This window comes from Ovis aries, chromosome 20, assembly GCF_016772045.2.
Source record: "Ovis aries strain OAR_USU_Benz2616 breed Rambouillet chromosome 20, ARS-UI_Ramb_v3.0, whole genome shotgun sequence".
In the NCBI taxonomy this organism is placed as follows: domain Eukaryota; kingdom Metazoa; phylum Chordata; class Mammalia; order Artiodactyla; family Bovidae; genus Ovis; species Ovis aries.
The window spans coordinates 9,309,826-9,543,074 of NC_056073.1; the positions used below are offsets into that span (position 1 = coordinate 9,309,826).

At 49.8% G+C, this 233,249-nt stretch overlaps 4 protein-coding genes, 3 long non-coding RNA genes and 1 pseudogene across 32 annotated transcripts; 5 read left to right on the forward strand and 3 right to left on the reverse strand.

Annotated features, from left to right (window-relative positions):
* Nucleotides 1-16,163: 16,163 nt before the first annotated feature.
* SCUBE3 (signal peptide, CUB domain and EGF like domain containing 3) lies at nucleotides 16,164-53,076 on the forward strand. Of its 8 annotated transcripts, none has more exons than XM_027959202.3 (23): nucleotides 16,164-16,638; nucleotides 29,685-29,807; nucleotides 30,787-30,912; nucleotides 32,525-32,659; nucleotides 33,652-33,777; nucleotides 33,952-34,068; nucleotides 36,188-36,235; nucleotides 38,805-38,921; nucleotides 40,654-40,776; nucleotides 41,281-41,397; nucleotides 41,884-42,009; nucleotides 42,298-42,414; nucleotides 42,551-42,655; nucleotides 42,944-43,060; nucleotides 43,376-43,534; nucleotides 43,808-44,023; nucleotides 44,362-44,523; nucleotides 44,728-44,895; nucleotides 45,396-45,557; nucleotides 45,981-46,178; nucleotides 46,631-46,783; nucleotides 46,898-46,977; nucleotides 48,968-53,076. In XM_027959202.3, the coding sequence occupies exons 1-23, from the start codon at nucleotides 16,554-16,556 to the stop codon at nucleotides 49,115-49,117; spliced, it is 3,030 nt and encodes a 1,009-aa protein (XP_027815003.1). In that variant the 5' UTR covers nucleotides 16,164-16,553; the 3' UTR covers nucleotides 49,118-53,076. The 8 variants fall into 8 exon arrangements, with proteins under 8 accessions (XP_027815003.1, XP_027815004.1, XP_042092932.1 ...); XM_027959203.3 differs by having other exon boundaries at nucleotides 46,697-46,783; XM_042236998.2 differs by having other exon boundaries at nucleotides 33,655-33,777.
* A 4,075-nt stretch (nucleotides 53,077-57,151) lies between these two features.
* LOC105603664 (developmental pluripotency-associated protein 3-like) lies at nucleotides 57,152-57,642 on the forward strand (annotated as a pseudogene).
* Nucleotides 57,643-63,164: 5,522 nt separating this feature from the next.
* On the forward strand, nucleotides 63,165-92,734 carry ZNF76 (zinc finger protein 76). Of its 9 annotated transcripts, none has more exons than XM_042237001.2 (14): nucleotides 63,165-63,575; nucleotides 79,465-79,632; nucleotides 82,907-82,987; nucleotides 83,103-83,180; nucleotides 84,404-84,603; nucleotides 86,572-86,688; nucleotides 87,027-87,102; nucleotides 87,655-87,780; nucleotides 87,893-88,072; nucleotides 88,856-89,089; nucleotides 89,183-89,346; nucleotides 90,038-90,202; nucleotides 91,219-91,332; nucleotides 91,868-92,734. In XM_042237001.2, the coding sequence occupies exons 2-14, from the start codon at nucleotides 79,560-79,562 to the stop codon at nucleotides 91,970-91,972; spliced, it is 1,713 nt and encodes a 570-aa protein (XP_042092935.1). In that variant the 5' UTR covers nucleotides 63,165-63,575; nucleotides 79,465-79,559; the 3' UTR covers nucleotides 91,973-92,734. The 9 variants fall into 9 exon arrangements, with proteins under 9 accessions (XP_042092935.1, XP_027814961.1, XP_027814960.1 ...); XM_027959160.3 differs by lacking the exon at nucleotides 63,165-63,575 and adding an exon at nucleotides 63,753-64,063; XM_027959159.3 differs by lacking the exon at nucleotides 63,165-63,575 and adding an exon at nucleotides 63,753-63,949.
* On the reverse strand, nucleotides 64,789-76,822 carry LOC121817378 (uncharacterized). Of its 2 annotated transcripts, XR_006057251.2 has the most exons (3): nucleotides 76,442-76,822; nucleotides 75,926-76,174; nucleotides 64,789-69,930 (listed from the first exon to the last, which is right to left on the reverse strand). It is a non-coding gene; the product is annotated as an uncharacterized LOC121817378 (long non-coding RNA). The 2 variants fall into 2 exon arrangements; XR_009597555.1 differs by lacking the exon at nucleotides 64,789-69,930 and having other exon boundaries at nucleotides 72,356-76,174.
* LOC132658237 (uncharacterized) lies at nucleotides 92,624-98,900 on the reverse strand. The gene is made up of 2 exons (XR_009597554.1): nucleotides 98,761-98,900; nucleotides 92,624-97,419 (listed from the first exon to the last, which is right to left on the reverse strand). It is a non-coding gene; the product is annotated as an uncharacterized LOC132658237 (long non-coding RNA).
* Nucleotides 94,399-116,003, forward strand: DEF6 (DEF6 guanine nucleotide exchange factor). 2 transcript variants are annotated; one of them, XM_060403104.1, is made up of 11 exons: nucleotides 94,399-94,534; nucleotides 105,126-105,266; nucleotides 105,893-106,090; nucleotides 107,755-107,991; nucleotides 108,080-108,226; nucleotides 112,078-112,186; nucleotides 112,375-112,673; nucleotides 113,716-113,882; nucleotides 113,981-114,179; nucleotides 115,123-115,213; nucleotides 115,416-116,003. In XM_060403104.1, the coding sequence occupies exons 1-11, from the start codon at nucleotides 94,439-94,441 to the stop codon at nucleotides 115,637-115,639; spliced, it is 1,908 nt and encodes a 635-aa protein (XP_060259087.1). In that variant the 5' UTR covers nucleotides 94,399-94,438; the 3' UTR covers nucleotides 115,640-116,003. The 2 variants fall into 2 exon arrangements, with proteins under 2 accessions (XP_060259087.1, XP_004018816.2); XM_004018767.6 differs by having other exon boundaries at nucleotides 105,905-106,090.
* Nucleotides 116,004-121,003: 5,000 nt separating this feature from the next.
* Nucleotides 121,004-209,744, forward strand: PPARD (peroxisome proliferator activated receptor delta). 9 transcript variants are annotated; one of them, XM_060403105.1, is made up of 10 exons: nucleotides 121,004-121,100; nucleotides 124,648-124,732; nucleotides 146,862-147,132; nucleotides 147,323-152,508; nucleotides 194,839-195,069; nucleotides 203,752-203,933; nucleotides 204,701-204,839; nucleotides 206,044-206,246; nucleotides 206,423-206,873; nucleotides 207,816-209,744. In XM_060403105.1, exons 5-10 carry the CDS (start codon nucleotides 194,940-194,942, stop codon nucleotides 208,061-208,063), a joined length of 1,353 nt encoding a protein of 450 aa, XP_060259088.1. In that variant the 5' UTR covers nucleotides 121,004-121,100; nucleotides 124,648-124,732; nucleotides 146,862-147,132; nucleotides 147,323-152,508; nucleotides 194,839-194,939; the 3' UTR covers nucleotides 208,064-209,744. The 9 variants fall into 9 exon arrangements, with proteins under 9 accessions (XP_060259088.1, XP_060259090.1, XP_042093181.1 ...); XM_060403107.1 differs by lacking the exons at nucleotides 146,862-147,132; nucleotides 147,323-152,508 and adding an exon at nucleotides 127,959-128,091; XM_042237247.2 differs by lacking the exon at nucleotides 147,323-152,508.
* Nucleotides 178,773-180,716, reverse strand: LOC132658238 (uncharacterized). The gene is made up of 2 exons (XR_009597556.1): nucleotides 180,622-180,716; nucleotides 178,773-179,524 (listed from the first exon to the last, which is right to left on the reverse strand). It is a non-coding gene; the product is annotated as an uncharacterized LOC132658238 (long non-coding RNA).
* Nucleotides 209,745-233,249: the final 23,505 nt, after the last annotated feature.

Sequence of the window (233,249 nt, forward strand, 5' to 3'; positions counted from 1 at the left end):
TTCAACAACTGGAAAATTTTCTTTGATTAGTTCTTCAATTATTTTCTCTCTTCTATTCTCTTGTTATATCCTTTTATAATGCCTGTTAGACAAATGGCTCTTAACTTTTCTCTCAGACTTTCCATCTCTATACAGTTTTCATTGTGTTTAAGGAGACTTCTTCAGCTCAGTCTTTCTAATAATCAGATCATTAAATTTATCTCAGACCATCTGCTGCTGCTGCTAAGTCGCTTCAGTCGTGTCCGACTCTGTGGGACCCCATAGATGGCAGCCCACCAGGCTCCCCCATCCCTGGGATTCTCCAGGCAAGAGCACTGGAGTGGGTTGCCATTTCCTTCTCCAATGCATGAAAATGAAAAGCGAAAGTGAAGTCACTCAGTCGTGTCCGACTCCTAGCGACCCCATGGACTGCAGCCTACCAGCCTCCTCCGTCCATGGGATTTTCCAGGCAAGAGTGCTGGAGTGGGGTGCCATTGCCTTCTCCATCCGGACCATCTACTGAGATTCAAATTCTGACAGTCAGTTTTAAAATTTCTAAAAAATACCTGATTGGTTTTTTAAATGGACTTTATTATTATTTTTCATCTCTTGAAAATAACTGTTCATCAATTCAAGTGATCTTAACAAAGACAATCAAAGAAACAAAACCAACAAGTTTTTGTTCTGTTATCTCTATTTCTTTGCGTGTTAATTCTTCTACGTGTTAAGTTCAGGGCTTTGCTATCTAATACAGTATCTGCTTTCTATTTACATTTAAATTAGGATAAAATTTAATGAAGAATTCAGTTCCTCAGTTGAAGCAGCCACATTTCAAGTGGTCACTAGCCATGTGTGGTGTGCAGCCACATTTGGACAACTCACACAGAGAACACTTCCATCATCACAGAAGGTTCTGTTGGACAGTACTGACTGTGCAATACAGTTTCTCTGCACCACGGTTTTACTTCTCCTTTCCCCTTAGAGATTCTTGGTGTTTTGCTCATGGTTGTGTTTGAGAATATCTGTTTGCCGGTTCCGTGTTCACTATAACCTTGTCACTGGTCACTGAGGGTGGGAGGAGAGAGGTGTGGTCTGCCGGCAGCTTTTCTTCTGAATGAGGACTCCCTCCTTCCCATTCAGAGTGTCAGTAGCTGCTTGGAACCTTGCTCTGCCTCTCTCACCCCAGAAACCTGGGGCAAATCGTCTACTGCAAACTACTAAACCCAGGTCAGCAAGCAGCAAGGAACACTTCTGGGACCTCCTCTGGTTGTTTTGAGTCTGTGGTCTCAGGCTTAGAGCTCCCCTCTGACCCCTGTCTCCCAAACCACTTTTCCTTTCTCCCTGGCCTTCTCCTTCACACGTATTAACTTGGTTTCCTCCAGTTTTATTCCATATCTTTGATGCTATTTGTTCTTTATCTTTCTGGTACTCACTACGTCTGATAGGCTGAGGGTTCTCTTTCCGTTTTCTCACACTATAATATAGTTTGTTTTCTTGTAGCTCCCTGTTGTTCTGTGGATTGGGGCAGGAGAAAGGGTCTTCTGCCAGGTTGACCCAAACTTTAACAATGCCTTTGTATCAGCATGATTTTGCTCTTTGTAGACCCATTTCATAACTAATACTTCCCTAAACCTGGGGTTCCCAAATTCAGACAGGTGCTGGTTGCATTAGAATCGCCCGAGAATCAATGGGCCCCACTCTTTGGGGATTTGAATGCATAGCTCACTGTGGGAAGCTTCAGCCTACTTAGTGGGATGAGTGGAAATGAGGCTTAAATCCTGGAGACAGGCCACCTACTTTGCAGGCTAGTTTGTGTCCAATGCCCGAATGGCCAGGCTGTCTCATAGTCAAATGACTCTTTCTGGAAGTGAATGGGGCACTGAGTGTGTGCAGAGATGGGGAACATAAGGAATCTCTTCCTCCTTGAACTGAAGGAGGGTGAGAAGTTACAAAACCCTCTGAGGATAACTCAAGGACAAGAGAGATACAATATATGCAACTGAATGGAATTAAAATAAAGGACTGCTGCAGGCCCCTCTCCCTCCCACAACGATATCAACTCTGCAAACCCCCAAAATCAAAATGGGCCAGAAAATTCCCCCATCTGGAGATTTTTTTTAAAGCTTTAATTGCTATCCTACTGAGAGGCCCAGCTCCAGCTTTGAGGAGATATATTTACTGGTTAGATTTACAGTAATGATTATTATTGTTACTGTTAAGAAGAATCCACTCATTGTCTCCACTGAGCTCATAACGCTGCACAAACATGACCTCATTTCTCCTCTGAATGGGGCAGGTATTGTTAACTCTGTTTTCCTAAAGGAGGACGCAGAGGTCCATTGCAGTCCAATGCCTTGAGCAAGGCCACACATCAAGAGAGGGAGGGAAAAAGGAAGCAGGCCCCAGGCCGCTTGCATTGGGGTCCCAGGGTTCTCTGCACTGGTCTAGGCTCCCTTGTCTGGTCAGTTCCCGTGACTTCCTTTGTGACCACAGATCTGGTTTCAGGGTCAAAGGGGATCAGAGCCGTTGGAGTCATGGACATCAGATACCACAAGAGGAATACGATTCACAGGCTCAGCAATCAAAATCCTCCCTGGTTCGCCTCCAGTTTCACTAGGCTCCAGCTCTGCTGACTTTTCTCCCGACTTCTCCATCAAGGGACACAAACACTTCACCCCTGGATCCATTTAGACCAGACATTGTATTCACACTGCGTTTGTTCTTCTGCCCCTCGTGGGTTGTCTGCGGCCTGCGTGTTCTTTGGCTCAGTTGTACTACCTGTTGCCCACTGTGCTTTCTTTGGGCTTTTGCTTCCGCCATCCTTTAAGCCCTGTCCTAGAAGACATTTACCCCTTCCTGCCCTCTAGTCTTCCTACCCAAGAAGACTTCCCTTGATTTTCCAGAGGGGTCTGTCTCCCTCTTTGAGCCCCTGCCATCCTCATTTATTCACTCTACAGATAATATTCAGAGCCTGCTATATGGTGGGCACCAGGGGAGGTAATGCAGATACAACGGTGAACAAGCCACACACTGCCCCTGCTCTCACGAGCGAGACAGGACAAACAAGAGCAAGGAACTCTGTATGTCAGATATTTATGAATTGTCGTAAGGGTGTATGAAAAGGCTTCCAATTCATAGCCAATACTTGCCAGTGTCTCTCCATCTTCTGTTTTGTCCAAGAAAAAGCTCAGTTTATCTAGGTGCATCAGAAAATTCCATGTGTCAAAGACAATGTAAAAGCAAAGCCTCAGTTTTGCACAATAATAACATTTTAGTGGAAACCAAAAAAGTACAAAATGAAAATATATGATAAATATGGTATGATTCTTAAGATTGGTTCATGCAGTTTGAATTGAAGTTTCTTTTTACAACTTGACTTATAAATTAAGACTAATTGGTTTTTCTTTCATTCTACTATACACACACATATGTGTGTATATATATTTAAATAAAAGTTCTAAATAAAAGTAAGTCTTTTAAAAAAGCTTCCCTTGACTGGAGGGTGACTGATGGTGGACAAGAGCAGAGAGGCACGCCTGAGGCAAGACAAGCTCACGGAGGCCTTGAGGGCCACACTGAGTAGCTGGATTTCATCCTCAGAGCAGGGGGAAGGCAGTGCAGGGTTATGCAGGGAGTGACATGATCTGATTTATGCTTAATGACAGAAATCCTCAGTGGGATGGGGTGGGGAGGGGCAATCTCGCCCCCCTTTCCTGAGGGACACTTGACAGTATCTGGAGACGTTTTTGGTTGTCACAGCTTGGGCAGGGGTGCTCCTGGCATTCGGCGGGTAGAGGCCAGGATACTGCTGAATGTCCAGCAATGCACAGGACAGCCCCCCTGACACATGTCAAGAATGTTGACGTTGTGAAACTCTGTTTTTAAGATGACTCTGGCTGCCATGTGAAGAACAGGCTCTCAGACCCCAAGAGTGGAATTAGAGAGACTACTTGAAAGGCCACTTAACTTCATACAGCCGTTGCACTGATCTGCTGGAAGCTTCTCTCCGTGTATGCCAAACCTTATCCTCTGGGGTCCGAGGACTCTGCTTTCTGTTGGGTGATGGCCAGCCAACCAGCCCTACTCATCTTTCCAAGAAGCCCCTTTGCATTTTAACAGGGGCTTTCTGATGACAATGCCATAACCTGTGAGAACAGTCAGCCTTAGCTGAGCAGGAGAGGAGCCGCTCTGAGGCATCACTGTGCAGGGGCCATCTGCTCTGTCCGGGAGGACGCGGGGTCTCAGAGACTAGCTTCCATGCCCTTTTCCCCGGTAGTCACAGCTGTGACCTTGTCTTGACAGCTGCAGCCAGCTCAGCATTCCCCTCCTCCCTGACCTTCTGAATGCCAGGCAGGCCTATATGGGGTTTGCAGAGGATCTGGGCGCCCAAGACATGTGATGCCCGTCACTTACAGTGAAGTTTATGAGTATTTACACCAGGCATGAGAACCTATCATTTACAGTCTTGCCATGTAAATCAGTAGAGTTAAAGGGCTCTGCTCTTGCCCCTGCCCCCAGCTTGAGGTTGGTTTTAAGATTTCGGAGAGGCATGACTGAGCGGTGGTGACCGTGGGAGGTCTGTGGAAGAAGTCTCTCCAGAGAGCGGGGCGGTGGGTTGGGGGGAGTGGGGAGGGGTGGGGCAGCTCCTCCCCAGGGCCGGGACTGGCCAAGCAGTAGAAGAGTCTGTCTTCTGGGGCCCAGTTACCAACCACTCTTCTCCCACTTCCAGAGAGGTTTTCTGTCTTGTGCGAGGGGGCGGGAGTGTCATGAAAACTTTGAAGAAAGCTATAGAAAACCTCTCTCTGGAAAAATGACCACTGGGGATAAAAACCCGTGTACAGTACAGAAGATTCCCAGATCCCTTTGCAGCCAATCCATGACCTTACGAACTGATTCACACCAAAGTGCAAATGACTAACAAGGTTCAGTGTATTTCCATTTTAATGGGGAGCAAAGCCCTTAAGCCACACTGGATTTCTTATGAGGGGAGCTGCTCCATCAGTGGGTTGAGACACGCTCTAAAGCAGATGAGGGACATCTCCTAGCTTCTGAATTCTGCCCAAATCCCTGCTGTACCGACATAGGAAACTGGGTTTGGAGGAGGAGAAGGAGCAGAGGGAAGAAGGGAAACAGGGGCCATTCTTAGGCTAATTTGGGATCAAAAGGCCACTTGATACTGGACCCAGTGGGGCTTGTTGGGAACCCACACCAGATATTCCTGGTCAGCCCAGGGCATCTGATCTTGTTAATGGGCCAATAAAAATTAGGGGGACAAAGGCTAAGCCCTGGCAGCTCAAATGAATCTCCTCTGCAAGAGGGAGCAATCTCGTTAAGAGTCATAACCGAGCAAAGGGAGGACTCCTTGTGTTTCATTAACTTTAATAGTGCTCGTTAGGTTGGCTTCCAAGGGCTGTGGGACAGGAGGGAGAAGGCCAGACTCATCATCAGGGCTTGAGAGCAGGCAGGCTCGTGTGGACTCCCCCTTTGGCCCCCAGTGCTGAGCTGAAAGTGGCTGCTGTTTGTACCCCTACAGGCTCCCCAGCCCAGCACGACATCCTGGCCACACAGGCAAGGAGCCCAAGCCTCAAGGACTTTTAATTCTTTCCTGTTGGGGTAGAGAAAGACAAGGACAAAGAGCTGGATGCAAACCATCTCTGTGCCTGGGCCAGCCACCACCTGGCTCTGGGTGCCCACATAGAGGCCTCTCCCAGGAACATCCAAAGTCCAACTCCAATGCCCACAAGCCCCCACTTGAAGAGTCCCAGGGGCCCAGAGCCTGACTTGGGGACCACTGTCACTGTGAGCCACGGCGCTGATCTCCTCCTCTACCCCAGATGTGTCCACTGCCAGGAAAAAAATAATAATAATAATGGAAAACAAACAAACAGGGCCAGCAGCAAACACATCACCAAACAAGCCCGCCTCACATTGTCCTCTGTGGTTGCCAGGGCTGGGAGCCAGAGGCCGCTGGCCTGGAAACGCCCAGACAGCTCCCTGAGCACAGCACTGGCTGAGCCTCCTCCCAGCGCAGGCGCTGCCCTCCTGCTCCTCTGGGGCCTCTCGTCTTTCTCCATCTTTTCTTCCCTTCTATCCATCATTTCCCTCCCTGTCACTTCTTTCTGTGCCTCCTTTCTGCCTTTCTGCTCTCTGTTCTCTTCCCGCATCCTTGATGAAATAAAGTTGCTAAACGCTGAAGAAGTCCTGCAGAGCACATCACGTCCAGGGTATGGAAAGGCAGTTCATGACCGCAGCCAGCCCTGCTGCTGCCTTGCTTCAAGTCCTTCGGGTTCCCGGAGGCACGACAACAGCATCGACCCCTTAGCACCGGCTGGGAACAGGCTCTTCCCCACCCCACCTTTCAGATCTTCCTCTCCAGCCCCTTAAACCCTTGTCAAACCACATTATTAATTCCTGGTAGACATTCCCCCTCAAATCCTTGCTCACCTTATTTCCGCCACCTGGAAAGCCCTCACCGTTTTCGCCCAACTCCATGTATAGGAAGCCTACCTATTCTTGGAGGTCGTCTTTAAACCCTCTCCTCCTCTGAGTCGTTCCCCAAGCTTCCAGCTGGAATTAATCTATCTCTTTTAATGCTTTCATTAGAATTTTATGTTGGTACCTCCGTATTTGGGTATTTACCATGTTCTGCCTTTTTCAGAAAAAAAAAAAAAAATTATTTCGTGTTGGCTGCCCTGGTCTTCGCTGCTGTGCGAGGACGTTCTCTAGTTGTGGGGAGTTGCAGAGCACGGGCTCCAGGGTGCGGCTTCCGTGTTTGGGGCGCGTGAGCCCGGCAGTTGCAGCTCGCGGGTTCAGCTGCCAGCATCTTCCCAGAGCAGAATCTTCCCAGAGCAGGGATCAAACCCACGTCCCCTCCGTTGGCGGAGATTCTTAACCAATGGACCACCAGGGAAGTCCCATGTTCTACCTTATATTCTAATTATTTAGATGCAGATTTTCCTCTCCTACCTAATTATGAACTTTAAAAGAGAAACCATGCCATCTTTGAACGCCCATATCCTTTAAGTTCCTGGCACCTAGCAAGTGCACAATGAGTGTCAAACTGATTAAAAATTGAAATCTGTGGTTATTCAGAAACACACTTTAATTCCACATTTTAACTTCATCGATGTAGGAGTATCTCATTTATAATAATTTCATTTGCAGATTGTTTGAAGCGCTGGGTGCCTTGGGTAGGCTCCCCAAGGTTTGCCTTCGGGACTTCACGGAAGACTGGAGGATGGTATGTTAGACGGCGGCACCTACTGGTGAAGGGTAACATTACAGCTTGGGTCTGGCGAAGAGAAGCAAGGGAGTTCCGGTGAATCCCAGCAGGACGGGACCCAGGCCGGGATGGGCGGGTAAGGGCAGAAGAGGACTAGAATGAGTTCCCCTCTCTCCTCAAGAGCCCTGAGCCCCAAGTCAAGGTCAAGACTTCTTCAGGCTCCTGCAGAGTGATTGTTGCAGGACCAGGGTGAGACACCAAGGAGTCCCAGCCTGGCTGTGATGCCCGTTAGCTTTGCCGAGCAAGCCCTCCAAATGCCCCAGGCCAGAGAAGAAGTGGCAGCATGAAGAAGGGAGAGCCTGTCACCAGACAAGGGAGGCGCCCTTTGTGAGGGCCTCAGCATTCAGCATGAGCACACAGGCGGCAGAGATGCCAACCTCTTCCTCGCTACACATTTTCAGCTTCTTCAAAATGGATCCTCAGTCCTGTAAGGGCCCTTCTTGGAAAATAGAACAATAGAAGTTACTGGGGGAACCGAGTTTTGTTTTACAGCAATTCATTTTATACGTTGGTTGGCAAGTACCTTGAACTTTGCCCCAATACCTCCACCTGCACTCATCCCTGCTTTAACCCAGGATGCCTGTGGAAAGTCCTCCCCCATCTCTCCAGCTTCTCCTCTAGAGAGACCTGAGGGAGCAGAGCCGTGAGGAAACAGGGCAGGCAGAGCAAAAGCCGAGCCAGTGCTCAGCCAAGTCCAGAGGTCCAGCCAGTGTCCCTGTAGCCTATCCTTTGCCACGGCATTGTTAGAGCGTCAGCTGATAACTAACATGTTAACTGACAAAGGAGTAATCTCTCACAGGGATATTTGTGTTTGTGACCCAAGAAATACAATTTTAGCTCAAAGGAGTTATCTTCTAATGATGACATTTGAAGCATCAGTATGAAAGATCTCTGATGAAGGGGTAGAGACAATGAGGGCTCTCCCTCCTGAGTCTGCTTCCCCGGGGTTCAGCTGGGGGACCTGCCTGTAGACCCCACCCACCTCATCCATCTTGGTCCCAGGCCTCAGATCACTGCTTCTCTCCCCAGTTTCTTGCCTCCAGCTGCTTTACCCAGGTTGCCATCATCCAGTTCTCCAAACCTCTGGGGAGACCTTGAGTTCTGGCTTGGAAGGTTCCAGCTCAGATTCTGTGCCTCCAGAAGCTCGGAGTCTCTGGCCAGAAGAGCCCCCTCCCAGGGTCCCCTGCACCTCTGTGATCTGTCCTCAGCCTGACCTCCCCCGCCACCCCTGGCTTCCATGCTGCGCCTCCCTTTAACACCCTCTGCTGCCACCAGCCCTTTAGGTAACACAACTTGGAGCTCCTGGGAGGCAGGGAGACAGGTCAGGGGTGTGCTGCCCCCCTCCTTGGGATTCCCAAGAGCTCGACATTCCTTCATTTACTCAGCAAACACTCGCTGAGCACGACTTGTGCCAGGCGTATGCTCTGGGCTGGGGATACGAAGGTCCTGCCCTCAAACGCCTGACAGACCGCTGAAGAGAGACCATTATAGCCAGCACACCCAGGGCCCTCAGGGTAGGTTTCAGGGCCACTGAGCACCGCGCCTGCGGGGCGGTGAGGAGCTCTCATAGGGTACATCTAAACCGGATCTTGGAGGGCAATAGCGGTTTCCCAGCTGCCAAGACCATGGTATGTAGCAGGCATGGTGTGGCTTGGGTGTCCCGCAGCGAGATCAGAAGAGAGACACAAAGTGTCTTTGGGGAAGAGGGCTCAGGACTGGCACAGAGGCCCGTGTGTGTCCACGGGAGACATGCTGAGTGCCTGGAGGCTGAGGCAGCAGCAACGGAGGTGGAGAGGAGGCGTGGAATTGAGGGAGGTTTCAGACGTTTCGCCCTCAGGATGCAGTGACCTCTCAGATGGGAGAGGAAGAGAGAGTCTTTTCAGACTCTGAGAAAGCCAGCTGGGGCCGCTGAGTGGTCATGGGGCCATTATATGGGGGTCAAAAAGAGGACAGGTCAGGGGTGAGTGCAGAGAGGGACAACGTTCAGCTGGGGTTGGTTCAGCTTGAGATCTTGAAAAATACCAATGGAAATATCTCTCAGTAGGCAAAAATATAGGGCAAGTTAGAAAAGAGAGAAGAGAGCTAGACATACAGGCCTGGAAACTGGACACACAGAATTAGTTACAAGAAAAGCGGGGGCTCGAGGTATAGATTTGGGAGGCACCACATTGGTGATGGTTGGAGCCGTAATGTCCCACAGTGGGGCAAAGTGCCCCTCTTTGTGCTGGACCTTCCACGCGATCTATCTGTACCCTCCAACAACCAGCAAGGCCAGAATTTCATCCTCCCATTTTCTAGATGAGAACGTTTACACTCCGAGAGGTAAAGAAACTTGCTCAAACTCACCCTTTGTTGGGACTGGGATTGAAACCTAGAACCAACTGACTTCAAAGCCAGTATTCTTCCCTCCACCCTTGCTGCCCCTGGGTTAGAGTCCCTGAGGAGGTCACTTAGGGTGAGAAGCGAAAAGAGCCAAGCTAGAAGCACTTGAGAGGCCAGTGAAGGGGGAGTGACTGGCGGGATACTGGGGAAAAGAAGGGGCCCAGGAAGGGAAAGGAAAGCATTCAGGGGCTTCCGATGATGCAGAGAGGCCAGGATAGGTAAGGACCGGCCGGCGTCCTCAGATCTGGAGGTGGGGAAGTCGGTGGAGGCCTGGCAGAGGGGTTAGAGAGGGCAAGGGGTGAAGGAAGCAGGGCAGATGGAGGGCAGGAGTCCTCCTCCCGGAAGTTCAGGAGACTGGAAGGACGGGGGGCATCAGGGTCGAGGGGAGCTTGCGGCTGCTCCTGTGGGATGCTGCAGGCTACACTGTGTTTACAGGAGAAGGAGCTCAGGTGAGGGGTTCGGGAAAGGGAAGGGGTAACTGACAGCACCAGCTCCCTGTCGAGGCAAGAGCGGGTGGGATCCTTGTACATGTATGTGGGGGTCGGCCTTGGTCAAAAGGAGGGACCTCTCTCCTAGCAGTGGCGGGAGAGGGAGGTAGGAGATAGGAACTGCATGCCAGATGGCTTCTGGCTTCTCAAGGAAACAGGAGTTGAGAGCACTGACTGGGGATGTAAGGGGGCTGAGCCTGGTGGAGGGGCATCCGCAGTGTGGAAGAGCAGCTGTGTCAGAGGTGACAGGGCGAAGGCTTGGGGCAGTTTGGAGACTCGCCTTGCGATGTGGAGAAGTCTGGAACCACACATCAGTGCTCGTGCCAGTTGGCAGGTTGGAGATTTTTGCTTCCTTCATGAAAGCAGCCAGGGAGCAGGTGGGGAGGGAGCAGGTGGCAAAGTGACTCAGGTGTGGGGGTGGGCGGGGAGGAAGGGCAGGTGGGGGGGGGGACCCTGGGATGAGAGGTCAAGGAGGCTGCCCAAGCAGGGAGGTGTGGGCAGCGCAGACCAGGCTCTCCCCGCCCCAGCAGGTCCTGGCAGGACTGCCGGCAGACCTCTGCACAGAGACAAGCCCAGCGGCCTTGGGGAACAAGTTACTCTTGGAATCCCAGGGCCAGAGCACATTCTGAGAGAGCATACCTCCAGTCTTCTACTCACCTGTCCAACGGCTGCTCAGCCATCCTGGACAGCTGGGAGACAAGGGCTGGCCAGGGCCGGCCTGTCCACTGGCCTCGCGCGCGCCCTGCCCCTTTCGTCTATTTCTTTCACTGTCGTTGCTGTTCTGACTGTTCTGTAATCTCTGTCCCTGAATTTTGCTTGTATTCCTCTCTCGTCCCCCTCTTTCTTAGTGTCACTAAGATTTACCTCAGTTCAGTTCCGTTCAGTTCAGTCGCTCAGTCGTGTCTAACTCTTTGCGACCCCATGAGTCGCAGCATGCCAGGCCTCCCTGTTCATCACTCAAGTCCCTCCTAATGTCCATGGAACCTACTTGGATGATCGACTCCTGTTTCCTCTGACTTTCTCTGGCAGTCTCTGTCTGGATTGCTTGATGTTGCATTCAGATATTAGTTTGCATATACAAACCTTGCCTTCCTGGGGAGACTCAGGGCATTTGGGGGATTTGCTTTATGGTGCAAAGGGGTCTGAAAGCATACGCCGGTGCTGACACACCTCTTTTTAAAATGAATTGGTTTTCGGCTGTGCTGGGTCTTCTTTGCTGCAGTGTGGGCTTTCTCTAGTTGCAGCAAGTGGGAGTCTACTCTCCCCTGAGGCATGCAGGCTCTAGGGCACGCGGGCTTCAGGAGTTGGGGCTTGGGCTCAGTTGCTCCGTGGCACATGGGATCTTCCCAGACCAGGGATCGAATCTGTGTCCCCCGCATTGGCAGGTGAACTCTCATCCACTGGCTCACCAGGGACGTCCCTGATACACCTCTTTGACTGGGGATCACATTTTCTACTTCTTTTGTACATTCTAAGGGGCCTCGGACAGTGTGTACTGGGGAGGCCCTCAGTACTTATTGCAATGAGTACCATATGCCACTTGACAGAAGGATCTGTGACCGATGAGATCACGAGGAAAAAGAAAACTGAGAACTGTAGGAGGGGAGATTGGCAGCTCTCACGGTATAGACTAAGGAGCACTGATCCAGGAGTCAGAAGCCAGAGGCGGGACTTCCCGGTGGCTCAGTGACCGAGACTCCATGCTCCCAAAGCAGGGGGCCCTGGTCCAGTCCCTGGTCAGGGAACCAGATCCCACATGCCACTAAGAGTTCACGTGCCCCAACTAAAGATCCCCCATGCCACAGCTAAGACCTGGCACAGCCAAGTAGACAATTAAAAAAAAAAAAAAAAGACGTCAGGGGAGACACGGATCATGCTTCTAGCTTTGCCTCTGTAATATGTTGTGTGACCTAGGGCAGTCATGTGACCTCTCAGTCTTCTGAAATCCTACCCCTGTGTGATCCTCCGGGACAAGGGTACTGCCCTGCTACCTCTTCTATGTAAAGGGGCTGATCTACCCCGAGTAATTAAATTGTAACAGTGGCAAGAAGATGTTGAGTCGCTGTGTTTTCAGAGGAGGCAGAAAAGAGAATGGGGAGGCCATACCCATTTCAGAGTCAAGCCTGCATCCCAGATCCTGGCTTCATCCGTTCTTAGTCAGTCATCTGGGCAGGCTGACGTTTCTTCACTTCAGTTTGCGCACCAGCAGAACGAGGCTAGCAGTTCTTGCCTGATGAGTTTGTGGTGGAGCGCCTGGCACACAGGAAAACTCTGAGTTGATGGTAACCATGAGCTCTCATTAAAGTGTCTGTGCCTTCTGAAGGCCGGGTAGGAGGTACAAGGCGGTGGGGAAAGAGCTACTCTACCTGGTAGGTAAGTTTCCTTCCAGCCTTCCAGTTTGGAAGTGCTGCTGACAAGGGCAGTGTGCTGGAATGCATGGCATTTTTGGAACCTTCTCAGAAGAAATGTGTGACTGACAGGAATCTATGGAGGGTGGTGAGGCTTGAGCCCAGTTGGCTGCACTCGTACTCAGCTGCATCAGAGTCTGGCCTGAACGAGACTGCTCCTTCCCAGGCACTACTATACCTTTACTATCAAACAGTTGTGGTCCTTGTTCCTTCTGTGAAGTAGTCGAAATAACAGCAATAGCTACCACCTGTTGAATGCCTACTGTGTGCCAGGGTTTTTCCATTCATTAGCTCATTCAATTAACACCATAACCCAATGAGGTTTCTATTTCCTTTGTCATAAAACTGAAGCTTGCCGAAATTAACTTATCTGAATCACACAGCTGAGATTTGAACTGCAGTTTAATTTCACTCTAGGGCCGGTGTGATATATGCCTCAGCTATGCAGTTGTAGGCACATACCCGTTTTATAGATGAGGAAGCTGAGGCTCAGCGAAATGAAATAAGTTACCCAAAATAGATGGCTGGGAAATGGTAGGGCCTGACATTGACCTTGGGGTACTGTTGTTTCAGTACATGTATGTTCTCCATTAAGACTATATCTTCTGTTAAGATAGAGGCACCGGATTCATTTAACAGATGGGGTGGCTCGGGAGCAGAGAGAGAAAAAGCAAAAGCTCATGGAAAGAGACTTGGCAGTGGAGGTGAAGCCCCTAGAGGCGGCAGAGAGCTGGCAGAGGTGTCCCTGGAGGCAGGATGAGAGCTGAGAGGTACTAGCTGTGGGTCCCCCAACCCCACCCTTCTCCCTTGGCATCTGCAAGAGCAATTAGAACGAAGTGAATGTCAGCGGTGTCCCTGAAGGATAGAGGCACCCAAAAGCAAACTGCCACCTGAGGCGAGTGTGGGAGGCCCCGGAGAATGCAGGGACATTTCACCCACCCCACGCCACCTGCACCCTTGAGGGCGTGGCATGTGCTGCTGCTGTGTAGAAGCACTTGCAAGAGCCATCTCCTTATTCCTTCCTTGTCACCGTCCTGAGTAAGTCTCCCGTCGTGAGTCCCTGCGGAAGTGGACAGGACAGAGGGCAATGTGACCCACGCCCCGCTCCTACAGACTCCTCTGAAGGGCTGAGGGTAGGCACGGACTAGAATGGAAGGTGCGGAGCAGGGCGGGGAACTGCCTCTTCTGCCCAAAGGTGGAGAAAGCTCACCTTCCTGGAGGAACAGAGGAACAAACAGAGGAAAGTAAGGGGGGGGGGGGAAGGAAATGAGTAAAAGACACTGAGCCTCCCAGAGATATAGCAGCTAAGGTGGGGCCACCCACCCTTCCCTCCCTGCGAAGCCAGGGCAATGTCCACACTCAGAGGATCAGGAAATCACGCTGCCCTGGAGAGAAGGTCTGAGTTAACCTATCAATCTGCTCATATAGAACCCTCCATGCCCATGTCACCTGTGCTTTAGAGGGTGGGCCGGAGCCCTCCTCCCTAGGGACCCAGAGGAGCTCACACCAGTGTCCCAATCAAGGCAGAGACAAAGTGCAATCTCCCTTCCCTGCCTGGGGGGCGCTAATCAACCCTCTGTGCCCCAGTGTGGATAGGCACCCTCTGGTTCTTCTTTTTTTGAAACCACTCTCCTGTTTGGGGCAGAGTGGATGGCAGGTTTGCACTTGTCCTCTATCCCTACACATAATTGGTGGCAGCAGGCAAAGCTGTTTCACGGGGAGGGGTTTGCCAGGGGAGTGAAGGAGGGAGAGAGCCCTAGAGTGACGGGGCTGAAACGGACCTCAGAGATCATCTGACCCAAACGTTCGTGGCCTTCACTCCATTCCCATGTTCTGTGTGCTCCCATCCCAACCGCCATCTCTCATGCCATGCAGGGAATTCTCAAGGCCTCCTGCCCTAGGCTTCCTGCGGGCACTGTCTCCTTCCAACCACTGAGCTAACCCAGCCTCTTCTTTACAGTGACGACGCTGAGGTGCGATTTGCCCAAAGGTAATCTTCATCCCAGGGTAGAGCCAGGACAGGAAACCCAGATGCCTGAGTCTGCATCCTCCCACTTTTCCGCTCAGTCCCTAGAGGAGGCGCCTTCATTCTTCTCCCTGGGGGTTAGGGAAACCTCTGACAAAGCATAACTGTCACTCAAGCTGATACGGGCTGCCAGTGTGAAGGGTCTAAGAACTGAGTTATTTTCAGGGGGATGCTGAACATTATCCCTTCCTCCAGGGTACCCTGAAGACAGACTCTTTGAGGTTGGTCTGGGTCCCAAAGGTCTCTTTCCTCCAGAAGTTTGGCTCTGAAGCATAAGTGACTGCCTAGGGCCTGGCAGTCTTGTTCTGACCGAACAAAGCTCCACACTCCAGAAAAGCTCTCACCACTATCAAGAAGCCCTTCATCTTTCCCCTAGGATGGAAGGAGAGAAGAGGCAGCGCTGGCACATGCACCAGGTGCTGTCCATGCTTCAGGGACACTGCGATGTTGACACACTTTGCCCCTATTTCTTAAGATATCGTTTATCTTCCCCTTTCTGCCCCTGCAAGTTGGAAGGATGAAGGCTTAAGAATGTTCTTGTGAGGACCACATCTTGAAGGTGGGAGGGCAAGTTTGGAGGAGAGAGTTGCGCCTATTTTGGGGGGTCTCTGTGTTTATACACATAGTCAGGTTTCTGCGGGTTTGCTTTTGCCCTGTGCTGAGCGCGAGAGTGTTTTTTACACATGAGTCCAGGTCTCTACGGAGAGAAGGCTGAGCGGGCTACCTCCGAGACAGTAACTGCAAGGCAGTCTGCCCTAGAGCTAGCACTTTCAGCTGGGGAAAGGCTAACTTCTTTTTGGTCCTCGATTAAAGTGGACTAGGCACTAGGAATGGGAACTGAGTCCCGAGGGCGTGGGGGGTGTGGCGGAGGTGAGTTAGGAGGGCATTAACCCGGCCGCTGTCAGCCGCTCTCAGCTTTCCGAGGTCCTGTGTGGCTGTGCCCCGCGTGTCGGGCTGTGTCTGCGGGCGTCCCGGAGTGCTGGTGCGATTCGGTCTGCCCCGGCCTCCCCGACACCCTTCTCTCTCTTTGTCTGCTCTGTAGGTGTGCGTGCAAACCCGCGTCGCATAGCCCTCGTCGCGTGCGAACGCGGGGGCGCACCCTGGCTCCCCCGCGCTTTCCGCCGGTAGACAGGACTAGCCGGAGCCCGGTGCTGTTTGGTCTGGAGCCGAGCGGGGCTTGCATTGATCCATTGATTGTGCGCGGTCTGCGCCTGACCTCCCTGCTCCCGGGGAAGCCGTCTCCATGGAGACCGGGCCCGCTCCCCCAGCGCCGGATTGTAAATTCCTGCAGGCAGCGGCCCGGCAGCCTGGGGAGGGGGCCGCCGCGCCCGGGCGCGCAGGGGGAGCGGCCGCCGCGCCGAGGCCCCATTTGAAAGAAAAAAGGGCACGGAAAAGGAGGTGGAGGAGGAGGAGGGGGGGGAGGAGGAAGAAAACGAAAAGGAGCGAGGAGAGGAGGAGAAAGAGGAGGAGGAGGAGGAGAGAGGCGAAGAAAAAGAGACGGAGCCCGAGACACGGAGAAAGAGCGAGAGAGGAAGAAAGAGAGGCAGAAAGGGCGTGTTTCTGGCGCTGCGTTTCTCCTCCCCTTTCCCAGGTCCCTCGCCGGGGCTCTGCGCGCTCTCCGCGGCAGCTCTCTCCCGGCGGAGCTGGGAATTGGGTGGGATTGTACGGAGCAGCCCCGCCGCCGCCGCTAGCGGAGCCGGCCTTGGAGAGGGCGGGGGCTCCCCTCCGTCAGCGGCGCCGGGCGCCCCCAGCCCCGTCGCGCCCTCCTCCGTCTCGCTCTCCCGGGCGTCGCGCCGGGAGAAGCCGGTAGCACTGGGAGCCTCCCGCCGAGGGCGCCGCTGTCCGCGCCCCGCGCCCACAGACCCCGGCCCGGCCCCGGCCGGGCGCCCTCGCCCCTCTCCCCTTCGGCTCGCGGGGGCCCGGCCCGCTTCCGCCCTCCCTGGGCTGCGAGACCGGCCCCGGCCGCCCGGCCGCCCGTAGCTCCAGCCATGGGCTCGGGGCGCGTGCCCGGGCTCTGCCTGCTTGTCCTGCTGGTCCACGCCCGCGCCGCCCAGCACAGCAAAGCCGTGCAAGGTAAGGAAGGAGGGGCGCGCGGCCGCGGGGCCGCCGGGGTTTCAGGGTCCGAGGGCGGGGGCGCGATTTCCGAGGGGCAAGGCAGGTGCTGGGAAGAGTGCTCCCGTCAGGACCGGGCACCGTGCACCCAGCCTCCTCGGCGGGGGCCCTGACCTCTGGGCACTACGCCCCGGGCGAAAGGCTGCAGGAGACGGCGCAGCATGGATGAGTGAGAAGCTTGGGGAGCCCTGGGCAGAAGTGACCACGCGCCTCCGAATGCTGCCCGACTTCACTGCCACCCCAGCATCTTCCAAAGACTTCCTGCCCTCCAAAAGTATGAGAGAGAATCTTCTCTTCTCCCAAACATTGCCAGAAACTTAAGTTTTGGCCTGGAGAGACGGAAGGAATGAAAACTTTTTCAGCCATGTCATACATTTCTTCCCCTTGCCCCCAATTCTCCTCAAAGTTAGAAATTTCATAGTTGTCTTATCAGAAAAAAAAATGTGAAGGAAAAATAGGATCTTTTATGGAAAACAAAACAAAACAAAAAAATCAACTTGTTTCCCTCTGGATGCAAGAGGGCTGAAGAAGTGAAGAAAATTTCTGTGATTCTGGCTCCGGGCAAGAATGTCGCATTTCTGCCTCTTTGGGGGAAATCTTTTTCGTCTTGCATGGCTTTCATTTCTTATCATAATATTTATTTATTAAGGCCTTGGGTTTCCAATTCCATTTAAATCCAGGTCAGAATTGCATTAAAATAACAAAGTAAAATTCCAGGCTGGGGAGCTCTGACAGATCCCTCTAGGAATTAGGGAGAGAGAGAGAGAGGCCCTCCCGCCCCCATCTCTGACCCCAGGCTCCTTGCCTGGTCAGTCCCAAGGCTGTGCTGGGAGAAACCAGGCTGGTGGGCTCCAGTTCTCTTGGGGACAGCCTCCCCTCCCCCTTGACCTCCTGCTGCACCCTTCCCCCATCGAGTCCTCACCCAAGAAGAGATTTACATGGACAAAAAGAAAATTCCTCCTAGCAAAGCTTCACGCAGGAGGATATGATTCTGCCTATTGTCCTAGGGGCTCCTTGAAGCTGGGCTGGGGTGTGGAGGTGGCTGGGCCAGAAGGGAAAGTTGAACTTGGGAGTCAGGCAAGCCTGAGTCTCTGGCAGTCAGGTTGCTGTGTCCTGGAACCTGAGCACTTGGCTCTTAGGCTGCTCCGGGTCCTGGATGGACTCCTGCTCCGTTGAAAGGAAGGTGCTGTTATCGGTGCACCCTCTTCTCTAGCACTGCCTCTTCAGCTGCCCTCTCCCTCCTCCAACCTGTTCTTCAACAGAAACAAAACACACACGAGAGACCCTCTGCTGTCAAATACCAGACCCCATCCCTACCCCCTCCAAGCCCAAACTACCTCTCTTCCCTAGTCCTGGTTCCAGACAGCCCACTACCACTGCCACCCCCAGCCTGGGAACAGCCCTCCTTCCACTGTGGATTTGCTTGTGTTTTCATAAACAAAGCTGGCTTTTGTAGTGCATGCTGACTTACTCATAACATGGAATTAGCTAGGGAGTTTAGTCTGAAGGAAGGAACAGATTTCATGCAGTAATCTAGAGACAAGATAAGGGCCTCTTTCAAGTTGGAGCCAGTGTCTGTAGTGGCCTCATGAGACTGGAGCCAAAACGGGGAGCAATCAGTATCCTCAAGGGGGTTCTTGGGGCAGATGGAGAGTCTGAGAAGGGACAGGTGCCCTGAAGCCAAGGCTTTCAAGCCTGGGAGATCAACTATCCTTCAGGGACAGAGGGACTCAGAATCTCCAAGGTTCTTTAGGGCTCCCGCTTTCATTTTATCCTGCTGCTGCTGCTACTGTGGGAAACGCAGCCAGAGTGGAGACCCCTGCCCTCAAGGGACTTACAGACTCTAGTGTTGCCCAGTGCTGAGCTCACGTCAGCCACACTTGCTCTGTCTGCACTGCAGTTAGCTTGGCATCGTCCTTCCTTCTGACCCCAGAGTCTAGCCAGGCATAGATTCTAAGCCAGTCACCTTTAACCCTACTATTCAGGACATTCAGGTTTGCTGGGTTAGTGGCACATCTTTGGTCCCAGATCTGCACGCCAGTGTTGCAGGAAGGACAGTTACTGAGCAGGCAGGGCAGCCTTACCCATAGGCAGAGCTGTGGCCATCCCTGGCTCTCAAACCTACCTCCAAGATCTCACCAGTGCCAGAAGGTGTGCCTTGAATGCCACATGCTTTCAAACGAAGCTCTAGTGGGTCTTTAAAATACAAATAACCTTGGCAAGTATCTTGTCAAGAGTTACTATAGCACTGGGGATAGCTGGGCCTCTGTCCCTATTCTTGAGAGATTCACCAGGGGGAGAGCCAAAGTAGTGTGGACTGGAGAGGAGGGGAGAGACACAGAAGGGAGCCCTGAGTATACAGGTGAACGTGCGAGCGTGTGTGCGTGTGTGTGAGGTCTACCACCATTACCCACAGGTGACACAGTTGGGTGTATGTGTCTGCTGTGACTGTTGTTAGGCATGTATACAGATGTTTTGGTGTCTTTGAGAGCTGGTATGGATGAGTGGGTGGGTAAGCTTCTGTGACTAGGAATTGAGTGAGCATGAGGGTACATGGTTTTGAGTGTTTTTCAAGTGCCTGTCTGTGTATTTTAAAGTAGACAGACTGGATAACCAGGATAATTGTTAACTTAAAAGCATTAATTTGCTTTGCTTTTTTTTTTTTAAGGGGGGTGGTGTGCAGCAGTGGTTAAAAAAGACCTAATCCTTGCATGGGGCTCAGGTTACAGCTGAATGAAAAGGTCTCCTGGGGAAGACTTGTCCCCAGGGCGGCAGGGCGCGCCAGCCTGGACATTTAGTTTACCTGGTTGTTTTCTTTCCTCATTAGAGACAGAATTTTGATAAAGTCGTATATTTAGAGTTTGCAAGTAGCACCGTCCCTGGGACTGGGAGCGTTCATCTGGCAGCAAACAGTGTCTCTCTGTCTCGGTGCGTCTCTCCAGGTCTCTGTCTGGGTGTAAGTGTGTCTCTCTCTTTCTTCCCCCCACCCCTCTCTTCCTCTTTAATGTGGCTGTTTCCTCTCCTCCCTGCTTCCCTGGGCTCCTGTGGCTGGCTCTCACAGTGAGGGGACTGTTCCTCCTAGCCCCTCCCTCCAAAATACAAAATGAAAACTATAACCGTGTCAGCGGGTGAGGGTGGTCCCGTGGGCCGCTGGCTGCTGCCCGGGCCCCAGCCAGGCCACTTGGGGGAGAAACAGGGAGTCAGCCCCAACCTTTGGAGCCTGATCGTCCCTTTAAGCCTGACCCCCACCCCTCATTTTTCCAGAGGGTGGAGAAGGGGGGTGGACTGCTTAGAAATTCCTCAGGAATCCCTTTGACCTCTCTTCTCTCAGTGACATGTCCCCTAGGGGGATGGGGAAAGCCCACAGCCAAGGGAGAACTTTTCCCCTTCCTACCTCTCATCTCCCAAGTCTCTGCTGGGTGGAGAGAGAGAGAGGGGACAAGAAGGCACAGAAGCCAGAATCACTACAGGCGGAGGAAGAAAGTTATCAGCAACCCCTCAGTGAGATTGTTTCCTGAAACCTTCAGGAATCTGAGCGCATGAGAACCGGTTTGAGATGTGAATGGCTGGGGCCTGTTGTAAAAGGAGCCAGCCCTGGGTGTGAGTTTGAGAATGCGTGGTGTGCACTCACTAGGGTGTGTGAGCGTGCGTGTGCATGACTCAGGGTGTGTGTGTGTGTGTGAGAGCGTGTGTGTGCATGACTCAGGGTGTGTGTGTGTGTGTGTGTGTGTGTGTGTGCGCGCGGGCCACTGCTCCGGTGAGAGGAAAAAGGAAGCAGAAAGTGTGCGTTTTGTTTTCATTGGAGAAGTGAAGAAGTGGAATGGCTTGGTCCTGTGCCTTGAACTGGGTGTGGGGGAAGGGAGCAGATGGCTTCAGACCCTCCTGTGAAGATGGAGGTGAAGAGCTGCTGCCTGAACTCACCCCAGGCCCTGCCCCCGGCTCGGGTCCCCTCGTGTCGGGGTGTGGGCCTCCGTTGACGGCCCATACCCCTAGCACATGACCGCTAATAAGAAAGAGTCCCTGTCAGGGCTGGAAACTGCGGAGCTGCTCTGAGGTTGGCAGTGCCCGCAAGAGGCCCAGACCTGGGGACAGCTTCTTCGGGCTCAGCTATTAGACAGGAGTCTGGAAACAGAGGGACTGCCGATCCTTGTGGGGGGAAGTGATACAGCTGCCAACCCAGAGCTGTTTGAGGGGTGGGGGAGCTGGGTACCTGTGCTGGGAGGGAACATGGACCCTCTCCTTGCCCCCTTTGCCCCCTCTGTCACCAGACTGCCCATTCTGTTCATTTCATACCCACGTACTGCCAACCCCACAAGGCATGGGGTAGGGACTATAACAGGTACCAGTGGGTTTAGGTCAATGCAGAGCCCGGGAATTGGACCGTTTGAGGAGATAACTGAAATTCTCCTCCTCACATATAAAATGGATGAGAGTATCAGTAGGGTCCTTTTCATCTCTGAGATTATGCATCTCTTCAAAATACTTCCTGCTGGGGGGGGAAAAAATCCTTCCTGCTGACGGTAGAAGACACTGTAGCAAGCCCCTGTCCCGCAGCTGGGCCTCCCCAGGTGGCATGAATCTCATGCCATTTTCTCCCGATTCCCGCTTCACGGTTCCCTGCCAAGTCCAAGTCCTCCACCCGTTTCCTGGGGCCCCATGGGCCTGCTAGTTCTTACTGTGTCCTTAAGTGGGGTATTTCCCCTTGGAAACAGTCCCTGCCGCACAAGTGTGTGCTTCTATGTGTGTAAATGTGTGTGTCTCCAATAGCGTTGGGAAGTAGAGCTGAAATGTTTCTCTTCTGGGAACTGAAGACCAGCTAGGCAAGGCCCCACGGCCCCAGTCCTTGGTCCCCTACCCTGTACTCTGTTCCAAGACTAGCCCTTGCTGTGCTTCTCCAGCCTAGATATCTCCCCTCGTCAGGCCACGGCACTGCTTTGTAGCTGCCACTGGGTTTGCGCTTTGGCTCTGCAGGTGGACAGACACCCCTGAAATAGCGTACTGTGGCCCTCACGCTTCCCTGTGCTTTCCCTGTGGCTGGAACCAGGGCCCTGGAGAGCTGTGGGGTTGGGGTTTCAGAGCCCCGGGCCAGGGGCTGTCTGCATCTGGGAACAGACCTGGGCGGGACCCGCTGGGCTGGAGGGGAGATCCAAAACAAGGAAACAGACCTGAGGGGTCCCTGGAAGAAGGTGGGGTGTCAGGATATGTGGGCTTGGGAGGGGAGTGGGAAGAAGTGGGGTGCTTAAAGCATAGACCCTGGGGAGCAGGTTTACAGAGAGGACGTTTTTACAAGTCTCCAATTATATTTGTTTGGAGTTTTCCTCCGGCGGTCTGAAGCTGTTAACAGCAGGAACCTGTATCCCTGGTGTTTGTTTTTGTTTCTGACCAGCTGCTTGGCCCAGTCTAGTGACTCCAAGGGCAGGAGACACCTGCCCACGGCCGTGTCTCCCACCCCTCCTCATGGCAATGCCGTCTGCGCCCACCACGGTGCAGCCCGTGCCCTCCCTGCCCACACTCAGCCCTGCTCTCTTCCCGGCTGCTCCTGCGCCCCAAGCCGGGGAGGACCCGCACACCTACTGTCGACTCCCCCCAGGAGCATCCTAGTAACAGCTCCAGGCCATTCCGTGGTTCTGGAGTGGACGCTTGCTTCATGCTGAACCAAGTGCTGAGTTGGAGTGGGTGGCGGGGGAGGCCACAGTGACAGCTAAGGCGTGCATCTCTCCCTCATGTGTTTATAAAAGGCAGTGTGCAGTGTGAGAACACCAGACTAGGGGCCAGAAAACCTGGGTTTTCTGGCACTGGCTGTTTTCTCTTCCCCAAGATATCATCTCTGGGCTTGTTTCTCATCTGGTCAGTGACAGGCAGGACTGTTTGCGGATCACACGAAATGGCCTAAGTGAAAGGCCTTTACTGGAATTAAACATCATCTGCATCATCGCTTATCTTGTTATTTTCCACATCACTGTGAAGAGATAAGACTGGTCCTCGTGAAGCAGGGACTCTGCCTGCTGCCTGACTCCCTGTCCCGTGTCCTGTCCTTTCCTCTCCACTCCCACTCCCTCTCCTCTACCCGTTCTCTAAAGACCTCTGACTCACGGTGGCGGGTTCAGTCCACACTGAAAGGGAGAACATTCTTGTCCATCTGGGGGCATATTCAAGTAAGCAAGGAGCTGGGTTGGGGATCAGATAGGACACTGTGAGGCTCAGCCCTGGGCCTCTCCAGCTGCCAAGCACCAACTGCTTTTCCTGGCTCTTCAGTTGAGCAGGCTAAGCTTGGATAAGAGGGAAGTGTACTTTTTAAAAAGAAGAAAGTGCTCTGTCCTCTCTGCCCATGGGGTCATCTGTGTGGTTTCTGGGCTCTTTCCAGGCCTCGTCACCCCTGCCTGGGCTTTGTCCAGGCCGAGGATGGGCCCAGGCTCCGGCTGCGGTCATATCCCAGTTCCAAATTGGGAAGACGGCCTGATAAGCCAGAGCTGGGGAGCCAGGCTCGCCCAGTTCCTGTAGCTGACCTAGAGGTGGAGCAGATGTGCACACGTCGCAGGTCAGGGTATCGTGGGTGACAGCTGGGCTCGCTCTACTTTGAGTGTTACTTGGATGTGGGAGGCAACATGGAAGAGCGGGTAAGAGAACTGACGAGGAGCAGCAGTGGAACCGTGGGCCCTGGTACCGTCATCGGGTGTTAGCACGGAGGCTAGGGGACATCTGTCTAACAAGGATGCACTCAAGAGATATTTGAGAAGCCCCAGGTAACATCTGAAAACCCTGAGGTTCTGTGAAACCTGTAGGATTCCCTAGAAATCCTGTCTTAAATTTGTCGGTCCCCATCTCTTCTTACCTCAGCACAACCAAATAGATGCCTTTAAGTGGGTATCTTCCCTTCTCTGAGTTTCCTGTCTCCCTACCCTTAACTTAGGACTAAATTCCTTGGGATTGTCTTCTACCCAGAACAGTTGTAGGGTTACAGAGGAGAAAAGAAATGAATTTTTTCTCTATAGAAACATAGAAAAGATGCCAAAATATAGACCTCACCCACTCACCCACAACCGATCCATCTATCCATCCATCTACACATCTGTTTAGCAAATATTTACTAAGTGCTTTCAATACATTAGTTTGTCTTGTTCACTGCTGAATCCTAGCACTAGTGCTTGGCGTGTTACGAATGCTGTTTGTTGAACTGTTGCAGGAATATGCTCAGCTCTGTTCTAGCTGCAGTACAGGTTTCAGAGATTCAGAAACCATGGCCTCAGGGAGCTCACAGCTTCCTTTGGAAGATAATACACAGAAACTAAAAGTTAAATAATGGTATATGGTAGCATATAAGATGGAGAAGGCAATGGCAACCCACTCTAGTATCCCTGCCTGGAGAATCCCAGGGACGGGGGAGCCTGGTGGGCTGCCATCTATGGGGTTGCAGAGTCGGACACAACTGAAGTGACTTAGCAGGAGCAGCAGCTGCATATAGGAGGTATCTGTACAAGACAGCAGTTGGTCAGAGGATGCAAGAACCTGATAGTAAAATCTCCAGAGTTAAGAGAAAGGATACATTAGAGAAGGCTACCACAGTCAAAAGGCGGCTTCCCAGCAGGGGTACCTGCACTGGGTCCTCAGTGATGGGTGAGGTTCAAAGGCATCTCCAGAGAGGAAAATAGAAAGTCGATGCAGACCTGGCACACATCTGCGGGTATCCTGGCTGGGCAGGAAGAATGCCACAGCCATGTGAGCACGTGAGGGCATCAAGCAAACTGCTCTGGACCTTCTCACTGGGCCCAGTAAATTTGTCCACAACTACCCCCAGCCCCTCTGAGTGTAGTAAGGTAACCACGGTAGTAACCCAAAGGTGGAGTAGACTCTACCTACAGGCATCTGCTTATCTGCAGCCTGCATTCCTGCTCATTTCAGTGGTGGTTATTCCAGAGCTGGATCTGGGCAAAATTTTGAAGCAGATAAAGCATTTCCTTGAGGGTCCTCCTGCCTGCCTTTTAGGGTACACTTCCCCATCCTCAGAAGGGAATCTTAGGGCTGCCCGTGTCATAATACTTCACCTTTTCTAGTCTGCTCTACCCCTCATATTCCCTGCCTCATCCCATCCCTCCTCCCTACATGTATCAGAATTTATGGAGTGCTCTGCTAGGTGCCGAAGCAAATCCAGAAGAGACGTCAGATGGTGCTAGGAAAAGCTGCTGCCGTTACAGACCTGTGTGTTCATGCCGGAAGGGTGAGACAGGGAAGTCCTGGCTTGTCTATGGTGACTTTGCAGCCGCCACTCTCCCCTAATTCAGCTTGTGAGCCAGCCCAGTGCTTGAAGTTGGGGTAAGGGCACAAAAGAACTGCCTTCACAAAGGACTGTGGAGGGCAGCTTTGTGCTTCCCAACTGGCCGCCCACCCGCTTCGCCCCACTCCTGAACCAGCACAGGCAGAGCAGGCAGTGATGCAGATGCCCCCGGGGATATGTCTCTCCAGATCCCCTGCTCCATCACATGTTCCCCTGGGGCTGCATCTCCCCACACCAGGCCTCCAATGGGGCTTTGATAAGGGGACTGGGGGAGAGGACAGGGTTCAGAAAGGATACTATGGGGACGGTTGGAGAGAAGGAATAAAAATAACAAGCCTTTACTGAGCACTTACTGTATGCCTGCACTGCAGTACTAAGTACTTGCCAGGACTAACTCTTTCGATGTTCCTGGTGGCCCCATAACCAGATGCTATATCATTATTCCCATCTACAGAGGAAGGAGCAGTTAAGTTCAGAGGCTGGCCCAGGACCACACAGACATGCATGCAGCTGGCATCTGAGCAGACACAGTCTCACTCCAGAAGCCCCTTTCTCAAATACTCTGTCGTGCTGTTGCCCCTGGTCTCTTGCCGGCTTGGGCAAATAGTCTATCACATTGTCTGAGTTGGGAAAGGAAGACAGACAGCGGTCCAGCCTCATCCTGGAGATCCCGATGCAGCTGGTCTAAGAGAGACATTTTCAAAAGGGGAACCCCAGGGTGCAGCCACTGGTCTAAACCAATCCCCACCCGACAGCATCCCCTGGTTTGTCAGGCCAGCTCATAAACACCTGCACCCTGAGAGAATGAACTAAGATGAGACTGTGCCCATGGGTGCTGAAGGGATCCCCACAGACTGGTTGTGAGTGGGCAGATGTCAGGGGAGGGAGCCTTGAAAGAATGGGCTGGCAAATGGAGACACTGGATATGATTTGGGGCCCTACTTCAGAACTCTGTTTTAGGACTGTTCTGCTGCAAAAGATTCCATCCAAATAGTTGAAGGGTCCCTTCCTCAGTCAGTAACCAGTCAAGTGAGGAGAGCTGAACATGCCGCACAAGATGAGTGAGCTGAGGCAAACCCAGTCTCCTCAGACCTGGGACTCATCTGGAATAGGGCTTACTAGGAAGAGCTTTTGGGAAGACAATTTTTGAGCTAGGTTTGGAAAGTTGGGAACAGTGCGTCTACAAGAAAAAAGAAAGGACTGCATCTCAAATGCAAAAAATGAGAAGTGCAAATGTGTGGAAAGGAATTGAAGCGTTTGGTGTTGGAGAGGGCAAGTTTCATGAGCCGAGAATGGGTGGCAGTGGTTGAAACGGCATGAAAAGCCCAACTGCCCGAAGGGTCTAAAGGCTCTTCCAGGAGGCCCGGGGTTTGCTGCAGTCAGCATCAGGACCCACTCTAGTACCTGCAAGCACTGGATCGGCAGCAGAGGAGAGAACCAGGAGCTGATGTGGACTGTTGAAAAGCCCCAGATGATTCAGAGACAGGCGGGTACCTCTAAGATGGCCCCAGAGGAGGAGCTTCCCGATGAGTATCCAAGGTGCCCTGCTGGCTGCTGGGGAAGAGGGCTCAAAGCAGGATAATAGGATGGTTATTAGTCACTGGGATTGCCCTGTGCTCTGCACCTGCCTCTGAGACTCACAAGTTACCAGAGTAGAGAGGGGACCTGACGAGAACATCTCAAACTTTGGATTCCATTTCAAGATTGGAATTAGTTGTTAAAAGATATTTTCCCCACCATGGGGGCACGTGCAACTAAATGTGGGGACAGAGAATAAGGATTTAGATCTCAGAGTGCCTTGTCTTTCTTCATGCATCTAACTATGCTTGAAATTTCCTTTCCGCTTCTAACACTTGCCCAGCTTCCAAAACTCAAACTTGAGTCCCACTCCAAAGAGTTTTTTGGCCTACTTCAGTTCAGTTCAATTCAGTCGCTCAGTCGTGTCTGACTCTTTGCGACCCCATGAATTGCAACACACCAGGCCTCCCCGTCCATCACCAACTCCCAGAGTTCACTTGAACTCACTAGGCCCAGGGTATTTCTCATTCAGAACTCCTAGAGCTGAATAAGGTTCCAATAGAACCTCCCACGCTGTTGGAAACATTCCGTACCTGTGCTGTCCACTAGGGTAGCCTTTAGCCACATATAGCTATTGAACATTTGGCCTGGGGCCAAACTTTACATTAAATTAAAAATACCCCCATGTACCTAGTCGGAGAAGGCAATGGCACCCCACTCCAGTACTCTTGCCTGGAAAATCCCATGGACGGAGGAGCCTGGTAGGCTGCAGTCCATGGGGTTGCTAAGAGTCAGGCACGACTGAGCGACTTCACTTTCACCTTTCACTTTCATGCACTGGAGAAGGAAATGGCAACCCACTCCAGTGTTCTTGCCTGGAGAATCCCAGGGACAGAGGAGCCTAGTAGGCTGCTGTCTGTGGGGTCGCACAGAGTCGGACACGACTGAAGCGACTCAGCATCAGCAGCAGGACGTACCTAGTGGCTACTATCTAAGACAGTATAGTCTTAGAGCACCTATTGTCTGAACCAATGATTTTATACTTATCATCTCAAGCTTCCATGTATTAGGAACCTAATATTTACTAAATACTTTATTAGGTACTTTATACAAATTATCTCATCAACTGTTCACAGCCTCTCATGAGAAGGCAGCCCTACATTAAAGATGAAGAAATAAGAGAATCGGAAAACCCTATTGAGTGACAGAGCTGAATTTGAATTTGGGACTGAACTAACTCCAGAGTTTAGGCTCTTTCTATGCTAGAGTGTTTCTTAGTACCACTTTGTCTTCATCAGTTGGACAGACTGATTCTCCATGCAGCCTCTTACTGTCTAAGGTCCCTCTTGTCCTCTCCCATGAACTAGAATCCTGTGCCCCCCTCCTCTCCATCCATTCACTTTGGGGTAACTTCCTAGGGTGGACCAGCAGGCAGACACCATCACTGCAGAGCCTGAGGGAGGTGAAGAAAAAATAAATGTGAATTACAGCAATTAAATCACTGGGCATGGTGGGCTTTGCAGAGGGGGTCCAAGAGAGTTGGAGGATAGAATGCAGAGCTGAACAGAAGCCCAGAAGACTTGAGGCAGGTGTTTGAGAGCACTCTTCCAAATTTCAGTTCTCTTCTTAGCCCTAGGAAGCCTCAGTCCCTGCCCCTGAAGTACTTGAAATAAAAGATAGATAACAGATAAACTGTTTCAAGCTAGGACTCATGGGTGTCTATACATTGGAGCAATTACTGGTCCATTCATTCATTCAGTGAAAAATATATCAAGCACCTTAAGGATTTAGATTCAGTAGGTCAGCAATCGAGCCTGAGAATCTGCATTTGAACAGAAGCTAAGCAATTCTGTGGCCCACAGATCAAACTTGGAAGTTATGATCATTTTCTGCAAGTAAACGAAAAAACGTTTTCTTTTTCTTGCAGGTTGCTATGCTATCCTGGGTTTTCCCAGTTCACAGCTGGAAGTGGTCTCTTCCTCTTCTGATCTTCTCTGTAGTGGAGATTCTCAAGCCTGGCTGCATGTTAGACTCCCCTGGGTAGCTTTAGAAGCCTACTGATGCCCACGTTTCAGCCCAGACCAGCTGACCAGCATTCTGGGGGTGGCACCTGGGCATCTCCTAGGGGAGCTGACTCTGATATGCAGCCACGGTTGAGGACCCCCTTTTTTATTCTAATGCCCTCACGGCACCCAAGCATATCCTGCTTCATGTCACTCGCGTGTTTCTCCTCTTGGCTGGGCTGAGTCATCTCTGAACCGCCACAGCCCCAGTTATAAAGCATTTCAGCTGAAACAAACACTTCCCCCTATTTCAGTTCAGCTTTATGGGCATCATAACATTGCCCCAGAAGCTGCAGTCTTTTGCCCAAAGGTGATAAATTCTTCTCTTTCCTGTGTCCTTTCTGAACATCATCTTTTTCTGCCAGGTCTTGAGTGGCCCCTTCTTCAGCGTAGCTCTTGTGAGTAGATCGAGGCGCACCTGGGGTTAGATGAAAGCACTCAGAGTGGCGGGATGGATGGGCCTGGATGAGTCAGCTGGGGAACTGCAAAGACTGCACTTATCAGGCTTTGGGTTGCTGGTGCCAGCCCCTGCCAGCTCCTAGTCCCTCCGCTGTTGACAGCACAGGGGCCTCGGCAAATCTTCTGGGATGGAGCTTCTTTCCTTTAAAGATTCTTGGCGCCATGGTGGGCAAGTGGGAGCAGGCCTGGTCTCAAATAGAACTGTGAGGCAGAGGAAGATTCCTCAGATGCCCCGTCTCCCTTTCTTCCTCCTTTAATTACCAGCAGTCACTGGACACTGCCACTTGCCCAGAGGCCACTGTCCTCGTGCCTTTCTCTTCCCCTCCCTCTAAGCCTGCTCCTCAGAAAGGTAAACTAATTCACCCTAGGTTGAAAGTTTCTAATCAAGTTAAGTGTGCTACCTACCCAGTCCAAGGGTTTTTTGTTTTTAAATCAAAGAGTAGTGTTTCAAATGATGGAATTTCAGCTGTCATTGTGGATTAAGTATTTTTGAGGGGAGTGGGGGTTCTTTCTGAATTCCTGAAATTACAGGGTCAGCCCACTCTGAAATCAGAGAGGTGTGGGAGGCCACCTGCTTCTGGAGGGGTTGCTGTCTGTTGTAGAGGAGACGGGATTTTGCCCCGAGGAACCACCTTCAAGATACCCCTTGGGAGGCACCAAGAGAGGGTCTCACACGTCCCTTCTGCCCCTGCCAGATGTGGACGAGTGTGTGGAAGGGACTGACAACTGCCACATCGATGCCATCTGCCAGAACACCCCACGATCGTACAAGTGCATCTGCAAGTCTGGCTACACGGGGGACGGTAAACACTGCAAAGGTGAGGCTGGGAGCGCACCTGGAGAAGGGAGAGCTGCCAGAGGGGGAAACCGTGCCCCCGTCTTCAGCTGGCCACGCTGTGCACGAAGCCCTGCACTCCCTGCTGGCGTGGGGACGGGGCTAGAGGAAAGCAGCTCCTTCCCAGAGAGGGTATTGTTTTCTAATTTGCACAAAGACACCATATATACACACTCAGGCCCGGGTGGGAACAGTTCACAGCCATACAACCTGACTGGGTGAGGGGATCAGGATCACGGGACTAAGGCCTCAGGTTCCCTGCTATTGGAACCTCTGTCTTTAGACTCTTACACCATGCCCCAAAAGTTTGAGAACAGACAATTTACCCTAGGGCAAATTCATACTATAAACAAACACATCTCCTCATAATTAAAGCAATGCAAATTAAAGCAGTCTTGAGATGTTATTTTAAATTTATGACCTTCTGTGTTGGTTAAGACTTCAACAGACAAGGTATACTCATTAATTCCCGGTGACATTATAAATTGAAAAGTGATTTTGTCATACCTAGCAGGAATCTTGAAGTCATTTATACCCTCCAACTCAGGAATTTCATGTTTAGGAACTTATTTAAAGGAAATTCAAAGAAACAATATATGAGAGAAGATGTTTTTGATGCATTTATGAGAGAAAAATAAATGGAAGGAATCTAACAATAGAAAAAAGGGATTAATAAATTATGATGTAGCAACATAATGGAATATTTTGCAACCATATACAGTGATAATTGGAAAGATCTGATGGAAGTGTAAAAATGTTTATGACTGAAGTTTAGATGCAAATAGCTAAATGCAAAATGGTTTGCAGGCTATGAGAGTAACTATGGAAACAGAGAGACACACAAGCACACACACACACACAGAGGTTTTATATTTTTTAAAAAACCACCATAAAGCTGAGCCCAGGGACAGACGGTCAGGGGCATGCAGGTGGGTCCAGCTGCCGCAACTATTTGCCCACAGATGTGGATGAGTGCGAACGGGAGGATAATGCAGGTTGCGTGCACGACTGTGTCAACATCCCTGGCAATTACCGATGCACCTGCTATGATGGATTCCACCTGGCACATGACGGACACAACTGTCTGGGTGAGCGAGGGTTGAAGGGATGTGGGCAGGGGATGTCTTGTGGAGAAGGAGATGTTTTCAGCATTTCCCACTCTCAGGCATGGAGAGGAAAAGTAAACGAAAAGCTGCATTCCCACAAAATAGAAAACAAGGTCAGCCTCCCCTTTGAGACAAGATGCTGAGGATGAAAAAATCCTTCTGAATGAAAAACATTAAGGAGATGCTGCTATAAAGTGTTCTCAGGGGAAGGGCCAGGCGATGACAATAGTGGGCTTGGTCACAGCGGGTGGGGCATGGCGGGAAGGTGGTTTGGCTCCAGACAGATCCTGGCCCTGCTGCTTACTCGCCATGCAGACTTAGGCAACAGGGAAGGTAATAACCACCCAAAGGGCTGCAGTGTGATGACACAATGTGTGTAAAGAGCCCTGTACCATCCTTAAGACATTGGTAAGTGCTCAGAAAACAGGAGGAATGTCATTGACGATGGTGCTTCCCTAAACTTAGGGTTAGGGTTCCAAGTCTTATTAACCTTTAGCTTTTAGGGGAACCCTATATAAGTCATCCATGCCCTGGGCCTCAGTTTCTCCACTGCAAATTGTAGGAAAGAACTTGGCTAGAGTCACAAAATCACCAGGTTGGACTAGAAGGGAGCAAACAGAAGGACGGAATGTAGGACAGGCTAAGAGGAGGAGGACAGGGATGGGGAGAAGTCAGGGGCGTAGGAGACGGGACGGGAACAAGGCAAAGCCAAGGACTCCTTGGCTTTTCCTCCAGGTGCACTCCTCAGTCAGGAGCCTGCGAGGCCTGGGCCCCTCTGCCCTTGGCCAGAGTGAAGCACAGGGTCTCAGGGCTCAGCAGAGAGGAGCGGAAGAGAAGGCCCTAAGGAGTCAGATGCCTTTGGAGCTAGACTGGCCCATTTGGGTCCCTCTCCGATGCCTCCTGCACCAAGGAAAATGGAGAAGGACTGTGAACTTGGGAGGGTAGTAAGGCGCATGAGATGGAGTCAGGGCACTGAAGCGGGAGCCCCGGGATGAGCCTGGGGATGGTGATTTGGGGTTGGTAATTAGGGTGTGGCCTGGCAGCTCTTTCCCCATCCCTCTCCGCCAAGCTACCAGACTTTGTTTTGTTAAACCAAAATAGGAGAAAGGCTAGGGAATGTGGCAGCAAGCCCAGGCATGGGAGAAAGGGAGGAAGGACAGGGCCATGGTCCTTCCACAGAAATGGTCCCTGCCCCACAGTGAGTTGAGGCTCACTACCTCTCCCCACCCGGCCCCTCCAACCTCAGCACCATTGCCAGAGCTCTCCCCGCACACAGAGCCCTGAGTCCCTGGCTGCTCGTCACAACCAGCTGCTCACAGGTCTTGCCCCTGACCAACCTCCATCCTTGTCTTCATCTCTGCTTCTCTCGCTCTGCCTCCTTTCCTGATCTCCTCTGCCTTCAGACCCAGTTTCAACAGGTGAGGGAAAGAGAGGCACATCCTCCCTGAGTGAGCCATTCTCGCATGTCCCCTCCCCACTCGCTTCCCTGAGCCTGGCGGTGGGATGTGAGAACCGCCTGGCTTCCGGCTGGGTGCTGGGTTTCAGGGAAGGCCCGGCTGTGCCCGCAGCCTCACCACCCGCCTGTCCTGCGCAGATGTGGACGAGTGTGCCGAGGGCAACGGCGGCTGTCAGCAAAGCTGTGTCAACATGATGGGCAGCTACGAGTGCCACTGCCGGGAGGGCTTCTTCCTCAGCGACAACCAGCACACCTGCATCCAGCGGCCGGAAGGTCAGCCTCTGGCCGGGGGGGCCGGCCCCGAACGCCCGCGCTTCTCTCTCCGTCTGCTCAGGAGCCCTCCCTCAGTCCCCTCAGGTCTACCCTCTGCTGCTCCTTTTGTCCCTGAACCCAGTCATATCCTGAGGGTTCCATGGACAGATACTCCGGTAGAGTGAAGTCTAGGAGAATTCATCTGGGGCTGGGGGTCACGGTGGGATAGAGGCTACCCTGGGACATCCTCTGTGTCCAGATCTAAGGTGGGTTTGCTCCTCACTGTAGAGCATTGACCAGAAAGTTCACTTGGGCTTTTCCATAAGATGCTACAGAAAGACCCGAATGAACTTTTTTGCCAAGCCCAATAGATGGCCGAACCCTAAACCGAGGTCACCTGGCCTCGCCTGTGCCTCATTCCTCGGGTTGGACTGCGCACGTGTTGTCTGTTTCTGTGACTCCACCCTCACCTCCCTGCCCACCCCCAAGGGCAAAGACTAAGCCTAATTCATCTCTGTATCCCCCAAACCTAATATACTGCCCTGATTGTAGTAGAAGCTTAATAAATATTTGTTGAATAAAATGTATAATAATGACCCATGCCAATTACTCTTCACTCACATGATAGATGTTACTTATCTTTTCCCAGTTTGACTGTAAACTCTTTGAGAAAAGAGATCATGTCAGATTTTTCTGGGTCCCTCCTACATCTACCCAGTATAAGCACAGTGCTGGGCAACTATTAGACACTGTTTTTAGTTGCTTGAAGGAGAGGGTGATCATGTAGAGTTTAGGGGGCCTGGATGTATCATTCAGAATAGCTATGAGCTCTGCTCATTAGCACCGGCTCGGTGGCCAGGACAGGGGGCCTGTGATGGGGAGAGTCAGTCTCTGTACTGCAGCCTCCGTGAAACTGTCCCAGTTCCCGAGGCTCATGGCTTCCCTTCTAGTCTCTCTTCCTCTAGGTGCCCAGGAGCACAGCACATTCACCCCGCCCTCCTCTTCCCTTTTAGAAGGAATGAACTGCATGAACAAGAACCATGGCTGTGCTCACATCTGCCGGGAGACACCCAAAGGGGGTATTGCCTGTGAATGCCGCCCTGGCTTCGAGCTCACCAAGAACCAACGGGACTGTAAATGTGAGATGACTGGGATGGCAGTGGGGGAGGAGGGGCGTGGGGCCTCAGCAGCAGGAGTGGGGAGAGAGGGGTGCGCGGGAGAGGCAGCTAGCTTCGAGGGCCAGATTCTGCGTTACAGAGAGCCGGAGTGCCCGGGGGAGGCAAGCTGACAGGCCTCCTGCCCTCTCTGCACAGTGACGTGCAACTATGGCAACGGTGGCTGCCAGCACACGTGCGATGACACGGAGCAGGGTCCCCGGTGCGGCTGCCACGTCAAGTTTGTGCTCCACACCGACGGGAAGACATGCATCGGTGGGTGAGGCCAGTGGAGAACTCAGTCCACTTGCGATGGGGGCAGGGGTGAGGGCACCGGGGAACCAGGGGAGGGGGAGCACCGAGGTGGGGCTCAGGTGCTGAGCACAGGAGCACTGGGGAGTGGGCTGAAGCCCCCAGCCGGTGGCAGGTCTAGTGAGAGTGAAGGGCTCACCCAACCTTCCTCCTCTCCCCACCCCTTGGTTCTGCACCGCTCCGCCCCCTACCCCCACCCCAGGAGCCTCACCATCCTCTTAATGCAGGATGAAGTGTTGACAGGTTGGGAACTATCAGCTGAGGTGCTTGCTTGACCCCAGGCTGTGGTCAAGAAGGAGGAAAAAAGATGGGGCAGTTGGTGAATTAAGCCTGACCAGAGGCCCTAGTTGAGTAGTGTGGTGAGATGCGAGCTGTCACAGCCCACTGTCCACACTCAAGGGTGGGACAGAGTGCCCTTTCCTGGGATAAGTGGGGTTGCCTGGCTCCAGTATCTTCCTCTTTCTTCTGTCCCTCCTTGCTCTCCTCCTTCAAATCTCCTTTCCAGTCCTTCCCCCTAGGCCCCCATGTTCTCCTCTCTCCTCCATATTCCAGTGGAGCTCTGCCTGGGGTCCTCCCATTTCTTCCCCAACTCTAGAATCCCACCCTCTCACCCTTACTTGGTCTTCTTAATACCTGGGCCCCTTTTCCTGAATCCCTAGGCCTTACCTCACATATCTTTAGGTCCATAGATGAGTTCAGTTCTTTGATTCCTAATTCCCTAAATCTTTAGGGGTTTTGTGTGTGTGTGTGTGTGTGTGTGTGTGTGTGTGAAGGTCAGTTACAGAATGCTGAGAAAGATGATGGGACAAGGTGTTCCCTTGGCAAAGTGGAAATGAAAGTAGAGTCTGGGCAGGGGAAAGGCTGTGTCTTGGGCCGGGCAGAGGCAAGCTTGTCCTGTGGGCATGCGTGTTTACGAATGGCCATTCATCTCATGGGCTGCAACATGCTAGGGATGGGAAGGTGTGAACACAGTCATTTGGTGTGTTTATCAGAGACAAGACATTCTGTTTCAGAACCAGACTGTCTTCCAACTCACTCCAGAAACCCCTCTGTCTCTGCAGAGAGCACTGCCTTTCCCCCAGACACAAGGGCTGAGCAGGTGGGGCTCTTCAAGGCCCCCCTCAGGTGCCTGCTCCAGAAACTTGCACACACAGTTCTAAAGTTCCTTGAATTCTCTCTTGCTACGTTTCCCTCTGAACTAACTCTCTTAAACCTTGCAACATATTCGGGTCCTCATGTTGCCTTCTCGAGGCTGGTTTGTTCCAGCTCCATTCATTTTTTCCCTCCTAAGTCTAATTCTTCTGCTTTCCAAACCTCCTGCGATGCCCTGGACGCACTTACACACCCTTAGAGACTCCCAGAAGAAACTGCATGCAGCCCCCAAAGGAAAGCTGCATGTGTCACGACGGGGCTGTGGATGGGAGGCCGGTCCCTCTCTGATGTTCTGTTTAGATAGTCCCGGGCATGGCTGCTTTGAACATACTCCCGTTAAGCTTGAGCTCTGCTATAATGCAAGACCCATCCACCCTCTGGGCCATGGCCAAGTGAGGCAGAAGAGAGCAAATGCGGCTGTTCTAAGGTTCTATGTCTTTTTCAAGTCCCTCTCCCTTTTCTCCAGAAGAACTCATTTTACCTTGACCTGCATCTCATTTTTCTCCCCAGCCCTGGTAGGAGGAAATGCCATCATCTGAGGCCATCGGGATGTTCAGATTTAGTGGGGGAGACTGAGAGGGCAGTAGTTTAGCAGTCAGGGTGGGCGCCCTCTGGGATTTGGGATTCGGCAGTTTGTAAGACTTGAGGTTGCACCCCAGCTCTGCCTCTGGCATGCTGTGTAGTACTGGGACCATGACTGCCCCTCCCCGAGACTCCATTTCCCACCAATTGCTTGGTGGGAGCCTGGCTTCTTTGAGGGTACCAGGCAGGGCGAGGCTGGGGAATGAAGTGTAGGAGTTTCAGAGCTCATCATTTGGGGCCAGTGGTTTGGGCCTGCAGGGCGGAGGAGGAGGGTGGGAGGGGGTTGGGGCACAGAGGGCCACAGTAGCTCTGCCCAGCATCTAAACAGCTTTTTTACAATGTCAAACAGGGGAAAGGCGGCTAGAGCAGCACGTACCCCCTCAGGCCGTTTCTAATGGTAAATATGTCTGCTCTCTCCGCTTGCTCTCACTGGCTTGCTAGGGGAAGGGCTAACCCGCTGGGGCTCCCACTAACCGCATGCCCACTGGGCCCAGCCTGACTGGGCTCCCCGGCAGCCTGAGCGCTGGGCCCATCGAGTGACAGGAAACCTGGGTCCCCAGGAGCTGGCCCAGAAGCCTTCGTGTTGGTTTTCTCTCTGTGATGCGGTCACTCTCCTCTCCTTCCTCTCACATTCCTTTGTCCCAGCTCCTTCCTCACCCAGCTTCTAACACCTCCCCCACTTCCCAACTATCTGCCCCCACCCTCCTACACAGCTGAAGACTGCGCCAGCTCCACGTAGCCAGCATGCCCACAGTGCCACCCGAGATCAGGGTGGGATAGGGTTAGGCGCCATCCCCTCCTTAGGGTCTCTTTCTTGGGTTCTTACCCGTGTTAGCTCACAGTCCCAGCACCTCTTGTCCTTCTCTCCCACCATAACGGTTCAGTGCACGACATTTGAGTTCAGACAGACCTGAGCTTGAGTCCTGGCTCTGCCACCTTCTAAGTGTGCCTCCCTAAGCAAGCTCCTTTCCTCTCTGGTCCTCAGCTTACTGCTAAGTCACTTCAGTCTTGTCCAACTCTGTGCGACCCCATAGATGGCAGCCCACCAGGCTCCGCTGTCCCTGGGATTCTCCGGGCAAGAACACTGGAGTGGGTTGCCATTTCCTTCTCCAGTGCATGAAAATGAAAAGTGAAAGTGAAGTCGCTGTCATGTCTGACTCTTAGCGACCCCATGGACTGCAGCCCACCAGGCTCCTCCGTCCATGGGATTTTCCAGGCAAGAGTACTGGAGTGGGCTGCCACTGCTTCTCCAATAAAAGAGAGAGAACGAGAGTCCTCTCTTAGTGTTCCTGCGATAATGGAGATAGCGCACTAGAGCGTCTACTAAGTGCCTGACACAGAACAAGCACAGATTAAACCATGATTTTAATGCACGACCTGAGGAGCAAAGGTTTGAGGCAGCCAGAGAGGCCATTCGGAAGAGCTCTGCCCTGGGGTGGCGGGCAGGTTCGCCCACCTCCTGGTCCAGCCTGGGATGACCCCATGCTGGCCCTGCTGCTCCCCGCTGGGGAGCCCCCGGAATTGACTAGACTTGGTGCAGGCCCTCTGTTCCCCTCTCCCTGCTCCGGGGCTTAGAGGGCTTCTCATGCTAAGAACACTCGTGGGGCTGGCTGGGCTTGGAACCTGAAGCCAGGGTTCCCGCCTAGCTTCCTCCCACGGTCTTGGAGACCTAAGGAGACTGAGGTGGGGGTGGCACACAGGAGATCCCACTGGGACCAGGGCATGGCTGGGGACCCATAGATAGAGGTGGGCTTTTTCTGAGCCCTTGCTTTGCTCTTCTCCTCAGTGACGTGGGTTGGGCCTGAGTTTCAGGAGTCAGAGATTCAAAATGATAGCGCTCTCCAGTACGTTTCTCTCAGTTCTCTTGATTCTGAGATCCTCTCTTCTCTCTTCCACAGCAGAAGCCTTTTATCTCTCTAATGGGAGAATTCTAAGCCCCCCCCCCCACCCCCCCACCCACCAAGGATGGCCCACACCTCCCTCACAGTCCCTGTCAGGGCCTTGCACTTTTTGAGCTGATGTTTCCCCTCCCCCACCCCACCCCGGGCTCATCTCACTCTCCTGAGCTGCAGTTTAAACCTATTTTTCTCCTGCTCTAAATTCAGAAAATAGGGAGTATGGCCCAACTATATTCCCCCCAACTCCAACCTCTCAGCAAAGGTAAAGCTTCAGTCAGGAGGGGAGCAACAGAAGAAAGGCTCTGAGGTCCTTTAACTCTCTCACTTACTTTCTTATGTCCTTCCTTCCCCCCTGGATTCTTCTCCTTTTGCCCCTTCCCCTTGCTTAGACAGTATCTCCCCATTAGGAAAGTAAAATAACAACAGAACAGCCAGCTTATCTCTGTCTGGAACTAAGAGGACTGGGGAGGAGCTGGAGGTAGCCAGGAAGGCGCTGGGGAATGATGGAGCAGGAGCTGTCTCCTCTGGGATCTGTCTTAAGATAGCTGAGCAGAGAGGAAGGGGAAGATGAACTGACGGTCGTCTCCCAGCTGTCTTAGGAATCACCAGGCTCACTCTCCTCAGGACTGGCCCACCGTGACCCCACCCGCCAACGAGACAGTCAGGGGGAAAGAGGAGGAAACGCCTGTTGCCCCTTCTTGTTTGCTCCCTGGCAGTGAGAGCCACCCTTACTTAGCTTTCCCTCCCTGCACCCTCCCCTCTCCGCCTCCTCCACCCTCAGCACATTCCTGCCTGACAGCTCTGGCTTGTACCTGCCTCACCGCTGTCCACCTTGTTTCAATCAAGTAGGGGGCAGGGAAGTGGACTGCTTGGCTGCACTTGTGAGGGGTTGGGGGCTGGGAGTGATGGGAGGAAGGGGGCTGGGAGCCTCCACTTGATGCTCCTTCCGCAGCACAGGGAGGCAGCCAGGGCCTCCTCTTGGGCCTCTGTGCCCTTTCTCTGCCCTCTCCTCTGGGACTCCTCCACGCCAATAGCCAGGTGACCATCCCCCACCTCCCTCCTAAACAGAGACCTGTGCTGTCAACAATGGGGGCTGCGACAGCAAGTGCCACGATGCAGCGACAGGCGTCCACTGCAGCTGCCCCGTGGGCTTCATGCTGCAGCCAGACAGGAAGACCTGCAAAGGTAAGGGTTTTCAGAGGACAGGAGCGTAAAGATAAGAGACTGTGACCAGAGACAGGGTACCTCATTGTGGGACCTCCTCAACCCCCGCAAGTTATCCTGACTCTAAAGAACTGAGGCTGTGACGCAGGCTTGTCTCCTGTCCACCTTCCCCATCTCAGGCCAAGGGGCACAAAAGTCCAGCCAGTTCCTTAGTGTCCCTGCCCCGCTTTGTTTTGCTTCCTCTCGTTCCTCGTCTCCCTGCGGGTCTCTAACCCTCTTGGTTAATGAACATGCCCTTCACGTTTGTTCCTGAGTCTGGAAGGGTGTTTGCGCCCTGATTATGTATGCACAAGGTCACAGGTGTGTTCCTTCTTAGCCCACAGTCCCCAGACCTTCCCCGTGGAAAGGCTGTCCCCATCAGAGGGAGATTAGGGGAGCAGGTGGGAGCACTGACGTTAGAGTCTGGCTCCCTGGGTCCAGATTCCAGCTCGGTCTCTTATTAGCTCTGTGGTCCTGGGCTAGTTCTTTAGTGTCTCTGTGCCTCAGTTTCACCACAGTAAAGGTTCAGTGCCTCACAGAGATGCTACAAGGATTAAACGAGTTACATATAAACTACATGTAAAGTCTCAGAACAGTGCCTGGCAAATGGTAACAATGTGTTAGCTACTATTATGATAGAATTTCCCACACTGTCCATTCTATTTCCCTCTCCTTTTGATGAGCCCAGTTTAGGGGAAAGGCGCAATAAGGGAGGAAAACGGGAGGGTGGCCCTACTGAAAATACGATTCATCGGGTCTGTGTCCCTCGGTCGCAAGGTGGAGGGACTGGAGCAAGGCTGGGCACGCTCTTTGTGCCTCTTGGCCCAGCAGCTGGCAAACAGACCAGGGAGGAGGCTGGGGCCGGGCTAGGGTGGGGGTGTATGTGGTTGGGGCAGCAGGTCAGACAGCCAGAGTTGAGAAGTTTGCTGCTAGGAAGGACTGCTGACAGGTATGCTGAGAGTAAAGTGCAGGACTGCCCTCTCTGCCCCCTCCCCCAAGTCAGGGTGAGTAGCCTGGGTCCTGTCTGCCACCAGCTTGGGGAACTTGACCTCAGGAAGGAAGCCACTCACATACCCCCTCCTTCCCTTCCCTTCCCAGTGCTGAAAGCTGCCTCGGGCCTGAGTCTCTCCAGACCTCCCCAGTCCAGCCCCCTGCCTGGCCCCCGCCCTCCCCCAGCAGCTCCCCAGCCTTACTGGCTTTCCTGGAGGTCCTTTCGCCTGGCCTCTCTTCCAGCTCCTCCTCTCTGACATGCTGCCCCTTTGGGTCTCCACCTCTTTGCCGCCCCCACCCCCGAAGGCTCTTACGACAGGCCGGGGTGGGGGAGAGTGAAGGGATAAATCCTGTCCACCAGCTTTTTTGGAGAGGGGCCATCAGTGGCAGAGTGAGGGGCAGAGACTAGCCCTGTAGGCCAGATGCCCACCTACTTCTAGGCCACTCCCTGAGGGTCTGACACTGGTTCCCATCTCTCTCGTTCTAAGAGGACTCAGACCCAAGAAACAAGGTGTTACTAATGGCCACAGATATCCTGAAGAGGGAAGAAACAGAATCCTGAAGAGCGAAGAAACAGAGATGGGAGAGGAAAAAAAAGTCAGCAGAGGCAGACCCAGGGCTCTCCTTGATGTTCCCTGTCTCTGTGAAGGAGGGAGGGTCTTGTCTCCTCATTTGTCCCTAGCCTTCAGTATTACCTTTGGTTCTATTTTGTCCCGATCCCCAGACATAGATGAGTGCCGCTTGAACAACGGGGGCTGTGACCACATTTGCCGCAACACAGTGGGCAGCTTCGAATGCAGCTGCAAGAAGGGCTATAAGCTTCTCATCAACGAGAGGAACTGCCAGGGTGAGCAGACCTGGGCCAAGGGAAAAGCCTCTGGAGAGTTTCTAGAGTAGGAGAGCTTCAAAGAGGCCAGAGGGCCAGAGTATGAGAAGCTCAAAGGACACTGTGGGGAGTCTCCATAGGCAGTGTCATGCTGTGACCTAGCAAACATGCTCCTTCCTCTTGGCAAATCAGCCCTTCTGGGGCACGCGGCTCGACAAGGAGGGAGGAGGGGATTTCACCCCAGTTCACATCCTTGGCAGGATCTGACCAGCCTAACCACACATGGCGGCCCTAATCCACAGCACAGATCTCCAAGTTCCTGACTTCAAAGACTCCAAATGGAGGGGCTTAGGGGGGTGGGTAGGCATTGCTGAGTCACAGATCTTAGGGCTGGGCCAGAGGTAGGAACTCTTCAGTTTGAGGGAGAGAGCCAAGGCCCCTCCCTGGGGCCCTTCACCTGAGTAGGAGTCACAGGGTCAAGTGGCCCCAAGACAGATGCAGTGGCTTGAAACCTTGCCCTTCCAGATATAGACGAGTGTTCCTTTGACCGGACCTGTGACCACATCTGTGTGAACACGCCAGGGAGCTTCCAGTGCCTCTGCCGTCATGGCTACCTCCTGTATGGCGTCACCCACTGTGGGGGTAAGCCGGCACCTCTGGCCCTCAGCCCCTCACCTCCTCGCCTTTCAGCTGAACACACCCCTGAGGGGGCTTGTGTCTGTGGGCAGTCCCCAGGTGCATGTGCCATGCCTACATCCATCATGAGGAAATGGGAGAAATGAAGACAGTGGAGACACTGGGGTATCAGGAAACAGCATCCTGTTTCCAAAACTTCTGTCTCCCATCCTCATCACTGTCCCTTGACTTTCATCCTTAGCCCCCAGATTACAACTCCTCTGCTAGGTAGGCATGGAAAACTTTTAAAACTTTGTTAGCTTGGCCCCTTCTCAATCCTTCTTTGGACTGAGAACAGAGACCAGGGAAGAAGGTCCTAGGTTTGAACTCTTCTCAGACCGGGAATCATCTTAGGGTACCTGGAACTCTAACCAAAGGCCCCCCACTCACCGCCCATGTCCTGGCTCCTGCTCCCCCCATTGTTTGTCTGTGTCTCCCGCCTCCTTCCCCTAGATGTGGATGAGTGCAGCATCAACCGGGGAGGCTGCCGCTTTGGCTGTGTCAACACTCCTGGCAGCTACCAGTGTACCTGCCCAGCAGGCCAGGGCCGGCTGCACTGGAACGGGAAAGACTGCACAGGTGGGTGGCGCCCTCTGCTGGCGGAAGCTTGCACTGCAGTTTCAGGGTAGGGGGTCCCTGGGGTCCTGGAAATTGTGGAGTTAGGGTATGAAGGAGTAGGGGATGGAGAATGTAGTCGTTTGAGACATGGGGTTCCCAGTAAATAACTCCTTCGTCCATTTCCATGTACAACTGCAATTCTGCATGTAGCTCATTCTCTTCCTCCAATTACACACCTGACTGACTGACAGGCTAGAGCGGGTAGGGGAGGAAGAGCCTCTCTTCCTCAGGCTTCTCTCCTCTTCCTAGAGCCAGTGAAGTGTCAGAGTAGTCCTGGTGCCTCAAAAGCCATGCTCAGCTGCAACCGGTCTGGGAAGAAGGACACCTGTGCCCTGACCTGCCCATCCCGGGCCCGGTTTTTGCCAGGTATGTAGAGGAGGTTGCTGGAGGGCTGGCAGGGAGGAAGCCTGGCTGTTTAGGCAGCTCCTCTGCTCCCCTTGGGTTCCTTCAGCCAGTGAGGGGCAGGGGGCATGTCAGAGCTGTGACAGCCCCCTTCTCTCAGAGTCTGAGAATGGCTTCACCGTGAGCTGTGGCATCCCCAGCCCCAGGGCTGCTCCAGCCCGAGCTAGCCATGCCGGGAACAGCACGAACTCCAACCACTGCCATGGTGAGCACCAGCCCAGACGCCTTGTCTCATGCTACTCCTGGCTTATTAACCCCAATTTCCCTTCCTTATTAATCCTCCTGGCCTTATTTTTTCCTGGATCCCCTTCTTTACTCTGTATTTGTCCAGCCCTGCTGCCTTGCTCCCTCTGCCCTTGATGTCTGATGCTCTTGGCTTTCGTAACCCCTCTCCTCCAGCCAAGACCCTGGGCCCAGCTTCCCAATACCCTCTATAGCCACCCCCACCCTCACGGGGCCCCCAGGCTGTGCTGAGCTTCTGCCATCCCTCTAGAGGCTGCAGTGCTGACGGTTAAACAGCGTGCTTCCTTCAAGATCAAAGACGCCAAGTGCCATTTGCACCTGCGAAACAAAGGCAAAGTGGAAGAGACCAGCAGGATCGCGGGGCCAGGTCTGGACTGGGGACCCCGATCCAGTGGGCTATCTGGCCGCCAAACCCTTCCCACCCCTCACCTCCTCAGCTTAGTGAGAGCTCCAAAACCCACTGACACCCTGAATTCTGGACAGAGCAGGGGAAGAAGTGGTTGCAGGTGCAGGGTCCAAGGAAGTCCTAGGATGTTCCCCACAAACTAATTTCTATACTAAACTAGAAGGACAGTCAAAGATCTGGTGAGATCTGTCTGGGTCGGGATGGGAAAATGAAAGCCAGGAGTGAGAACACTGTCTCCAGGGGGTACCCCTGAGGTTGACAAGGCCTCTTCCCTAGGTGGCACCCCCTGCTCTGACTGCCAGGTCACCTTCATCCACCTCAAATGTGACTCCTCTCGGAAGGGCAAGGGCCGACGGGCCCGGACCCCTCCAGGCAAGGAAGTCACTCGGCTCACTCTGGAACTGGAGGCAGAAGTCAGGGCCGAGGAGACCACAGGTGGGACTGGGGACACCGTTGGGAGGATGGAAAGGGGAGGGCAAAGGTGGGCAAACAGCAGTCTTGGCAGCAAAGGGAAAGGCCAGAGCCTGTCAAAGGGCGGAGCCTGTCGAAGGGCGGAGCCTGTCAAAGGGCGGAGCCTGCCTAAAGCTAAGTTGAGGACCCAGTCCCTCTACCCAAGCCCCTCCTAGCTCCTCGCTTTGCTGCCTCACCCTCCTGCTCACAACCACTCTTTCTCTTTCTTCTCCAACTCATAACACCATCCATCACCAGCTGGCTGTGGGCTGCCCTGCCTCCGACAGCGAATGGAACGGCGGCTAAAAGGATCCCTGAAGATGCTTAGAAAGTCCATCAACCAGGACCGCTTCCTACTGCGCCTGGCAGGCCTCGATTATGAGTTGGCCCACAAGCCAGGCCCAGTAGCTGGGGAGCGAGTTGAACCAGTGGAGGCCTGTAGGCCTGGGCAGCACCGCTCTGGGGCCAAGTGTGGTAAGGGAGCTTGCTGGGGAGCAGGGGAGTAGGGAAGGCTCAGCTCGGGTCTGGTTCAGAGCAGGACACTTTACATCTCTCAAGGTGTGAGGCAGCCAAGACCCTCCTGCCCATCATCTTCCCCTCCTTGGTCCCAGACTGAGATCTAGAGGGCCATCATGTGGAGCTACCAACACTCCTGCACATGGCTTTGGCCCCTGAGCCTCCCCAGCAGGATTCTGTCTGATCCCAGACCAAGAGGTTCTCCTTGAATCTGGGGGAGAGGGAAGGGGAGCCCCAGACCTGGGTGGTGGGAAATAGGTGGGGGTGGGTGGCTAGCGCGGCCGACTCTCCCTCAGTCAGCTGCCCGCAGGGAACGTATTACCACGGCCAGACGGAGCAGTGTGTGCCATGCCCAGCGGGCACCTTCCAGGAGAGAGAAGGGCAGCTCTCCTGCGACCTTTGCCCTGGGAGTGATGCCCACGGGCCTCTCGGAGCCACCAACGTCACCACATGTGCAGGTGCCAGGGGAACAAACAATACAGAGTGGGGTAGGGTGGGCACTGGGACGCCCACAGCATGGGACTTCCCAAGGGCAGGCCCAGGTGCCAGGCCACTCTCCTTGTCAACATCCTATTTGCGTGTGCCTCTGTCCCGAGACTGGGGGACCCTGTGGGGATAACCAGGACCACCCCCATCAGAGTCGGGCCCTTGGCTCATTGCAGGTCAGTGCTCACCTGGCCAACACTCTGCAGATGGGTTCAAGCCCTGCCAGCCGTGCCCACGTGGCACCTATCAACCTGAAGCAGGAAGGACCCTGTGCTTCCCATGCGGTGGAGGCCTCACCACTAAGCATGAGGGAGCCATCTCCTTCCAAGACTGTGACACCAAAGGTGAGTGGGCTCCTTACCCTGGTAGGATCCCTGGCCCCAACTGCCTCCCAAACTCTCTCCAGATCCCCAGAGTAGACCCAGGTATGCTGCCCAACCATCTTCCCCAAACCACTAAAGGCCCAGCTGCATGACCAGCCCCACCATCCTACTCACAGGACGCATCCTGGCCCTCCAGCAGTCCTAAGCCTGGGAACTGGGGAAAGAGTAACAGCTCCACTTAGCCCTCTGCTTTGCAAGTGGCGCCACCTCCCCTCAAAGCTGCAAACGAGTTTCTCTGCAGATGGCTGTGCTCAGTGCCCGAGAGAACAGGCTGACACTGTGACCAACCGCGCTGGCTAGTTTGTTTCCTCCTGGGCCTAAATTCTGGCGTGACTAGGGAAGGTTGGGACTCCAGAAGGAACTCTAGTGTCTTTAGTTTATTCTCTATGGTGAATGTGTCCCTGCCCCAGAATTCCTGCTGGCCTGCCATCTTAACCCCTGCTCCTCCCCCCTGCCTGCAGTCCAGTGCTCCCCTGGGCACTACTACAACACCAGCATCCACCGCTGCATCCGCTGTGCCATGGGCTCCTATCAGCCTGACTTCCGTCAGAATTTCTGCACCCGCTGTCCAGGAAACACAAGCACTGACTTTGATGGCTCCACCAGTGTGACCCAGTGCAAGAGTATGTGGCAGGCCAGGCTGTGGAAAATGGGGTGGGGAGGCCTGGGAGCAGTAGGCTTGGGAAGAAGTTGGAGGTGGGCAGGGTAGTGAACCGGCAAGGAGCAGAGCTGGGGGGCGTGGCTAGGCAGGCAGGTCCCACCCTCCCTCTCTCCCCAGCCCACCTACACTCAAGGCCTGTTGTTGGGCTGGGCCCTGAAGTGCCCTATCCCTGCAGGGGAAGGAGACAGGTAGGAGGGAGGTACGGACAGGTAAAGTGAGGCAAGATGGTACTAAAAGGGCAGGAAGGAAAGGGGAACCCAGAACTTGGAGGAGATGATGAACTCCATGTGTCTGACTTCCACTTCAGAACTCTTCAATTTCCCCAGCCTGTTCACCCACTGACTTCTCTTCTCTTTCTTGCTTTGCCCACCGGGCTTGGCTACAGATCGCCAATGTGGTGGGGAGCTGGGTGAGTTCACTGGCTATATCGAGTCCCCCAACTACCCAGGCAACTACCCAGCTGGTGTGGAGTGCGTCTGGAACATCAACCCCCCACCCAAGCGCAAGATTCTTATCGTGGTACCCGAGATCTTCCTGCCATCTGAGGATGAGTGTGGGGACGTCCTCGTCATGAGAAAGAACTGTGGGTGGCTGCAGAGCTGGGCCAGGGAAGGGCAATCCATATCTGGTTGAGGGGGGAGAGAGAGAGAAAACTGGTGGTGGAAGAACTGGGGCAATGATGAGTAAGGCCTTGGAAGCAAAGGAAAATAGCAATGAATGCTACATGTCCAGTGGAGGGCAGAGTTAAGAAAGCCAGCTTTGGGAGTGGAATTCCAATAGTATTACATGTGTTACTTTCCTATTCTAGTATTTTTACAGCTCCATTCATTTAAATATTAAACTTTTCACACTGTGTGAGTGCCTGGGTGTCAAAGAACAGGCCCAGGGCCATGAGAAAGGATATGTGTATGGGTGTATGGAGGGGCTAGGGGAGCTGCGCGTATGAGGGAGGGCCTCTGTCAGCCTGAGTCCTCACTCTAGGAGGACTTGGGGAGCTTGCCCGGCTTTCTCCTGACCTGCTGCTTACCTTCCCAGCCTCCCCATCCTCCATTACCACCTATGAGACCTGCCAGACCTACGAGCGCCCCATTGCCTTCACAGCCCGCTCCAGGAAGCTCTGGATCAACTTCAAGACAAGTGAAGCCAACAGTGCCCGTGGCTTCCAGATCCCCTATGTTACCTACGATGGTGAGCAAAGGCAGGAGAGCCCGGGAGGTGGGTGAGAAAGGGCAGGTTCCAGGGTCTCAAAGGGAGGAGGAAGAGTTCTCGCTCATCAGCCCCTCCCCTTCATGGACTTTGCAGAGGACTACGAGCAGCTGGTAGAAGACATTGTTCGAGATGGCCGGCTCTATGCATCTGAAAACCACCAGGAAATTTTAAAGGCGAGTGAATATTAACAATAATGACAGCCAGTGTTTAATGAGCATGTAACAATGGGCAGGCAATATGCTAAGTGCTTACTTGAATATTCCCTTTGATACACACAACAGGTCTATGGAGTAGGTACTTTTATCATTCCTAATAAAAAGCCTCTCATCTTTATGGAAGAGAAAGCTGAGGCACAGAGAATTAGAGAACGTGCCCCAGTGGTAAAGCTGGAATTGGAGCCCAAACCCATACTCTGGGTAAGAGAAAGGGAAGATGAAGAGATGAAATGTCCTCTGCCTCTTCCACCAATGAATATATAGAAAATGAGGTTTAGAAAGATGCTTTTGGGATTTCCCTGGCAGGGAGCTCTCTCTTCAGTTCCCAGAGAAAAACAGTGCTCCTGTACAGCGTTTCTCAGGGTTAATTCAGTATGCTGCTAAGTCACTGCAGTCGTGTCTGACTCTGTGCGACCCCATAGACGGCAGCCCAGTAGGCTCCCCCATCCCTGGGATTCTCTAGGCAAGAACACTGGAGTGAGTTGCCATTTCCTTCTCCAATGCCTGAAAGTGAAAAGTGAAAGTGAAGTCACTCAGTTGTGCCCCACTCTTAGCGACTCCATGGACTGCAGCCTACCAGGCTCCGCCGTCCATGGGATTTTCCAGGCAAGAGTACTGGAGTGGGCTACCATTGCCTTCTCCAGTATAGACCTCTTTTAAAGGAAAAGAAACGTTTCCAACATTGAAGGGTGGTCTGGATACTCAGGTCCATGGATCCCAGTTTGAGAATGTCTTACTGAAGAAACTATAGTCCTAGTCACAGTATTATCCTTCATCAACTATCAATGCAAAAAACTGTTATTTTATGATAGATAAAATAATTTTTTATTATTATCAGTGCTCGCTTCGGCAGCACATATACTAAAAAAATAAAAATAAAAAAATTTTTTATTATTATCAAAATGAGACACAATGACAAAAATCTCCTAGAACTGGCTGACTGCAAAGAATATCTCAGCAATGCTTCTCAAAAAATTTTAGGGCATCTGAATCCTTATTTCAAATGTGCTGTGAATTCCAATGCATAAAGTAGAGGTACCATTTTGATTAAAGTGGAGATGAGAGGCTGGAAGCTCCACCTCCTGTTTTAAAAAATCTCCTGATGCAATGTGAAGAACACTAGCCCAAAAGCCAGAAGAGCTGAGTCCTAATGCACAGTGCTTGGCACCCAGTAGGCTCTCCACACAGCATATTGCTGTTTCAGACAGGTGGTCAGGAAAGGCCTCTGAGAAGAGACCAGAATGAGGTAAAAGGCTACCTATTAGAAGATCAAGAGAGGCTCATTCCAAGCTCAGGAGCATAGGAGCCATACAGCATGTTCAAGAACCTTGAGGCCAGTGTGGCTCAGCAAAGCAAGGAAGAATCAAGGGGGGATACGGGAAAGGCAACAGTGCACAGATCACATCCCATCGATGGGGCATACAAGGGATTTAGCTCTGCTGAGTCACAAAGAACCCAGAGAAGTGTTTAGAATAGAAAAAGGACAAGATCTAATTAAAAAACAAAAGCCATTCTGCTGCTGCTGGGGATAGGGAGGGAGAACAGTCTGTAGAAGGACAAAAGTAGGGGGAAGTATGGCGACCAGTTAGGAGGCCATTGCCAAATGAAATGATGGTCTTGGACAGGGTGGTAGCTATGGAGACAGTGAGAAGTGGTCGGACCTCGGATATATTTTAAAGGTAGAATCAATAGGTTTCGCTGTGGTTGTGAGTAAGAGAGAGGAGTCAAGGATGGCTCCAAAGACTGAGACTAAGCAATGGAAGGATGGAGCTGCCACTGACTTGAGTTGTAGAATTCTAAGGAGCAACAGATGGTGGGATGGGATCCATAGTTCACTTTTGGATATGCCTATTAGGCATCAAGAGGGGCTGCTGCTGGGTGGAGGCTGGTGGTCCTCTTTCCCACCACTGACATTGATGCTAATATTGCCACTTGCCATCCTCTGCAGGACAAGAAGCTCATTAAGGCCTTCTTTGAGGTGTTGGCCCACCCCCAGAACTACTTCAAGTACACAGAGAAGCACAAGGAAATGCTGCCAAAATCCTTCATCAAGCTGCTCCGCTCCAAAGTGTCCAGCTTCCTGAGGCCCTACAAATAGTGCCCCTAGGCCCAAGACCCAGGTTTTGAAGCCCCCAGACTCATTAGCCTTCAGAGCCAGCAGCCCCCACCCTCAGATGAGGGACTCCTTCTGATCTCTCTTTTTGGAGAGGAAAAAAAGTCTCCATATAGACTAAGCGCTCTCCCCTTCTGTTCCTCTAGCTTCTTTTCCTTGTCTCCTTTGGCCTCGCTCTTTCTCTTTACTTTCTCACTTCCTACATGCTCCTGGAAAAGCCATTCAGTGCTGGCTCTGTTCTCCCGAGGGGTGGAGGGATGGTATCCCGCTCCCCTCCCTAGCCACACTGCCCATTTCACCAGCCCATATCCTCAGCCCTGTCATCTTGGAAGGGTGCTCAAGGCCCACAGAGGAAGTGGGTCTACTGGGGGAAGGGGAGGAGGGGCTTCTGCTGTTAGAGGTTGTGCCTTGCTAGTCAGGAGCCAAAATGTCCCCTGACTGTGCCCCCCCGCCCCACACCCCCGCCAGGGATATTCTAACAGCCCAGGGTTCTGCCAAAGAAGCCTCTGACTTACAGGCTTAATGTCAGCACTCATCCTCTGGGACACCTGGTTTGAGCCCTGGACCGCCCACACAGCCAACTTTCCTGTCTATGTGCAGCTCCTCTCCTTCTTGGCCCATGTCTGCCTGGGGTCCAATCCATGAGGGCTTACAAAAGGCCCACACTACTGGCTAGTGGACACCAACTGAATGAAGAAGAGCAGCAGGAATTACCATGTTGAATATGCAGCTGTTGCTCCCCAAGACAAAGATTCTCTCTGCAGGACAGAAACCAAGTTTTCTAGCATCGTCCAAAAAAGAAAACAAAAAGAAAATGTGTCCTTTAAAGGACTAGACTACAGAACAATTGGAAGCCAGCCTCAAACACTAATCCCTTTTCTTACTTGTCTTCCCTGGCCCAGCCATTCCCTTACTCCCACCTGAGTGCTCCCTGGGGGAGCCCCACTCCCCATGCTAAGTGTTGCCCTTAAAGAAACATGACTGCTGACCAAAAGCCAGTCTGGGCCTTGCCCCCAGAGTTGTCTTTCCCCTGCAGTCCTGGATGGCTTGTGGGCTCCACCAAAGAGGACCCTGCTCTGCAGCCAGCCCAGAGCCACCTACCTCTGGCCCCAGGCCATGGGCAGCAGGAGGAATGTGTGCACCTGGCGAGCCTTCTGCCCACCTTGTCCACATCTAATAAGTGCAATCATCTTGAGTCTGTCTATGTTGACTAGAGGGAGGGGTTTTTGTTTTCTGGTCTTGTTTTTTGTTTTTGTTTCTTTCTCCTCTATTAGAACAACCCTATTTATAGCTGCCCAAGAGAGAAGAGTGTATGTTTGGAGTGGAAGAAAAAAGGTTTTGAATCTCATGAGCCTTGAGTGCTGGAGCATCTGATCTGTCCCTGCTCCACCAGCAGAGACACCTGATGTGTAGGACAGTAACTATGGGGACTTGGTGGAGCAGTAAGGAGAGGGACCTGTGTTTGCTAAACCAATCCCACCATCCCTATGCCTCCATGGATTCAGCATGGACCTCAAGACTGTAGAGGCCGATGGAATTGGTTAGTGATCCTCCACCCCGAGTAGGGAAAGCCTCCATCTTTTCCCTGCTCTCATCCATTTTTCCCCTGATGTGCACGAGGAAGAGGACCAGGACAAACCCCCTGGGGACAGGCTGACTCAGGGCCCTGAGGCCAGAGACGAGGCTGTGGGAGCCAAGAATAGGACAGCTATCCAGGCATGGAGTTGTTTGCCTGACCTTGGCCATTCTGCCTACCCCTGTTTGCCATTTCCTCTTGGAGCTGACTTCAAGCCTAGCTTCCTCAACTACTGCTTTTCAAAAGGAAGAAGAATCAAGTCCATGCCCAAGTCCAGATCCTTCACACACTCCACCTTCAGTCAGTGCTGCCTGTAAAATTATTTTCCATTTGCTCCTTCTAGTTCCCCCAAAGCTATACCCCTATTCAATCAAAAGCCAGTTGACTCCTATGGCTCACTTCTAATGACTATCTCAAGCTATTGTTCCTCAAAGAGGCTCAACAGCGAATAAAGGAACCAGCACGAGCTCCCCTTTGCCCCACCCCCACTCCCGCCCCAAGTCAGTAGCATTCACCAGCCTTAGGCAGTAGGTAACCGATGTCACAGCTAGATCCACTGACATCCATTAGCCATCCAACACCATGGCCTGGGGGTGGAGTATCTGGCTGCCTTTGTCTCTCTGGGCCAAAGAAGGCTCTGCTATAGAGATACAAAATGGTTGCTTCCAAGCAGGCAAATGGTCATTTAGTAGAAGGATCCACACTTTGCAGGAAGTGCCATGAAAATTGCTTTAACCAACTTTGACCATCCTCATTCTCCACCGGAAACTAGGATAACTTTCTGATTCCTCTCTCCCTACCATTTTGCATCTCTCTCAAAGCCAGAGTGCTTCCCAATACATGCCTTCAGGGCCTGGCTCCTTGCTCTTCTTTCCTTTCCTGTCACCCCATACACAGAAACACACTTCCTCTAACCATTTATTCCATGGTTTCTGGGGCTTACAAATGATTTCCACAGTACGGAAAGTACAGACCACCAAGCTTCTTAACTGATGTCAAGACAGATCCTGGAGACCAGATGAAGACCTACTAATATCCACCAAATTTGATTTTTAATTTAGGTTGTCCAAGTTGGGAGTTAAGAATCCAGGCAAAGTTGCTTCTGTAGGCCCAGGGGCATTAAACTAAGAGTTAGTAGACTGAGGGGTTCACATTCAGAGACTCTCTAGGCCTTTACAGGTCAGAAAAAGAGGTTTTTATCAGTGTAGGGAAGTAGGAAGATGGTATAAATGGGAACCCTTCATGAACAAGCCAAGAGGTATTTGTAGGGTCACAGTATTGACCCTACATAACTGAGATCTTATTTATCTTAGTACAAAACCTGTCCTGATTTGAGTCTCGGAATGGGAAGCCATTCCTGCAAGGGCTCCAAGCACCAAGTGGTGCATATCAGAAAGGCACTTATGACTTCAGCAATACAACAATCTCTTTTTACTTCTCTTCCTACATCTTTTTGTATTATTGGGCCAGGCCCATTCCCAAAACCTAGAGGAACAAAGTCAGGAGAAAACTCACCAGAGCCTGGACTTGAACTGCCCTGCCCCAGGCCTACAAATTCCCAGAGGCTGACATCAAGCTGTGACTGCTCTGACTCCCTCAGGACTGGATTAGTTTGAGGTGTTGGAGGTTCAAATTCATTGCTGAAAGTTCAGTAGTATAGCCCTGGTCTTTAGCACTAATCAAAGTTTTCTTATCTAAGAAGTTCTCTCCATACGCATGTTTGAGGTGACTGGAAATTAGGGGGCTGTATCTCAAAATGTCAGAAAACATGGAGTGGTGAAACTTCTGTATTTGCTGCTTAACCTCAATATAGCAGGCTCAAACTAGAGAAAGGGAGACAAAGTATAACTGACCATAAGCAGAAAATAATGTTAACCTGCTTGGCTTCTTGCTTAAGCATCATGAGAGAAAAGTAGAAGCAGACAACACAAGGATATCCTTAAATTTTACTTGTCTCAGAGGTAGCATACTCTGTCCTTGGGCCATTATTTGGACTAGGAACCCTCTACAAAAATATGTGATAACAGGGACTATAACCCCCAGTTCTGTTATCAGCTTATCTAGACAACACAGATTATAACCCTTTAGACAAACTGAAAACATTCTTCTGTGTGAGCTGAACTTAAGTTTCAGAAAATAATCATTACCATGTGGGAGGCTTTTTTCTTTAATGCAGAAGAAATCTCAAAATATTTGTATATCTACCTTCCACTGCTGCCGATATAGTGAGCATCTCCTACACAACAATAAATGATGCAGTTCATAGAGTATTTTGCACTTGGGGAAAAAAAAATGTATCTGAACTTGTAAAAAATGTTTGGATTTTGTATTGTCCTTTTTATAATTATTATTAAAATACTAAATGAAACGCCTCAGCCTGGCATCTTTTTCTGTCTCAATAGTTTACCCTAGAGCTAAAAAAAGCTTTGAAGAAAAAAATGTGTCTTCTGGCTTTCAGACAGGACTTACCCCAATTTGTCATTTATCCTTCTTATTCATAATGATTTTAGAATCTGAAAAGGCTTGTCTATTTTAAAAAGCAGTATCGAGAATTATCCTGAGTGCAAGAAATTTGGAGCATCATTGCTCATCATAGTACAGGACCCAAAATCCAACCATAAGACTTCCCTAGCTATCCAATGGTTACCGCTTCACTTTCAATGCAGGCGGTGCAGGTTCCATCCCTGGTTAGGGAGCTAAGGGCCAAAAACCCAAAATGAAAAACAAAAGCAATATTGTAACAAATTCAAAAAAGACTTTAAAAATGGTCCACATTAAAAACAACAACAAAAATCTAACCATGGTTCACCTTCCTACTTTAGATGTCCCATTTCTAGCAAAGCACCAACACAGAGTCACCAGGGTTTTCTTTCTATGCAGTACACTCTTGGTCACAAACAATATTCTGAAGTACAGATCATTCAGCCACTACCAACATTAGTACATAGGTCATAGGAAAGTAATCTCTAATCTCTTAAAAATGAACAGTCTCAATTTCTAGGCTCAGAGATGATTGTTGCCATTATAGAATTCCATGACATGAAAGTTTATTGGATTTAATAGTTCTGTGATATAGCCATTTAAGAGGAACAAGGAAAAATCAACCTGATCAAAAACTATGCATCTAAAAAAAAACACATCTGTAAAGCACATGGGTGCATTCTATTGCACAGTTACTGAGCTCATCATTGAATATTAGGCTATCATAGCTTGATAATAACAGCCATGCTCAAGATCTGGATTCCTCATGTAAGACTGATTACAACTGACCTTTCCACATGGATCTGCCACCAGGAGAGAGAGTCCAGTCTACTTGGTGATTATGAGCATAAATTAATTCAATGGCATTCTATTTCATACATTAACTTCCTGTAAGTTTGACTCACACCTTTGCGTCAACTGACAAAAATCACATTTTTAGAATTGCAAAGCTGAGGACCATATCCAGGTTCATAGTGAATGGCTACACCAACTTCGGGTCATCTTCTCTGACTTCTTTCCTGCTGCTGCTGCTGCTAAGTCACTTCAGTCGTGTCCGACTCTGTGTGACCCCATAGATGGCAGCCCACCAGGTTCCCTCATCCCTAGGATTCTCCAGGCAAGAACACTGGAGTGGGTTGCCATTTCCTTCTCCAATGCATGAAAGTGAAAAATGAAAGTGAAGTCACTCAGTCATGTCCGACTCCTAGTGACCAGCCTCCTCCATCCATGGGATTTTCCAGGCAAGAGTACTGGAGTGGGGTGCCATTGCCTTCTTCGGACTTCCTTCCTAACCCTCTTCCATTCCAAACACACCAAGCCTACACCTCCTCACTAGGACACTTGCAATTATGTCCTAGAATAATGTATAGTCAGGACCAGTGAAGTATGGGTCTGTCTATATCAAGCAATCTTTAAAGTGAGGCACATGAAGACTTTCCAAGGAAATCTTCCTAAAGTATGTGAAGACTTTCCAAGGGATACCTTGGCAAGGAAATCAATCTGAGGAGAGTTTTAAGCAAAAACACTCCAGTTTCTCAACTTCTGTAAGAGATCTTCCCTAAAACTAATCCGTTTGAGATCCAGCCAGCATATATACATATTCACATTATCTCCATTCCAACTCCTCTTTCACCATAGTCCTTGTCTTACTTTACAAAAGAAAGGTTTTCCTCACCTACACTGAATCTTGACGCAGGGCCCAGAGTGTAAAAACCTGGGGAGTAGAAGGAAGGAGTTGTTTTTTCCCTTCATAACAAAATATTCCCATTACAATTAGTACTCTTATTTCATCTTAGAACATGTTTCCTATTTTCTACCACCAGCTAACAAAAAAATGAAATTGTTAGCTGCTCACACCATTATTTCCTACCAAAACCCTTTTTTTATTAAATACTTAAGTTTGATCATGAAGTATAACAAAATTATTGGAGTTCTTTCTTTCTTCTGTTACATGATTCTTTAACTGTTCCCAAAAGCCAAACATGAGAGTTCAACACAAGTAGATACCTGTATTTGCCAAGGAACTAACTAACACACCTTCTATGCTACTTTTAATTTAATAAATTAACTAATAGATTTAGCTATACATTTTATGGCATTATTACAAATTATACAATAAGAAAAAGTACCATCTTGGTTTTACAGTTTTTATATTAATATTAGATCTATATAATCTTAATCATGACTGACTTTTAATAACCTATTTTATAAGCTACAGTTAATAATTTATTTCCTGGTGATTTTATAATATCCTTTAAAATGAGTATTAATTAATTATTTAAATTGAAGAATAAAGTCAGATCTTTTCCTAATAGAAAGTAAATCTGATTTGAAATGAAGACTGGCTTTTCTGACTCTACAAATGGTAGGTATTTTCCATATGGATATGAATCTGCACTTCAATATTTTAATAAAATGATACTGAAAGCATGTAATAATAAAAGAATTTTACCGGTGAATTCTTCTCTCATCACAGTGTGTCAGCTTGGATTTTTATTCCTCTTTCTCAGCTCTATAGTTCTTCTGGAAAAGATCAGTTTTCATTCCAATCCCTAAGAAAGGCAATGCCAAAGAATGCTCAAGCTAAGAGACAATTGCACTCATCTCCCACACTAGCAAAGTAATGCTCAAAATTCTCCAAGCCAGGCTTCAACAATATGTGAACTGTGAACTTCCAGATGTTCAAGCTACTTTTAGAAAGAGGAACCAGAGATCAAATTGCCAACATCCGCTGGATCATCAAAAAAGCACAAGAGTTCCAGAAAAACATATATTTCTGCTTTATTGACTATGCCAAAGCCTTTGACTGTGTGGATCACAATAAACCGTGGAAAATTTTTCAAGAGATGGGAATACCAGACCACCTGACCTGCCTCTCCAGAAACTTGTATGCAGGTCAGGAAGCAACAGTTAGAACTGGACAACAGACTGGTTCCAAATAGGAAAAATGAGTATGTCAAGGCTGTATATTGTCACCCTGCTTATTTAACTTATATGCAGAGTACATCATGAGAAATGCTGGGCTGGAGGAAGCACAAGCTGGAATCAAGATTGCTGGGAGAAATATCAATAACCTCAGATATGCAGATGACACCACCCTTATGGCAGAAAGTGAAGAAGAAATAAAGAGCCTCTTGATGAAAGTGAAAGAGGACAGTGAAAAAGTTGGCTTAAAGTTCAACATTCAGAAAACTAAGATCATGGCATCCAGTCCCATCACTTCATGGGAAATAGATGGGGAAACAGTACAAACAGTGGCTGACTTTATTTTTCTGGGCTCCAAAATCACTGCAGATGGTGACTGCAGCCATGAAATTAAAAGACGCTTACTCCTTGAAAGAAAAGTTATGACCAACCTAGATAGCATATTAAAAAGCAGAGACATTACTTTGCCAACAAAGGTCCATCTAGTCAAGGCTATGGTTTTTCTAGTAGTCATGTATGGATGTGAGAGTTGGACTGTGAAGAAAGCTGAGCGCCGAAGAATTGATGCTTTTGAACTGTGGTGTTGGAGAAGACTCTTGAGAGTCCCTTGAACTGCAAGGAGATCCAACCAGTCCATCGTAAAGGAGATCAGTCCTGGGTGTTCATTGGAAGGACTGAAGCTGAAGCTGAAATTCCAATAATTTGGCTGCCTGATGCGAAGAGCTGACTCTTTTGAAAAGACTCTGATGCTGGAAAAGATTAAAGGCAAGAAGAGAAGGGTATGACAGAGGATGAGATGGTTGGATGGCATCACCGACTCAACGGACATAAGTTTGAGTAAACTCTGGGAGTTGGTGATGGACAGGGAGGCCAGGCATGCTGCAGTCCATGGGGTTGCAAAGAGTCGGACACGACTGAGCGACTGAACTGAACTGATAGTTCTTCTAGGTTACTTGGTGGCAGTTTGAGCCTAAAGCATCGCCTTCCTCTGCAACTCAAAGACCTAGGAGGAGCTTCAAACTGTGACTAGACTACCAATGGATTCACCTGAGGATAACCCAACCTAGACGCTGGAGTATCTTAAAATGTTGATGGATGAAGCTTCCTAAGCAATGCCAGTTGCCTCTTAAGTCTCTGAAATGTTAACAAAGAACCTCAGTAACTTAACTCTCAATCCTAGTATCAAACTATCATATCTACCAGAAGATCCACCTCAGTTTATTGGGAAGTTTCCTGGTGAGAAAAAAACCCAATAAGAGGAGAGGCATGAGGACACTGTTGAGTGAGCAGAGATACAGGATCCAAAGGTTGACTGAATCTCTTAGACTTTCCTACGGCAAAGGAGTTCCTCAGTCTTACTACCAAAGAGAGCTACAGCAGGAGGAGGACACAGACTGGATCAAGAGTGCGAAGATTTCAATGTACCTGTAGTTACTGCAGGTTTAACAGAGATTCTTCCGAGGATAATTATGAGAATTATCACAACACAACATACAATAATTATGCCATGGAGTTGAATGGGTCATAAACCTTATTCCTGTATTATTTTTTCTTGCTGGTAATTTTAGGATTATTATGAAGCAGCTTGGGAAAGACTGTGTGCCAGTATTTTGATAACCTATAAGCTGGTCTTTTGTTCTTGCATTTTTTTTTCTACCTTAATCTGGTTAACTTATGAAGAATCTATGTAGCTTGTATTTGAAATGATTTGAATATACTTTAGTTTCACTTTGATTTGACAAAAAGAAATACTAATTAGTCTCGATAACTCCAGAAAGAATGAAGGGATGGAGCCAAAGCAAAAACAACACCCAGTTGTGGATGGGACTAGTGATAGAAGCAAGGTTCGATGCTATAAAGAGCAATATTGCACAGGAACCTGGAATGCTAAGTCCATGAATCAAGGCAAATTGGAAGTGGTCAAACAGGAGGTGACAACAGTGAACAACGACATCTCGGAATCAGCGAACTAAAATGGACTGGAATGGGTGAATTTAACTCAGATGACCTTGGAAAAAATGGAGTAGCCATCATGGTCAACAAAAGAGACCGAAATACAGTACTTGGATGCACTCTCAAAAACGACAGAATGATCTCTGTTCGTTTCCAAGGCAAACCATTCAATATCACGGTAATCCAAGTTTATGCCCCAACCAGTAATGCTGAAGAAGCTGAAGTTGAACAGTTCTATGAAGACCTACAAGACCTTCTAGAACTAACACCCCAAAAAAGATGTCCTTTTCATTATAGGGGACTGGAATGCAAAAGCAGAAGTCAAGAAACACCTGGAGTAACAGGCAAATTTGGCCTTGGAGTACAGAAGGAAGCAGGGCAAAGGCTAATAGAGTTCTGCCAAGAGAACGCACTGGTCATAGCAAACCCTCTTCCAACAACAAAAGAGAAGATCCTACACGTGGACACTGAAATCAGATTGATTATATTCTTTGCAGCCAAAGATGTAGAAGCTCTATACAGTCAGCAGAAACTGTATAGCTAATGTGGCTCAGATCATGAACTCTTTATTGTCAAATTCAGACTGAAATTGAAGAAAGTGGAGAAAACCACTAGACCATTCAGGTATGACCTAAATCAAATCCCTTATGACTATACAGTAGAAGTGAGAAATAGATTCAAGGGACTAGATCTGACAGACAGATTGCCTGATGAACTATGGACAGAGGTTCATGACATTATACAGGAGACAGGAATCAAGACCATCCCTAAGAAAAAGAAACGCAAAAATGCAAAATGGCTGTCTGAGAAGGCCTTACAAATAGTTGTGAAAAGAAGGGAAGTGAAAAGCAGAGGAGGAAAGGAAAGATATACCCATTTGAATGCAGAGTTCCAAAGAATAGCAAGGAGAGATAAGAAAGCCTGCCTCAGTGATCAATGCAAAGAAATAGAGGAAAACAATAGAATGAGAAAGACTGGAGATCTCTTCAAGAAAATTAGAGATACCAAGGGAACTTTTCATGCAAAGATGGGCTCAATAAAGGACAGAAATGGTATGGACCTAACAGAAGCAGAAGACATTAAGAAGAGGTGGCAAGAAAAAACAGAAGAACTGTACAAAAAGATCTTCACAACCCAGATAATCACGATGGTGTGATCACTCATCTAGAGCCAGACATCCTGGAATATGAAGTCAAGTGGGCCTTAGGAAGCATCACTATGAACAAAGCTAGTGGAGGTGATGGAATTCCAGTTGAGCTGTTTCAAATCCTGAAAGATGACACTGTGCAAGTGCTGCACTCAATATGCCAGCAAATTTGGAAAACTCAGCAGTGGCCACAGGACTGGAAAAGGTCAGTTTTCATTCCAATCCCAAAGAAAGGCAATGCCAAAGAATGAATGCTCAAACTACCACACAATTGCACTCATCTCACATGCTAGTAAAGTAATGCTCAAAATTCTCCAAGCCAGGCTTCAGCAATACGTGAACTGTGAACTTCTACTTGTTCAAGCTGGTTTTAGAAAAGGCAGAGGAACCAGAGATCAAATTACCAACATCTGCTGGATCATCGAAAAAGCACAAGAGTTCCAGAAAAACATCTATTTCTGCTCTATTGACTATGCCAAAGCTTTTGACTGTGTGGATCACAATAAACTGTGGAAAATTCTGAAAGAAATGGGAATACCAGACCACCTGACCTGCCTCTCGAGAAACCTGTATGCAGGTCAGGAAGCAACAGTTAAACTGGATGTGGAACAACAGACTGGTTCCAAATAGGAAAAGGGAGTACGTCAAGCCTGATGCGAAGAGCTGACTCTTTTGAAAAGACCCTGATGCTGGGAAAGATTGAGGGCAGGAGGAGAAGGTGACGACAGAGGATAAGATGGCTGGATGGCATCACCGACTCAACGGACATGAGTTTGAGTGAACTCTGGGAGTTGGTGATGGACAGGGAGGCCTGACGTGCTGTGGTTCATGAGGTCACAAAGAGTTGGACACAACTCAGCGACTGAACTGAACTGATTAAGTCTCAGGTAATGTCTGTTTCATAAGCCTGTAGTTCTGTAAGATGAAACTCAGTATCAAGAATTTGAAACAAATTAACTTGTGGAAGGAATGTAAAAAAAATATTGGTTGGCTTGGCCAGAGCATTGTTAGTATGTTGAAATGTAATAAAAATTTTAGATGTGCTGTTTCAATTTTCAGTAGTGAATAAATGTGTTTATAGAGGATCTTAATAAAACTTGAGACTTATTTGAACACCCTTTAAAAAAAGGAATTTTATCCAAAAAATTGTATTGGCAAAGAAATATGAAAATCAGTCTGATTAACTAGCTGCCCCTGAGTGAAAAGATGACATAATTATTTTGATAAGACTGAAATCGATACTCAAACGACTAACAAATCCTTTTGCAAGATCTGTGGTTTCCAATTCTTTTAATTAAATAAAATTTTTAATAAAATTAAAGGAGGAGTCTATTTGGTAATGTGACACTTATGAGGAATTGTTGTGATTGTTGGCATGTAATTCAGAAATAGTTCAAAGGCTTTAGGGATATCATTTTAACAGTCTCTTCCTTTCCTAATGTGAACATTTCTCAACATTTATGTCTATAAAAATAAAAAACAGGTAGAGAATTGTTGGGCTTCCCTAGTGGCACAGCACTAAGGAATCCACTTGCCAATGCAGGGGACACAGGAGATATGAGTTCAATCCCTGGGTCAGGATAATTCCCTGGAGTAGAAAATGCCAACCTACTACAGTATTCTCACCTGGAAAATTCCATGGGCAGAGGAGCCTAGCGAGCTATAGTCCATTGGTTCTCAAAGAGTCATTGGACATGACTGAGCACACACAGAGAACTGTTATTGCACTTTATATCCTTCCACCATTAGGTAATATTAGTCCAGGAACTCCTAAACTAGTTGAGGAAAAACACCATATTTTTCATTAAGAGATACATTTTTAATAAAAATTGTACTTTTTTCAGTTTCACAAGTTAAAAAATATGTAATATATTTATATTGCTTAATAAATTGTGTACTAACAATCTGATTCACAAGAAACTTTACAACAAAGCCTATGGTCATAAGAAACAAACTTAAATATATACTCAATTTTGTTGCAAAGAAGGTAACAGTGATCAATAAAAGACTTTAAAGCATACAAATATACTAATTAGGATAAATTTCTAGGGGAAGTGAATTAGAAGTTCAATAAGAAGAGGAACCATATAAAATTTAAATAAATTGTAAATAAAGGGAACCATCTAAAATTTGTTAAAGAACTTGTTCATGTATCATTAAACGGATGCTGGTGGGCATCAAATATTTAGGGTATTTGCAGTCCACTAGATACATTTAAGTGGAGAAGGCAATGGCACCCCACTCCAGTACTCTTGCCTGGAAAATCCCATGGACAGAGAAGCCTGGTAGGCTGCAGTCCATAGGGTCTCGAAGAGTTGGACACGACTAAGCGACTTCACTTTCACTTTCCACTTTCATGCATTGGAGAAGGAAATGGCAACTCACTCCAGTGTTCTTGCCTGGAGAATCCCAGGAATGGGGGAGCCTGGTGGGCTGCCGTCTATGGGGTCGCACAGAGTCAGACACGACTGAAGCGACTTAGCAGCAGCAAATACATTTAAGAATGATATAATGGTTTTAGTTTAAAACATCAAAATTTGCAGTAAGTCAGAAATTACATCCTCTACAAGTATTTATATGATGGAAAATTTAGGTGTCAATTTAGGAATGAACAAGGAGATACATAGTTCTTTAAAATTCTTTTACAGAGTTCATTTTTAAAAATGTCTGAAGATCACCAGCCTATACTGTATATTGTGGAGATGGGTTTCAAAGGTAGAACAGAACCTGCTAGAAATGATCTTCGATCCTGCATTCCAAATTATATTTCTCCCCAGTTCTCCTGAGTACCTGAAATTACCCATCATCAGAATCCTAATACTTCAAATTCAGACACTGGTTTGCCACAGTTTTTGTTGTGTAAGAGAGGTGATTACCAAACAGATTAGGATCTGCAAGGAATATGAGAAAGGATAGATGTATTTTATTATAGAAAAAGGTGGTGGGGGTACAAATTAGGACACCTGAGTATTAGTCTCTGCTCTATGCCTATCTAGAAGTTTATGCTACAGGACAAGCTACTATATTCTCTATCTAGGTAAAGTTAATATAAGTTAATAAAATAACTTGTTAAACTTCCACCAAAAAGGAACAGGGAGAGGGCACCTTAAAGGTCAGGCTGCTTATTTCTGTACCAGGAGGTACAGAAAGGATCGGGACTTCCCAGGTGGTGCTAGATTAAAGAATCTGCATGCCAGTGCAGGAGATAAGAGACAGGTGTTCGATCCCTGGAAGGGAAGTTCCCCTGGAGGAGGGCACAGCCACCAAATCCAGTACTCTTGCCTGGAGAATCCCGTGGTCAGAGGGGCTGGCTCCTCTGACCCCCATAGGGTCGCAGAGAGTCCAATACGAGTGAAGCAACTTAACACACAGCACATAGAAAGGATTAATTATTAACCACAAGAATAGGCCATCAATTGTCACTCACGCCCCCCTAAGCCGAGAACTTGATAAGAACTATAGCCCCAGTTCCACCTCTGGAACTGTGGTGCCCAAACTAGGAAGATGCGGAACAGAGAATGTCTAAAACCGAAAGGGAGGCTTTGTGGAAAGCAATCACCCATGCCTCCTGCGGCATCTTTAGCTACCACAGACCCCAAACACAGTACTTTGTAAACGTTTCTAGTTTATTGGAATACTGCCTTCAAAAAAATTTTTTTAAGTTAAATTTTTTTTGGGGGGGGAGGGGAGAGAGGAGACAAAAGAAAGGAGTTAAAGTCTAAAAGGACAGAGAGGGTAAAGCTTCTCACCTCATTCGTCCAGTCACCCAATTCCTCTTCTAAGAGGCAACCTTTACCAGTTCCTCATCTAACTTCTCTCTTTTAGTTATTTTTACCAAACACTCTCTTTTACTTTGTTTGAAAATCCTCCAATCATAGTCCCTCCTGGTGACAGGAGGAATCCATAAAAGGCCCTGGCTTTGTTCACCCCGAAACGAACCTACGAGGATCAGTAGTAGCTGGTTTTGAGGCTGGGGTGGGACTGACGGGGGAATGAGAGTGAGAGAACCCGAGAGGACCGTCAGGGCGCACTCCCTAAACAGGCGAGTCGCTCACGGCTCCTCGACGTCGTCCTTCTCAGTAAGGTGCTAGTAATACCTGCAGTTGCTTCCTTCAGGGGGTGGGTCGAAGATCGCAGGCAGTGCGTGCTGACTGCGCACAGCAAAGCGCCTCAGGACCCTAAAGGCGCAGGAGGCCGCCTGGCGGCTCTGAGCCCTGAGAAGAGGCAGGGCTTCCCTCACAATCTGCCCCTCCGGCCCTCCCCGGCACCAGGAGCGCACCTTCTCGCCCGCAGGCGGCCGACGTGACGGCGCAGAGCCCGCGGGGCCTCGGACTCCTCCCCGCGCCCGCCTGAGGCCTCAGGTGACCGAGTCCCCTCTTCAAAGGAACAGGTGGCGGCTCCTTATTGCTATAGAGACGACCCGGCTCGCGAGCCGCGCCCAGGCCCTGACCGGGGCGTCGTGACGTCATCACGCCCTCCCCGGGCGCCCAGCCTGGCGGGCGGCGCGTCACCCGGGTCGGGGGGCGGGGCGGGGCTCTGAGGGGCACCGTTCGAGACCCCGGCCGCCCGGGCTCCGGCGGCCCGGGAACCGGGATAAGCGAGACGGCGGCCGCCGCGACTCGGGGTGCGGGGTGGAGCCTGCCCTGTATTTTCTATACGGGTTCCCGGGCTCAGTGGAGGCCCGCCGAGAGGAGAGGAAAAGTGCGGCGGCCCTGGAACCTGGATATCGCGCGAGGCAAGCGGCTCGCGGGCGGGCGGGCTATGGCGCAGGCGGGTTGCGGGGCCGGCGCTGGTGGCGGGGCCCGGTGCATGGCGGTCTGTCGGCGGAGTCGCCCTCGGGGGCTGTCAGGTTGGTGGCTGCGGGAAGAGTGGGTCCACCGTGCCCAGGTGGGAGGCCGGGTGGGCGCAGGGTCCCGGGAAGGTCCCGAGCCTGGCGTGCCCACCCTCCTCTGGCCCTGTAGCTCGGTGGCCGGACTGCTGGTCGGCGGCCTGGCCCTCCCGCACCTCGGGCCCCGGCCCCCATCCCTGCCCCCCAATTCCGCCCTGCGACTCCTGCCCTGTGACTCCCACACCCCACCGTGTGACTGCGCCCGCCCCCATCTCTGACCCCCCACCCAGTGACCGTAAGACCTCACCAGCTAATCCTCACTTCTTACTCATTGACTCTGGTCAATCCAGGAACTTCCCCTGCACTGCCCAGGGACCCACCAACACAGTGACTCCCCCAGCTCTGAACCAGTAACTGATGACCAGACATCCCCACATCCCCTCAAACCTTACTGACTCCACTAGTCTGGTAACCCGTCCAGTTCTACCCTGTATTCCCACACACACACAAACTTGGTGACTCCCCTCAAACCTTTTCTGGTAACTCCTAAACTCAGCCGTCTAAAATAGTTTCTCACCCAGTCATCTTCTAGGTAACCCTCAATATCTGATAATCCATTCTTTTCCCTGTAACTTCGTGACCTCATTCCATGTTCCCCCTCCATCCCGAAGTCACCTCCCCTGACGTCCCTGTCTGCACTTCAGCCCCCCAGTGTCAACCAGCACATGACTTAACAAGTGCTGTAGCACAGAGCTGGTGCCCAGGAAACTATAGAGATGACTATGAAGCAGATGTAGTGGGAGGCATCAGAGAATCTGGATTGAGTATGTGGTCCCAGATTCGTCTTAGCTCTGCCACTAGAAGTCCTTTCCTCTCTCTGGACCTGAGTTTCTCATCTCTATTATGGTAAGGTTGGGTTAAATGACCTCAGTTTCCTTCCAGCTGTGAAGTTCTAGAATTCTCAATCAAGATAATATTTGTTTGCAATCATTTTTGTATTCCTAGTTAGAAGTTTACGTTGTAACCTTACCCCAGGATCCACTCACTTCTTAACCTTATTCCTTCACTCCTGTGACTCCCTACACAATAGGCTGTACCCATTTCCCTTGATCAAGCCTCATCAGTTAACATGTTTGCAAAGCAGGATAAGAGTATTTCAGCTTGGGGTATTGATGTGATTAGACACCTCCTCTGGTTTGACTCTGGCCCTTAAGCTATGGTGCCTTGGGCATATCTTTTAGCTTCAGTTGTCACCTCTCCTCCTGGAGGATAGCAGTAGTGCTTGAGGCATTCAAGCACTTGGCACCAAGCCTAGCCTAAGGGAGCCCTTAAGTATATGCTGAGAAGCTCTTATGGGTCTTAACTCCACCCTGGATGCTAGGGAGTCAGCAGATAATGAATGCAGGGCTCACACTTTGCATTATCTTTGGACCCCTGAGCTCTTGGGGTCCCTGTCCTCGTAGATCTCCTATGGCCCCCTCAGTTCTTTGGCTCTTGACTCTGGTATCTCCTTAATGAAGATTAGCACTACTGTGTACCACGCTTTGTATGTGTAAATTAAGTTTTCCCTTCACAAACCCAAGATGTGATTCTTCCTTTGTCTACCACTATCTCCCATACTTTGTTTGTTTTGGTTTAGTTTTAAACAAATGATGAACCTGGAACTCACACAGATGAGTAGCAGAGCTGGCTATCTGAACCTACGATCTTCAAAACTCTTTTGATCCATAGCTCCTAAACCTACCTGGGTTTCCAGGTTACCCTCAGCCCCTTGTTCCTTATTTTCTAATAATTCCTAAGCCCAACATCAACACTTGCCATGACCTCCAAGGTTTCTATTAATATTAACCTTCGCCACATGGCTTGGTGTCTTCCTCAACCCATTATTCATAACTTCTGACCCCAAGTGTCCTGAGACCCCTGCACCTTAGTACCTCTCTTTATCCTTTGTCCAAATATCCTCTCACCCTATGAGTCCTTGGAGCTCCCGCTTATCCTAAGGCGTCTCCCATCTCACTGGCACTTTACCCCAAATCCTCTCATCCTAAGTCTGCTTACCCCTAGGTATTCATATAAATAAGAGATTTCCAATCTGTTATGAGTGTCCAGCTGCCTCCCTTCTGCCATCCATAGCTACATCCTATTACCCAAAACCTTTATCTAGTAACCACTTCACCCGGCTTCAGTGAAGTGACCCCTTTCCATTCCAGTGGGAACCCATCCTTCATAATCTGTACACCCTCCCATTCAAAGGTCCCTCCTTTTCACAAAGGTCCCGCCTGTTCAGTATCTTGTGAGATCCTGCCTCTCAAGATTCTTGGATCATGTGGCATCTTTCTCACTTCCATCAGTGATCTTTTCAAACCAGAGTCGTCCCTTTCTTTATCCCTATTCCTGTGCCCCATCCATTCTCACAGTGCCTTTTTCCTACCTTACTCTTTTTCTCTGATGCATCCTCACCTCACCAATCTTGGTAACATTGATTATGATGTAAACCTTTCTTCCATCTTAATTCTGCCCTTCTTCCACTCTCCTGTGCATCTAATTCCAGGGGGATATGAATGACCAGGCACTTTCTCCTTCCTACACAGCCTGGCCAACCAAACCTCATTGGTTTGTCCAAAGAGCTGCACTCTTCTGATAATAGATCACTAAGGTCACAGTCCTTTAGGTAGCCAGGAGAGGGTTCTTGGAAGTCCTTCTGAATCCATCTAGCCATGTCTCCTTGACACAGTCTCTTCTGTTTATGAAGCTCCTTGTTGTAAATGCTCTCAAAGAGTAGAACACTTTGATTGTCAGCCTTGAGGTAGCCCCATTGTTTTCCAAACCCTGGGAGGACTTTCCAGTTCTCTGCCACCAGGAGACCGGATGGTAAGTAGCAACATGTGACATGAAAGATCCACTTCCAAAAGTCTATTCTGTGGGTCACTGAATTCTCTGATCCCGTATAATACACGTATTGGCTGTATAGCAGTAAGTTCAGCAGAGGGCAAAACTAGAGTTAAGGAAGAGGTAAATCTTAGGGTCTGCAAATTCCGTGAATTGATTTTTTTAAAAGGAACTTTCTCGCCTTAGGTTTGTTTAATCTCTCAGGCTAGAATGTATTCTGCCTTGGATGTTAGTTATTCCTACTCCACTTTTCTCACCCAACACCCATCCTCCACCCCACAACTGTGATTTCCTTAAGAACAGAGGCTGGGTTTTCTTATCCTCTATCATCTTAATCCTGTCCCTCATATGTAGCAGGTAGTCAGTAAACACTTACTGGATTGAACAAGCTCATTCAGAAATTCTGCCTCAGATACAAACAAGTGAAAACAGCTCATGTCTACATCTATTTTGTAGCTACAAAACCCTTCTTCCCAAATCCCTCCGAACATGATAAGTGGCAAGTCCCTTGATTTAAACAGTCTGGAATTTAGATACTTCCTTTTTTAGTCATTGCTTTGGGGAGAGAATGGATGTAAGTGCTTTTTTCTAAACTGTATTTCTGGTAAGACTAGAGAAATTGGTTGATATAGTTGCTAGAATACAGTGTTAACAAGACCAGAATGTGTCATATGTAGATCAGTTCTCAAGAAAACAGCTTCATGAAGTATTTAGTGGGGGTTGCAGAGACAGAGAATAGAAGAAACCAAATTGACATAATGTTGGTAATTGTTGAATTTGGGTAATGGGTTCATGGAGTTCATTATACTATTCTTTCTACTATTCTGCATGTTTGAAATCCATAATAAAGAGTTCGAGAAAGAAGAAGAGGACAGCTAGGTGAACACGTGCAAGTTTAGCACTGTTCCTTGAAAGATACCTCAAAGCAGATGAGTTGCTGTTAAACTGAGTCAGTACTGCTGTCTAGTCCCAACCTATTTTTGACCTCTTCTGTTTATGAGGTATCAGGAAGCCAAAGCCAAAAATTAGCACGATGCAGAATTGTACCATCCTGGCAACAAGCACCTGTTGCCCTGGTCCTGCCTTGCTTTCCAGCCCAGACCTGGTTTCTTGTAGTAAGGGACTGGGCTGGACCTAAGAAGAAGGAGAAGCTGTGCGGGGAGTGAGGGAGAGGTCAGAGCTCAACCAGGGTCTTCCCCTTCTGGCCTGAACCCTTTAGATCACTGGGAGATTCTAAAGGTAAGGATGTTCATTCATTCATTTACTCATTCATTCATTCCACTAATGTTTGCTGAGTATCTGCTAGAAGCCAGGTACTTTTCTGGTACCGGGGATAGAGTAGTGAATAAAACAAAGCTCCAGGATTTAAGTAGCTCACCTGTTGGGATGAAGCAGAAGCACATGATAAACAAGTAAAATATATATGGAGAAAATTAAGCAGAGAAGGAAGATAAAGAGTACCAGAAGTCAGGGTATTAAATTTTATTAGGGTGGTCAAGGAAGGTCTCACTGAAAGGTAACATCTAAGCAAAGACCCAAAGGAAGTTAAGGGGTGAGCCAGGCATTTATCTGAGGGAAGTATATTCCCTCTGCTGTCAGAGAGCAAGTGCAGAGGCCCTGAGGCAAGAATATGCCTCATATGTTCAGGAGATGTGAGGACACCAGTCATTATGGCTGTAGGAGGGTGAGAGAGGAGAAACACAGCAAGAGATGTGGGTGGGAGGAGATTTGTGGTAAACCGTATTAGGCCTTATAGGCCCCTGGATTTTTTGTGAATTGTGAATGAGATGGGAGCCATTGGAGGGTTCGAGGCATGCAAGTGGCATGATCTGACATAAAAGATCATTGTGGCTGCTATGTTGAGAATAAGCTGTAGTGGGCAAGAGTGGAAGGAAGGAAACTGATTATGGAACTACTGCTATAGTCCAGGCAAGAAAAGTGGGTAGCTCGGACCCAAAGTAAAAAGCCGAAGCGTGAGAAGTGCTTGAATTCTGGATATGTTTTGAAAGAGGAGCCAGTAGGATTTGCTGAAGGATTGGAAGTGGCATATGAAAGAAATAGAGAAGTTGAGGATTGCGCTGTCACTTTTGGCCTGAGCGGTTTAACAGTGGAGTTCCCATTTACTGAAAAGCAGGAGCCTGGAAGAAGGGCACACAGCAAGGAAGGGAGCTACGGGGTTCACTTTTGAATATGTCAAGTTTGAGGTGTTTCGGGACATGGAAATATTGAGTAAGCAGCTAGATACACAAGTCCCCTCGACTCGGTGAATGTCTGCCCTTCTGGGAACTGAAAAAACTGTTACCAGGCCAGAGACAAAGGCGCAGAGTGGAAGGACACTGAGGGCTCCGGTGTGAGGCTCAGCTCTGCCCCCGGGTAGCCATGTGATCCTCTGGGGACTCCTCTGGCAGCTCTGGCCTCGATCTCTTCATTTGCAGAATGACTGCTTTAGACTAGAAATGAGCTGTCTTCTCAGCCCCTCCCGCTGTGAGAGCTGATGAAGCAATGCTTAGAGCTGGTGAGATAATGTATCTGTATATCTGAGAGCATGTTGGAAACTGCTGAGCTCTACACAGGGTAATGTTATTGGTGCTGAGTCCTCCGTTCCTTCACTAAAGCAATACCCAGTGAATGCCTGCCATGTTCTGGGCTCTGGACACAGAGGATCCAATGACAGGGAGATATATCCGTGCCCTCATGGAACACTGCAGACGAGCCGCCTGGTGTAGTAACTTCATTGCTGAGTGCGGAAGAAGTGGCTGGGGTCTGACGGTCGGTCTAGTGTGGTGTTGGCCAGGGAAATCTTGTTCTTGAACTGGGTCTGGGAGAAAACTGTGGCTGTCATAGATGAGGCAAGGTGGTAATTCAAGTGAGGAAAAAGTGGGCATCCATCTGGGGCTGGAGAAAGAGCTGGGACGGTGGGGTTCAGTTCCTTCCCTCTTCCATTCCTTCACTCAGCATGTACTCTTCTGCCAGGAACTTCTTCTAGGGAGCTTATGTTTCTGCGGTAGATGAAGTGTTTCAAAGCCAATCTCAGAAGTTTCAATCAGATCTGATTCACAATAAGTGGAGCTGATTTAGGATTCAAATTTGAGCTAAAGAGCTCAGTTAGCTATGTGACCTAGTAGTGCTATTCATTTAGCATCTGTGGGCATATTCTTTGTAAGGTGCTAATTAAGCCGAAATGCTTGCTCTCTAAGAACTTGAATTATTAGCAGTTTAACAGTAAGTAGGAGTGTGTTATTTTCGTCCCAAAAGAGTTAAGTTTAAGGGAAAAATAACATAACTGGCAGAGTAATCCCTTCACTGCATCTGGAAGCACAAACATCTTATCCTGTGTCATTTAAATGTTTATGTTTCTATTTAAGGAGAGTCTCTGACCAACTAAACAAGAATATAAGATAAAAGGACTTTGGCAGTCCAGTGGTTAGGACAGGTTAGGACTCTGTGCTTCCGTTGCAGGGGGCACAGGTTCAATTCCTGGTCAGGGAACTAAGATCCTGCATTCTGTATGCCTTGTGGCACAGAGAATAGTAATATTTTTTTAAAATACAAGATACAGCCCATCTCCAGAGAAGGCAATGGCAACCCACTCCAGTACTCTTGCCTGGCAAATCCCATGGACAGAGGAGCCTGGTGGGGTGCAGTCCATGGGGTCGCTAGGAGTCGGACATGACTGAGCGACTTCACTTTCACTTTTCACTTTCATGCATTGGAGACGGAAATGGCAACCCACTCCTGCATTCTTGCCTGGAGAATCCCAGGGACGGGGGAGCCTGGTGGGCTGCCGTATCTGGGGTCGCACAGAGTCGGACACGACTGAAGCAACTTAGCAGCAGCAGCGGCAGCATAGCCCATCTTAATGAACAAGATCCCTGGAGAAGGGAATGGCAACCCACTCCAGTATTCTTGCCTGGAGAATCCCATGGACAGAGGAGCATGGCGGGCTATAGTCCATAGGGTCCCAAAGAATCAGACGCGACTAAGCGACTAACACTTTCAACTTTGAATGAACAGGTCACTCGCAAAATGAGAGTGGGTATGTAAGCAGCATCTTGTGCAAGTAGCTCTTGTTTTCTGTCCTGTCTTTTTCTGGGATGAATGTTAGACCTCAGCGCCTGAACGTTTTCTGGTGGGGTTAAGCATTGACGGATTGTTCTCTGGAGAACCTGCAGCCCCTATAGTGCCATCAGCAATGCACACTTGCGCCTGCCTCTCCTGCGCTTGACAACATTGATGGTTGGATATTTCTTTTTTTTTTTTTAATTAATAGACTATTTCTTAGAGCAGTTTTAGGTTTATAGAAAAACTAAACAGAAAGTACAGAGAGTCCCTGTATACTCCCTTTTTACGCACCCCCTACCCTAACCCTCCCAGTTTCCCCCAGTTAGCATCTTACATTGGTGGGGTATATCTGCTACAATTGATGAACCGATGTGGAGGCATTATTATTAACTTAAGTCTATATGGCTCACTCTTTGTGTTGTACACTCTGGATTTTAACAGGTGTACAATGTCAAGTATCCACCATTACAGACTTATGCAGAATAGTTTCACTGCTCTAAAAATGTCTTCTGCTCTGCCTATTCATCCCTCCCCTCCTTCCCCGGCACCCTTGACAACCACTGATCATTTCACTGTCTCTTTAAGTTTTTTCTTTTCCAGAATATCATATCATTAGAATGATACTGTATGTAACCTTTTCAGACTGGCTTCTTTGACTTAGCAAAGTGTATTTTAAGGTTCCTCTATGTCTTTTCATGACTTAATAACTTTTCTTTTTATTGCTAAATAATGTTCCATAGTATGAATGTACCACAGTTTGTTTATTGAAGGATGTCTTGATTGCTTCTAGTTTGAGGCAATTATGAATAAAGCTGCTATAAAGAGCCATGTGCAGGTTTTTCTGTAGACATAAGTTTTCAACTCATTTGGGTAATTACCTAGGAATAGGATTTCTGGATCTTATTGTAAGAATATGTTTAGCTTTGTAAGAAACTGCCAAACTGTCTTCCACAGTACCATTTTCCTATGCCATTTTGCATTCCCACCAGCATTTGGAGTTTTCAGTGTTTTGGATTTTCAGCTCCTGTAATAGGTGTGTCGTGATATGTCATTGTTTATTGGCTGTGAATACTTTCGCTTTGATTTTTGGTAATTCAAAAGTATAATATCATCATGATGATTGTTTCTTGTTCTTTAATTACAAATGAGAATGAACCGTTTTTGTGTGTTGTTTACTTAATATTAGTGTTTTTTGGCTTGTGTGGATTCATATTGTAGCCTTATTTGTCCAGGGGAAATTTGGTATTATTCTTGGAGGTTTGTAAGTGTCTGCTGTGGCTTTTTCTCCACCTAGTTTTCTTTTATTGTGGTAAAATACACAGAACGTAAAATTTGCCGTCTTATCCGTTTTTAAGTGTACAGTTCAGTTACATGTGCTTTTTTATTTTATTGGAATATAGTTGATTACAGTGTTGTGTTAGTTTCTGCAAAACAACAAAGTGCATCAGTTACACAAGTGCATCTATCTGCACTCTTTTAGGTGCTTTTCCCACACAGATCACTACAGATTATTAGTTTCCTGCGCTGTGCAGTAGTTCCTTATTAGTTATTTATAAGTTACATGTGTTTTTAATATCATGCCTTATATTTTATTTCTTTACTATTTCCCCCTAATGCTGAGGGTTTTTTAAAGCCAACTCTTCTGACTTAGATTTCTTATGCTTCAAAGGGCCAAAACTACCTCCTCTTCCTATTTGAGATCTGGATATTATTCCATTTTGATTAACTGATAATATAAATTTAACCTTTTTGTCCCAGAGTGGTTTTAAATAACGTTTCTAAATAACTGTGATGATCCAGTCCCTTCTGAAACTGTCAAATAGCCCTTCTCAAGCACGCAGTGACCCCAAGCTGAATTCCAGTAACAATTCAAATGTAACCTCCTCATATCTGTATTAATTTGTTTGTTGATATAAAGTGATATCTTTAGGATAACCCTTCCAAATTGCCTTTTTTTCTGGACTTTTTTTTTCATGGACTAAAGGTGAGTTTGAAACTAAGCCATGATTGCTCTGTTGAGTGTTTACAAACTGAGGTGTTAAATTCACTTAAACATTTGTCTGAAAATTAGATTTTTAAGTTATCTGTTTTAGTTTAAATGAATGCCATTCTGCAGTAAAGGAGACTGTATTTTCATTGGCTTTTTTGGAATTAAAAATAATCTATTTTGCCCACCCTTTTCTGTGACTAATTCAAACTTGTAAAATGGCAGTAGCCAAATAGGAACCATACTAAAAAGCACTTTGGGCTTTTAACATCAGTGTGCCTTTTGGAAAGAGATGTTTAGCTGATGTTTTAAATGTGTTTCTGTTATTAATTTCCTGTTTTCTCTTTAGTTTTTGGAAACCCACAGAACCAAGCCTGTTTCACTACGGGTTTTGTGTGTGTATTGAAGTCTTTTTCTATAATAACAAATACTGAATCATTTTACTACAGCCCTTCCAAATCTGCTTCTTATTTGTTTGCCGCTTGACTCCCTCAGTCTTTGTCCCTCCCAACCTAATGTCACTTTGTCCTTTCTGAGAAGTTTTCTGTATTTCCATATTAGTAATTATCTGAGTGAAAATTGTCATTTTTTCCCCAAAGTTGAACATTTCTCTGTTTCCAAGCAAATGTTTTCTTTTTTTGGTTCCTTTGTACCCTCTGGGCTGACAGAGTCCAGAAACCCTTATTTCAAATGTTCCCAGAATTCGGGTTAGCAGAAAATGATAGACCAGCAAACAGGTGCCTATAGTCCAGGCGAAGCCCTGCTTAGGTGTGGATCAGATTAGATCTGAACCATGACATAGTGGAGAAGCATGTGGCTACTCTGATTTCCCATCTGTCACACTTCTTATTTTTCTGCTTTGAGGAGACAATTTAAGCCCATCTTTTTTCACAGAGAAAGATTCAATGTATCTAAAAAGTTTTTATAAATGTTATCTCACTGGTAACTCTATGTTTACAAGAGGAAACACATTTATACATTATGAAGTCATAGAGCTGTTTCCTGCACCAGAACCAACAATAGGTTAAGTTCATTTAAAAATGTAACAAACAGGAACTGAACTTGCTGCTATAATTCTGGGTGTGTCAGTCTCCCTTTTCATCCCTACCTTTTGTGTGGCTCTTATTCCTCACCACACCTCTCCCTAGACTAGCTCTCCATTCAGCTCGGGTCATTAGGGAGCTGGTAAAAATTACACCCTCCCAAAAAGAAAACATAGCAGCTACTGCTCCCCCACCCCCAGCTCCCCCCTGCCCTTTGTCAGAGGGCCACAGGAGTTACAAATCTGAAATGTCCAGTACAGGTAGGAACTGCTCAGACCCAGCCATCCTCAGGCAGTGGCAAGCCTTCTTTGGCTTTGCCAATGTCCCTGCAGTAGTACCCGGGTAGTACTGGCACAGGAGGCTTTGGAGTTGACCATTATTTAACAAAAGAAAGGGAGAAAAATGGCAATCAGACACTTGCATGTGCCTGGCAGCCAAGAAGCAACTTCTCACCATCCACAGTCAGGCACTGTTGGAAGGCGGATTCAGCCATCCGGAAGGGCTAGAGAGCAAGAGGGGACTGTTTTATTAAAGGTTTATGTTATGAGGCTTAAGGAGGAAAACTGAATATTTAGCCTGGACATGAGAACATGTAAAAGAGTGGGGATTTGTTTTCTTTGAGTCTAAAAAGCGTTATTTTGGGAAATGTGGCTGCTAGCTGTTCCCTCCTTCTATGTGGTCAGGTTGAGAAGAACCAGGATTAAGTTGCAGTGGGTGAGGTGAAAGTTAAACAACCAGTATTCAAGTGTTCTAAGAGCTGATGTTGTGTTGCAGTGGATTAGCAAAAGGAGGAAATAAACCAGATATTAAGAGGTATGGACTCCGGGGCCAGCCAGCCTGGCTTACATCCTGGCTTCAGCACTAACTTGTTCTAGCACCTTGAGCAAATTACTCCACCTCTAAGCTTCAGTCACCTCAGCTGTAAAATGGGGATAGTGTACTCACTTCCTCATAGGATTGTTTTTAAGATTAAAAGGGATAGTATAGAGTACTTTAAACAGCAGCTGACATGTATTAAGGGCTGTATATTTAATAAATGTAATTACATGAACGGTGGCAAGGATTTTAGGGTCATTTGGGCCAACAGTTCATTTTACAGATTAAGAGGCAATAACAGAAGGTGAAATTGAGGTGACAAGCCTTTCTGCAGATCCCAGGCTGTTGTCAGTACTCCTAGCTGTTACAGAAATACTCATTGCTTCAGAAGCATATCCTTTTAGGTTCCCCCTTTCATCCCCTTCCCTAGAGCCGGCCATTTCTTGAGTAATTCCTGTGTGCCTTCACTGTGCTAAATGCTGATGTATGTGACCTCATTTCATCCTGACAGTAACATGTGACGAACATGCCACTGTTATCCTCATTTTGTTTTTAAGATGTATCATCTAAATTTCAGAGAGGTCCAGTTACTTTCCAAGGACACACAGCTTGAAAGAGGCAAAGTCTAAGTTAGAACCAAGACTGACAGCAGAGCCTGTGTTGTTAACCATGGCACAGATTTTCCTCAGAAAATCTCAGTAGAATACAGATGAGCTAAGTTAAACCAACCATTGCCTCAGCAGCCACAGGGCCCAGCCATAAAGATCTGAGGCCGTTTTGTAATCCCTTTTCAACTTGTAGTCTGCTTTGTTTTCAGACATAGGTCTCTCAGGTGTATTATTTCTGATACGGTGCTGTTAATATGAAAACAGTTCACCAAAAGAACTTCTCTCCCTGGTTAAGAGAATGAAAGTCGAAGGTCCTCGGGCAGTCCAGTAGAGGCCAGGCCCAGGGCTTTCATGAGGTAGGGACCATGTTGGGGGTCATCAGGACTCTGGGCAACACTGGGGTCAGTGCCAGGATCTGAGTAGACCAGAAAAGATGAGTCATATATCGGCATTCCCACCTAGACCAATGGTTCCTTACCTCCTTCAATCCCTGTTAGACTCCGATGACAGCCATGACTCTCCCCTCTTCAGAAAAATGTGCAAGCTCACACACCAAAACGTGTTAGCAGGTGGCTTCAGGGTTCGTGAACTCCAGCTAAAAACCTCCGTGTTAGGCAGCACAGTAGACTGCCTAGGAGCACTGCTCTGGTGCCAGGTGGCCTGGATTCAAATCCTTTTCTTTCACTCACTAGCTGTGCAAGCTTGAGTAGAGCTTCAACTCCCTCAACTGTAAAATGAGGATAATAATAGTATTTAATTAAAGGGTCATTATGAGGATTAAACAGGTTACCAAATTTAAATGCCTAGTACATGGTTAGCTCCCTGGTCATAATCACTCTCAGTGGCAGTAGCATTGCTGTCCCCAGAGCTTAGCCCATTCAGTAAATGTTTATGGACAGAAGGAATGAATCATTCCAGTGGAGATGCCAAGTCTAACACAGAACATCCCCACCAGTGTGTCACAAAGGGGCTATAGTTATGTCAGGGTACTTACCCACTCAGCCCTTTGAACTGCCAAAGCTCTAGCTGGTTGCTCATGACTTCAAGCACCAGCACCCAAAGTGTGACATACAAATATCCTCTCTGGGTGCCCTAATGTGATAACAGGCTGGGCAGCACTGATTGAGAAGATGAGCCGGCAGCTAGTAAGAATCCAGTAGGCCGTGCAGACTTCGAGTCCAGGAGAATCCTATGGATTGGTGGCAAAGAGGACCTTGCCCTGGAGCAGGGCTCCAGTACACTCCGTCCCACAGCAGATGCACAGTGAGCGCTGCCAGTCGGACGCGTCAGTGCTTCCCTGCTACAAGGACCGGCAAGTCACAGCTCGAGGATTTGTGGAGAGCCTGCAGTGAACCAGGAACCAGGTTTGGAGCCCGAAGTCTTGTGTAGGCAATGCGTGTTAAAGAGGAAGAGCTAGGCATGTGACCCTAGGACTGTGAGTGCCAGGAAAATGTGGTGGCCAGGGCTGCTGGGACTCCTGAGGGGACCAGCCTTGCCTGCAAGGTGAATGAATTCCTAGGGTGATAGGAAGCCACTGAAGAGTTTTAATCATGGAAGTAGTAGGTTTATATTTATACTTTAAAAACAAAAAAGGCATTCTGACACAAAATTTGAGTGAGAAACAGGCAAGAACTTATTGGCACATATTAGGAGGTTCTTATATTAGTCAACAGGTGTGGTGATACTCAGCTGGAATTAGGTACCTTGACTTTCTTGTCTGTCTTTTAATTATTTAAATTGAGGTATAATTGACATGCAACATTATATTTGTTTCAGGTGTACAACATGAGGCAGTATCTGTATATTGTGAAATGATCGCCACGGTCAATTTAGTTAACAGCCAGTACCATGTGCAATTACAGAATTTTTTTCTTGTGATAAAACTTTTAGATTTTATTCTCTCAGCAACTTTCAAATATGCAGTACACTCTTATTAACTGTAGTCATCATGCTGTACCTTACATCCCCCAGGACTTATTTTATAACTGGAAGTTTGTACCTTTTCACTCTCTTTACTCATTTTACCTACCCCCAACCCCTGCCTTTGGCAGTCACCAATCGGTTCTCTGTATCTATGAATCTTTTTTTTTAAGGATTCCACATATAAATGAGATCATATGGTGCTTATGTTTTCTCCGCTTGACTTATTTCACTTAACGTAACGTCCTCAAGGTGCATCCATGTTGTTGAAATTGAGTGTGTCTGTGTGTGTTGTTGCTGCTGCTGCTGCTAAGTCACTTCAGTCGTGTCCGACTCTGTGCAACCAGGCTCCCCTGTCCCTGGGATTCTCCAGGCAAGATCACTGGAGTGGGGTGCCATTTCCTTCTCCAGTGCATGAAAGTGAAAAGTGAAAGTGACGTCGCTCAGTCGTGTCCGACTCTTAGCGACCCCATGGACTGCAGCCCACCAGGCTCCCCCGTCCACGGGATTTTCCAGGCAAGAGCACTGGAGTGGGGTGCCATCGCCTTCTCCGGTGTGTGTGTGTAGCTCTTTGTTTATCCATTCACCCGTCAGTGGACACTTAGATTGTTTCCATGTCTTGGCTATTGTAGATAATGCTGCAATGAATATGGAAGTGCATATATCTTTTCAAGTTAAGGTTTTTGTTTTCTTTGGATAAATGCACAGAAGTGGGATTGCTCGATCAAATGGTAATTCTACTTTAAGTTTTTTGAGGAGTCTCTATACTGTTTTCTATAGTAGCTACACCAATTTACATTCCCACCAATAGCACACAGGGTTCCCTTTTCTCCACATCCTTGCCAAAACTTATTTTTTCTTATCTTTTTGGTAATAAAATATTCTGATAGATATGAGGTGATATCATTATGGTTTTGAGTTGCATTCCTCTGGTGATTAGGGGCGTTGAGCATCTTTTCATGTACCTACTGGCCATAGAAAGCTGTCTATTCATATCATCTGCATGTTTTTTCAGTTGGAGTGTTTGGCTTTTTGCTACTGAGTCATTTGAGTTCTTTGTGTATTTTGCATATTAGCCCCTTATCAGATACAGGATTTGCAAATATTTTTCCCATTAATAGGTTGCTTTCTCATTTTATTGATGGTTTCCTTTTAGTTTAACTTTTTAGTTTTTTTTAGTCCCAATTGTTTATTTTTGTTTCCTCCGCTTTTGGTGACAAATTCCACAAAGAAATCATTCCCAAGACCGGTGTCAAAGAGCTTACCACCTATGTTTTCTTCTAGGAGCTTTATGGTTTCAGGTTTTAAATTCAAGTCTTTAATCCATTTGAATTAATTTTGTATATGGTATAAGATGGTGGTGTTCCTAGACTTCTGAGGATAAAGGAGGAATCAAGAATGACCCCACTGGGAATCCCCTAGTGGTCCAGTGGTTAGGACTTTGTGCTTTCACTGCAAAGGGGCTGGGATCAATCCCCGGTCAAGCAGCTGAGGTCCTGCAAGCTTCATGGCCCCCCAAAAGAGAATGACCCCACTGATTCTGGGTGAACAGATGGATCTGCACACAGGAGAGATGCCAGAATGGTCACAGAGAACCAGCAACAGCGGAGCTGGCCTTCTGCCTTCAGTGGGCCTCCCTTCTAGGGGAGTGAATTTAAAAATAGGTTTTATAAACAGTTGACTTGTTTATTTACTGACTTGTTTGGCTGCACTGGGTCTTGGCTGCGGTATGCAGGATCTTCCGTTGTGGCCTGTGGTTTCTAGTTCCCTGACCAGGGTTCAAACCCCGGCCCTGTGCTTTGGGAGCACAGAGTCTTAGCCTCTGGCCTAGCAGGGAAGTCCCTAAAAGTGGATTTTGATGAATGAAATTTTACTTTACAACCAATTTGGCTGGCATGTTTCTCTTGAATGCTCAGTCTTTAGAATTCTTAAATGTGTATATTTCAAACTCTTAATAAAAGCCAACATAGTTCTCTACTTTGAAGAATTCATCTCTTTTTCTTCTTCTTCTTGGCTGGCCTCATTCACTCTCCCTGTGTGTCCTTGCAGCAGGAGGAAGCCATGCAGCTCATAATATGACGCTGTCCGTTTTCTCAGATTTGTGACGCAAAAGGAAATCTCTAACCTCAGCTGTGGCTCCGGTGCTGGGAAGAAGCCAACTTCATGTCTGAGTGCACAGGCAGGAGTTTGCCATGGAGAGCTTGGGGCTGCAGCCGGTGACCCTCAGTGATGGGACAACGGCCTACGTCCAGCAAGCTGTCAAAGGTATTTCCGCGGACCACAGAATCCCGCCCTGTCCCAGTCCAAGAGTCTCACGACCACCCTGCCCTCTTGCCTGCTTGCCACAACTTGCTCTGCATGAGAATATCTCAAGGTGATTGATAGAAAAGTAACTCTAAAATATAATGCCACCTAGGGAGGCTAGAAAATCAGATTAGCCTAGCTACAGGAGCCAAGATTCCCTTATGTGTAGTAAGAGGTTCATAAATATTTCTGGCATGGATGAACACAGTGCTGCTTGTGACTTCCTGCTTTTCAAATATTCCCTATCCAGTTTTCTCAGTTCTTTCTAGAAGCAGTTCATTTTAATTTAAGCAAGTTTAAGCAATCAGACTATCTTCCAAGCCTGTACAACATACTCTTTAGGTTCAGGGTAGGGGGCCCCACTAGGATGACCAGAAAAAAGGTACGGGGCACATAGTTGAATTTTAATTACAGATAAACAGTGAATAATTTTGTAGTGTTAGTATGTTCCAAATACTGCATGAGAAAGCTATGTATAAACGTAAGATTAAATACTAAAAGCAATAACATAGTAACACCAAGTACTAAAAAAAAAAACACTTCACTGTTTATCTGCAATTCAGATGTACCTGAAATTCAAATTCTCAAGGAACTTAAATTCAAGGGGGCATGGAGTCAGAACAGAGCATTGTTGAAGAGCAGGGCCTTCTGGCCAGGACACTCCCTGTCCTGACAAGCTCCTTCTTTTCGCCAGCATTTACAGGCAGGCCAGATGGCATGCGCGTCTTTCTTGGACAGCACCGGCCAAACACCGCCTCGTTGCTTCTCTTTATTTCGCCTTTCCTGCACTCTGTGAGCACTGCCATCCTCATTTTTCCACTGTCATTGCAACATTGCCCTCCTTCATTTCAACACATTATCAAAATGTATTTCAGGTCCCAAGCTTATAAATTGTTGATTTCATTTTAAATCGGCTGCTTCCTGATGACAACAAAGAGGCTCCTTAATAGCATCAATAGGCTCTTTCCATATGATGACGTGTGGAGCTGGCTGGCTTTGTTTTCTTGAGAATGGACTTCTCTAGAACACTTGTGAAGCCTGCAGCCTTCCCATCAGAGGTCTTTGCCCTCTCACAGCAGTCTCAGCGGGATGGAGGAATTCAGGACCTGTTGATCGGGCTGCGTTTACTCTATGGACCTGGGTATTCCCCTTGCCTCAGTCTTCTGTTACGAATTAATGGTTGAATGAATGAAAAAGAGAAAAAAAAAGAAGTGCCTATGCTTGGCCTTGGAAAGCTACTCTCTTTTCTTATGTCTTTCCTTCTTATGTCTGGATGATTTCTTTACTTCTCCGACCTCCCCATTTATATCTTTCTCTTGTCACTCCTCCTGGCTCTGTTCTCTTCTTCCTCCATGGTGCTATAGTGTGTCCTTACATGCATGCACACACACACTCACACCCAACAGATTTCATACTGCTTAGAGTATGAGCTGGCCTTGAGGAACCAGAACTTCACTGTTCTGAAAGGCAGCTCTCTTGCAGGTGAGCTCCTTTGATGCTCTCAACCAGTGTACTTTCATCTCTGTCAGCAGGCAGCTCTCTCTGGGCCCAGCTTAATCAGCCAGAAGCCCTAAAATGTTATGAGACTTACCTATAAACAGGGTAAGCATGAAATGTGTTATTCAAAGCTGACACTTTGGAGAGTGGAAGAACATGCTCTGAATAAAGGCACTGGGACCATTCCAGGCAAAACAGAACCTACAGTCATCTCTGCAGTGGGGTATGAGGACCCTGACAGTCAGCTTTTCTCCCCACCACCAGCTCCCCATGCCTCTCCCCACTGTCACCTCTGCTTGTTAGGAGAAGCCCTAGGTTGAGAATTTTCCCTTAATGACTCTTCTCAGCATGTTGTTTCCTGTCTTGCAGCAGCACCCACTTTCCTAGCAGAAGCTCTGCTGATACTTTCAGATCCCCAAGTACTAGTGTCCTTGACAGGGCAGCCTGCTGCTTGCTGGGCAGGAGGGAAGCTGCATTTCTCGTCTCAGCTGCGTTTCTCTCCTACTTCCTACCTTTGTCCCCGCCTTACCTACTCTGGCTGGGTTGTAGAACTGTTAGTTACAGACCCAAGAAAACTGAGTTTGGGGACAAGTTTGAAAATTCTTCTGAGGGATAGACATCAGCAGAGGTGAGCCAGAAGTAACTGTCTGGTCTTGAAACTTGTAAGTAAGTGAACAAAGAAACCACTTGACATTGAGTCTTCAGTCTCCCTTCTTCTCTTTCTCCCTTCCTTTACCCCTTCTCCCTTTCAAACTCCCTGGACATAAGGAGAGGCCTATATAATTCTAATTCTAAATCTAAGAGCCTTTTGCTCTTAGGAGAGTAAACGGAGGCACAGAGAAGTTAAATAAGTTGTCTAAGATCACACAGCTGTTAAGAGGTAGAGCTGAAATTCAGACCCAGGAGGTCTGGACTGGTTGTAGAGCCCTTTGCCTTTTTGTGTGGGTGGGGCGTGCTGTGCTGGGCATTTGTTGCCCCACAGGCTCTTCTCTGGCTGCAGCGAGTGGGGACTACTCTCTGGTTGCAGTGGCTTCGCCTGTCGCAGGGCTCTAGGGCACTCAGGCTTCAGCAGCTGCTGCATGTGGGCTCATTTGTGGCTCCTGGCTCTACAGCACAGGCTCAGTAGTTGGGACACACGGGCTTAGTTGCTCCATGGCACGTGGGATCTTCCTGGACCAGGGATCAAACCTGTTTCTCCTGCATTGGCAGAGGGATTCTTTACCATTGAGCCACCAAGGAAGCCCCAGAGCTCATTGCTTTTAACCTGTAAGTTATACTGCCTTATCAGAGGGTCTTGGTCTTGGCATACTGCCACAGTAGGAGACAAGGGAACATATTTTGATTTAGTTAATTTGAGTCAGGTCTGAATTTGGATCCATTTGGGGCCTTACCAGATTTCAGGGAATCCTTTGTTTGCTGTTTCGCTCAATCTCAGCAGCTTACTGCCAGGTTGGAAGGCCCTGCTTTGGCATGGGTAGAATAATAAATAAAGTTGCTCCTCCTGTGAGTGACAGAAGGGGAATCTTTTGGGAGCTTAGGGTTCTTCATGGCAGGATGTCTCTACCTCGGTACCTCTGAGGCCCAGACCTGGGAGGCAGGGAGTGAGGTAACATGGAGAATGTCTAAGCTGTGCTTAGACATGCAGACTATGCCTCCAAAAGGCCTCTGCTAAAGCAGGCAAGTGTTCCTCAGCCCTCTTCTGGGCCTGGCCCCCTTCTCTCCATTTCTGCTCCCACAGGAGACAAGCTTCTCGAGGGGCAAGTGATCCAGCTCGAGGATGGGACCACTGCGTACATTCACCAAGTGACAGTGCAGAAAGGTGAGGGCATCCCAGGACACCCCTGCCACATGGGGAGGCCAGGCAGCCTCCGCTGAAGGAGCCCTGCTCCCTGACCCCACGCTCCAGAGAAAGGCAGGCATTGCTCTCATTACAGAACCTCTTTCCTTTGAGGATGGACAACCCGTGCAGCTGGAAGATGGCAGCATGGCCTTCATACACCGCACACCCAAAGGTGGGGTCACAGTCTTCATGACTGGTGAGAAGGAAGGGAGGCAGAACTGGCTGTGGTTGGGGGATAGCATTGTGCACCCTGGGAGCTGGGGCAGAGACATGGAGCTGTGGGCCCCACACTCACCTGGATTAGCAGGCACCCCTGCCTTTCCTGGCGTGGACCGCACGAGCAGCTGCTTCTGCCCCTAGGAGCCTGAGCATGGGAGTCCATGGCCTGGGCCTGGCGGCTCTGGCTCCAGCACAGCCACAAAGTGTTAAGGCTGTAAATATGATCCAGTAATATCATCCAAAACCAGGACGACACACTTAAGTCACATTTTTTAAGAATGAAGCTTTTAAGGTACTGAAGAATAATGGTTTATTTCTTCTACAAGTAGTTTTTTGAGCAATTACTGCATGCCAGGCACTAGGTGTGGCGTATACAAAAGAGAACAGGGTTGGACATAGTCCCTGCTCTCCTAGAGTCTAGTGGGGGAAAGGGCTTGAAATGAATCATCATGAACTGATCACTGAAAATGGGGTTCAGACTCAGGGAGGGCTTTTCTGAGAAAGTGACGCTTGGGCTGGGAGCTGGAGGATGGAGTGGGCCTAGCTGGGAAAGAGCAATGGCAAGAAGGGTTCAGTACTCCAGACAGAAGGAACAGCATGTGTGACCTGGAAACGGGGGTGGAGGTGGGCAGGGAGAAAGAAGGGCACATTCATGGAACTGCCAGGAGCTTGAGTCCTGGAGGGGAGGGCAGAGTGGGTGAGGTGAAGCCAAGCAGAGAGGACAGGGGCCAGAGCACTGGGGCTGCAGAACAAGGGTTTGGGTTTCTATCCTGAGGCCAATGGACATGGTTGAACTGCTTAGGCTGTCAGGTAACAAGACCACACGTGTGTCCTGCAGAGCTCCCTCTGGATGCTGTGCTGCCTGGAGGGAACTAGGCGGGGTAAGGGGCCACCAGTCAGGAGGTTCTTATGGTCGTCTCGGCCAAGATGATGGTCCTCTCAGGTCCTCACCGAGCTTGTGCGTTCCCAGTCAGTACTCCGTAGAGGACCTCATCCTTAGGAGAGGTGGCCCCGGAGGGAGGGCCAGTCGGAGCGGACCACCAAGGTGAGGGAGCAGGAGAAACCCGAGGCTAAGACCCTCCTCGGTATATGTACCTCTCCTTACCTCAACACCCAGGTCCCAGCCGCATCTCTTGCCCTTGTGCAGCTTCTGGGCTAACCGCATGTTCCCTGCAGAGGGCTATGACCCCAGTGCCCTGGAAGCCGTGCAGCTGGAAGATGGCTCCACCGCCTACATTCACCATCCCGTGGCCGTGCCATCAGACGGCGCCATCCTGGCCGTGCAGACAGAGGTGGGGCTGGAGGACCTGGCCACAGAGGATGACGAGGGCTTCGGCGCGGACACAGTGGTGGCCCTGGAGCAGTACACCAGCAAGGTGAGCTCTCTAGACGACAGGGTTAGTCCTGTGCCTGCACATGGCCAGGGCTACTCCCTGTGACCCCCAGCCCAGCTCCCCCGACTCATCTCTCACGGGTCGTCTTCTTGGGCAAGCGTCAGCCCGGCTGGGGCCGCCGACAGCTGTGTACACTCCCGCTTGTCTATGTGTTTCTGCAGAGGGAAGGCAGCTGTAAGAAACAGTGATACCCATACGGTGGGAACTTAGGCCCAGCTTCACTTTGGCTGCACTGTCTGAGAAAACCTTTGCCAGCGACTTTTATTAGTTTTCCAGTCCTCTGAGGTCAGATGTTCTTGTGTTTATTTCTTCTCTGCGACTCATTAAGTCATTTGGGAAAATAACCTCGGTAGGCAGTGACGAGAGCAGATGTAGCGGAGCAGCTGGGATTCTTGGAACCCGGGGCTTGCACAGTAGCTCAGCTGCAAAGAAAAGGGATCTTGGCTTTCCAAACATTAGTCAGTCTAGGCTCTCTCTGCTGGGGCCGTGGTCCTGCCTGTAGGGGAAACCGGTTCAGAGATCTGAGAGCCTTCCAGACCAGGGTCCTCCCTCCCCGGCCGGCCGAACTGCAGCGCCTCAGGGTGGATGTGGCAGGGCTTCCTGAAGTGCGCATTTTACCCAGGGACTGGGGGAGTTGTTTTTATAATTAAACTAGTATAGCTATATCGTAGAAGAGAAGAGGAAGTCCTTGTGTCTTTTCAAGTTGAAAAGACACTACAAAACTTTGCAGTAGGCCCTTCTGGGCTATGCCCACTCCCACCCCCATTCTGTAAGGTGTATTTTAGAAGCTTTCTGCTGTTGGAAAGACAACCAAGCTTTAATTGTGAGCCCTGAAATCTGTGCGGGCTCGGCCTCTGCCGTGTGCTGCCTCAGTCACTCCCCTCTGAGGCCTCAATTTGTTCCCATCTCGTATGAGTTGGGGCCAGATGATCTCAGAGAGTCATTTCCAGCCCTGAAGTTTTGATTCCCTCAAGAACCAGTGGGACATGGGAGTGAAATCTGAACGCTTGACTGGGTTCGCCTGCCGAGCAGGCCCAGCCACCTGTGACCCTCTCCTGCCACCCACCAGCTACTCGAGTGTCCGGGAAACTTTGTCAGCTGCCTGACCCCTTGACCTGGAGCTGACTAGACAGACCCGCTGTGGATTTGGCCTCTCTCCTTTGACTCCTGCTCACCATGCCTTCCAGAGTTCAGTTTCAAGAGCTCCTGGGAAGGCCACAGTGTCCCAAAAACAAAGGCTAAGGGACAGTTCCAGCAGGACTCTGCCTAGGAAAGCACAACAGTAAGGCTCCCTGAAGCCAGAGGCTGGTGTGGAATGGTTTTTGGCAGGAGAGAGGGAAAGGAAGGGCTTGTCAGCAGCCGGGTGCTGCAGGTAGAACTGGGCTTCGGGTGGGACTCACAGGCCCCTGCCCTGGGCACCTGTGCACTTTGTCGGTTGGGGCCACCTCGCTTCTGGTGAGCCGAGGTGAGCTTGTCCCCATAGCCAGCCCCTTGGCAGTGCCCTTTCCAAACACAGGTTTCCCCAGGGAGGAGGGAATCTCTTCCCGTCAGAAGATAAACGTGTCCAGAGCAGCAGCCTCCACGGTCAGAAGGAGGGCAGCTGGCCCTCAGCCCAACTCAAGTGTGGCTGTTGCGACCACTCCTGCCCGCACCTTACCTGCCCGTCTAAGAGATGCCCTTTCTCCCCAAGATGTCAGAGCCCCAGTGACATCTAGTCGTCTCTGTCCATCAGAGCTGGTGGTGACTCCACTGGCAGCCCTGTTCCTTCTGCAGCAGGCTCAGCGTCTGTTCCATCTGTCTAGATCGATCACCCAGGTTGTGCTTCTCTCCCTTGGTAGGTTTAACCCTGTTTATTGGGTCTTAAGGTGCCAGCTGGTCCCTGTGTTCCACCTCTTCCCTTCCTTCTTTGAGGAGAATACACATAGGGACCCCAAGATTTTTTTCCCTCAGGTTCTGCACGAGAGCCAGGCTCCTCATAATGGCAAAGGACAACAGGTTGGGGACAGAGCATTCCGCTGTGGCTACAAGGGCTGTGGGCGTCTCTATACCACCGCGCATCACTTAAAGGTAAGGTGGCTGCAAAGAGCTCTTAGCCTTGTCGTCTTCCCAGCAGGCTGTAATCCTGCCTTCCTGCTTTGACTGCAACTGGTCCCTGACCTCAAGTTGCTCATTGCTTCCTGGAAGGAAGAGATGAGTGTACAGGAATGTCAGTACAGGGGCCTGTGACACACGTAAAGAGTGCAGGAGGGAAGAGAATCAGGGAAGGCTCCCTGGAGAGGGCATCTCCGCTGAAGAGGAAGCAAAATAAAGGAGGCGGCCGATGCTGATACTCTGGGCCCTAAAGAAACCGAAGAGCCCATTCATACCCTCTCCCCTCTGAATGACATGGTTGCTTGTCCTCACAGGTGCACGAGAGAGCTCATACCGGTGACCGTCCATACAGGTGTGATTTCCCCAGCTGCGGAAAGGCCTTTGCCACAGGTAACCTACCTGGATGGAGACCAAGGTGGACTGCTTCCAGCTGAGGGTAGAGAGCTCTAGGTTAGCTCTGAATGTTCCCTCAAGGGAGCCAAGCACCAGGCTGCCTTCCAGAAGAAACTGCTGTCTTAGTGCTCCAGCTGCAGGGCACTGTCACTGCAGGAGGCCCTGTCATGGAGGCAAGAAGCAGCCCTGACACAGACCAGTGGGGGTGCCAGTGGCTGCAGGGCTTGCCTCCCTCTGGACTTCATTTTCCCTCTCAGTTGGGGCCCTGAGGTCATAGGTTCTCTGGATCTCCTCTTCCACGGGTTCTCGAATGGCGCCAGCTGGCCCTGGACAGGGCAGGGAGCAGGGACCGCTGCCCCAGCCCCACTTCTCTGCCCAGGCAGCGGCGGGACGGAGGCAGACACGGGTGCTCTGTGCCAAAGGAGGCCCAGAGCCTCACAGGGCACATCTTAAGGGAGAGCGCCTCTGCCTTAGCAAGACAGATGGTGAAGACAAGGCCCCGCCCAGTGCTCTTCTCACCCCTTCCCGCCCCCCTCCACCCTGGGACAGGATATGGGCTGAAGAGCCACACGCGCACCCACACTGGTGAGAAGCCATACAAGTGCCCAGAGGAGCTGTGCAGCAAGGCCTTCAAGACCTCTGGAGACTTGCAGAAGCACGTCCGGACCCACACTGGTAGGCCGGGCCCTGCCCGCCCAGCCCAGTTAGGACCTGGCCCCAAGCCCGGGGCTCAGCCCGCTCTGCGGGACCTCTTGCTGAGCTGCCCTCACCCAGCGGGTCTCCACAGGTGAACGCCCCTTCCGGTGCCCCTTCGAGGGCTGTGGCCGCTCCTTCACTACATCTAACATCCGCAAGGTACATGTGCGCACCCACACAGGCGAGCGGCCCTACACCTGCCCCGAGCCCCACTGTGGCCGCGGCTTCACCAGCGCCACCAACTACAAGAATCACGTGCGCATCCACACAGGTGGGCCAGCTGGCATGCGCGGGCCTCCCCCTCTGAGGCCCTAGCCCCTCTACCGAAGGCTTCTGACCTGAGACACCTTCTCAACAGAGGGTCATTGCAGGCTGGTCTGCGGGCGGGGCACAGGGTCCCGAGGTTCCAGCTGTGCCCCCAGAACTGCTCTTTCACTTGCAGTGAGCGAGCAGTTCCTCCATTACCAGTTGGGGCTGATCTGATGGGCACTGCTGGCCTTGTCAGCCCCCTGCCCCCATCTGCAATCCGCCCCCTCCAGCTGAGCTCCCAGATAAAGGCCAGGGTTAGGCACAATGGGGAGAGAGCAGAGTGAACTGTCTTCGGCTCCTCACGTCGTCCCCTGTCCATGTGACTCCTGTGTATCCTAACCCTCCCCCAGTGTTACGTCCCTGTCTTAGCTTCTGTGTCATCTCTCGGACACACGCGTCCCCTCCCTCTGCCATCATGCCTGGCACATCCCCATCAGTCATCCCTCTCTGTCTCCTGCTGCTTCTGTTCACAAGGCCCGGGTGCCCCTCACCAGCCCCTTACTAGCCTCAGCCTTGCCCACCCCCGTGTCTTCTCTCCACCTTGTCTGCGGGCACCGTGGTCCCACACTCACTTCCTCTGTCTCTGCCGCTGGCCACCTTCCCCAGCTCTGTCCCTTCAGAGTCCCAGATCCCAGTCGCTCTTCCTCCCTCTGGCTCTCTCTTTGCCAACCCTGCCCCTGCTGCTCCCTTAGTTTCCCCCTTGCCAGCCCCAGGTCCCACCGCCCTCACAGCCCAGTGTCCCCAGGGGAGAAGCCATACGTTTGCACGGTGCCAGGCTGCGGGAAGCGCTTCACCGAGTACTCGAGCCTGTATAAGCACCACGTGGTGCACACACACTGCAAGCCCTACACCTGCAGCGCCTGCGGCAAGACCTACCGGCAGACCTCCACCCTGGCCATGCACAAGCGCAGCGCCCACGGCGAGCTGGAGGCCACGGAGGAGAGCGAGCAGGCCCTTTACGAGCAGCAGCAGCTCGAGGGTGAGGGCTGTGGGCAGGAGGTGAGAGTGGGGATGAGCCGGCCTCCCCATGACCACCTGGGGGCAGGTGCCAGCCTGGGCTCTCCTTTACCAGCCGCCTCTGCAGCCGAGGAGAGCCCGCCACCCAAGCGGCCCCACATTGCTTACGTGTCAGAGGTGAAGGAAGAGGGCGATGACCTCCCTACCCAAGTGGCTATGGTGACCGAGGAGGACGGGGCCCCCCAGGTGGCTCTAATCACTCAGGATGGTGCCCAGCAGGTACAGGCCGGGGGGCAAGGGGTGGGGTGGTCCCCTCTGGCTGGTACCTGCCCCCCTCTCTGGGGAGCTCCAGGTTCTAACAGCCCCATCTTCACCCAGGTTCTCTTTTTCACCCTTGTGGATCTCAAGGGCTGAGGGCGAGGCTCCCAACTCCCTGTAACACAGGCCGCCTGCTCGTGCGTCCAGCTCAGTCTCTGGGGCTTCTGGAGCACAGCTAGTAGTTTCCCTTTTTCCTTGAAGGCTGACAGGTCCTATTTCCCAAGTGAAACACCTGGATGTCCTCCTTCAGAGAGGCATGTTGGTGTATGGGCCAGAGCATGGTGTGGCCTCTGGAAGCCTGGGCTTTCGTGCCAGCAGCATAACCCAGCCTCTGTCTGCACGCTCACTGTCAAGTGCATCTGTGACTTCAGAGTTGATGACAAGGATGAAGTTGGGTAGAGACCCTGAACTGCATGGAACAGAGCCCTGATGCAAAGTGGTGGTGAACAGACGTGGTCAGCAGAGTTCTGTGTAGCCTCTCTGCAACCAGGGCCTGTTTCACTTGCTTGTCCTGATCCCTCTGCCCTGTGACAAGAAGCTAATCCTCTAGTCTACCAATAAGCAAACCTGAAAGAGCAGGTTCATCTGCCTAGGGGCTTTCAGGCAACCCTCCCCTCCACTCCTAGCTCATCTTCCTCCTTCCTATTGGCAGGTCAGCCTGTCCCCAGAAGACCTGCAGGCCCTGGGGAGCGCCATCAGTATGGTGACCCAGCACAGCAGTACCACCCTTGCCATCCCCAGTCACGACGATGACCTTGCCACCTCTGGCGCACACACAGTCGCCATGGTCAGCGCTGACGGCTCCCAGACGCAGCCAGTACGACCAGGCCGTTTGCTTGGGGTTCTTCCTCTCTTGTCCTTCCTTTCTGTGGGACAGGCTTTACAGTGCGGGCTAAATTAGTCCAGCCTTCTTAGGAGGACCAAGATTCCCACAGATAAAGCGTCTTCCCTACAACTCCTCTGGGTCATCATCAACTCTTTGTTGACAAACATTGCTCTGAGAGTCAAGAGACAGTTTGCTTGCTGCCATAGGCATGTTGCATGTTACTTTTCCATGAGCTTTAGTCCATTTTCAAATAAGGGTATTAAATTACCTGTGGGGCCTTTTACAGCTCTGTCCTGAGGCTCAAAATTCATAAATTAAGTTGACTGTAAGTTAAAGAAACATACAGCCTCCACTTAGGGCTTCCCTGGTAGTCAGTCAGTAAAAGAATCCGCCTGCAATGCAGGAGCTGTTGCTACTGCTAAGTCACTTCGGTCGTGTCCGACTCTGTGCGACCCCACAGATGGCAGCCCACCAGGCTCCCCTGTCCCTGGGATTCTCCAGGCAAGAACACTGGAGTGGGTTGCCATTTCCTTCTCCAATGCATGAGAGTGAAAAGTGAAAGTGAAGTCGCTTAGTCGTGTCTGACTCTTAGTGACCCCATGGACTGCAGCCTACCAGGCTCCTCCATCCATGGGATTTTCCAGGCAATAGTACTGGGGTGGTGTGCCAACCCAGGTTCAGTTCCTGGGTTGGGAAGAAAGATCCCCTGGAGAAGGAAATAGTAACCCACTCCAGTGCTCTTGCCTGGAAAATTCCATGGAAGGAAAAGCCTAGTGGGTTATATAGTGCATGGGGTCTCGAGTCGGACACAACATAGTGATTAAACCACCACTGCCACAACCCCCATTTAGCTCTGAGCCCCAAGCTAGCTCATTAATCAGACTCAGTGATTTTATTCATTTCCTTCTGAGTTGTTCCCAGATACTTTGCTTGAAGGGATTTTTTTGGATTGGGGATTGGGAGAATGTAGGTAGGTTGGAAAACCTCATTCTTAATATATATTTCAGGTCACAATCATCACCTCTGGGACTGTGGTGGCTGAGGACTCAAGTGTAGCATCCCTTCATCATCAACAGGTGGCACTGCTGGCCACAGCCAACGGAACGCACATTGCGGTGCAGGTGAGGAGACTGGTGGCTGCAGAAAGAAGCACGAAGGGCAGGGAACTCCGTGGAGGGCTAGAAGAGGACAGCATTTGGGCCTGAAGGTGCCCATTTCAGACGACAGATCCCTTTCTGCCTGCATCCACACACCTGTCTCAGGCCCAGCCTCTTCCTTCACTGACGCAGGGTGGGGAGCCCCTTTTGACCTTCACGGTAAATTTCATGGCAGTCTGCCTTGCAGTCTCAACCCTTCATTTCTTCGTGTCCCTGTTCCTTCATCTGGAAAATAAGGGGGCTGAAGTAGATGATTATTCCAGCCCGCCATTCCCCTTCCATCAGCAAGCTGCTCTGTCTGACCCTGGACCGTTCCATGGCTCCTCACCATGCCTAGCCTAATAGGGTTCTATCAGTGAACTTCTGTTTCCTGGGGCCCTACCGAGTGCTCAGGTGTGTGTGACACTGGGTGGGCGGAGGACATTCAAGAAAGTAGACCACATACCCTACCACTGGGCCCTGGGAGGGAGAGTCTCACTCTCTCCTTCCTTCTCCACAGCTGGAGGCGCAGCAGACCTTAGAGGAGGCTATCAGCGTGGCCACCGCTGCCATGCAGCAGGGGGCGGCGACCCTGGAGACCGCAGAGTCAGAGAGCGGCTGCTGAGCCCGAGGGCTGCGTCCCACACCACACTGAAGGAGGCGCCGGGCTGCACAGGCATCCTTGCCTCCAAGGGCCCAGGCTGTGGCTGACGTGCAGGTGGCCACAAAGGTCTCTGGGGCAAGAAGGCAGCAAGAAAACGGCTTGAAGGGCACAGGAGCCCTGCCCCCAAGGAGGGCCAGGCAGCTGGAGTCAGGGAGTGCATCATCCTCAGGAGCTAAGGAGGACGAGCTTGATCTGCAGGCTACACTGGGGTGTCCTCCCCCCAGAATCAGCTGAGCACCCTCTCTCCTCTCTGGAAAACAACCATCCTGCCCTCGGTCCATCCCCCTTCTCAGGTGGCGATTGGGGCTGCTCTTGGGACTGGTCCTCTACTTCCAACTGGTCATTGCCCACTCTGGGAGCAGTCAGACAGCTCTTGCGCCCAGTAGGGGCAGAGCGGGCCCAGCCCTGCCCCTCCCAGCAATAAACACCTCCCCGGAGGCCAGTCGAGGTGTCTGGCCCCTTGGCAGCAGGGACTTTCTGCCACCACCGTCAGAGTTGCTCAGGGGCCCATGGCTGGAGATAGGTGCCCAGCCCCACGCCCACCCTGGCTGCTCCCCAGCCTCTCTGCAGCTGTGGCAGAGAGGCCAGGAATGACCTTGTACATACTGGGGATTGGGTGTAATTTGTTTTATTTTTTTTAATTCCATTTTGATAATTTTTTTTCCTGCTCTGGATGGTGGTGGCAAATGGGTGAATGAGTATTTAATAAAAGTTCCAAGTTTCCACCTGGGTCTTTCCTCCCTCCTTTCAGCTTTGGGCCCTGGTGCCAGGGGCACAGACCTCACGCAGCCTCAGTGTCGGACTGTAGGGCCTGCCCTCCCAGGAGTGCCGGGGAAGGAAGCCCTAATGTGAGAAGCCCCAGGGAGTGGCCGGTGGCTTCCTGCCTGCAGCTGAGCAGGTGGGCTCCAGGCAGCCAAACAAGGCCAGTGTGACCGCTGCTTCCAGGCTCTGGTTGGATCTCAAGCCTCAAGATGAGTAGGGTGGAGGAACTCTGTTTTTTTCTACTTTGCCTTGTGATACGTCATCACAGCCCCTCCAGACCCAACCACTTCTCTACACATAGCACACAGTCCACTGCTCCAAGTGAGCAAAGCCCCACCGACTGGGGGTACCCTTGCCAAGGCACCCAAAATCTCTGATGGCTCTGCTGCCCTGGTGCTGAAGTGCCAGCTTCGATACCCAGCTCTGGGGGTACCCACCTAGGTGTCTGGGACCATGCTGTGGAAGTCCGAAGACACAGCTGGAGTCTCCTGAAAAGTATGCGGTAGGACCAGACCAGCCCTGGCGGGAACGGTGGAATGCAGGAAAGGCAGGTGATGGAGAGAACGCGTGGCTTTGACCCCTCCTGCTTGGGAGCATCACAGGCATTGCAGGTAGAGGTGTCTCTTTTCCTCTCCTCCACTGTCACGGATGTGCCCCCCTCTCCAACACAGGCATCCTAGGGGATGCCTAGCAAACTCTCCTTTGCACTTGCTCCTTGGAAGGACAGGTGCTGGGGCATGCCCCCGAGTAGGGGTGCTTCAGTTACCTTCAACATCCAAGGCCACTGTTGGTGGCAGGAGTATGCACCAGCCCTCACAGGTACTGAGTCTAAAGAAACAGAAGCACTGATGTGGAGGGTCCTGGGTCCCCACCCTCCTGCTCCCAGCGCCCTGGAAGCTGGGCCCCACCACGGGGCTCATCCCATGAGCTTCAGAGTCTCTGGGTCAGAGCCACTGGGCCTCAGAGGGGGCAGTCCTCTGGGTGCCTTGTTAAGAGCCAAGGCCAGGGGATAAGGAAGCGGCCAATCACATGCCAAGTCCTCCCAACCTAGAGAGGCACCCTGGCCCAGTTCCTCCTCCAAGTTCGTATTGGTGGTGGTGGGAAGGGCCCCGCCACCACAGTAGTGTTAGACGGCCTTAAAAGAAATGCTTTACCCAGAGCCTAACCCAGCTTTACACCCATCCTCGGACCTTTTTACAGTCTATGAGGTGAGCATTTCTCCTGCTTTACCAATGAGAAGCTGCTTGAAGAGGTTACGTTGTTCATCCAGAGCCTCCCACCTGGTAAGTGTGGGATCGGTACAGGACCTGCCCCTTGCTGTCTGACTCCAAAGTCAGGACGGGCTCGCTTTTCCTTCAGCAAGCTGCCTCTGGGGGCCCAGGAGGCTCGGGGGCTGAGGAGGCTCCCAAAGGGCCTCAGGCCCAGGGAACTAGGTTGAACAGAGCTGGGGCCATAGCTTCCCAGGGCTTGGTCCCCAGTCCCAAGCAGGGAGCGGGGCCACTGAGCAACAGGCTGGGTCCTGCCAGCGCGGGAGCCCACGAGAGCAGGCAGGTGGAGCTCTTGGTCCGTGCCGCGGGCCCTGCTGCGGTCTCTGCTGCCGTTTGCATTTCCTGAAACCGGATCTTGGTGTCAGAGCCGCCCCTGGGCCGGGCGGGCGCCTCAGCCATGGCCCTGCGCAAGGAGCTGCTTAAGTCCATCTGGTACGCGTTCACCGCGCTGGACGTGGAGAAGAGCGGCAAGGTCTCCAAGTCCCAGCTCAAGGTGAGGGGCACCTGGGGCACAGGGGAGGCTGGCAGATGCGCCTCAGCAGCCCCTGCTTCCTGGGAGCTAGGCATGAACCCTGTGCTCCTCCAGGGGCACCGCAGCTAGCCAGGGGCCCCGGAAGGGTGGGGGGCCGGTGCTGGGTAACTGGGGTGACGTGACCCGGTAGAGGCTGCTGCCCACCATCCAGCCCCAGTGAGGTGTGTGCAGGGCCATGGTCCAGAGCCCCGACCCAAATTCTCAGGAGAGCAGAGGCGGCATCATGGGGTTCTGAGGGCCATGAGCCAAGCTACATCCCAGATTCCATGTGATGAGCACACGTCTCCCCGGAGTCAAGCTTGGGCATGCACCTTACTCCCTCCTGCTGCTTCCTCCTGGCTTTGAAGAGACAGTTGGCTAGTACTTGTCAGTCACTTCCTCCCGGAGCTGAGAGAGAGGGTTTAAGAACCTCTCGTGGCCCCAAGGGCTCAGTCGCCCTTGGCAGGAGAGCATCTACTCTGTACCCTGCCTCCTAGGCGGGACAGAACTGGGAAGGGGCAAGGACTGAAGACCCCAACATACTGCCATTCACCAACCCCCTCACGCCCACCAGGTTGGGAAACTTACCTTAGGCCTTGAGACTTCTAGCAGGGAAGGGGTAGAATCTGAGTCCAGGAAGAGCCCCATCAGTGATTGCCCTGAAGTTCATTGCTTGGTCCTAGATAATTCCTGGGAGACCAAAAAGCTTCTGTCCTGCACTCCTGGGTTAGTGCTGCCTTCACCCTCGTCAGTGGGCAAGAAGCAAGGCCCCAGGCCACTGGAGCCGGGGAACACGGGGACAGGATGAGGGAAGCCTCAGCCCTCTGGGGTCTGCCTTAGGGGCTCATTCATTCACTCGACAAATATTACTGAGCACCAGGTATGCGCCTGGCATGAGGCTAGGCCACAGACTCTTGTATCTTCTCCTGCCGCCCTCCCCTCCCCCGGCAAAGGAGGAGTATAGTCTCAAGGAAACCTCCATTCTAAATGACTGAGCAGGTGCCTGGAAACCTGAGAAATGAATGGGACAGGATAGGCATTGTTTCCCCTCCCTCTACTTTGCTGAACTTGGACATGATGAACTTGGATATCCCAAACTGGTCCTATCCCATAATCGGCCCCTTAGCCAGACTTGTCAGCATCTAGTAAACGATTCTTGGCTCTCCCAGGAAGGAGAGTCCACGACCACCTTTGATCATCTGAGAGAATCTCCCAAGAGGCAGATTCTTCCTCACATTCTACTTAAATCCTCTTATTGCAGGTTATGTAGTCTAGTGAGCGCTGCAGGGCAGACAGAGGAAAAGCAGATCATCCAAAACCCATCCTTGCAGAAACTCCATGTCCTATATCCGCCTCCCATGTTGCCCCTTTAATATCTTCCAGGAACAATCCCAGCCTCCATAGTTTGTTGTCTCCATTTTCCACCACTCCGTTAGCTGTGGTCCCTGTGACACCTCCAGGGTCTCTCTTTCCCTCACAAATGGAAGGTACTGCATTTAGATTTCCTGAGCCCACCAGCCAGTAAGCCTCTTAGTTGGAGCGTCTGTCTTGGCCTCTACCTGGGCAGATGCCTGTTCCCCCACCCCCACCCATTGAGTATTTACAAGGAAGACTGCATGGGGAGGATGCATAGTCGAACCATCCATCCACTGTCTTTGTACCACATCACAGCTCACAATGAGCCCACTGCCAGCAGCTTCTGCGGTCACACAGGATTAGTGGTAGATTTCAACCCATCAACAGAAAACGTGTCTATTCTGGGAACTCAAGTAGCAGTGGGAGTCTCAGGCCCGGCGGCAGGTGGACCAGCAACCGCAGGGCCCCTGTCATAGGAGAGAAAGATGAGGAAGGCAGTTCTCCCACCAGCCCATGATACTAGAGCCTGGGATGGGAGGAAGTAGTGATAGTTCTGGGGGTGGGGATGCCGGAAAGGCAGAAGAGCAATAGAGAAGTGGTCAGAAGGCAGAGGAAGAAGCAGATGAGAGATAGAGATGAGCAGGGCACACTCCCTCCCCGGAAAGACTGGGTAAGAAGGGAAAAGACCTTGGGGTCAGGCTGTACTCATCAAAACTGTCCCTGGCCTTGGCATCCTCTTTTGGGAAGAGGCCAGGGGACCTGCACAAGCCCAGAGCAAGCTGGGACAGTCACCCACTTCTCTCCAACATGTTGGCAGAAAGGCTGCCACCAGCCGTCCTGGGCAGAGCCCAGATGGGGCCAGGAGGAGGAGGAAGAACAGCAAATCCTCTGAGAAGTACCCCCAAGGAGTCAGGATTGTCTTCGCTGAGGGGTCTGAGACTAGGTGTATGGTTAGAGCGGCGTGTGTCAATGAGGATCTTAGGAGGCCTACCACTTCCCCTTGACCAGCAGGAGCAGAGGCAAGGCAGGGAGGGTGAACTGGGGCCTTTCCTCCTTGAGTCTGTGGGGTCCCAGAATCCTGAGCCTCTAGTTGGCACTCAGGGCAGTCCTGGGGCCCAGGGAGGGAGTCGTGCCCACTGACAGCCTCTGAGTTTTGGGCTCTACCTCCTCTGGAGAGGGACAACAGCCTTTCCCTAGGTGCTGCTGCTGCTTTAGACGTGTCCAACTCAGTGCGACCCTAGGAACTGCAGCCTGCCAGGCTCCTCTGTCCACAGGATTCTAAAGGCAATATTACTGGAGTGGGTTGCCATTGCCTTCTCCAGGGGACCTTCCTGACCCAGGGATCAAACCCAGGTATCCTGCATTGCAGGCAAGATTCTCTACTGCTGAGCCCACCAGGGATGTCCTCCTCTAGGTGAAGGGAAGTTAATAACAACTCCAGTTCAGGAATCTGATGACAGGTCTTCAGCTTTGCCCGGACCTCTGCCTGCTGTGGTCGTGGTCTTCTCAGTCTAGAGTGTGAAGGAGGGAAGGATGATTCAGTGATACAGAGCCCTTGACTCAGAGCCATACAGGCCAATACCTATATTGTTCCCCAGCAGGATGACCTTAGGCAAGTCACTGCCCAGCTCTGAGCTATAAAGCCCAAGGGCTGAACTGGGGATCACAAGCTCTCCAACCAGCCTAGGAAAGTAAATTTTAACAAAGTATATATCAAGTAGGTGAAATTGATCCTGACACAGCCTCTCCTCTCTGCTTCCTTCTCTGAGCCTCCATCTTTCCTTTGATGCCTATACCCAATCCCTCCAGCCCCTTCTTGCTCTCAACAGGCACACAGCCAATCCAGAGAGTCTCCCCTTTTAAAATTCCTGGTGCTCCTCCCTCATGACAGTAGTTTTGCTTTAGTACCCACTGGTTGAGAAAAATATATTCAGTGACTCTTAAAAAGAATCTATACATTTTAAAAGAATCACTCAGCACCTGGATACATTTAAAGACTACAGGCCATATAAAAGAGGGAAATTAGTCATTCTCTTTGCAGTTAGTGATCGGTACTTTTAAGGATGCCCAGATGCTCTGTATCTTCATCTACTCCTGAAGTCTAAGAACTACAGGATCATGGGCCTGGCACCCATTGTATCGCTGCACTTAAGTTTTTAGGGAACTTCCCAGGTAGCACCAGTGGTAAAGAACCCGCCTACCAATGCAGGAGACTCAAGAGACGCAAGTTCGATCCCTGGGTTGGGAAGATCCCCTGGAGAAGGAAATGGCAACCCACTCTAAGTATTCTTGCCTGGAAAATCCTATAGACAGAGAAGCCTGGTGGGCTACAGTCCATGGGGTGACAAAGAGCCGGACATGACTGAGCTGCACACAACACATACACACACACACACACACACACACACACACACACACACGCCCCCAGGGGAGAACCACTGCCCCCCAAACACACCCCACATGCCCCCAGGGGAGAACCACCGCCCCCCACACACACATACCCCACATGCCCCCAGGGGAGAACCACTCCCCCACAGCCTACAGAGGAAACAGTGAATAAATGATGCCTCTCAAAGGTCAATGGCTGCCAACCCAGAGGTCAGGGGCTGCCTAGGTGGGTGGGGGAGAAAAAGAGCCCTCTCTGGGGGAGCCCAAATGGCAACTTGTGAAAACTGCAGACACCTGGACCCCACCCCTGGAAACTCTGAGTCGGTAGGTCTGGGCGGGCCCTGGCAGATTTCAGTTTCAACCAGCTCCCCAGGTGATTCTGATGCTTAATCTGAGCCCATGTTGCATAGAGACCTAGTGTAGGGCTCTAGGGTCAGACCTTGACTCTAAAGAAGACAGTTCACCTCTCTGAGCATCGGTTTCCTCCTCTGTAAAAGCAGGATAAGGAACGTCCCCTCCTCCAGGGCTAAGGAGTGATTGAAATCGGCAGGTGACTGCTGCGCACGCTCCCGCCGCCGTTTCCCTTCCTGCAGGACGCTTCTCTGGCCACGCCCTCTGCCCGCCCCCAGCCCCTTCCCTCCCCTCCCCGCCACCCCGCGCCGGGCACAGGAAGCCTGGCAATCTGAGGTCAGCTGGTTTCTCCAGGGAGAGGCCCTGAACCCTCAGTGTCTGGAGCCTTTGATTCCTCTTTGTCCTGAGAGCTCACAAGGGTCAGAGCCTCTGCCCGGGGCTCCTCAAATTCCACTGGCATAAGGTACAAGCGACAGAGTTCTTAGAGGACAGCGTGGGCCAGCGAACCCAGGAGACGAACGGTTCAGACAGCTGTGTGCTGCCGGGGGGCAGCTCCTGTCCTGGGCGGGAGAGGAGGCCTGCAAAGTCTCCTTGAACTCCATTTTTAGAGGTGTGGAAACTAAAGCCCAGCGAGGTTAGTGTAGATTCAGTCCACTTCCATCTGACTTTTGTGTTTTTCCCATTTCTTCTCTTGAAGCGCTGAAGTTCATTCAGTAGGTATTTATTGAGTATCCTGTTATGCCAGACCCAGCGGTACAGCAGTGAATAAAATAAAAAAGACAAAACCCCGCACCCGTGGGTTGACCATTCTAGTCAGAGAAGGCAGATGAGTAAACACAGTAAGTCAGAACTCGTGATACGTGACAAGGAGGAAAAATAGAGCAGAAGTGAGGATAGGGAGTGTGGGGAGTAGAGGGGGTGGGATTTCAGATTTAAATAAGGTGGTCAGAGAAGCCCGCAGCCCCCAAGAAGGTGGAGAGGGGGTGAGCCGTGTCGTGGCCAGGACAAAGAATGTTTCAGGCTAAAGGAATAGCAAGTGCCAGGGCCCTGAGACAAGGGCGTGCCTGGCGTGTCCGGGGAACATCTAAGGGGTCAGAGTGGCTGGACAGAAGGGAGCAAGAGGGATGAGGTCACAGAAGGTATAAAGTGAAATCTCTGGAAGGACTCCAAGATTTCACCCTGAGAACCTTGGAAAACCACTGCAGCACTTACGTTAGACTTCAGGGGAGTTTAATCAAAAACCTTGAGCATGTAGGGGATGCACTGCTGAGCTCTGGAGTCAAGGTTAAGATGAGAGTCCTTGCTGCCCTCAAGGAAGGTAGAACAGCCAGAAAAGCTCACACAAACAAGAAAGAGCAAAAGAACATTATTACAAAGCAACTTAATAGCAGGGTACATTAATAACAGTGGTTAATGGCACCCTTTGTTTTTTATCACTAGAGCTTAAATTTTTTTGTAATAAAAACAATATATGCTCCCGGCACAGAAAATTGTGCTTTTTAAAGAGGTTGAAATTTGTTATAAAAGTAAAATATGTTTTACTGGTTAAAAAAAAATTCAAAGACAAAAATAGTGTTAAAGAAGGTGAAAGTCCCTCCCCTCCCTGGGTGGGGGTGATGGTTGTTAACAGTTGCTGAGTCTTCTAGATTTTTTTCTATGTACAAATAAACACGTTAGATTGAACCATATGAAATTGCTGACATTTGATTGTTTTGGCCTACTCAAATAGCAGTTTAAAATGGTTCAACCTAATATTTGCACGCATATTGTTTTAGAGATATTTCATTCTAGAGCATACTTTTTTCCACCTGCCGGTATAGTATACATATCTTTCCATGTCTGTTCACACAAACATAATAATAAAAATAGCTCACAACCTTTATTAAGCAATACCTTTTATTGCACTGTGTGCGAGGTGATGTGCTGAGCACTTTGTTCTAAAACACCCCGTGGAGCAGGCCCCCTTATTTTCCTCAAAGAGGAGACTAAAATCTTGGGGAAGTTAAAAATCACTTGCCCAAAAGCACACATGTGGTAGAAGTAAAAGTTTTCAACCACACACAGGTCCATGATGTGGTATACCTGTCCTCTCGAAGGAGGAGGCTCAGGCTGTCTCCAATGCCTTATATATTCTTTTTTTTTGGGGGGGGGGGGCGGGGGTGGCAGATTGTGCCAGGGCATGTAAGATCTTAGTTCTCTGATGAGGAATCAAACCTGTGCACCACTCACAGGAAAGTCGGAGCCCGAGTCACTGAACTGCCAGGCATTTCCCAATGCCTTATAGTCTAAACAGTGGTTCAGTGGGCATTCTTGTACAGTTAGCTCTGTTCCCTTGAGCATCTGTAGGTTGGATGATTAAAAATGCTGGGGTCATGCCCAATTTTACATCTAATAGAGTCTTGCCCTCCAGAAAGACTACTGATTCACACCTTGACAGTAGGGCATTTGAATCCCCATTTCTCCACAATCTCCTCAATTCTTGTAGTATCAGTCTTTTGCATCTTTGTTAATTTGTTAGGTTAAAAAAAAATCACACTTACTATACAAGGAGAGAACTTATATTTGCTCTGGCTCTCTATCTATATATCATCTTACTCTGCCCTCACAGGCCCTCTGCATGGTGGGTATTATCCCATTTTACTGACAATGAAACTGAGGCTCAGGGAGTGAAGAAGTTTCTTCAAGGCCTCACAACTAGAAAGTGAAGGTCCCTGGCCTTCCATGTTCCCCCCTTCACTGGAGTGTAGCATTTGGCTGGGCTATGCAGGAAGCTTCCTCAAAGAGGTGCTCTAGGAAACTCGAAGAAACATAAGGACATGGGTAATTTGAAAAGAGGCCAGGAGACCGCAGGTAGAAGTGTGTGAAACTTAGAATAACACCTGTCTCTTCAGAAGTGGGTATTTCTCTTGTGTTGGTCACTCTGGATTTTAAGTGCAAGCATTTAGCAGCAGCACCTCTTGGAGTGTGGATTAGTATCCTATGACCATAGATGTGTTAATCATGTCTTCTCTGATTATAGGTGGTAGAAACCAAACTCAAAATAGCTTAAGGGAGATGTTATATCTTGGCTCACATAAACGAAACTCCTAGCATAGTATTGGCTTCAGGCTTGGCTGGATCTAGGTCCTCAGATGACGACTCTCTTTATTGGCTTGATAGCTTGATAGTATTCTCTGTCCTTGTTGTTGTCGTCCAGTCGCTCAGTGGTGTCCGATTCTTTGCGGCCCCATGGACTGCAGCATGCCAGGCTTCCCTGTCCTTCACTATCTCCCAGAGTTTGCTCAAACTCATGTCCATTGAGTCAGTGATGCCATCCAACCACTTCATTCTCTGCCACCCCCTTCTCCTCATGCCTTCAATCTTTACCAGCATCAGGGTGTTTTCCAGTGAGTCGGCTCTACGTATCAGATGTCCAAAGTTTTGGAGCTTCAGCTTCAGCGTCAGTCCTCCCAATGAATATTCAGGGTGGGAAAGATGTTAGCTGCGTCTGTCTTCTAGCACCTTAACTCTTTCCAGGTTTACCCATGGAAAGAATATACCTCTTCTCCACTAGAGGAAGCAAAAATCCCAGGACTGCTTCTCAGTGGCCTAGAATTGGTCATGTGCATTCTCAAACCAAACACCGTGACTCAAAAGTGCCCAGCCATGCAGCCAGATGGGGTAGGGGTGCAAACGGCTAATACCACAGACCCCGAAAATGGAGGAGAGGTATTTCTCAAAGGAAAGTCAAGGCTGCATTACCAAAATAAGGAAAGAGGGCGGAGTTCATCAGGAAGAAACTCCAGATGTCCTTTAGAATAAGAGAAAAGCAAAGCTATAGATGGCACATGAGATAATTTGAAGATGATGGGAATGAGAGTTGGGGTGGGGGCCACAGATAACTGCTCAGGCGGGGGAAGTGAGGGAAAAGAGAAATACTGATTTCCTCACTGGGCCCCCCAGCTTCCCACTTTGCTGAGTTGAACCTGAGGCTCAGGAAAACATTGCGGAGAAGTCTCAAACCCTTGTCCCTCTCCTCTCACAAAAGAGAACAAGGAAACCAAGACAGTAGGCACGCCAGCTGGGAGGTGTTGCCAGCTCCTGCCTTAGAGGAGCTGCCTCCAAGCTGAACTGCTGGTGGTGAAGCAGCCCTTGAATACAGCATTTATCGACTACCTTGGGTGTGCATAAGAAGACATAGTGTTGTCTCCAGAGTTTACTGTATAGTTGGGGGATGAAGGTGAGGTCAATATTTTAATAAGGAAGCTGCCTTCAGAGTCAGGAACACCTGTTTCCAACCTCAGCTCTGACACCTACTTTTTAAAAATATTTTTCATTTGGCCATGCCAAGTCCTAGTTGTGGCATGGGGTTGGAGAGATCTTGAATTTTGGTTGTGGCATGTGGGATCTAGTTCCCCAACCAGGGATTGAACCCAGGCTGGAACTGTGAAGTCTTAGTCTTAGCCACTGGACCCCCAGGGAAGTCCCTCTGCCACTTATTCTTAACGTCTCCAAGCCTGAGCATCTTCATCTGGAAGACAGGGACACTAATGTCTGGATATCATGGTCACCGAGATTAGATCTGGGGTATAGAAAGCACCTCATACAGTGGCTGGCACAGAATAGGTGACAGTTTTTCCTCATTCACACTTTCTGTGATAAGTGCTATCACAGAATTACACCAAGACAGTTTTATTTTTTTTCCTGATCTCCTTGTTGAAGCTTCAACCTCTTTGCTAATATGATGGATTTGTTAACCTACCCATTTACCCCGCCGTCATCCCTTTTAGCCTTGTCATCCACACCCCCTGGACCATTTCTTGTGCCCCTTCCTGGCTCCCTCTCCAGCTCCCTTCCATCTTTAGAAGGGCAGTTGTTGGAACTGAACACGCCTTTCCTGGAGCAGGCTCACTGGACTCCAGGTGCAATTCAGCCTGACCCTGAGTCTCTGACGGTAGATGTCAGGTTTCTGCCCCTGAGCCCTGGGATCTGCTGAGCTGAACTGGAATCTCAGGCTCTTGTTCACTGAGTACTTGCGCAAGTAACTGAGTCCCTTGAACCTCCGTGTTCCCGTCTGCAGAAAGGGAACACACCTGCCTAATGAGTGCCAAAGGGCATGGCTGCCTGGGTTTGAATCCCAGCCCTGCCAGCTCTGTGCCTTTGTGTGAATTACTTAATATCTCAGAGTTTAGGGGTCTTTTTCATCTGTCAAATGAAGATGTTAACAGTTGTTCTGGGTGTTAAGGGAAATATATGCAAAGTACTGAGCACAGTTCTTATTGCATAGCAAGTGCATATGTTTTTACTTTTTTGTTTTTTATTGAGGTATAATTGACATTTTAATTTCAGGTGTACAATGTAATGATTCTTTATTTGTATATGTTGTGAAATGATCATGAGAAGCCTAGTTAACATTCATTGCCATGCACGGTTTAAAAAAATTGTTTTTCTTGCAATGAGAATTTTTAAGACCTACTCTCTTAGCTACTTTCAGATGGCATACAGTATTACTCATTATAGTTACCATGCTATATATTATGTTCCCATGACGTATTTAAAAACTGGAAGTTCGTGCCTTTTAAGCACCTTCATCCGTTTCACTCACCACTGCATACCTCTTGCAACCACCAATCTGCTCTCTGTATCTGTGAATCTCTTCTTTTCCCTTTTTAAAAATTCCACATATAAATGAGATCATACTGTATTTGTCTTTCTCTGTCCGATTATTTCACTTGGCATAATGCCCTCAAGGTCCATCCATGTTGTTGCAAATGGCAAGATTTCATTCAGTTTTTCATGACTGAATACATTCCATTGTAAGTGTTCAGTTCAGTTCAGTCACTCAGTCGTGTCTGACTCTTTGCGACCCCATGGACTGCAGCATACCAGGCCTCTCTGTCCATCACCAACTCCTGGAGCCTACTCAAACTCATGTCCATTGAGTCGGTGATGCCATCCAACCATCTCATCCTCTGTCCCCTTCTCCACCTGCCTTCAATCTTTCCCAGCATCTGGGTCTTTTCCAGTGAGTCAGTTCTTTGCATCAGATGGCCAAAGAATGGAGTTTCAGTTTCAGCATCAGTCCTTCCAATGAATATTCAGGACTGATTTCCTTTAGGATGGACTGGTTGGATCTCCTTGCAGTCCAAGGGACTCTCAAGAGTCTTCTCCAGCACTTCAGGTCAAAAGCATCAATTCTCCGGTGCTCAGCTTTCTTTATAGTCCCACTCTCTCATACATACGTGACTACTGGAAAAACCATAGCTTTGACTAGACGGACTTTTTATTCTTTGTGTGTGTATATGTGTATATATGCATATGTATGTATATATATATACAAAGAGAGAGAGGGGGAGAGAGAAGTTTTAGTTATGATTGAGCTAAATAATGTGTGTAGAAGGCTTAGCCAGGATGGGGGTGAGGACGACAGGGGCGGTGGGAGCAGCCCTGTGGCCCAGCTCGGCCAGGGCTCAGGAAGGTAAGCTCCCCTCTGTCTCAGGTGCTGTCCCACAACCTGTACACCGTCTTGCACATCCCTCATGACCCCGTGGCCCTGGAGGAGCACTTCCGAGATGATGACGATGGTCCCGTGTCCAGCCAGGGATACATGCCCTACCTCAACAAGTACATCCTGGACAAGGTGAGGGCCCCTTTCACCTCTCTCCACTTCCCAACCTGGCCAGCACCCTAATTCCTTGCCACCCCAACTCCTCCCTCCATGAACCCCATCTCTGTCCCCTCTGTCCGCCCATGCCCCCATCTCCACCCTTACATCCCCGTCACTTGCCCCTTTTTGCCCCCCTTTAAACTCACTCCAGCTCCTTCCTCTCTATCCTAGCCTCCACCTTCCCCACGATCTTTACCCCTCCCTGCCTAGCTTCCAGCTGTCATTTTACAAGCGCTTTCCAGCTCTCTGCTAAGTCTGTCCCCTCCATCCTCCTAGCGGTCACTGTCTTCTCAAGTTCTTCTCGACTGTTCATTTCCTCCTGAGCTTCCCCTTCTTTCTCCCCGGCCTGAGGGACTGAGCATGGATCAGGAACTTGGGTGGATGTGGATGCGGGGAAGTGATGCATATGGCAGGGCTGGGGATTTGGGGGTCAGGCTGGTTGGCCAGACAGCTCCCTGATCATCAGCTCAGGGATTACTCAGGTGAGAGTCCCAGCATGGCAGGGTGGGGAGCAGGGAAACAGATGACGCTGAGAAGCCAGCTGGAGCCTAGTTGGGTGGTGGAGCTGGGCTGAGGCAGCCTTCACAGCTGACTTGCAGGCCTGGTGGCAGGTGGAAGAGGGGGCTTTTGTTAAGGAGCACTTTGACGAGCTGTGCTGGACCCTGACGGCGAAGAAGAACTACCAGGTGGATAGCAACGGGAACAGCATGCTCTCCAATCAGGATGCCTTCCGACTCTGGTGCCTCTTCAACTTCCTGTCTGAGGACAAGTACCCTCTGATCATGGTTCCTGATGAGGTGAGCCCCAGGGACTTTATCACTTAGGGTCAGGCTTCAACAAAACCATGAAGGAGGCCAAATTGTCTCTCTACTTCCCCACATCCTCTGTCTTCTTTATCTCTCCACCTGTCATACCCGCTCATCTCCAGACACTTAGAACTGCCCATGTCAGAGCAATGATGCCTTCTCCCAGGAGGTCCAAAACTACACCTCCTTCAAGGCTCTACTCGCTCTCACAGTAGGAAAATGATTCTGCAAACTGTTTACACAGAGGTGTGAATGCCTGATACATTACTGAGCGTTTTGAAACGAAAACATTTAAAATCAAATGGCAGGATTTCAGGCACTGTGGCAAACTGAGAAGGGTGCTATTTTAGGGGAATAGAGACCTTCCAGGGAGATCTCTCCAGTCACTCCCAAGTGGGCGGCCAAGTCTGGTCCTGGTTCCAGATTTTCTCTTCTTGTCTCCTACAATATAGAGGGGAGCCAGGACGGACTCAGCTCAGACCCCAGAGAGAGGGCATCCTGGGAACGTCAGCCTAGAACCCAGCTTCTACCTTCTCAATTCATGAGTGAAGCTGGGGCAGGTGACCCCTTTGGCAGCCAGCCTGCCCCCTCCCTCCACTACCCCACTCCCCTGTCCACTCAGCCTTCTCCTGACCCTTTCTGCCCTCTGGTGTTGGTAAAGATCCCAGGGCGAATCTAGGTCTTTTGAGTAGGGCACAATGGGGCGGGGGGGCGGGGTGTGGTGGTCCACTGTATTTACGAGAGGTCTTGGCCTGTCTAACTGCACTCAGGTTCGTGCCCTTGCTTCTGTCTGTGGGAAGAGTGGGGGTGCCCCCACCCCACTCCCAGCCAAGACCCAGTAGCCCCCAGAGTGAAAGTCCTGCAGAGAGTTTTTCCAAGAAGCTGTTGGGGCAGCAGAAAGAAGTGTGTCTGTCTTCCCAGACACAGACAGCTGGCCGGGTACCTTTGTCAGACCCCTGCCAGCAAGGGCGAGGTGGCCTCTCCGAGGCCAGAAAGCTGCTCGCTTTTGTGATCAACACGCAGTGTGAACTAACTGCAGCAGGATGTACCCCAACCACCACTTCCTGTTCCTCTGCAACAGGCTTCCTGTCCCTGCCCTGCTCGCTCCCACCTCCCATCCCCTTGCCCTCTGACAAGGGAACGATCCCCAGGGCTGGGGCCCGGGGCTTGGAATAGGGACTCATGGGGTGTCGATCTGAATTGAGCTCTGGCTGCTACCAACTTGCTGTGCGATTCAAAACAAGTCACTTCCCCCTCCCTTGAACCTCAGTTTTGTCATCTGCAGAGTGAGGAGATTGAACGAGAGGGCCCTTGTCCCCCACTGACGTTTTCTATGACTCGCTGTCTCTGCCTGGCCCTCAGTCCTCAGCTCCCACCTCACGATGCCCTTAATTCAAGGCAGGAAGGACTGGAGCTTGGGGAGAGGATATCTGAATTGAAGCTGGGGCCCCAGGATCCCCTCTCAAATCTCTACTCAGGAGTCCACCCGCGTTTAGTCATTTAGTCCTCTGACACGCACCCACCCCTCCATCCTGCCAACCCCTGTCCGTGGTCACTTCTGCCCTAGCTCTGGGAGCCTGACGGTAGCGACCCCTGGTGTCGACACCAGAAACACCACCTACTGCGGCCACCAAGCCTTCCCTCCTTCCCTCCAGGTGGAATACCTGCTGAAGAAGGTGCTCAGCAGCATGAGCTTGGAGCTGGGCTTGGGGGAGCTGGAGGAGCTGCTGGCTCAGGAGGCCCAGGCAGCCCAGAGCAGCGGGGGGCTCAGCGTCTGGCAGTTCCTGGAGCTCTTCAACTCAGGCCGCTGTCTGCGAGGCGTGGCGCGGGACACGCTCAGCATGGCCATCCATGAGGTCTACCAGGAGGTCATCCAGGACGTCCTGAAGCAGGTCAGGCCTGGCTGGGGACCAGGGGTGGACCCCGAGGAGGGTGGGGTCGGGGCCGAGGATGCCTCTGACTTTGCTCTGGCTCTGGCAGGGCTACCTGTGGAAGCGAGGGCACCTGCGGAGGAACTGGGCAGAACGCTGGTTCCAGCTGCAGCCCAGCTGCCTCTGCTATTTCGGGAGTGAAGAGTGCAAGGAGAAGAGGGGTGTGATCCCACTGGATGCGCAGTGCTGCGTGGAGGTGAGGGCGGCAGGTGAAGGGGTGGAGCACGTACTGGAGTAGGGCCCAGAGGGGCTCTGGTGTAGCCTGAGGGCAAGGGGTCAGGAGGAGGGCAAGGCGGGAAGCCCCAGTGACTTCCCCACCTAAGATTCCTGCTTAGGTGAGTGCAACCCAAATACAACTGACCCCTGAACAACATGGGTTGGAACTTGGTAGGTCTATTTACACATGGATTTTTTTTTTCCATAAATACATAACAGTACTGCACCATCCTCAGTTGGTTGAATCTGCAAATGGAATAACTGGGATACTGAAAGTGAAAGTCACTCAGTTGTGTCTGACTCTTTGCGACCCCATGGACTGTAGCCCACCAGACTCTCCTCTGTCCCTGGAATTCTCCAGGCAAGATTACTGGAGTGGATAGCCATTCCCTTCTCCAGGGGATTTTCCCAACCCTAGAATCGAACCCAGGTCTCTTGCATTGCAGGTGGATTCTTTACAGCCTGAGCCACCAGGCTGACTTTAAAGTTATAAGTGGATTTTTGACCAGGCAGAGGTTTGGTACCCCTAACCCCTGAGCTGTTCAAGGGTCAACTGTATACCTGAATGCCTCAAGGCCATTCTCAGCCATGTCAGCACTTTTTTTTTCTTTTAGAAAAGTAACACGTTTTATTTTTTCCTTCCGGTTTCATTGAGATATTATTGACATACAGCACCGTGTAAGTGTAAGGTCTACAGTATAGTGATCTGACTTACACATATCATAAACTGATCAGCACAGTAAGGTTAGTGACCATCTGTCACCTCATATAGGTACCAAATTAAATAGAAAAAAAAAATTTTTATGTGATGAGTAATCTTAGGATTTACTCTCTCAACAACTTCTATGTATAACATTTGTTGTTGTTTAAGCTTCCCTGGTGACTTATCCATAAAGAATTCACCCCCCAATGCAGGAGCCACAGGAGATGCAGGTTCAATCTCTGGGTTGGGAAGATCCTCTGGAGGAGGGCATGGCAACCCACTCTAGTATTCTTTCCTTGAGAATCCCCATGGACAGAGGAGACTGTCAGGCTACAGTCCATAGCGTCACACAGAGTGGGACACAACTGAAGCGACTTAGCATACACGCAGTCGCCAAGTTTCGTCTGACTCTTTTGTGGCCCCATGGACTGTAGCCCACCAGGCTCCTCTGTCCATGGGATTTCCCAGGCAAGAATACTGGAGTGGATTGCCACTTCCTTCTCCAGGGGATCTTCCCAACCCAGGGACAGAACCTGAGTCTCCTGCATTAGCAGGCAGATTCTTTACGACTGAGCCACCAGGGAAGCCTCATATTTTAATATAATCTACAGCAGTGTTAATTATATTTTCCATGTTGCATGTTACATCCCTAGTAAACTTTCTTATTTTATATCTGGAAGTTTGTACCTTTTGACCGCCTTCATCCAATTCCTCCTCCCCTATCCCCTCAACAAGCCCACTTCCCACCTCTCGGTAACCACAAATCTGATCTCTCTTTCTATGGATATGTTTGTTTGTTTTTGAAGTATAATTGACCTGAAACACTATGTTAATTCCTGTTATACAGCATAATGATTCAATATTTCTATGTATTTCAAACTGATCTCCACGATAGTTCTACTTATGATAGGTCACCATACAAAGATAACTATGTAATCATAATTATTGACTATATTCCCCACACTATTCATTTTATACCCATGACTCACATTTTGCAACTGGAAGTTTGTACCACTTAATCTCCCTCAACTTTTTCTTCCCTCTTTCTACATCCCTTACCCTCTGACAAACAAATCTGTGTTTTTTCTCTGAAACTGTAACTCTATTTAGGGTTCATTATGTCTGTTCAGTTGTTGTTGTTGTTTTAGATTGCTTATGTCAGCACTTTAAAAAAACAAAACAAAACGGCAAATCAAATCCAATACTAAAGTCACTGGTGAATGATGTGGCCTTTGCTAAAGATTTCAGGGGCGATAACTTACGACTCACTCTATCCAGCAAAATTTTCTAAAAGTCTTCTTTAAAGGTCTTTCTCCTTCACCCAAATTCCATTCCCTTTGGCAACAGACCAGATAAGGACTTCCCTGGTGGCTCAGACAGTAAAGAAGCTGCCTGCAGGAGACCCAAGTTTGATCCCTGGTTGGGAAGATCCCCTGGAGAAGGAAATGGCAACTCACTCCAGTATTCTTTCCCAGAGAATCCCATGGACAGAAGACCCTGTTGGCGACAGTCCGTGGGTTGCAAAGAGGCAGACATGACTGAGTGACTGATGCTTTCACTCTGGCCACTCTATAGTTCCCTATTCTTTCTCCTTTCCTATCCCTTTTCCTCCTATTATTCTCTCCATTACTTAAAGGCTTAAGGCAACAATTTTAAAAACTATAGTAAAATACACACATATATATATAACATGAAATTTGCTATTTTAATCATTTTAAGTATTACAATTCAGTAGTATTAAGTACATTCACATGTAACCATCCCAATTATCCCAACCATCCCAATTATCCCAACCATCCCAATTATCCCAACCATCCCAAAGGCTATAAGAGTTGTGGGGACACTCCAAAGCTTTTTCTTTTTATCATCCTAAATAGCAGCTCTGTACCCATTAAGCAACAACTCATTCTCCCTTCCCTCCAGTCCCTGGTAACCTCTATTCTGCTTTCCATTTCTAGGAATTTGCCTATTCTAGGAGCCTTATATAAGTGGAATCATACACCATTTGTCCTTTTGTGTCTGGCTTCTTTCACTTAGTATAACATTTTCAAGCATGTTTTGGCATGAATCAGGACTTCATTCCTTTTAATGGCTGAATAATATTTCACTGTATGGATGGACTATATATGGTTTATCTCTTCATTCATTGGTGGATATTGGGTGGTTTCCATCATTTTGGTATTATGCATAATGCTGTTATGAATATCCATGTACAAGTTTCTGGGTGGATATATATTTTCTCTTCTCAAGGCACATACCTAGGAGTAGAATTGCTGAATCACACAGTAATTCTATGTTTAATTTTTGAGGAGCAGCCAAACTCTTTTCCATGGTGGCGCACCATCTTACATTCTCACCAGTAGTAAATGAAAGCTCCAATTTCTCACTAACACTTGTTATTTTACATGAAAAACATTATTGTAGCCATTCTAGGCTGTGTCCATCTTTGTCATGTAAGGAAACAACTATCATTGTGCAAAGAGCACAGATCTAGGCAGAAATCCAGCTCCACCACTAACATGCAGTGTGAATCAGGCATGTTCCTGGACCTCTTAGAGACTTAGTTTCTTTCTGTGTAAGATGGAGCTAATAATCTATGCCTGATACAGACTCTAGAACACATGAAGCTCAGTGGGTAGCTATTATTTTCCACTAGAATGTAAGCTTAAGCAAGGCAGGGATTTGGTCTGTTAGGCACGTCTTAGTAGTATCCCATATGCCCAGAGCAATGAGTGGCCTGTAGACAATACAGAATATCTGTGGAATGAATGAATGGAGAACTTTCTCAGCAGGCAGGCTTCTGCGGAAATGAACGGTCTCATTAGTGAGGACCCTGTCATGAGAGATGTTGAGCCCTGATCTGGATAAACACTGAGTTGTCGCTGTGTGTAGGCCCCACAGAGAGATAGTAATAGGAGAGCTGTCCCATCTTCAATGCGCAAAGGCTATAAGAGTTGTGGGGACACTAACCTCCAAACCCGGCCTGCAGACTCCTGGCAGAGTGGGTGGAAGGGGTGTCAGGAGGAGATGATGGTCAGCCAAGGGGGTAGGGGCTGGAGCTGGAGCCCCCCTGGGGCAGGTGTGGCCCTTGACCCCAGTGAAGCCAGCCTGTCTGGGCCTTCTCCCAGGTGCTGCCCGACCGAGAGGGGAAGCGTTGCATGTTCTGTGTGAAGACTGCCTCCCGCACCTATGAGATGAGCGCCTCCGACACGCGCCAGCGCCAGGAGTGGACAGCTGGTGAGTGCTCGCGGGGTGGCCTGGACCTGGCTGGGCCCCAGTCGCCTCATCGGTGAAAAGAGAGTGAGAGCCCTTTGCCCAGCAGGAGGCCGGAGGCTGGATAGGAGCCACTCCAAAGGCCCCTTTCTGGCGGTGGGCCCCCCGGAGGCCCCCCTGTCCTCGGCTAGCCCCTCCCGCTCCCTCCGCAGCCATCCAGACGGCGATCCGGCTTCAGGCCGAGGGGAAGACGTCGCTGCACAAGGACCTGAAGCAGAAGCGGCGCGAGCAGCGGGAGCAGCGAGAGAGGCGCCGGGCTGCCAAGGAGGAGGAGATGCTGCGACTGCAGCAGCTGCAGGAAGAGAAGGAGAGGAAGCTTCAGGAGCTGGAGCTGCTGCAAGAGGCGCAGCGGCAGGCGGAGCGCCTGATGCAGGAGGAGGAGGAGCGGCGCCGCAACCAGCACCGGGAGCTCCAGCAGGCGCTTGAGGTCCAGCTGCGCGAGGCAGAGCAGGTATGGCTGCACCCGGGCAGAGGAGGTGGGCCGAGGGTTGAGGCCCCCGCCAGGAGCTGAGCGCCGCGGGGCGGGGCCTGGGCTGGGGGCGGAGCCACGCACTGAGGGATGAGCGTGGAGGTGGGGCTTGTCTTGAGTGATTTTGGCGGGGGACAGAGATAGGTATGGGATGGGGACAGGGCCTATAGGGTAAGGGACTTGGCAGAAGGATGGCTTGAGAGGAGAGATGGTGTGGGGCGGGGCCCGAGCCTACGAATTGGGAAGGATGGAGTGGAGAGATAGGTGTAGAGTGAAGCCAGGTTGGGAGACCTGGCTGGCGGGCGGGACCTTGACAGAGGAGCTGCTAAAGACCTTGTGTCTGGGGATGAATTTGGACCGAGGCTGGACTATGTGGGACCTGACTTGATCTGAATTTATAACGAGGCCAGTCTGGAGAAGGTAGGATGGGAGGAAGGCGGGATGAACCTGGAGACGGACTAGAGATGTAGAGGCAATTAGATTTAAGATTTAAGAGATCTAGATCTGGAGTCGAGACACTGTGGGTTCCATACCAACTCTGCCTCTTAGGAACCCTGTGATCTCAGGTAAGTTACTTGGCCTTTCTGTGCCTCAGTTACCTGTGACATGTTGATGCCAATAGAACTTGGTTTATAGAGCTGTGGAAAGGAGGATCAACTAAGGAAATACTTTTGAGTTATAATTGCTCTCACAATTATAATTATAGTCATTCCCTTGCTACCACTAGTCTAATTATAATTATGAAACATTATATTACAATGTATAATAATAACTATTAAGGCTGGTGCTAAAAAGGGAATGACTTGAGCCCCTTTCCCCCATGTGGTTCACTGATCCTCATCAGACTTAGTCAGGTTTTCAGAAGGGGATCAGATCAGGAAAATCTGACCTGAAGGAACTCCCCAGACCCTCATCCAGAGATAACTAGCTGGGCTGGCCTCACAAAGCCCTGGGGAAAGGGCAGCATACCGGCAGCCTTCCTCTGCCGGGCCCCTGCTAACCTGGCTCCCTGTCCCCCATTCAGGCCCGGGCCTCCATGCAGGCTGAGATGGAGCTGAAGAAGGAGGAGGCTGCCCGGCAGCAGCAGCGCATCAAGGAGCTGGAGGAGATGCAGCAGCGGCTCCAGGAGGCCCTGCAGCTGGAGGTGAAAGCTCGGCAGGACGAGGAGGCCGTGCGCCTCGCTCAGACCAGGTAGAAAGGTGGCCCCTCCCTGACGCCCCCACCCTCCCACCTGTCGAGCACCTGTGAGGTGCCTCAGCCTTGGAGGTGACACAGTGGATACCCCGCAGACTGCTAGAGGAGGAGGAGGAGAAGCTGAAGCAGCTGCTGCAGCTGAAGGAGGAACAGGAGCGCTACATTGAGCGGGCGCAGCAGGAGAAGCAGGAGCTGCAGCAGGAGATGGCCCTGCAGAGCCGCTCTCTGCAGCAGGCCCAGCAGCAGCTGGAGGAGGTGCGGCAGAACCGGCAGAGGGCCGACGAGGACGTGGAGGTGAGGCCTGGGGTGGAACAGGTCGCAGGTGGCGGGGTGAGCCGCGGCACAGGCTCTGGAACCTTCCCTGGAGCTCTATCGCTCAGGCCCTACCATCACCTGACTGTGTGGCCTCTGACAAATGGCCTAACCTCTCTGAGCTCCAAGTCCCTCATCTGAGAAAAGGGACTGGTAATTGCATTGCTATGAAGATTAAACAAGATAGCACGTGCTACTTAATATTCAGTAAGCACTGAAGAAACATTAACTGCTGGTTTTATCATTGTTACTCATCTGGGCAAAATTTTTTTCCTCCTGCTCTTCCAGCCCCTACTTTGCTATCCCTGCACTTTGGTTCCACTCTTTGGAGCCCACATCTCCATAGAAGATTTTTTTATAAAGACAAACTTTTGATGTTTTATTTTTATTAGTGTTCCTTATTTGATTTTGCTTTGTTGGCATACATGGTCATTGTAAAAAAATTCAAACACAGAAATAAGTATCATAAAAAGAGAAAATTCCTCTATGATTCCCCACCCCGCAGCCGCTGCTAATGGCTAGATGGACATTGGAGCAGAGGTTTCTGCATCAGGTCCTGGACAGGTGGTGCGACACAGTGGTTCAGAGCTCCATGTTTGTCCCTGGGCAAGTCACTTAACCTCTTTTGAATTTGCTTCTTAGCTTCTTCTCTGGAAGTTAAGTAAGATATTAGTACATTTTAGCTGCTTGATAAGTGGAAACTATACTTATGATTATCTTTGACTATTTGAGGGTCTTTGAGTCCCCTGAAATTGGATGGCAACTTTGTTCATACACATAGCTCTTTATGAACATACATGAGTTTTTCTGGGAAGATGATCAATAGCCTTTGTCGGATCCTAAGGGGCCTGTGAACCTGAAAAGGCTGAGACTTGCTGTCTTGGATGTTGGCTCTGACCACTCTCCACTGGTCCTGCCCCCACAGGCTGCTCAGCAGAAGTTGCGCCAGGCTAGTACCAACGTGAAACACTGGAATGTCCAGATGAACCGGCTCATGCATCCTATTAAACCTGGAGGTGAGAAGGGTTAGACCCTGGAGCTTTCCATGGAATGGAGAGGGACAAGGGAGGGAGGAGGGGAGACCCCCACATCTGCAGAGCCAGCAGGGCACAGCAGGTCAGGGGGTGCTCCTCTCCCCGAGGGCTGAAGTAAAGCCCCTCAACTTCTCCCCTTTGCGCGCACCTTGTTGCTTCCTCATACCTGCCTTTTCTCTGCCAGACAAACGTCCCACCACCAGCAGCTCCTTCACAGGCTTTCAGGCCCCTCTACTTGCCCGCCGCGACTCCTCCCTAAAGCGCCTGACTCGCTGGGGATCCCGTGACAACAAGACCCCTTCACCCAGCAGCAGTGACCAGCAGAAGTCCCTCAATGGTGAGGAAGACGCTTCCAGCTCAGCTTCCGCCTCTGAGGAAGATAAACTGGACCTGGCACCGGAAAACTAACCTCTGCCAGTCTCTTGCCCCCAATCTCACACCTACCAGGACCTGGCCACAGCTGGCCTGTGGGTGACACCAGCCTCTGCAGAAGAAGGAGCGGCAGCCCTGGTGCCCAGGGCCCAGGCCCTCGGACCATGAAGCAGCCCGGATTGGAACCTGGTTCTTTTTTTTTCACCCCAGCCCCAGGCCTCAGACCACTGAGGCTGTCAGGGATGTTGATCCTTGAGAACTTGACCCTGTGCCTTAACTCCAAGGGCCCTATGCCCTGGGCTGGGAAAGAGAGTCAACAAGCAAGCCAGGGACTACCTGTCCCCAGACTGCCACCAAGTTTGGAGGCACACTTCTGAATAAAAACTGCTGTTGGAATAAATTATGCAGCAGGTTTCTTGTCTATCTCTCCTACCATTTTCTCTCTTCTTAAGTCCAGTTACAGATCCCAGGAAGAATACGGTATAATGCAGTGGCTAGGAAAGTGCACTCCGCCACTTACCAACTAGGTGACTGGCCAAGTTTCTTCACTTCCCTGTGCTTCAGTTCCCATGGTGATAAAACAGGGAAAATAATAGGGCTTCCCTTTTAGGGTTGTTCTGAGGATTAAGTGGCACATGAGAAAGCACCACTATTGATATTGCCCGAAAGTGTTTATTGAGCATATATTCTGTGTCTGGAAATTTCTCAGGTTATTTGTCATGGCAACCCTGAGAGATGGATACTATTATTCTCTTTTTTAACATATGGGGAAATTGAGGTTCAGAGAGGTCAGATAACTTGCCTAAAACCTTTCAGACTTGCTTCTTTCCCATAATGGGAAAGTGGAATGGAAATACAAGTGTAAGGAGAAGAGGAGACAATAAAATTTTTGATTGCTGAAGAAGAGCTTGCTCATGTATTTTTTTTTTTTCTTTTTTACTGTCTTGACCATTTAAAGAAATTGAAGTGCAGTTAATTTACAGTGTTAGTTTCAGGTGTACAGCAAAGTGACATATATATTTCAGATTCTTTTACATTATAGGTTAAGATATTGAATATAGTTCCCTGTGTTATACTGTAGGTCCTTGTTTGTCTGTTTATTCACTATGGGATTTGAGTCTTATTTAACACATTTAAAAGGGTAATATAGTAGTTTTAAGGGCACACCAGGTGGCACAGTGGTAAAGAACCTGCCTGCCAATGCAGGAGACACAAAAGACACTTGTTTGATCCTTGGGTTGGGAAGATCCCCTGGAGTAGGAAATGGAAACCCACTCCAATATTCTTGAAAATTCCATGGACAGAAGAACCTGGTAGACTGCAGTCCAAGGGGCGACAAAGAGTCAGACACAACTAAGTACATACGCCTGCCATAGTAGTTTCATAATAAAATGTTAATGTTTATAAACTAGTAGAAATTACATCCATCCTCTGCAAGTGTTTGAAACCAATATGAAAAACATTAGATGCCACCTTAAGAATGTGCAAGGAGCTGCATTAGTTCTTATATATTCTTTTAGGGATAGAGGGGCAAAAATTTTGAAGACTACTAACTGTGAGGGACTGTGACTAGAAAGATAAAATGGGAACTGATTAGACATTCTTGGAAGCCAGGTAGTGTTTAGACTTGAGGTGGCAGGACAATCTCTAAACCTCAGTCTCCTCACGTGTAAACGGGGTCCGTTCCTGGCTTTTGACCATTCTATGACGGGACACAGGAGGTGTTGCTGTTTGCGGCAAGGCAGGGAAAAGAAGACCACCCTGAATTGGGACTGGCATGAGAAGCTGTCAGTCCTGAGGGACATTTTTGGGAGCAGGAGAAGATATTTTGCTGTCTTTTAATTGCAGGGTTAGAAAAGAATGCCCTTGACCTTACCAATATCCTGGACAAAGGAGAGTGTATCCAATCTCTGATGCCTTCAAAGATACCTATAAACTAGGGGCCATGTGCAAAGTGCAGTCATTGCTGCCCCAGGTCACCACTCTGAGGGTTGGGGAGGTAGGGCAATGGACTGGAAGGACTGGAATGTAACAGGCTTTTTGCAAACAGTTGTCAGGATATGTAAAGTGCCTATTTCTCAAGCCCAGTGTCACTCTGGGCCAAAGAGGCACCCCTCAGTGATGCCGCTCTGGCCCCTGCTGTAGCTGAGAAGGACAGAGAAGGGCTGAGGAGGCCGATTTCAGGAGGCCAAGGAGGACTCCCCCTGCCAGCTGGATCTTGAAATGGCTGTGGAGGCCACCAGATCCGACAGTTCAAAGCAGGTCTAGCCTTATTCCACACTGTAAGTTACCATTCAGTTACACTGTGATTGGGCATCACAGCAGGTTTTGGTAGCTGAGCTCTCTGGCTGGTCTGAAAAGGTTTGGCAGGAACCAAATTTTCCCATTGTGAGCTGTGCCTGTGGGCAAATCTAGTCAAAGTGAAGATCTGGGGAAGCTGTATTGGTCTGTTTTGGACTCAAGCAACAGAAGCTAACTGATTTAGGTGAATATATATATACATACACGCACACACATCCTTTTAGTATAAAAATGAAGTGAGGTTTAAAATGTACTATCTCTGGGACTTCCCTGGTGGTCCAGTGGTTGAGACTTCATGCTTTCAATGTCGGGAATACTGGTTTGATCCCTGGTGGGGGAACCAGGATCTCACATGACTTGTGGCAAGGTTAAAAAAAAAAAGAAGGAATAAAAAATGTACTATCTTAACAGTGTTCCCAGAATTTCTTTTAGAGAAGGAGCTGTCTTTAGGGGAAATGAGTCTTTTAAAGGAAGGAAGTGAGATCTTCAGGGCATGAATGTTGGCAGGAACCCTAGCAATGAAGAGATGCATCTAGAAAGCCAGAGGGATTTGCTTTTTTCTTTGGACACAGTGGGGCAGAAGGGAGAATGGTGGGGCAGGGAGGAGAGGTAGTAATTTGGGAAAAGGCCAGGCCCTAAGGGGAAAAGAGCCAATCAGAAAACTTCAACTTTATGAAGAATGTCAGCTGTGTGAGTTTAAACTATTTGCAATGTATCATGTGATCCTGCCCCAGGGCACGGAGCATCATACCATCTATACCCATGAATGTTTTGTGTGGGAAGAGGTTTGGGCAGTCCTCAGGAAGGGCTGAGTTTCATCTCTACATTTCTGAACTGTGACGGCAACAGCCTCGCAGAAGCTGAAGCCTGGAGGCAGAGAGATTTATGAGAATATAAATCCCCCAGAAATTTGCAGAAATCTTAGGGAAGGCTTTGACTTCCACAACCCATTCTTCCTTCCATCTCAGAGGCAAGGAGGTTGACGTCTGAATTACAAAAGTATTGCACATTCATTTCACAAAGTGGGGGGTGAGGTGGGGAAAGAGAAGCAGAGAGAAAAAAATCACTCAGTTCTATTAACCAGATATCTGAGGGTGTCGCCTGGGGAGTATATGAGAGAGTGGAGTGTAATCTTTGTTTTAAAGATGATGGAGATTAGATAATATACCTACAGAGTTTGTTCATCTCCAAATGATAAATCCAATCTCTTTCATAAGATTGCCTTCCAGGGACTTTCCAGGTGGTCCAGTGGTCAAGAATCCATCTGCCTGGAGAATGGATACTTGTAATTGAATGGCTGAGTCCCTTCACTGTTCACCTGAAGCTATCACAATATTGTTAATCGGCTATACCCCAATACAAAATGCTTTTGGTGTTAAAATACAAATAAAATTGAAAAAAAAAAAAAAAAGAATCTCCCTGCCAAGGCAGGGGACATGGGTTCGATCCCTGATTTGGAAAGATTTCACCTGCTTCAGGGCGACCAAGCCCATGCACCACAACTACTGAGACCATAGGCCACAATTACTGAAGCCTGTGCCCCCTAGAGTCCTGCTGTGCAAGAAAAGACATTGCAGTGAGAAGCCTGCCTACCACAACTAAAAGGAACTAGAGAAAGCCTGTATGCAGCAATGAAGACTCAGAGAAGCCGATATATATATATATTTTAAAGACTGCATCCCAGCTGCTAGGTACTTAAAAAAAAAATTCATTTATGGCTGCACTGGATCTTTAGTTGCTGCATGCAGGATATAGTTCCCGGAGCAGGAATCAAATCCAGCACATTTACATTGGAAGAGCAGAGTCTTAGCCACTGGACCAGCAGGGACATCCTGCTAAGTAACTTTTTATGGTATATCTGAAGATTGGGATGACAGGTCCCTTCCAGGTCCTAAAGACCTAGGTTAAAAAGGGACAACAGAATTTTCTACAACAGGAGGAAGGATGTTCCCCATTTACAGGGCAAGTATATTAGATGAATAGGAAGATAAGTAAGAAATCCAGAACCATAAATTTCTAGTTGTGGTGGTTTAGTCGCTCAGTCCTGTCCGACTCTTTGCAACACCACGGACTGTAGTTCGGCAGGCTCCTCTGTCCGTGGGATTTCCCAGGCAAGAATACTAGAGTGGGTTGCTATTTCCTTCTTTAGAGGAATCTTCCCCACCCAGGATCAAACCCGGATTCTTTACCGACTGAATCACCAGGGAAGTCCATATTTCTAGTTGCAGAAGCCTCTTGAAGGCCGAAGAATTGATTCTTTTGAACTGTGGTGTTGGAGACGACTCTTGAGAGTCCCTTGGACTGCAGGGAGATCCAACCAGTCCATCCTAAAGGAAATTAGTCCTGAATATTCATTGGAAGGACTGATGCTGAAGCTGAAACTCCAATACTTTGGCCACCTGATGTGAAGAACTGACTCATTGGAAAAGACCCTGATGCTGGGAAAGATTGAAGGCGGGAGGAGAAAGGGACGACAGAGAATGAGATGGTTGCATGGCATTACCGGCTCAATGGACATGAGTTTGAGTACGCTCCGGGAGTTTGCGATGAACAGGGAAGCCTGGAGTGCTGCAGTCCATGGGGTCGCAAAGAGTCGGACACGACTGAGCGACTGAACCGAACTGAACTGAACTTGAAGGACAAAGCCCTTTGTGAAAACCAGAGGGAGCATAGTCTTCTTCAGTGGAATATCCAGGTTCCAGCCTCCGTATTGCCTCTCACTGCAAGTCACACAACTTCTCTGGGGCTGTTTCTTCCCTGGAAGGATAAGGAGACGTTGCTAAAATAATCGCTACGTTCCCTTCCAACTTCCAATTCTCTTCTGTGATACTTGCCAGACGTGTCTTACCGGTCCTGGAGCTTCCGCCCTGGCTCCTCCCTGGGCACCAGAGGGCGCTGCAGGTGGGCCCGGCGCCCCGTGCGGTGGGCGGAGTGGCAGAGTCAGGGGGCGGATCCCAGACGTGCGGTGATTGGCCGCGGCTTAAGCGGAAAGGGGGCGTGGAAAGAGGGGGCGGGGACGAGCGGCCCGGTGACGTCGCTCTGGCGGGGGCGGGGCCGGGCCGCGCAGCGTGTGACGCCGCGGCCGCCGCGCGGAGCCGGGGATTAATGGGAAAAGTTTTGGCAGGAGCCGGAGGCGCCTGCGGAGCCTGCGGGACGGCGGCGGCGGCGGCGGCGGCGCGGGGGCCAGCCGGGACAGGTCAGTCCGGGTCCTGGGAAGTGGGTCGGCGGAGCGGCGGAGGCGGGAGAGCCGCGGGCCCTGGCTGAGGCGAGCCGCGAAGCTGGTGCGCGAGGCCCGGCGGGGAGTGGAGTGCGGAGCGAGAGGCGCAGGGGGTCCGCCGACCCGGCGGCCGTCGCTTCCCGTCGCTCGGGCCCGGGCGGGCCGCGGCTGTCCGTCGCTCTCCGGGCACGCCGCCCCGCTGCCGTTGCGCTCCCAGCCTTTGGACGCCCGTCGCTTTTCGAGCCCGCACCGTGGGCCTCCTCCCCTCGACCCCCAGATTTCTGCGGCCCCTTCTGGGCCTCGAGTCTTCACCTCTTCCCACTTCTGTGCTCTGAAAGCCGGCGTCTCAGGCTCTGGGTCCCCTCCCACCCTTGCCTCTCATCTCTTCCTCCATCCCTTCTCTGGTGTCCCCAAAGCCTTGACCCTCTCTGCCCAGGGTCTCCTTGGAGAGCTTCTCCGCTCACCCCCGCCTCATCATCCTTGTCTTCGTCCCCCTATCCTTGCCCTCCCAGTCTTCGCTCTCTTTCCCCATCCCCGTTCTCTCTTTCTCCCACTTGCCTGCACCTCCCCCCCATATTACTCCTCCCCCACACCTTTCTCACCTTGTTACTTGGCTTTTTCAGCCCATGCCTTCAGTGCCTGTCTACCTAAGCCTCTCCTATCCCGGTTCCCCGCAGAAGCCTTGTTTTTTTTTTTTTTTTTTCCCCACTCTCAGGATTTCTTTCTAGTCAGCCCTGTCCCCTGCATTCCTGTCATCCATCTCCCCTTCCCTCCCAGTTCCTTGCCTCTGCTTCTGGGAGAAGCATTAAGCTCCAGACACTACTTTGTTTTCCCATGACCCACAGATGAGATCCCCGTGGGGTAGGGTGTACAGCCCTGTGATTGAAGTAAGGCTCTGAATGTCTGAGGTGAATATAACCTGTGTCTGTGTGGGAGAATTTACTAGGGTGTTGCATCAGGGATAATGTCCAATTTATAGACCATTCTCCCAGTCTCAGTGGAGTACTTCCCCTTTATGGGTTTGTTGACTTCCAGGAACCCTTGAGGAGAGACCAGCCGCTGAATTGGGTGTGTGCCAGGGGTAGTTGGAGGCCTCATCCAGCTCTTTTCCCCTTCCAGGAAACAGGGCTTTATGGCTTTACACTCTTATTATACACATTAAAACCATGATACCCCAGCCTGTCTCTGCCCTTCCTCCCGCCCTCCACCCTGTCCCCCGTCCCAGAGAGCTAAGAGAAGTCTCCAGAGAATGCCTGTGGACCTCAACCTGTTTCCTCTGTACTGGCTCCAGAACATTTTTTTTCCTGTTCAAGTTTTGAAATAGATTGCCAGCCTGATAGCCCTGGGGCTGGCAGCTATCTATCCCTTTTGTTATTGGTGGCTCAAACCACCTGCTGATTTTTCCCTCATGCATCTCTTAACCCACTGAGTGTGTTCTGGGCTTCTGATGTCAAATCACTGAGCAGGTTCTCCTGAAGGTTTTTCTCCTGCTGTTTCCCCTGGGAGCTTCGTTTCCTGTGGCTCCAAGAGCGAGGCTGACATTGAGGTTCTGTTCCCCTTGAACAGAACTATCAGGTTGTATCTGCCTGAGCAGTTTGTGGGTCTGCATTAGGAAGACAGTGCCAGGAGCTTGCCTTGCTTCCAGTCACAGGCATCGTCTTCTCTGGGGCTGGAGAACCCACCGTGTTCGTGGTGCATCTGGATGTTTAACCTTCTTGCCAAGGTGAAAGTTTGTCACAAATGTGTTCAGTTTGAGCTCCTTTATTTGGTGTCAGTCCTCTCGGGGACTCAGGAGATGTTCAGGAAATAACATATCCTCTGTCTCTGTCCAGTCTGATCTTGAAGGATTCTGAAAGTGTGACCCACTGGCAGGTTCAAAAATGAAAGCCTGTTGTTTCACCTGGCTCTGGATTTCTGGGTCTCCTCTTTTGAGGATCGTGCTCTATGCCTTTGAGCCAGAATTGAACACAGAATTGGCAGCCTTCAGGAGCTGTGGTGGAGAGCCAGTTGAATCGGCCAGACTAAACTTTAAAGTTTTGGAGCCCTCCTGTGCACAGACCCTTTACTGTGAGAGGAATAGGGCTGTGGAAGGCTGAGCCAGTCCCCTTTCCCAAGCAGCACTAGGGGAAGGATTTGGGCAGACAGGACCAAAAGGGATCCCTTGTTCCTGTAGAAAACACCCCTCTGGTGAGTCCTTCTGATGAAGCTGGGGTCGTGTGTTTGGTGGTCCTTTCGTCCAGCATCTGGCTCCCCAGGAGTTTATCCAACTCTTTTGAGCTGTTTGCTGCTGCTCTGTCTGTTTACCCTCTGGTAGCACTTTCCACTGAGGTGGCCATTGAGAAGGGCTCGAGAGGAGGTCAGGCCCAGGCCTTGGGGAGCAGCTTGGGCACCAGCAGCTCCGGCCAGATAGCTTCTTGCAGTTTGTTCACCCCGTTGTCTTCTGCGTAGGTGGTCGTCATTGTCCATGACCAAGTGCCCATTCAGTGATTTTTGCAGAGCTCGGCAGACAGGCTCCTGACATTATCCCACGGGTGAGGTAGCCCAGCAGCCCCTTAGTTCAGTGACCTGCTCTTTTGTTCGGCTGCCTCTCTCCTCGCCTCTCCACTTCTGCTTTCCTCCTCCGTGCACTCAGGAAGAGTTGCCCCCACTCAGCCTTCCAGTCCTACCTGTGGTTCCTCAGAGCCCGCTCCCCAGGGCCCGGTGAGAGGACAGCCAGTGTTGAGCGCTGGCCTGGGAAGCTCGTAGGCCTCTTTTTTGGACAGAATGCCGCTGCCCTGGCTGTTGTGCAAGCTGTCTCCAGGGCCTGCGGCTCCCGGCATGTCCTGGGATGGTACACCTTCTCTCAGGAGGGGCTGGCCCTTTGGCTGCTAAAGGCTTCAGCTGTCTTCTGTCACTGAGGCCCCCCTCCTAGGGTGCTGCCTGCAGGCTGGGAAGCCAAACTACAGGGCCTTCCTCTGTGCCTTTGGATCCGGAGGGAGGAGCCACTCGCAGCAGCCGAGTTCAGTGATGTCAGGAGAGCTGGGCACACGCTTGAGCCTGGCGGGGAGAAAACGGCCCCTTGCATCAGGTTTCAGACGCCGGGTCTTCTTCGGTGCCACATGGTCCTTGGCCTTCATGGCTCAGAGGCTGGTGATGAGAGTGTGACTCCAGTGCTGTCTCCACTGGGCTCTGGTCAAGGAATCAAGTATGACTCAGGGCATCTCCGTTTATGAGCTGCCACCCGTGGGGAGTGTTGGACTCCGGCTTCTTCCTCACCTCGCCAGCTCCTCCCACCCACCTGGTAGAAGCAGCAAAGCCGGTGTCTGCTGACTTGGAAATGAGCAGATGACATCCAGGATTGGGAAATATTTGCTGACTCAGGCTCAGAATCACAACATCTCAGGGTATGTGTCAGTGGCAGAGAAGGAGCCAGGTTGCCCTGGGAGCACCCTCTGAGCCCTTGTGTTTCATTATAATGTATCAGAGCTGTTTTTCTGACCCCCGATGCCTCTCGGCTAAAGATGTGCGGTTTCTTTCTCTCCTGCAGCCTTGTGTGGTGTTTTGGGGTATGCACATGGTACTCACGCAGTGGCTTCTGTTCACCAACAGATGAGGACAGATGCACCAAAGAGGTAATCCTGTCTTTCATACCTTGGGGCCTCTGACAACTGATGGATGTGATTTCTCTAGCGCAGGGTCCCAGATCCCAGGTGCCTGTCACTGCATCTGGTCGTGACAGTAATTAATTAGATAATTGTTGAATCTGTGGTTTAAACATGGTTTTTTTTGAGGAGCATTAAGCTTTTCACCTTTACACTCACTGAAACATAAACTCCACAAGGGTGGGGTCTTATTTTATTTCCTGTAGTGTCTCGGACAGTGTCTGGTACAGAGGAGATGCTAAGTAAATACTGAATGAATGAAGGTACAGACCTTCTTCTCTGTCCATATGGGTGCCAGGCCACAATGATGGTGTGCACCTTTCTCTTTCATTTATGCAACAAACATTTTTGAGTGCCTGCTGTGCACCACGTGTATTACTAGGCACGTGGAAAATGATGATGGTAAGAAATCAGGTTCTGTCCCTGTTCGTGGGACAGAACTAGCATGTATGTGAGAGCTGGGTGTGATACGTAGAATTGTTTCTAGCATCTCTGCTGGAATATTAGGTCCTCAGGAGAGTCAGAACAATGCTCCGCACTTCCCATTGCTGTTTCCCTGTTTGGCTGTCAGGATGCCTGGCGGGTTTTGTAAACTCTCAGAAGGGGAGCACCATGGAATTCGACGTTCATTGTCCCAACTATCTGGGAAGCCTGGCTGTGGTGGGGTCTCTGCTGGGGGCCAGGGGAAATGTGGGGCTCCTGTTTGATTTGTTTTAATCTCTGAAGCTCAGTAGTTTTAATAGCTGTTTATGGGTTTCACTTCCCTTTCTCTGCCTCCAACACCCTGTGGGTTTTCCTGTTGCCAAACAGGGTGCTGAGCTCATGTGTCTGTCAGTCTGTGGGGGTCAGGCTGTTTGTGGATCTTGCAGGAAGGTCTCAGGCAAGGGCCCCTCCTATTAGTCCCATATCAGGTCTTTTTCTTTGAAGGAAATGTGCGCGGGAAGGAGGAGGATTTGGGAGGACTTCGAGGTTCTCTGAGAGAAGGCAGAGAGGGAGGTTCCCCAGAGTCGGAGAGAACTGCTGCGTGGACCTGATTGGCTTGGTCATTTGTTCGGGCAGCAGCCGCCACAGTGGCAGCTATTGTCCACGTCCAGGGCCGGTTGTCCTGTTCATCTCTTCACTTTGAGCTCCTGGCCCCAGCCGGAAGTTTTCTTTCTTTAGTTTCCACTGGCAAAGATGAGACTGTAGCTTTATCGGATGTTTCAGTGTTAATCTCAAAAAACTGGTGTTGTCATCTTAGTCTTTCCCACCTAAGGCACTTTTTTGGGGCCAGATGCTGTGACAGACGATTTCAGACCTGGTCCGTGGCTGTCCCCATGGCCTGCACATGTGCATAAAGACATTTTTTGAACGCTGAGAGCCAGTGAGCACTAAAAACATGTGCCGTACAAGGACTCTCATTGATAGGAGCGAGTCATCCGTGAGGGTTGGCTTTGTCCTTAAAGAAACTGGGCATCAGATTGGCCACCTTGAAAGGAAGCTGGTTTATTCTGAAGTCAACTTCATGCTCTTAAAAATTGTTAAGGACGTCATGAACTTTTGTTTACTGTATTGGAAATTAAAACCAAGGCAGCTTTAAAAATTACTAATTTATGAATTCATTTAATATAGTAATAAAGCCATTACATTTATCGCAAATGACATTTTAAATGAAAAATAACTATTTTCTAAAACAAAAATATTGAGAGGAGGGACATTGTTTTACATTTTTGCTAATATCTGGTTTAATAGAAGAGAGCTGGATTCTCACAGCTATTTCTGTGTTCAGTCTCTTGAAGTACAGTCTCATTTGAAGAATATGAAGAAAATCTGGCCTCATACAGATAGGTAATTGAGAAGGAGAAGGGTATTTTAATAGCTCTTGCAGATAATTATGGATGTTCTTCTTTAATACTGTACCAAAACTGGACAACTGGTAGTTTCTTAAAGGTTAGTTGGAATGTGGAGTCTGAAACCTTATAAACAAACTTCTCATATTTTGTGACATTTAAAATCCATTGGCCCATCTTGCGCTTCGAATGGATCTTTTATTTTGGTCTTTGGAAAATATTGGTTCACTGAGTTATATATTTTCTATGTATATATATAGAAAAAATATTTTCTATATATATTTAGAAATATATACATATGAAATACGTTTCATTGTACAACATCAGTAAATCATATTCAGACCACTGATTTTATCCTTCAAGTATTAGAAAGCTGTGAAGCTCACCGTGGTGGGTACAAGTTTTCTATAATTTGGATTTTTTCTTGAAAGGTAGATTTTTTATTGTTGGTAACATACTGTCAGTTTCTTTTCTTGAAGTGACAGCTCACTTCATTTTCAAGAAAAATTTTGTTAAATACCCAGTCTAAATAATCATAATTTATTTGGCTGTTATTCTTTTGTTTCAAGTAAAAATGGTACTTTATGAAGGAAAAAAAGTGGCTAGTTTAGCTTGCAACTCAGACAATTGCACAATTGCTTTTCTTTGGAACAGTCTTGGAACTCCTGATTTGTTACAAAGGACATTTAAAAGACATGTACTTGGGACGTTCCTGTTCCTCATGGTCCAGTGGTTAAGACTCCTCCCTTCCATTGCAGGGGGCACAGGTTCAATCCCTGGTTGAGTAACTAAGGCCATGCATGCCTCGTGGCACAGCCTAAAAAAAAAAGACATGCACTCAAGGGGCATGATTTAAGTTCGTTTTTTATTGGTTCATCTAGGACATTCTTAAGTGAAATTGGCATGTTATTATTTTTCATGATTCTGTGGGTTGTCTGGGCTCAGCTGGGTAATTCTAACTTGGGGTCTCTCATGTTGCTCTAGTCAAGTGGAGACAAGGCAGGATCATCTGAACGCACGGCTGGGCTGGACGTCCACACTGGCTCACTCACACGGCACTTGACGCTTGGTTTTGACTAGGGTACCTACACAGGGCCTGTCCACGTGCCCTGTGCCTCTCAGAGTATGGCAGCTGTTCTGAGCAGAAATATACAAAGACTGAGCGTGTCGAGAGATACAGGCAAGGTTTCTTAGGGCCTCACCTTGGGAGTCATACAACGTCACTTTGTGTCTTCTTGGTCATAGGACCGGTTCAGATTCAGGAGAGGGCTGCACAGGGGTATGAGCAACAGGACACATGGTTCATTGGGAGGGAGAGAGGCCTCCATGCAGGGCAGGTATTGCTTTTTTTTTTTTTTTTTTTTTAGCATTCCTTCTGTGAGGTAACCTGGCCTGTAAACGAATACTCACAGGAGAAAAGTGTGTTTTCTCACAATTTCCATTTCTGGAAACCACTGTTAGGAAACTTCTAGTAGCTTGACAGATGCCACTGAATACCAGGTGAGGAAATGTGCACTCCATGTTCTTTGGGCAATGGGTGACTGCTGATGGTTTTAGAGCAAGGAGTCATTATGTTAACATTGCACAAGGGTTGATTAAATGGAGATAGAATGAAGGTAGAGAGGTTAGGTAGGAGATTACTGCAGTAGTCTTAAGTGTGAGGAAATTCTTCCTCACGTATAATCTGAGTTCCTCTGGTTGCTGTTGAAATTAATTGATTTTGAGCTGCCGGCCACACAGGTTAAGTACACAGAGCCTGGGTGGAGTAACGCACACACACAGATACACACGTGTCGTTTAGGAGTGCTGATACACCAGAGAGGTTAAAGGGCTCACAAAAGTTAGAAGGCAACTGAATTTAGGTTTTATTGGCAAGACACATTAAAAAGTTCTTCATAATTTGTCAAATAAGAAGCAGGAAAGATGAGGCTTCGTGTGACACCACTGACAGTTTCAGTATCACCAAGAGGAAGTGCGGAAAAGAGTGAGAAGGGGACAGACGAAAGGATGGGAGGGAGAGGGATGAAGATGGGGAAAGAAGAGGGTTGAGGGGGAAACAGCAAACAGGGACGGAGGACGAGGCTGGAGGAACTGCTTGAGACCCAGCTAAGACTGCTGTCACGGGTCTCCAGCCTTAGCAGGGGCTGGCTGCTTCCGCAGTTCCCAGGGCCCTGGCTGCCGAGTTCAGCACCTCATGCCCTTGACCTGTCTCTGTGGCTCTTTGCTGTCTGAGAAGACGCCCGGGGGAAGTGCTGGAGCGGCATTATTGTTGGGCAGAGCTGGCTGTGACTCTTAGCACTCAGGGTGTGGAGTTGCGACTTGGAGACTGAGGAGCCGCTGTAAGTGCTGGTTTCCCGAGCCAGGCTCTGGGGCGCTGAGCTCGGGAGGAAGTGGTTTCCTGCACCAGGCCCCTCCCCCCTTGACAGGAGTCTTCATCTGCTCCTCAGGAGTTCCTGGAGTTCTGGGCAGTATGTTGCTCTTCTTTTCCTTTCACGTGCCACCTGCGAAGCCTGACTTCTCCCAGGCCTTGGTGTCATCTCGGGAGCTCTCCCGAGACCCTTCCCCAGTTATCTATGGCTCATAGCGATACAGCTTTGAAAGATTTCCTCCACGGGATGGATCCTGAAGGGAGAGTCTCCCAGGTGTTATGGGAAAATGACCTCATGTTTAAGTTCATTTCTTTATTATCATATTGTTAGGGACCTAAAAACAGATTTTTGTTGCTTTTCTTTGTAACCTGCTATAAATCTTTGGTCCTTATCTTATGACTGCTTTTGGCATTTCCTTCATCCAAGAATTGTGACCTCAGTGGCCCAGAGTTTCTTGGCTACCGCTCTGCTGGAAGCACAAGCCAGCTCTGCCCTCCTGCCAGCAGCGGGGGCAAGGCAAGCTGCTCTGCGTACACAGCTGTCTGCGGGCCCACTCGCCTCCCAGACAGGCCGTCCTTGAACTTGCCAGAACCCAGAGCTCACTGATCATCCCTTTTTCCAAACAAGCAGGCCAGGTGTGCCTTTACCATTTCCCTTAATCCCATAAAGCATTCCGTGCTTGTGACCGTCATCTTGGTTTCTTTACCTCCACTTCTGTTTTCTCTGGCATAGGGTTTCTCAGCCCCGGCACTGTAGACATTTTGGGCTGGTGCCTCTTTACTGTATGGTCTGTCCGCATATTGTAGGATGTCAGACAGCATCCCTGGCTTCTACCCACCAGAGGCCAGTTTTACCCCCCCAACCTTGATGAAAACCTAAAATGTCTCCAGACATTGCCACATGTCCTCTTGGGACAAAGTCACCCCTGGTTAAGAACCAGTCCTCTGTCATTTCCCTACTAAATATTTTTAGCCAGCTGGGTCCACTGGTGACCAGCGGATCAATAAAACCCATGAGATAAGCATGTCGGAAATGTATCATCCTCAGTCACCTCCCTGAGCCCTTGAAGGCTTTGAGGGGAATGAGCAGCACCTTCCATCTAGGAGCTGTGTGATGCTACACAGTGGAGGGACTGCGTCCCAGGTGTAAAACTGTATCCTGAAGCGGCTGTGTTTCTCTTGCTTTGCTTCGTGTCTTTTGATGTCTGGGCGGAAGCCACCTTGCTGTAACTCCCAGAGGTGCCATGTGGAGCAGAGTGGGTAACAAGCAGCGTTTGGACTGTCGTTAACCTGGCCCTTCCTGGCATCAGATAGCACCAGCTGATCTGGAACTTCTCTCTAGACTCAGATGGGTTCTCACAGCCCTCCTCCCAAGGCAGGTCTCATGGGAGAAAACTTACCTGCCATCCCAATCTCGAGCTTGTTCATCTGGCCAGATCATTTCTTTGCAGCTTCCCCTCCTGACTTCTCTGGTGGCTCAGACGGTAAAGCGTCTGTCTACGATGCAGAAGACCCGGGTTCAATCCCTGGGTTGGGAAGATCTCCTGGAAAAGGAAATGGTAACCCACTCCAGTATTCTTGCCGGGAGAATCCCATGGACAGAGGAACCTGGTAGGCTGCATCCATGGGGTCACAAAGAGACCGACTCAACTGAGCGACTTCCCTTCTTCTTCTTCCCCTCCTGTAAAGGCTTTCGGGATAGTCCAGAGACGCTGCTGGGTTCCCTTGACCCGCAGCATGTACATCCTGAGATGGACTTCTGCGTGGTCCTCCGGGGACTTCAGGTTGGAGAAGAGAAAACTACCCTTCCCTTCTAAGAAGGCCCTCCAAAGGCCAAAGTGCTCAGTTGCATGAAAATAACCCTCTGCCCCCCTAATTAATAGTATGCAGTTAGAGCAAAAGAAGAATCCTGATCTAGGACCTTGCCAAGACTCCAGACCTGACTCTTCTTTCCTGCAAACCATTGGTCTGAATTTCTTCGGAACTCTTGGCACCTGCCTTCCGTGGTGGTGGACTGAGTAATGGCCCCCAGAGATATTCAGGCCATAAGCCCTGGGCCCTGTGGGTGCTGCCTTATATGGCAAAATGGATTTTTCAAGTAAGGATCTTGAGATGGGGTAATTATCCTGACTTACCTCCCTTCCAGGTGCTAAAGAACCCGCCTGCCAATGCAGCAGGTGTAAGAGATGCTGGTTCAATCCCTGGGTAAGGAAGACCCCCTGGAGAAGGAAATGGCAACCCACTCCAGTATTTCTGCCTGGAGAATCCCATGGACAGAGGAGTCTGGTGGGCCACCATCCATAGGGGCGCACAGAGTCGGATACGACTGAGCAACTGAGCGCAGAGCACACACACCCTGGCTTATCCTGGTGGGCCCTAAGTGCAACCACAAGTGTCCTTCGAAGAGGGAGGCAAAGGGAACTCTGGTACAAAAGGCGTGTGACTACTGCAGCAGGATGCTCTGCTGCTGGCTCCGAGGATTGGGGAAGAGGCCAAGGAATGCTCGGAATGCAGCTGTGTGAGCGAGAAAAGGCCCGGAAACAAATGCTCCCCTAGAACCTCTGGAGGAAGTGCCGCCCGCCAGTGACTTGATTTTGGTCCAGTGAAACTAATTTTGGTTTTTTGACCTTCAGAATCCTAAGAGAATAAATGTTTTGTTTTAAGCCACTGATTTTGCGGTGGTTTGTTACAGTGGCAACAGGAAACTGCTACAGGGCTTATCCATCTCCAAGCGCAGGTAGTGACTTGACTCACCCTTGTTCTTATTCTGAGGCAGTTGTAGAGCATCCCTTTTATGGCACTTGGAGATTCTAGGTCCAGCCTTTTTGCAAACTAACATTTAAAGCAATACGCTGTCTGTAGCTCAGTCGGTAAAGAATCTGACTGCAGTGCGGGAGACCTAGATTCAATCCCTGGGTTGGGAAGATCCCCTGGAGAAGGAAATGGCAACTCACTCCAGTATCCTTGCCTGGAAAATCTTATGGAGAGAGGAGCCTGGTGGGCTGCAGTCCATAGGGTCGCAAAGAGTCAGGCACGACTGAGCGACTAATACTTACTTACTTACTGTCTGGGGTAACCTTTTCGGGAGTTCTTGGGGGCAAAAGAGAAGGCCTCAGATAATATGTGCTCCTTGCTTTTGGAACTCATCCTCATTCGTACTTTTGAGGATCCAGGGTTAGTTTAAATCTGACCCTGGTTCCCTCTTCCCCTCCGCTCTTCCTCCCATTCATTCAGTCGGTATTTACTGGCTCCCTCCTAGGTGCCAGGCTCTGTTCCAGGCACTGGGAATGAAGGAGTGTACGAAGCAGATAAACAGATCTCCTGCTCGCCTGGTGGTTGTGGTGGGGAAGGAGGAGGAGCCAGAATTAAGTAAATAGCATGATGATTAAGTAAATAGTCAGATGTAAGAAATGCTATATCAAAAAATAAAGCAGGGAAGAGGTCGTGGCAGTTTCAGATAGAGGGCTTGAGGAAGGCCTCGCCGAGAAGGTAATATTTGAGCCCAAAGAGGAGAGTGAGCCGTATGGGGGAAGAGTCTTAGAGGCAGAGGGAAAGGAGGTGCAAAGGCCCTGGGGCAGGAACCTGGCTGGTGTGTTAGAGGAGGAGCCAGGAGGTCAGATGGCTAGAGCAGTGAGGGAGGAAGAGAGCAGGAGAGATCAGAGGCATGCCTGGGGCCAGGGCCACGACCCTGAAAAGCTATAAACATTTCTCCACGTGGGCCCTTCCTCCCTTCCTCCCTCGCCCCGTCCCCACCTCTCTGCCTCTGTGTCTGTGTCCTCAGCTCCTTTCTGTAGAACACCTGTCTCATCATCCCAGTGGAGCAGCAGCAGGCAAACATAGCTTAACGTACCAGAAGAGGGAGAAAGGCGCCTTCCTGTTTCTGAATATTAAAAGCACCTCCGCTGTCCCCGCAGGCGTGGAGCTGTGTGCCAAGGAAGGCAGGTCCTCTGCTCTCTCCGAGCAGGTCCGGGTGGCCCCTGAGGCTCCTCCCTCCCCTTATCCAGGCCCTGAGGCTGCCGCCCACCTCGCCACCTCCACCTCGAATGCTTTCTTAACAGCCCCGCACCTCCCGGCCCTTCCCCTCCCAGAGCAGCACCTCAGTCTGCCTCTGTCCCTGCTCTCAGCCGGGTGGGTGCCTGGGGGCTCCCAGGGGGAGGGGGCATGCGAGCTGGGCCCCTGCCTGTTTACAGCTGTTCCCCAGGCACCCCCCCCCCCCGGGCCTCACAGCCCCAGGTCCATGTGCCACCCACCGAGTCTCCCTCTCCTGGGAGTGGCCGTTCCAGACCTCAGGACTCTGCCTCCGCTCAGTCCTCCCCGCGCAGCTGGGATTTCGAAGAATCAGATTCCAGAACATCTAGTATGCCCAGCTTGAAGAGTCACTCTCCCTGGATAGTGACCCAGGACAGTTCTGATGCTCCGGCAGCTTTCCAAAGTGACATTTTGTCAGCTTTGATGTCACTGGGAGGTCGGGTACAGACGGTCTTCACGGATTAAATCCTTCATGCCTTCGTCCCTGATTCTAGAGTTAGTCCTAGGTGACTGTGTAGAGCCTGTTCTGAGTAATGGCACTGTGGGACGTTGCTGGCAGTCCAGTGGTTGAGACTCCGTGCTTCCACTGCTGGGAGCATGAGTTCAATCCTTGGTCAGGGAACTAAGATCCTGCATGTCATGTGGTGCAGCCAAAAAGGATAAATAAATAAGTAAGTAAATAATGGCACCAAATCAATTGCCATCGAGAAATGAGAAATGAGAAGTCAAATTGACCAATGATAACTTTGATTTCCCAAGAGAAAACCACTAGGTAAATAAATTCCCACTGCAGGCTGCATCCAGTCAAAATTGTATTAATCCAGTCCTGTTTACCAGAGAAGGCAATGGCACCCCACTCCAGTACTCTTGCCTGGAAAATCCCATGGACGGAGGAGCCTGGTAGGCTGTAGTCCATGGGGTCATGAAGAGTCGGACACTTACAGAGCGGCTTCACTTTCACTTTTCACTTTCATGCGTTGGAGAAGGAAATGGCAACCCACTCCATTGCCTGGAGAATCCCAGGGATGGTGGAGCCTGGTGGGCTGCCGTCTGTGGAGTCGCACAGAGTCAGACACGACTGAAGCGACTTAGCAGCGGCAGCAGCAGTCCTGTTTACATGCTGTTATAGTGTGTGATTCCTGTGACTTCTTTTTTGGCACTTTAACACCCCACTGTATTTACAGCACCTACTTACAGTTTGCCTCCTATAATCCTTGCAGTGGGTCACCTTTTAGAAAAATATTTTGTCTGTTTTTTAGCCCATTTCCTGACCCAGTGGACATATGTGCCCCCAGGCCTGCCTCTGCCAGCCCACTGCGGCTTTGTCCTCTGCACCTCCAGGACCATGTGCTTTGGACTCGAGTGTGCGCCCCCGCCCTGGGCACCTCGTGGATAACCAGGGGGTGCCTCTCGTGAGCTGCTTTCAGTACTCCTAGGGCTTCTGCCCGTGTGCTGCTGATTCCTGTCTGCGGACTGCAGCCTGAACCTTGCCTTCCTTTCTGCTTTCTGCTTCCACTGTGAGAAAGAACCAGTCCATCCATCCTATGAATGGGTGAGTCTGACACCTTGCTGAGTCACAGGGGAGCAGCCTGCCTTGCAGGTCATGTCAGTCCTGATGGGTGTTCCCCAGCCCCATCAAAGCTCTTCCCAGAAGCTGGCCGCTTGCGGGGCCAGTGCCATGTGCAGAAAGGCTCACCGGGCATTTGCTGGATGGACGGGAGACTGGATGGCCGGCCTAAGTGGCCCTCTCCCCACAGAGCGGCGCTGGAGCCAGCCCACCACGGAGCCGTCTGGCAAGGCGCCTCGGGGAGCAGTCAGAAAGCTGCCATGTTCTCTCGAGGACCCTTTCCCAGTTGTTGCCCCTCTCTCTGGTTGAGGGTGGTTTCTCTCAATGGCCTCCTCCCTGCTCCCTCCACGGGGGCTCTAGTAAGGCTTCCTTCTCACACCTCTGGCTTGGCACCTGCTGGGGTATATGATGGTGGGGTGACTGCCTGCAGGCTAGGCTCTGACCCTGACTGTGGCCTCGTCAAGAGCTGGACTCACCTGTGTCTAAGCCCCTTTCCATCCCCAGCAGACGTCGGTAGATATCTTGAGTGGTAGCTGAGTCGAATATGTGCTGAATGCACTGTGCTCATCACATCCTGTCACGGTACCTTGTTTCATCCACACCTCCCTGAGAGGTAGAAATCATTGTGCTGTTTTACAGATGAGAATGCTAAGGCTCAGACTGGTTAGGAAAGGTGCCCGAAGCGGCACAGCTAATAAGTGGTAGAGCTGAGATTTGAACCCAGGGGATTGAAGCCTGCTTATTTGATCGCCACACAGCAGGGCCTCCACTCAGAGGGGTGACTGGCCAAATCCAATTCTTCCACTTCGGAAAGTACCTGCCTGACCAGCCAGACTAATGTTGCCTTAGAGAACACTCCCTGCTTTCGAGCACAGCAGAGCCTCTTGTTGGTCACTGAGCAGAAGCAGAGCGTTGGCAGGCTTTGAGGCCCCCTGCAGAGCCTCATTTCAGGTCAGCGGGCAGAGGAGGCCCTGAGAATGACTGTACTTAGTGACTCCCTGGATCTGCCCCAAGGCAGTGAGCAAGCCCCCTAGAATCATAAGAATAACCAGCCAACCTTTGGGCCAGGCATGGAGGGTGGGACGGACTTGTAGGAGCTGAAAGCAGTCCCTGCTCCAGTGACAAACCCACCTGCTTTCAGCTGAGTGAAAGAGGAAAAGGAAGATGGCCTCCGTGTGCACACATGGAGAGAAAGGAGGAAGGGAAATTGTCCCTGTTCAGATTCTCCCTCGGGCCAGGCGTTAACACTTGCGGAGGAGCTCACTACTCTCACACCATGGACACGGTGTATTGGATGAGGAGGTATAGGTATAGGATCAGAGAAGCTGAGCAGCTCGCTCAAGTCACACAGCTGACAAATGATAGAGCTGGGGTTGAGCCCTTTGGAGCCCGTGTTCTTCTCAGGTCAGTGACTCTGCCCTCCCTGCTCACGTCCCCTTAGCCTGAGCTTTCTAGGTGTGTGTGAATGAGTGCCAGTTTGCATCAGCAAGCTGGAGCAGAGGCAGAAGGGGACTTGGGGCTCTTGGCACCTGTCTTGCTCAGCGGCAGTGGCCCTGCCTGCACCAGGAGAACGTCTCAGGCTCAGAGCAGCAGTGGCATTCCACTTTCCTCCTTTCTTGCACCTTGCCATCCCTGGTTTATTTTGGGAGAGCTATATTTATTTCTGCTCCCACTTCCTCGCTGGAGGCAGGAGTTGGTGTGCAGGGAAGGTGTTGGGAATCAGAGAGGCGGCCCTGAGGGGCATCTCTCAGGGGCCCGCTGTGGGGGCCTTAGCTGGGCCCTGTGGGCTGGGCCTTGACGGCCGCTCCTCCACCCGGCTATAGGAGTGGAGGTTCTGGAGAGGGGCCGCCACATTCCTCATTTCTTTGGCTTCTCGGAAGGGAATAGGCTTTTACCTAGAGCAGAGCAGGAAGGAAGTAGCATGTGGCACTCCCTGGCAGCATCTAAGGGTAAGAACTTTGAGGGAATGTGAAGTGCTGGTTAAGAGCCAGACTGCTCCGGACTATATTCTGGCTCTGCTAGTGGCCTTGGGCAAGTCACGTTATCCCTGGATAGCTTTCCCATCTGTAGCAGGGGGAGGTAACTATAGACCTTACCCCTCAGGGAGGACTTAAGGATTAAAATTGCTTTTAAAATTACATGTTGAGGCACAAAAGAGACATTCATTGAGTGTTTTGTTTTAGTGGCTGTACCGCGTGGCTTACCAGGTCTTGGTTTCCTGATCAGGGATTGAACCCAGGCCCTGGCAGCTAAAGCACGGAGCCTTAACCACTGGATCGGCAGGAAGGTCCCACTGCTGACAGTTGAGTGTTTTCTTGTTAGCATATCTCTGCACTGTCAGCATCCAGCACCCTAGGGGATGCCAGCAAACACTGGTTGGACTCAACAGAACTTCAAGACTCTTGGTCTTCCTCTGCATCCGAGTGTTGGCTGGAGCAGGTGTTGACTCCTATGGGACCTCGCTGGGTGATGCTCATGGCAGCTGGCTACGGGTCACCCCACCCTCCCTGGCCTGGGCCCTGGAGGAGGCAGCCAGGTCAGGTGAGGCACTGTCCAGCCCGAGGATGTCAGGGCCCTGTTTTTCCTGTTGTAGCTTTCTGAGGCTCTGGCTTTGGGGTGTGAGCTCTGGCAGGGTTGGGACCTATGTCCCATGGGTGCAGTCACTGCTGGCTGGTTCTGGGTGATTGGGCCTAAGGTTTTAGAAGAGGGGCTTGCCACTAGCAAGCTGTTGAACTCACTAGTAACAGTGAAAGACATCTTTGGAAACTTGTATTTGGGCACTTAGGACTTAATCAGATGTAACCAATATATGTGGGCTTCCCTTGTGGCTCAGCTGGTGAAGAATCTGCCTGCAGTGTGGCCGACCTGGGTTTGATCCCTGGCTTGGGAAGATCCCCTGGAGAAGGGAAAAGCTACCCACTCCAGTATTCTGGCCTGGAGAATTCCATGGACTGTATAGTCAGTGGGGTTGGACACAACTGAGCAGCTTTCACTTTTCATGCATGTAGGTATATGTATGTGCTTAGTCGCTCAGTCGTGTCTGACTCTTTGCGACTCCATGGACTGTATGTAGCCCACCAGGCTCCTCTGTCCCTGGGGATTCTCCAGGCAAGAATACAAGAGTGGGTTACCGTGCTCTCTTCCAGGGGATCTCCCCAACCCAGGGATTGAACCCAGGTCTCCCGCATTGCAGGAGGATTCTTTCCCATCTGAGCCACTGGGGAAGCACGCATGTGTATACATGTTGGTCCCTCAGTCATGCCCGGTGCTTGGCGACCCCGTGGACTGTAGCCCACCAGCCTCCTCTGTCCATGGGATTCTCCTGGCTGTCCCCACAAACCAAAAGCCAGGTTTGTGGGAATTTGGGAAACTTTTTTGGGTGTGGAGCTGGTATTCAAGCACAAGAATTTCTCTATGTGTGGTTTTTGATTCATTTTAAAATGTTTTAACTATGTAAATAATGGTTATTCATTAGACAATAGGAAGATACAGATTATTACTGAGGAGAAAAAAGTCATGCATGCACACACCTGCGGTCAATTAATCTACGACAGAGGAAGCGGGACTGTACTACACGATGGAGAAGAGACAGTTTCTTCAGCGAGTGGCGCTGGGAGAACCGGAAGCCACGTGTGAAGAGAGCGAGAGTAGAACATCCACTCACATCGTACACGAAAAGAAACTCAAAATGCTTTAAAGACCTAAATGTAAGACCTGAAACCGTGAAACTAGAAGAGGACATAGGCAGGATACTCCTTGACGTCAATCATACCAGTATTTTTCTGGATCAGTCTCCTAAGACAAAAAGCAAATGATAATAAAAGCAAGAATAAACAAATGGGGCCTAATTAAATAGCAAAGGAAATCAACAAAACAAAAAGACAAGCTACAGAATGGGAGGAAATATTTGCCAATGATGTGACCAACAAGGGTTAATACCCAGACTATATAAAAACGCATGCAACTCAATATCAGAAACAAGCAGCCCAACCAAACAATGGGTAGAGGACCTGAATAGACATTTTTCTAGAGAAGGCATGCAGATGGATGGCTAACAGGCACAAGAAGATGCTCAGCATCGCTGATTATTAGAGAAATGCTAATCAAAATAACAATGAGATATCATGTCAGGCCTGTCAGAATGGCTATCCTTAAAAAGTCTACAAGTAACAGATGTTGGAGAGGATGTGGAGAAGAGGGAACCTTTGGGACAGCCACTATTGAAAACAGTATAGAGGTTCCTCAAAAAACTAAAAATAGAACTCCCATATGATCCAGCAGTTCCACTTTTGGGTATAGATCCAGAAAAAACAGAAACGCAAATTCAAAAAGATACCTACACCTCAACATTCGTAGCAGTACTGTTTATAATAGCCAAGGTATAGAAGCATCCTGCGTGCCCATCCGCGGACACATGGATTAAGAAGAAGGGTATCCATTTACGATGGCACATTATTCAGCCATAGAAGAACGAAACTGCCATTTGCTGCAGCATGGATGGGCACAGAGAACATTATGCCTCACGAAATGAGTCAGACAAAGATAAATCCTCTGTGACATGATTTCTATGTGGAATCTAAAGAGTAATACAAATACATGTATATAGAAAACAGAAACAGTCTTGCAGATACAGATAACAAATTTGTGGTTACCAAAGAGGAGAAGGGAGGGAGGAAAGGACAAATTAGGGGCATGGGATTAAAATACACAGACTGCTGCTGCTGCTGCTGCTGCTGCTGCTGCTAAGTCGCTTCAGTCGTGTCCAACTGTGCGATCCCATAGACGGCAGCCCATCAGGCTCCCCCGTCCCTGGGATTCTCCAGGCAAGAACACTGGAGTGGGTTGCCATTTCCTTCTCCAGTGCATGAAAGTGAATATAAACTATTTGAGCAACGAGGGTATATTGTATAGCATGGGGAATTATAGCCATTATCATCTAATAAATTATAATGGGGTGTAATCTGCAAAAATACTGAATTACTATGCTATACACGTGAAACTAATATAATATTGTATATCAACTATACTTCAAAGAAAAATTTTAAAAGTCATCCCTAGGGAATTCCCTGGCAGTCCAGTGGTTAAGACTCAGCACTTTCACTGTCGGGGCCCCAGGTTCAATCCATGTTCCGGAAACTAAGATCCCATAAGCCAAGAGGTAGGACCAAAAAAATCAAATGTAATTACGCCATCTGTAAGTGACTGCTATAAATTTTTATCTTTGTTCATTCATTCATTCATTCATCTATTAATGAATATTATTTTTTGGTGAAGAATGTGAGTAACAATCTCTCACAAGCCAAGGACTGTGTTCTTTGAGATTTTAGTATGATTGTATATACCTAATCGATTTTTCTTTCAAAAATGGTGTATTGTTTCTCAGTTTTATGAATTGCCTTTCCCATTTTTCAGGTGGTTTCATTATGTCTCTGCTCTCTGACCTTCCTTGCCTTTTGTGAGTGAGCAAAGAAAGGTATTTTGCTCAAAGAGAGGCATTTGGGAAGGGCCATCTGTTGGTGTAGTTGCTTGAAAGGGATGCCAGGGAGGTGCGTGAGCTGTGTCTCTGCCTCTCCGCATCCGTCCCCCGTCTGCTCTCCCTCCCCACCCCATGCCTTTCTCTTTGCTCCTGTGCAAACCCAGGAAAGGATACTGCCTCCAGTCAGAAGGTTTCTTTTCATGGCTTTCAGAGGAAAACCTCTCAAGAGCTCAGATAAAAAAGTACACAGAGTGAAGATGGGAAGGGTCGTGCCCAGCAGAGGGTGGGCCTGGGGAAGAGTGACAGACAGGAGGGCCTGGGTCCCTGGCCGCCCTGCAGCAGAGAGAAGAGGCTGAGTGCTGGGTGGAGCGGAGGGGGCGGGACAGCTGGCGGGCAGCCCCCAAGGTGGCCGGGAAGAGCCTGACATTCGATATAAGCAGCCCAGATATGGGCCGGAAGCAAGGGAGAAGGAATTACACCTTGAGGGGACACACTCCTCCACCCAGGCCCTGCTCTTTCCATGAACCTCTGCCTGTCTGCTTTCCCCACCTGGCAGTGCCTAGGCTGGGTGGTCTGACAGGGCTGACACACCCAGCTACAGTGCTCCACCGACCCTGCTCCGTGGCCCCTCCCTGCGCAGTGGGTGGGGATCTGAGCATGTAGTCAGGCTTGGGGAAGATGTCCCCAGCATCCTCAGAGTCGGGGGAGGTGTCCCCGGTATCCTGAGAACTACGGAAGATGTCGCCGGCATCCTCAGAGTCAGGGGAGATGTCCCCGGCATCCTCAGAATTACGGAAGATGTCCCCGGCCTCCTCAGAGTCGGGGGAGATGTCCCCGGCCTCCTCAGAATTAGGGGAGATGTCCCAGGCATCCTCAGAATTAGGGGAGATGTCCCAGGCATCCTCAGAATTAGGGGAGATGTCCCAGGCATCCTCAGAATTAGGGGAGATGTCCCAGGCATCCTCAGAGTCGGGGGAGATGTCCTAGGCATCCTCAGAGTCGGAGAAGATGTCCCCGGCATCCTCAAAGTCGGGGGAGATGTCCCCGACATCCTCAGAGTCAGGGGAGATGTCCCCGGCATCCTCAGAATTAGGGGAGGTGTCCCAGGCATCCTCAGAGTCGGCTGCTCAGATTCCATTCTAAAATGACAGCTCAGAGCTGGGGGGACGTTGAAGGTGGGTGTTCTAGGAGGAACAATGATCCCTCCTTTCACTTCCTCTCAAATGAAGTGGAGTCCCTGGCATTAGGTGAGGAGGTCTCTGGGCCCTGAGGGTGGGTAACACTTGGCATCTCGGTGTTTTTCTGAGCCACTCTGATCAGCACACAGACTGGTGTTTCATGGAGGGGTGGCCAGGACTTCACACTTGTGAGCAGGATGGCTTCTGTAAGCTGTGTGTCCCTGTGGGCCTCTCTGGGTCATGCGTGTTCTCCAGTGTGGCCCAGTCCTGGCGAGACCTGGCGGCCGGCCCCTGGGCTGCAGAGCAGCTTCCTGTGCGGCCCCTCAGAGCCTGCGGTGCCCCGGGCCCCTCCTCCACCCCTGAGCTATAATTAAGTCCCTACATGAAACCGTATCCCTCAGCTGACACGCGCTCAGAACCGCAGTCCCAGCCCTGGGCAGCTCCTCTGGGGTGACCCCGGGGGCTGTGGTCTCAGCCTCCAGACCCGCTTGGGTGGGGCTGAGTGATGGTGGGCGCCTGCCAGGAGAGGCATGGGTTCCGTGGGGCAGGGGCAGGCCTTGCCCACGAGGCGGAAAGTGGGGAGTCACGGGGGAGGTGAAGGCCTGGCGAGCAGCCTGAGTGCAGGGAACCCAGGGTGGAGGGGAAGAGCGGGCGGCCCTGCAGGGCAGGAGGGCGCAGACTGGCCGAGATTCTGAATCACCGGGCCACGAGGCAGAGTCGGAGCAGTTCCTTTGATCGTCTGTACGTTTCTGTGGGATTTGAAAATTGAGGTACACCTCACGTAACATAAACTTCACCTCTTTAATGTACGCGCTCTAGTGGTTTGGGTAGATTTACTGTGTTGTACAGTCATTGCCACTATCTAATTTCATAGCATTTCTGTCAGCCCTAGAGCAAACTGTGCATTAGTGCGGATTCCTAATACCACCCTCCCCTCCTCAATTCCCTGTCAGCCACTAGCCTGCTGTCCTTCTCTGTGGGTTTCCCTGTTTCAGACGTTTCATATGTATGGGATCATGCAGTATGTGGCCTTGTGTGTCTGACTTCTTCAATTGGCATAGTGTGTTCAAGGTTCATTCGTGCTCTGACATGTAATGGTGTTTCATTCCTTTTTATGGCTGAGTAATATTCCATTGTAAGTATATCACTTTTTGTTTATGCATTCTCCCGGTGATGGACATTTGGGTTATTTCCATTTTCTTGACTTCTGTGGACACTCGTTTACCGGCTTCGTGTGAGGATACGTTGTAAGTTCTTTGGGGATTGTTCATAGGAGTAGACTCGCTGGACCATACGGTAACTTTGTTTAATATTTTGAGGAGCTACCAATCTGTGCCTTCATCATGCCCTCACTCACTTGTTCGTTTGCTTGCTGTATTTGCTGGCTTGTATCTGTCTGCTTATGGCTCTGCTGGGTTGTTGTTGCAGATGGGGGCTGCTCTTGGTTACAGTTCCCGTGCTTCTCACTGCGCTGGCTTCTCTTGGTGCACAGCGTAGGCTCTAGGGCGCGCAGGTTTCAGTAGTTGGAGCTCCCGGGCTCTAGAGCACAGGTTTAGTGGTTGTGGTGCACGGGTTTCATTGCTCCACAGCTTGTGGGATCATCCCAGACCAGGGATCAAACTCGTTTCCCCTGCATTGGCAGGCAGATTCTTTACCACTGAGCCACCAGGGAACCCTATGTATTTATTTTTAATTGTGAAACATCCATAACAAAAACTTTGTCATTTTAGCCATTTTTTAAATGTAAGTTCTGTGGCATTAGGTACCTTCACCTTGTTGACAACTATCACCACCATCCATCTCCAGAACTTTTTTCATCTTGCAAAAATGGGAATTCCCTGGTGATCCAGTGGTTAGGACTCTGAGCTTTCACTGCTATGATCCTGGGCTCAATCCCTGATTGGGGAACTAAGATCCCACAAGCCGCACAGCATGGCAAAGGAAAAAGCTGGAAACCATCTTGCAAGAATGAAACTCTGTACCCTAAGTACACTCTCCATTCCCCCCTCCCCCAGGCCTCTGGCAACCACCATTCCACCTTCTTTGTGAACTTGGCTACTCTAGATCCATCATATGAGCGGAGTCACACAGTGTTTGTCCTTTTGCGACTAGCTAATATCACTTACTGGAGAAGGGTATGGCAACCCACTCCAGTATTCTTGCCTGGAGAATTTCATGGACAGGAGCCTGGCGTGCTGCAGGCCACGGGATCGCAAAGAGTGGGACACGACTGAGCGACTGACTGATGCTCGTGCCGCTCACACTGTCTTCAGAGTTCACCACGTTGCAGTGTGTGTCAGAATCCCATTCGTTTGTGAGGCTGCGTACTATTCCATTGTGGGAATGTACCACAGTTTGTTTATCCATCTGTATATCATCCATTTGTGTATCGTCTGTTGATGATCCTTTCATCTGTTACTTTCCGCTTTTGGCTGTCATGAGTGTACTGCTCTAAACTTGGATGTACATATCTGTTCATGTCCCCTTGTTCAGTTCTTTTGGGTACATACCCAGAAGTAGAATTGTTGGGTTACATGAAAACCTATTTCTAATTTTTGAAGGAAACACCACACTGTTTACCATAGTGGCTGCACCATCTTACACCCCCAGCTGCTGCTGCTAAGTTGCTTCAGTCGTGTCCGACTCTGTGCGACCCCATAGATGGCAGCACACCAGGCTCCCCCGTCCCTGGGATCCTCCAGGCAAGAACACTGGAGTGGGTTGCCATTCTCTTCTCCAGTGCATGAAAGTGAAAAGTGAAAGTGAAGTCACTCAGTCGTGTCCGACTCTTTGCGACCCCGTGGACTGCAGCCTACCAGGCTCCTCTGTCCATGGGATTTTCCAGGCAAGAGTACTGGAGTGGGGTGCCATTGCCTTCTCTGACATCCCCAGCAGAACTGCCCAAAGCTACCCAAGTGCTATCTTGATTGATAGCACTGTTGCATATAGAATCAGAATTTGGGGGTTACTGCTCCATGTTTCAGTATGAATAGTGGATAAGAAGACTCCAATATGAAGTTGGATTCCAAGTCCTCTGTAAGTAATCTGTTTTTTTTCTTCTCTGAAAGATGTAAGAATTTTCTTTTTTCTTGAAGTTCAAGATACATCACCAGGATGTGTGGTAAGTCGATTTAGTCATGTCCAACTCTGTGTGACCCTGTGGACTATGGCTCACCAGACTCCTCTGTCCATTGGATTCTCCAAACAAGAATACTGGAATGGGTTGCCATGCCCTCCTCCAGGGGCTCTTCCCAATCCAGGAATGGAACCCGCCTCTCTATGTCTCCTGTGTTGGCAGGCAGGTTCTTTACCACTAGCGCCACCTGGCAAGCCCCTATATCACCAGAATATATCTAGGTATTTGTCTTCTTTCCTTAATTTCTGTAGAGCCCTTAGTTGCTAAAGACAAATGTTTTGGAGTCTCCAGGAAGTCTTCTATTTATTTTCCTTCATTGTCTCTATCCTCTGCTTCTAAAAAAACATTTATTTTATTTATTATTTATTTATTTGGCTGGGCCAAGTCTTCGTTGTAGCGTGCAGGATGTTGAGTCACGGCATGCGACCTGTCAGTTTCGGCCTGTGGGATCTAGTTCCCTGACCAGGGATCAAACCCTGACCCCTGCGTTGGGAGCGCAGAGTCTTAACTACTGCACCACCAGGGAAGTCCCTGCTTCTAGTGTTTATTAGACACTGTGGACTTGTGGACTTACCGCTTCATTGCTAGTGTATAGAAATACAGATAATTTCTATATATTCATTTTGTATACTTCAACCGTATTGAACTTATTTATTAGTTCGATTTTTTAAGTGGATTTCTTAGGATTTTCTATGTATCAGACCATGTCTTCTGCTCATAGAGATAGTTTTACTTTTTACTTAGCAATCCAGATAACTTTTTTTTTCCTCACTTAAGTGCTCTGCCTAGAATCTCCAGTACAATATTGAATGAAGTGGTGAAAGTGGAGATCCTTGTCTTGTTCCTGATCTTAGCAGGAAAGCTTTTTCTTAGGAGTTGCTTATTTTTGAATTGAGAATTCGTTTTTTAAATATTTATTTATTATATTTATTTATTTGAATGCCCTAGGTCTTAGTTGTGGCAGGCAAACTCTTAGTTGCAGAGTGTGAGATCTAGTCCCCTGGTCAGGGGTCAAACCTGAGCCCCCTGCCTTGGGAGCAAGGAATCTTAGCTGCTGGACCACCAGGAAGTCCCTTGAATTGAAAATTCTTGACATGCTACAAAATTCAGAAGGTATCCCCTCTTTCCCTTCCCCGTCTCTCAGCTGCCCGGAGGAGGCAGCTGTCCTAGCCACTTTGGTTTATGGGTGCATACTCATCTCTTTTCTGTTATGACATTATTACTTTCCAGGCGGATGGCCGTCTGCTGTGCGCGCTGGGCTGCTCCTTGCTCCATGTATTGTGTCTTGTCCACCCTTGCATGTCAGTACACCTGGAGCTTCCTCATTTTTTTCCACTGCTCCCTCCTCTCTCGCACGAGTGTGCCGTCCTCTCATTTACTGATGGGCGCGCAGGTGATTTCCGGTTTTTTGCTGCCACGTAACCCTGACAGGTATTTTTGCACATGAATATAACAAGCAGATTGATTAGGATGCAGTGCAACAGATGCCGTGGTGAGGTGTGGGAGAGGAAGCTGGTTTGACAGTTGCTGCTTTGACAAAAGCCTCAAGACAGGGAAGCCTGGAGTGCTGCAGTCCATGGAGGAGCAAAGAGTCAGGCACGGTTGAGCAACTGAGTTGAACTGAGAAAGGCTCAAGGTGAGCATTTAGCATCTGGGGTGGGCCTGCAGGCTGGGCAGGATTGTGGTAGGCGGAGCTGTGGTAGGAGAGGCAGTGAAAGGCAGTAGGAAAGGCTGTGAGTAAAAGAGCAGCCGCTCTGATGTGCTTGGGGAAATCAGGAGAATCGTCCGTTGCTTCATAACAGATCACCCCAGAGTTTGTTGCTGTTGTTTAGGCGCTCGGTCACGTCCGACTCTTTGCAACCCCATGGCCTGCAGCATGCCAGGCTACCCTGTCACCCTGTCCTTCACCATCTCCCAGAGTTTGCTCAAACTTCTGTCCTTGGAGTCCGTGATGCCATCGAGTACCATCTTATCCTCTTTTCCTCCTGCCTTCCATCTTTCCCAGCGTCAGCTTTAAACAACATTTAGGATCCGACAGTGTCTGAGTCAGCAGGCTATTACACAAGGGCCTGAATACGCCGAGGTGGGTGTGTTTGCGGGTCATTTTCAAAGGCTGCCTCCCATAGCAAGTTGCCATGAGGGTGGGATTGGCTTGGACCCTCGTGAAGGCAGACATTCTTCCAGGTCTGGCTGGGAAGCTGAGACTGATGCGGGAACATGCGAACCATGGGAGGCCTTTGGGCAGGAGAGTAAGGTGGTGGCTCTTATCTAGGACAGTTAACCTGCTCGGATCATACCAGAGGGGTCAAAATGGAGAGTGACACCCAGTCAGAGACTTAGGTAGGAGAGGTCAGGTCTGTATTAATAACTGAGGGGGAAAGTTTCTGGCCTGTAGTAATAACCGTTGCTTCGTATGGAATGCCTTCTCTGTACTATGTACTTTGGCTGTGTTTTCTTGACTCATATCTGGGAAACCACCTCAAAAAGAAGGTGTTACTGATGTATCTTGTTTGCAGCTGAGGAGGCTAAGCCCCAGAGAGGTCGAAAAACTCGTGTACGGCGCGCAGCTGGCAGCTTGAAGAGCAGCAGTCTCAGGCCTGCCTGCCGTGAGGACCGTGTGGCCGGGAGTGGAGAGGTGTGGAGGCCAAGTCTTGGCCTTTCCCTGGATGCTGAAGGAAGACAGCGGAGCCTGCGAGGTTGATGTTTTGCCCGGAGGTGGCCAGGACAAAGATGACACTGTAACGGGAAGAAGGGAGGCCAGCGGGGACGTGGCTGTGGCGAGGGACAGTGAGTCATCCTGGAACGCTGGGTGCCTGCTGGCAGGGTCCTTCCCCGTTACAGGGGATCGTAAATAGTTCCCAGACCTGATGTATGGAGACGTGTCCCTGGCCGAGAAGGGCGCTAAAAGTGGGAGCTCCTGGTCAGAGGGTTCTGTGACGAGGTTGTTTGTTAGAACACTGGGTTTTTGTTCCCTCAGCCTCCTGAGTGGGGGCCCTACCACGTATCAGAGCAGAACCTGGACCAGCCGGATTCAAGGAGGGAGTCGCAGAACCTGGACCAGCCGGATTCAAGGAGGGAGTCGCAGCAAGGGTGCCGTCTTTAACCACTGACGACAATGATGCAGAGCAGGGATTCGAACCCACAGCTGTGACTGGCCTAGGGCTCTCTCTGCCACACCGCACTGCATCCCTTTCTGCTTCCTACTCCTTGGCGCCGGCAAAGCTTGCTGGCTTGCGTGTGTCGTTGGAAGGAACTAATTTCTGTTGTGACCTCCCAGAGCTGAAGTTGCACGGCTGTTGTTTAATCGCTAAGTTATGTCTGACTCTTGCAACCCCATGGACTGTAGCTGCAAGGCTCCTCTGTCCTTGGGATTTTCCAGGCAAGGATACTGGAGTGGGTTGCCATTTCCTCCTCCAGGGGATCGTCCCAACCCAGGGATTGAATCCACGTCTCTATCAATAGAGGCAGATTCTTTGCCACTGAGCCACCAGGGAAGCCCAGAGGTTGCACTTGTTACTTCTTTTTCACAGGTTAGCATCTCAGATCACTGTGCCCAAGAGAACCTTCCAGCATTGGCTTTGACTTGGGGATCTGCTGGCTGTCCCCCAGGCTCTTCAGCACTGACTGCGGAACACGCCTGGAGTTTCCCAGCTGAGCCTCCCCTCCTGCGCTTAGCACTGGCCCGTGGGATCCCAGTATGGCCGCCAGATGTGTAGACGGGCCCTGTTGCGCATCGTCCCAGGGGGTGTCTCGTCCGGTGATTCCCAGACAAGACTCAGCTGGCAGATTCACTAGGGAGTTTTGGAAGAAATGTAGTTTCCTGGGCCTTGTCTCAGGCCTCTGATTTCTCCTGGAAATTAAAATTTCCAGGAATGAAGTCCAAGGATCTGCGTTTTAAAGCTCCTCATTGACCAGAGCAGGCAGCTTGGTTAGAGAACCGCTGACTTTTCAGAAAGGCGTCTTTGAAGTCACTGATCAGAGCAGTTCAAGTGGGACCTGAGAGGTTATCCTGAGGGCCTCACACATCACATCCAGGCATGTGGTTGTGACTTCTGACGGCCTCCAGGTTTCAGACTGCATCTGCTCAGCTCACCCTCTTCTGCTTTCTTTGGTAGTATCTGAGCTCTCTGGTGACTGCTGGTTTCATTTTAAAGTGTTTACAGAAGGGAGCTAGCTCTGCCATTGCTCAGGAGATCCTTAAACAGAGCCTACTGGGTCTCATTTATCTGGAATATAAAATCCCTTTGCTGAACTGCCTGGTTATCTTTGGTGCAAAGAACATGACTGCCCTAGATATATCCAAGTTAGCACAACAGTTGGATCCTTCTGATTCTGTGCCTTCTATCTACTTTAAGGTCCCCTTGAAGACTTGAAAACCCAGGTTGATTTCTTTCGTCAGTTAAACTAATGCCTACATTTTAGAATATTTGGAAAATATAGAGGGAAACAGAAATTACGCAGAACCTTCGTCTCAGAGAATTGCTCAGTTAATATTTTCATGGTTGGAGCATTTCCATGCTTTCTCTCTCTCGTACATATACCCCTTCATACGCCCTCTTCTTGTTGTTTTTAGTTTTTGCCCAGCCGCACAACATGTAGGATCTTGGTTCTCCCACCAGGGATCAAACCCAGGCAGAAGCGCAGAGTTTTAACCCCTGGACAGCCAAGGAATTCCCACAAAATCTTCTTTTTGAAAAACCAAGTTGAAGTCATATAGTGATACTGTTACTCAGCAGCTTTATTGGGGTATAATCCATATACCATGAAGTTCGTCCATTTAAAATGTACAGTTTGATGGTTTTCAGTATACTTGCAGAGTTGTGTAACCATTTAGAACCTTTTCTCGTCTCAGAAGGAAATCTCGCACCCGTTGATGTTCACTGTCTCCATGCACCCCTCCCCTGCCCCAGGCAATCTCCAGGCTGCTTTCTGTTCCCACAGATTTGCCTGCTCTGGACATTTTGTAGAAATGGGGTCATATGATATGTGGTCTTGTGTGGTTGGGTTCTTGCACTGAGCATAATTGTGATGCTGTTTTGAAATCTGCTTTAAATATTCATATCACTAGCAATTTGAATATAGATTTCAAGAATGCATTTTTTAAGCAGAGCAGTGTCCCTTCTTAGGAGTTTACCTGAGCTTATTTAACCAGTTCTGCTGATGGACATTTCGGTTGGTTCTCATTGTTTGCTATTACATAACTGCTTCCTTGGAGAAGGCAATGGCACTCCACTCCAGTACTCTTGCCTGGAAAACCCCATGGATGGAGGAGCCTGGTAGGCTGCAGTCCATGGGGTCGCTGAGAGTCGGGCATGACTTGAGTGACTTCACTTTCACTTTTCATTTTCAAGCATTGGAGACGGAAATGGCAACCCACTCCAGTATTCTTGCCTGGAGAATCCCAGGGACGGAGGAGCCTCCTAGGCTGCCGTCTATGGGGTCGCACAGAGTCAGACACGACTGAAGCGACTTAGCAGCAGCAGCATACTACTTCCTACACTCAAAATTGGTCTTATCTGATTGGTTAATAAGATACCTGGTATCTTTTCTGGTTGATACCTTATCTGGTTCTCTGAATCCCTGACTGGAACAGAAGTTCTTTGAGGGCAGTCACGTTGTCTGCCTTGGTAAGAACTAACCCACTACCTGGCATAATTCCTGGCACTTGGTAGATACTTGGTTTTAAAGGAGAGAGCGAGGCACTTCCCTGGCAGGCCAGCGGTAAGACGCCTTGCTTCCATTGCAGGGGTCATGGATTCCATCCCTGTCGTGGAGTTAGGGTCCCAGACCTTGCTGTGCACTGCAGCCAAAGAGTTAAAAAGAGAGAGAGAGTGTGTGTGCCATTTTGAATGAATCAAAAGTAGGGATATTGGGACCTCCCTGGTGGCCCAGTGGCTAAGAATCCACCTTGCAGTTCGGGGGATGCCGCTTTAGTCCCTGGTCAGGGAACTGAGGTCCCACTTGCTGTGGAGCGACTGCTGAGCCGCAGCTGGAGAACTCAGTCACCACAAAACGCAACCAAGACCCGCCACCACCAAATGTATGAATATTTTTTAAAAGTAAGGAGATTGATAAATTTTGCCAACTCTTGAGAGTTACACTAATTTACCCTGTCTCAGCAGCCTCCAAGAGTTTCTGACTCCCTGTTCCCTTGAATCTGAGTTAACTTAAGAGAGGAAGTCCTGTGGTCTTCTGATCTCTGACACTCTCTGACCCGGGAACCCGTTAGTTTAGTCACATGCCCCTTTCCTTGGGCCACTGAAGTCCTGCCTGTTGGGGAGCCGGTGGTGGGGGGAGCTCGGACCTCCTGGGCCCTCACTGTGGCCTCGGGCGGTGCTGCGTCATTTCCTGTCTCCCTCAGGCCCCGGGGCACCCTCTGGCCACTTCCCCTGTTCAGTGTGGAGGTGTTGGGGAGTGAGTAAAGTTGGGTTGGTCAGGGGTGTGTAAGAAGACGTGGGTTCAGCGGCTGCTTGGCATGCCCTCTTTAGTCATCAGGAGAGGTGTCACTCTGGAAGTTGTGGGTCTGCAAAAGGAGAAATGAAGAAATGCTTCCAGGAAGCCAGACGCAAATGGCGCGGACTGCCCCCTCTGGAGGCGGCAGGCACCCACGCTGCCTGAGTCACCACTGGCCGCAGGCCCTGCTGCCGTCCACACGGTTCCTGTCCAGGAGGGCCTGCCCAGGACAGGGGCCAGGGGCGTGGAGGCAGGTCTCCCGGGTCACAGCGGCAGCCTCTTGCCTGTGGTCTCTCAGCAGTTCTTTCCTCCAAAGACGAGTTGTGTTGTCTGCTTGTTTCTTGGCTAAGTCTGCAGATTGTACACTGGGATTCGAAGGAAGAGCTGGGTGGCCAAGGCAGCTTGTCGGGGGCAGAGCTGCGCCCTGTGCGGAGTCAGTTACGGCTCTCTAGCAGTAGTTGCCCTTTGTTCATCGCTCACAGGTGTCCCATTCCCCGGGAGCGTGCTCCAGTCCTCCTCCCCTTCACCCCCGTCCCTGTAAGAAGGTGCTGCCCCTGGTCACTGTGGAGATCACAGGCCTTGCAGATGGCACGGCTTCTTTCCTTGCAGCTCTGAGACCTCTCTTGCTTGGTCCTTACCTACTTGTGTGTTGTTTTCTTATCGCTCATGCAGGCACCAGCGCCTGCTTTGTGCCTCGTATCTTATTAGACTGTGCAAACATGCGGCAGAAAGAGAGGGGCCCTGCCCTCTGGGAGATGAAGCTTCCGTCTTCCCTCTTGGTCTCGGTGCTGCCCGGATTCCTCTCCCTTTCCCCCGCCTGCGTGCGCGCGTCGGGGGGCTTCTACCCCTTCTCTGCCAGACCAGCTCTCCCCACCGCCCCGCCTTACTGGGAGCCTCTCCATGCCCTCAGTCACCTGATGGTTGCCCTCCGTGTCCCTTTAAATCAGTCACCGAATCTGAGTGTTCCTCTTTTTGCCTTGAAGTCTGATGACACTAGTGCTACCCCAGCTTGTGGTGGTGGTTTTCCTTGTATTTTCAACATTTTCATGTCATTGTGTTTTAGGAGTTTCTTTCATAAGCAGAATGTGGCTGGATTTAAAGTTTTAAGTCAGATCTGAGACTGTCTTAAATGAGTTTAGTTTATTTACATTTGGGGGTTTGACTTAAATATATTATTATGTTTTTGAGTACTTTTAATATGCTTTCCTTTTTTGCTTGTTTTTCTCCTTTCCTGCCTTCTGTTGGAGGTTTACTTTCCCCCGCTGCGGCATGTGGATCTTCCTGGACCAGGGATCGAACCCATGTCTTTAGCATTGGCAGGTGAATTCTTTACCACTGAGTCACCAGGGGAGCCCCAATTGGGTTTTTTAAATTCTCTTTACTAGTCTGAAAATTATACATCTTATTTCTGTTCTTATTCCTACATTTTCTCTTCTTTCCTGCTATCTGTTTACTTTCAAAAAAACATGAAAACATTATAGTGAATATTTGTATTCTTTTTACTTAAATTTAGGTAATGCATTTCTGCATCTCTGTACTTCTGTTTAGAACCATTTTTTCACACTATTTTTATTTATTTGGCTCTACCAGGTCTTAGTTACAGTGTGTGGAATCTAGTTCCCTGACCAGGGATTGAATCTGGACCCCCCCACTGGGAGCTTGGAGTCTTAGCCACTAGATCGCCAGGGAAGTCCCTAGAACCATTTGAAAGTAAGCGTGGATTTGTTTTTCTTTCTTTTTTTTAATAATTATTTCTTTCTTCATCTGACTGTACCAGGTCTTAGTTGCAGCATGTGGGATTTAGTTCCCTGACCAGGGGTTGAACTTGGGGCCCCTGAATTGGGAGCCTGGAGTCTTAGCCCCTGGACCACCAGGGAAGTCCCTGTTTTTCTTTTTAAAAATAACTTTCTTTATTTATTCATGGCTGTGCCGGGTCTTCACTGCTGGGTGGGCTTTTCTTTCGTGGCGGCTGTTGGGGGCTGCTCTCCATTGCAGTGCATGGGCTTCTCGTTGTGCTGGCTGCTTTCATTGCAGGACGTGGGCTCTAGGGCACGCAGCTTCAGTCGCTGTGGCCCGTGGGCTCAGTAGTTGCGGCTCCCAGGCTCCAGAGCGCAGGCCCAGTAGTTGTAGCACACAGGCTTAGTTACTCTGAGGCATGTGAGGTCTTTCTGGACCAAGAATCGAACCTGCAGCTCCTACATTGGCAGGTGAATTCTTCACTGCTGAGCCACCAGGGAAACCCTGTTTCTCTTTTTCTTGCTCAGAATTTGGTGTGCTCTTCTACCCAAAGACTCACTTAAAAAAAATTTTTTTTTTGTTTTTCTATTTTGGAATAATTTTAGATAAATTTAGACTTGGAGAGTCCCATTTTTTGTACTCTAGTCTCCTGGAATTCCTTAGGTATCTGTTGACCATTCTACCATCCAAATCTCTTATCTGTTTTTTCTGTGCTGCTCTCTCTCTTTCATCATCTGAATCTTCTCATTTTGTCATCTCTTTCAAATTATTTCATTATTCCTGATTCTTGAGATGCTTTCTCCCTTTTTGTGTCCGATGCTGCCCCTCTTGGTGGTTTATTTCCCTGTGTGGTTTGTAACTTTGAGTTATGAGCTCAGAGTCCTTCAGGATGGATTCTTAAGGACAAGTTTTGTGTCCTGGGATGTGAAAGTTTCCCTTAGAACAGTTGGCATTTGGTGGGCCTGTAGAGTTAAAGGTCCTGGCTCAAGTGTTACATTCATTTCTGAGTTTGACACCCCTTTCACCCTTCCACAGAGCGTTGGAGCAATGGCCAGCTCCTTGTTGCTGTCCTGCCCTGGGCAGCCCTTTGAGGCTCTCATCTTGATATCCAGACTCAAAGTCACAGCCAGACATTAAAACCACTTCATATGTGGGTTCAAAAGCCCACAGGTCATTCTGGTGTCAGTCCCCCTCACTGTTCATGTTTCACTTTTTCTGGTCATTTCCAGCACATGGGGTATTTTTCTTTCAAATTTGGCTATATGTTTAGGGATATCATTTATCTTATCTAGTATTTCTATTAACATGATGTGACCATAGCAGGAAGGCCAAGAAGCTCTTTCACTATGTTGCTGCAAGTTCAGGTCCAAGTCCTTAGTATAGTGTATGCAGCCCTTTGTGATCTAGCCCCCATTTACCTTTCCTGCGTAAACGTAGCTTTAAATTTTACACTTAAGCAAATTGAACCATTGCATACCACAAACTAATGTTTAAAAGCTCAAGTTTTAGAGTTCAGCTGTTTGGTTTGGAACCTGTCTTCATCCTTTCAACTTGTGATCTTGGACAAGATACTTATTCTCTCTGTGCCTCAGTTTCCTCATCTGTAGAATGGCAGCCTCTGGCATGTAGTAAATGGCTCCTGGCTCCAGGAGGCCACACCCTAGGCTTCTGCACCTTGGCACATTTTTGTTCCTCCCAGGAAGTATCCAGCTCCCCTGACTGCCTTCCTTGATCCCTCTTGACAGAGTGGCTTTTGCTCTTTCTGTGCTTGAAGTCTCTTTCTATAGTAATTATCACCCTGTAGGTCATTGCTGGTTTACCTATTTCCTGTCCTTTCCAGGTGCTAAGACCCTTGAGAACAGGGCCCTGTTTTTCTTGGTGCTTAAAGCTCCTGGCACTCTCCCCATCACTTGGTGACTGCTCAGTGTGGCCTGTTGAGTTGAATTTCTCTGGTTGAGTAGAAGCAAGAGCCTGAGAGTTGTTTGAGACCCAGATGCAGGGAAAGACAGCAGGAAAGATGATTTTTTGGCAGGTTTTGTGCCAAGTTGAGGAAGTGTGGCTGGGACCCAAGGTAGCAATTCTCAGTCTAGCAGAGGGTGCCAGGGACTTAAAGCAAGCCAGTGGCCAGAAAAGCCACTAAATCCTACAAATTAGTTTCCAGCCTTAAGAATGCATGCCCCACTTTCCATCCCCAAACTTGGCCTTTCTGAGTACCAGGCAAAGGAATACAAACTAATTACGATCCCTAGTGAACCCTGAGAACCTGTAATTTTAGAATAAGGTCATACTTCTGAAAGGGACAGCTGCTCTAGGAGTGGGCGATTCTACGCGCACTTGGGTGCCTCGAAGGAGACAGGGTGGAAGGCGCAGCGGCCAGCTGCTCAGAGCTGAGTGCCGCCCATGCCTGCCCATTGCATCCAGCCCAGTTAAGAGCTCTGCCTCTCTGAGATGTCAGCAGCTAAAAGTGGCAGATTGGATAGGCCTGGGCAGAGCTAAACAGGGCCTGTGCCATCCCTCCTCCGTTCTGCCTGACTTCTCTGAACTCTTGGGGTTCTGTCACAAGAGTAATCGCAGAAGAGAAGGGAGTTGATTTCCGACGATCACCAGAGAATGTCCATCAGACTGTAGTCTGGTGGGAGTGGTGAGCAATGACAGCTTTGACTCTCAGTCCTCTTGGCTGAGATTTCAGGATTCAGTTCAATTCAGAGGTAGGCACAGGGCTGGGGGTGGCCGATAGCCTGGGCCAATACACACGGTTCCTAAGAGATAGCTTCTTCCTGGACAAGAAGAGCTTGCTGTCTAGTTGGAGAGAATTCCTCGTGCACAGGAATCACAGCCTATCGTGTAAGGTAGTGATTCTGCGTGACGCTGTGTGCACATCTGCCCCTTGGACAGGCTGGCACTCTTGCTCAAAAGGAGCTCTTCTCTTCTGAAGCTTAACTATCGGTTTATTATTTTTCTTGGGTGGTTGTGAGCACCATTACAGACTGGCCTGAGGTTATAGAACCACCATTTTGTTTCTGAAAATGGGCCCAGGTGTGTCTTTAAGAACTCCTCCCCTCTTGCCTGTCTTTAAATAATGACAGGTTTACAGTGTCGCATGCTTATCTTCAGGGTCTCCTAGGGGCAGATCACCAGCAGTTGCTGGTTTTGAGGCATCAAGATCTTTTCTGTGGACTCTTAGATCATTTCTTCACATTTCCTAGTCTGATGCCATTTTTCTAGGAGAGTGACTACTGAATCAGGCTCTCTAGGAGTGAGTCTTGGAATCTGTTATTGAAGATTGGAAGAAAACTGAGCAAAGTGAGATCTGAAACATTTATGGTAGGATTTATGGGTGGACTCCAAGTGGCATAGGTGGAGTCCCAGGCAGTTATAGGAGCTCCACTAGGTTGTAAAGAACGCAAGTTCCTTCCAGTTCCCTGCTTTGTCACTCTTGAAAGTGAAAGTGAAGTCGCTCAGTCACGTCCGACTCTTTGCGACCCCATGGACTGCAGCCCACCAGGCTCCTCGGTCCATGGAATTTTCCAGGCAGGAGTACTGGAGTGGGGTGCCATTGCCTTCTCCATTGTCATTCTTAGGGTGTGGCTATTGTTTGCATTGTCCAAAATGGCTGCCTTGGACCAGCTATCACACCCACATTCCAGGCGGCAGAACAGAGAGAGAGGGAAGGATGATGGCCCCTCCACCCCTGCTTTAAGGCTACTTCAAGAATGTCTTCTGCCTCTACTTTTTTCTGTGACTCAGGGGAAGTCATTTAGTATGTCAGAGCCACAGTTATAGTGGGCATGATAACACTTACCTCAGAAGGATGAGGATGAGAGAGAATGGTACAGAGTATCTGGCACTGTGCCCAGCCCGTAGTGAGTACCCTTTAAGTGGTGACTGTGGCCACGGGACACACTGACTCTTGTGTTTTCCTTCTTTCCTCCTCATCTCTCCATGGTCTCCACCTGCCCTTCGTCTTCCTCTTTCCTTTGCTCTGGCACCTTCACACTTTCTTCTTACCCTGCCACCCCCCACTTCCCCTCTCTCGTCTGCCCCTTTGCCCCTTATTTTCCTGCTTCTGCTCCTGCCATGATCCCTTGTCATCTTCATCCTCTCAGCCTGTACTATCTCAGCTTTGTATTGCTTTTGTCCTTCCATCTTCCTGGTATTCATAACTAATGGAAAATTGTCATTGTATCACACAGACCAGAGATTAAAGATGGTGACTGGCCTTTGGACTGAAAATCAGCAATGAGTAATTTAAGATCAGGTATAATTGGTTTATTCATGAATTTGTTGAATTGCATTTGGCAGCTAGTAAGCAGAGAACAGAAACAGCAGTGGCTTAAACCGCTGGAAATGTATTCTCTGTTGGGTATTTAAGAGAGATCTGGGGGCGACAGTCGAGGCCTGCTCCCTGCTTGCCATTCTGAGTGCACGGCTTCCAGCCCCAGGGCTGTGTGTGGTCTGCGGTGGCTGCTGGAGCTCCAGCCATCATGTGGTTTCCAAGGTGATATGGGGGAAGATAAGAAGGACATATTCTAACCGTGTTCCCCTTACGGAGCTCTGCTGACTCCCGCGTCTTTGGCCTCCCATTGCTGTAAGGTAGGCTGAGGAGTCTTTTAGATGGACCCATTGCCAAGTGAAGTAAAATTTGGCTTCTGTCACTACGGGAGAAGGGAGTTGACGTTTGCAAGGTCTGCCTCCATTCATTCAGCATCGATTTAGAGCCTTCTGTCCACCAGCTACTAGGACCAGTCAGGGAGTCCCTATTCCAGAGGGGAGAACAGGTAAGGCAACACACGCAGGTTGGAATGAGGGTAAGAAGGCCAGAGTTGAGGAAGGTGTGAGGAAATGCCCCTTACCCACCAGCTTAGTCGGTGCCCAGACAGGCTCCAGGGTTTATACCAGCATTCTCTGTTGCTCAGTTCTCCTGTGCCCTTTCCTCTGCTCTTTCCCTTTTATCTTCATCATCATTGTTACCCTTGGGGTGGTTTTTGCCCCTTCATTCTAACCCTAACAGTAGTCCCCCAGCACCTGAGGAAGTGGGAACAGCTGGCAGCTTTGTGGGAGTTTCTGGGCTGGGAGCCATGTATTCAAAGAGCCAGGTTCCAGGCCCACAGACAGTTGGAGGCTGGCGGCAGGAGTGCAGCCTGTTCCTGGACACACCGTGGCCCTGCCAGGAGACACTGCTCCAGGAACGGGGTCGTCATTGGGAGCGATGTTTCTGGCCAGGCACCTGGCAGGGCTGCACTGCGCTGTCCCTGGCAGTTTGTCACAGCATAAACCTTTTGAAGTAGTAAATCCTTCTCCTGGAAAATAGGTCCCGTAAAATAGGTATAAATATTTTATGCACACTGGTTAATCAAGAATCCCAGGACACTGCAGTTAATTGTATGTAAAGAAAATACAGCTTTTATTTACTATAAAATTTCTAAACCGTTAAACATGGATATTCCTTCTTAGAACTAAAATGGAATTGTAGGAATAATTTCTAGGACCCACAGCGTCTTTGATGTCCATCTCAGAAACACTTATCGCGCGCTTTCCTCTTCCACCCCTCTCTCAGTTCCCTATGGGAAGTCAGGGAGGCAGCGCGAAGCTTGCCACAAAGGTTTTTTTTAAAGGCACACCCCAGCCCTTAAAGATTTAATCTTTCAGGGAAGACTGAAGGATTTAAAAGTTAGTTCTGACCTAGGACACTCCTCATGAGCCTAGACTGTGACCCTGGGCAAGTTACTTCCCCTCCTGTGCTTGGTTTCCTCTGTAAAATTGTAGTCCTGATTATTAAAGGGATTAAGAGACACGTGGGAAGCACTTGGTACATGTCAGTTGTTTTGCTGCTTTACCCACTGTGGTTGGGCTGACAGGTTGGGGCCAGCAGGTGGGAGGCCTTGGATGCTGCATTTAAGGAGTTGAATTGCATTCTTTGGGCACAAGAGAGCTGCGGAGATTTGTAGGCAGGGTTGTGACAGTCAGTGCTGTGGTTGGAAAGTCAGTGCTGAGGAGGGACCCAGTGCTGCTGTGTTTCAGCCTGTGTGACTTGGGGTGGTGTCCCATTGATGGCGCAAGGAGCCTTGGAGAAGTCGCAGGTGGAAGGTGGCAGGAGAGGAAAGAAGCATGTGGCGATCAGTTCTGCAGACACAAGCTGAGCATGTGCAGCTGCCAGGCGCTCTGCTGGGCGCAAGGGTAAGGGCTGCCTGGGTCCCAGCACAAAGATCACTGGTTACATTCTGGATGCATGAGGAGGCCCTGCCAGGCCTCAGCAGGGTGCTGAGACCATCCGCAGGAGAGCAGCCCAGGAAGAGGCAGAAGATGCAGTCACAGTGCAGAAAAACCCCAGCGGGTGGTTTGTGCGGTGAGCAGGGAGGCCAAGCGTAGACAGGTGCAGGGACAGGCGTGTGTCAGGGAGGCTCAGGCAGGGGTAAAGCAAAGCACGCAGCAGAGGGCGGAGCCCTTGGAAGAGAGGGCTTCAGGGTGGTGGTCAGTGTGCCTTGGCACCAGGTGATGGAGGCAGAGGGCAAGGAGAGGTCGTGGGGAACCTGGGAACCGAAGGCCGCTCTCACTGCGGTGGTTCTGATACTCCGTGTTCTGTAGTACGGAGGAGTTTGCTCTGAGTGCTCACTGTTCACCTGCCCTCTCACCAGCCTGTCAGGGAGGGGTGTGGCCCCACATGATGGCCGGGAAGCTGAAGCGAAGCCCAACAGGCTCACCTGACCCTCAGTGGCTTGGGGGTGGAGGGGCTTCCTCCCAGACACCAGGACCCTGGCGAGGTGAGGCGGGGGGCTGGCAGGAAGGGCAAGGCTAAGGCCCAGGGCCATGTGTGGGGAGCACGGTGCACTCAGACCCCTGGGCAGAGCAGAGAGAAGGCAGATCCTGAATCGGGAAGGGCTTTGGGGGGGCTTCCCTGGTGGTCCAGTGGTTAAGACTCAGCGCTTCCATTGCAGAGAGCGTGGGTTGGATTTCTGGTCTGGGAATGCCCTGCATGCCTTGAGGTATGATCAGTTGTTAAAAAAAAAGAGTTAAGAGAAGAAAGGTCTTGGACAGCACGACCGAGTCTGGGGTGTTTCTTATGGTGGCGAGGAGTTTTGGAAGAGTCTTAAGCAGGAAAGTAGACACGGCATGCTTTGTGATCTAGAAAGACAGCCTGGCTGCAGAGTCGGGAGAGGGCAAGAGTGGAGGCAGGGCCCCTGACGGGCCCTGGAGGAGTTCAGGTGACAGAGGGAGGGGCTGGGGCAGGGAGATAGTTGGCACTTGGGTGATACTACTTAGTTCATTCGGTTCTTGGGTTATTTGGATCTTGGGATACATTGGGGGATGAGGGGATAGCTTCAAGGAGTATGACTTGAAGATTGAGACCCCAGCCCAGAATCCACCCAAACATAAAGCAAAAAGGCAATGGCGGAATCCACCTCCCTGTTGACCTTTCTGCTGGAGTGTGTTGGTTGACCCTGAAGGTCCTGAGACTCCTCAAGATCAAGGGTGAGGCTTCGGCATGGGTGGCCCTGGAGATGAGATGGGCAGACAGTCGGGCCACAGGGCAGACAGGTTGCTGCAGTCTGTCCCCCCACATCTAGCTCATGGTTGTTTCTGGCCCCAGGAAGCCCTGCCCTCTGCTGCATGGAGTCTTAGAGCTAGGAAAATGAGCAGCCTCCCAGAGGCCTTTGTCTTGCCTTCTCCTTCCAGTTGCTTCTCCCGGCCTTTGTCTGGAGGTAGGGAAGCTAGGCCCAGACTCATCTGGGCCACTTGACTGGGTAGGTGACACTGATCCCCAGACCCCCTGCTCCCTGTGGCCCTAGGCTCTCAGCTCCCAGCTTTTGGCCAAATAAAAGCTGGAATTGTATCAGCTGTTGCTCCTTACAAGGCTCCAGGGGTTACCCTGGGTGCTCACATGCTGTTTCCATCTCTCCAGATTCGATGGGCGCTGAAATTCTGTCTCCAGGCCTGTTGCAGTGTCTGTCTGGCTTCTGGGGCCTGAGCCCACGTATTAGTAGGCTGCCCTCCATTTACCCTCAGGATGAGCTTTAGTCAGGTTAGCTTATTTTTATGGTAAAACGTTAATTAATATAAAAGTAACACGAAGACAAGAAAGTTATATGACAAAAAGAGACTGACGGACAAGACGTAGGACCCCCAGCCCCATGCCCAAAGGATAAAGGTAAGGATGACCAGTTTCCTGTGTATCTTCCAGTATTTCCCATGCACATACTCCTGTGTACATGTGTATTTCCTGTTCCTACCTCTGTCCCCATGGCAGTGGGGAACGTGCTGAATTGTTTGTTTGTTTTGATACCCAGCTTCTTTTTCATCTAACTGTATATTGGGAATGTTTCTTTTGAACCATTTTTTGGGTAGAGATAATGTATATATAGTTTGACCAATAATTGTCCAATAAGCATTCATGTAACTAGAGCAGTAAAATGCTTTAGATATGTTGAGTAAACTGTGGGTTATAAAACATCTTCACAGCTGCTTTCTTGTATGATCCTCAGAGCCCTGTGGGGAAGACAGAAAAGAAGAATCTTTTTGCAGGTTAGAGCAGTGAGGAGGTGAGAGTGGTGGTGCTCCATTTAATGAAGAGCAAAACAGAGTCTCTTCTTCGAAAGGAGAAAAATGAAGATCATGGCATCCAGTCCATCACTTCATGGCAAATAGATGGGGAAACAATGGAAACAGTGACAGATTTTATTTTCTTGGACTCAAAATCACTGCAGATGGTGATTGCAGCCATGAAATTAACAGATGCTTGCTTCTTGGAAGAAAAGCTGTGACAAAGCTAGACAGCATATTAAAAAGCAGAGACATTATTTGGCTGACAAAGGTCTGTCTAGTCGAAGCTGTGGTTTTTCCGGTAGTCATGTATGGATGTGAGAGTTGGACCATAAAGAAATCTGAGCACCGAAGAACTGATGTTTTTGAACTGTGCTGTTGGAGAAGACTGTTAAGAGTCCTTGGACTGCAAGGAGATCCAACCACTTAATCCTAAAGGAAATCAGTCCTAAATATTCATTGAATGACTGATGCTGAAGCTGAAGCTCCAATACTTTGGCCACCTGATGCGAAGAGTTGACTCATTGGAAAAGACCCTGATGCTGGGAAAGACTGAAGGCAGGAGGAGAAGGGGCGACAGAGGATGAGATGGTTGGATGGCATCACCAACTCGATGGACATGCGTTTGGGCAAACTCCAGGAGATGGTGAAGGACAGGGAAGCCTGGTGTGCTATAGTCAGTGGCGTCACAGAGAGTCAGACAGGACTGAGTAACTGAACAGCAACCTTTGAAAGACTTAGATTGTTTGAGGAATAGAATCTAAACATACATACCTACCCTGAAAGCATGGGAAGCAGCATGTGTGGGGTGAATATGGTGGGTGGCAGATACTTGGGGGCAAGCTTCCTGAAAGGGGATCAAACGTGAACCAAATCTTTGAAAGAGAAGGACTGTCAGAGTGAGACCAGTGACATAGGGAAGATATTTCTGATAGGATAGCTTGGGCAGAGGTGCAGAGATGCAAACATGACCCCCGACACCATCCCTGGCCTGGTCTGCTCATTCAGTAAGCAGATAGTTAAATCCCTGCCCGGTGCCCAGCACTTCCTGGGTCCAGAGAGCAGCGGGAATAACTCAGTGCCTGTCCCCTGTGGGTTCTCACTCTCTAGCTGGGAGATGCTGGATGCGCAACAGGCGAAACCAACAGACGTTGATAGAGATCAGAACAGTAGTTACCTCTCCGTGGAGACATTGACTGGGAAGAGGCATGAAGAATCTTCTGGGGTGCTGGAAATGTTTGCTGTCTTGAACTGAGTGATGATTTTGTGGAGGATAAAAATGTAAGACTTCGTGGATCTGCATATTTAAGACTAACGCAGACAGCACACCCTTAACAGTGGATATGTTATACCCCTGTTATAAAGCAAGCAAGAAAATAAATAATAACACATCCCTAGGTTAAATAACTAAGTAAAAGGCAATAGCAAGACAGTGTGGGAAGGGATGTGCTTGGAGATAGAGACCTCAGGAGCTTGCTGCAGGAGGCTTGTCTGAGGAAGTGATAGAAGCTGAGATTGAAGGACAGAGAGTTAAGGGGATGAGGTGGCCCAGGTGGGAGGAACAGTCTATGCCAAGGCCCAGAGGCAGGGAGTGCCTGGTGTGCTAGAAAGTTCCGGATGAACAGAGTGTAGAGTTTTGAAGGGATGAGAGAGATTTCAGACCCTCACTGTGTTGTTTCAGAAGCCCCCCAGCGAGTCTCTGCCTCTCTCTGCTCGGGTTCTGCCCACCTCCTGCCTCAAGAGTTAAGTCCACCCTTAGTAACGAGGACGTCAAGGCTGGCCTTGTCTGGACCCCTTATCTGTCCTTCAGAGAACTGCACGCCCCAGTGAAAGGACAGCTCACCGTTCCCGGATGCACTCTGTGCTCTTAGCTGCCTGGCCTGGCTCACCTGGGCCTTCACCGGGAGGGCCTTTCCAACCTTTGCTTGGGCTGAAAGAAGGACCATAACACTACTTCACAGGCATCCCTGCCTCCCCCGAGTTGGACGCTTTCTTCCTCCCAGGCGCCTCCCTCTCTGCGCCCTCCGCCACACACTTGTTTGTACCCTCACCCTCCTCAAAGGCGGTCTCTGTCTCCCTACTCTCGGCATCTCCCGTGTAGGACTATTGTATACAGTCAGTTCCCAAGCCAGTCCCATAAACGATTTTTTAAATGAATGGGCCTCTGGCTGGAAGTAGGTAGAAGGGTGCCAGAGGGGAATCATAGTGAAGGCTGCCTGGGAAAGTGTCAAGACTGGTGCTTCCAAATTCCTGGCAGTTATTAACTTTGAGGATTCAGAAACAAGGAATAGAATTTCCTGGGAGTTCCCCAGATCATAAATTACTTGATATCTTTAACACTTAATTTATGAGCGTTAAGAAGAAATGAGACTCTAGTAGACTGAAATAGTTTTCTGTGATGAAAGTTTCAGAGGTTTTTACTATAAAAGAAAATAAAGATGTATAACGGTAAATGCATGGTTTGTTAGTACTAGGAACAATACATTGTAACAAGATTATATATTAACATGTGAAAATGATCCCTACCCAACATAGATATTTGAGAATGGAAAATGTTAAAGGAAGAAAACATTAACACAAAATACAAAATAAAAATTTGATAATTTAACGATAGTACCACAAATACTCGGACGTGGGGTAGATCATCTTGGCCACTGCCCTTTTCATTATAGGGGACTAGAATGCAAAAGTAGGAAGTCAAGAAACACCTGGAGTAACAGGCAAATTTGGCCTTGAAGTATGGAATGAAGCAGGGCAAAGGCTAATAGAGTTTTGCCAAGAGAACACACTGGTCATAGCAAACACCCTCTTGCAACAACACAAGAGGAGACTCTACACATGGACATCACCAGATGGTCAGCACCAAAATCAGATTGATTATATTCTTTGCAGCCAAAGATGGAGAAGTTCTATATAGTCAGCAAAAACAAGACCGGGAGCTGACTGTGGCTCAGATCATGAGCTCCTTATTGCCAAATTCAAACTTAAATTGAAGAAAGTGGGCAAAACCACTAGACCATTCAGGTATGACCTAAATCAAATCCGTTATGATTATACAGTGGAAGTGAAAAATAGATTTAAGGGCATAGATCTGATAGCTAGAGTGCCTGATGAACTATGGAATGAGATTCGTGACATTGTACAGGAGACAGGGATCAAGACCATCCCCATGGAAAAGAAATACAAAAAAGCAAAATGGCTGTCTGAGGAGGCCTTAAAAATAGCTGTGAAAAGAAGAGAGGCGAAAAGCAAAGGAGAAAAGGAAAGATATAAGAATCTGAATGCAGAGTTCCAGAGAATAGCAAGAAGAGATAAGAAAGCCTTCTTCAGTGATCAATGCCAAGAAATAGAGGGAAAGAACAGAATGGGAAAGACTAGAGATCTCTTCAAGAAAATTAGAGATACCAAGGGAACATTTCATGCAAAGATGGGCTCGATAAAGGACAGAAATGGTATGGACCTAATAGAAGCAGAAGATATTAAGAAGAGGTGGCAAGAATACACAGAAGAACTGTACAAAAAAGATCTTCATGACCCAGATAATCACGATGGTGTGATCACTCACCTAGAACCAGACATCCTGGAATGTGAAGTCAAGTGGGCCTTAGAGAGCATCACTACGAACAAAGCTAGTGGAGGTGATGGAATTCCAGTTGAGCTGTTTCAAATCCTAAAATATGATGCTGTGAAAGTGCTGCACTCAATACAGCAGCACATTTGGAAAACTCAGCAGTGGCCACAGGACTGGAAAAGGTCAGTTTTCATTCCAATCCCAAAGAAAGGCAATGCCAAAGAATGCTCAAACTACCACACAATTGCACTCATCTCACATGCTAGTAAAGTAATGGTCAAAATTCTCCAAGCCAGGCTTCAGCAATACGTGAACCGTGAACTTCCAGATGTTCTAGCTGGTTTTAGAAAAGGCAGAGGAACCAGAGATCAAATTGCCCATCTACTGGGTCATCAAAAAAGCAAGAGAGTTCCAGAAAAACGTTTATTTCTTTATTGACTATGCCAAAGCGTTTGACTGTGTGGATCACAATAAACTGTGGAAAATTCTGAAAGAGATGGGAATACCAGACCACCTGACCTGCCTCTTGAGAAACCTATATGTAGGTCAGGAAGCAACAGTTAGAACTGGACATGGAACAACAGACTGGTTCCAAATAGGAAAAGGAGTACATCAGGGCTGTATATTGTCACCTGCTTATTTAACTTATATGCAGAGTACATCATGAGAAACGCTGGACTGGAAGAAGCACAAGCTGGAGTCAAGATTGCCGAGAGAAATATCAATCACCTCAGATATGCAGATAACACCACCCTTATGGCAGAAAGTGAAGAGGAACTCAAAAGCCTCTTGATGAAAGTGAAAGAGGAGAGTGAACAAGTTGGCTTAAAGCTCAACTTTTAGAAAACTAAGATCATGGCATCTGATCCTATCACTTCATGGGAAATAGATGGGGAAACAGTGTCAGACTTTATATTTTTAGGCTCCAAAATCACTGCAGATGGTGATTGCAGCCATGAAATTAAAAGACGCTTACTCCTTGGAAGGAAAGTTATGACCAACCTAGATAACATATTGAAAAGCAGAGATACTACTTTGCCAGCAAAGGTCCGTCTAGTCAAGGCTATGGTTTTTCCAGTGGTCATGTATGGATGTAAGAGTTGGACTGTGAAGAAAGCTGAGTGCCGAAGAATTGATGCTTTTGAACTGTGATGTTGGAGGTATCTCTTGAGAGTCCCTTGGACTGCAAGGAGATCCAACCAGTCCATCCTAAAGGAGATTAGTCCTGGATGTTCATTGGAAGGACTGATCTGAAGCTGAAACTCTAATACTTTGGCCACCTCATGTGAAGAGTTGACTCATTGGAAAAGACCCTGATGCTGGGAGGGATTGGGGGCAGGAGGAGAAGGGGACGACAGAGGATAAGATGGCTGGATGGCGTCATCGACTCGATGGACATGAGTTTGAGTGAACTCCGGGAGTTGGCGATGAACAGGGAGGCCTGGCATAGTGTGATTCATGGGATCGCAAAGAGTCGGACATGACTGAGCGACTGAACTGAACTGAACCACAAATACTGAATATTTAAAAGTTATTTTTAAAGGGACATTAAAATTTTTTTATTTTTAAATTTCCAGACACTAAAATTTGCCCTTTCTAGTATGTAGTTCTGTGAGTTTTGGCAAATTTATAAAGAACTGTGCCATCACCCACTAAAGGTAATGACATTCCTTGATGCCATTCCTTTGTAAGTCAGACCTGCCCATATCATTAACTTCTGGTCTGTTCTCTCTTCCTGTAGTTCTCCCTTTTTCCAGAATGTCCCACACATGGAATCATAAAGTATGTAGCCTTTTGCGTCTTTCACTTAGCATTATGTATGGAGATTTATCCGTGGTTGGTGCGTATATCAATAGTTTGTTCCTTTCACTGTTGAGTAGTATTCCACTGAAAGGATGTGCCCCAATTTGTTTGTCCATTCTTCAGTTCAGGGACATAGAGGTTGTTTTCAGTATTTGATGATTCCGAATGAAGATTCATATGCTAATTTGAACATACGTTTTCATTTCACTTAGGTAAATACCTAGGAGTGAGCCTGCTGAGTCTATGCTAAGAATATGTTTAACAGCCAAACTGTTTTCCAAAATAGTTGACCATTTCACATTCCTGCCGGCAACATAAGAGAGTTCCAGTTCTCCACAGCCTTGATGGCACTTAGTCTTGTCAGCCTTTGTTTTGACTATTCTAATAGGTATTCGTGATATTTCATTGTGGTTTTAATTTGCTTTTCCCTAGTAACTAAGGATGCTGAGCACCTTTTTCATGTGCTTATTTGTCATTTATGTAGCTTCTTTGGTGAAGTATCTGTTCAGATCTTTAGCTCATTTCCTAATTGGGACGTGTATTTTCTTATTGCTGAGTTTCGGGAATTCTTTATTTGTTTTGGATACATATTCTTTGTCAGATATGTGATTTGCAGAAATTTCCCTCACTGATTGGCTTGATTTTTCATTCTCTTAATGGTGTCTTTTAAAGCACAGAAGTCTTTTAATTTTGATGAAGTCCAATTTATCAAAAAATGTTCTGATACGAGTTTTGTTTTTGATGTCATATCTGAGAACTTAACCAAAGGACTTTCCTGGTGGCACAGTGGATAAGAATCCTGCCAGTGCAGGGGATGTGGGTTTGATCCCTGGTGCAGGAAGATTCCACGTGCCATGGTACAGCTAAGGCCATGTGCCACCACTACTGAGCCCCCACTTTCTGGGGCCTGTGTGCCACAGCTGCTGAAGCCCACAGGTCCTAGAGCTGCAGCAGGAGAAGCCACCACAGTGAGCAGCCCCCGCGCTGCCCCTGGAGATAGCTAACACACCGCAGCGTAGGCCCGCCACAACCAAAGACAAGTAAATGAATAAGTGCAGAAGTGAAGAAAGACATTAAGAGAAAACAAACCTAACCCAAGGTCACAAAGTTTATAGTCGCTTCTAAAAGTTTGTGGTCTTTTAACTTTTATTTAGATTTATGATCCAACTAGTTTTAGTTAGTTTTTATAAAAGAAACAAAACACAAGTCAAGGTTTTTCCATTTTTAATTTTTGTATTTGAGTTGCTTTAGTTGTTTCATCACCGTTTACTGAGTTCTCACTATTGAATCGCTGTTTCCTTTTGCCAAAATCAGTCCAACCAGTCCATTCCGAAGGAGATCAGCCCTGGGAGTTCTTTGGAAGGAATGATGCTAAAGCTGAAACTCCAGTACTTTGGCCACCTCATGCGAAGAGTTGACTCATTGGAAAAGACTCTGATGCTGGGAGGGATTTGGGGGCAGGAGGAGAAGGGGGCGACAGAGGATGAGATGGCTGGATGGCATCATGGACTCAATGGACGTGAGTCTGAGTGAACTCCGGGAGTTGGTGATGGACAGGGAGGCCTGGCGTGCTGCGATTCATGGGGTCGCAAAGAGTCGGACACGACTGAGCGACTGAACTGAAAATGAAATTTTAAAATACACAAGCATTTATTACTCTTTCTAGTAATCTTGATCTTTGTTTCATGGCAGATGTTATCATGTAGAAAATTCTTCATGATGTAGACTTATTCCGAACGTAGAAAAATGTTTTCATTTTACGTTGATGGTGGCTGACTTGTTAAGGATGCATCCAAAAGTATCTTTAAATTGGACATCAAGAGACATGTATAAATAATTCCTTCTTTAATGATAAAAATACTTTGCTTGCCCCAGTTTTAACTATTGCTTTATCTAATCAGTACTGCTTTTACTAATTCACATTCTAGATCAGCCTTTGATTTAGTGTTGTAGAATTCCACTCCATTCAGTCACTCAGTCATGTCTAACTCTTTGCGACCCCAAAGACTGCAGGACACCAGGCCTCTTGTCCATCACCGTCTCCTGGAGTTCACTCAGACTCATGTCCATGGAGTTAGTGAAGCCATCCAACCATCTCATCCTCCATCATCCCCTCCTCCTCCCGCCTTCAATCTTTCCCAGCATTAGGACCTTTTCCAGTGAGTCAGTTCTTCATATCAAGTGGCCAAAGTATTGGAGTTTCAGCTTCAGCATCAGTCCTTCCAATGACTGTTCAGGACTGATTTGTTTTAGGATTGATGGGTTGGATCTCCTTGCTGTCCAAGGGACTCTGAAGAGTCTTCTCTACCACCACAGTTCAAAAGCATCAATTCTTTGGTGTTCAGATTTCTTTATAGTCCAACTCTCACATCCATACATGACTACTGGAAAAACCATAGCTTTGACTAGACAGACCTTTGTTGGCAAAGTAATGTCTCTGCTTTATAATATGTTGTCTAGGTTGGTCGTAACTTTTCTTCCAAGGAGTAAGCGTCTTTTAATTTTATGGCTGCAGTCACCATCTGCAGTGATTTTGGAGCCCCAAAAAATAAAGTCTCTCACGGTTTTCATTGTTTCCCCATCTATTTGCCATGAATGATGGGACCAGATGCCACGATCTTAGTTTTCTGAATGTTGAGTTTTAACCCAACTTTTTCAGTTTCCTCTTTCACTTTCATCAAGAGGCTCTTTAATTTTTTGCTTTCTGCCGTAAGTGTGGTGTCATCTGCATATCTGAGGCTGTTGATAATTCTCCCAGCAATCTTGATTCTAGCTTGTGCTTAATCCAGCCCAGCATTTCTCATGATATACTCTGCATATAAGTTAAATAAGCAAGGTGACAATAAACAGCCTTGACATACTCCTTTCCTGATCTGGAACCAGTTTGTTGTTCTGTGTCCAGTTCTAACTGTTGCTTCTTTGATCTGCATTCAGATTTCTCAGAAGGCAGGTCAGGTGGTCTGGTATTCCCACCTCTTTAAGAATTTTCTACAGTTTATTGTGATCCACACAGTCAAAGGCTTTAGCTTAGTCAGTAAAGCAGTAGATGTTCTTCTGGAACTTTCTTGCTTTTTCTGTGATCCAACAGATGTTGGCAGCTTGATCTCTGGCTCCTCTGGCTTTTCTAAATCCAGCTTGAACGTCTGGAAGTTCATTTTTCATGTACTGTTGAAGCCTGGCTTGGAGAATTTTGAGCATCACTTTGCTAGCATGTGAGATGAGTGCAATTGTACGGTAGTTTGAATTCCACTACTCACATATTTTCTTCGTATTTCTCATGTAGCCAATAGTCAAATACTATAAAATGCCAGTGCATGTTATTTTAATAATCTAACATGTGGATCTCCTAATGTCACAATCGCCAGCTTAAAACTAATTTTGCCTCCAAACTTATTTCTTAGGAAATCACTGGGTGGATTTGTATATACCGTGTAGGCATGCTCAGTCGCTTCTGTTGTGTCTGACTCTCTGCGACCCCATGGACTGTAGCCTGCCAGTCCATGGGATTTCCCAGGCAAGAGTATTGGAGTGGCTTGTCATGCCCTCCTCCACAAGATCTTCCGCACGGAGGGATCAAATCCAAGTCTCCTGTCTCTCCTGCATTGCAGGCAGATTCTTTACTCACTGAGCCACCTGGGAAGCTGTATATAAATATATTAATACATGTTTGCAAGAATGCCTGTTAGCAACAGAAGGGACCATGAATACACACTCACAACATTGGCAGTGGCTTCAAGAAAGACATGGTTAGATTGTTGCCACTTCTTTTCCTGTGTACTCCTGTCCTGGTTCCCAAAGACATCAGCCTTAACCTTGAACTCTGCATGTTAGTTTCTTGCTCTTGATTTGACTTAAAGCAGTGGATTCCTTGGATTGGTTGTTAAGCTTTAATTCTCGTGAGAGGATTATAATACCTTTTCCCAATTTCTCAATTAATATCTCTCAGACTTCAGGATTCAGTAAAAACAAATCTCCCAAGAAATGTTGGGAAGAAAGTCTTACATAGAAATACTAACTGAGGGCTTCCCTGGTGGTCCAGTGGTTCAGAATCCACCTGCCTGTACAGGGGAGACAAGTTCCATCCCTGGTCTGGGAAGATCCCGCGTGTCGCCAGGCAGCTAAGCCCTCAAGCCTTAAGTACCGAAGCTCTGGAGTCTGTGATACGAAACAAGAGAAGCCGCTGCAGTGAGAAGCCCATGTACCACAACTCGAGAAAAGCCCTCGAACAGCAACGAAGACCCAGCCCAGTCAAAAAATAATTTACAGAATAAATAAGTTTTAGAGGGAAAATACTAATCGAGAGGTCTCAAGGCAGGACTTAATGAAAGCCAAGCTTCATAGGTTCCTGGCTGGTAAGCCCCCCAGGGCAGCTGCTGTGTCTCATATAGCACAGAGCTTCTGGGACCCCGCCTGGCACCGGATCCAAGGTGGGTGCCCGATCTGTAGAGGAAGCTCTTGAAAGTTGCTGGCTGAACATACGCATTTACGACCAGTGGCAGGAAGCAGTGTGTGAACAGCTTTGGCTGACGAATATGATTCACATTGTAGAGGTTCGTGGAAGATGAAGTTAGAAAACTCTGAGATCTCTATTGTGCCAAGCCTTCAACAACATTCGAAGAAGCTTGGATTTTATATTCTGGACCCTCGCTGGGGAGAGACTCGAACATGACACAGCTGAGTCTTCATTGGTTCAGAGCCGTGTGATAAGCTGAAAGCAGAACTGCCTTTTTTCTGTTTTTTATTTAAAAAAAAAAAAAAAAAAGACCAAAGCTACAGAAAAGTTGAAAGGATAGGGCAGTAAACTTCTGACTTCTTTCGCTGAGGCTCACCAGCTGTGACAATGTTGCATTTGCTTAACATCCTGTTATAGGTGGCGGTCCACAGTCCCTGTTTGTTGGATTGTTCCCTTGTGATCAGGTCCCCGTAACATTTCTTCCGGGAACCCACAGAGGTGACGAGTGCTTCCTGGTACTTCACATCAGGAGGCAAGACACACAGATGATGACAGGTGCCCCAGGAAAGGTGATGCTGACTTTAGTCACCTGGAAAGTTGGTATCTGTGAAGGCTACTTTTTAATTTATTGATTTGTTTTTTAAGGCAGATAACTTTGAAAGGAACTTTTCACCGATTTGGGGAATAACTGACAGCCATTTTGGAAATGAGGTATTTCTCTGTCAGTTACTCCTGCTATTGAAAAACATCCCTGGTGGTCCAGTGGCTAAGACTTCACATTCCCAATGCAGGGGACTCAGGCTTGATCCCTGGTCAGGGAACTAGATCCCACATGTTGCAACTAAGAGTTCAATGCCACAACTAAAGATCCTGCATGGCACAACTTAAGGCATGGTGCAGCAGCCAAATAAATAAATGTTAAAATATATATATATATGTCCCGGTGCAGTCAGAAAAGCCCCGAGAGCCAGGAAACTGGGATTTGGAAACAGCTCCCTAACCATGTCTCCCCATGACTGTAGACCTGTAGACAAGCCATGTCATCTCTCTGGGCTGAGCCACTGAATCATGCATATAAGGAAATTGTTGCTCAGAGAAATGAAGCAATTTGCCCAAGGCCACTCAACCAGTAAGTGGCAGGTTGTGGTTGGGCCGAAACCCTGCCCTTGTCTTCACGCCAGTCCGCCTCCTCTGAGGTGGCTGGTCATCATCGAGGTGGCGCCAGGTGCTAGGGCCCGGAAGCAGGCAAGCCCCAGTACCTGGAGAATGTGGGGAGAGCGGGCAGAGGGGGCACCTGTCCTGCCCAGGTCCCCTCCACACCTGGCAGGTGGCTCCGGGCACCTCGGGCAGGCTGGTCATGGGGCTACCGGCTGCTTCTTGAGCACCCTTGGAATAAAGGCTTTTGCAGGTTTGACAGGTGAGCTGCCAATGCCACACCAGCCCCTCCTGCCCAGACGGGGGTGCGGGCCTCACATCACTGAGCCTGGGCCCAGATTCAGGTCTGTGCCCAGGATCCCCAGATTGGCCTGTGAACCCCCACGGTGGTCCCGAGGGATAGGGGAGGGCCCTGCCTAGGGGCCCAGGCGGGGAAAAGGCCAACAGGAAGTGTTGATGAGGGAAAGGTGAGCAGAGCCTTGCCAGGCAAGTCACCCTGGGTGGGGAGACACTGCCTACCTGCTCCAATTGCCCCAGGATTGGGGTGGAGGTTCTGGAGCCAGCAGTCCAGGAGGAGGGCTGGGCAGGTTTTAGAGGCCCCCGGGCAGCCCCTGGCCACCCCAGCCTATGCCCTTCCCGGTTAGCAGCTCTCCCCAGGCAAGTGGGACCCACATGCTCGGGGAGTAACATCTCTTCTTAGGCTTCTGTGGTGTCCTTCCCTGGAGCAGTTGTTTAGAGGAAAACAGTGGCTCCGGATCAATCCAGATATGGTTTGTCAAGGCCGTGTTTTCCTGTTGCTGCCGAGCTGCGAATCCAGGAGAACCGGCCTTCCCGAGCTGCAGCTGCCTCTCCCTCATTGTCCATCCCCACGGGCCTCTGGGAGGGGGCCGAGTTCAGGAGCGGGGCCCAGGCAGCCCTGCGCAGAGCACACCGTGCAGGTCCTGCAGGGAGCTCTGGGAAGGTCTTCTGCCCCTGGTTCATGGCCCCCCAGGGCCCTGCCCCTGGAGGGACCTGCAGGGCTCAGGCAGCCAGGCAGGCAGAGGCCAGGGAGCCTTGGAGAGAGAAGCCTGGAGGGAAACAGTGTGAGCAGACCCCCCCGCCCCCTCTGCTCGTGATAACCCTTGGGGGCCTGGGCAGTGCTCTACCTGATGCTTCTGAGGAGCACCTTCTGTCCTCCTGCCAGACAAGGCTGGAATCCTTCCTGGGAGCCTGACATGACCCAACAGGAGGCCTTCCGCTCCCTGAACAAGTTCCCCAAGAGTCATCACTAAGTCACTCAGTCTTGGCGTTTCTGGGTCTCCCTGGGGTTTCTGCACACCCCTCCTCCTGGCTCTGGAGTCCTGAGGCATGAGATGGCAGGGTTTTGACCAGTTTTCTCCCTGAGAGCTCTTTCAGGCTGTCAGTGCAGGTGTAAAATCCAGAAGCTGCCGTCAGAATGTCCTGAGAATTGGAAGGAGAGGGCACAGGCCAATCTTCTGACTCTCCGAGGTGCTTCAAGGTTTAAAAAAGTCTGTTCTGGGCTCCCTGAGATTTGAGTGCTCTTGCTTTTGTCCTTCCCTTCCCTCACCTCTGGTTCTCCCTTTGGGAGACTGCATGCTTTCCAAATATTTGTGAGCTAGGTGCTTATCTGGGACCTTAGAAAGCAAACAGACAGGTGTGCACTCAAAAAGGAAAGCGAGAACAGAAAGCAACTGAAAATGCCTTTGAGAGCTTCCGCCGGGCCAGCTTCACTTCACTTCCTGCTGTCTGCTCGTCCTTAGTTCCTGAGCTGATTTCTCTCGAGTGAGACCCGCAGCTTGTGAGGGAAAAAGCAAGAAATTTCTCAAGGACACTCCTGGCTCTTCTACTCAGACTTGTCACAAAAGTTACAGTTAGCTGCAGCCATGTAAAAGCAGTTCATCTCCCCACCATCACACTTTGCTCCCTCTCCTTCCAGACTGTGTCCCCTCACAGTCCTTCATGCTATTGGCCGAGCGTGTGTCAGCTCCGCGATGCAGGCAGATAAAACGGGCGTGGGGCAGATGTGCAGTTCAGCCACTTGCTGTCTCCTCCCAGCCATGTGCCTCTGCCATCCTGCTGTGGCACCAGGTCTCTGCCACCTGCAGGGTTGGCAGAGAAGTCCATGAGGTGCCTGTGCCAGAATGTTGAAGCTTGAGGTAGACTTCCTCACTTTCCTGCTTCAACTTGCTACTCTCTAAAATAATGGAAGTCTCACGTTTATATCTTGCTTTAATTTTTTTTTTAAATTTTGCTTACGAAACATAGCACATATTCGTTATAGAAAATTCAGGATTTCTTTGACGGTCCAATGGTTAGGACTCTGCTTCTAATGCAGGGGGCTCAGAGTTCAATTCCTGGTTGGGGAACTAAGATTCCACCTGCCACGAGGCATGGCCAAAAAAATTTAACAAAGAAAATTTAGGAAAATCAGAAAAGCAGGAAGAGAGTAAAATAAAAGACTTCCCTGGTGGTTCAGTGGCTGAGACTCTATGCTCTCAATACAGAGGGCCCGGGTTCGCTCCCTGGTCAGGCAGCTAGATCCCACACGGCACCACTAAGACCTAGTTGTTCAGTTGCTCAGTTGTGTCTGACTCTTTGCGACCCCATGGACTGCAGCACGCCAGGCATCCCTGTCCTTCACTATGTCCCGGAGCTTGCTCAAACTTGTGTCCATTGAAATGGTGATGCCATCCAACTATCTCATCCTCTGTTGTCCCCTTCTCCTGTCCTCAATCTTTCCCAGGATCAGTGTCTTTTCCAGTGAGTTAGCTCTTTGCATCAGGTGGCCAGAGTATTGGAGCTTCAGCTTCAGTATCAGTCCTTCAAATGAATATTCAAGGTTGATCTCCTTTAGGATGGACTGGTTTGATCTCCTTGCAGTCCAGGGACTCTCAAGAGTATTCTCCAGCACCGCAGTTTGAAAGCATCACTTCTTTGGCACTCAGCCTTCTTTGCAGTTCAACTCTCACATCCATACATGACTACTGGAAAAACCACAGCTTGGACTAGATGGACCCTTGTCGGCAAAGTGATGTCTCTGCTTTGTAATATGCTGTCTAAGTTTGTCATAGATTTTCTTCCAGGGAGCAAGGATCTTTTAATTTTATGACTGTAGTCACAGTCTGCAGTGATTTTGGAGCCCAAGAAAATAAAATCTGCCGCTATTTCCATTGTTTCCCCATCTATTTGCCATAAAGTGATGGGACCGGATGCCATGATCTTAGTTTTTTAAATGTTGAGTTTTAAGCCAGGCTTTTCACTCTCCTCTTTTACCTTCGTCAAGAGGCTCCTTAGTTCCTCTTCACTTTGTGCCATTAGGATGGTGTCATCTGCATATCTGAGGCTATTGATACTTCTCTTGATTCCAGTTTAAGCTTCATGCAGCCTGGCATTTCACATGATGCACTCTCAGGTGCTCCTTTCCCGATTTGGAACCAGTCCATTGTTCTGTGTCAGGTTCCAACTGTTGCTTCCTGATCTGCATACAGGTTTCTCAGGAGATAGGTAAGGTGGTCTGGCATTCCCATCTCTTTAAGAATTTTTCACAGTTTGCTGTGATTCACAGAGTCAAAGGCTTTAGCGTAGTCAGTGAAGCAGAAGTAGATGTTTTTCTGAATTCCCTGGCTTTTTCTATGATCCAGCAGATGTTGGCAATTTGATCCCTGGTTCCTCTGCCCTTTCTAAACCCAGCTTGGACATCTGAAAGTTCTCGGTTCATGTACTGTTGAACCCTAGCTTGAAGGATTTTGAGTGTTACCTTGCTAGCATGTGAAATAAGTGCAGTTGTGGGTAGTTTGAGCATTCTTTGGCATTGCCCTTCTTTGGGATTGGAATGAAAACTTTTCAGTCCTGTGGCCACTGCTGAGTTTTCCAAATATGCTGACATATTACGTGCAGCACTTTAACAGCGTCATCTTTTAGAATTTGACATTCCATCACCTCCACTAGCTTTGTTCATAGTAATGCTTCCTAAGTCACACTTGACTTCATACTCCAGGATGTTCTGTGTTTTCTTGACACCTTTTCTTAACATCTTCTGCTTCTGTTAAGTCTGTACCATTTCTGTCCTTTATTGTGCCCATCTTTGCATGAAATGTTCCCTGCTAAGACCCAGAGCTACCAAATAAATAGATAAAAGTAAATATTTTTTAAAAAATTATCCCAAAGGGATAATGATCATTAACATTTTGGCATATAAATTGTATAATATAAATGTTTTTCATATTTAATGTCTCAGTTAAGCTTGAAACCATTTATCTCAGAAGGAACCTGTGTGCTGGGGCTCAAATCCAGCCAAAACCCCGTTTGGGACTGTAACCCAAGTGACCGGGACTCAAACACAGTCAAAACGCTGCTTTGGACTTGAAGCCGTGTGGCCGGGATTCAAACCTGGCCAGAAGCCCCAGTCTTCCAGCTGCAATCCCACACCTAGTTTCAAGACCTAATGAAGGTCAGGTTCTTGATGTCTCATCGCAGAAAGAATTCAGTGAGAGACAGAGTGAAATGTAAGAAGTGGATTTATTTAGAGAGAAACATACTCCACAGAATGTGGGCCATCTTAGAAGGCAAGAATGGGCCTAAGAGAAACGCATTCCACAGACAAGAGTGTGGGGTGTCGCGGGGGGTGAGTGTGGCCTGGAAATGTGGTGTGGGTAGCTTTCATGGGCTGACAGTTCCATAAGCTAATGAGTGGGAGGTTTATTGCACGAGTTCCAGGATTTGGGCCACTGCCCACTTTTTGGTCTTTGATGGTCAGCCTTGGAACTGTCATGGTGCCTCTCTGTGTCATTTATACCAAGGATCAGGTCTAGTCAAAGTTGACTTGTCTGCCATCTTACAATCCACTTAGTTGTAATCAGTTTATGGTGTATCCTCCAGATACGCCATTCTTTCAAAGGTTGTGCCCTGCTGCCTTCCCCCTTATTTCAGTTCCATCTTACAGATGGGATAACTGAGCCCAGGGGCTTCCCTGGTGGCTCCGTGGTAAAGAATCTGTCTGCCAATGCAGGAGACGCGGGTTCGATCCCTGGATCAAGAAGATCCCCTGGAGTCGGAAATGACAACCCACTCCCAGTATTCTTGCCGAGAAATTTCAATGGACAGAGGGTATAGTCCCTCGGGTATCAAAGAGTTGGACACAACTGAGCAACTAAGCCACACACACACAACTGAGCCACAGAGTGGTTAGAAGGTTGCCCAGAAGTGCACAGCATAGTAAAGAGCTGGGAGTGGACTTGTCACGTGGCCAGCACCTCTCTCTGCACCGTATTCTTCTACCATCTAACCTCCGGATAGAAGTTTTGCTGGGGTCTGGATCTCAGTAGGACCTGGGCAGTTGCTGTCATTTGTTGAATTGACTCATCTAAAGGTTAATAAACGCCTAGAGGAAAGAGTGTCTCACTTAGACCCTCATTGACTTAGGAGAAAAGAAAGAAGGAGAATGTCCTCCTGAGATCTAATGAGTTGCCCTTGTGTACTTGGCTTCATCCCCTTGATTACTGGGGGTTTCGGGAGCCAGAGTGTGATAACCCAGAGAGGAGCAGGGGCCGGGAAGCCATCTGAGGACAAAGTGAGGAGAGGCTTTGTCTGGAAAAGATGGCTCTGGGGATAAGGACGGTGCAGGCAGAGACTTGGTGATCGGATGTCAGACACAACAGCGCCAGGAGTGGAAGGCCATTGAACGTGGGCTCTACTTACCAGGATGGTGGAGACTGTAGCATTAGGGGGCTTCCAGGAATGGAAGTGAGAAGCAGGGCCCTGGTGGCTGAGAGCTCCCACCCTGAAGGCAGACAGCTGCTGGTTTCCCCGCCTTTTCTGGTCCCTGTCACCCTGCTCTGCTGTGTGTCTCTCTCCACCCCACCCCCTAGGAGCCTGCATTGCTCCCCCACCCCCAGAACATCCTGGCCCTCAGTCCCTGTAAACAAGTCATCTGCCCACTCTGGACTTTATTTTCTTCTCTGAACCCTTCAGTGTTTCCTCTGATGAGCATGTTTTACCTTTAAGATCATTTCTGGATGACCCAGCTCTCCTTGGCCTTGACCCTTCCCCGAGGCCTCTGACAAGAGGCCATTTCCTCCTGCTGAGGACTCAGCCCCCTCTTCCCCTTCCCTGTTTGCGTGCAGCCTTCCCCAGGGTGGGTGCAGGTACGGGTCTTACCTTCCTCCTGGACTGGAGTGGAAACACTTACAAGGATCTTGAGGGTTTGTCACTACCTCCCTGCCCCGACCCTGAGAGGAGCTGAGGTCTGTGAATGGCCTGGGGCCTCCTTCCACTGGGTTCTGCTCTCAGGGCCTGCCCTGGTACAAGGATTTTAGAATTAAAGGGGTTGACAGGCCCATCACTCCTTCCCTATGGGCCCAATGGGGCCCGAGAAGAAAGAGCCGCCTCCCCCAAGATCCCCTGGCAGCTTAGTAAAATGAGCTGGGCAGCCTACAGCGAGGCCCTCACCAGCCGCTTCTAGACTCCATGTTTTCCCCTCCACCCGTGTCTACCAATTGATCGTAACCCTGATAAGCTGTTCTTTTGGAAGGATCTGGAGAGCAGGTTCCAGTGCCTTTGGGAAACTGAAACCGAAAGACAAGGATATCCATCTGGCTGTTTCAGGCTGAGTTGGCTTTTTTTCAGTTGTAAAAGTGTTGCGGGAAGGGGGACCCCAGAGCCCACGAGTGGGCCCTTGTCTAACACTCGGAAATGAATCGTCCAAGGAGACGCATGAGCTGACAGAGCAAGAGGCTTTATTGGGAAGGCCGCCCTTGTGGAGAGCAGTGGGGTAAGGGACCCGGGAGGACTGCTGTGCCGCTGGCTCCGTCTCAGGTTTTATGGTGATGGGATTCGTTTCCAGTTGTCTCTGGCCCATCATTAAGACTCCCAGGGCCCTTCCAGGTGGTGCCCGCATCGCTCAGCCAAGATGGATGCCAGCGAGGATTCTGGGAGGTGGTTGGACATGTGGTGTCTCCTTTTGACCTTTCCCAGACTCTTCTGGTTGGTGGTGGCTTATTGGTTCTGTGTTCCTTACCAGGACCTCCTGTCGTAAAATAACTCGCGCCAGAGGTCACTGTGGTGCCTGGCCAGGGTGGGCAGTTTCAGTCAGTGTGCTTCCCCCGAGAGAAACGTAGCTGTTACTGCGTGCCAGTCAGTCCTCTCTAAGACTGGAGGATCAGCGTGATTTTAACAGACCAGAACCTCTGGCTTGTGGAGTTTCTGTTCTTCTGAGAGACGAGCAGTAGACAGATGAGTGAAAAATACACACACACAAGTAGAGGTGCATTGTGCGTGCTCAGCCGGTAAGTCCTGTCCGACTCTTTGCAACCCACCAGGCTTCTCTGTCCATGAAATTCTCCAGGCAAGAACCCTGGAATGTGTTGCCATTTCCTTCTCCAGGGATCTTCCGGACCCAGGACCAAACCTGTATCTCCCGCATCTCCTGTGTTGGCAGGCAGATTCTTTACCACTGAACCACCTGGGAAGCCCTATAGGTACATTGGCGTTATATATGTATGTGTGGGTACATGCATAAATACTTGTGTATACGCATGTGTACATACAGACACATCCCAGATGGTAGTAAGAACTACTGAGAAAATTGAAGCAGGGAAGAGAATTGGAAGTACCCGAGGCTGGGCTGGAGTGGTTTTAAATAGGGTGATCAGGTTGACTGTCACTTTTGAGCAAAGCCCTGAGGAGGCGAGGCAGCAAGCCTTGGGGCAAGGGCATATTCAGCTGGAGGGGACAGCTGCAAGCTCTGTGAGGCGAGCGATGCCTGTTGTGTTCAGCACCAGCAAGGAGGCCATGATGCCTAGTATCCTGGGGGAGAGGTCGCAGGCAGAGGCCTCAGTTCCAGAAGGCCTCCCCTGGGCCAGTGTGATGGTGGGAGGATATGATCATAGGAGGGGCAAAATCTGACTTAAGGAGATCACTGTGACTGCTGTGTGGAGAATCGTGGAGTGAAGCCAGAAGCAGAGAAGCCAGTTTAGGAGGCCGTCGCAATAATCCAGGCAAGAGATGGTATTGGCTTGTACTGGGATCCTAGCGGTGGAGGTGGTGAGACGAGATTAGATTCAAGGTGGTCAAGGTGTTGATGAGAGACAGAGACAACGTTTGCTGACTCTGGACATTTTGGCCTGACCATCTAGAAAGCTGGAGTTGCCGCTTACTGAGCTGAGAAAGACTTTGGGGAAAGTACCAAAAGCTTAGTTTTGGGTGTGTTAGGGTCATGATGCCCTTGGGCATCCAGTACGGAGATCTCAGAGAAGCTGGGGGTGGAGGAGTAATAGGGGAGGCCGGAGTGCATGGAAGGCCACGAGCTCCCACGAGACCATGCAGGCGGGGACTGAGGGGAGAGGAAAGGAGCCCTTTGGAGACTGGCCCTGACCAGGCACAGCGAAAGAGGTCAACACGGAGCAGCCACTGAGGTCGGAGGAGAACCTGGGAGCCAGGTTGAGAACAGACGCAGAGGGGAAGGGTCCAGCAGTGTCCCCCGTGCTCTGCTGCATCAAACAAGATGAAGGTAACACGTGTTCAGTACGGGAAGTTTTAAAAGTAGAGCACCATAAAAATAATAAATTACCTGGCACGCTGTTTATGTAAGGAAACTGCCTTCCATTCTTCTGCTCGTCATTTCTGTGGAATCATGCTGTCTCTGTAGTTCTGTATTCTGCTACTTTCCACTTAGCAAGCTTTTAAATAGTCTATGGAAGCATGAGTTATGGCTAGATAATACTCCATTTTCTGGGAGTGCCCTAATTTAATTATCCATTCCTTTATTATTGGGCACTGAGTCATTTCTGTTATTTTTCATTATTATAAAAATTGATTTTGTTATTATGAATAACATTGCCTTGAACAGCCTGGTACAGTTTCTTTTGAGAGGAATTACCAGGTCAAAGGACATGATTACTTTTAGGTGAAGCTGACACGCGGTTCACAGTTTCTCCTGGACAGAACTTAGCTGTAGGGCTCTTTTGCGTCTCCTATCCCCTCGGGGAGGTTCAGAAGCCACTCCGCCCTGCCGACCCCCATGTCTGCCTTTGTCCACTCCAGCTGGAGTCACGCGTCTCCTGGGCCGATCCGAGTTCCCTTCCCTCTCCCACGGCCTGGCTGTGCCCCCGCCCCGTGCACTGCCCCTCTCCTTGCCACTGTCCCCTGTCCCCTGCCCGGTTGGTTTGTGCGGCAGCAGGAGTCAGAGCTCCCCAGAGGCTCACTGAGCATTAGGACGAGATAGCCCAGCGCAGGTGCTCAGCGCGCGTTGGTGCTGTGCCCTCCTCTGCCTGCGTCGAGTAAATGGGATCGTGTACGTGGAGGTGCCTTGTGAGCTTTAAAGGCCTGGCCGATGTCCAGATCTTAGTTATTGTTTAAAAAGAAAAGGTTTTGAGTAGCAGTGTCCCGTCACGCCCTGTAACCACGTACCCCCGCAGCAGGGCCGCGGATACACAGGCTGGTTGGACTTGCTGGTGGAGACGAGGTGTCAGGAGTCGGGGGCGGGGGGGCTGCGGTGGAGCCGTCAGGCCCCGGAACGCGGTGGCTGTTTGTGGTCACTGGCCCCCTGCCCAGCAGTGCCAAGTGCCACATGTGCTCCTGGGCGGGTGGGTGTGGCAGCCGAAGAGCAGTGAGACCAGAACCGCGCCGGGAGGCTGGAGCCGGGCCCATCAGAGCAGCAGTGGGTCTTGGAGTGTCCCGTCCAGACCTGACCTTCAGCCCTGGGCGGGGCACGGGTGAGGCGCTGGAGCCAGGCTCAGCTTTCCGTAATGGCCTGTCCCTCGGCTCCTCAGCCCGGACCCTCCCAGGAGTGGGACAGGGGTCAGCTCCCCACAGCCAGCCCGCCTGTGCTCTGGGAGGTGGCCCCTGTCTCACGCTGACACCCCTCCTGGGCGCGCCAGCACCCTGCAGCCCGGCCTCCACGGCAGCAGAGGAGTCCGTGTCTGAACACTGCTCTGGTCCTGCGCGTCCCCCCTTGGAGCCCTCCTAGGCGCTCTGCTGCTCTTCAGATAAACAGCTGAGCCCTCGACCTGCTCCTCGAGGCCCCAGATGGTCTCCAGATCAGCTGTCCCGAGCTCCCAGCACGCCCAGCTCAGAGGGTCTCTGCCACCCTCCTCCCTCTGAGGGGTCTCTGTCACCCTGTCAGGAGGAAAGGGAGGTGCTGGCAGCATCTTAGCTCCTGCGGTCCTTGAATGAGAACATTCTGGAAGCCCCTCACTGGGGCCCTCTGCCTGCTGCACCCCCGCGCTTACCTCTGCAGCTCCTCTGAGCAAGGAGGGTCCTCAGTTCTCAGGCTCCCAGGGAGCAGTCTCGCTCGCTTCTCAGCACACCCTTCTTTTACCTTCTAAGAACCTTAAAGCATATTATTCAGTTTTCTTTGTTCAAAGCATAGCTCCCCTTTGTCCCCCCCCCCCATATTGAAAGTGTCCCATGCTCACTGTAAAAACTTTGAGAAATACAAAAAAGTATAGTTAGGAAAATAAAGATCGCGCATAACTGCGCCCTCAGAGTAAAGCGCCATTAGCGATTTGGCCACGCCTTTCTGGCTTTACTTCTATGCGTTATGCACGTTTGTTTGTTTCTCCCCCTGCCCCCGCTTGGTGTGAGATTATTTTTCATATTTTTTAAAATTTATTAATTTTAATTGAAGGATGATTGCTTACAGAGTTGTGGTTTCTTTGGTATGGTTTCTCCAAACATCAACGTGGATCAGCCGTCAGTACGTGCGTCCCCTCCCTCCTGAACCTCCTTCCCACTGTGCGTATGTCTTGACATCCTTGCGGTTCTGTTGTCTGTGAAGCCAGGACTCGCAGCATCTCCTTGGTCCTCCGTGGTGACGCACGGGGCGGCTCAGCGCCCTGACCCACGCCAGGCTCGAAGCCCCAGAGCTGGCTGCCCCCAGGCCTCCCCCTGGTCCTGCCTGGGGAGCTCTCCTGCCCACTCTGACCTCTTATCTGAGCACCTCCTCTGTGGCTCCTTGAGATCTCGTTTTATTATAGCTTTAGCTCCGTTCCACATGGCTGATGGGCTGACTCTTGATGGAATTGGAAAAATTCTAGAATGGTGGGGGAGGGGTGGCTGGCTGGCCTCCTCTGGTTCCTACAGGCTCTGAACAGGATCAACCCCTCATTCCTTGGGCTTTGCCTCCGGGGATTCCAAGGCCACAGTGCCCGGAGGGGAATGGGGTGACCTGGGCTGACGAATGGGAGCAGAGAGCACCATGGAGCTGCTGGTCTGGAAAACCAGGGCACTGGGTCAGCACCAGGTTAATGATTGAGAGGGAAGCTTGGAGCCAAGCAGCCAGGCCCTGCTCCCATGGGCTGTCTCACCGCTGACCCAGAGGTCCGCTCCCCACCCCTACAGTGAGGGCAGGACGAAATGCAGCGACTGGCTCTTCCCAAGGGCCGGGCGGGGGACAAAGGCTCCGAAAGAAACCCAGAGCAGGGCGGGCCCTGTCAGCACTCCCTTCTCACGGTTGATTGCAAGGCAGGGAATTGGGAAATTCAGGGTGTAGGTCCCTGGCACTCCAGAGGCCAGCACTTGTCCACACTGGAATACTGCTCACTCCGTGCCAGCCCCTGAGGCAGCAGCAGCCACAGCCCGTTTGTTGCCTGTTAAGCATTCGCTGTGTGGTTGTCTTCTCTGCACGATGGCCACCCAGATTAAGTGGTCATACCCCAGCTTTAGGGCTGAGAAGCAGAGGTTGGTGTCTCCCCCAAGTCACAGAGAGGGAGTAGCAGAGCCAGGGTTTGACCCCAGGCCTGACACACAAGGCTGCGGGGCAGTGCATCTCAAGGGCAGTGATGGGTGAGAACAGATATGGTGGCAGCTCTTACAACTGGACATGCTGTGGCTGAGGTTAATGTTTGTGCTCTGTTTATTCATTCAATGAGTGTATGCTGAGTACCCATTAAGTGCCAGGCACTGTGCCAAGTGCTGGGGACCTAACTCTGCAAGAGAGATGGAAGGCATTATCTGGGAAACTGATTACATGGTGAGAACAAACCAGCTAACAGATGTTGCTGTTCAGTGTGGCAGATCTGGAGGGCCTGGCTCGGGGTTGCAGTAGAAAGGACCAGTGTGGGGCTAGTGAAGGCGAGCTCCCTAAAGAAGGAGGTGCAAGCAGCTCTGGAAGGAAAGTAGCCCTTAGCTAGAGGCGGGGATGGCGTTCCAGACTGAGGCTCACGGATCTAACAGGGCAGGAGCACACCAGCTTCGGTCCAAGGCTAACCCAGCACCACATGCACGGCACAAAGTATAATGATTAAGACGAGCCAACCCGCCTGGTCTCAAATCCTGCTTTTCCAGTTACTGTGTGACTTTGACTTGATTACTTTCCCTCTCTGTGCCACAGTTTCCTCATCAGTTAAATGGAGATAATAACAGCACCTGTTGGTATGATCTAAATCAAATCCCCTACAATTATACAGTGGAAGTGACAAATAGATTCAAGGGATTAGATCTGATAGAGTGCCTGAAGAACTATGGACAAAGGTTCATGACATTGTACAGGAGGCAGGGATCAAGACCATCCCCAAGAAAAAGAAATGCAAAAAGGCAAAATGGCTGTCTGAGGAGGCCTTACAAATAGCTAAGAAAAGAAGAGAAGCAAAAGCAAAGAAGAAAAGGAAAGATATACCCATTTGAATGCAGAGTTCCAAAGAATAGCAAGGAGGGATAAGAAAGCCTTCCTCAGTGATCAATGCAAAGAAATAGAGGAAAACAATAGAATGAAAAAGACTAGAGATCTCAATAAAATTAGAGATTCCAAGGGAACATTTCATGCAAAGATGGGCTCAATAAAGGACAGAAATGGTATGGACTTAATAGAAGCAGAAGATATTAAGAAGAGGCGGCAAGAGTACACAGAAGAACTGTATGAAAAAGATCTTCATGACTCAGATAACCACAATTGTGTGATCATTCACCTAGAGCCAGACGTCCTGGAGTGTGAAGTCAAGTGAGCCTTAGAAAGCATCACTATGAACAAAGCTAGTGGAGGTAGATGGAATTCCAGTTGAGCTATTTCAAATCCTAAAATATGATGCTGTGAAAGTGCTGCAGTCAATATGGCAGCAAATTTGGAAAACTCAGCAGTGGCCACAGGACTGGAAAAGGTCAGTTTACATTTCAATCCCAAAGAAGGGCAATGCCAAAGAAATGTTCAAATGACTGCACAATTGCACTCATCTCACGCGCTAGCAGAGTGAGTAATGCTTAAAATTTTCCAAGCCAGTCTTCAACAGTACATGAACCGTGAACTTCCAAATGTTTAAGCTGGATTTAGAAAAGGCAGAGGAACCAGAGATCAAACTGCCAACATCTGTTGGATCATCGAAAAAGCAAGAGAGTTCGAAAAACATCTACCTCTGCTTTATTGACTACGCCAAAGCCTTTGACTGTGTGGATCACTACAAACTGGAAAATTCTTCAAGAGATGGGAATACCAGACCACTTTACCTGCCTCCTGAGAAATCTGTATGCAGATCAAGAAGCAATAGTTAGAACCAGACATGGAACAACAGACTGGTTCCAAATCGGGAAAGGCTGCATATTGTCACCCTGCTTATTTAACTTATATGCAGAGTACATCATGCAAAATGCCGGGCTGGATGAAGCATAAGCTGGAATCAAGATTGCTGGGAGAAATATCAACCTCAGATATGCAGATGACACCACCCTTATGGCAGAAAGTGAAGAGGAACTAAAAAGCCTCTTGATGAAAGTGAAAGAGGATAGTGAAAAAGTTGGCTTAAAGCTAAGCATTCAGAAAACTAAGATCATGGCATCCAGTCCCATCACTTCATGGCAAAGAGATGGGGACACAATGAAAACAGTGAGAGACTTTATTTTGGGGGGCTCCAAAATCACTGCAGATGGTGACTGCAGCCATGAAATTCAAAGATGCTTACTCCTTGAAAGAAAAGCTATGACCAACCTAGACAGCATATTAAAAAGCAGAGAATTACTTTGCCAACAAAGGTCTGTCAAGTCAAAGCTATGGTTTTTCCAGTAATCGTGTATGGATGTGAGAGTTGGACTAGAAAGAAAGCTGAGTGCTGAAGGATTGATGCTTTTGAACTGTGGTGTTGGAGAAGACTCTCGAGAGTCTCTAGTCCAGTGCCTTGGACTGCAGGGAGATCCAATCACTCAATCCTAAAGGAAATCAGTCCTGAATATTCATTGAAAGGACTGATGCTGAAGCTCCAATACTTTGGCCACCTGATGCAAAGAACTGACTTATTGGAAAAGACCCTGATGCTGGGAAAGATTGAAGGCAGGAGGAGAAGGGGACAACAGAGGATGAGATGGTTGGATGGCATTACCGACGCAATGGACATGAGTTTGAGTAAATTCTGGGAGTTGGTGATGGACAGGAAGGCCTTGTGTGCTGCAGTCCATGGGGTCACAAAGAATCGGACACGACTGAACGACTGAACTGAACTGAAGCGGACGTCACCTGAGTCTTAGAGCTGTTGTGAGGGTGAGATGTGTCAGCATACCCACAGCCTGGTGTGTACTGAGCCCTTGGTGAATTGGATGCACCACAGCTGAGTGGGTCGAGCACACGGGCTGACCCTCCTCAGAGCATTCAGCCTGCTGCTGGCATCAGGGAGTGCTGTTTCCTGGGGATGACTTGGTAGGAGAATTAGCGTCCCAGGTGGCTTGGTTGCTTGGGCTCCAGACCAGGCCTCTCTGGAGCTCTGGGCCATTGGGGGTAAATTGCTCACTCCCTCTGCCTAGGAAGTCTGCCTGCCACGTGCGAAATGGATGGAGTGGTGCCGCCCGCCCAACTTTAGCTCCCAGAAGGGGCAAGAGGGCAGGATGCTTGCTTAGCAGGCTTGCCTGAGTGTGTGTGCAGGCCAGGATGAGTAGCCCAGGCGTTTGTTTCGTGAGAGTTTCTTTTGATGGAGACTTTATTTTCTGTGCAAGGGCCGCAGAGCAGCACCCCTCTCATTCTGGCTGCAGGACCCGTGTCCTGTTGGAGGGCAACACCAGCTTCTCAAGTGGGGCCAAGCTGTGTCCCAGGGAGAGGGTGTCTGGCCCTGGCACAGTGCTTGGGGTGGCAACAGCAAAGACCAAGGTTTCTCGGCCACATAAATGTTAAACCTAGTGCCTGGTGCTATTTTTAGTCCCAGGGCCGAAGAAAGGAAGAAGGGAACCGGGTTTATTGCAGGGAGAGTGGTGCGTGGGGTGGCGGCTACCTGCACAAACCCAGCTTGTGGGCCTGGCCTCAGGGGGAAGGGCGGCCTTGGCTGCTGGGCAGAGGACAGACCTCGCTGCAGACGGAACAACCAGGGCTGTGTGACAGTGGACGGCTTCTGGCAGATTGCAGGGATGGGCCGCAGCTTAGGGTTACATCTGAGTGAGCAGCAGCCCCAAGGGCTGTGTTTGTGGGTTTTAGAACAGCCATACTGCAGCTCCCCCTCAGCTGTCACAGGCCAAGGGACAGCTCCAGGCTCAGCAGGGACATCCGCCTGGAATCCAGAGACCCCGGCCCCAAGCCCCGAACTCTAGCCAGAGCCCAGAATCGCATCTGATTTCAGGAGGCCACCACTTGCCCCCCCAGAACCTGAGAAGAGCTCCTCTAGTCATGGTGAAAGAACATTCTTCCAGCGGGTCTGCAGACAGGACGCCGGGGCTCGGGGCTGTCGGGTGTATAAGGCGGCCTCGCGCTCGCAGCTCCTAGGAGGCCGGCCGAACTTGGGCCCCGTGGGTCTGCAGCCTGCGGTCCTCTGCTGGATCCTCCGGCGTGTTCTCTGAGAGACGCTTGTCAGGCTGGGCGGGCCTGTGTTTTTGGTCTCTTTGTTCATCTGCCCAGGGGAGCCCCTGGGGCTGGCCTTGGCCAGGGTTGCGGGGGGAGGTGTGGTTGTGAGGACTGGGCCAAGCCTGCCCTGCGGAGGGACCTCGGTCAGCTCCTGTCCCCCTCCAGGGTTGGTCCTGACAGTGAACTCTGTCCTGTGCCGCGGGGTCACTCAGAGGGTGCGAAGTATCTCTACGGGGAAATGTGGTTTTTCCTCCTCCAAAGGGGCCCCAGTCCTCGTGGCCCTGTGGGGTTTCCCTGTCTGCACCGACACCCCGTCTGCACAGATCCCAAAGCAGTCTGTTCCGATCGGCCTCATGCATTCATTTGTGTGGTCAGGGCCCCCAGCACGCCTGGGGCTCACAGAGGTCCCCTTGCCCGGCCCCGTCACCGCGTGGCGCAGCCCCCGATGCTGCTCGTCAGAAGCCTCCTGGATGCCTCAGCCACGAGCCTGGCTGGAGGTCTCGCCCCTCACCCAGCCTGCACCCCCCCACCTCCAGGCTTTTTCGTTCTGTGAAGTGTGAGGAATCCACGTCTCCAGTCCTCGTTTGCATACTCGCTAGTTTCTGTTGAGGGTTTCCTACGCGCCAGGAGAGGCGCACACTGCTCTGGGTGGTCACCGAGGTCCTTTCCATTGCTGGCACCACCCTCCCCACGCTCCCACTCTCCTCTTCTGTCCTGCTGCTGTGTCAGCTGGGGCTGTGTTCAACAGCACGAAACTGAAATCTGACAAACAGGGCCTTGGGATATTAGCATTTAATTTTTCCACCTAATAAGTGGTCTGGAGACCGATGTTCCAGGGCTAGTTTCGAAGCGCCGCGATGCTGTGGCGACCAGCAGCTCGTTCCTACTTTGAGCCTCACCCTCTAGAGCTGTCTTCTCAGGCTCGTGTTTGCAGCAGACCCTGCTAGCAGATTTCTGTTTGCATATGGTTGGTCAGAATCGTCACCTGAGCACTGAACTGCTGGACAGCGTGGGAAATTGAGTGTGTAGCTAGGCACATAGCTGATCCAAGGAAGGTGGGAGGGCTCAGTGAGAAATAAGGGGAGTTGGAATCGGTAGCACCTGGGGGTGACTGCCCCAGGTGGCCACTCGCTCATCAGTCAGGGTCACGCGGCAGCAGCTGCGCCTCTGAGCACTTCCCTTGCTCTAGGTCCGGTGATTCCCAGGTTGAGTGCCCAGGGATGATCAGAGAGTGGTCCTTGAGGAAACAGTGTGTACTAGCCAGACTCCCATCCCTGCAAGTTAGGGCCGCGGTTCATGCTTCGTGAATGAGGGAAGCAGCCCAGGAGTGCGTGCATTGGCCAGGTCTGCTTAATTTTTAAGAGAAACAAGAAAGCCAGATTTTTTAAGTTTGTTTGTTTGTTTTAATCTGTATTTTGAAAAAGTCTGCTGCTGCTGCTGCTGCTGCTGCTGCTGCTAAGTCACTTCAGTCGTGTCTGACTCTGTGCGACCCTATAGACAGCAGCCCACCAGGCTCCCCCATCCCTGGGATTCTCCAGGCAAGAACACTGGAGTGGGTTGCCATTTCCCTCTCCAATGCATGAAAGTGAAAAGTGAAGGTGAAGTCGCTCAGTCATATCCGACTCTTAGCGACCCCGTGGACTGCAACCCACCAGCCTCCTCCATCCATAGGGTTTTCCAAGCAAGAGTATGGAGCAGGGTGCCATTGCCTTCTCCGTTGAAAACGTCTAGGGTTATAGAAGTGCTGAAAGGATTGTACAGAGTTCCCGTATACCAGACACACTTACAACATTGAGAAGTGGAGGCTGGTGCAGCACTGTTCATACCAGCTGGATCAGCAGACTGCAGACTTGGCGTGGGACCTCCCAGTTTTCCCACCACGGCGCCCTTTCTGTCGCAGGACCAGTCCACCATCCTCTGCTGCATGCAGTTGTTAAGGCTCCTGTCCGTGAGACTTTCCTCCGTCAGGGAGCCAGAGTTTAACATGACTTCTCCCAAGTTATCCCATTCTGCTGTAATAATTTGGAAATCATACATTCTATTTACAGTGTCTTAGTGGTTACCTTTGAAACTTTTCCATGTGCATTTGACTGAACCGTAATGTTCATCAGCATCTCCAGCTGTCTCCTGAGAAAGGGCTTGAGCAGTTTAATGCTCATCACGTCCTCTCATCTTCCACATTATTGTTTGTAAGTTTTGCCTTTTTGTTTCATTCCAGTTTATTTTCAGGATAGGTTAACATGCTTAAAGTTCACAATTTAAAAGGTATCGTAGTAACACAACATTGTAAATCAACTATACCCCAACAAAATTTTTAAAAAATGCTATAGTGAGAAATCTCTGACCCAGACATTCAGCCCCCCCACCCCCAGAAGGTCCGTCTAGTCAAGGCTATGGTTTTTCCTGTGGTCATGTAAGATGTGAGAGTTGGACTGTGATGAAGGCTGAGCGCCGAAGAATCGATGCTTTTGAACTGTGGTGTTGGGGAAGACTCTTGAGAGTCCCTTGGACTGCAAGGAGATCCAACCAGTCCATTCTGAAGGAGATCAACCCTGGGAGTTCTTTGGAAGGAATGATGCTAAAGCTGAAACTCCAGTACTTTGGCCACCTCATGCGAAGAGTTGACTCACTGGAAAAGACTCTGATGCTGGGAGGGATTGGGGACAGGAGGAGAAGGGGACGACCGAGGATGAGATGGCTGGATGGCATTACTGACTCGATGGACGTGAGTCTGGGTGAACTCTGGGAGTTGGTGATGGACAGGGAGGCCTGGCGTGCTGCGATTCATGGGGTCGCAAAGAGTTGGACACGACTGAGCGACTGAACTGAACTGAACCCCCAGAAGCAACCAGTGTTCCTAGTTCTTATGTAGCTTTCCAGCACTATCTTATCAGATCAAATCCAGCTTCGGTATATCTTTTTTCCATAAAGTATAGTTCTTCACTTCAGTTTGCAAATTGCTTTCTTCTCTTAGTAATATATCTTAGAGATACTCCCATATCAGTCCATAAACATCATCATCCTTGTTTATGGCTGTCCCTTGTTAATGGATATCTAACTTGTTCCCCACCCATGCCAGTCAAATAATTCTGTAATGAGTAACCTTGTGCTAACATTGTGTGTCATTATCCTTCAGTGGAAGGATATCTGTAAGAGACAACCTAGAAATGGTATCTCTGGGTCAAAGGGAACGTGTCCAGTAATTTAAAAGATGTAGCCAAATAACCCTCTTTAGACGTCATGCTAATTTACTTTCCCACAAGGGACATGTGAGATGGTATTTCCCCAAGTGCATAGCCACAGAGGTGTTAGTGTTTGTTTTAATCTGATTGTAAAAAGTATATTTCAGGGAATTCCCTGACAGTCCAGTGGTTAGAACTTTGCACTCTTACTGCCAAGGGCCCAGGTTCAGTCCCTAGTCAGGGAACTAAAACCTCACAAGCTGCAAAAAAAAAAAAAAGTATATTTCAGTGATGTTTTAATTTGTATTTCTCTTTTTATAAATGATGTTGAGCGTGTTTTCATATGTTTAAGAAGTAAATGTATACCTTTTTTCTATATTTTTTTGTATCTTGGGCCCATTTTTTTGTTGGATTGCTGATCTTTTACTTAATTTTTAGAAACTATTTTAGAGCAGTTAGCCCTTTGTCTGATGAATTGCAAATGTATTTCCCAGTCTGTTACCTGTTTTTGTTTTTTATCTTCTAGGTTTGGGGGGTGTGTGTATGTTTGTTTGGCTGTGCTGGGTCTTCGTTGCAGCACAGGAACTGTTGTTTACAGCATATGGGAACTAGTTCCCTGACCAGGGGTCGAACCCAGGCCCCCTGTGTTGGGAATGCGGACCTGAGCCCCTGGACCAGGGAAGTCCCTGAGGGGTTTTTTGTTTTTTTACTTTGTAGTAAGTTTGTATTTTTATGAAATAGCGTTTGTTAATTTTTTTACCCATAAGTTTTTACCCATTAAGTTTTGCGGATTTTAGTATCAATCTCCACTTTTCCTCCACTTAGCTTTTCAGCACTTTTTATATAGTTCATGTATTTTTGTTTTAACGTTAAAACCTTTGATTTATTTGGACCTTGTCTTGGTATAAGATATAAGGTAGGGATCCAGATGGCTACTCAGTTGTCCCCGTATTATTTCCTGAAGAATCTGTCTTTTCTTTTTGGTTTGGAGTGCCATCTTTTTAAAAAAATAAATGTATTTTTAATTGGAGGATAATTGCTTTTTCATGTTGCTGCTGCTGCTGCTGCTGCTAAGTTGCTTCAGTCATGTCTGACTCTGTGCTACTCCGTAGATGGCAGCCCACCAGGGTCCCCTGTCCCTGGGAATCTCCAGGCAAGAACACGAGTGGGTTGCCATTTCCTTCTTCAATGCATGAAAGTGAAAAGTGAAAGTGAAGTCTCTCAGTCATGTCTGACTCTTAGTGACCCCATGGACTGCAGCCCACCAGGCTCCTCCGTCCGTGGGATTTTCCAGGCAAGAGTACTGGAGTGGGGTGCCATTGCCTTCTATCGTGTTAGTTTCTGTCAAACAGCAACATGAATCAGCCGTAGGTGTACACACGTCCCCTCCCTCCTGCCCCTCCCTCCCGCCCCCTAGGTTGTCACAGCGTTTGAGCTCCCCATGTCACACGGCAAACCCCCCCCCGGCTGTCTGTGTCACACAGTGTATTGTTTCAGTGTTACTCTCCCAATCTGTCTCTCCCTGGAGCGCCGTCTTTATAACATTCAAGTCCCGTCCCGTATGCATTTGTATCTGTTTGTGGACTTTGTATATTCTCTTTCAGTGATTGTCTGTTCTTGTGCCAGTGCCTCACTGGTTTATCTACCATAGCCTTCCTATGCAATTCTTTTCATTTCTCTCCAGTTAATTCCCTCCCTCCATCCAGCCTCTTTGCTTTCTTCAAGTCCTGTCCTTTACTCTCGGTAGACAACTATCCCTTATACTCAGGCTAACTAAGCAGCGAGACCGTCCCCGCGAGCTTTAACGCCCCCGCACACGCAGCTGCGGCGTCCGTGTCTTCCTCTTCCTGTGCCCTTGAGTCAGTCCCCTCCCATCAGTCGTTCTGCCCCGGCTGCCCCCTTGGACCTTCAGACTGTCTTTCTCAGAAGGCCTCTCCTTTAGCCACAGCTTACTCGAGTCGCCTCTATCCCAAAAAACCTCCTCGTGGCTTTGCTAGTTTTTCAAGCTACCTCCTCTTATAAATTTTTTTCCCCTGATGATAATCATTTAACAATAAGTCTCCTTCACTGTCCCAGCTTACTTGCTGCCACTTCATCTTCAGAGCCCTGCTTTCTATCCCACCCATTTGGTTGAAATTTGTATAACAAGGTCAGAGATAACCTCACAGTCACCAAATTCAGTGGCCGTGTATCTGTTTATCACTCTTAAACTCTGCAGCATTTGACATGGTGGACTACCCTCCCCCCAAAAAAAAAACAAACCCAGCCCTTGCCTAGTCCCTGCCACACTCCCATCCCGAGTGTCTCGTCTCCAGCGCCCCGCCCCCCTGTGGCATGTCAGTCTTTAGTGAACCGAGCTCCGTCCTGCGGCTGTCCTATCAGTGAACGTGCACCCACACACGCAACTCCAGATTCCTAGCCCCCCGGCGCCTAGAGTCTGGCGCCGAATTTCCAAGCTGCCTTTGGGAGACCAATTTAAGGGTCATTGTGTCAGTCCACACAAGGGAGGATGGAGGCCTGGTCGGAAGCAATGATTAAGAGGGAACGATTTACCGCCAACTGAAAGTTGCTTTACTGTAGCACAGGGGTTCTCAAGCTTGGCTGTGCATTACAGTCCCCAGGGGAATTAAAAAATCCCGATGCCAAGCTGCTCCCAAACCAGTCGAATGAGAATGTATGAGGATAGCTCCCCAGTGATTGAAGTATAGCCAAGTTTGCAAGTCTAGAGCAAGGTGAAAGAGGTGAGTGGCTTCCACTTTCCGGCTTTGATAGGTGGGCGGTTGGCGTCTGGGTCACAGAGGTAGGGATTACCAGAGGAGGGAAGGGCCAGCTCAGGGCCAGAACGTGGCTTCTGTTTGGATCGGTTGAGTGAGCTGCCTGTGGGGACATCCAGGGTGAGGTTCCAAAGGTGCTTGAATTTCCGTGAGATAGGTCTCTCCTGATGTTAGTTTCCAGGTCTGCACTGCCACAGCACGGTCTAGTCACGCGCCCTGTGGCTTGAAGTGCGCATGCCGGATTCAGTGTCCTCCCAGCCATCCCTTCAAGTCCTCTCGCCTGTGGCGCCCCTCGCCCTGCCAGCAGGGTTCCCCAGCACTCCTCAGCGTGTCGGCTCCGCGTCTCTTCTCAGGCTGTATCCCCGAGAGGCCTTCCCTGCCGGACTCTCCCCATATCTCGTGGCCTCACTCCCCCTCACTTATGTGTGATTTGTGGACAAGACTGGTTGGGGGTTGGAACTGCCTCCTCTAGGGTGCCATATGGGGGTCACCAGATTCCGGAACAGTGTGCATCACCCCTTGCTCGGTGGCTCTGCGCTGACAGTCTGGTTGCAGACCTGTCAGCTGCTGGCCTAGTGGGCAGGGAGTGTGTCTTTTTCCTTCTCCCAGAGGCAGGAAGGGTGGGATCCACTGCCTTCAAGCCAGGTGCTTAGGAGAGAGATGATTCTGGGGCCTGGTGGGGACAGGATGGGGGTTGGGGGGCCTGATGCATATGAGGACCTCCAGCAGGGGCTGGAGAATTTGACAAAGGCCCTCAGGCCGTTCTCATGTGGCTCCTGCAGGCTCAGGAGGCTCAAAGAGCAGGGCGCGGGGAAGGATTCATGGGGGCACGTCGCCCACCACACCTGGCTCATAGAGACTGCTCTGAAGCCCACAAACCCGCTGCAAGAGCCAGGTCGGCAAAGGGTGGAGGCGCAGTGACCCGTGATGCCAGGAGTGGAGACTGGCTCACTGCAGGCCTGAGGCACTCCTGCCCCAGCAGGGCAGCAGGACGTGCCCTCCCATGTGGGGGCTCCTCTGCCCACCCGTCCCCACCCTGTCACCCTCATCCTCCCCAGCCTCTTCCTGTCTTCCCCTTCGTCCAGGCTGACAGGAACTGCCCTGTAGAGATCCGTCTGCGTTCAGACCCAGATGATGCCAGAGCTATGACCGGGCCTGCAGGCGTGGCGCCCAGGGGAAGTCAGCCATGGAGCAGCCCCCGGAGGAAGCCCCTGAGGCCCGGCCAGAGGAGGAGAAAGAGGAAGCGGCAAGTACAGAAGGAGCCCCAGAGCTCAACGGGGGACCAGAGCACTCACTTCCTTCCAGCAGCTACACAGGTGAGGGGGTGCTGGGGGCGCAGACGGGGGAGCCTAGCCCGCCGCACACAGCGTTGTCATGGGAGGCAGGGGGCCAGGGTGGGTAAGGGCCGGAGCCAGGCAGCCCGGGGCCACACCCCGGCTCTGCTGCTCATCAGCTGCAGGATCTTGGGCGAGTTGTCTCCCTTCTTCCTGTAGAACACGGGTTACAGCAGGTGTACACGCAGGCTTTTGTGGGAATTGAACGAGTTAGCGTTTGTAATGCGTGTTGCTGTTGATATTCCACCTCTCATACTACAAGGGGCCCAGGACAAACGTGCATCAGCAACATCCACAAAGATCACCTTACGTGTGATGATCAGGCTTAGACAGAACACACAGCTCAGCTCATCTGGTGCTAGTTACACATCATCAGGGTGCTTTGCAATTAGGCAGATGCTAAGCAGTTAGAGAGAATGACCGGAATTTAGCTTCTCTTGCCTCGCTTGTTGGTTCCGCGGTATCTACTGCCAGCATCAGCGCAGATGCCTTCCTCTGGTACCTTGTGCCACTCCATCATCCTCCTCCTCTCATCGTCGTGATGTTGGGTCCACCACCAAGGTCTCCTGGACGCCCGCTCTCAGCCCCTGGCTCTCCCTGGTGCTGATGCCGCCCCTTCCCTCGCCGCCTCACCCCAGCTCTCTCCTGCCCCCTCCACCCGAGTGCTGCTGCGTTCACCGATCCTTGCTCCCTTCTCGCAGAGGGAGCTCTGGGTCAGTAGAGGACGTGCTGCCCAGAGGGGCATCCCGACCTCGCTGCTGGTTTCAGCTGTGGGGGATCCCAACTGCAAGTGGTGATGTGGGCAGAGGAGCGGGCTGGCCCCACAGAGATGGCTCTGGCCCCCTGGGTCTGCATGGGGAGGAGGCGGATGGGGTCCGGAGTTGAGGTAGGGCGGATAGGGGCTGTTGAGGTCAGACTGGCCCTCACCTGAGCCCACATCTACAAGAGGCCTGGATCCCTGGGTCACACTGCTCTGAACCTGCACAGCAGGAGCCCGGCTTTTGTAGAGGTTCCTCCTCCTCGGGGCACAGGCTGGGGCAGGGCAACTGGAAAGCCATTGGCCAGTCCCTCCGGTCCCACCAGACACCCAGGCATGAGGAAAGTACGCTGCTGTGACTTCAGGCCCCGAGAGAGGGTGTCCCCCCACCCCCAGGGTCACCTGCTCCCTGTTGGGTGGCTGGTTCCTGGGATGGCTTTGCAGAACAACCTTCCTCAAAAGAGAGAACTGGCTAAACCTGCAGCCGTCTTGTCCTGCAGAGCTGACAGCCCACACTGTCTGAACTGGAGACAGGCACGGAGGGTTAGGAGGCAGAGGGGAGACACTGGGGGCTAAGAAGGAGCAGGAGATGTCACCAAGGACCCCAGGGAAGAGAGAAGGGGAAGAGAGGGCCTCGGGGTCGGTGGCCTCACTGCCTACGCTGGCCCACACCCTCCCCGGGCACGGAGAAGTTACCAGCGCAGTGTCCTGTCCCGTGGTTCTTGCACACCTTGGGGGACCATATACCCAAGTGATAGCCTGTTCACATGCAGAGTAGCATGTGGTAGCTGGTGCAGAAGCAGGCGAGGCAAGTGAGGTGATGGAGTCTTGGGGAGCTGATGGGTTTTCGGGCTTACAGGGAAGTGTCTGGGGCAGAATGTGCCCAGCCAGTCTCACAGTGCTGTGTACGATGTGGCGTTTAGTAGAGTTTGTGTATCAATAAATGGATGACTTGGCAGTAGAAAGAACTACTTGTTTGGTAATTGAAACAGGAGGGGATTGTTTGACCTAATCACTTAAGTGAAAGCCATAGTATGTAAAATTCTAAAAGGCAAGCCTCCCGCCAGAAAAGCAGGAGCAGGCAGTTGACGGTAGGACAGACAGACAAATGGCCAGAAAACAGGAAACATTTCTCAGTCTACTAGACAGCCAAAGAAGGGCTCTTCACATGAGATGTCATTTAGCGTGTGAGTTTGGTGGCGAGGACCAGGCTGGCCTTGCAGCCCCCGAGGCGGGGAGGGCGGCTTGGCGGTGCAGGCCAGCACTTCTGAGCGTGTGCTACTTCGGTCCTACAGCTCCTCTTTGGGGAATGTATCCAGTGTAAATACACGCTCAGGGTGCACAGAGATTTCCACACTCATCCACAGCCACGCTGTTCATAATAGCAGAAAATTGGAAAGCACCCATGTGTGGGGAGCTGGTATGTAAACTGTGGGAGAGCCGTGCAGTGGGGTGCCGTGCGGTCAGTAGGAAGACTGAGGTGGGTCTGTATGCACTGACAGGGAAGTAAGCCCCCAACTGCTTGAGGATCCCACTGTTTAAAAATCCTCACGTACCTCAGAAGGCACTGGGATAGAACAGCCAGAGGACTGGGGCCTGCTTGGAGGGGTAGGATTGGTTGCGGGGGGGGGGTCTGTCACGCGCTGCATGCGTACCCTTATATGTTTTTCCCAGCAAGCCTGCAGCAGTCTCATAACTTAAAAAGCAAATGAATTGCTTTCTTTAAAAGGGTGAAATAAACTAGTTGTTGTTTTCTTAAAAATAAAAGCAGCCAGCAGGTGAGGGGCCCCAGGAACAGAGCTTCTTGCGTCGGGGAGCCCAGTGCCCAGGGCAGGAGCCCCAGGTCTGCCAGTCTGGACCGCGGGCCTCTGGAAAGGGCCTCACCTCTCCAGTCTCAGTCTGTTCATCCTTTAAGGCTGCATCTTGGAGCTTCCCTGGTGGCCTCGTGGTCAGGGTTTCCGGCTTTCACCCTGGTGGCCTGGGTTCTATCCCTGGTCGGGGACGCTGCGTGGTGCGGCCAGAAGTCCTGCCCATCTCAAGGGCCAGTGGGTGAGGAGTCACGGCGGCATGTGACCAGCCACGGCTGTGCCAGCACCTGCCGGTTCCCTGTTCCTCCCGTGAGTCTGTGACTTTGGCCTCTGGCGTCCCCTTAGGGACCCCAAGAGGATGAGGCGCCGTCTCAAGCCCTGAAACAGCAGGCAGGCTTCATAGTTTGGCTCCCTCTGACCCCCCCCAGAGGTTTTGCGCTGACGCTGTGCACCTCTGTACCGAGCTCAGCACCCGCCAAGCACCCCCTCTTCCAGGAGGTAATCAGGACGGGCCTCACGTGAGCACTCAGCAGCGAGGATGCTCGCATGCCCCGAGTCCTCGGCTGGCGGGGGCGCTGAGCCAGCCCTCACCCGCCTCTCCCGCCCCCTCCCCTCTGGCGGCAGTGATGAACCTCCCAGTCACACCCAAGGGGGAGGTCAGGGGTCTCCGCGCGGGACTGAGGGAGACAGAGTATCCTTCCTCCCAGCCTCGGCACTTCCTCTCACTCAGCAGTGCCTGACGGGGGTCCGCAGGGGCTGGCCATCCAGGGGAGGGCACGGCTGGGTACCTGCCCTGAGAAGCCCGCAGGCCAGGCGAGCAGAGACTGCCGGGTCGCCCAGCCCCAGAGTTCCACAGAACTGGCCATGTCTTCAGAAGCTGTTTGCTATGGGGGCTCTACCAGTAAAGTAAATAGACAGGGCTGTTCCCTCTGGGCCGCCCTCCCAGCTCTGACAACAGCATGCCTCCAGCGATGGAGACTAGATAGACAGGCCGGGGAGGCGATGACGTGAATAAGGCCAGTCGTGTCTGTTTGCTGAACGTGTAATCAGAGATGGTGCAACTGATACTTCTCTCTCTGCGTGACGGGGCTACTGCTTATGCTAAGCCCAAACACTCTAGTAATACATTCGGCAGTGACTCATCTCACTGATGCTAGTCACAAACTACCGATTAGTAGCTATGAACACAAGTACACACGCACGCACACATAGGTGTGGGCGGTCATCCAGTGCTGGGGGTCAGAGCTCAGCCCTGGGGGTTCTGAGTTAGAATTCTTGGTCTGCCACAGTGTTAGGGCTCTGTGGAGAAAGAACCAAGAGCGAGTGTGTGTGTGTGTGTGTGTGTGTGTGTGTGTGTGTGTGTGTGTGTGTGTGTGTGTGTGTGTGTAGAGAGAGAGATTTATTTTAAGGAATTGGATCATGTAGTTATGACGATTGGCAACTTGAAAGTCTGCAGGCAGGCCAGCAGGCTGGAGGCCTGGGGGCAGTGATGGTGGAGCTCAAGTTGGGAGCAGCCTGCAGGCAGCATTTCTTCTGCCCTGCGGAGGCCTTGGTCTCGTCTTCCTGAGGCCCTCAGCTGACTGGCGGGGGCCTCTCACAGTATGAGGCGTCCTGATTTAAATATCAGTAGTATCAAAAAATGCCTTCACAGTAACATGGTAGACTGGACTTCATGGGTACCTAGCCTGGCCGAGCTGACACAGAATTAGCCGCTGTCAGCACATCACCTAGCCTTCTGAGCCTGTTTCCTCATCTATGAAAGAGTCTTAAGAAGACCTGCTTGAAGGATTGTTGCATGGGTCACATGAGGCTGATGCGTGAAGCATCCAGTGGAGGTCCTGACACACTCGGTGTGCATTGAACACGTAGCCCTTGCAGGGGTTCTCGGATTGAGGGTCCCATCCCAGTCCTACCATGTATTGCACGGTGACCTTGGACAAAACCCCCTCATCTTTAAATGGTGGCAGTTACTGACTCCCAGAGTGGTTTGAAACGATGTTCATGCTCAATTGCTCAGTCATGTCCGACTCTTTTGTGACCCCATGGACTGCGGTTCGCAAGGCTCCTCTCTCCCTGGGATTCTCCTGTGGGGAGATCATGGGTGGGCAAGGAGCCTTCAGAAGTGGGTCCCTTGAGTGGGGAACATTCTGCCATTATCACTTTGGGGTAAGATATGGTGACGGTTGGAGAATAAACTTTTAAGCCAGGTGGTGAACAGGGAAGAAACAGAACTTTATCTTTGGAAAGCTCACCATGCAGTGACAAGAATACCTCAATACACCAGTTCCCCACAGCAAGCCTGCCCCTGCAGGACACAGGCGCTCCACGTGCCCCGCCCCTCAGCTCTCGGCCCCTCAGCTCCCGGCCCCTTTCTGCCGTGTGCCAGTTCCTCGTGTTCTCTTCTGCCTCACACAGGCGGCGGGGGGCGGGGGGCTGGCTCTCTCCCATCACTCCTGCTCCAGGCCTCCCTGCCTCCCCGTGGCCTTACACCACCTGGCGGGGAGCAGATGTACCTGGGTGCCGGCGCTGCCCTGCGCCTCTCTCTCCAGGCCAGTTTGCAGCTCTCCTGACTGCTCCCCGCCACCCCCGGGATGCTCACTGGGGCCTCTCCCTGCCGTCCAGAGATCTGCCTGCGTCGCTGGTACAAGGGCTTGGCACCTTGGCTTCTAGCAGCGCCCAATCTCGTTCGGAGCTCTCCCGGCCTCACAAGCAGACAACCCTCCACCCCGTCTTGGTTTCTGTGACGCCGTGGAGAAGAGGAGCCAGCAGCCAGAGGAAGGAGAAGGCCCGGCCCCTGCCATGTGGGCACAGGCTTGGGAACTGCAGAACCTTACTAAGTCCCCTCCTCACCGAAGCGGATTTACACAGCACTGCCAAGGTCCAGGAGCTCTCTGTTAGCTCCTGTGCTCCTCACCATGACTCTAGACCTGCTGTCAACTCGATTTGCAGAGGGGACATGCCCAGGGCACAGAGCTTAGGTCTGAGCCTTGGACCCTGACTTGAACTGCCCACAGGGCTCTTGAATCCATTCTCACCTCCCACACCAGGCCTGCTGCTTCTGAGAACCTGGAACCAAGTTGGGGGTCGTCCGAAGCCCTGACCTTTGAGCCCAGAGAGGGGAGCGGTCACATTCCCTGACCCCCTCGCCTGGCAGCAGCTCCCCCGCAGGCCTGCACCTTGCTGCCTGCCCCGCCACCAGCCAGCCTTGCCGCTTGCTACCTTGGGTCCTGGTTTCCTCACCTCCGCTGGTTGAGGGTAGGGTCCGACTCCGGCTCTGCGCTCAGCAAGTGCACAGCAAAAGTCTATTGAGTGAAGAGAGAGGGTGACATGCCACAAGCCGTGCCAGCAGCAACCAAGTGATCAGACACCTGCCAGCCCTCCAGAGCCACAGCGGGGACAAGGAAGCGCCCCTCTTCATGGGGAGGCGGGAGCAGCCTGGGGTGATAGGTCACTGTGAACCCAGGTTCGGTGGAGGAGGTGGCCTTCGAGATCCAAAGAGAACGTGAGTAGAGACGTGCCGAGGCTAGCGGGGGAGGCAGACGTGCAAACCACAAAAGAAACACCGCTTACGAGAAGCACCAGAAAGCGAACACGCTCACAGACCACAGATGGGGAGGAACTGCCGGAAACCCTCCCTGCCCGCGTCTGCGCAGGTCTCCACAGAGCCTCGTCACGTGTTGTCTCGTTTTCTCCCAGCAGCTGGTGACGTGAACCCCATGCTCTCCAGGAGCGGCAGGTCCTGCCCGGCCCCTCCCAGCCGGAGGGCACCGAGGCCCGGGCGCCCAGGTGGCTGGAGGACCCTCAGTCCAGAGTCACTGGGCACCTGCCCTACATCCAGCAGCAGCACCCCGGCAGATGGAGGCCCTGCCCTGTGGCCCTTACGTCCTGATGGGGGTGCCCAACTCTGAGTGCACTCAAGGGTCCCTGAGACCGGAAGGGCTCCCTCCCCTAGGCCCGCCGCCCCCCTGCAGTGAGCGCCCTGTCTTCAGGGTGAGCGACACAGCTGCAGCCCATGGAGCACCTGGCCTCTGTGACTGGCCTGGCTTTTCAGGAAGCAGGGGCCGTGTCACCCCTACCCTCCCAGCCGGGAGGCGAGCAGCTGCTGCAGGCTGCCGTTTCCTTCTCCCGGGGTCTTCCCGACCCAGGGATTGAACCTGTGTCTCCTGTGTCTGCTGCACTGGCAGGCGGATTTGTCTACCACTGGCCCACCTGGGAAGCCCTCTGTCTGTTTATTTGGTGCACCAGGTCTAGTGGCGGCATGCAGGGTCTTCGCTGCCGCCCTCGGGCTGTCTAATTGTGGCTGTCAGGCTCAGTAGTTACAGCGCCCTGCTTTAGCTGCCCCGCAGCATGTGGGATCTTAGTTCCCCGGCCAGGGATTGAACTCATATCCTCTGCACTGGAAGGCAGATCTTAACCACGGGACCAGAGAAGTCCCAGGAATCAAGATCTTGTGCAGAGTGACTGTACTGTAGAGAGGGCAGAAGGCAGCCCGGAACACATTACGTCTGGGCTGACTACTGTGGCTGGGGTCTCCCTGTAGCACCGTCTGCTCCCAGCTCCTCTGCTCTGGGGATTTGGCCCCTGCCCCTGAGGTGGGTGTGCGTTCATCAGGGAAGAAGGCAGAGGACGGCAGGCTGTCAGGCTAGCCTGGCAGGGGAGACAGGCAATCCGTGGCATCACGAAGCAGCTTTGTGCTGGGGCTCAGTCAGGCCCCCTTGCCGGGGAGGGCTCGTTTCTGAGCGTCCAAGGAGGCGTTCAGGAGAGGCCCCCAGCACTCCTTAGTGAGTCAGCTGGCAGCACTAATACCCCGAAGCCCCCTGTGGCCAACTGCTTTCCTCACTGACACCCTCAATCCGGGGCTCAGACGTCTGTGCCTTCATTAGTAATAGGAAAACACTCAAGGAAGTTCAGCCTGCTGCCCGGTCAATGTGATTGAGACTTCTGCTTTTTCTGCTCAATCAAGCAAGAAATTCCGTGGGAATGAACTTGAGCTTCTTGAGAGATTCTTCACAGCATCTCTGGAGTCCATGCAGGAATCAGACTTCTGGGGTGGGGGCACTTCTGAAGCCCCCATAAACCATGCCGCACACCATCTCCCATGGGCCCACCCAGTGGAGTCTTATAAACCAGGGAGCCTCTTCCTCAGGACAGTCTAAGAGAATCTGTCTGCTTTTTCCCTCTTGCTGCCGTCCTCCCAAAACACAACCATCCCCCATGCCCTCTCCACCAGTGGTGAGTCTGTCCAGGCCAGATAGCAGAATTTCTGGAACAACTGCAGGCTGTCAGATCTGGGGGAAAGGCTTTGGACGCATTCACCCTCCTCCCAGAGAAGCTGTCATTAACCCCACATTCTAGGTGAAGAGACTGAACCTCGGAAAGGTTAACTCTCAGAGGTCACGTAGCCCTTAAGTGGCTGAGCCAAGACTGTGATTCATAGGCGTCTTCTCACCACCTATGCTCCCCTGAGGGCTCTGGTCACCTCCCCAGGCCCCTAGGCCTGGCAGGAAGTGAAGCCACCCTGTGTGTGTCTGCAGACCGCGCCCCTTGCTGTGTGTCTGCGGACCTCACCCTTTGTTGTATGTCCACAGACGTCTCCTTGTGTTGTGTCTGCAGACCTCGCCCCGTGTTGTGTAACTGCAGACCTCGCCGCCCCGTGTTGTGTGTCTGCAGACCTCGCCGCCCCGTGTTGTGTGTCTGCAGACCTCGCCGCCCCGTGTTGTGTGTCTGCAGACCTCGCCGCCCCGTGTTGTGTGTCTGCAGACCTCGCCGCCCCGTGTTGTGTGTCTGCAGACCTCGCCGCCCCGTGTTGTGTGTCTGCAGACCTTGACCCCTGTTGTGTGTCTGCAGACCTCGCCCCGTGTTGTGTGTCTGCAGACCTCGCCCCGTGTTGTGTGTCTGCAGACCTCGCCCCGTGTTGTGTGTCTGCAGACCTCGCCCCGTGTTGTGTGTCTGCAGACCTCGCCGCCCCGTGTTGTGTGTCTGCAGACCTCGCCGCCCCGTGTTGTGTGTCTGCAGACCTCGCCGCCCCGTGTTGTGTGTCTGCAGACCTCGCCCCGTGTTGTGTGTCTGCAGACCTCGCCCCGTGTTGTGTGTCTGCAGACCTCGCCCTCTGTTGTGTGTCTGCAGACCTCTCCCAGAGCTGCTCTCCACTCTCACTGCTGGACCAACTGCAGATGGGCTGTGACGGGGCCTCATGTGGCAGCCTCAACATGGAGTGTCGGGTGTGCGGGGACAAGGCGTCGGGCTTCCACTACGGCGTTCACGCGTGTGAGGGATGCAAGGTACGGGCTGAGAGCGGGCTGTGCTTGCACGGTGAGTTGACCTGACAGAGCTTTCCCGCTGCTAGGCAAGGCCCTGACCAGACCCACTGCGAAATTCGTGCCTGGGAGGCAGCCAGGCCTTTGGGCCTGTTCTAGGCTGAGTTCTGGGTCCTGCAGCAGAGGAGGGGTTCCCTTACCTGGCCTGGACTGGGCACCGGCGGTGCTGACCCAGCCTCTCACCTGGGCCGCTGGCGCCCCCTGGGGACCGGACAGAAGAGGGCGTGCAGGGCCGAATGCGGCTCTTGGGCTTGCGTCTCCTCCCTGAGGTCAGGGCTTCCTGGGCCTCAAGGGCCCAGGAGAGGCTCTTTTATAAAAAAAGAAACATTTTAATTCCTTTTCCAGGGGTGCTTTTGGGTTCTTTCTCCTAACTGCACACCCATCAAAATTGCACAGATGATTTTACTAAACAACTGCCTGAAAAACTGCAGAACCAGATGCATTTACAAGTAAATTAAGTTAGCCATAGTACATTTGGTGTTATCAAACTAACAAAGAAGCACTTAAATATGGTATTTTATTTTGAATTATTTAAAAAGTTTTAGAATTATTTTGCTTTCCTTTTGCCTCTCCTCTCCAATGATATTCCCCCGTTAATTTCAAAATTCAGGAATTTTTCATCTTAATGTATAATCAAGCCCCTGAGTACAACCCAGTGGGCAGGCCAGGAGCCTTACCCTTTCTCCCTTCCTCGTGGTTTTTCTCTTCCTGACGTGTCCACACTCGCTCAGGGCTTCTTCCGTCGGACAATCCGCATGAAGCTGGAGTACGAGAAATGTGAGCGGATCTGCAAAATCCAGAAGAAGAACCGCAACAAGTGCCAGTACTGCCGCTTCCAGAAATGCCTGGCACTGGGCATGTCGCACAATGGTGAGCTCACCTGAAACTAGGTTTCCAGGGGCCCAGAGACAGAAGGGGTGCCCTCGGAGCCGTGCCCGGCGTGCAGATCAGCTGTCGACCTTGCCCATCTGGACCCTGAGTCTCAAAGTCTGCACAGGCTGGCCCGAGGTCCGCCTTCCCAGTCTGCCTGGGACCTGCCACGCTCCCAGGCTGGGGAGTCGCCTGTCTGCACCCAGGCCTCACCTTCTGGCCCAGAAGGGGCCTGGGAATTGACCCCAACTCCAGTGGTGCTGAAACCACCACTCTCCTGGAGCCTGTCCTGGATGACCCGACAGGGTGTGAAAAGCCACTGCCAAGGCCCAGGATGCCCTCAGGCCTTGGTTGTTGAGGGCAGCCAGAAGCCAGTAGCTGACCACGTGTTTCAGCTGCCAGGAGCCAGGCTGCAGTTTCCTGGAGGCCAGTGCTCCAGGAGACAGAGCCTGCCCTGCCCTGTGCGCTAGCTGCCCAACAGAGTCTTGCCTTCAGACTTTCAGGATTTTGCATAGCCCACCTGCCCCCCGTTTGCCCCTCTGGGTCAGACCTCCAGAGGACAGGGAGGGCGTCTTGTATACTTGTCTCCACCCACAGATACCTACCTGTCTTGTGTCTTGGAGGGTGGCAGGTCTAGAGTTTAATCCCTCCCCTTAGTCTGTATCAGCCAGGACCCCTATCCCTTGGGTGGGGAGAGGCAGCTTTTCTAGGAGGTCTCAGGGGAAACTGAACACTTCTCAGTTTTTCTGTGAGAGAAGCCAGATTCACATCCTGGTCTATTATTTTTGAGTGCTTCCTATGTGAATATTCTTAATTCTGATCATCTAGTGAGATTTATTAACTGCACTTTTCTCACAAGAGAAGGTGATGGGGCCTGCCTGAAGCCAGCCACACTGCGGGCCGAGCTGGCCCTCAAGCACAGGCCTCTGATACCAGCCACTGTCCCCCCGCCCACCACGCAGAACGGCCTCCGGGCCTCCCAGGCACAGCGGCTCAGTCGCCCTGTGAGTTAGGGCCTGTGCGTGCTGGACTCTGTGAGCAAGACAGCCAGAGGGCCTGCCCCGCTCCCCGAGCTTGTGTTCTGGAGGGGCACCCCAGCGTTCCAGCTTGCTGGCTCTCGAGCTTCTGAAAGCGTGTCTCCGTCTCTGGCTTACGCGCCTTGGAGGTGCCAGGCCCCTCCATGACGGTCCCCCTCCCTGCGCAGCCATCCGTTTCGGCCGGATGCCAGAGGCTGAGAAGAGGAAGCTGGTGGCGGGGCTGACAGCCAACGAGGGGAGTCAGCACAACCCCCAGGTGGCCGACCTGAGGGCCTTCTCCAAGCACATCTACAGCGCCTACTTGAAGAACTTCAACATGACCAAAAAGAAGGCCCGCGGCATCCTCACCGGCAAGGCCAGCCACACGGCGGTGAGTGTCACAGCTCAGCCGGCGGCACCCCAGGCTCTGGGCCCTGCTGCCGCCCGCCTGACTGCAGGGAGAAGTGGGCCTCCTCCCCCCTACTCCTTGGCAGAGGCAGAGGGTGTGGGAGCACACACGGGCGGGGGTCCCCCGAGGCTGGGCCTCTGACAGGGCCTGGTTTGCAGCCCTTTGTGATCCATGACATCGAGACGCTGTGGCAGGCGGAGAAGGGCCTGGTCTGGAAGCAGCTGGTGAGCAGTCTGCCCCCCTACAAGGAGATCAGCGTGCACGTCTTCTACCGCTGCCAGTGCACCACGGTGGAGACCGTGCGTGAGCTCACCGAGTTCGCCAAGAGCATCCCCAGCTTCAGCGACCTCTTCCTCAACGACCAGGTGACCCTGCTCAAGTACGGTGTGCACGAGGCCATCTTCGCCATGCTGGCCTCCATCGTCAACAAGGACGGGCTGCTGGTGGCCAACGGCACCGGCTTTGTCACCCGGGAATTCCTGCGCAGCCTCCGAAAGCCCTTCAGTGACATCATTGAGCCCAAGTTCGAGTTTGCCGTCAAGTTCAATGCCTTGGAACTTGATGACAGTGACCTGGCTCTCTTCATTGCGGCCATCATTCTGTGCGGAGGTAAGCGGGGTGGGGACGGGGCAGGGGGCTGGCCCACGCAGAGCCAGCCTCCCGAGGGCCGGGCCCTCACTGCAGGGGCCCAGCCTAAGCTCTGGCAGCGTGAGGAAGGAGCCTTGTGATGATGGCAGTGGGACACGCACGGCACCAACTTGTGTGTGCAGGACCAGCTCTATCTAGTATATGCGGGTGAGACAGAAGGAGAAGGAAACGTGTCAACATGTTGATGGGGCTTATTTCTGGTGGCAGAGAAAGTTTCTGTTTTACCTGCATTTTTCAAATTCCAGTGCACCAAATATAATCAGACTCGTGCTGGCAGTGGCATAGCGCTTGCTTCATGCCAGGCGCTATTTCAGTTTCTTTTTATTTATTTATTTTTGGCCACACTGGGTCTTTGTTGCTTTGCACAGGCTTTCTCTAGCTGCATCAACTAGGGCTATTTTTCGTTTTCGTCATGGTGGCTGCTCTTGTTGCCGAGCACAGGCGCTAGGCGTGTGGGCTCAGCAGCTGCAGCTCTAAAGAGCAAGGGCTCGTGGCTGTGGCACACAGGCTGAGTTGCTCCACGGCATGTGGAATCTTCCTGGACCAGGGATCAGACCCGTGTCCCCCTGCAGTGACAGGCAGATTGCTATCCCCTGTGCCATCAGGGAAGTCACCAGATTCCCCTAGATTATAACTCTTTAATCCTCATAACAACTTCATGCCAGAGGAACTTCTGTTATTCCCATTTTACAGATGAGGAAACTGAGGTCCAGAGAGGCTGAGTGATCTGCCCATAGCCTTGTTAGTAGTCTGTGGTAGAGAAGGGGTTTGGATCCAGGTGGGAGGCCCACTGTCCCCAAGGTCAGGTTGCCCACACCAGTGTGGGTGTAGGGAGCTGCCCCGCCCTCTGAGCCTCCAGGTGGGCCTCCTCCCTCCCATGCCCCTGCCCTTGTGTGCCCACAGACCGGCCAGGCCTCATGAACGTGTCTCAGGTGGAGGCCATCCAGGACACCATCCTGCGCGCCCTCGAGTTCCACCTGCAGGCCAACCACCCCGACGCGCAGTACCTCTTCCCCAAGCTGCTGCAGAAGATGGCCGACCTGCGGCAGCTGGTCACGGAGCACGCCCAGATGATGCAGCGGATCAAGAAGACCGAGACGGAGACCTCACTGCACCCCCTGCTCCAGGAGATCTACAAGGACATGTACTGAAGGCGGCGACCCGGGCCGGCGCCCCCGCAGGGCTTCTCCCGTGATCAGCCCCTGAGCGCTGGGCACCCAAGCAGCGGGCTCGCTCTCACTTGGCAGGACTCACGGCTTCTGGCTCCCTGAACCCCAGCCTCCCTTCCCTCCTCAGCACCTCCATCTGCTCTCGTTTCTCTGCTCTTTCTCTTCCTTCCTCACTGTGGGTCTCATGCTTCCTGCCTCTCTCTCCCTCCCCCTCCCCGTGTCTGTCCCTCTTTGTCTTCCTCTGAGACAGTTTGTGTCACTTCATCAGCAGCTAGAACAGGGCCCAAGCAGGAGGAGTGCGGCCTGCCCTCTGTTCCACGGTCACCTTCTCCCGTCTTCACAGCCGAGGACCCCAAAGAAACACTAAGCGCTCTGGGCCTGGCTTCCTGGGGAAGCCAAGCAGCCCTGAGTTGACTGCAGAGCAACCCCTCGTCCCTGGATCCCTGTTGGGGGCCATCTGCCCCAGATGGTGACTGCTCTGCTGAGGCCACAGCTGCCCCCCGATACCCGCCATCCTCCTGGTCTTCTTTTCACCGAGCTTCCAGGCCAGCGTCACTGATGGCCCCCTGTGCTGGCCGCTGGGGTACACCCCTCCAGCCTGGATAGAGGTGGGGTTCCCTCCGGGTGGGGGTCCCCACACCTCCACTGAAGAGAAGCGAGCTTCACGGGAGTCGGAGGTTAATGGGGTGGGTCCCCCACCAGCACCCCAGCTCTCCCCCCTGCAGCCACCGAGTCCTGCCACTGTGTCAGCTCCGCAGCTCCCCCGTGCCCCAGCCCCTGCCAGGGCCTGGCCGCACACCTGCCTGTGCCTGCAGGAGGCTGCAGCTCCCGCCCACACACTCCCCCCAGCACATACCCCAAGAGCACTGAACTCACTTTACCTGGGGCCTCCTCGCCCCTCTCCCTCCCCTCCTGGAGGCAAGTGAAGGCCCCGAGGGGCCAGGGGTGGCCACAGAGCTTCGCCCCAGTTCCCTGGGCTGGGCCAGATCTCTGGGTGGGTGGGGGTTGGGGTCCTGCAAACCCAGCCCAGCACCTGCTCACAGATCCTGCACATCTGTGACCCCCATTTGTTGCAACAGCTCTGCTGCGCTCCCCTTTCCTTGTATTTGGCCCAGCTGGCCGCCTGGAACTCTCCCTTCACTGCCTTGGGTGACTAGGACTTCCAGGCCCAGCCCTGCTCCTTGCCCCGTCCGCCCCCCCACTGACAAGCACTTGCCACCTCCACCTCAGGATGGGGGCCCAGTGGAGAGCAGAGCCCACCCAGGCTGCCTTTCCAGAGGGAAGTGGACTGGAGGGGTGAGGGTCTGGCTGGGTTTTCTGAGAAAGGTATCAGGAGGCACGGGGTGAGAGCCCAGGCTTCCTGGGTCCTGTCTGGTCTTCCCCAGGGGCCCTTCCACACCCCCGCGATCACTCTCTATGGCAAAATTCTTCCCTCTGGTCCCTATTCTTCCCTCCCTGCCCTCTCTCCCCTGCCACACACACCATCCTCATCCCCCACCCAGTCTGATACTGAGGAATGCAGCTCTTCTCAGCGTCTGAACAGTCTCCAAAATTGAAATGTATATTTTTGCTAGGAGCTCCAGCTTCCTGTGTTTTTAATATAAATAGTGTATACAGACTGATGGAACTTTAAATAAATGGGAATTAAATATTTAAGAATTGATTTAGACTAACTCAGTTCTTGATAGTCTTTTTCCTGGGGGCTGAGGGGTCTCCCCAACAGCCTGTTCATAGAGGGGGCAAATGAGCCTGGGGTTCTGGTGGGGGTGGTCGATTCTAGCTGGTGGGGCTGCCCATCATTCCCCCTACCTCTGGGCTCTGCTCACCGCTCATCAGCCAGCAGGGTTTGTGGAGGACTGAGAAGGTGCCATCCCACCCTGAGGAAGTATTTGGGGCGGGAGCGGAAGAAGGGGTTGTGGAAGCACAGCACAATCCAGACTTGGGGTCGGGAGGGGCTCAGGAGGGCCCGGGAGGAGACAGTCCCTCTGGGCCACGAGTGGGATGGGACTCACAAAGCCAAAGCCTGGCGTTCACTGCGGGACATTTCTCTCCTTAGCTGACACCCCAGCTTTCTCCTTTACTTCCAGCGGCACCATCTTCACAGAGGTTCAGGACAAATGAGTCCAAAGTTTAGACTAAAAAAGAAGAAAGCAACCATGAGAGAATTAGAAGATACTGTCTTCTGAAACTTGTAAAGGTTTATTTTTAGATAAAGGAAGAAATGGGGTCCCAGGCTGGTAATATCCCTGGGGAGCCTGGAAGAAGCAGACAAAACCTTTCTGAAGGACAAACACAGGCAGTATAGAACTTCCACAAAATGATAAATGGGAAGAGACAACCTGCATGAAAATGAACAGGACAACCAGTGAAATTAGAGCCCCAGGACATCAAGAAATACAGCTGTTGGTTACAGTATAGGAAACAGGGTTGGTTTTTTTTTTGTTGTTTGTTTGTTTTATTTTGCCTGTTGTGGGTCTTACTTGTGGCTTGTGGGATCTTGTTCCCTGACCAGGGATGGAACCTGTGTTTCCTGCATTGGGCGGGCTGAGTCTTATCCACTGGACCACCAGGGAAGCCCCCAAATAAGTCATATTATTTAAAAATATATAAAGATATGAAAATTGTGCAAAAGATACAGTTTGCCTTTTAAGGAAAAAAAATGATAAACATTTTTAAAGAAGTACTTGGAACTTCCAGAGAAAGAAACTCAGTTAAAAACATCAGACACAGCCAAAGAGATCATTTTTTGCACCTCAAAAAAAGATCTATAGAAATCATTAAAAAACAAAAAAAGTACAGGAAAACCAAAAATGTGGAAAGGAAGAATAACAATACAAATTCTCATATACTGCAGAAGGGAGTAGAAGTTGATACAATCAACTTGAAAAACAATTTGGCAAAAGGTCATAACGTTAACATACACCCATGGAAGCTGTGAGGCGTCACCCAGGCTCCACCCCTCAGAATCCCTGAGGTCCATGACTGCCTGGCTCATAGCTGAGTTCCTCAGGAAATGGCTTGTAATGAAGGGAGCCTCCTTGCCCAGGATAAGAACATCTCCTCAGGAGCAGCCTGTAGCCCACGTGTGGGAACAGTGCAAGCCCCACTGCCTCAATTTGAGATGACGTGAAGAATCGTCCCAGCTCCTGAGTGGAAGCTTCTGTCGTAACTACATCATGGTTTAACTTCTCTCTCTACCCAATCCTGCCTCCTCCAGTTTCTTACAGGGGTTGTTCTTAAACGCATTCCCCAGTGAGTGTCCTGTAAGTAAAACTCCAAATCTATCCTGGGAAAACCAGCCTGACACACCACCACCAAATTATACCAAGACTCACATACATGTTCATTACACCAAGAGCAAAAACTTAGCAACAACAAAAATGTTCATCAACAGGAAAATGGATAAATTTATACAATGTTAAAAACTAAGGAGGGAGAAAAACTAGAAGAAATACATGGAGAAAATTGTATATAATCTTGAGGTGAATAGATGTTTCAGATATTTTTTGAAACACATGAAATTTATTGTACACCTGAAAATGTCTTAAGTTCCAGGGGGTATACACAAAACTTAGAATCTATAAAATAAAAAGATAAGATCTTAGTATATACACATTTAAAATTTTTCTTCTATTGAGGAACATAAAGGAAAACATTTAAATCAACCATATTTTAAAATGTGTGACGTACATTGTGGTAAGATTAGATGTCAACTACAGGAAAAAAAACTATTAAAAATACAAACATATGGAGGCTAAACAACGTACTTCTGAATAACCAACAAGTCACAGAAGAAATCAAAATATGCATAGAAGCAAATGAAAATGAAAACAACCCGAAACCTATGGAATTCAGTAAAAGCAGTGCTAAGGGGAAGGTTCATAGCAATACAAGCTTAACTCAAGAAACAAGAGAAAAATCAAATAAATAACCTAACTCTACACCTAAAGCAACTAGAAAAAGAAGAAGTGAAGAACCCCAGGGTTAGTAGAAGGAAAGAAATCTTAAAAATTAGGGCAGAAATAAATGAAAAACAAAGGAGACCATAGCAAAAATCAACAAAGCTAAAAGCTGGTTCTTTGAGAAGATAAATAAAATAGACAAACCATTAGCCAGACTCATCAAGAAACAAAGGGAAAAGAACCAAATCAACAAAATTGTAAATGAAAATGGAGAAATCACAACAGACAACACAGAAATACAAAGGATCATGAGACTACTATCAGCAGCTATATGCCAATAAAATGGACAACTTGGAAAAAATGGACAAATTCTTAGAAAAGTATACTTTCCAAAACTGAGCCAGGAAGAAATAGAAAATCTTAACAGACCCATCACAAGCACAGAAATCAAAACTGTAACCAGAAATCGTCCAACAAACAAAAGGCCAGAACCAGACGGCTTCACAGCTGAATTCTACCAAAAATTTAAGAGCTAACACCTATCCTACTCAAACTCTTCCAGAAAATTGCAGAGGAAGGTAAACTTCCAAACTCATTCTATAAGGCCACCATCACCCTAATACCAAAACCAGACAAAGATGCCACAAAAAGAAAAAAACTACAGGCCAATATCACTGATGAACATAGATGCAAAAATCTTTAACAAAATTCTAGCAAACAGAATCCAACAACATATTTAAAAGATCATACATCATGACCAAGTGGGCTTTATCCCAGGGATGCAAGGATTCTTCAATATCCGCAAATCAATCAACGTAATACACCACATTAACAAATTGAAAGATAAAGCCATATGATTATTTCAATAGATGCAGAGAAAGCCTTTGACAAAATTCAACATCCATTTATGATAAAAACCTCCAGAAAGCAGGCATAGAAGAAACATACCTTAGCATAATAAAACCCATATATGATAAACCCACAGCAAACACTATCCTCAATGGTGAAAAATTGAAAGCATTTCCCCTAAAGTCAGGAACAAGACAAGGGTACCCACTCTCACCACTACTATTCAACATAGTTTTGGAAGTTTTGGCCACAGCAATCAGAGCAGAAAAAGAAAAGGAATCCAGATTGGAAAAGAAGAAGTAAAACTCTCACTGTTTGCAGATGACATGATCCTCTACATAGAAAACCCTAAAGACTCCACCAGAAAATTGCTAGAGCTAACCAATGAATATAGTAAAGTTTCAGGATATAAAATCAACACACAGAAATCCCGTATATTTCTATACACTAACAATGAGAGAACAGAAAGAGAAATTAAGGAAACAATTCCATTCACCATTGGAACTGAAAGAATAAAATACTTAGGAATAAATCTGCCTTAAGAAATAAAAGACCTATATATAGAAAACTATAAAACACTGATGAAAGAAATCAAAGATGACACAAATAGATGGAGAAATATACCATGTTCATGGATCAGAAGAATCAATATAGTAAAAATGAGTATACTATCCAAAGCAATCTGTAGACTCAATGCAATCCCTATCAAGCTACCAACAGTATTTTTCAGAGAACTAGAACAAATAATTTCACAATTTGTATGGAAATACAAAAAACTTTGAATAGCCAAAGCAATCTTGAGAAAGAAGAATGGAACTGGAGGAATCAACCTGCCTGACTTCAGACTATACTACAAAGCTACAGTCATCAAGATAGTATGATACTGGCACAAAGACAGAAAAATAGATCAATGGAACAAAAAGAAAGCCCAGAGATAAATCCACGCACCTATGGACACCTTATCTTTTGACAAAGGAGGCAAGAATATACAATGGAGAAAAGACAATCTCTTTAACAAGCAGTGCTGGGGAAACTGGTCAACCGTTTGTAAAAGAATGAAACTAGAACAGTTTCTAACACCATACACAAAAATAAACTCAAAATGGATTAAAGATCTAAACGTAAGACCAGAAACTATAAAACTCCTAGAGGAAAACATAGGCAAAACACTCTCCGACGTAAATCACAGCAGGATCCTCTGTGATCCACCTCCCAGAGTAAAGGAAATGAAAGAAAAATTAAATGTGATCTAATTAAAAGCTTTTGCTTTTAAGTTTAAGGAAACTATAAGCAAGATGAAAAGACAGCCTTCAGAATAGGAGAAAATAATAGCAATTGACAAAGAATTAATCTCAAAAATATACAAGCAGCTCCTGCAGCTCAATTCCAGAAAAAATAAACGACCTCATCAAAAAATGGGCCAAAGAACTAAACATTCATTTCTCCAAAGAAGACATACAGATGGCTAACAAACACATGAAAAGATGCTCAACATCACTATCAGAGAAATGCAAATCAAAACCACAATGAGGTACCATCTCACACCAGTCAGAATGGCTGCTATCCAGAAGGCTACAAACAATAAATTCTTGAGAGGGTGTGGAGAAAAGGAACCCTCTTACACTGTTGGTGGGAATGCAAACTAGTACAGCCACTATGGAGAACAGTGTGGAGATTCCTTAAAAAACTGGAAATAGAACTCCCATATGACCCAGCAATCCCACTGCTGGGCATACACACTGAAGAAACCAGAATTGAAAGAGACACGTGTACCCCAATGTTCATCACAGCACTGTTTACAATAGCCAGGACATGGAAGCAACCTAGATGTCCATCAGCAGATGAATGGATAAGAAAGCTGTGGTACATATACACAATGGAATATTACTCAGCTATTAAAAAAGAATGTGTTTAAATCAGTTCTAATGAGGTGGATGAAACTGGAGCCTATTATACAGAGTGAAGTAAGTCTGGAAGAAAAACACCAATACAGTATATTCACACATATATATGGAATTTTGAAAGGTGTAACGACGAACCTGTATGCAAGATGGCAAAAGAGACACAGGTGTAAAGAATGAGACTTTTGCACTCTGTGGGAGAAGGTGAGGGTGGGATTCTTTGAGAGAATGGCATTGAATGGTGTATATTATCACATGTTAAATAGATTGCCAGTCCAGGTTCAATGCGTGAGACAGGGTGCTCAGGGCTGGTGCACTGGGATGACCCGATGGGATGGGATGGGGAGGGAGGTAGGAGGGGGGTTCAGGATGGGGAACACATGTACACCCATGGCTGATTCATGTCAATGTATGGCAAAAACCACTACAATATTGTAAAGTAACTAGCCTCCAGTTAAATTTTAAAAAGTGGAAAAAAATACCCCTTGGGACAGAATTGTCAATCAATAAACATTTGCTGATTGAATAAATAAATTAAAAAAATATGTGACATAGTAAGACAAAAGCTACCTACAAATTGGTAAGTAAAAGTGCGGCAACCCAATTGAAAAATGGGCAAAGGATTTGAACAGGAAGAACAATGCCTCTAAAACAGGGGGAAGTGCTTAATCTCACAGTAAAAGAAATAAAAGTTCAGGCTACAATGAGGGCTTCCCTGGTGGCTCAGTGATAAATGCAGGAGACACGAGTTCGATCCCTGATCCAGGAAGATCCCATCCCATGTGCCGTGGGCCAACTAAACCCTGCACCACACCGAGCCTGTTCTAGAGCCTAGGAGCCACACCTGCTGAGCCAGGTCCCTCAGCTGCTGCTTACCCTAGAGCCCGTGCTCTGCAAAAGGAGGTCACCACAATGAGAGGCCCATGCACCGCAACTCAAGGGTCGTTCCCGCTCTCCCAAACTAGAGAAAAGTCCACCCAGCGCAGCCAAAAAGAAATATAAATAAATTATAAAAACCACAATGAGATACTGTTGTTTTACATAACAAATTAACAAACACCAACAAGTTTGATTATATTATGTGCAGAATCTCACGCTATTGGTGGAAGTAAAATCTGGCACAGCCTGTATAGAGGGCAGATTGGCAGCACCTGTAAGAATTATTGTAAGTAATTTTGATCCAGCAAAAGTTAAAGAAATAACAATGATGTCCTATTGATCTCCCAAACTAATTAGATAACAGAGGAAGTTGTTTAAATTCAATTTAAAAATCTCTCCTTTGGGACTTCTGGTGGTCCAGTGGTTAAGAATCTGCCTTCCAGTGCAGAGGTCGTGGGTTTGATCCCTGGACAGGGAACGAAGATCCCACGTGTCACGGAGCAACTAAGCCCTCACACGGCAACTAGTGAGCCCACAAGAGAAGTCCATGTGCCACACACAAGAAAAGATCCCACATGCCACAACTAAGACCCAAACCAGACAAATAAATAAATATCTAAAACCAAAAAATCTCTCCTTTAACTTCTACGTGAATACCTTTTGTTTGGTCCTTTTAAGTTTCCCAAGTTGTCTCTCACATCGGGCATTGCAGTCCCGTAAAGGGAACATGGGCTTTGGAGGACTAAGACAGGAACTGGGGGGTTCTTAGAGCTTGTGGTCCCCTTTCCCCTCACTCCCTGCTGTCTGTGGGCCCAGCCCCTAGCTCTCCAGAATGCAAGCTAGGAATCCACCAGCCAGTTAAACTACCTAGAAGAGGTCTGATGGGCTGATTTGCTGTCATCCAATCTGGAGCTTCCTCATTAGAGCTTCAGGCAAGCCCCTCCTGGCCACCTCTCATTGTGGCCCTTGCTGAAACCCTCGAAGTCCTTAACCCATCCCCCAATTTCCTCCAGAAATCTAGGGATCCCCCAAGGCTCTCCTGCCCCGCTCCACCTGAGTCCTGCAGCCTAAACAGGGCAGCTAGAGCCCCCAGCCCCCTAGCCTTCCAGCCATCCTGCTCTACACTCCATCCTACCTCAGGCAGACCTGGGGCCATGGGGAGGGGTGGGCCATGTTTCCCAGCCCTTCCCCCCATTGGTCCTGCCCAGAGAGGGAGGGATAAAGGAGCACCATCCCTGCCTAATTCTCATGAGGGGCCACAGCTGGGATGGACTCTGCCGGGCCTGAAGGTGGTGGCCGAGGTCGGTGGAGCAGCCCCTACTCCCAGCCGTCATGCAGGTAGGGGTCTGGGTTATGGGAGAACACAGGGGAAGTGGGGGAAATTTCTTTTGGGTTCCTTCTGGCCACTGAAAGCTCAGTCTTAAAGAAGTGGGATGCATCAGGTGGGAGAAGGGGCTTCCTAGCCCCCACCCCAATGCAGGAAGGGTCTAGAGATGACCTCTCACCTCCTCATAGTCCAGAGAAGGAGACTGAGACCAGAGAGGGGATAAGACACACCGAGGCTGCACAGCTCAATCAGAGCTAGCTCCGGGTCTGACCATTCAGAGCAGAGATTCCCCAGAGATTCTTTTTTCTCTTTATACAGCAAAGGGTTTTCTGCCCAGCAGCACCATGCAGCTCTTTGTGGTGGGACCTGTTCTCCCGGTCACCTTTGTAGCCCCTGCATGCAGCCTAGTGCCAGGTGTTCCCAAGCATTTGAATGGAAATACTTCAGATTTAACATTACACCATTAGAGAGTCATTCATTTGGGTATGCTAGCTCACTAGTCCTCCCATCAAACATTCAGACCTTAAAACACATTCATTTTCCCAACAGCTGGAAGAGCTCAGTTACCCGAAGAGAACTGAAGTTTGAGTAAAGGAGAGATCATTCTCCCTAAAGAGGGATCACTGTAGATCTTAGGGTCTCCGTATGAAGTGCTTTCCCCAGGTTGGGAAGAAAGGTGATCTGATAGCAAGGGGAAGGCAAAAAAAGGAAGATAGACTTTTACTAAAGGAGATTTTCAGTTGTTTCTGGCCCTGCCCAAAAGGAAGGAAGGTGGCATGCTAGACTAAGTCTGAGTTCTGAAGTTTTTATTTGTTTATTTATTGGCTGCACTGGGTCTTTGCTGGGGGCGCTGGCTTCTCGTTGCGTTGGCTTCTCTGGATGCGGAGCAGAGGCTCTAGGGCAAGGGTTCAGAAGCTGTGATGCACGGGCTTCGTTGCCCTGCAGTTTGTGGAATCCTCCCGGAGCAGGGACGGAACCCGTGTCCCCTGCATTGGCAGGCGGATTCTTAACCACTGGACCACCAGGGAAGTCCCAAGGGCTCTCCAGTTATAAGAATCCCGGTCAGGATGTGGCCGCGGCGCCTCCCGCCTTACCGCACCAGCCCTGATCGCCTTCTCCCTGCTCTCCTCCGCACCCGCTGCTCCCGCTCAGCAGGCCAGTCCCGACTGCCCGGGCCCACTGCTCCAGGGGTCCACTGCTCTGGCCTCCCGGCCACCCAGATACTCCTGCTGCCTGCCCAGGCCTGGATTACCTGTGACATCCGGCTGCTCTGTCCCCAGAAGCTGGTTTCAGAAACTTCCTCAAATCCAGCGGCCCTCACCCCTGGCAGTTCAGTCTTGGTTAACTACATACTGTGCTGAGTGGCCACACCTGTGTTATAGCCTTAACTCTTGTTCTGAGTCACAGGCCAGTTACTTGACCTCTCTCAGCTTCAGATTTTATAAACAAAAGAGGATTCCTGGCTTTTAAGGTTTGTTTTGAGGATTAAATGAACTAATCTGCCATTTCCTCCAAACCAGATGTATTTTATGCTGTGTGGGTAGAAGACCTAAACAAACAGCAACAGAAACAAGCTTAAACAATGCTCGGTAAAATCAAACAGATTTCTTTGCAGGACTTATCAGAGCCTTTAAGATGTTCATAGACAATAAGCAATATACAACATGACTCTAAGGACACACAGAAGGAGTTTCTCAAATTGATTTGATCACAAACCCCTAGCCCCTTTTGTTGTAGCTCGTCTGATGATCTAAGAGCCCCTCTGGACTTGCTGGGAGAATTCTGTCAGTAGACCTCTCAGCTTGTGAAGGAGCTAGTGTTGCGGCCTCTCTAGGCAGCCCTGGAGGTCACCCTCACTGGTGGTCTTCAGGGAAAGCACAGCTTTGGGGACCTGGGATAGGAGGCTTGCAAGCCCTTCCTTTGAGGGCCACTGGCTCCTGCCCGAGGAGATAAGAAGCTGCTCCTCTCGGGTCCCTCACCCTTTCCCCAGTGACTGTCATTTCCATCTCACCACTTCACCCAACCTCTGTCCACCCTCCAGCCTCGCTAATTTGGCGGTCACCACTGACCTAGTCCGTCCCCTACTCCAGCCTCTCCCTATTTATTCCCCAACTTGTAATTGGGAGCAGCAACATAGCAGGCCTGGCATCTTCTATAAACCTAAAAGAAATTTGAAAAAGCATGTTTCCCCTTCATTCTCCAAGTTATCTAATGGTTTTCATCATAATGTAAATTGTCACAAAGGTTAAATTTCTAATGTATTCTTGATAGTCCCATTTAAAAAAAATATTTATTTACTTGGCTGCACTGTGTCGTAGTTACGGCACACAGAATCTTGATTGTGGCGCTCAGGCTCAGTTGCTCTGCGGCTGAGGGATCTTAGTTCCCCAACCAGGGATCAATCCCGTGTCTCCTGCAATGCCGGGCAGATTCCCAACCACTGGCCCACCAGAGAAGTCCACGAAATAGTCCCATTTTAAAATAAAACAATTATTCATTTTTCATTCCAAAAGAGTCTTAAGAGTTGTTTTTAGAGAAGCTGCATCACTACATCAAATGCTTTTTCACCATTTCTGAATCTTCTTTCTCCAAGGTTGGCACCTTGGGCAAGATTTTGAGGGATGTGTTCAAAGCTCCCAGCCCACAGGAACTTGCCTTTAATCTTCCTAGAGGAACTTGTCCATTTTTCCAAGCCAGGCAGTGATAATGATTAAAAGGCACCATGGGGTACTGGGCTGGGGCTGGCTGGGGCTCTGTGTAGAAGTTCAACCTGCGCTATTTCAGGCTGCTTGTTTTAGGTCCTACTAATGAGCAGCTGACGAGCAACGGCAGGTGAGCATTGTGGATCTGAATAAGTATATTATTATTTTCCTGTATCCAGTGGCATCTAAATCCCAGAGAGTTAACATATAATGTCATCCATTTAAAAAGTACAGAAGCAGGCTCTTTACAGTTTTACATAATTCCCTTTTCTCCTTGAATGCCTATTGTACTCCCCCACAGGACTTTCTAGTACTGTTTCTATTTATTTGGCCTTGTTGGGGTTTGGTTGTGGTGCACAGGCTCTTCATTGTGACACGCAGGCTCCTCTAGTTGCAGAGAACTGAGGTGTGTAGGATCTCATTTCCCCAACCAGGGATTGAACCCTCGTCCCCTGCATTACAAGGTGGATTCCAACCTCTGGATGACCAGGCAAGTCCCTAATAAAATATTTTTATTCTCAGAAGTCTTTTACTGATCACAATGTTATTTGCTCCTGCAACAAAGATATTTGTGAAACAGAAATATGCTTTTATTTCTAGATTTAGTTACTGGAAGTACTCAATACACCGCCCCCCCTTTTTTTTTGGTTGTGCCTCATGGCTTGCAAGATCTTAGTTCTCCCACCAGGGACTGAACCCCAGATCCCAGCCATGAAAGTGCCATGTCCTAAACACTGGACTGCCAGGGAATTCCCTACATACTTTTAACAGTTAATTACTAAATAAGAAAATTTTCTTTGGAAAATTTAGTTGAAGTTGTTGCTTCCCCCTGTCAAAAAAGCTCATGCATCCACGGATAAACATTGCTTATTGCTAGAATAAGATAGGATTCAACATCAATTGTTTTTTGTCATTCAATTTTAAAAAAATTTTATTAGGGTATAGTTGATCCACAATGTGCTATTAACATCAATGTCTATTTCTAATATTGATGAATGGAAACATTGAGAAGTCTTGTTCACATAAATAAGCAAATGGAAATGAAAAGTGATCTGTTACAGCAGGGACACCCAATTCTTTGAATTTCTTCTGAATTAAATATAAAAAATGATGTAGTGGTCTGAATTAAAATCAAAAGTTACTGTTTAATGACCTTATATGACCCTGCTTACCCTCACAAGAGCTTTTGTAAAAATAACAACAATAATAACTACAGCTATTATATTGTATGACAATAATCATCGTAGTAACGTTTATTACTCCTAGCACCTCCTCAAAGACCCTCCCTGACCATCCTGCCTAAAGTGGGTCCCCACCCTGCCAGCCTTTTATTTCTGCCTGAATCCTTTCTCCCATCTGTACTTGTCTTGGTGATCTCTGCCCTTGTTGCAAGGCCAGGACTAGGGGAGGCAGGGGTGGTAAATTATGCAGGGTTGAACCCTGTCTTTATTTAAAGCTTTGCTATTTTGCTCATTGTGGATTTTAATTTATTTTTGGCTGTTCTGGGTCTGCGTTGCCATGCTGGCTTCTCTCTGGTTGTGGTGGGTGGGCTTCTCACTGCAGCGGCTCCTCTTGTTGCAGAGCACAGGTTCTGGGATGTACAGGTTTCGGTGTTGGTGGCTTTCCCGGGCTCTGGAGCACAGGCTCAATAGTTGTGGCACACGGGCTTGGCCGTCCCATGGCATGTAGACTCTTCCTCAACCAGGAGTCGGACCCATGTCTCCTGCACTGCAGGTGGATTCTTTACCACTGAGCCACCAGGGAAGCCCCATTGTGGATTTTTTTTTTTTCTGCATTAATTTATAACTTAAAAAAAATCATACTAAAATATCATTTCCTTTTATGACTGAGTATAGTTGGCCGTGTGGGTTCTGACCCCGTGGATTAAAACAACCACAGATTGAAAATTTGGGGAAAAAAAAAAACAAAAAACCAGGAAGTTCCAAAAAACAAAACTTGAATTTGCAGCCAATATGTATATAGTATTTACATTGTAATAGGTTTATAAGTGATCTAGAGATGACTTAAAAGTATATATGCAAATACTATCCCATTTCATATAAGGAACTTGAGCATCTGTGGATTTTGATGAATGGGCGTTCTGGAGCCCACCTTCCATGGACACCAAGGGATAGCTATACTTTACATATAATATCTCACTTGCATTTTGCATCATCCTGTGAAGTAGGTACTAGTAATTTATAAATGAAGACACTGAGGCATGGACAAGCTCACACAACCGAGAAGTAGTGGTACCAGGCAGAACTGGCTATGTCACTTGTGGGACCCAGCACAAAAAGAGAATCAAGGCTTCTTGTTCAAAAAATTTAATAATTTCAAGGCGGCAACAGCAGAGCTTTGAAGCAGGTATGGGGTCCCTGCATGACTACATGGGTTCATACCCATAGAGCCAGCCCTGGTTCCAGAAGCTGAACCCAGAATTCTGACTCCAGAGCCCACAAGACTCTGTGCCTGGAGAAAGTAACAGTGATCACTATGATTTACTAAGCACCTGCTGTGTACATTGTATGAAATCTTGAAAAACCCTCACAATGACCCTGAGGTAACAGGAGGCATTGTTACTCTCATTTAAAAAAAAAAAAAATATATATATATATATATATATATATATTTACTCATTTTTGGTTGTGCTGGGTCTTAGTTGCAGCATGTGGGATCTAGTTCCCTGGCCAGGGATCAAACCCAGGCCCCCTGCACTGGGAACATGAAGTCTCGCCCACAGGACCACCAGGGAAGTGCCTGCTACTCTTGTTTTTAAGGGTGAGGAAATCAAGCTTTAGGGAAGTTGAGTTACCACCCAGGGATGATTATCCAGCAGAGGCAGGATTTGAACACAGGACCAAGCCTGGAGCCTGAGCCCTCATGTCACACAGCCTCTTTTGAGAAGGATTGCAAAGGCAGGGACTAAAATGGGGCTGGGCATGATCTCTTAGGAAAGTTGACCAAGGGCCCTGTCACTGGAGGCCTAGCCGCTGCTTCCCTCGGGACCAGAAGGCATCCCAGGTCTGCAGATATTTCCAGAGAGGCTTCTGCTTCCATGGAGATGGCTGCAGGTAAGTACCTCTTCTTTTTCTTTTTATTTAGTTATTTATTGGGCTGTGCTAGGTCTTCATTGTGGCACGCAGGATATCTAATCTTCATTGGGTCATGCAGGCTCTTTAGTTGCAGCACATAGGCTCCAGTTCCCCGACCAGGGATCAAACCTGGGGCCCCCTGCCTTGGGAGCATGAAGTCTTAGCCAATGGACCACCAGGGAAGTTGCCAGCACCTCTTCTCCTCCAGTGGGGAGCGGGCTGGGGGACTCAGGAGGAACAGTCCCTTATGAACCATGCATCTTCCCAGAGCCTGCTGTACCCTCTAAGCTCCAGGTTCTGGGCGGAGCTGGCTCTGAGCCCCTGCAGGGTTAGCCCTGTCTTCTCACACGTCTCTTCCCCACCCCCTAACAGCTACCAGCACCTGCCGTCTCCCCGTCACCTCGAGTGGGGCTGCCGCCATTCAGAGCCCCACGTCACCCTGCCAGGGCCCTGGCTGGGGCTGACTCGCAGGGGCTCCGAGCCCTCCTACCTGCCCTCTGTGGCCATCAGCTGGGGCTGCGTAGGGGCCAGCCCAGACATGGAGCTTGGCCTGGAGGGGCTGTTCAGCAAGGCTGAGGATGCTGGTGGCAGCTCCCAGGAGTCCCTGTCACTATCAAGTGAGTCATTGGGGGCACTGCAGGTGGGCGCAAGTAGGCTCTGAGGCCAGGGTCCCTGCTCTGTGTCCAAGCAAGGCTGCTGTTGCCTTCCACCAATCTCCATCCTCAAGACTCCCAGCCAGCGGGAAAGTTTCCTCCAGCTCTCTTGCTCTCTGTTCTAGAAGCAGAATACCATGGTGCCTGTGGAGTGAAACCACCTAATTTCAGATGCTGGCTCCACCGCTTTGGAACTGTGTGACCTTGCACAAGCCACTTAACCTCCCTGGGCCTCGACTGCCTCATCTGCAAAGTGAAGTGTCTCAGTCGTGTCCAACTCTTTGAAACTCCATGGACTGTAGCCTACCAGGCTCCTCTGTCCATGGGATTTTCCAGGCAAGAGTACTGGAGTGGGTTGCCATTTCCTTCCCAGCATCTACAAAAAGGCACTGATATTATTCCTTACCTCACAGGGCTGTGACAAATTCGTGCATGTGGTGTGCTTAGCCCAGGACCTGGCACAGAGTAAACACTAAATGTTAGGAGCTACTTTTTAAATTATTGCTTTAGTTCAATGCTGTTCAACAGAAATATATAATTTTTTGAATCAGTTTTATTGAGATATAATTCACAAACCAAAAATTTCACCAATTTAAAGTGTACAGTTTAACGTAGTACAGTATGTTCAGAGTTGTATAAAAATAGCAGTTTTAAAAATTAACTTTTATTGGAGTCTATTGATTTATAGTATTGTGTTAGTTTCTTCTGTACAACAAAGTGAATCAGTTACATATATACATATCTCCATGATTTTTTAGATTCTTTTCCCATATAGGTCATTTCAGAGTATTGAGTCGAGTTCTGTATGCTATACAGTAGGTTCTTATTAATAGCACTATTTAATTTTAGAAGATTTTCATTATCTCAAAAGAAATCCATTAGCCATCACTCTCCATCCACAACCCTTCCCAGCCACGGGCAACCACGACTCTGTTTTTGGTCTCTAAGGATCTGCCTGTTCTGGACATTTCATAGAAATAGAATCATGCACATGCTATGGCTGTTTTGTGTCTGGTTTCTTTTATTAGGTAATATTTTCTAGGTTCATCCAGGTTGTAGCATATATAAGTATTTCATTCCCCCCCTTTTTTTCACACAACAATACATTTAATCTTTACTGAAGGCAATGGCATCCCACTCCAGTACTCTTGCCTGGAAAATCCCATGGATGGAGGAGCCTGGTGGGCTACAGTCCATGGGGTCGCTAAGAGTCAGACACAAATGAGTGACTTCACTTTCACATTTCACTTTCATGCATTGGAGAGAAATGGCAACCCACTCTGGTGTTCTTGCCTTGAGAATCCCAGGGATGGGGGAGCCTGGTGGGCTGCCATCTATGGGGTCGCACAGAGTCAGACACGACTGAAGTGACTTAGCAGCATACCCTGTCTAATAAGAACAATTGTTTAGTCGTGTCTGACTCTTTTGTGACCCTATGAACTGCAGTCTGGCAGGCTCCTCTGTCCATGGGATTTCCCAGGCAAGGATACTGGAGTGGGTTGACACTTCATTCTCTTTTATGGCCAAATAATATCCCATTGTATGGATATATACCACATTTTGTTTTATTCATTCACCAAGTGATGGATACTTGGGTGGTTTTTGCTTTTTGGCTGTTGTAAATAATGTTGCTATGAATACTTATGTACAAGTTTTTATGCAGATGTATCTTTTCATTTCTCTTGGGTGTATACTGGATCATATGTTAACCCTATATTTAATATTTTGAGGAACCACCCAACTGTTTTCCAAAAGTGGTTGCACCATTTTACAATTCACATATGTAATTAAAATTTTTCTAGTAGCCTCATTTTTAAAAAAGTAAAAAGCAATGGATGAAATTAATATAAATATTTTAACCCAATATATCAAAAATCACATATCCAATGTCATTTCTATAGGTAATCAATATAAAATTATTAGTAAAACATTTTAGACTCTTTGGGGTAGTAAGCTGCAACATCTCATGTGTATTTCACCCTTGCAACACATCTGAGTTCAGACTGGCTCCATTCCAAGTATTTGATAGTCACATATGGCAGGTGGCTGTCGTAGTCCATTGTGTTGAACACCTTGAGACCCCTTGGACTATAGCTGGCCAGGCTTCTCTGTCCACTGAATTCTCCAGGCAAGAATACTGGAGTGGGGTGTTATTTCCTCCTTTAGAGGATCTTCCACACCCAGGGATGGAACCAAGGTCCCTTGCATTGCAGGCCGATTCTTTACCCTCTGAGCCACCAGGAAAGCCCAATGAATGGCATGGGTCCAGACAGTTTTGTTAGAGAACAGACTCTGAGCTACTGGGCAAAAGAACTTCATGCGCCCACAGGGCCTTGCATGCAGCAAACGCTCAGCAGATGCCACATGAATGAGGAAATGAATGAATGGATCCAGTTTCTCCCCAACAGCTGCTGATGGTGATCACTACTTCCTGAAGCCTCCATCTCAGTCAGATCCTGTCTGGGAGTTTCTGGCCCTGTTTCAGAGCCTTGACCTTGAGGTGCAGCAGGTAGTGGAGGGGGATAAGGGGAGGATGCCATGCTGGACCTCTGGGATGCCCAGACCTGCTGGAGGAGGACCCTGTGGTCCTGGGGCTGTATTTCGGGTAGCAATGTGTGTGTGTGTGTGTGTCTGTGTGTGTGTGTCTCTGTGTGTCTCTGTGTCTGTGTGTTGGCAGGGTGGGCTCGGGGGATGTGCTCTGACCCTGCCTGTGGCTGCAGAGGGTGCAGGACAGTCAGAACATCACGTGTGGCATCTGCATGGACAAGGTGTGGGACAAGCCGGGGGCCGAGCGGCTCTTCTGCATCGCCTGGCGGAAGAGCCGAGGGGACTTCCCGCCCGGTGTCATCAAGTAAGGGTCTTGGAGAAGCCAGCTGGGAGGGGTGGGCTTGTCACTCTTTCACCTTCCACTCTCCTCCCCCCACACACACCTCGCAGGGCCTGTCCCCAGTGCCGGATCCATTCCAGCTACATCATCCCCTGTAGGTTCTGGGTGAGCAAGGGGCCTGAGAAGGAGCAACTCATCAGGAACTTCAAGGCTCGGACCAGGTGAAACTGGTGCGGGGAATGTGACACAGGTTAGGAAGGAAGGAAAGCAACCCTTGATCCATTCCCACTCCCCCGGGGTTCCCAGCATGGAGTCCCCCCTCCCAGTCCTGGGAACGCAGAGTGTCGGAGGTGGCAGGCAAGAGCGTGAGCTCTTTCCACTATTTCAGAAAGCCAGATAGGTGACAAGAGTGACCGAGACAGTCAAGGCCCAGTTTCTCCTCTAGCCTGGCTCAGGATCCAGGCAGGATCTCTCAGCACGATGAGAAACCTGGCCTGGCTTTTATTTCTAGTTTTCTTTTCTTTTTCTTTTTTTTTTTTAAGCGGTTAAAGAATGGGATTTTGCTGGCTGCCCAGTGGTTAGGACTCAGTTCTCACTGCTTGGGCCTGGGATTCTTTCCCCAGTAGGGGAACTAAGATTCCCCAAGCCTTGCAGTGTGGCCAAACAAGAAGAAGACATTTAAATCAGGAAAGTAAATTGATATGAATACCTATTGTTTCTTACAGAATTTTTGAAATCATGGGGTTTCTGAAGACACTGAAATGCAGCCCTTGGAGATGGGGTAAAGTTGAATAGGTTTTCATCTCTTGGGGAGGGTAGGCTTTTATTTAAAAGCTAGCATTAGTTACAATTCCAAGTTCTTAATTCTACCTTCCCAAAGGGTTTATTACACTTGATGTATGCAAAGTATATCTGGATAGAGAGAGGGATAAAAAGACCTAGTCTCTACCTGAATTTTGTCTGTGAACTCTAAAAGCTGCCTCAACAAAGTTACTGAGAACAAACCTAGGCAGAGTCTCACAGAGGGGGAGGTGTGTGAGCTGGGGGATGGAGGAGGAGCAAGAAGGAAGAGAAAATGGAATCACTCAGGCAGAGGGAGGACCGGGGAAATCCTGGCGGCTGGATACCAGCTGGGAGTGTTTAGAAGTCGTCGGGGCCAGAGGGAGCGCCCAGGCCCAGGTGTGATAGAGGACAGCACCGTGGAGGGTTCACTGCGTGCGACAGACATCGCAGGTCACAGACGCTGTGAAGCAGGGCTCTCACTCTCCGCACGTTGCAGACGGAACTGAGGAAAGGCCTGTGGGGCTTAAGTGAGGAAGCGGGGCTTGAACCCAGGCGTTCTGGCTCCTAGCGCCGACTGAAAGGCATGGTGGGGAGGACACTGCTGTGAGAAGAAGGGAAACAGTAAGATAATGAGCGCTTCCAGCACAGGCAGCCACAGGACTGGTGTCACGTGAAACCCCGTGAGAGAGGCAAATGGAGAATTTGGTCAGATTGAGTGGGGGCTTTTTATCTTTTGGTCATGCAGGAAGGCATGTGGGATCTTATTTCCCCGACCAGGGGTTGAACCCATCCCCCTCCACTGGAAGCGCAAAGTCTTACCCACTGGGCCACCAGGGAAGTCCCATGGCTGAGTTGGGGGCTTGTGATCACTGTCTGGATGGATGGGTCCCTAATGCTAGCTTTGGTCAAATGGTAAGAACAGAAAGAGAGGCAGTGCTTTAGAGGGACTCCCCTGCTCCCAGCTTGGTGGCCAAAGGGATCCTGCATTCTTGCTGGGACTGCAGGAAGTGGGAAAGACTCAACTGCACTGGTGTCAAGCAGCGAGTTGTGATACAGGAAAAAGGCTACAAATAAAGCGCTTTATCTTTTTCTCTCTCTCATCCATCTTTCTGTGCAAGAAAACGCTGTTCCTACTTAAGCAGATCACAAGTTGCCCGCAAACCCTTCCTGTATCTGACCTTTCACAGAGTGAAATTTGATATCTCAGAAGTGGGAAACTTCTTAATCAAATTTCATTAGCTAGCAATGACCAAATCATAAGGAAATGGCAACCCACTCCAGGACTCTTGCCTGGAATACCCCATGGACAGAGGAGCCTGGCAGGCTATAGCCCATGGGTTGCTAAGAGTAAGGCTGAGCGACTTCACTTTACTTTACTTAAGACCACCCCTTAGAGGACAGCCTTGTTCTAAACTAGTTACAGAGACACAGTGTAGGATTATCTGTTCTCCCTCCTTAGGTGGTTTTATTGAAACTTAGTTCAAAGAAGGAAAGGAGATTCCCAGAGTCACTGCTGTCCCAAATAGACTCTGGGAATTAAGAGAAAGGTACCACTTAAGACTTGGAGAATTTTGAGCATTACTTTACTAGCATGTGAGATGAGTGCAATTGTGCAGTAGTTTGAGCATTCTTTGGCATTGCCTTTCTTTGGGATTGGAATGAAAACTGACCTTTTCCAGTCCTGTGGCCACTGCTGAGTTTTCCAAATTTGCTGGCATATTGAGTGCAGCACTTTCACAGCATCATATTTTAGGATTTGAAACAGCTCAACTGGAATTCCATCACCTCCACTAGCTTTGTTCGTAGTGATGCTCTCTAAGGCCCGCTTGACTTCACATTCCAGGATGTCTGGCTCTAGGTGAGTGATCACACCATCGTGATTATCTGGGTCGTGAAGATCTTTTTTGTACAGTTCTTCTGTGTATTCTTGCCACCTCTTCTTAATATCTTCTGCTTCTGTTAGGTCCATACCATTTCTGTCCTTATCGAGCCCATCTTTGCATGAAATGTTCCCTTGGTATCTCTAATTTTCTTGAAGAGATCTCTAGTCTTTCCTATTCTGGTGTTTTCCTCTATTTCTTTGCATTGATCACTGAGGAAGGCTTTCTTATCTCTCCTTGCTATTCTTTGGAACTCTGCATTCAAATGGAAATATCTTTCCTTTTCTCCTTTGCTTTTCGCTTCTCTTCTTTTCACAGCTATTTGTAAGGCCTCCTCAGACAGCCATTTTGCTTTTTTGCATTTCTTTTCCATGGGGATGGTCTTGACCCCTGTCTCCTATACAATGTCACGAACCTCCATCCATAGTTCATCAGGCACTCTATCTATCAGATCTAGTCCCTTAAATCTATTTTTCACTTCCACTGTATAATCATAACGGATTTGATTTAGGTCATACCTGAATGGTCTAGTAGTTTTCCCTACTGTCTTCAATTTAAGTCTGAATTTGGCAATAAGGAATTCATGATCTGAGCTACAGTCAGCTCCCGGTCTTGTTTTTGCTGACTCTATAGAGCTTCTCCATCTTTGGCTGCAAAGAATATAATCAGTATGATTTTGGTGTTGACCATCTGATGATGTCCATGTGTAGAGTCTTCTCTTATGTTGTTGCAAGAGGGTGTTTGCTATGACTAGTGCGTTCTCTTGGCAAAACTCTATTAGCCTTTGCACTGCTTCATTCCGTACTCCAAGGCCAAATTTGCCTGTTACTCCAGGTGTTTCTTGACTTTCTACTTTTGCATTCCAGTCCCCTATAATGAAAAGGACATCTCACACGCTAGTAAAGTAATGCTCAAAATTCTCCAAGCCAGGCTTCAGCAATATGTGAACCGTGAACTTCCAGATGTTCAAGCTGGTTTTAGAAAAGGCAGAGGAACCAGAGATCAAATTGCCAACATCCGCTGGATCATGGAAAAAGCAAGAGAGTTCCAGAAAAACATCTATTTCTGCTTTATTGACTATGCCAAAGCCTTTGACTGTGTGGATCACAATAAACTGTGGAAAATTCTGAAAGAGATGGGAATACCAGACCACCTGATCTGCCTCTTGAGAAACCTATATGTAGGTCAGGAAGCAACAGTTAGAACTGGACAGGGAACAACATACTGGTTCCAAATAGGAAAAGAAGTACATCAAGGCTGTATATTGTCACCCTGCTTATTTAACTTCTATGCAGAGTACATCATGAGAAATACTGGGCTGGAAGAAGCACAAGCTGGAATCAAGATTGCCGGGAGAAATATCAATCACCTCAGATATGCAGATGACACCACCCTTATGGCAGAAAGTGAAGAGGAGCTAAAAGCCTCTCGATGAAAGTGAAAGAGGAGAGTGAAAAAGTTGGCTTAAAGCTCAACATTCAGAAGACGAAGATCATGGCATCCGGTCCCATCACTTCATGGGAAATAGATGGGGAAACAGTGGAAACAGTGTCAGACTTTATATTTTTAGGCTCCAAAATCACTGCAGATGGTGATTGCAGCCATGAAATTCAAAGATGCTTACTCCTTGGAAGGAAAGTTATGACCAACCTAGATAGAATATTAAAAAGCAGAGACATTACTTTGCCAACAAAGGTCCGTCTAGTCAAGGCCATGGTTTTTCCTGTGGTCCTGTATGGATGTGAGAGTTGGACTGTGAAGAAAGCTGAGCACCGAAGAATTGATGCTTTTGAACTGTGGTGTTGGAGAAGACTCTTGAGAGTCCCTTGGAGTGCAAGGAGGTCCAACCAGTCCGTCCTAAAGGAGATCAGTCGTGGGTGTTCATTAGAAGGACTGATGCTGAAGCTGAAGCTCCAATACTTTGGCCACCTCATGCGAAGAGTTGACTCATTGGAAAAGACCCAGGTACCGGGAGGGATCTGGAGCAGGAGGACGACAGAGGATGAGATGGCTGGATGGCATCACCAACTCGATGGACATGAGTTTGAGTAAACTCCAGGAGTTGGTGATGGACAGGGAGGTCTGGTGTGCTGTGATTCAGGGGGTCACAAAGAGTCGGACACGACTGAGCAACTGAATGGAACTGACCACTTAAGACACTTTACTGCCATCTGCTGGGAAGTAACTGTCATTAACATCTACACTTGACTATGATGCTAGTTGTTGAGTCGCTCAGTCCAGTCACTAAGTCGTGTCTGATTCTTTGCGACCCCATGGACTGCAGCACGCCAGTCTTCCCTGTCCTTCACCATCTCCTGTGCTTTGCTCAAGCTTATGTCCGTTGAGTCGAGGATGCCATCCAACCCCTCGTCCTCTGTTGCCTGCTTCTCCTCCTGCCTGTAATCTTTCCCAGCATCAGGGTCTTTTCCAATGAGTTGGCTCTTCGCATCAGGTGGCTGGAGTATTGGAGCTTCAGCTTCAGCATGAGTCCTTCCAATGAATATTCAGGGTTGATTTCCTTTAGGATGATGCCAGAGGTGCCAGGATGGATGTGAAGTCCTTGTGCTGAGTACAACCTACCCAAGCTTACATGTTGGCCCTTGTTCCTAGGGCAACTGGGCTTGAAGGTGATGGTCTTCTCTCCTTCTGCCCTCTCATAGCCAGATTCAGTGCCGGTTCTTCGTGCGGGGGAATGGCCGCTGCCCTTTCAAATTTGACTGCATTTACCTGCACCAGCTCCCAGATGAGGCCCCGAGTTTTGATCCTCTCTGGCCTGAGAGTATGCAGCTGGCCTCTGTGAGTGAGGTGGTAATAGCGGGGATATGGAGGTTGGGAAGGCTGCTAGTTATGCTTTATAATAAATGTCTGTGAATTGTAAAACCTACATATGCTATCTATGACATGGATGGTGCCTGTGTGGATGTGGTACTTTTGTGCTATGGACAACCTCCCCAACCTATGTGTCGGCCTTGATTCTCTGGTACCAGGCACAACTAGAACTGAAGCTGATGGGTTTTCTCTTATTTCCTTTTCTACTCCCAGATGGTGGGCAGACCAGTGTTCCTAGGGGGCACTGAGCCAGAAGAGGAAGTGCTCTTCATGGACTGTGCCCTGGGCATGACTTTCTGGGGTTCAGAACTCCTCCTGGACCCCAGTAGTTCTTACCACTGCCTGCCATAACCATGATCAACGTGTGGGGGATGGGGCTGAGGGCAGGGGTTGCCAGGTGGTAGTATTTGCCCTTTGGGGGCTTGGTAAGGGACGAAAGTAGCAAGCCCTCTACCCTCATGGACTGCAGCAGTGCCACAGCTGTGGGACGTAGTGAGGGGGTAGGGTTCTCAATGTCTCGGCAGGGACTTGGTTTTTAACTTTGTTCTTTTGTAAAAGGATTCTGAAGGAAACCAATAAAATGTACCTAAAGCATCACTGCTGGTGTCTGAAGAGTCTGCTTATACCCCAGGCGTGCCCCCATCCCAACCAAGGGGTTGCTTCTGCACTTAACCTGTTGTAGTATCACTTGTGACTTGGCTTTTGGAAAACTTCACTTTATACCCATAAGAGAATGAGACAAGAAAGGGCAAATAACAACATAAGTACTACAAAGAAGAGTGATGTCAGGGATCCCCTGAAAGGATCTTGAGTATTCCTTCAGGGATCTTGAACCACACTTTTAGAAAACACTTTTTAAGAACTTTTCTCCTTCATCTCCTTCCCATTGGCAGAATGCAGACCTTGAAGGGCATGAGCTAGAGCCACTACAAAGGAAAGCTTTGTTTGTTGAGGGTGGGCAAGGCGTTGAAGGTTGTTTAGCATTCTTGGCCCTGCCCACTACTTATCTGGGCCTCCCTAACTCCTTGCCCCCAACATCATTAGAAGACCATAAACATCTCCCATGAAGTTAGAACTGATAGCCTGAAAGAGAGGGTCCTGGAAATTTCTTTCCTACTATTTTGGGCTTTGCAAAGCAAGCACTATCTAAGAAATCCTCCTTACTCCTCTCCACAATGTTGTTCAGTTGCTTCAGTCGTGTCCAACTCTTTGTGATCCCATGCATTGTAGCTCTCCAGGCTCCTCTGTCTATGGGATTTCCCAGGCACGAATACTGGAGTGGGTTGCCATTTCCTCCTCCAGTGGATATTCCCGACGCTTGGCAGGTGGATTCTTTACCACTGAGTCACCTGGGAACTCCAGTCCTATCCAATAGCTCCCTTGAAATCATTTTGGAAAAAATTATAAAACTGACTCTAATGGAAATCAGATCCAGCTCAAAATATGCCTATGGCTTCCCATACTATTCAGAGTAAAAGACAAGTTTCCCTCTGGGACCTCATGGCCTCACAAAATCTGGTCTGGTTATCTTTCCAATCTCA

Coding starts and splice junctions, on each gene's coding strand:
- SCUBE3 (XM_027959202.3), top strand. CDS start 16,554: ATGGGCTCGGGGCGCGTGCCCGGGCTCTGCCTGCTTGTCCTGCTGGTC. Junction 40,777..41,280: donor CAACGAGAGGAACTGCCAGG/GTGAGCAGACCT, acceptor TTGCCCTTCCAG/ATATAGACGAGTGTTCCTTT. Junction 42,656..42,943: donor GAACTCCAACCACTGCCATG/GTGAGCACCAGC, acceptor CCATCCCTCTAG/AGGCTGCAGTGCTGACGGTT.
- DEF6 (XM_060403104.1), top strand. CDS start 94,439: ATGGCCCTGCGCAAGGAGCTGCTTAAGTCCATCTGGTACGCGTTCACC. Junction 107,992..108,079: donor TCCAGGACGTCCTGAAGCAG/GTCAGGCCTGGC, acceptor TGGCTCTGGCAG/GGCTACCTGTGGAAGCGAGG. Junction 114,180..115,122: donor GGGCCGACGAGGACGTGGAG/GTGAGGCCTGGG, acceptor CTGCCCCCACAG/GCTGCTCAGCAGAAGTTGCG.
- ZNF76 (XM_042237000.2), top strand. CDS start 79,597: ATGGGACAACGGCCTACGTCCAGCAAGCTGTCAAAGGTATTTCCGCGG. Junction 82,988..83,102: donor CCAAGTGACAGTGCAGAAAG/GTGAGGGCATCC, acceptor CTCTCATTACAG/AACCTCTTTCCTTTGAGGAT. Junction 89,090..89,182: donor CGAGCAGCAGCAGCTCGAGG/GTGAGGGCTGTG, acceptor CTCCTTTACCAG/CCGCCTCTGCAGCCGAGGAG.
- PPARD (XM_060403107.1), top strand. CDS start 194,940: ATGGAGCAGCCCCCGGAGGAAGCCCCTGAGGCCCGGCCAGAGGAGGAG. Junction 206,247..206,422: donor GCAAGGCCAGCCACACGGCG/GTGAGTGTCACA, acceptor CCTGGTTTGCAG/CCCTTTGTGATCCATGACAT. Junction 206,874..207,815: donor GGCCATCATTCTGTGCGGAG/GTAAGCGGGGTG, acceptor GTGTGCCCACAG/ACCGGCCAGGCCTCATGAAC.